The sequence below is a fragment of the Bufo bufo genome, chromosome 4, assembly GCF_905171765.1.
Source record: "Bufo bufo chromosome 4, aBufBuf1.1, whole genome shotgun sequence".
In the NCBI taxonomy this organism is placed as follows: Eukaryota; Metazoa; Chordata; class Amphibia; order Anura; family Bufonidae; genus Bufo; species Bufo bufo.
This window is the reverse complement of record NC_053392.1, coordinates 504,726,289-504,984,051: the sequence shown is the minus strand read 5'-3', so window position 1 is coordinate 504,984,051 and position 257,763 is coordinate 504,726,289. Positions and strand designations below refer to the sequence as shown.

Below are 257,763 nucleotides of genomic sequence, written 5' to 3'. Positions count from 1 at the left end.
CTGTCTACCCTACCGTAGAGTTCTTCCACAGACTCGATGTGCCCGATATGGAAACTGATAGCAGACTGATGTAGGCGGCGTGTCTAGTTAATTTAGTACAGATTTTTAGTGTGGTTTCAATAAGTAAAAATAATGTAAATTTTTTTTTTACAATGTTAAATAGTGCTTTTTTTGGGCATGTTAACGCATTCCTGCTGCACACTTACAACATGCTGCTGTCAAAGGTGTTTTAGTTTATTTATGGTTTTGCCCTGGTCTGATGGGGGCCCATTCCTGGGAACACATTCCTGCTGCACAGTGTACACTTAGAACCTGCTGCTGCTTGCCTGTCCTGCTGAGTTATGCCAAGCTATGTGTAGGCCTTATACTCGACCGTTACCATCTAGCTGCTGCTGCTATCTGTCCTGACCCTGATGAATTATGTGTGGGCTTTATACTTCACCATTACAAATACCTGTGGCTGTATGTCATGACACTTCTGAGTTATGTGTGGGCCTTATACGACAGTGTTACCATGTACCTACTGCTGTCTGTCCTGATCCAGATGAGTTTGGACTAAAGGAGCGTTACAACTAAGTAAAATTGCACCAAAACATAACATTATAAAAAAACGAAAGTACTCGTTATAACACTTCAAAAACTATTTATTAACATAATTTAAAAAAAGGCCTCTACGGCAACTTTTTAAGTTTTTCAAGTAGCTCCCCCATTTCCTTCATCCCTTGAAGGTGCATTTTATTCAGGTGGTTAACCTTCCTGTTGACCCTCATTAGCAACTTGTCAAATTCCTTCATGTTTTTAAGGTGGTCACGCTGCATCTGGGCCGTGCGTTTGATGCATTTCTTTATTACTGTTTGTAAAAAAAAATAATAATATTGCGATTCATGTTACAAGACAATTAGTGCATTGTGTGGAGTATGTGTTTAAAAACTGCAGATTTACATCTAAATTCAGTAGTTATGGATCTTTATGTTAATTATAGTATTGTTTGCTTAGTGATAGGTCAGATAGAGTATAATGTTATTTCTTTGGTTAATTAATATTTTTTAGGTAGTTTACAGAGTTTTTAGGGTGCAGTTTTCTAGTACTGTAGTTTCTGTTGACCCCTCATTGTTGGCACTTTTAAACAATTCACAACTGCCCGATAATAGTACGCTGCAGCGGGACGTGACTTGACGCACAGGGACGTACTATTACGGACTAACAAACATCCGGCCCCCAGGCATAAATCGCTTGGGAACTGGGGTGCAAAGGCTGCTCAGCTAAACAGGCAGACATGTTAACTAAAGGCTGCTATTGTTAGGACTCCTACACATGTGCATTGCAGCTCCGGAGATGCAGGGTGGTGGGGGATCGTGGGATGTTTGTGAATATGTTATGTATACCAAATTATAGTGATGTGTGCACATATTTACCCTCCTGGTGAGGGGTGTAGACATCCTCCTCCTCTTGTGGAGGTGGGGGAAGGGAATTCCGTGGCTGGGAGGGTCTGGGCTGCTCTGCCTCTACCTCCGACATTTCGCCCACATAAGGTGGGGGAGGGGCCGCTACAATATTGGAGGGTCCGGGCTGCCCTCCCTCCACCTGCTCCTTCGACTCCTCCTCATCCGTTGAGACCTCCACCACGTTAAGATCCGTTCGGGGTCGGACCGATGTAACGGGAACCCCTGTAATCACAGAATGTTAAGAATTTAGACAAACAACTCATAAATCATAACAAAGGTAAAGATCAAGAAATTCCTATATGGAGGGATCTGCATGGGATTATGATTATCCACATGGTGTATTTGCCTCATTTTGGTGTTAAATAACATGCCAAAACCAGTGTTACAGATGGGTAAAACTAGCCTAAGTTATAAGGTAGGATAAGGTAACAGAGGATTTGTTAGGAAGGTGCCCTATAGGGTATTGTGGCTGGGTTATTGACGTTTAGGGAAACCAAGCAAAAGTTCGGAAATTAGATAAGGGGTTATTGGATGGTGTTATGTTGGGTATATAAGCCCTCCCTCCCTGTTGATTTAGTTGTCACGGTCACTTTTTTACTAGAAGGAGGGGGTAAAGTCGCTTGCCGATAGGTGGCGAGCTGACTAGATTTTTATATGCTGTGGCGAAACCAACCTCGCCACTGGGTTTCGGAGGGGCCTGGCTACCAGCCTCTTGCCTCAGGATTATGGCCCATACTAACTTTAAAGGAGAAGACAGACCGGCCGCACAGCTTAAATCTGTCTTTGGAATTGGATTTTATGTTATCTGAGGGTACCCAGATAGCTAATTTTATTGTGTTCGTGTAGTCTGAGTGCCATTCACCTAATAATATGCACTCAGACTTGAGCTATCTGGGGATATGTTAAATGTCTGTTTACTGTAAGGGTTGTGAAATTGCATGTTTAAATGGTGATTTCTGTCCTGTTGTCCCCACATGTGTATTGGCGATTTCCCTTTGTCTTGAGAGATAATTGAATTACTCCTCGGGTGTCTCCAGGGCAGAGAGAAGGAAACCATGATGCATTGTGGGGATGTATTGTGCCTGTTTTATCCTTCATCATGTTGAGGCTGGTGTTTGGGTAACTGATCAACACTGGGGGATTGCTATACGCTGAAGATTTGCTATACTCCCCTGGCTTTACTACTAGCTCTTGTAAGAGCTGTTCCTGCTCTCTGGTTTTAGGAGAGGTTCACCCACTGGAGCCTGGAGCCTTGTTGTAGGTCCAGGGTGAGACCTCAACCAAGCTTCGGCGGTTCGTGGGGTCTGCAGTGCGTACGGTGTCAAGTGGAGTGCTTGGAGTCCTCGGGAAGCGCTAGGAGCACCTATCGACGGAGGTACCCGGTCGGGATGCTAGGAGATTCGTTACATATGCTATTTAGGCAGATTTTATCGCTGGTCTATTCAGTGGTTAAAGGGAGTCTTTCACGTAAAATCATCATTTTACACCACTAACATCATGATCTCCCTTACCTTCCCCCTATTACAATCTTACCTTTCATATTGCATTTAATTAGTGGTTTATGTGTATATACACTCACCTAAAGAATTATTAGGAACACCTGTTCTATTTCTCATTAATGCAATTATCTAGTCAACCAATCACATGGCAGTTGCTTCAATGCATTTAGGGGTGTGGTCCTGGTCAAGACAATCTCCTGAACTCCAAACAATGTCAGAATGGGAAAGAAAGGTGATTTAAGCAATTTTGAGCGTGGCATGGTTGTTGGTGCCAGACAGGCCGGTCTGAGTATTTCACAATCTGCTCAGTTACTGGGATTTTCACGCACAACCATTTCTAGGGTTTACAAAGAATGGTGTGAAAAGGGAAAAACATCCAGTATGCGGCAGTCCTGTGGGCAAAAATGCCTTGTGGATGCTAGAGGTCAGAGGAGAATGGGCCGACTGATTCAAGCTGATAGAAGAGCAACGTTGACTAAAATAACCACTCGTTACAACCGAGGTATGCAGCAAAGCATTTGTGAAGCCACAACACGCACAACTTTGAGGCGGATGGGCTACAACGGCAGAAGACCCCACCGGGTACCACTCATCTCCACTACAAATAGGAAAAAGAGGCTACAATTTGCATGAGCTCACCAAAATTGGACTGTTGAAGACTGGAAAAATGTTGCCTGGTCTGATGAGTCTCGATTTCTGTTGAGACATTCAAATGGTAGAGTCCGAATTTGGCGTAAACAGAATGAGAACATGTATCCATCCTCTGATGGCTACTTCCAGCAGGATAATGCACCATGTCACAAAGCTCGAATCATTTCAAATTGGTTTCTTGAACAGGACAATGAGTTCACTGTACTAAAATGGCCCCCACAGTCACCAGATCTCAACCCAATAGAGCATCTTTGGGATGTGGTGGAACGGGAGCTTCGTGCCCTGGATGTGCATGCCTCAAATCTCCATCAACTGCAAGATGCTATCCTATCAATATGGGCCAACATTTCTAAAGAAGACGTAAGGCAGCTCTCACCTGCAATAGTAGAATCACCAGAGGTGCACGGATGCCGCTCCTGGATGCGGTATATGCAATAGAAAAGAGAAGAAAATCCGGCTCTCTTCGGTGAAAAAATGAAAAACTTTATTCCAGCGAATTAAAATCCATACAGGTGTACATGAAACAGTCAATGCATTTCAGACCTCAAAGAAATGTGGGTCCTTCCTCATGACAAACATGTATATAAAATGGGAGCTCCCTCTTAAGTAACACAAACTAACCCCAGGTTGATAGGTATCACCTGGGAGGTGGAGACCCAAGGGGGCGTTCCCATGCACATGACAGAATAGAAAACCTCTTTAACCAATGGCAGAAACCAGCAGAAGGAAAAACTCACATACAAGTAAATCAAGTCACTAAAACAGCAATCATTAAGCTAAATAAAAATACAGATACAAAGAGAGCAAAAGTACTGATGGCAAAGCGTATGTGTAGTAGAAAAGATGACATGGTCACACATCAATATTGTAGAATGAGATCATGACGTCTATTCAACCCACAGGGCTGGCGAGATTCTAGCTGGAAGATCCAGAAGGCTTCCCTGTTAAGGAGTTTCCTCCTGTGATCTCCCCCCCTAGGCGGTAGAAAAACTCTTTCTATGCCCTTAACCTGTAAGTGGGATACATCACCAGCATGTGCAACTGCAAAATGCAGGCTGACTGCAGAGACATTACGGTCCTTATAATGAGGCACATCGGATATGTGTCTGCGAATCCGATTTTTTAAAGGAGTGGTGGTGCAGCCCACATACAACAAGGAACAAATTGTACATGTAATAAGATGCACCACGTGTTTGGTGTTACAGTTGATATAGGATTGGATGTTATATACCCTTTTGTTGTTCTAAAGAATGCTATCAGCACCTTGTTGAATCAATGCCACGTAGAATTAAGGCAGTTCTGAAGGCAAAAGGGGGTCCAACACCGTATTAGTATGGTGTTCCTAAAAATTCTTTAGGTGAGTGATATATATATATATATATATATATATATATTTGTGTAAGGCGCTTACGGTAGTACAGTGAAGAGCCCTGGGAAAGCAGGGAATGAGTGCAGTCGGTTGTGGTGTGCCGAAACCGAGGATGAGGTAGGCCTGAGAAAGAAGAGGGCCTACCCAAGGAAAAGATATGGAAGAAATGAGTTGTGAATGAGTGGAGTGGTGGGAGGGTCAAAAGCTCAGACCTCAGACTGTGCAGGAGCCAGGTAAGGGGAGTGCCCTAAATAGGCTGGAGGCGGACCTCAGCCCCTCCCACAAATCCAGGCAAATTGCCTTAATACTTGTGTAAGGCGCTTACGGTAGTACAGTGAAGAGCCCTGGGAAAGCAGGGAATGAGTGCAGTCGGTTGTGGTGTGCCGAAACAGAGGATGAGGTAGGCCTGAGAAAGAAGAGGGCAAAAATGGAAACCAGTTTATTGTAGCCAATTAATACATGAATAGCTTAACCCGACATGTTTTGGAAAGCCACTCTTGACTCTTGTGTTGGATTGGGAATGTATCGTGAGTAAGCGGATGACTTCCAGCACCCCAAATTCCTTGATGACATGAGTAGGGATGTTGGCACTGGAGGCCGTGGACGCGGCTCCAATGCGAAAGGAGTGCCCCGAGTAGTTGGCAGCGTTGAGGCCCAGTTGTGTGAGGGATGACCTGACATGGGTCATGAAGGTGGTGAGTACCGAACCATGAAGCGAAAGTAGCGGTTGAGAGGGTAGAAACTTGTGACGCTGATTGTAAGCATCCAGAACCCTGACTGGACACCATCTGTTGTGTGTGGGGTAATATGAAATGTTGACGGGTAAGTGCTGACTATTCTTGGAGTGAGGTAAGGACAGGATGTAATGATCCATGTGTTTCGTCAAGTGGGAGACAAGAAGACAAGGTGAGGTTTGGGTCGTGGAGGTTGTAGTGAATTCCCCGGGCCTCAGGAATCCGTAAAAAGGCCAAGTAAATTGCTGTTTTGATAATGGAGTTGATATCTGCTTCAAAAGGCGTGGCGTCCAGCAAGTCGGATAATGCTTTGAAGATATGATCGTTTATGGGCAGCCTCTGGGCTGGACGTGCGGGTTCCGACTTCTGAATACCTCTGAGTATGGTTTTGATCTGGTGCGAGGCCATGAAGCTGATGTTATTGGGGTGTATGATTAGTATATGATGTTGAATGCCAGTGAGATATAGTTTGATGGTGTTGTATGACATTTTGAGTTTAAGGTGGCAGAAAGAAGCAAACCCCAGAAGAGACGTCATGACAAAAAGGGGTGCGTGATGTTGTGTTCCATCAGGAACCTGTTGAATAGTGTGAACGCTCTGTTGTATGTTCTATGTGTTTTGTCTGACAGTGCTAAGCGGGACAAAGTCGGGCTATGCCACATGATGACTTCTAATCCAGAATGAGCTGTTGAAATGATGGAGTGATGGAGGCCGTGGGTGTAGCTGATGGGAGAGCCTGATGAAATGCCTGAAATTTGAAGCGAGACAGATTGTCAGCTGCCGTATTGCACACCCCCGGGACATGGGAACAATGTAAGAAGAAATTATTGCAAGCGGCCAACCAAGTAAGTCTCCGCAGAAACCTCATGATTGTGAGGGATTTGGACCGATCTTTGTTGATGATCTGGCAGGTCGCCTGGTTGTCTGAATAGCACCGGACCGACATGTTTGCCCAAGAATGACCCCACGCCACGGCAGCCGCCACGATGGGGTAGATCTCGAAAAGCGCTGAGGCAGTGGAGAATCCTTCCAAATCCCGGACAGCAGGAGGCCAGCTGCCCCACAGCCAATCGTTCCCAAAATGGCCGCGAAGCCTGTGGTAGATGCCGCATCTGACCAGATAGAGGGGGAAGAGTCCGACAGCTGAGGGAGAAACAAGCTCCCGCCATTCCAGGTGGACAGAAATCTCCTCCACATGCCCAGATCTGCCGCAGCGTGGGCATCCACGGACAACCTGTGCGAGTCGTGTAGGAAAAAGGGGAGAGGTGCAGGAGCCGTGATATAAATGAGCGACCCTGAGGTATGATGCGCATGGCAAAGTTCAGGGAGCCCAGCAGGGACTGTAGTTCTTTGCGGTTGCAGGTGCCGAGTTGAAGGTAGTTGTCTATGTGGGCGAGAATGTCCTGGATCTTCCCGGATGGCAAACTGGCTTGCCTTGAGGCTGAATCCAACTGGATACCCAGGAAGGTGATGACCGTGTCTGGCCCTTCTGTCTTCTTGGTGGCGATGGGTACCCCAGGTTCCTCCTCCGGTATGTGCGCCGGGCTGACTTCTTGGTCCTCCAGGCTAACGGTCGGCGTGATCACTGGCAATCCGGCCGGCGCCGGTGACGCTGCCGGTGGTGGCCTTGCCAAGGAGAGGGTCGTGGTGACCGATTCCAGCCTCTCCAACCTGGCGTTGACTTTAGACATGGATGTCATTAGAGAGGACAGCATGGCATGTATATCCCCTGTGCTGGACTGGCTAGGTCCTTCCCCTGCCTCCCCGTTATCGGTTGACGTGCGCAGCAGCCGGAAAAGCTCTGCTTTCCTCGTCGTGGCGGGGAAGGGAACATGCCGTCTCCTTAACTCCGTCGTTATGCGCGGGATTGTCCAGGATCTGATGGATGCTGGACTGGCTAGATCGTCTCCCTGGGTAGCAGTGACGAATCTAGCAGGGGTGCCAGGTAGGGAGAAGTTCTCTATCCCTTCCAGAGACATGGTAAAACAAAACAGTTGATTAGCTTTGGGAAACACAGGATCGTGCTGGCGAGCTAGCTAGGCCGGACGGCGAAAAATTATACTTGCATGGTGATAGATGAGGCCCTGCTAATTGCCAAGCGGCTTGAGAGGCTCTATCTATGAGTTGGCGCGAGGGGTTAATGAGGCCACTTGTCGTAGTGGCAGGAGTGTTGGCCTCTCGGTGACTGTAAGACAGGACTAGGGGAAGGGAGTGACAGGTGAGGCCCTTTCTATGCAACACGCGAGGCGGCTTACTAACGAGTGGCGCAATGGGCGGCTGCCTCTGAACGTTTGAGGCGGGGTGTTGGCCTCGCGGGACCACTAACTGATGGCGAAGCCAAGAAGGGGGTAACCTAGTGGGATTATAGTGCCCCTAAAGCCAGCACGCTGACCCTAACGGGACCATCCGAAATGTAAGGAGAACCATCGTTTATGAGCAGGTGTACGTACCTGGTAGCAAGAAAATTCACTGGACTAACGTGCAGCGCAAATATGTTTAAGCTTGACCGCCTAAAAAAGGGGGGGTAGACAGAAAGTAGTATGACGAGTGTGGACTGTGGTTTGAACCTTTGGCATGACCCCCAGAGGATCATAACGTAAGCCTGTGAGAATGCCATGCCTGTGCGGATGGTGTGAGAAATGAGGCCCGTGATGTGGCCGTATGATGTTGCGGAACGTGTGAACGTGCGGACTGTATTGGGGTTTATATTTTTTTTTTTTGTTTTTTGGAGCGTGTGGCCATGTACTATATGGCGGGTTTCTGTGTCTGTAAATCTCTTATATATATTTTTTTTTTTTCTCTTTTATTTTGACCATGGTGCAATGTGGCGGGTTCCTGATTATGTTCGGGGAGCTGCTGGGGTGATTTTAACATGAGGGGTTGTTGGAGGCAACGCTGGATGCCCCCCAGGCTGCGCTGACTGTGCAGGTGGGGGCATGATGCAGAACGCCCGACCCAGAGCTCCGCCGGCCATCCAGGAGGCCGGACAGACCTGGCGGCGGCTCCCCGCACCAGCCGCACCGTCGGACGGCCGCTGGGACACTGCGCACGCGCCGACAATACCGCCGCGCATGCGCAGTACCCCGGCCGCGCGTGCGCAGATCAGACAATGAGATGCGGCTGGCCGCCATCGGCCGCGCGGCAGGAGGAGCGGCGGAACGGAGGCAGTGGGGGGGGCGCCTTGAAGCAGCGGTGCGGCCCAGCAATGCTGACCATGGAGGGCGGGTGTGCGCAGTGTGGACTGCGCTACGGAAGGTTAAGTGAGCACTTCTGGCCATGCTGTTTGGACATGAAACAAGGGGGGGGGGCATGAATGTGAGTGATTGTGGGGTGATAATGAAATGAGAACTGAAATGGGAGGTAAGCACCGGAAATGACCTGGCTGCTGTTGCAGGGTTGGTGGCTGGAGTAGGGGTACTGTGTGGTCAAATTCCTATGCATAACCCAAAGGCATGACAGACATGAAAATGCAAGTGACTTGCAAGCGAGAAACCGTGACATGAGTGCAACGTTGGTGAAATGAAATGGTACAGGGGACAAAACAGTGAGGCCCCGTGCTGAACAGAAATGCTCCAACTTTTTTTTTTTTTTTTTTTTATGTGATATGCGGTGGGGTTCCAGTTTATGTTGGGAGGCTGCTGGGGTGATTTAATATGGAGGGGTCATTTTTTGGGGAGTGCTGGATGCCCCTCTGACTGTGCTGACTGTGCAGGTGGGGGCATGCTGTGGAAAACGCCCGACCCGGAGCTCCACCGGCCAGGCTGAAACCGGACCACCCGACGGCGGCTCCCCGCATCAGACGCACCGCTGGACGGCCGTCGGGACACCGCGCATGCGCTGACGCATCGCCGCGCATGCGCAGACCGGGCATCGGGACGCGGCCGGCCGCCATCGACCACGCGGCAGGAGGAGCGGTGGAACAGGCCGGAGGCGGTGGGGAGGGGACGCCTGACGCAGCGGTGCGCCCAGCAATGTCGGTCATGGAGGGAGGGTGTGTGCCGTGCGCACCGCTACTGTGAGCTGCTGGGCAGCCGTTACAACATGAAGAAAAAGAGGAGGGGGGGGGGGCATGAATGTGAATGATTGGGGGGTGAATGGAATGAACAGAAATGGGGGATGAGCCCAGAAAACCACTGCCTGCATGCCGCAGGGGTGTTGACCGGAGTGGCGGTATGGTGTAGATAAATTTATGCATGAACAAGACATGACAGAAATGAAATGCTGGTGACTTGTGCAGCTTTTGGTGAAATGACATGAACAGAAATGGGGGATTAGCCCGGGAAACGACTGCCTGCATGCCGCAGGGGTGTTGACCGGAATAGTGGTACGGTGTAGACAAATTTGTGCATGAACAAGGCGTGACAGAAATGAAATACTGGTGAATTGTACGAGAAAACAGTGACATTGGTGCAGCGTTTGGTGAAATGAAATGAATTGAGGCCCCGGCTGTACCGTATGGATGACTCGCAGTTTAACGGGCAAACGTGACCCACAGTGAACCGAGTGAAGCCGGAAAAATAGAACCGAAAAGCTCCAAATCCAGAAACTGGTGGCAACGAAAAACTCCCAGAAATTCAGCGACTCGCAGGTAACTCTCCAGAAACTCCACAAGCGACTTCCTCTCTCCAAAAGCTCAGACCTCAGACTGTGCAGGAGCCAGGTAAGGGGAGTGCCCTAAATAGGCTGGAGGCGGACCACAGCCCCTCCCACAAATCCAGGCAAATTGCCTTAATACATATATTATATCCAAAAAATAGGCAGCACTCCAATTGTGGAAAAGGTGATGACCCGTTTATTCCCAGGCAACGTTTCAGCCAACACACTGGGGCCTATTTTTTGGATATACTATACCACAGGAAAGGTTGTCCACCTTTCCAGAGGATTCTGCACCCTAACTACTTTTTTTCACTGTGCTGCTGTTACTCTTTGGTTATATATATATACAGTACAGACCAAAAGTTTGGACACACCTTCTCATTCAAATAGTTTTCTTTATTTTCATGACTATGAAGGCATCAAAACTATGAATTAACACATGTGTAATTATATACATAACAAAAAAGTGTGAAACAACTGAAAATATGTCATTCTAGGTTCTTCAAAGTAGCCACCTTTTGCTTTGATTACTGCTTTGCACACTCTTGGCATTCTCTTGATGAGCTTCAAGAGGTAGTCCCCCGAAAGGGTCTTCCAACAGTCTTGAAGGAGTTCCCAGAGATGCTTAGCACTTATTGGCCCTTTTGCCTTCACTCTGCGGTCCAGCTCACCCCAAACCATCTCGATTGGGTTCAGGTCCGGTGACTGTGGAGGCGAGGTCATCTGGCGCAGCACCCCATCACTCTCCTTCATGGTCAAATAGCCCTTACTTTCAAAGTTTTCCCAATTTTTCGGCTGACTGACTGACCTTCATTTCTTAGTAATGTTGGCCACTCGTTTTTCTTTTACTTCTTTTTTCTTTCCATAGATACAAATTCTACAGTCTATTCAGTAGGACTATCATCTGTGTATCCACCTGACGTCATCCTCAACGCAACTGGATGGTCCCAACGCGCTATTATAAGGCAAGAAATCCCACTTATGAAACCTGACAGGGCACACCTGTGAAGTGAAAACTCATTTCAGGGGTCTACCTCTTGAAGCTCATCAAGAGAATGCAAGAGTGTGCAAAGCAGTAATCAAAGCAAAATGTGACGACTGAGAAGAACCTAGAATATGACATTATTTTAAGTTGGTTTCACACTTGTTTGTTTTGGAGTAGAATTCCATCATGGTGTTTAATTTCTATTTGATATGTCTTCATAGTCATGAAAATAAAGAAAACTCTTTGACATAGAAGGTGTTGGTCCAAACTTTTGGTCTGTACTGTATATATAAACCTATAATCCAATGCAAATTTAGTGGGGATGTAATAATGGACGGGGCCTTTCACCGGAATACTGAATTATGTTTGCAGTTTTATGTAGATAGAACCAAAAAGACCTATATATATTTATGTGTGTGTGAAACGTATAAAATCATCCGATGACATCATACATCTGTACCGCGCTGTGTGTATAACTATATATACCCTCACAGCGAGGTAGAGATGTATGATGTAACCGGATGATTTTGTTCGTGTCATACCGGGTATTAAGTAATCATTTTTAAATGGATGAAATTCGGATGTGGTAGAGTTAACACACACATGCTTTAGGAGACGTGTTTATGTAAACTAAATGCAATTAAATGCTTTAAGCTATTTTTTTTTTAATGGCTTTTGTTTCAAGGATAACGCGATGAGTTAAGGAATTTGAGTTAAGACGCTGACTGTTAACCTTACTACATCTGAACGGATTAGCAGCATAACTGAATATATACATACAGAGTGTTGATAGAGAGAGATACAAAAGTCATAAAAGCATTGTACCTGGGCATAATCTTTCACTCCTCTCTTTGATCCGATCATAGTGGAAGCTCTTCAGATCGCACCACTTTTTCTGGACGGCGTTATTTCTGTGCCAAATTCCAATTTTTTGTGACAATTCAAATCAGAGAGCCCGGATGATGGCCCGCTTCTCCTCTCTTTTCCGGGTCCTGTCATTAGGCCCCGCACCAACATTCACTGCAGGATAAAGATGCAAGCATATAATCCCCCAATTTTTTTAAGTACAAGTTTTCAAAAAAAAGTCCTCAACAAAAACAGCAAAAAGTATTTTACGTCTTTGAAGGGGGAGATATTAGATTTAATGTCACCGTTATAAAATAGGATTGTATTGGCGATTGTATGGTGTGGGGTCTGAGCAGATATTGTCCAGCTAAGAAGAGATGTACCTGTCTAGTTAAGTGACGGTACGGGTGTACTGCTGGTTCGCCTCCCCGTGGTGGTGCATCCTGGGTAACGCTAAAAGAACCAGCAAATACTTATGGTCAGACAAAGGAAGCTCATGGACATAAATTATTATCTATATACAGTCCTTTTTTTTTTATAGCACATGAAAGCTGACATTTTAACAGGGGTGTATAGACTTTTTATATCCACTGTATATTGTGTGTGTGTGTGTGTGTGGGTGTGTGGTGTGTGTGTGTGTGTGGTGTATATCGAATGGCAGGAAAATGGATGTGCTTATGTGCATGTGAGAGATATTTATCCTTTGTCCATTCATACATGCTACACACATAGTAGCTGTCAGTAATATCTACTCTTACCATATAACTGTGTGTTTGTATTATGAAAAATAAAATTTCGGATTCAATATCGCTAATATTCGTATTGTAGGGATTTGCTCTGGTAGGCAGAGTAGCGGAGCGCAATACAGAGGCAAGACCACAATTGAAAAAACAAAAGTCCCGTGTTTATTCACACAGAAAAGGCAGAAAAGAAAAAACAATGCTTTACAGGGTCCTGGTGTTAATTCACACATCAAGAGTCCCAGAACAACATAAATCACCTGGCAGTCCACAGCAGGCTTTAGGGCGCCTGACTCCCAGCAGGCGGCTCTCATGCGGCTCTCATGTGGCTCTTAGCCTTGCAGTATGGCGGATCTCCTCAGCTCCAAAACCACAGAGCTTCCACAGCTCCACTATCACTTGGAGGATCATACCACACCCAGCTGAGCTACTGGCTGTGTTTTTTAACCCAGCCCAAAACCTGGCCTTGGACATGAGGAACAGCCACCCACCCTGCTCTTTGGCTGCTCCCAATAAGAACCGGCCCGGATTAGCTTTACAGCCATACTAAGTAAAACAGTGTCAACGAGCTCTAGCTGCCACTGACACACAAAATTACCGGTTCCTATCTCACCGAGGCCTGGAACCTCGGTGACACGTACCTTCCGTCAATGACGGACCCTTGCGCCTTCCTACAGTATGTACAGATATTTTGCAAGACTCGATCTACATATAAAAATTGTTCTGCCATGCATGCAATATGTAAAAGTGCTGTAAAATAATATTACTTACAGTTATCACGATTTCTTCCTAAGCTTTCTTAAAGTAGTTGCGCACCATTTTTTCTTATTGGGCAGACTTTGTACAGTATCAAATGACGTAAAGTACGTCATGCGCTCGCGTGTGTTCAGAGAGGTGGAAGAATTTTGTAAGTCTTGCCCAACCTGCCAGATAACTAGCCCCCAGGCCACATTCTGTGATCCCCTAGGCCTCAAAAGGTAAGGAAGAGGGATGGTGACCTCCTAGTAATCCCCAAGCCTTTCCCTAACTCCAGCCAGTATGAGCAGATCCTGATGGTGGAAATACTCATACATCGAATACCTAAAGCCCTGCTAAAACTGACAAGCCCTAGGATAGGTAGCAGGGGATAGACAGCGGGGTTCCTTCCAGAATAAAGGAACCTGTGTCTCCCTGAGGCCTAGAAACAACACACACGAGATAATAAGAAACAGCAAAGGCAATAAGTACTTAGCTTAGAGATGTATGGAGAAGCAGGAGATCCACGACAAACCAGCACTAACAACTCCAAGCAGAAACTATCAACCGCACGGTCAACAGTGTGAGGCAGATTTAAATAGAGCCTCATCACTGATAACGAGCGGCACCTGGGGAGAAGTGAGATCCTGCCAAACAACATACATAGAGGACAACAGAGAGACTTGTCAGATAGCACAAGTGCAGCAAGTCTATCCGATCTTCTCACCTCTCTCACAGGAGGGACCGTGACAGCCTCAGGCCAGAGTCCGGTTGAAACCATACCGGGTACCCGAGGCTCGGCGACAAGCCATCTCGGAGAAGCGCAGCTATGCTACAACTAGACGTAATTGAGGAGTCCAAAAGTGAATGGGCCAGTCCAATAGTCCTTGACTCCCAAGCCAGACGTGACGTTTCGGTTCTGTAACGATTTTCCACAAACTAAATGAGATTTCCAAACTTGATGTGTATACCATGCCTTGGGTGATGAGCTATTGAGAGGTTAGGCCAAGCCCTGTATTTTCCTGTTTGGACCTCACCAAAGGGTACTGGCAGATACCCTTAATGGAGGCTGCCAAAGAGAAAACGGCCTTTATCACACCAGAGGGGCTGTATCAGTATAAGGTGTTACCCTTTGGTCTGCACGGCGCCCCCGCCACCTTTCAACGGCTTTTGGACATTGTGCTATGTCCACACCGTCGGTACGCTTCGGCTTAACTGGACGATATTGTTATCCACAGTACCAACTGGGAAAGTCACCTACCCAAGGTACAGGCTGTAGTGGATTCCTTTCGAAAAGGCTGGACTAACAGCTAACCCAAAAAAATGTGCGATAGGGTTAGAGGAGACGAAATTCCTGGGGTATGTCATTGGGTGCGGAGTCATCAAACCCCAAGTGAACAAAATAGAGGCGATACGGAATTGGTGCCGGACCTGTCACTACTAGGCAAGTAAAGTCGTTCCTGGGAATAGTGGAATATTACAGTGAGGAACAGAAGTATTTTAACACCCTGCGATTTTGCAAGTTCTTCCCACTTAGAAATCATGGAGGGGTCTGAAATTCACATTCTAGGTGCATTACCACTCTGAAGACAGATTTAAAAAAATAATAATCAGAAATCACATTGTATGTGCAATGAGCAGGACCGTGGTACGGTTACACGGACGCCAAATTATGCAGTGGTCAGGATATGTGTATAATAGTCAATAGTTTTGTTTGTGACGCCAATTGCAGCGTGCGCAAGGTACTGTCGCAGGGCCTGTTAAGGTGTTGTAACTCACGTACCAGGTTAGGAATGCCAGAGTGGTGTAATGTCTCTGTATGGTAGTGGTAATAGTGTCAACGGTGTCTCCTACCTTGGTATGGCTGGACTCCTGGATCCTGGCCTCATTTGCAATAAAATGAGTGCGGTGCTATTCGGCATTTTTGCACTCTTGAGAGGGTGTTCTTGAGTTTTCCCGCTTCTGAAAGGCAATCAAGAAGTGGCGCCATTATGCAAATATGGCGAATTAACCCTTGGAGTGCTAGAACTTATCCCATTCACCTAAGGGCTCTTGCACACGAACGTATTTTCTTTCCATTAATTTCAATGGAGTTCGCAAAAAAAAAATGAAGTTACTGCGTGTGCATTCCGTTTCCATAGAAATAGAACATGTCCTATTATTGTCCGCATTACAGACAAGGATAGTACTGTTCTATTAGGGGCCAGCTGATCCGTTCCGCAAAATTCGAATGCACACAGATCTCATCCGTATTTTTTGCGGATCTGTTTTTTGCGGACCACAAAATACATAAGGTTGTGTGCATGAGCCCTTCTAGGGATCTATTAGGGTGAATGGGATACTGACACGCTCCCTGCTCAGCTGTGTCCTCGTACACAGCTTAGCAGAAAACTTTTTTTCCGAGGCCGCGGAACGGAAGTGCAGATGCGGACAGCACACAATATTTTCCGGCACCATTGAGAATAAATGGGTCCCCACCGTTCTGCAAATTGCGAACGGATGCAGACCCATTTTTGCAGACGTGAGAGCGACCCTGACAAGCCTGAGAAGACCAGGCTACCATGGTAACCGATCGGAGCCCACGATTCACTGTCTTACCTCACAGATGCCGCGATCGCCGCATCTGAGGGGTTAAATGATGGGGGTTCGGAACGATGGAGCGGGCTCATTGCAGCAGCCCGCTCAATACAATCCCGCAGCCACTGTGACTTGGTTAATATTATGAAAAATGTGTTTTATTTTCTGTATATCATATAGGTAATGCACTGGTGGTAGCTATATTGTTTATAGAATAATTTTATATTGATTGAACTGTGTTTTGTCCCTATAAGTAGTAAGTTTTACTATTGCTGTTCATTCACTGGAAGAAGCTAGAAAGAGGTGAAAACCGAACATATGCGATATAATATGCGATTAAAGCTGATTTTATACAGTAACATATGTTTGTGAGTATGGATAAATGCCATTTGTTTTTAAATATCCCTGCAGTCAGGGAGGCGGACATATTTGCTAGCACTTACTCCTAAAATATCTAGGTGTGTGCGTCTACTAGAAAGCTACTATAAGATCTTGACTCGATTGGTAATATACACTAGAGAGCTTACACAAAATATTTCCCCTGCGACCAGCCATTTGTGTTGGCGATGTGGGAAACAGGTGGGCACCTTTTTCCATATCTGGTGGCTTTGCCCTGCTATTGGGCCCTTCTGGGAGAAAATAGAGGATGCCTTGACTGATATCTTAGGAGAAGATTCCAGCTGTCTCCAAAGCTAGCCTTATTGGGGTTATATGAGGGGGTGACTTTGATGGCGGATGAGGAGCGGCTGGGTCAACACATCTGTGCAGTGGCGAGGACAGTAGTAGCCTCTTATTGGAAATCAGAGTTGACTCCCCCCTGTCCTTGTGGCAAATGAAATGCGATCAGGTCTACATATTAGAACAAATAAGCCACATTGGCTTGTGGGCACACCCTCACCTATTAAGACTGAAGACGAGAGAGACACCTGGCCTTAACAGAATAGTTTAGTTAATAGGTCCGAGCCTTATAGACTGATAGTCCCTTGTGTGAGATGGGGAACCCAATAAATCTCCAATATAACCGTACCCCCCTCCCCAGTTAAAAACACCAAGTTGGAGCTCACCTCACCATACACCACCGAGGAGCACGGACACAGAACCGGAACCAAGGCTGAGAAGTAGCGAAAAAAATATAGATTTTCCAGCTTCACCTCGCAGTGCGTGTTTTATTAGGAAACGTGCTTAAAAACCAAACATCAGGCTCATTTCATCAACATGTTTCGGATCAACATATATTACAGATCCTTCCTCAACGGAAGGATCTGTAATATATGTTGATCCGAAACATGTTGATGAAATGAGCCTGATGTTTGGTTTTTAAGCACGTTTCCTAATAAAACACGCACTGCGAGGTGAAGCTGGACAATCTATATTCCCCCCCCCCTCCCCAGTTAGTGTTGTCACATAAGTATATGTTACATAAATATCTTTCTGCATAATGAACATTACTGTGAGGCTATGTACGGTTTGTAATTTTGATTATGATGTCTTAAATAAACAACTTTTAAAACTAAATATCCCTGCAGTCAAATCTATTTGTGCTTTTCTCCTCTTGAGGATACAGCACATCCAGTGGCGTAGCTATCGGGGAAGCAGCTGCTTTGGGGCCTGAGCTCAGAAGGGTCCCGGGAGCAGTACTAAATGATTGCAGGTTCCAGGCATGAGGGCAGGGCTCCTGGGAGAGGAGAGGTGTGTGTTAGTGGTGCCAGGGCACAGCTGTCTGGCAGCCATCCCAGCCTCCTATACTATAGGAGTGGGCAAAGGTTGGGATGGCTACCTGGCAGCTGCACGCTGGAGGCTTCAGTATGCAGCTGCCAGGCAGCCATCCTGACTTTTGCCCACTCCTTCCTCTGTCAGCCTTCTATACTATAGCATGCAGTACATTGCAGCCTCCACCCTCTGTCCCTACTGCTCCGCCATGTACTAGTGCTTACTTTGGCACACTTACATTTGCACATATGCGATGCCAGGATGGTCCTGGCATCAGGTGTATGCGTTTGTAAGTGTGCCAAAATAAGCACTAGTACATGGCGGAGCAGCAAGGGCAGAGGGGGGAGGCTGCCATGTACTGCATGCTATAGTACAGAAGGCTGAAAGAGGAAGGAGTGGGCAGATATAGTAAGCTATGTAATACTGTACGGTCTATTGAAGATGTCCATAAAATACAAGCTGACTTGAACACTCTGAGTGATTGTGCATCAACTTGGCAAATGAGGTTTAATGTGGATAAATGTAAAGTTATGCATCTTGGTAGTAATAATCTCTGTGCTTCATATGTGCATCGTACTCAAGTTAGGGTTAATAGTGTTCCTGGGTGTTGTAGTGCAATCGTGACCACTAACCTGGGACAGCTGACTCTCTGCAAGGGCAGGTAGTGATAGGTAGTGTTCGTGACGCCAGTGCCAATTGAACGGTGGCACGCCGTTTGCTGATAGCAGGAATAACTGAGGAACCACGTGATGATAAAACAGAACTTGAATTTTACTTGATCTTAAGTAAACATCATACATGGACATAGATGGAAGCGCAGTTCCTTTGAAGACAGTTGGTTTCGGTACAAAAATACAGGCAATATGTAGCAAGGTGATCTCAGAGGGTTAAACACAGGACTTGCAGTACAGGCGGCTTGCACTCTATTCCTGACTGATCCTGGAACATGGAAACTATTCCCCAAGGCCCAATGCCCTAGCTCTGGCATATATCCTTGGGTCTGTAATTATCAAGTACCTCCTCTGCTGTCTTTAGTACCTCTTGCTTTCCCAGACTTGCCTCTGCCTCTCTCAGTTTCCTCAGGCTGGTTAACCGTGGTGTTCCTGCTTCTGCAAATATGGACTCAGGAGGGGAACCTTCTCCTTGGATCTGGAACCCGGTTACAGGGACTGCAATACCCTCTCCTAGTCTGCAAGCTCCAGGCCTGCTCTGCTCTCACAGGCTCATGGCCTGGACTTAACTCAGACATAGTCTGATCTCTAACACAGTCTAAATCTGCTATTCCTCTCCCTGACTGGGCCTTATATAACCTAGGGCTCCCTAGCTCCCTCTAGTGACTCAGAGCTGGAATGACACCCCTAGCAGGCCTGCACACGCACATTTCACAGTAACAGGGAAGTACATAGCATTACATTACATTATATTTTATGAAGATGACTTACACCAACCTCCCCATAAATAAGGGGAAACGACAGCACACAAGTGACCCTTCTGTAGTGACGGGCATTACAGCTCCCGTACACTACATACCCCGCTGCTTTAAGCTGAGTACGACCTCGTACTCCATCAGGGCCCGCCCAACTGGAATTTTTACCTGAAACAGAAAAAGACACATGCAGGCATACATATATGTAATTCATCTGCATATACATTCATATCAGGTCCAATTGGCAAAGGTGAAGTGTGGTTACAAGGGGCGTCGTTCTCTTCTCTCAGGATAGTGAGTGGAACTGGGGCGCTGACCTGGCACAGCGGATGTTAAGGAACCAGGATAGTCCATAATAATAAATAAGTCCATAATAAAAGCAACATCTCAGAGGCTCGCACATTGGAAGTCCATCTCTGGGCACATTGACTTGAATAAAAACTGTTAATAAATAGGTCAGCAGCACACATATAAAATGACAATACAGGACTCTGACAATACCAGGGCCACGTTATCCTGGCAAGTCCTGCTTACCCTTTAAAACGGTGCTGACATAAAAAAAAAAAAGCCCTTTCAACCTGAAATGGGGGTTAAAAGGGGAAAACAGTGCAAATAAAGGCACAACTGGGATTTTCAGATGCAGGCAGGGTGTCCCGAAAACAACATGGGCAGCTGGGTGCAGTGGTTCACAGTGGCGATTTAGCCTCACAATAATGCCACCGCCGTGAGAACTGGCAGAAAACTTCACCAGCCTGGCAAACATAAGGGACAGTTCCAGCCAAAACGGTAATGTCTCTGTGGGACATACAAAAGGGCCTAGCAGCCTACTCACAGGCGTGTATCAAACTCTTCTTCAGAGAATCATCATTGGGCTCCCACAGCAATTGTTCTGGCCTCGCAGGCCATATTTGGAATCCGTCTCCTCGCACTATCTTGACCGGAGGGAGCTTTTCTAGCATCGCTTCTCCTCCGTTTGGGTTCTGGGGAACGGGACCCACTGCACGCACCCGGCGTATCCGATACTTTCCACCCGTATATGCTCTTTTGCAGTAAGTCTACAGCCGTAGGTCCGTTGCAGACGGCTCCAGTGGAAGTGCGGCGACCGCTGCCAACGTCGGGCTTCAGCACAGACCTCGGCCCTCCGGCAACTGTCCTGGATCTCTCGCTTGACCTCCCGCTTTACTGCCTCAGAAGGGGGATACTGGTCAGCAGACCTCTGCAGGACAATGGGCTCCCAGGGTCTCCGGGCTTAGGGGAGCTTGGTGGAGTCGCACCCCACCTTATCATGGGTTCTAGATCAAGGCATCTTAGCGTCCGACGTCCCCCATTTTTTTTTCAGCTTCCTTCAGCTCTCTCCCGGGCTCCTCCCTCTTACTGGGGCAGTCCCTTCCCTGATCACAGGCCCGCCCCCTAGGCATAACACATAGGGACGGCGGCCACATTATAATCCACTCCAGGTGGGTGGTGTCCCAGGGCAGCTTTCTCCTCCCTCTTGGAGGGTTTTGGCGCAAATATTCGCGCCACTGCAGACAATGATGGCGCAGGAAGAAGTCCCAACGGCGCCAGCGGCCATCTTGGGTGCCTGATGCAGCTATTCAGTGACAGCAAGCAGGATGGTAGAAAGTCCATAAAAACACACTTTGATGTGGCGATTTTCTTCCTCTTGATAGCGCAACACCGCACAGCGCTTTTTGGAAGTTTTAGGGACACTTTTTGTATGTTTTCAATCCACAAAGTCCACTTTAAATAAAACAGGCAATTTGTTACTTTGGTCAGAGGGCAAACTGGATAAGGCACAAAGTTCACGCTTCTTGCACTAGAAAGCGTGCGCATCCTGTTCGTGACGCAAAAGAGAGCTGCAGCGTACTCAAGTTAGGGTTAATAGTGGTCCTGGGTGTTGTAGTGCAATTGTGACCACTAACCTGGGACAGCTGACTCTCTGCAAGGCAGGTAGTGATAGGTAGTGTTCGTGACGCCAGTGCCAATTGAACGTGGCACGCCGTTTGCTGATAGCAGGAATAACTGGAGGAACCACGTGATGAACAGAACTTGATTTTACTTGATCTTAAGTAAACATCATACATGGACATAGATGGAAGCGCAGTTCCTTTGAAGACAGTTGGTTTCGGTACAAAAAGTGCAGGCAATATGTAGCAAGGTGATCTCAGAGGGTTAAACACAGACTTGCAGTACAGGCGGCTTGCACTCTATTCCTGACTGATCCTGAAACATGGAACTATTCCCCAAGGCCCAATGCCCTAGCTCTGGCGTATATCCTTGGGTCTGTAATTATCAAGTACCTTCCTCGCTGTCTTTAGTACCTCTTGCTTTCCCAGACTTGCCTCTGCCTCTCTCAGTTTCCTCAGGCTGGTTAACCGTGGTGTTCCTGCTTCTGCAAATATGGACTCAGGAGGGGAACCTTCTCCTTGGATCTGGAACCCGGTTACAGGGACGCAATACCCTCTCCTAGTCTGCAAGCTCCAGGCCTGCTCTGCTCTCACAGGCTCATGGCCTGGACTTAACTCAGACATAGTCTGATCTCTAACTCAGTCTAAATCTGCTATTCCTCTCCCTGACTGGGCCTTATATAACCTAGGGCTCCCTAGCTCCCTCTAGTGACTCAGAGCTGGAATGACACCCCTAGCAGGCCTGCACACGCACATTTCACAGTAACAGGGAAGTACATGGCATTACATTACATTATATTTTATGAAGATGACTTACACCCAACCTCCCCATAAATAAGGGGAAACGACAGCACACAAGTGACCCTTCTGTAGTGACGGGCAATTACAGCTCCCGTACACTACATATGTCCTAGTAACACTGGGAGAGTAACTTATAGAGAAGGATTTGGGTTGTCCTTGTAGATGGTAGATTAAATAACAGCATACAATGTCAATCAGCTGCTTCTTAGGCCACCAGGATATTGTCATGCATTAAACGAGGCATGGATCGTGGGGCAGGGATATAATACTACCACTTTACAATGTTGTTGAGGCCTCATCTGAAATATGCAGTTCAGTTCTGGGCACCAGTCCATTGAAAGGATGCCCTGGAGCTGGGAAAAGTACAAAGGAGGAGCGACTAAACTGTTAAGGGGGCATTAGTTATACGAAAGATTGAAAGGAAGAGACGTCTAAGAGGGGACATGATTAACCTATACAAGTTGGAAGGCTGAAAAGTCAGCCTGAATTTGTGGGAGGGGCATCTGACCTTCTTAAGCGCCGGCCCCCATCTGCCTCTGGGCGCTTCTGTTCATAATCTGGATAAGGATCGCCTCGCTCTTGTGCTACTCTTGCACGTCGTGAGCTCTGCTACAACCGCTACGTTCGCCACCCATACATTGCTGGTTTGCATCCCCAGGACAGTAACTAATGCACGCTGTACCGTCGATATTCGCTCCCGGTTCCGAGTGCCTCACCACTCTCATGCGGCGTCAGGAATTGGTAAGATCCGGCCTGCAGGTCACCCCCTCCACAGGGCCTCACCCGACCCATCCTCTGGGCTTTTGTGCGTCCGGTCGCGGGGGGGCGGCGTGCGTTCCAGCGCGTCGATACTCGCTCCCGGCCACTCCCACACTCCCATGCTGCTTCGGGACGGGCATGATCCGTCCTGCAGGGCACCCCCCCCCCCCCACAGGGCCCCACTGATCCGTCCTCTGGGGTTTTTCCCTGCTTGCAGTTGCAGGGGTCGCGTGCGTTCCAGCGTGGACGCATGCTGGGAAACACTGTGGTAGCTCTAGTATGGGGCAGTGTGTCCATGTAAGGTGTTTTGTTACGACTCTGTAGGTCACATGTAGCGGTGGTATAGCTCAATGAGCCAGACAGACAGCCATGAATGATGGTCTGTATACTGCTGACAGTCTGGCAAGGTAAAGGTGCTGATGGTTATGTGCTTTTTGTGCAGTGACCCACTGGTCCACTGCTAAAGGGTTAATGCTTTAGTCGCCAAAGGCTTAATGTTATGGTTCATTGCTAAAGCGGTTAAACTGTTCACTGTGCCCCATGTCATGTGCCCCATGATTTATGCGATCTGGAGGACATGGGTAGATCTAGTCTAGGGCAATTAGCACATACTATTTGAAATATTTGGGCTGGGGGACACAGGCGGACGTATTCTACGTCAGGGATTCCTGTGCGTGTTGTGAATTACAGAGGGTGTCCTGGTTTAGTACTGTGTCGTTGCTGCCCAAACTTCCTCTGTGCCTTGTTGTGTTGCTAGGAGCTGGTCATACAATGCCAAAGCCTTACGATGGAGCGCATGCTGGGCTGTGTTTTTCCACGAGTACGTCTCACCCGGGTGGGAGACACACAGCTTCAGCCTAAACTCCATGCGCAGTAACTGCACTCTGACCATTCGCCTGCCGTCATCTGTACGGATACGTAGTGGTAGCAGGATTCCTTCTGTATGTGTATGTTCATTTATTGGTATGCTATGTTTCCCTGTTTCCCGGCTGATTCGCCCAGGCTCATACCTGCCCCCGTCTCCTGGATCGCCCAGGCTCATACCTGCCCCTGTCTCCTGGATCACCCAGGCTCATACCTGCCCCCGTCTCCTGGATCGCCCAGGCTCATACTGCCACCGTCTCCTGGATCGTACAGGCTCATACCTGCCCCCGTCACTGGATCGCCCAGGCTCATACCTGCCCCCATCTCCTGGATCGCCCAGGCTCATACCTGCCCCCGTCCTCCTGGATCGTACAGGCTCATACCTGCCCACGTCTCCTGGATCGCCCAGGCTCATACCTGCCCCCGTCTCCTGGATCGCCCAGGCTCATACCTGCCCCCGTCTCTGGATCGCCCAGGCTCTTACCTGCCCCCGTCTCCTGGATCGACCAGGCTCATACCTGCCCGCGTCTCCTGGATCGCCCAGGCTCATACCTGCCTCTGTCTCCTGGATCGCCCAGGCTCATACCTGCCTCTGTCTCCTGGATAACCCAGGCTCATACCTGCCTCTGTCTCCTGGATTGTCCAGGCTCATACCTGCCTCTGTCTCCTGGATCGCCCAGGCTCATACCTGCCTCTGTCTTCTGGATCGCCCAGGCTCTAATCACCCCAGTTAGTCCTCCTTCCGACTCATCTGGATTTGTTCTCCCAGGAATGGATTCCTACTTGTCTCATCATCACAGAGGGTGTCCTGGTTTAGTACTGTGTCGTTGCTGCCCAAACTTCCTCTGTGCCTTGTTGTGTTGCTAGGAGCTGGTCATACAATGCCAAAGCCTTACGATGGAGCGCATGCTGGGCTGTGTTTTCCACGAGTACGTCTCACCCGGGTGGGAGACACACAGCTTCAGCCTAAACTCCATGCGCAGTAACTGCACTCTGACCATTCGCCTGCCGTCATCTGTACGGATACGTAGTGGTGCAGGATCCTTCTGTATGTGTATGTTCATTTATTGGTATGCTATGTTTCCCTGTTTCCCGCTGATTCGCCCGGGCTCATACCTGCCCCCGTCTCCTGGATCGCCCAGCTCATACCTGCCCCAGTCTCCTGGATCGTACAGGTTCATTACCTGCCCACGTCAACTGGATCGCCCAGGCTCATACCTGCCCCCATCTCCTGGATCGCCCAGCTCATACCTGCCCCCGTCTCCTGGATCGCCCAGGCTCATACCTGCCCCCGTCTCCTGGATCGACCAGGCTCATACCTGCCCGCGTCTCCTGGATCGCCCAGGCTCATACCTGCCTCTGTCTCCTGGATCGCCCAGGCTCATACCTGCCTCTGTCTCCTGGATAACCCAGGCTCATACCTGCCTCTGTCTCCTGGATCGCCCAGGCTCATACCTGCCTCTGTCTCCTGGATCGCCCAGGCTCATACCTGCCTCTGTCTTCTGGATCGCCCAGGCTCTAATCACCCCAGTTAGTCCTCCTTCCGACTCATCTGGATTTGTTCTCCCAGGAAGGATTCCTACTTGTCTCATCATCCGGCATTTGGAGGAGGTCAGGTGAACCAAGACATCGGCCCAGGTCTTACCCAGTAACCTTAGGTACGTCACTCAGACGGACATAAGCCAGTCCGGCACTGTATCCCTGAGAAGTTGGACGATTCCCAGGCTCATCGCAGAACTTAATAGGAGAGGCATCCCCCACCCGGCCTCTGCTCGTAAGTGGAATTATATAAACTGTTGATGACCGCCCCCGGGCCCATCAGGTGTCCAGCCAGGGACCACGTCTATCCAGCAGTCGCTGTCACATCTACAAGCCACTATTGACTCCCTGGTCTGCTCAGTGGCAGACGCTCAGTCCAGGGTGTCGGAGCTGGAATCTCGGGCCCCGGCCCCCCCCCAGGCCTCACACCCTTCTGCAGTGTCCATTGTTTCTCAGGAGTCCTCGCCAGGTATCACCATTTTCACTCCCAGGTGGCCCTTGCCCATTTCATTCCGGACGGCATCAAAAAAGATATTCTGGCAGGGAAGGATGTGAACTTGGCTTCCATTCTGATCGCCTCACAAGATCTTCCTGAGAACAAGGTCATTAACTGTGGCGACGTCTCCCTCGTTCTGAAGGCCAAGGACGCAAGGCTTAACATCCCGGAATTTGTGTTGGCGTTCAGTCTGTTTAGGGACATTGTGTGCTCAGCCCAGCCTGGAAGGAGAGAGGAATTAGACTCGTACCTTTACCTGGTCACCGATCTGGGGCACAAGTATGGTGTCTCGTCGTTTACAACTACCACCGCTCCTTCTCGGCTAAGGCTGCTGCTGCCCTGGTTCAGTTCCAGTTTGTCACCAACTGGGCCAACATTGACATGGATCTTTTTTGCCGCCACTTTGCGGGCCTTAGGGCCTCGTCATGTTCAGTGTGTCAGTCCATCCTCCACTTCCACTGGTGTCCTAACTCTGTCAACCCCATCCAAGATAGGTCCTTGCCCGGCCCCTCGGGTTCCCACGGCCCCCCCGGGGTTGACAAGCTCGGTCGCCCCATATGTGTACCTGGTAGGAGCCAGGTCTGCAACAACTTTAACGCAAATGGTTGTGTCTTCAAAGGTTGCAGGGCTCTCCACATTTGCTCATTGTGCTTCAGGGCTCACCCCCGTTCCGCCCTGTCCCAAGAGGTCTGTGAAACAGTCCTGACTAGTCGACATTGACCTTGATCTGCTTTGGCGTCCTTCTGCGGGATCATCCCGACAGGGAATTTGTACAATTCCTGCTGTCTGGCTATCGCGGAAAGGCTTCCAACCGGGCCTTATCGCCCTACCCCAGACATCTTGGGAAGGTGGCAACCTGAGGTCTGCTTCTGAGGACCCGGCGGCAGTTGAGGAGTTGCTCCAGTCCGAGGTCGACAAGGGTTTTCTCATCGGCCCGCTTGAGGTTATACGTTTTTCTTTCCTGGCGCATTAACCCATTGGCCTGGGTGTCTAAAAAATCTTTGAATAAAAAACGGTTAATCTATGACCTGTCCGCGCCTCATGCCTCTACCACACCAGCCTCACTCACTTATCCCATCAGAGGAGTTCTCCATGCAATATTCCTCGATTGACGAGGCTATTATGGCCATTGTGGACCTCCGGTAGGGGTTCCTGGTTGGCGAAGGCGGACATCGCAAATGCCTTTAAGCTCCTTCCTGTTAAACTGCACTTATGGGGTACTACGGCCTTAGATATTACTACTATTTGCGAACAGACTCACATTTGGTTCGAAGAGTAGCCCATGGTTGTTCGACCAATTTGCCAAGGCTTTGCATTGGATCCTCCTCCACCATGGCGGTTTGCCTACGGTCATCCACTACCTCGATGATTTCTTAATCACGAGGGTCCACATGGCGGGTCGGGCAATCTGGCTACTCTTCTCCAAATTTTTTCCAGCCTGCAGGTCCCGATAGCCCATGCCAAAACAGAGGGCCCTGCCAATAGGGACGTTTCTAGGCATTATTCTGGATTCCATCCAGATGGAGGCCAGCCTCCCGGAGGAGAAACTCGCTAGGTGCCGGATGGCGATTTCCCACACCATGTCCTCAGGCCATCTATCCAGGGTTGAGCTCCAATCCTTGCTGGGGCGGTTCAACCTTCCGCCTCCAGGATCATGCCACAGGGCAGGGCATTCACCTCCAGGCTGCTCCAGTTGTTGCCTTCGGCTCCTGACCAGGACAGCATCGTCCATCTGGACAGCCATGCCAGGGCGGACTTGGCCATGTGTCACTGTTCTTATCCTCATGGGAACGGTATTTCTCTTTTTGTGCCTTCATGGGCGCTGTCATACCCCACCATTTTTTCGGATGCAGCTCCATCCCGCGGGTTCGCAGCTATTTTTGGGTCCCATTGGATGGCTGGTCAGTGGCCCGTAGAAGTGCCGGTCGGAACCCCGAAAGTCTGAGCTCTTCTTCCCTCCTAGAACTTTACCCTATTGTGGCGGCAGCTCAAGTATGGGGTTATCAGTGGGCGAATGCACCTGTGATGTTTGTCACCGATAACCAGGCATTGGTTGACATTATCTTGAAAAGCCGGCAAAATCTTTCAGGATCATGTCCCTCCTGCGCAGGCTAGTTTGGCTCTCCCTTACCATAACTTTCATGTGTTTTGCAGCCACATCGCAGGGGTCGAGAATGTAGCTGAGGATGCTCTGTCCCGCTTTAATTACCCCCTTTTTTTCCAGGTGATGCTAGGAGCAGATCCCCGCGGGGTCCCCTCTCCCGGCCTTCCGTTCCCTGGTGATGGATTAGAGTCCTCCTTTCTCACGCCAGGAACCTGGTACAACATTCTCTCTCCCAACACTGCCAGGAATTACCAAGCCGGCTTTAAGGTTTATAAAGTATTCTCAGGTCTCACTCCGCAAGGTTGCTTGGACGATATCTCCTACGTTCTGGTGTTCATAGCCCACTGTCATCGCAACCTCAGGCTGTCGTACAACACCATTAAAGGGATTCTGTCACCTCCTTTTACGATTTTAAGCTGGCACCATCGCTATGTTGACTAAAGTAGCTTATTTCCAGGACTCTTCTTTTTACTTTATTTCGTTTAGTAGTTTTTTATGTAAAAGCGATTTTTATGTTTATGCTAATTAGGGTCCAAGGTGCCCAGAGGGGCGTTTTTTCTCACTCTCCGGTGCCCAGTGACGCCCCCTGCAGTGCCCAAGACAGCCTCCTGATAGTCAAAACACCTCCCACAGCCCCGGCAAACGGTTCCGCCCCCTCCCCACGTCATAGTCTACCTTATAGATATGCCCCGTCCTCCTTCCTGTCTGCGGCCAGAAACTCGCGCAGGCGCAGTACCGCCTGCGGCCTGCGCGATCATCAACCTCCTGAGGGCAACAGCCTCAAAAGTCTCACTGGGCATGCGCCGAGCCCAGTGATGTGACCTGAGCGCTGTTGCTCTCAGGACGTTGATGATTGCACAGGCCGCAGGCGGGTACTGCGCCTGCGCGAGTTTTCTGGCTGCAGACAGGAAGGAGGACGGGGCACATCTATAAGGTAGATTATGACGTGCGGAGGGGGCGGAACCGTTTGCCGGGCTGTGGGAGGTGTTTTGACTATCAGGAGGCGTTCTTGGGCACTGCAGGGGGGGGGCGTCACTGGGCACCGGAGAGTGATAAAAATGCCCCTCTGGGCACCTTGGACCCTAATTAGCATAACATAAAATCGCTTTTACATCAAAACTACTAAACGAATAAAGTAAAAAAGAAGAGTCCTGGAAATAAGCTACTTTAGTCAACATAGCGATGGTGCCAGCTTAAAATCGTAAAAGGAGGTGACAGAATCCCTTTAAGCTGTACTTAGCCGGAATCCAGCACTGCTCCATGCTTCACAGTCCAAGCGGAGGTTCCATTTTTTTGGTCCAAGCAGTCAAGGCTGCTCTTAGGGGAATCCAGAAGAGCGGGGATGCCCTCCTGCCCGAAGACAGCCTGTCTCCGGCGAGATGTTTCTAAGGTTTTCTTCCGCGCTGGATGGACATCCTTCTGGGCTCTCTCCTAGCTTGGTCATCAAGGCAGCTATGTACCTTGGTTTTATGGTTTCCCTTAAGCCAGGCGAGTTCACCAGCACCTCCTCCAAGCTTCAGGGCTTGCAGGTGCGACAATTGTCCTGGGTCCACGACCGGTTTGTCCTCCAGTTACCGTCCACCAAGTCCAGTCAGCATGAGCCTCCCATCGAGGTCGGGTTTTTCTTCCGAACTTCCAACGTTTGGTGCCCGGTCATGGTCTTCAACAATTGCTAGCACTGCTGTAAAATGCTCCCCTAGATGGCCCGCTGTTGCCTTTCCATGGGAATTTCCTGTCTTCAGTCCAGTTCATTTCGCACATCAGGACGCTGGCTTCAGGTCTCGGCTATAACCCGCTGGCCATCACTGGGCATTCGTTCCGGATTGGGGCTGCGTCCGCGGCTTCGAAAAATGGGGTCCCAGCGCACGTAATTAAAAGCATGGGTCGTTGGCGTTCGTCTTGTTTTACGAGGTACATTTCAAACCCGAATGTCGAGATCTCCCAGGCTTTCTGTAACCTTGTGCTCTGAAAGAAATTAAATGTTTTGTCACTGCTCCGCTCTCCTCGTTTATTTTTTTGCCACCTGCTAGGCTTACCCTCGCTCCTGGCTCCCGGCACAACACAGCCAGGTTTTGTATCTGCTTTTACAGCAATGATGGCGGATTAACCCCTTCTATGCCGCGGTCAGCGCTGACTGTTGCATAGAAGGTATTTGCAGGGGGTACAGGTCCCTGCGCTGCGGTGATGGTGAGCCAGTGGCCGTGAAGGCAGCCCGATGCCTTCTATAGGCACTCGGGATAGCATTCTACAGAAGTATGTGAGAACCAGCTCCTGGTACAATACACATGTATTGTAATGCATTGCAGAGAGGATCAGACCCCAAAAGTCTCAAAAATAAAAGTAAAAATAAAATTGTTTTACATAAAAAGCACCCTTTTCCCATAATTAGTCATATAAAATAAAAAAATAGGAAAAAAAGAAAAATAGACATTTTAGGTATCGCCGCGTCCGTGTCGACCAGCTCTATAAAAATATCACATGATCTACCCCCCTCAGATGAATGCTGTAAAAAATAAAAACTGTGCCAAAAGCCATTTTTGGTAACCTTGTCACACAAAAAGTGTAATACCAAGTGATCAAAAAGTCGTATGTACCCCCAAAATGGTACCAATCAAACCGTCATCTTATCCCACAAAAGGTGATCCCCTTACCTAAGACAATCACCCGAAAATAAAAAAAAATATGGCTCTCAGAAAATGACAACACAAAAACAAGATTTTTCTTTTCAAAAATGCTTTTAATGTTTAAAACTTAACAGAAAAAAAAAACATATTAGTATCACCACACGTATAACAACATGCTCTATTAAAATATCACATGATATACCCTGTCAGGTGAATACTGTAAAAAGAAATAAATAAAAACAGTGCCAAAACTGTCATTTTTGTCACCTCACCTGACAAAATGCATAGTATCAAGTGATCCAAAAGTCATATGTATCTTAAAATGGTACCAATGAAAACGTCACCTCATCCCGCAAAAAAATGAGCCCCCAAATAAGACAAATGGCCAAAAAAATCTAAAAAATTATGACGGTGGCATAAAGTGTAAAACGTAAAAAAGAAAAAGAAATTTGTGGGGTCATTTATCAAACTGGTGTAAGGTAGAACTGGCTTAGTGCCATATCAACCAATCAGATTCCACCCTTTCATTTTTGACAGCTCCTTTGGAAAGTGAAAGGAGGAATAATGTGTCATTTTTTCTGCACAGCGTATGCCACAACAACAAAACCCAAAAGGCAATGACAGAATTGCGGCATTTCTTTATCCTGCTTCCTAAAAACAAAATAAAAACTGATCCAAAAGTTGTATGTGCCCCAAAATAGTAATGAGTAGTATAGGCAATATTCGTTTTCGCTATATTTGCTAATTTTTAGGCCCTAATATTCGCAATAAATTAGCAAATTCTAGAATTCGTGATCTGCAGTCATTATTTTCTTGATTGCGAAAATCGGCAATGTAATATGTGCGTATTGCACGCGCAATACAGGTATGGCTCACTTTTGCTACATTTTTCAAGCTGCTAGAAGTTTCCTGAGACTGGAGAAAATGCACAGTACAGTAATTCCTATCACACTACCTGCACTGGAACCAGCTACACTATATCACTATCTAACCTACACTGACTATCTCCCACTAACTATCTGTATTATAGAGGGCCGTCTTAAGGTGGGGCAAAAGAGCAGCTGTCCTGGGCCCAGTTGCTCCTGGGGGACCCAAGGCAACTGCCTCTTGAGCCCCGATGGGCGCTGGAGGACCTTTCATGGGTCCATACTTTATTAACTAAGTAGCAGGACATGTAGGGCATACATGGGGGATGTCTCTGCACTTACTATAATTTCTGGGCACCGCTCCGTTCCGCCGCTTTGGCCCCCGTTACATTCTCCCGCGCTGTATGCTAAGTAACAGCATCGGAACACCAGGGAGAAGACATCAGCTTTTCTCTGTGGGCGTTCCTTCTCCATGGCTGTAACGCTGTTCAATCGCAGCGTAGAACGTCACAGCCAGGGAGAAAAAAAAACTCACCTTCTCTACAGCCAGGGAGAAGGAACGCCCAGGGAGAAAAGCTGATGTCTTCTCCCTGGTGTTCCGATGCTGTTACTTAGCAACTTTTGGTGAACCTGTCTTTTCTTGTGTGTCATGGCCTGACCGCTGGTTTAACTGACCGGAACTTATAGTTGGCACAGGTATAGGTAGGTTGTCAGAGGTAGGACACACGAGTAATACGGGCTTTTAATATGTCTGGAATACGTTCAAGTAAATAGCCCCTTACACTGACATGCATAATACACTGCAATACAGAAATATTGCAGTGTGTTTCTAAGCAATTAGAAGATCGGATATTCAAGTCACCAACTGGGACAAAAATAAAGTTTTACAAAAATAAAGAAAAACATAAAAACAAGACCTAATTTCCCATATAAAGTCCTTTATTTTGCACATCCATAATGATATACAAAAAACTGGAGAGTGGTGTAATGGGTATGCGTCCTATTAAACAATCGAATAAATATATGTAGGGAGAGGACGCTAAAACAAATAACAAAACCTTTATTATATTGTCTCAATAAAAAAAAAAATAGGGGTATCTACCCAAACTGCACGGAGCAGCTACTTGAACCGTCACTAATTTATGGGACCACCGTCCATAGTAACCGCACTGGTGAAGGTGGAACTACATGGGAAGGAGTGAACGGTGGATCCCACAAACTAAAAACCCACCAACACTGGGGGGGGCAACACACCACAGAGTCCTAGGTGTGAGACCTGGGTGAAGTACTGTATAGCTGGATATCTGGTGCCAAGTATAACACCAGATATCACTACTAACAGTGGATGTCAGCGCGCAGACATCCACTGCACTAGCACAATACAGGTGCGGGACTATGACAGGGTAAAACCCACTGACTCCAACTGGTATGTCTAGAGCACCGATTCCCCTGACACTGTCCTAAATGGTAAGTGCTCAACGCGTGCATTTCATCAGGAGCAACATGCACCATTAATGGAGCCCAAAGCCTCTAATATGTATGTTTAACTTGAGGCTATGAACAGGAGCAGAAGTAGGGTGACCTGCCTATAACCGATTTCCTCTAGTGTGAGGCACGGTATCGTCACTGGAACCTACAGTCCTGCCTAAGCCGTCCACCTCTAGGTTGAGGGGCAGCGTGCTGGTGTGCAAACACATCGGCGCTGTAATGGCCGCAAAGCGGTTTACAGAACGCCGAGATTCAAAGAATGATACCCCGCCCCGCTGTACACACCCCTTGCACGACAGCCAATCCGGCCAGGAGGCTCGGTACAGGAACAACCAATGGCTGAACAGCAGGAGGAGCTACGCGTGCATTTCATCAGGAGCAACATGCCACCATTAATGGAGCCCAAAGCCTCTAATATGGATGTTTAACTTGAGGCTATGAACAGGAGGCAGAAGTAGGGTGACCTGCCTATAACCGACTTCCTCTAGTGTGAGGCACGGTATCGTCACTGGAACCTACAGTCCTGCCTAAGCCGTCCACCTCTAGGTTGAGGGGCAGCGTGCTGGTGTGCAAACACATCGGCGCTGTAATGGCCGCAAAGCGGTTTACAGAACGCCGAGATTCAAAGAATGATACCCCGCCCCGCTGTACACACCCCTTGCACGACAGCCAATCCGGCCAGAGGCTCGGTACAGGAACAACCAATGGCTGAACAGCAGGAGGAGCTACGCGTGCATTTCATCAGGAGCAACATGCACCATTAATGGAGCCCAAAGCCTCTAATATGGATGTTTAACTTGAGGCTATGAACAGGAGGCAGAAGTAGGGTGACCTGCCTATAACCGACTTCCTCTAGTGTGAGGCACGGTATCGTCACTGGAACCTACAGTCCTGCCTAAGCCGTCCACCTCTAGATTGAGGGGCAGCATGTTGGTGTGCAAACACATCGGCGCTGTAATGGCCGCAAAGCGGCTCACAGAACGCTGAGATTCAAAGGGTGAAACCCCGCCCCGCTGGACACAACCCCGCATGACAGCCAATCCGGCCAGGAGGCCTCGGTACAGAACAACCAATGGCTGAACAGTGGTAGAACGCCATCGGTTAAGTTTCAGGCGATTGATTCTGTTAAGATGTTGTAAGGCTAAATTAGGCCCTTTGCCTAAATGTGTCCCACAAGATTTCGGTGATCAGCTTGAATTAAGCCCTATTCGGTACCGAGAGAATGAATTAGATGGAGACCAAAAACACGTGTCTTTCTCTGATCCATTCTGGTTTATTCACTGCGTGCCAACACTTAATATAGGGGAGGATTGACCTCCCATTACATCCAATCATATGTTAGCATTAGTCTTATCGTATGGCCTGAATACACATGAGCTCTGCATTTACAGAAATAGATGTTTCATAGTAGCGACAGTTAATCATTCAGGTATAAACATGAGAATGACCTTGTGAAGTAAGGCTGGTTAAACAAATGTATGGGCCTTTTCTAATCTGGTCTCAATACTACAGAGGGAGAAAGACACAAATGGAAATCTTAGAATAGTGCACTGGCCTGATGCAATCGTAATACATGTGGCTGAATAAGACAAAATGGAGTTACTTATACGCCATCAATCCTCTCTTTAGAACCTTATATTTATCTTAAACTATATGGTTCTTTCTCTGCTCTTCCTTTGTTTGCTTGTAAGCCTTTAGATATTCCATATACCCTTCAGGAGTATAATCCTCAGGCTTTGTTGGGGTTGTGTTTGCCTCTTCTACCTCTACCGGAGTATAGAGGAATGTTGAGTGTACCCCTCTTTCGGACACATTTTTACATACGGCCAGAAGGGAGGGCACACACTGTAGACAACAGCAGAGACCCACTATTGCAGCGACCACGGCGAGTGCCACTCCTACAACATATCTTATTTGACCAAAGTCAGGTATCCAGCCAAAAAGCCAGTCCCACCAACCTTGGTCAACATCCTGTTTTATATGTTTCCTCATCTCCTCTAATTGGCCTATTTTATCTTTTATACCACGGGAGTGATCTGATAAATTGAAACAACACATCCCTGCGAACGCTGAGCATCCTACACCATGTTGGAGCAATAAATAGTCAATAGTTGCCCTATTCTGCAAGATAGCCTTTTCATACGATTGTATATCCAGCAGCATATCTTGCAGAACTGCACTAGTGACATTTATCTGTTTTACCATAAAACAGGCAAGTTTTGATATTGTCCTGTGGTTATATATGGCCAACCCTGGTACTCCTATCAAAGATACCCCTAAACTCATATATTCTGATCTAGAGAGGAGATTCACATTATAATCACAATTTTCCGGTAACTGTAGGGAAGTGTCTCTCGTGTGTCGTGTCTGCATTGCTGGGAATAGTGGTATCATTGCTAACGTCAGCCTGGCTATTGTACAGGGTCCCTCTGTAATATTGGCCGGTATGTATGTGTAACTAGTATTTCCACAGGCCAATACCCATCCTGCTGGTAGAGGTACATGTTTGTCTAGGGATGGTACTGTTTTTGTAATATTACATTGCATATTCTTTCCTGATATTATCTTTTTACAACTACCTAAATCTCTATCACAAATATTTGGCTTAATCTTATTCTGCATTTTTGCTTGTATGCAGAGAGGCAATAGTGTCTCATCACAGGTGAAGTTATAACATATTTCTGCTGCTGTGACAAGACCTGTAATTATTTCTATCATATTACTCTGCAGATTCTCATATGTAGGACAGTCATAACAAGCATGATAAGGATTTACATATCCATATTTAACATCATGATCCTCCAAGTCTGTGTCGTTCCATTGGGAACGTAGGAGCTCCGTCCATACGTCTAGTGGGGTGGGGACTGCTACCAGACATGTCTCCAAAATGTTAGATGCCGATAAAGTGGTTTGGAGACAAAAGTCAGTTAAGTTCAGAGTTTTGGCCAGGTATATCTGTCTGTTCCACAGCCATGGGACAGTAAGTAGGAGACACAAAATTACAATTATTAAAGGCACTACATCTCAGCCATCTCGAGGAATTTCCCGACTGCGTCATCTCGTTGGGGGTCAAGGCTGTCTGCCTCCGTTAGTACCCCTTCTGTATCTTCTTCGAGGTCAAGGCTGTCTGCCTCCGTTAGTACCTCTCTTTTCTTCACCAACTTAATCCTTGTGGCGTGGATCCACGTGGGCGATTGTTCAGTGAGGACCGCTGTTCTGGTGATCGCGACTACCTCGGTGGGTTGTCCGTAGGTGAAACTTCCTGGTTCCTTTCCCTTCTTTAAGATCTTGATCATCACCTGGTTGCCTATCCGGAATGGACGGGTTGATTCCTGTGAAAGAGAAGGAGACTTACAAGCAACTTTTTCTTCAGTTTTACTGAGGACTTTGATCAGATTAGTACTTCTCTCTGATCAGGTCCAAGTCTCCTTCCTGCACCACGAGGGGCGTCTTGCCCATGGTGTGGGGAAAGGCCTACCCATGAGTATCTCAATGCTGTTTATGTCCTACTCTGTGGAATGTCCTACTCTGTGAAATGTGCTACTTAAGATGGAAGCACTGTGTTGGGGAATGCATAACTTCCCCTCTTCGCAGACTAATCCTATCTCAGGATTTTTCTGCAATACTGGATAACACCAGTCCTGCTGTTCCTGTTCAGTGACATACCACTGAAGATCAGTAAGTATTTGCAGCATCTCAGGGGTTGGAGATGCCAAACATGGCATCTCCCAATGGTTATACAAACCTGTGAGGTTGCTTTTGGCAACTCATTTCGCCATCTTAACTGCCAGCGCATTGCCCTGTGAGACATGATCCTTACCATCTGCTGCCGTAAATCCTCTCCTCTGCCAGATCATACCATGGTCCCACACTACCCCATGTGTGTACCTACTCTCAGTATGAATGGTGACAGGTCTATCAGCATGTAGAATACATGTCCTAGTGAGTGCAATAAGCTCAGCTGCCTGCTGTGTTGAGTGCGGATGTCCTTGAGTAGGCCTACAACATCATGAGTGGTGTGCAAAATGGTGTAATGTCACATTGTGAAAGAATTTGCCGACTCTAACCATCATAGCACAGGCTGCAAGAGAACGCAGACATGCCGGCATCCCCTGGACAGAGGTGGGCATTACCTTTGAGAAAAATACACAAGGACGCAACTTGCCTCCGTTTTCTTGTGTCAGTACACCCGCCATGGTTTTACAATTTTGGCGTGCAAACATGTGGAAGGGCATATTATAGTCAGGGAGGCCCAGCCCTGGACTCGACATGAGCGAACATTTCAGATAATCAAATGCATTGTACATTTCAGAAGACCATTTAATCAAATCTGGATTTCCATCCAGAGTGGCTTGCCTCAAAACATTGTCAATAGTGGGAGCAACCAGTAATCCATTGTCTACCGTTTATCATACCAAGGAAAGATAACATTTCTTTCTTGGTGTGCGGGGCGACCAAACCCGCAATAGACTGGACTCTTTCTGCGCTGATTCTCCGTTCACCTTTTGTGAGGGACAAAGCCCAAGTATTCAACCTGCATTTTACACCATTGCATTTGCTTAAGTGTCACTTTGTGACCACATCCTGACAACCATTATAACAGTGATAAACCATCCTGAATGCTGGCCTCCGCTGACATGCTACACAGTAATAAATCATCGACATATTGCAGCAGCACAGAACCTTGGGGGGATGTACCATGACTCTAACATCGCTCGGAGGACTATGCTGTACACTACAGGTGAATCAGCATATCCCTGGGACATCTCTGCACCAGGTCAGTTGGCGTCTGTCAAAGGAAAAAGCAAAAAGTAGTCTGGTTATCTTATCAACTGGGATAGAAAAGAAAGCATTTTTCAGATCTATCACACTGAACCAAACAGCGTCTGCTGGAATGGCAGATAATAATTAAGTGACATCAGATACAACAGGGACTTTAGGCACAATGATGTTGTTGATGGCCCTTAAATCCTGTACAAAGCGGGCAGCACCATCTGCCTTTGTCACTGGATTCACGGGCGTGCTGTAGGGTGAAATCACCTCTTCCAGGATTCCCTTTTGTAGGAATTCTTCTATCATTGGCCTAAGCCCATCAAGTTTCTCTTTAACAGCAGGTATTGTTTCTGGAACACTGAGATGACACCTGGTTTCACAGTAGCTGTGTAATGTGTGCAATCTATGAATCCTGTGTCATATTCATTTGAGGACCATAATGCAGGGTTAATGTTATTCTGGGTGGTCCTGTATGTTTGCAAGAATCAGTGGCACTGGTGTAGAGACTGGAATGAGACCTGAGTGTACTCTTATGTCCTGATTCTTTGCTGATACCTGCAAGTTAAGCCTAATGAACAAATCTCTCCCTAATAGGCTGACTGGGCAATCTAGTATAATGCTAAATACATGACATGATGTATTCCCTGTCCATGGTTTCTACTGGTAAGGAATCTGTTCTGTATGTCCTTGTCAGTACCCCATTTATTCCCATAGAGGGCTCACATTTCCTTCCTGACACTCTGAGTCACCTAAGTCCGCCCCTTTTGGTGGACGCTTTGGTCTGTCTTCTGTTCTGCCATTAGTATCTTAGCTGTCCATACGAGCAGAGCTCTGATGTTAAGCACAACACTGAACATGTAACATGTAACTGCAAACATTGAAACAAACAGATCTGACAATACAGACATGAACACACAAAGGGCCCATAAAAACTTTTCATTGAAATAAAAATGTACAGCTTGATCAATGCTGTTGGTACCAATAAAAAACCCAAAAAACTTCCAATAAAATAAAATTCTTAATGCGCATATTTAAAAACAAATACCGTATTCCATACGCATTCATATACATTTTCATGTACTCATCTTCACAAACCAGCTCATACCACGCCCTTATACATAAAATATGAATTACACACACAGCTCTGCTACGTACATATAACTCAGAGCCACACCCATTCACATTCCACTGAATCATGTATCTTTCACCCAATCACACAATCTCTTTGTTACATCCCAAAACTTGCAGCACAGACAAACACAGCAATTGCTGATGGTCTGTCGCTGTAAAACAATATACATGTTAATCATACAGTCATTTTGTTAAAATTAACAAATCATCTTATATGCCATGTCGTTTTTTTTTTTTTTTTTTTTTTTTTTTTTTTTTTAGTGTTACACACATCGCCACTTATTGTATATAACTAACACTTCCCCCATTTCCTCTGTCTTGCGTCTCCTATTTCAGGAGTGTTGAAACAGGGGAAGTAAAGCAATACATCAAGGACATTCAGCTGTACCACATGTTCCTCAAACTTTTACTCACATCTGAATAAGAACTTATTGGGTGCAACCTTAGATTGATACGAGTGGACACTTCCAATTAGCATCATCACTGCAGGCACATTTTAAACCATCGGAACATACAATTTGGAAAGATACAATCAATACTGGAGCCCTGTCTGGAATATCTTATAGATAACACAGGTTAGTATCTTCACATTGCTGCTTATGCAATACCAATTAGCAGCCCCCCTCCCCCCTCAACCCCCATATGAAATTCCTGAGCAGAGGAGAGGGGTGAGATGGGAGGGGGCTCTCTCTGAAAACACATCTCAAACAGGACAGGAAGAAGTTTTTTTTTTTTTTTTTTTTTGTAGTACTACAAGTGACATTTTGGAATGTGGTGGGGGGGAGGGATGCCTCATGGCAACCTTTGTTCTCTATAGGATTCAAAATCCTCCATCTTGAAATAAGAAATGCTGCTCATTTCATTTCTCTAACTTCAAGTTCTCTCAGTCACTTCCCTATACACTTTTTCACCATAACTCAGCTTGCACCAGGCTATTATTATCCTTTAACAACTTCTCTCTTCAACTATCAATACACTTATGCATTAACTGTCTATCTTTTAGTGCTGTAATCTCTAATTCCAGGAACTATAAATCGTCACTATTTAAACACACACAGATCATTAGGGCAACAAAACTTAACCAGTTCATTTCTGAACGTTTAACACAAGCCCTTTCTAATTGCAAACACTGAGACACTTTTTCCCTTGCCATGAATTAACTTCCTGACTCTGCTGTGTCTTGTCACTCACTATAGCCCCCCTTCACAATCACAGGAGCTCTGATGTACACTGTCTGTAAGCTTCTAACAGATTTTTGCAGCTTTTCAATCCTGCCAGCCTAGCATAACATTCTGTTCTCATGTGTTAACTAGGAAATAATTTGTGGGACTAGACCGTGCAACAAAGTTTACATGTTGGCAGTGATAGAAACAGAATGATTTCACAGTGGGATGTGACCGTACACTTACCACCCGGTCAGTATCTCACACAAACAGATAATCTTATTACTTCTAAAATACTTATACTATATATATATATAGGAGTTAATCCAAGCTTGTACCTTCTGTTCCCGGAACAGATTATTCATATTCATAGTGCACTTTTTATATCTCACGATATGGACTCCCGGAGCCTCTTACAATCAACTTTTGCGTGTGCCCCAGACACCCCAGACACCGCAATTCACCGAAATCATAAATAGATGGTTCAACTTACTTTAAGTCGAGATTTTGGTCAGTGCCTCCAGGTCCGAAGAAGACAATTGATGTCTCTTGTACCTAAAGATGGCCCTCTCGATCACGGACGAGCCGCCAAAAGCTGTAAGGCTAAATTAGGCCCTTTGCCTAAATGTGTCCCACAAGATTTCGGTGATCAGCTTGAATTAAGCCCTATTCGGTACCGAGAGAATGAATTAGATGGAGACCAAAAACACGTGTCTTTCTCTGATCCATTCTGGTTTATTCACTGCGTGCCAACACTTAATATAGGGGAGGATTGGCCTCCCATTACATCCAATCATATGTTAGCATTAGTCTTATCGTATGGCCTGAATACACATGAGCTCTGCACTTACAGAAATAGATGTTTCATAGTAGCGACAGTTAATCATTCAGGTATAAACATGAGAATGACCTTGTGAAGTAAGGCTGGTTAAACAAATGTATGGGCCTTTTCTAATCTGGTCTCAATACTACAGAGGGAGAAAGACACAAATGGAAATCTTAGAATAGTGCACTGGCCTGATGCAATCGTAATACATGTGGCTGAATAAGACAAAATGGAGTTACTTATACGCCATCAGATGTCATCAAGGGGCGGTGACTGTGACCGCATCATTTTGCAGAAAGAGGCGAGATGGATTTTTTCTCTAAATACTATCAAACTGTCTGGCCTCAATGATGCCATCTCGTTTGTGCCTAACATATATTGGCTATACATAGGCCTATGTGATTCATGTTTAACTCATTAGGGGCATTTCCGGACGTACCTGGGCTCCCTATAGCGCTGTGTCAACACTCTTTCTTTGTTTCCTCAATTATGATCTTATTCCACTGTCTATAGATAAAAATGTTTAGGTATTGATGCTGCGATGGCATGTTCATACAGAGCCGCCGTGAAGTTCTCTGCTTTGAATGCGGCGCATTGCGCTTTCCCCAGGACCGATGTAGCTCCTCCTGCTGTTCAGCCATTGGTTGTTCCTGTACCGAGCCTCCTGGCCGGATTGGCTGTCATGCAAGGGGTGTGTACAGCGGGGCGGGGTATCATTCTTTGAATCTCGGCGTTCTGTAAACCGCTTTGCGGCCATTACAGCGCTGATGTGTTTGCACACCAGCACGCTGCCCCTCAACCTAGAGGTGGACGGCTTAGGCAGGACTGTAGGTTCCAGTGACGATACCGTGCCTCACATTAGAGGAAGTCGGTTATAGGCAGGTCACCCTACTTCTGCCTCCTGTTCATAGCCTCAAGTTAAACATCCATATTAGAGGCTTTGGGCTCCATTTATGGTGCATGTTGCTCCTGATGAAATGCACGTCTAGTGCATGGAAACGCGTTGAGCACTTACCATTTAGGACAGTGTCAGGGGAATCGGTGCTCTAGACATACCAGTTGGAGTCAGTGGGTTTTACCCTGTCATAGTCCTGCACCTGTATTGTGCTAGTGCAGTGGATGTCTGCGCGCTGACATCCACTGTTAGGAGTGATACCTGGTGTTATACTTGGCACCAGATATCCAGCTATACAGTACTTCACCCAGGTCTCACACCTAGGACTCTGTGGTGTGTTGCCCCCCCCCCCAGTGTTGGTGGGTTTTAGTTTGTGGGATCCACCGTTCACTCCTTCCCATGTAGTTCCACCTTCACCAGTGCGGTTACTATGACGGTGATCCCATAAATTAGTGACGGTTCAAGTAGCTGCTCCGTGCAGTTTGGGTAGATACCCCTATATTTTATTGAGACAATATAATAAAGGTTTTATTATTTTGTTTTAGCGTCCTCTCCCTACATATATTTACATCCATAATGATCCCTATGATAAAATAAATTGGTCATCCTTTTGCGTAAAAAAATAAAAAATAAAAATGAACAAAAAGACACGCCTAAATGGAACAAATGAAAACTGCAAATCGTTCCACTGAAAACTGTCATACAGCTCCATGGACACAAAGGTAGAAATGTTGTGGTTCTTTCAATTCAGAATGCAGAATATAGATGTATTATTTACTCTGTATGGAGAATGATGTAATAACTCCAAAAACAATGGTGAAGTTGCTGTTGTTTTCCCCAAAAAGACCTCAACACTACATTATAGGTACATTACAGCTCGTCCTGCAAAAAAACTTGGCTTTGATGTTGAAAAATTTAATAAGTTAGGACTTTTGAAATACAGAGATGAAAAAAAGATTTGTTGGTCACTAAAGGAGCGGTCTCACTTCAGCAAATTACATTTATCATGTAGATTAATACAAGCCACTTACTAATGTATTGTGATTGTCCATATTGCCTCCTTTGCTGGCTGGATTCATTTTTCACCACATTATACCCTGCTCGCATAGGCCGTGTTGTTGAAGAGTATTCCAATCAAAGCCATTCATGAGATTGGAATGCCTCTTGTATTCCCCCCTTTAAAGGGGTTCTCCCACTATAACAACTTGTTACCTATCCACAGGATAAGTCTTTAATTGCATCTTTAATTGATCATTAAAATGGGGTCCTGTGTCCCCGTTTGAATGTAGCAATGGTCACACATGCGCACATTCATTCTCTATGGGATTGGCTGGGGTAGTCAAGCTGTTGTTACCCACTGTGAAATAAAAGGTATGGCTATATGGCTGAAAACGGTTTACATACTATAAAAGTATAAATATTTCATGCAGAAATTGCATCTGAAACTAAACACAAGGATAGTATAAAACAAATCAGACTACTTCTACTACTGGTTACTATAAAGTGGAGACACTTTTAAGATTGAACAGTAGGTGGCGAACATGTACGACTTATAATAAATGAGCCACAAGCTGCAATTCAAGCACACGTGTGCAAATCTCACAGCTGTAGGGTGAGACCGGTGTAGGGCTCATATTTTATTTACCCGTCGTGGTCATGTCACGGTTTTGTGATGTATGATTAAACCCTTAGGGGATGTTCAGGCATAGGATTCTGAAAATGCGCTGACAAAATCAGTGCGGAATGCACTCGTGTTTTTTGTTTTTTTTGTTAGTTTTTTCGTGTGCGGTTTTAATAGTTTTTTTTTTACACATCTTTTTTTAACCATCCTGTAATAGGATGCCACAGTTGTAACAAGTCATTTTGTGAAATTTCCCTCGGAGATACTCCACCATCAACTGCGAGGTATATTATTGCAAAGTCAAAAGATTTAGCAACCACATAACTTAGTTGCAAAGTGGCAAAAGAGGGGTCGCGGAGTCCTGAGGTGGTGCATAGTGCATAAAAGTCGCCACCGCTCTGCTGACTCGATAACTGCTTCAAACCTCCTCTGGCATTATGGAAACACAAAATAGTAGGAAAGCTCTCCGAAATGTATATTGATGGAACAAAACACGTGAGTGCTGTGAGCTCTATATCCACATGAGCTACAATAATAATAATAATAGCACTATGAATAGACCGTCTCTCAAGTAGTTAGGTTTAAAATTTAATACAGATTCAATTTGCACCTATGAAACTGGCTGACCTGTTACATGTGCGCTTGGAAGCTGAAGACATCTGTGTTGGTCCCATGTTCATATGTGTCCGCATTGCTAAGAAATATGACGTTTTAATATATGCAAATTAGCCTCTTGGAGCAACGGGGGCGTTACCCTTACTCCTAGAGGCTCAAATATCTCTACAACTAGTGCACCCTCTGCACTTTGATTGACAGAGCCAGGCAGGCACGATGACATTTTCACTGCCTGGTCCTGTGGAGAGGGTGTGGCAGGTGCAGAGAGAGATGAGTGTTTAGGTGTAATGGCAACACCCCCGTTGCTCCTAGAAACTCATTTGCATATATTAAAACTTGTCAGAAATGCGAACACATATGAAGATGGGACCAAAACAGATGCCTTCAGCTGCCAAGTGCACATGTAACAGGTTCAGCCAGTTTCATGGGTACAAATCTGCTGACTGATGCCCCATGTATAGGACGATGAGGCCTCATGGGGATAGGACTCAGATGAGTATTAGATATTTGTTGTTGTGGACCATACTATAGGGGAATTACTGAGGGCACTATGAAGACTTACTAAGGTCATTTACTGGGGGTACTATGGGGCATTACTGGGGCACTGTTTAGGAGCATTACTTTGTCCACTTATTGAAGATACTACCGGGGGCATTTTTTATAATGTTAGCACTATGGTGGTATTAGTGAAGGCACTTACTGTGGACACTACAGGAGCATTTTTAATACTAGAGCACTATGGAGATATTACTGGGAGCACTATAGGGGAATTATTATTATTAGTGGGGGTATGATAGAGAAAATAATTACTTAGGGCACTATACTATAGCATTAATACTACTAGAGTACTATAAGGGGCATTATTACTATAGGGGGCACTATAGAGAGCCTTGTTACTCCTAGGGATAGGTTTTGGGGCTTTATTTCTACTGGAATGACTCCAGGGGAAGATATTTAGGGGCCATTATTGCTACTGTCTATAAGGAAGCACTGTTGATGATCTGATTGGCACAATTATGTTTGTATGGCACTAGTATTTTCAGGGGGACTATCTGTATGGCACTAGTATCTTCAGGGAGACTATCCATATGGCACTAGTATTTTCAGGGGGACTATCTGTATGGCACTAGTATCTTCAGGGAGACTATCCATATGGCACTAGTATTTTCAGGGGTGCTAGCTATATGGCATAGTATTTTCAGGGGGACTATCTATTTGACACTATTTTTCTGCAGCAGAGTATGTGCAGTATGGTGAGGAGCACGTTGGGCACAGTATTTGGCGTGGCAGCAGGATGATACAGTTGGGGCACCAGGATGGAGAGATATGGTTGAGAAGGTGGGGGGCATGACGGAAAAGTAAGGAATCTAAGATATTTTTGAAGAAACTCTGAAGAGATGAGACATGGCTTAAAGAAGTCTTCATAGCAGTTTGGGCCAAATAGATTAGTAGAGTAAATGAAGAATGCAAACGTCTACATCATAAAAGACATCACTGTAAGGCTACTTTCACACTGGCTTTTTGGGAATGGAAAAGGATCCGCTCAGAATGCCTCAGTTTGCCTCCGTTCCGTCTCCATTCCGCTTTGGAGGCGGACACCAAAACACTGCTTGCAGCATTTTGGTGTCCATTTGACGAAACTGAGCCAAACGGATCCGTCCTGAAGCACAATGTAAGTCAATGGGGACGGATCCGTTTTTATTGACACAATCTGGCACAATAGAAAACAGATCCGTCCCCCATTGACTTTCAATGGTGTTCAAGATGGATCTGTTTTGGCTATGTTAAAGATAACACCATAGGATAGCTAGTAGTACCCTTATGGCCCTGAAATCTCAAGGGGGGTTGGCAGTTCCGGACATTACCAAATATTATTTGGCCACGCATCTTAGACGGATACCAGCATGGTCTAAACTCTATGCCTATTCTAGGTGGATGGAAATTGAAAAACTGTGGATTGCTCCGTTACATCCTAACTCTTTGTTATGGTCTCCAATTCCACACACTCAATTACCAGAGTTATTAGGAGCAATGTTACATACATACAAAATATGGCAGCATTGTAAACGCCGTTTCTCCCTGGTTTCTGAGAAATCCTCCATGACATCTTTTCTGTTTACACCGCTTTTCGATGCTGGATTGCAGGTCTCCTTTTTTAAACCTTGGTTTTCCAAGAAGATATTTAGGTTTGCGGATATGATCGACTATAGAACGCTACAATTACGTTCACTAGATGAGCTTAGAAGTTCTAGGTCACTTACGGAAGTCACTGAGTATCAATACTTGCAGATCCAACATTTGTTCACTACATTGTTTCACTCAAAACAGATATCTGTCTCCACGTCTTTTGAAAAGACATGTAAACTTTCGGAGTCTACTAAAGGTCTTATATCTGAAATATATGTGCTCCTCTCCTCCCCGGCCTCTCCAGCGTCTATGCGTCACTCATATACAGGGAGTGCAGAATTATTAGGCAAGTTGTATTTTTGAGGATTAATTTTATTATTGAACAACAACCATGTTCTCAATGAACCCAAAAAACTCATTAATATCAAAGCTGAATATTTTTGGAAGTAGTTTTTAGTTTGTTTTTAGTTTTAGCTATTTTAGGGGGATATCTGTGTGTGCAGGTGACTATTACTGTGCATAATTATTAGGCAACTTAACAAAAAACAAATATATACCCATTTCAATTATTTATTTTTACCAGTGAAACCAATATAACATCTCAACATTCACAAATATACATTTCTGACATTCAAAAACAAAACAAAACAAATCAGTGACCAATATAGCCACCTTTCTTTGCAAGGACACTCAAAAGCCTGCCATCCATGGATTCTGTCAGTGTTTTGATCTGTTCACCATCAACATTGCGTGCAGCAGCAACCACAGCCTCCCAGACACTGTTCAGAGAGGTGTACTGTTTTCCCTCCTTGTAAATCTCACATTTGATGATGGACCACAGGTTCTCAATGGGGTTCAGATCAGGTGAACAAGGAGGCCATGTCATTAGATTTTCTTCTTTTATACCCTTTCTTGCCAGCCACGCTGTGGAGTACTTGGACGCGTGTGATGGAGCATTGTCCTGCATGAAAATCATGTTTTTCTTGAAGGATGCAGACTTCTTCCTGTACCACTGCTTGAAGAAGGTGTCTTCCAGAAACTGGCAGTAGGACTGGGAGTTGAGCTTGACTCCATCCTCAACCCGAAAAGGCCCCACAAGCTCATCTTTGATGATACCAGCCCAAACCAGTACTCCACCTCCACCTTGCTGGCGTCTGAAACGGACTGGAGCTGTCTGCCCTTTACCAATCCAGCCACGGGCCCATCCATCTGGCCCATCAAGACTCACTCTCATTTCATCAGTCCATAAAACCTTAGAAAAATCAGTCTTGAGATATTTCTTGGCCCAGTCTTGACGTTTCAGCTTGTGTGTCTTGTTCAGTGGTGGTCGTCTTTCAGCCTTTCTTACCTTGGTCATGTCTCTGAGTATTGCACACCTTGTGCTTTTGGGCACTCCAGTGATGTTGCAGCTCTGAAATATGGCCAAACTGGTGGCAAGTGGCATCTTGGCAGCTGCACGCTTGACTTTTCTCAGTTCATGGGCAGTTATTTTGCGCCTTGCTTTTTCCACACGCTTCTTGCGACCCTGTTGACTATTTTGAATGAAACGCTTGATTGTTCGATGATCACGCTTCAGAAGCTTTGCAATTTTAAGAGTGCTGCATCCCTCTGCAAGATATCTCACTATTTTTGACTTTTCTGAGCCTGTCAAGTCCTTCTTTTGACCCATTTTGCCAAAGGAAAGGAAGTTGCCTAATAATTATGCACACCTGATATAGGGTGTTGATGTCCTTAGACCACACCCCTTCTCATTACAGAGATGCACATCACCTAATATGCTTAATTGGTAGTAGGCTTTCGAGCCTATACAGCTTGGAGTAAGACAACATGCATAAAGAGGATGATGTGGTCAAAATACTCATTTGCCTAATAATTCTGCACGCAGTGTATGTCTAAGTGGGAATCGCTTTTGCACCGTTCTATTTCAGCAGATGAATGGAGGATAATTTGGCAAAGAGCTGCGATGACATCAACGTGTGCTATTCATAGGGAAAATACTTACAAAATAATGATGTTTTGGTACCACACCCCCCAGTTATTACATAAGTTTAACCCTGATGTTTCGGATCGTTGCTGGAGATGTAGCGCGGAGGTGGGGTCACATATCCATATTTTTTGGGAATGCCAGATTTTAAATCCATTCTGGAGTATGGTACAGGAAATTCTATACAGCTTGTTTGAAATAAGATTTCCCTTGGACCCTTACATATACTTATTAAATGTTCCACACATACCTTTGAAGAAACATTTATTAAAGCTAATGTTATACGTCCTGACTGCGGCAAGATTCTGGAAAAGAATAGATTGCCCATCACGGGTTGAACTCATAAATAGAGTATTAGAAGTTAGACGCCTCGAACATATGTCGGCTACATTGCTTGCCTCGGTTGACAAGTTTGACCGGGTTTGGAGGCAGTGGGACATGGTGTTTGATGTCTCAAATTGAATAAATCTATACCTTACCTTACCCATCCTAACCCTAATGTGTCAAGTCTTGTCATTCCCCTTTGTATGTCTGAATCCTTCTTATAGTAAATTTTATATAGCTCTACATAGTTAAAGCGAAAAATAGAAACTTTGTTACTTTAGTAGCCTATAGGCTTTTAGTATATCTATGATCATCGTGTGTGTACTTTTTCAAACCTACTCAATATAGAGATATACATACACAAAAATATGATGTATGCTAATTTTTTCTTTGCTGTTCAAATGATTTCAGTTATATCTTTATATCAGGAATAATGTACACCAAAGTCATGTTTTCTTTTATGTATGTACATGTTTATTCTTGTAAAAATCGTCAATAAAAAGACAATTGATAAAAAATAAATAAAAAGATAACACAAACGGATCCGTTCTGAACGGATGCATGAGGTTGTATTATCTGAACGGATGAGTGTGAAAGTAGCCTAATAGGTATGTAGCGCTGTATTCTCCTGTATGTTTGGTAGTGCTGAAAGACCAGGCATTATACTAAAAGTAGTGCTGTGGCCAGCATCTCAGCCCCCCCTCCATATTTTAATTAGACAACTGGAGGAGAAAGACAGAATGTGGCAGCTGGTGCTAGCCACCATAGAGCAGCAGCTTCTGTGGATTTATTTGGTGCAGCTTGGGCAGTGTTTTGTGCTGCAGTGTGGTATTTAGTTCTGCTGGGGTGTTTATTTGTGCTGTACTATGGTATTGCTGTCCCCGACTACTTCTTTTGACCATGCCTGCTTCGGTTGGTCGCACCTTCTTTCACTTTGGCAGTGCTTGCAGTATGGGGCCATTTTTAGTTTTTTTAGAGGCCACTATAAGCTCCTAGTCCTGCCCTTTGTACTACCAATGAAATAATTAAAAATTGCTCATGCATCTGATGTTTCTATGGTATTTTTAGTGGTTAAAAAAAAATGCAAGAGGAAATTTATGTTTGCAGGTCCTGGAGGTTGATTACTTTGTGGGGTTTTCAGCACTTTTGCCCTTTTTTGGTGCACTGTTTGTTGCAAAAACGGCAGCTTCAGAAGTTAGATGAATGTCTATGGGAAATATGAAATGCAGTATATACAAATGTTTTTTTGCCTAGTGGCTTTTTTTTATTTGGTGGTGGTGTTTATTTGAAAAAAGAAATGCAGCATGAAGGTATGGCGTTTTATCATGTATTTTTTAATCTCTATTTCTATAGGGAAAAAATGCCATGTTTTGAAAAAAAAAACACGTCACGATCACAGTGCCCAGGCAGCCTGGTGAGTTACAATGGGGACCTTTCCTTTCTCTCATTCGAACCCTGGGGGGTGGAGGGGTTGGGTGCCCTTCTAGGGACTTGGGTAGGGGACTTAATAATGTATTGGGGGTTTTGGCTAGTTTAGCGGCTGGGTGAGGGCCTCTTGGGGGGTCTCCTCTTCCTGCATGGGGAATAACGGGGGCCGGGGCCATCGCTGCGTCTAGCGTTGGGACAGGTGCAATACCAGTCCAAGCACAGGCTGGGGGCATTATGGAGGGGAACGCCACATCTTCGGCGGGGTTGAGTTCTGTATCAGTCCAGATGCAGGCTGGGGGTTCATTGGAGGACAAGCTAGTTAGGATGGATGATGCAGAGTAGGGGGAGGTGTATGTGTGTTTTGAGGGCCCATTGGGAGCGCACTTAAAACAGGACGTCAAGGATCGTATTTGAAAGGGGGAGTATTTAGAAATTTTGTTGTTGCAACAAATGGTACTGGAGTGTTTGTCACTAAATGCTTGGGTGGTAGGAGTTCATGTGCACAGCTGACGTGCTTTCTCGTTTCCAGTGGGAGGGATTTTGGCCGCCGGATGCGGAAAAGGTCGTCCTGTCCTGTCCGACTTTCCTTTGGGATCTGCTGGAGGAACAGTAGCAGGGCTGATCCGGTCGTCAATGGCCCCAGGTACGTGGGAAGCTTATGCTAGGTCTTGGCTCTGTTGGGAGAACTGGTGAACAACGCTAGGTTTAGGTGATGGCAACCCGGAGGGTGATATGCTGTTGTTTTAGGCCATGCAAAGGATGGGGGACTGGTTGGTTGCTAAGATGAACAGAGTTGTGGCAGGCGTGGCTTTTGGTTTTCGTTTGCATAGTTTGCCAGACATCACTAAATCATTTTTGGTGGCCCAGGCGTTGAAGGGTTGGAGACGTCTAAAAGAGGTTGAGGATAGCGGGTAACCTGTATCGTTCGCCCTGCTATTTGGGAATGCAGTTAGAGACTGTTTCCAGACAGCATTTGAGTTTCTTCTGACATTTTTTGGGGCTCTTCGTTTGGGGGAATAAGTTAGCGGCAGTGTTCGGCGATCGAGAGCTTTTCTGTAAGAGGATGTGGATCTTTATCAGGATAGGTTGGAATTTAGAATTTGACGGTTCAAGACGGACATGAATAGGAGGGGTTATAGAGTGGTCCTCTATGCGATTCCAGGGTGTGCAATGTGCACGGTGCAGTGTTTGGGGGATTATTGGGCGGTTAGAAAGGGGACGTTAGCCCCTCTATTGGTTCATGAGGGCGGTTCATTTTTGTCTCATTTTCAGTTTCTTATGGTTTTCCTCCAGTGCTTAGCTTGCCTGGGTCTGAGTTAATCGGGTTATATGTGCCATTCCTTCCGCATTGGGGCAGTCATGGTTGTCAAGCGAATCGGGCGCTGGAAGTCCCTCCGTTTCAGGTCTTATGTGCGTCCGGCTCGCCTGTAAGGGGGAAAAGGGTATGTTGTGTCTTTGTGTGGAGGGACGCACAGGCTTAAGGAGTCAAGCCAATGCGTTCATGGCGGCAGGAGGTCCTGGGAGTTGGTGGAATAACAGGTTCTGGAGGATGGGAGGGCTCCATGGTTGGGCTGGACTCCCATGGTTGGTATTATCGTGGCAGGTTTTAGGTCAATCAGTGGTGCCTCCGAGCTGGCGCTCATCGGCTGGGGGCAAGATGGAGTACGCCGTGGAGTATGGGTTAACAGAAACATTTGGGGCTCTAAGGACCTCCCTCGTCGTTAATATATGTTATACATATTGTTTTGGTGGGTGTGTTTTCATATGCCGTTGCATATGGGTTGGTTGAATATATGTTTTAGAAACATTTGGGAAATTAAATATTTAATAATAAAAGGGCTGCTGGGGCCGATTCAATCCAACCTGGTTTCCGAGTCTTTATTTCAGGGAGGGGGGGCGGGGGGCAAGGGATGTTGTGTGGAAGTCAAGCGGGATAGCCAATTGGAGGGTGATTACTTTGTTGGGTTTTCAGCACTTTTGCTCTTTTTTGCTGCACTGTTTGTTGCAAAAACGGCAGCTTCAGAAGTTAGATAAATGTCCATGGGAAATATGAAATGCAGTACATACAAACAATTTTGATGCTCAGAAACAGCAAGTATTATAGCCCTTGTCCCAATTAAATATGGATGAATATACCTAATACCCAGAATGATGCTTCCTCCATTGCATGCTCATTGGTTGATTGTATAGTATTGTTTTTATGATGCAGAGGGAAAGTCGCATGGCTGGACCCTCATATTTAGACATTTGTCACATGCAACCCATGAGGCTAGGTTTGCTACTCAGTTAGGTAAATCACGTATTCTGTTCCGGCAGAGGAACAGACTACTGGAGTTATTTTATCCAGCATAGCTAGGCACTGTCAGATCCCCATTCACTATAATGGGATCTGACAGCGATCCAGCGGCGTTCCGGCATAAATAAGGGCTTTCTGCCAGAGAAATACCACTGAAGGCAGGATTTAATTTTTTCCAGAAAGCCTACATTTATGCTAGAAAGGAGCCAGACACCCAGTGGATTCCATTGAAATTCTATGAGGATCCGGCAATGTGCGGCACTCTGGTAGTCTGTTCCTCTGTTTTAAATGTAGCCTAAGACGGATCAGCTAGTTTTCATGTTTCTGTTCTTCTGAGGGATCTGAAAAATGCTCAACGCAGATGTGAATGAGCCCTTATTCAGAAATATCTTACTCTTCCTGCTCACATCTACGCATCAAATAGGCGTCATATACTGTAGAACTATTCATTGTTAGAAGGAAACGAACAACACAAGGCCTACTTGATTGTATTATGATAAAACCCTGATTAAATATCTTCCAATGTTAGAATTTGTATGCTGTTATGTATGTTATTTTTTTGCTTCGTGTCGTAGTTACCAGCAAGGACTGGATGGCAAAAGGTTGGCAAGCAACAGGACCAACCACCCTGTTCCTCCCATCTTGGTAGGAGTGGGCTGGACCTGCTCCCTCCCAGGAGGGGGAGTTCCTGTCCAGAAACATAGAGGAGAGGAAGCAGCCTGCAGTGCTTCTGCTCCTGTTAGGGCTCTTTCACACTTGCGTTATTGTCTTCCGGCATAGAGTTCCGTCGTCGGGGCTCTATGCCGGAAGAATACTGATCAGGATTATCCTAATGCATTCTGAATGGAGAGTAATCCGTTCAGGATGCATCAGGATGTCTTCAGTTCCGGTACGGAACGTTTTTTGGCCGGAGAAAATACCGCAGCATGCTGCGCTTTTTGCTCCGGCCAAAAATCCTGAAGACTTGCCGCAAGGCCGGATCCGGGATCAATGCCCATTGAAAGGCATTGATCCGGATCCGGCCTTAAGCTAAACGTCGTTTCGACGCATTGCCGGACCCGACGTTTAGCTTTTTCTGAATAGTTACCATGGCTGCCGGGACGCTAAAGTCCTGACAGCCATGGTAAGTGTAGCGGGGAGCAGGGGAGCAGCATACTTACCGTCCGTGCGGCTCCCCGGGCGCTCCAGAGTGACGTCAGGGCGCCCCAAGCGCATGGTTCACGTGATCACATGGATCACGTCATCCATGCGCATGGGGCGCTCTGACGTCATTCTGGAGCGCCCGGGGAGCCGCACGGACTGTAAGTATACTGCTCCCCCGCTCCCCGCTCCTACTATGGCAGCCAGGACTTTAATAGCGTCCTGGGTGCCATAGTAACACTGAAAGCATTTGGAAGACGGTTCCGTCTTCAAATGCTTTCAGTACACTTGCGTTGTTACGGATCCGGCAGGCACCTCCGGCAACGGAAGTGCATGCCGGATCCCAACAACGCAAGTGTGAAAGAGGCCTTACAAATTCTCAAGAAAGAACTACTCCAATAGTCCTCAAGTAAAGCCTTGAGATTCCAGACAGCAGCGAGAACTGCTACCATCAGCATTGATGACACCACTGCTAGGTGTGGGATCAAGGCCAAGCCACCGATCATCAAATGGCCACTAGGTCACTATCACCTAAGTGCTGAATTGCCACTAACCTATCCTATACTGGTGCCAGAGAAGAATTGCACTTAAAGCCTGCTACTGTATGTAAGTTCTACATTGCACTTAGCAAAAAGGACTTTGTTAGATTTAACTGGCCCCAATCTTCGGTACTATATTTGGACTGCACTGATCCCCAGGGAGCAACAGCCTGAGAGAGTACACTGTGACACAACACTTCATCAGGGTCACTACCACTCCTGTCCTCTATACCGGTTCCTCAGGGGATCTCTGTATATGTACATCATATGTAATATATATATATATATATATATCTACAATATATACACTTGCATTCCATACATTGTAAAGCGGCATGGCTATTCTGTGAAACAATCCCTGGATGACAGTATCTCTATTCCTTCTCTGCTGATTCAATCTTTCCATGTGACGTCCGTCTGGCTCCCATTCCATGTTATAGTCTATTAATAGGGACGCAGAGCTTTCTAGATAATCACTTCATAAACTCGGTGGGAGAGTGAAAACAATTGCAAGTCTTGCTTCGCTAAAAGTTGAAGTCACCTGAGTTGCAGTCAAAACGTGTGACTCTCATAGCAGAATAAAATGCATTACATAATTAAGGTATATAAAAAAAAGTTATGAAACCTTTTATACTTGCTCCAATTTCTTGAAACGTTTTAGGATCATAATTTACTGTCAATGAATGGAAAGATCCAGAAGCAGAGGCTCAAAACCTAAATAGTTTTTACAGCTCGTAGGGCTGCCATCTTTAGTAAGGTAGAATCACCCGTCCGGCGATGCACAGGTAAGCCTTTACCTGTGCCTGTGCCGGGAGCCGGTCTGAAATCAAATGCAGTCACCGGGAGCAGGCAGTTCCGAGAACAGCCGCCGGGGGCCTTCATCAGGCTAATTTTGGAACTACCTGCTCCCGATGACTGCATTTGATTTCAGATCGGTTCCCGGCACAGGCACAGGTAAGGGCTTACCTGTGCATCGCCGGACAGGTGAGTCTACCTTACTAAAGATGGCAGCCCGCATGTGTTCGCTGGGGAACACTGCGAACTGACCATCACTGCTCAGGATCCTCTGATACACCCCCACCAATCAGTTGTTTTGGCCAGCCACCAGCACTGTGTCCCAGGTGTCGCACCCCCACCAATCAGGTATTGATGACCTATCCAGAGGATAGTTCATCAATTAAAGTGTCGAAAAACCCCTTTAATGGCTAATGGCTTCTTTTTCAGAAGAACTGGGATCGGATTGATAGCTATGAGTAACGCCTCCATTTTTCTCTTAGTTATGATAAATCTCCCCCAATATGTTATTATCTCATTTCATCATTTCAAAAAAAAGTACAAAGGTAGCTACAGATATCACATGAGAACAGTTACATGTAGTTTTTTGAAACCTTTATTTTAGCTGGACTTTTTGACCTGTTCAACAAATATAAACCCACAAGTGTTGTGCTAAAACAGCTAAATAAACACCTCTTTTGTCATATTATACAGAAGAAAGAGAAAATAAAGTTATCATTACATGTTTTAAACTTAAAGGGAGTCTTTCACCTATACTGACCGTTATAGAACACTAACACCATTATCAGCATTATAGTCCCCATATGTGAATGCTACTTACTGTTTGGCTGTCCATCGCTTATTTTCTTAAAAAAACACTTTTATTCAATATGCAAATTAGGTTCTGAAGGTGCCCAGTGGCGGCGTGCAAGCGGCCGGTGCCCGGGCCCCTCGTCGCTTTTCATATGAAACCCCTCCCCTTTCACTACTCTGGCCTGCCCTAGGTTTTTCTGATTACCTTCTCCCTTCAGTGTGAAATCCCGTGCCTGCGTCATGCATCCGAATCACCGGATTCCGCCGGCTAGATCGGGTTGTTGGGGCGGGCGCTTGCACACTAAACGCTCGGATGCCAATGCCCATAATGGGTAAAGCTGTGCGCAGGCACAGGTGATTCGGATGCACGGCGCAGGCACGGGATTTCACTGAAGGGAGAAGGTAATCAGAAGAACCTAGGGCGGGCCAGAGTGGTGAAAGGGGAGGGGTTTCAGATGAATAGTGATGAGGGGCCTGGGCATCGGCCGCTTGAACGCCCGCCCCTGGGCACCTTCAGACCTAATTTGCATATTGAATAAAAGTGTTCTTTGAAGAAAATAAGCGACGGACAGCTAAACAGTAAGTAGCATTCACATATGGGGACTATAATGCTGATAATGGTGTTAGTGTTCTATAAAGGTCAGTATAGGTGAAAGACTCCCTTTAAAGGGAATGTGTCATCAGAAAATGACCTGTTGTTCAAATCACATTGTTTTTGTTTAACATATGTTTAAATAATTTTATTTGTTATTTTTAATTTTCCAATATCTATATATTTAATCAAAAAACATGAAATCCTGCAGTTTTTACTCTGACCACTAAGCCTAATAATTGGCACCACTTAGTCTATACAGATCACTTTACTGCAGTTACCTGCCTATCTGTCATTCTAATCCTGCCTGTAATGATATCACCTCTGTGTATAGATAAGACAGGATCCACCATTCACAATAGGTGATTGTCAAAACTTATGTATACTTTGCTTGTACAATGACCTCTGCACAAGTCACAGAGCATGCCTACAATACTCTCCCATAAAAGTCAATGAGGTCTCCTCCTGACCATCCTTTCCTATAAGGGTACATCCACACTTACCTGGAAAATACCTGCTGCAGATTCCTGGGGAAAATCTGCATGTATTACATGTGGACTTTACTGTAGATTCACCATGGATTTTGCAATGCTACATTAAAAGAGGTGATATCCACAGAAAGAATTGGTGTGCTAAATACCGTGTTTTTCTCCCCATAAGATGCATTTTTTCCCCCTGCGTCTTATGGGGCAAATATAATTGAGCGCTTCCATTATGGAAGCTCTGTACTCAGCGCTTCCTGGTCCTCGGCTGTTGGCTGTGCAGTGCGCCGTGCGTGCCAGTTCACAGCACAGCCCGCGGCAGGATGGTGGAAGAGGGTGGTGCTGGAGGAGAGGAGTGGCGGCGTCCGGAGCAGGAAAGGCAAGTGTTTTTATTTTAATTTATTCCATATGAGGCTTCTGGTGGCTGATATAACTTGGCTGGGGGCTGGTGAGAGGCAATGGGGGCTGATATAATGCTGCTGGGGGCTGGTGAGAGGCAATGGGGGCTGATATAATGCTGCTGGAGGCTGGTGAGAGGCAATGGGGGCTGATAGAACTCTGCTGGAGGCTGGTGAGAGGCAATGGGGGCTGATATAACGCTGCTGGGGGCTGATAGGAGGCTGCTGGGGGCTGATTAGAGGCAATGGGGGCTGGTCAGAGACATATGGGGGGGCGGATGAGAGGCATGGGGGCTGATGAGAGGCATGGGGCTGATTGGGGGTCATTCACATTTGGGTCTGAACTGAGATCTAATTGGGGGTCTGATCTGAGGTCTTATTGGGGTCTGATTAACATTGGGGGTCTGATTGGTGGTCTGAGCAGAGGTCTAATGAAAAATATATATTTTTCTTATTGTGTTCCTATAAAACCTAGGGGAGTCTTATGGGCCGGTGTGTCTTTTAGGGTGAAAAATACGGTATGTGAAATCTACACCGCATGTCAATTTCCGCAATGTGTTAAAATCTCATTCAAATTGCTTATTTCCCACTTGCAAATCCAAATAAAAAATTTTTAAAAAACACAAGGCGTTTTATACGTGTGCACATGTCCTAAAAGTGGAATCTATTTGCAATTCTGAGAGGTCAACCTCTAGGTAGTCACTCCACGAGAGGTAATTTTGAAATTCTTGTAGTGTGTGCCTCTTTGCTCATAACACATACTGTTGCTGTTATGAATTGGTTAAAAGGGTTATCCGACACTAACAAATGCTCCCCCATACGCCGGGCCCCTCACACTGATTCTACTTACCTGGTTTCCTGCTCCCTGCGCCGCTCCTGGTCCCCGCACCCCTGCTGCTGTTTCTTACCGTACGCAGATGAAAACATCCGATGTCGGGGGGGAGCAGCCAATGGCAGGCGGTGACGGGGACGAGCCTCCCTAGCGTCACTCGCGATGCTAGGGAGGCTCATCCCCGTCACCGCCTGCCATTGGCTTCCCCCCGACACTGGATGTTTTCATCCGCGCACGGGGAGAAGCAGCAGCGGCGGTGCGGGGACCAGGAGCAGCGCAGGGACCCAGGTAAGTATATTCAGTGTTAGGGGCCCGGCGTATGGGGGAACATTTGCTAGTGTCGGATAACCCCTTTAAAAAAGGAATTACACCCAAAATGTGGCCATATATTCATAAATCAGAAGTTACAGCAGTAGGCCCTGTTTGGCAACTATTAAATATTGGCATTTTTCGTTTGAGGCAGAGATTTCTTGACAGGAAGTGCAGACATATACTGGTTATCACTGAATTAAAGGGGTTTTCCGAGACTTAAATACTGATGACCTATCCTCTGCATAGGTCATCAGTATCTGATCAGTGGGGGTCCGACACCCGGGACCCCCGCTGATCAGCTGTTTTAGAAGGCACCGGCGCTCGCAGTAGTAGGTTTCCCTAGGCCAAGTGACGACATGTTCATCGGTCACATGGTCTAGGCTTAAAGGGGTTGTCTCATCATGGACAATGGGGGCATATCGCTGGGACCCTCACCTACAGTATATCAAGAATGGAGCCCCGCAAGTGAAGGAGGGCACACTGCGCATGCGCAGCCGCCCTCTATTCAATTTCTATGGGGCCGGTGAAAATAGCGGATTGCTGGCTCGGCTATTTCCGTTGGAAGTGAATGGGAGTGGGGACCGCGCATGCGCTGTACGCTCCCATTCACTTCTATGGGAAGCCGGCTTGGTGGTGGCCGGACCGGAGTCCTCAAGCTACCACCTTGCGGGGCTCTGTTCTCGATATAGGTGCGGGTCCCAACTTTAAGACAATGTGGGCATATTTTAGTGATATGCCCCCATTGTCTATGATGAGACAACCCCTTTAACTCAGCCCCATAGAAGTGAATGGGGTTGAGTGTGATACCAAGCACAACCGCTATACAATGTACGGCACTGTGCTTAGTGAGGGTTGAGAAGGCCGTGGCGCTCAAAGGAGCATCAGTGCTTTCTCAAACAGCTCATCAGTGAGGGTCCTAGGTGTCGGACCCCACCGATAAGATGCTGATGACCTGTCCAAAGGATAGGTCATCAGTATTTAAGTCTCAAAAAACTGTATGACAACATGGCAACTAATATAGTTGAACTGGCTGTTCTCACTTGACTGCTGCAACAAGCTCTGTAAGTAACAAGACTTTACCAATGACTGCTCCAGTGGTCCATATCAGTCTTTGTTCACTGTACTGCAGCAGTGACATGCCTGTATACCCATGTGACCACTGCAGCCTATCAATGGCCTCAGGAGTGTACGGTACAAAACTGCTGAGGCCATTGATTGGCTGTAGAGGTCAGACAGGCATATCAGCACACCATGTTTTATGCAGTGCGTGGGTGAGATTTGGTAAAATCTCATCCACTTTGTTGGTACTGTACTATAATATGCTGCATATTCCCATGTGAACATATTCAAAGAGTAAAAAGCTTTCATAAGACATTTCATCCATTCTCACATTTTAAGAATGAGTGACATTCTTAAAACATTGTACAAAACATCTATATATCTTTTTTCCCCCCAAATTCAGTGAAAAGGAAAGTAACATGCCCATTTAGGGCCAGGTCTTTTATTACATGCAAGTGCCTAAAGGCCCCTTTACACTGCCCGATGCTCAGGCAGATTATCGCCGACGAGGGTTTGTATGAATGCTCGTTTAGCAATGATCTGCCGTTGTAAATGTGCCACCGATTACCTGATGAATGAGCGAAACGCTCGTTCATCGGGTAATAGAATAATTTGTGTGGACACCTAAATCATTGTTTTCCGGCAGCAGATTGTGCCGTCTAAAGGGCCTCTGCTGCCGGCAAACAATGATTATGCATGGGAACAAGCGATGGCGTTAGTGATCACTCCTCTCCATACTGTGGAGGACATCGCTGCATATAAATCCTAAAAGATGTCGTATTCTCAGTGTCAGGGGCTGATAACAGTGCATGTGTCAGTTGGTGGTGCATGGTTTCGACTTACATGTGTTGTACCGTAGCTTTATGACATAGAGGAAAAGGGGCTCATAACAAGAGTATAAAGAGGCCCCCTCCTGGTTCTGGCTCATGTCACCATGTCCTACTTGTAACAGGGCAGTTTGGTGCTTGTTGACCCTCCTAGCCATCTCTTGTAGAACAAAAAGGACTTGTGGCCCTTGAGCTGCTTTCCCTTTTTCTCTAATGAGGGTTCCCTGTAGAGTAAGTCTGTGCGGATTCATATTCCATGGAGAAGTGTAGGGCAACATGATACAGCCCTCTAACTTCATGACCTCTATAGCCAGCGCTTTGTCTGCTGTACAGTATTGTATGTAGACCTTTATCACCAACCTGTCTCTGCCTGATCTTACCTGAAGAACATTTGAGGTCTTGAAATCCTTGACTGCACCAATAAATAAGGTTCAAGTGTAGCTGGTAATAACAGTATATTAGAATAAATGATGCACTTGTTATCAGTGACAACATAACCATACCAACCGAAAATTGACTGGGCAGAGATAAATGAATAGAGATATGCATTTGGCACTTCACATTTTTCTTAATGAATAAGAACCTCGTAACTGGTCCTTTAGGTTTTCGATTATGTACTTTACAGAATGTCTGCACAATGACAGAAGGAGATTTTATCAATTTGTTGCCTGGAAGGAGATTTCATCTATAGCCCTATAGTTTACATCCAGTGTTCACAGTTATCAGGTCATTATTTGGCAGCCTCATCTGTCTTGTACATCTGATATGCCTCCAGGATTTCTGTTATGATACTTGGATCCTCCAGTGTGGTTATGTCTCCAAGATCTTCTGTGTAGCCGGTGGCAATTTTCCTCAGCACACGCCTCATTATTTTTCCCGAACGTGTTTTTGGAAGTCGTTTCACCATCTGAAGGACAGAAAAAGAGTGCATGTTATATATCAAATAATTGGGTGATTCTTTTTTGGACTGACCGTCACCCCTTACGGACTTCGGCACTTGAACTGTAAAGATGCCAGTAAATCTAACTGGATACTTATGCTATACTGCAAAATTATGTTGTGTGTTAACATGGATTTATTTTATAAGTACTGTGCCATTAAAATGTTAGTACTATCTCTTGTGCGGTACATGGTGGCCACAGTGGGTTGGCAATAGTCATGTGCAAGGAGCAGGAGCATTGCGCCACAGGATTCCGTGACTAGGTGGAGGCACAGTATATACTGTAGTGTGGTGTTTTGGCTTGTGATGAGCAACTAGTATGTATAGAATGTTGTACAGAAGGCCTCTCAGATCCAGAGCATTGTGCATGGGGCTAACAGTGCAGCAGAGAACTTAATCAGATCTATAGAGAGGAGTTCAGCCATGAATCCTGCTGAGCAGGTGCAGAGAGAACTTCCAGTGCCTTGACCCTACTGGATGGCTGAAGTTGCTTGGTTCTATCGGGGACAGCCTTCCGTGACTGGCGTACAGAAGACCCTGTGCATTCTGCAAGCGGTTGTGGACCTCTTCCAGCATGATCCTGTACAGAGGCAGGTAGTAGCTGTGGTGCCCTAACCTGAAAGTGTAACATTCACACCTGTGACCAGGTGACTGAGGTGATGTCACGTAGGAAGACATTATTCTAAATAGCACCTCTTTAGAGGTGCACCCTGTTACAGATTTTGTATTAGGGCCGAGGAGCTTCAAGTTATACCTGTGAAAGGTTGAGATCTTCTTAGATGAGAAATTGTAAAATCAGACCAGAAAGAAAAGAGTAGTTTGTGATTTACAGGGGGAGGAGAAAAAGTTATACAAGACATCAGAGACTAAAGTATGGAAATTTTGTATAGTATGTATTTTTTGCAGTTGGTTAAAAAGGGTTAAATGAGAAATTCACAGCCTGATGAACGTTAAAAGAAAAAAACAAAAACTTTATTAAAGTCTGTTTAAAAAGAGGGCAAAAAGCCTATATGTCACGATCTGTGACCACCAGGCAACCAGACCTAAAAACGTGCAGAGACGTATTATGTAATAACCCTCTGCACAGTTGTAGGTCTGGACTAAACACCTGATTTGCTGCTAATCAAATGAAAACCATGGGTTAAATGAGGTTAAATAAGTATGGCTGCTGTTTTCTCCCCAAAACAGTGGCACACCTATCCAGGAGATGTTCAATTGATTGTGGCTGAGCTACAATTCCACACATGATCACACAATTCATAAAGATCACATTAGAACTTCCTTTGTAAAATGTAACTTACCAGGATATGATCGGGGACAGCATACTTTGCTATCTTTGTGGCTACTATAGTTTTTAGATCTTCTTTTATAGTTTTTTCAGTGTCTGTTATGCCTTCTTTTAACACAACAAAAGCAAATGCGGCTGAAAGAGGAAGACACAATAAATTAATTAAAGGTTGATTGTAACAAAAATGTACACAATTTGGCAGATCTAGTATTATCTATAATTATTTTATAGCACCTCTGCAGTATGCAGTATAATCTGCATACATGCCTTTCTTATTTTAGTCAGCTAAGGCTACTTTCACACTAGCGTTCGGGTGTCCGCTCGTGAGCTCCGTTTGAAGGGGCTCACAAGAGGCCCCGAACGTATCCGTCCAGCCCTAATGCATTCTCAGTGGAGGCGGATCTGCTGAGAATGCATCAGTCTGCCAGCGTTCAGCCTCCGCTCCACTCAGCAGGCGGACACCTGAAAGCTGCTTGCAGCGTTCGGGTGTCCGCCTGGCCGTGCGGAGGCAAGCGGATCCGTCCAGACTTACAATGTAAGTCAATGGGGACGGATCAGTTTGAAGATGACACAGTATGGCTCAATCTTCAAACAAATCCGCCCCCATTGACTTTCAATGTAAAGTCTGGACGGATCCGCTCAGGCTACTTTCACACTTAGAAATTTTCTAAGTTATAATGCAGACGGATCCGTTCTGAACGGATGCAAACGTCTGCATTATAGGAGCGGATCCGTCTGTGCAGACACCAGACGGATCCGCTCTGAACGCTAGTGTGAAAGTAGCCTAACCTTTATTTTTAGTAGAATGGTATAGCCCATGTATCAGTCCTATGTAATGTATCCATGGCCCAACTGAAACATGCCGAGTCATATGACACTCTTTACGTCATATAATTCCTGACATTAAGTAAGCAACAGTGTTACATGACATATATGTGTTGGGTCAACACACAGGACACATCCATGTGATAACTAAACTAATGATTTTATTATGGGTATTACAGTAACTACATCTCTGTGTATTCATATGGCTGCCGGTCTCTACGTGATTTGTAAAAATGGCCACCTGTCTCTAGGTGATGTTGTCATGTTGTTAATAAAGTATAGTGTAAGATAAAACAAACACAACTCAGACACATATCTGCTTCTACACAGACACTGAAAGACACGATGAAGAGATGCTGCTGCAGATAGTAATACTGTATATACTATATATGTTCTGCTTCTCAATACACTACCATTCACCTATTAGATCCCTGGGCAGTTAAGTGAAAGCCAGAGGTCACATTGATACATGTGAGGGTCACTTGACTGATGTCATGTTACAGTATATGTTAATATTGAGTGGATATAATAAAGGTATGAGAGCAAAAGTTTAAATAGATGTATATTAGAAAATTGTTTAACATCCTATGCTATTGTAAGCTCTTGTGGACAGGGCCTTCTCCCCCTCTGTACCAGTCTGTTAAAAGTTTCTTGTTTATTGTATTTTTATATTATGTATGTGTAACCCCCTCTTGATGTACAGCGCCATGAAATTAATGGCCCTTTCAAATTAATTATAATAAATAAATGTAATAACTAAATCCAGAATACCCCTTTAAGCGCCCTGTGTGATCAGCATTTCATTGTTATGACCACTACTGGTAGACTTTTTAATCGCACAATAAAAAGGTGATTGTGAGGCACTGACTGCCAAGTTGGGTTGAGGCTCTACAGTTCTCATTACTATGTGGCTAGCCTCCAAGGGAAGGATAAGATAGGCTGAAAGAACGTAATCCAACTGAAACTGGAAGATGATCAAACTGATATCCATTTTATTGATAATGTGCTGTCATTCTTTATGAAATGAATAACCTGTAAAAGACTTTAGTCAGAGATGACACATAATTTCTGCTTTAACTACATGATCTAATTTATTTACTTAGGAAATTCAAAATGTCACTATTCAATAGAACTGAACACATTAATTTGCTTTTATAGGTCAACAGGGCATGCAGCCAGTCATCCACACCTTGGATTTTTTTTTATAGGACTCTTTAAAAGTTTATAAAAGTTTCCATTTGTAAAAATGGAATTACAGTATAAACCTTATCAGTGGCAAACTTTACCACCACAGATCCAAGCCAAAGCTTTGGACCTCAAAGATCAGCGGCCCCCTGCTGGCCACAAGCAATTATTTGGGGGGAAAAAAGACTAAAAGGGCAGACACACCTCCAGTGCAGCTGCTCAAGGGCCCAGGGGAGCCCTTACTACCTGTAGAGCGGTAGCAGAAGTGCCCAAGTAGCACTGCTAAGCTGAGAGCGGGGCTTAGTGGGCTAATGGGGCAGAGCTTAACAATGCAAAGGCGGCCCCAGATCTGCCCCTTCTTATTATTGATATCCATAAAGTCGATCTCCAGATGTATCTAGAAAGCATTATTGTAAAATGATATTGTGGTAGAAAAAAAATCCCATTCTTCCACTTCTCAGATGACAGATTGGGTTTTCCGAGACTTAAATACTAATGACCTATCCTCAGGATAGGTCATCGGTATCTGATCGGTGGGGGTTTAACACCCAGGACCCCCATCAATCAGCTGTTTGAGAAGGCATCGGTACTCCTGTGAGTGTCACAGCCTTCTCTCTGCCTTTCCTAGACCAGTGACATCATGTTCATCGATCGTGTGGCCTAGCAGCAGCTCAGCCGCATTCACTTCTATGGGAATAAGCTGCACCTAGGCCATATGATCGATGAATGTGTTATCACATGGCCTAGGAAAAGTTGCGAGAAGGCTGCGGCACTACTGTTAGTGCCGCTGCCTTGTCAAACAACTGATCGGTGGGGGTCCCGGGTATCAGACCCCCACCGATCAGATACTGATGACCTATCCAGAGGATACTGTAGGTCATCAGTATTTAAGTCTCGGAAAACCCCTTTAAGTGTAAAAAGAGGGCCTAGTGAGGAACAAAAAGCTTAGCGCACCGCACAATGTGTCCCTCTTTGTTCGTTTACAAAGTTGGGAGGTATGTATACAGTAAGTGAATACAATAAATAATAAACTTGCAATACTGGGCAGCCATTCATAATCTATTAGAAAACCACACTCATCTGCAGTAAGACCGCATGTAACAAAAGTTTGCTGGTTATCTTGCTTCCACAGCCAGCACCTCCTACGTTATCTTATTCTAAACATGACAAACAGAAGGATGTGGTCAGCTCACCAGACAAGGTATCCACTTCGGGTCAAATCCAGGGTGCAGAGAGGAAAGTTCTGAGTTGGCAACTAGCAACATAGTGATTAAAGATGAGCGAATCGAAGTTGACAAAGTGGAATTCGATCCGAATTTCAGAAAAAATTTGATTCGCACTGAATCAGAATTTCCTAACTAATTGCATTTTTCCTAAAATGGCTGCTGCACGTGTTAGGACATGGAGCAAGGAACTCTGGGAACGAGGGATCACCCACAATGCCATGCATGCAGCCAATCAGCAGCCAGCCAGCCCTAGGCCTCAGCCATCTTGGATTCAGCCATTTTCCAGTATACTTAGTGCAGAGAGACATCAGCAGGCACTAGGGACAGTGGTAGAAAAGACTTTTATTTTGCTGTATAGAAGTTCAGGGAAAGGATAGGGAGGAATCATTCCACAGTATTGAAGCAGAACAGGGTTCAGTAGGGGAGGTTACAGCCTTGGTAATAGGAACAATCATATTACACCTTGCTGCACTGACTGGGGATACAAATTGCCATTACACAGCTCTGTAATTCCAGCAAACCGTTCTTGTTATTGGGGTGCAAGTGCTGTTTGATACAGCCATTAACAAGGTTTATTACAAGGAAATATTTCTGCGTCTTATTTGCCCTTGTGCGGTGCAGTTATATGTTCTAAAGCATTTTTTGGCTTGTATTACTGGAGGAAAAAAGGGTTTATTTGCCGATGTGTGGTGAAGTGAGAAAATTACAGCCCTTTTTGGCGTGTATTAGTGGCACAAAAATATATATTATTTGCCATTCAGTGATGCAGTTATATTTTCCAATGCCCTTTTTGGTGTGTATTAGTGGCAGAAAAATATATATATATTATTTGCCGTTCAGCGGTGCAGTTATAAGTTCTAAAGCCTTTTGTGGAGTGTATAAGTGGAAAAAAATAAGGGCCTATTTGCTGTTCAGCGGTGCAGTTATATGTTCTAAAGCCCTTTTTGGCATGTATTAGTGGAAAAAAAAATTATATTATTTGCCGTTCATCGGTGCTGTTATATGTTCTCAAGCCTTTTGTGGTGTGTATACGTGGAAAGAAATAAGGGCCTATTTGCTGTTCAGCGGTGCAGTTATATGTTCTGAAGCCATGTTTGGTATGTATTAGTGGCAAAAAAATATATATTATTTGCCGTTCAGCGGTGTAGTTATATGTTCTAAAGCCTTTTGTGGCTTGTATAAGTGGAAGAAAATAAGGGCCTATTTGCCATTAAGTGGTGCAGTTATATGTTCTAAAGCCCTTTTTGGCGTGTATTAGTGGCAAAGAGATATATATTATTTGCTGTTCAGCGGTGCAGTTATATGTCCTGAAGCCTTTTGTGGCGTGTATAAGTGGAAAAAAGTAAGGGCCTATTTGCCATTCAGCTGTGCAGTTATATGTTCTAAAGCCTTTTATGGCGTGTATTAGTGGCAAAAAAATATATATATTTGTCGTTCAGCGGTGCAGTTATAAAGCCCTTTTTGGCGTTTGTTAGTGGGGAAAAAAAGAGCTTATTAGCCGACTTTTTTGGGGTGTTTTAATTTCCTTTTTATTTCTTTAATTGATCTAACAGTATGTCAGACAGAGAAGTGCCAGGCCATGCACAGGGGAGTGGCAGAGACCTAAATGTCTCTGGCGCAGGCACAGGTCGTGGCAGCAGGAGTCGCAGCGAGAGGCCTGAGCTCCCGGTGTCATCTAGTGGTCGTGTCTTGACCAGCAACCCAGTGATTCTTCAATAGTTGACTCGGTCATCCACTTCGTCCCAAGTGACGACAGACACCCCCAAGAGTCGATGGGTTCGGCAGACACAACCCTTAGTTGGCAAGGCCCAGGAGCAGGCCCTGTGCCCTCACCTGTCCTCAACCTGCCTCTGTCCTCCAGAGAAGTAGTATATGCTGTGGGCTCAGCTCCACTATACAGCGAGGACGAGCTACTAAAGGACAATCAGCAGCTACTGGCCAGCCAAGATGTGAAGGAGACATCCGCCGCTTCCTTCAGTATGCGGGCTAGTAGTAATGAGGAGAGTGGCATGGGAGCTGGTGTTGCGAGCTACGAAACCATTGAGGAGGACATCAGTGACGTACAGACAGTACTCAATGATGATGATGTAGCTGATCGCACTTGGGACCCAGGTGAATTAGGGTGTGGCAGTTTTTTGTTAAGCCGCTGGAGTAGGTGAACATGGCCATTTGTAGAATCTGTGGGCAGAAGGCAGAATCACCATAAAGTTACCTGGGAGAACCGTGGCTCGGATGTGGTGGTCCAGCCTGCCGCAGCAACCTCTGCATCACACAGTGGCACGCACCCGATTTCAGGCAGTCAAGGCTCCACCACCTCAGCCAAAGGGAGCTGTCTGTCCTTCCCATAATCTGCTGGTCCTGTTGCTCCTGCTCCTCGTCAGTCATTCCGCCAGCAATCGATCACTGAAGCGATTGCCAAGAGACAACAGTATGAGTGCACTCATCCAACGATACAGAAGCTGAATGTGCTCCTGGCCAAGTTGCTGGTGCTGCAGTCCCTCCCTTTCCAAGTGGTGGACACTGCACCTTTCAGAAAACTGATGGCTTGTGTCGAGCCGAGGTGGAGAGTCCCAAGCTGTCATTTCTTTGCCAAAAAGGCAGTACCACCCCTGCACACGTATGTAGAACAGAAGGTGGGCCAGTCCTTGAGGCTGTCGGTGTCTGCCAAAGTGCACGGCAGCGCCGACGCGTGGAGCTGTAACTACTGTCAGAGACAATACATGTCCTTTACGGCCTACTGAGTGAATGTGGTTCCTGCACAGCCACACCAGCAACTTGGCCAGGTGACGCTGCTTCCGCCTCCACGTTCTCACGCCGCGGCAATGTCCGCGGCACAGGGGAGGGACTGCTCCGTGTCCTTCATCAAGAAATCGAATCCTGGCTTTCTCCGCGACAACTCAAAATCGGAACCATAGATTACTGACAATAAAGAGAACATGGTGTCGGCGCTGCATCAAGGAGGGCTAAGCCATGCGCCCTGCATGGTGCACGTGTTCAATCTGGTTGTCAAGCGGTTCCGGAAGTTTTCCACCCATCTGCATGGCATCCTAAAAATGGCCAGGAAACTTTGCATGCACTTCAGCCACTCGTACACCGCAAAGAACACCCTCCTTGAGCTGCAGCGGCAGAACGGCATCACCCAACATAGGCTGATATGCGACGTTTTGTCACGGATGAGAGTGGGGGAAACCCTCATCCGTGCGATGTTAAGGATAAGGAAGCTTAAGGGGAGGAGGGGGAGACAAGGGGAAGGGGGGAAGGAAAAGAGGGTCGAAAGGGGAAAAAAAATTAAATAAATGGCCCCCAAACTACCTAACAGAAAGTCCATTGGAACATCCTCACCCAAAGGGGGCATTGCAAGGACACAGTTAGATAAATATCTCAAATCCCCACCCCCATCAGCTAAAACAAGGAGCAATCAGAAACAAACATCACAAACGGAGGATTGTGAAGAGAACGAAAATCTTGTAAATAGGGCAAGAGAGAATCGGGTATCAGAAGCAGATAACCAGATGAGCAATATTGATCGCAAATTAGCGGGTATACTGGAGGCAGTCAAAACAACTAATCAATCATTAAGCACCCTGACAACCACGGTGGCAGCAGTGCAGACTGATATCTCATTAATCCGAGACGACCTAAATAAAATGAGGCAACGTGTTAAAGAGTATGCAACTCTAACTACAGAATTGCAAAAAGAATCTAGGCAGATTAAAAAAAGGTTAGAAACAGCAGAAAGTGATAATAAAGCACTGAAGGAAAAAATGGCGGACCTGGAAGACAGATCCCGGACAGACAATCTGAAATTAGTGGGTTTCCCGGAAGGAGCAGAAAAAGATGACTCCACAGGCTTTATCCAAAAATGGTTGTCAAACAATGTAACAACCGCAGAGGCAGCTACAACACTCATAGTGGAGAGAGCACATCGCATCCCAACAAGAAAACCCCCACCAGGGTCAGCACCAAGGCCATTGTTAATTAAAATGACCTCTTCAAGAGATCGGGACTATATCCTTAGGTGGAAAAGAGAGACACAAACGGTGAAATACAACGACGTCAATATAGAGATATATCCGGACTCTTCTAAAGTTACGCCAGATAAAAGAAGAGAATATAAGGACGTAAAAAAGAGATTGATACAAGCACAACTAAAATACTCCATGATGTACCCTGCGAAACTACGGGTCATCTACAAAGAAACTGTCCAATTCTTCTCTAACCCAAATGAGGCAGCTGACTGGATGGACTCTAAGGGCATTAAATAGTCTGCCCGTGTTGCTGCGAGGGGGAGCTGGGGGGGTCGACGGCGGGGGGGGGGGGGGAAGGGGGGGATAGTCTATAGTTAGAGACCTAAGAGTCACAGTCTGCGACTCGCAGGTCATGATGGGAGTGGGGGATCGGGGGGGGAAGGGGAGTAGGGAGGGGGGGATGTTTTTTCCGCGGGGTACTGTCGAGGTATCGAGGGTGCTCGATCGGGGTGCCCCTGTCCTTCCGCCCAGTGCTGCTTTAATGTTAGGGGGGACCAATTAAAATGTCAAGAATATTGACATGGAATATCCGCGGTTTTGCGGACAAAATTAAGAGGTGCGTAGTGTTCGATTTGGTCTCTAGACATTTACCAGCAATAGTGGCCCTGTTAGAAACACACCTTACAGGTGAAAAAGTGGCGGCGCTCAGCGGAGGGAGATGGGCCTCCCACGAGTACCACTCTTGCCATTCCACATATTCAAGGGGAATTAGTGTTTATGTTCATAGACAGGTAGATTATGAACCAATAGAACAGCTAATTGACCAAGCGGGTCGGTAAATTTTTATTCACTGTTATTGGCAGGGGCAAAGGAGAATCATCGCTTTTATATATATTCCACCCCCTTTCACGACAACGGTACTAGGTAGATTGATGGATTATATTTCAGCGCGAGAGGAGTGCCCGGTGCTGGTGATGGGCGACTTCAACTCGGTCATGGATATTAAAAAAGATAGGATCTCTACTATAACCAATTATGATTTTATTCCTGGTTCAAGTACCCTACTATCCAGAATGTGTAAAGAAATGGCTTTGGTTGATATATGGCGATCGCTTTATGGAAATAAGCAAGTATACTCATGCTTTAGTAAGACATATAGATCCATGTCGCGAGTTGACCTGGCCCTCGCCAGCCCCGGGCTTATGAATAGGGTTAACAAAATGAATTATGAACGTCATGGTGTTTCCAATCACAGCCCGGTTATGGTAATATTGGATAGCTACACTAAACCAAACCAAAATAGGATTTTTAAACTTAACCCCCTTGGATGACATTAATAAGGGATGTGGATAAGATTAATGATGAAATAAAGCTCTTTTGGAGCGATAACGTCAACTCAACACACATCCATATGGTCTGGGACTCGCTTAAGGCATACCTTCGGGGTATATATTCACAACGAATCAGGAAACAGAAAAACGCTTTTGCTCAAACCCAAAAAGAAATAGAAGGTTTGCTCGGCCAGATAATGAACGAGATCATCTATGCAAATACCCCAGAAAAACAACTTCAACTTAAAAAAAGTGCAAGATGAATATAAACAATATCTATATAAAAAAGCTCAGAATAAAATGTTCTTTTCAGGGTTGAGAACCTTCAGCGAGTCCGGTAAACCAAGCAGATTGTTATCCATGATAGTAAAAAATCAAAGGGGGAGCAATAACATTGCCGGAATTAGGACAGAGGCAGGAAACATTCTACGGGACCCTGATGATATCCTAAGGGAATTTACCCGATATTTTTCGACGCTATACCAAGCTGGGACTAAAAATCAGGGAGGAAAAATAGATCAATATCTAGATAATATTAAGATCCCTGAATTTGACCAACAAGATATTGACTGGTTGAATAGACCTATCCAACTGACCGAGCTACAAAACACGTTGCAATCTATTAAGGGTAACACATCCCCAGGGGTGGATGGGTTTCTATTCGAACTATACCGAAAACATGGGGGAATTATTCTCCCCCTAATGTTGGAGGTACTAAACCAATCATGGATAAAAGGTTCCCTACCCCCCTCATGGATGGAAGCAACCATCACACTAATCCCCAAAAAAGGGCAAGACCCGCTGTCGGTTACATCTTATCGCCCCGTCTCCCTGTTGAACACAGATTACAAAATTCTCGCTAAATTGTTAGCCAACAGATTAAAAACAGTTATTCATAAAGTCGTTCATGCAGACCAAACCGGGTTCATTCCCAAAAGGAATATACAGGATAACATAAGGAGAGCTTTCTTGAACATCCAGATGGGGGATGGGGAGGACTGCTCCATTTTGTCCTTGGACGCCGCTAAGGCCTTCGACAGGGTGGAGTGGCCCTTCCTCTGGACAGTAATGTCTCAGGTTAAAATAGGTGAATATTTTTCCAGATGGGTTCGTATTCTGTATCAAAGCCCGGTATCCAGGGTCCGAATTAATGGTGAACATTCAGTTCCCTTCCCTCTGACCCGAGGAACACGCCAGGGATGTCCCCTCTCCCCCTTTCTCTTCTCGTTGTTCCTGGAGCCAATGGCATGTAAAATCAGAGCAGATAGGGAGATACCGGGTTTTGGGTGCGAGGGAGAGGCAGACAAAATAAGTCTCTATGCGGACGACACGCTATTGTTCCTGGGGAGAGGATATATGAATTTGCCTAGGGTTATGGATAGTCTGGACGAATTTGGATCCCTATCGGGATATGAGATAAACTGGGAAAAATCTAAATTTCTCCCATTAAGACGTCCGGTCCCACCCGAGCATAAATTTCAGGTTAGCCTATTGACCCCAGTAGACTCCTTATCATATTTAGGTATCCAGATAGGGACCAAACTGGAACATTATATGAAACTAAATATACTCCCAATAATAGATAGAGTTAAGGAAAAGATTAGAACATGGCTAAAACTCCCCTTATCACAAATCAACCGTATAGCACTTATAAAAATGTCGCTATTACCAATGTTATTATACATACTTAATGCCAGTCCAATAACGATAGAAGATAAATTCTTCAATAAGTTAGAGAACCTCTTTAATGAACTAATATGAGGGCGCAAACGAGTTAGAATTAAGATACAATATTTGTATAAAGAAGAGGGTGGAATCTCTATCCCTTTTCTTAAAGGATATTATATAGCTGCCCAATTGAGATGGTGTGTGAGGAATCGAAAGAATAAATGCATTCGGCCTATTTTTGGGAAGTACTGTAGACCCTGGGAGGATCTTTTTCATATTCTTGAAGCTGGCATCATGGAGAAGAGAATAATAATGAACCCGTTCGGTAGAATGCTTGGGTACATTTGGCAACAAGTTAGATCTATGGTTGGAGTATCCCAAGCAGTCCAGTATACCCCATTATGGGGGAATGTACACCTTCCACAAGTTATGCAATTGGGTGACGTGGAATATTGGGAAAAATATGGGATATATTTAATTGCACATGTTTTTCACAAAGGACAGATCAAACCCCTTAATGAAATCCTACCAGATAATACATTAGGGTTTATTGATAAATTTCGATATGAACAATTACGACATGCTATACATTACACGGAGAATAAGAGTTATTTAAATATTGTACGCAACACTTTTTTAGATTCTTGTCAAGATATGACTTTCAACACTTCTACATCACACATATATGCAAAGTTAAAAGATGAATATACTAAAACAATCACATTTAGAGGTGAGGTTAAATGGGAAAGGGACCTGCAAAAGGGGGAACCCATTCCATGGAACATCGTTTACAGAAATATTAAAAGATCGACGGTCTCCCCTGCCCATGCATGGATTCTTTTGAAAATCATACACCGTCTCTACTATACTCCGGCATTATTGCATACCATTTACAACGACAGGAAACAGAATTGTTATAAATGTGGTAAAAACAGAGGAGACTATAAACACTTGTTGTGTGAATGCCTAGGGATAAAGGATTACTGGATTAAAATATTCCGGAAACTACAGGATAGTTCCCCTATGGAATATGAAGCATGTATTGAATATGTTATCCTGGGCACTCTCCCAGAGACAGATAAAAATAAAACTGAGCAGACACTTAGGTTCCGGGGCATCGCCCTGGCCAAAATAATAATTGTTAAATACTGGGGCACCACGGAATATCCCAGTTATCATGAGTGGAGGGAGCGGATGAACAGGGTTAAGCAATATGGACATATCCTTGCCCAAACAGCGGGGAAAAAGGCAGCCTGGTTACGGATATGGGGCAATTGGAAATGATAACACTAGGTGTAACAACAATGTAATGACAGTAGCTCCGCGGAAAAAAAGAGGGTTGGAGGGAGGGACGGGGGGGCAAAAAATAAGAGGGAAACTTAACACTAGATGAGATGATGTATCATTGTTTTGCAACATTGAAATGGAAGATTGTACTTTTTTACACTTTTGAAAATAAAAAGATTATAAAAAAAAAAAAGGATAAGGAAGCTGCTAGGCCTGGACAACAGAATTAGGGAGCAGGTCACCTCCTACAGTGTCCCTAACTCTGACCCTGACTACTAACTGTATGAGCCAACCCAGATAATAGGAGGGCTCATACTCAGGAACCTCGAGTCCCTAACTAGCCCTCAAGAGATCCCTGGACTAGGAGCAGGGTAAGACGACCTGTTCCTCCTAGACACGGACAAACAGGAGTCTCACTGGCCAAGCTGCAAGGAAAGGGGAACATCAACAGCATATGGATATGGCAGGCGAGTGAAAGCACTTCCACACCTACCTGCCACAGACACACTGACTGGAACCCGTGCTCAATAGCTGTTATCCACACCAAACACAAAAGGACACAGCACACAAACTAAACTCACACAGGAAACCAGATCCATAACTGCAATAAGGTGAGACTCCACACAAACATAAGCGTAACATCAATACATTAGTTTTATGACCACAAGGTTGCCCCTCACTGGATAGATGGCATCAGGATACCAGGAGGATGACTCCAGCATAACATGCCTGGAGTACCCCTCAGCTACAGGCTTCCAGCAGAGGCTAAATAGCCCAAGTAGCCACACCCACACAGACATACTAGGAAAGGAATTAACCCTTCCAACACCAAAGAAGGTAAGTGTCACTTAAAGGGGAAATGCACCCACAACTAAAATCCCGTGCACACCAAATATACACTGCTCAAAAAAATAAAGGGAACACTTAAACAACACAATGTAACTCCAAGTCAATCACACTTCTGTGAAATCAAACTGTCCACTTAGGAAGCAACACTGAGTGACAATCAATTTCACATGCTGTTGTGCAAATGGGATAGACAACAGGTGGAAATTATAGGCAATTAGCAAGACACCCCCAATAAAGGAGTGGTTCTGCAGGTGGTTACCACAGACCACTTCTCATTTCCTATGCTTCCTGGTTGATGTTTTGGTCACTTTTGAATGCTGGCGGTGCTTTCACTCTAGTGGTAGCATGAGACGGAGTCTACAACCCACACAAGTGGCTCAGGTAGTGCAGCTTATCCAGGATGGCACATCAATGCGAGCTGTGGCAAGAAGGTTTGCTGTGTCTGTCAGCGTAGTGTCCAGAGCATGGAGGCTCTACCAGGAGACAGGCCAGTACATCAGGAGACGTGGAGGAGGCCGTAGGAGGGCAACAACCCAGCAGCAGGACCGCTACCTCCGCCTTTGTGCAAGGAGGAACAGGAGGAACACTGCCAGAGCCCTGCAAAATGACCTCCAGCAGGCCACAAATGTGCATGTGTCTGCTCAAACGGTCAGAAACAGACTCCATGGGGGTGATATGAGGGCCCGACGTCCACAGGTGGGGGTTGTGCTTACAGCCCAACACCGTGCAGGACGTTTGGCATTTGCCAGAGAACACCAAGATTGGCAAATTCGTCACTGGCGCCCTGTGCTCTTCACAGATGAAAGCAGGTTCACACTGAGCACATGTGACAGACGTGACAGAGTCTGGAGACGCCGTGGAGAACGTTCTGCTGCCTGCAACATCCTCCAGCATGACCAGTTTGGCATTGGGTCAGTAATGGTGTGGGGTGGCATTTCTTTGGAGGGCCGCACAGCCCTCCATGTGCTCGCCAGAGGTAGCCTGACTGCCATTAGGTACCGAGATGAGATCCTCAGACCCCTTGTGAGACCATATGCTGGTGCGGTTGGCCCTGGGCTCCTCCTAATGCAAGACAATGCTAGACCTCATGTGGCTGGAGTGTGTCAGCAGTTCCTGCAATACGAAGGCATTGATGCTATGGACTGGCCCGCCCGTTCCCCAGACCTGAATCCAATTGAGCACATCTGGGACATCATGTCTCGCTCTATCCACCAACGTCACGTTGCACCACAGACTGTCCAGGAGTTGGCAGATGCTTTAGTCCAGGTCTGGGAGGAGATCCCTCAGGAGACCGTCCGCCACCTCATCAGGAGCATGCACAGGCTTTGTAGGGAGGTCATACAGGCACGTGGAGGCCACACACACTACTGAGCCTCATTTTGACTTGTTTTAAGGACATTACAATAAAGTTGGATCAGCCTGTAGTGTGTTTTTCCACTTTAATTTTGAGTGTGACTCCAAATCCAGACCTCCATGGGTTGAAAAATTTGATTTCCATTTTTAATTTTTGTGTGATTTTGTTGTCAGCACATTCAACTATGTAAAGAACAAAGTATTTCAGAAGAATATTTAATTAACTCAGATCTAGGATGTGTTATTTTTGTGTTCCCTTTATTTTTTTGAGCAGTGTACAAAGTGCACACCTACAAAGAGAGGTCGCCAGGTGCAACCGCATGCACTTGACAGCAAGCTGCCTAGCAACCAGCTCAGGCTGCTATACTGCCAAATAACATCATGTTGCCAGCGGCAACCACACGTGAAGCATAATACTAACAGGCCTCACCTGTGATTGACAACAAGAGCAGACCGCGGGCCACTGCATGCGGCTCAAGGAGTCACGACCATGACCATGGTCGTGACACGTTTTCACCCATTGAAATTCCACCCTCTATATGTTGGACCGACTATAAGAACAGTGAAAGGCCATAAGCAATTTCTTGATGATCCAAGCGGACAGGAGTACTCCCCCTGTGTAACTTCGATGTCAGCCAGTGGCAGGTCATGCGTGACACCTGCCGTTTGCTCAGGCCCTTTGAGGAGGCCATGTTATTTGTTAGTCGCCAGGACTACGGGATTAACAACGTCATTCCACTGCTTCATGTCCTGGAACAGATGTTGGTAAATCTGGCTGGTCAGGAGACTGGAGACGTGGCGCCTAGATCTCACGGCCACATGAGCACTGTGGGGAATGAACTGGAGGAGGAGGAGGACATTGGAGCACAAGCAATGTGTAGTGAAATGGGTGGTTTTTCTACACAGGTGACAGGAGAGGAGAAGCAGGAGCAGCCAGAGGAGCTAAATGGCAATGAGGAAGACGAGGCAGAGGACCCAGACACACCGTGCAGTGGAGATGGAAGCAGGGAGTCCCTCCAAGTCACTTGCACAAATGGCTCGATGCATGCTCACTTGCTTACGTAGTGTGGGGATTTGCTCTGGTAGACAGGCTTGTGGACGCAGTATAGAAGCAACGACAACGTCTTTAACTTAAACAGTTCAGTGTTTATTCAAACATAAGAATAAGCAAAACAAAAAGTCAGTTTCAAGGAAAACAGTCACCTGGAGTCTGGTGTTTGTTTACACCATGCAGCAATGCAGAAGTCCTTGGACATATCAGAAACCACCTGCTCTCACGCCAACAAGGTAGCAGGCCTTTACCCAGGCCCAAACTCCCAGGTCCCAACACAGAGACTGACAGAGCTTCACTGTCAGAGAGGAGTAAATTTCTACCACCTGACAGTGCTGCCTGTGTTTTATAGCCCAAACCAAGACCCGGCCTGGAAAGTGGGGAGCAGCCACCCACCCTGCACTTTGGCTGCTCCCAGTAAGAGCTGGCCCGGATCTTCTTTACAGCCATACTAAATAGCAAAACCATGTCAGCCAGCACTAGCTGCCGCTGACACATGAAATTACCGGCTGTTACCTCACTGAGGCCAGGAATCTCGGTGACACATGCCTTCTGTCAACGACGGACCCTTGCGCCTTCCTACAGTAGTGACAGCCGAATTATCACCATTCGGCAGAGGGATGACTTCTGGCTCTCCACCTTGTTGGACCCTCGCTACCTATCCAAAATGGGGGCCTTTTTTACACCCGCTGAGAGGGAGGAGACATCCTATCTAGTCAGTTGGCCGCTGCTTATCTGCGCCATCATCCATCCTCTCGCAGGTCTGGCCTAGGGGGGCCCTCTGCGCCAACGTTCGGGCCCTCTGCGCTCACGTTCCTCTGCCATGGCTGCTGTGGCAGGTTGGGGGGGTGGTAGGAGCAGTTCCAGCTCCATCAGCAGCAACTTGAGTCTAGAGTCACTGATGAGCAGTTTTCTTCACCCACCTAGTGAAGAAACTACTCACCAGCAGCCGCTAGACCTTAAGCAGGACCTGAACCAGCAAGTGGTGGCATACTTGGACAGCACCCTGCCGCCCCGCATTGAAGATCAGCTGGACTACTGGGCAGCCAAACTGGATTTGTGGCCGCAACTGGCAGAGTTTGCCCTGGAAAAGCTGTCCTGCCAGGCCAGTAGTGTGGCATCAGAGGGGGTGTTTAGTGCGGCGGGGCCATAGTTACCCGAAGAAGAACTCGCCTGTTCACCCAAAATGTGGAGAGACTGACCTTTGTCAAGATGAATCAGGCGTGGATCAGCCAGGATTTCCAACCACCAATGCCTGATGCATCAGACTAGATCATCCATGGTGCCACACCAACACTTTGACAAAAGAGACCAGTTTCTTCTGGTTACCTGCCTCAACTACTATTCTGATGCTGCCATCTGCCTGATGCCACACATATGATGCCAACTGCTCCTTCTTTCACCCACCATCTTCAGCTGCTACTGGTATTTCCACCTATCTCCCCACTCTGTCACCAGGTAACTCTGTGGTCTCCTGATGCTGCTGCCACCTCCACACTATGTCATTTTGCCACTCTGTGGTCTCCTGATGCTGCTGCCACCTCCACACTATGTCACCTTGCCACTCTGTGATCTCCTGATGCTGCTGCCACCTCCACACTATGTCACCTTGCCACTCTGTGGTCTCCTGTTGCTGCTGCTGCCACCTCCACACTCTGTCATTGTGCCACTCTGCGATCTCCTCATGCTGCTGCTGCCACCTCCACACTGTCATTGTGCCACCCTGTGGTCTCCTCCTGATGCTGCTGCCACCTCCACACTGTCATTGTGCCACTCTGTGGCCTCCTCCTGATGCTACTGCCACCTCCAGACTCTGTCGTTGTGCCACTCTGTGGTCTCCTCAAGCTGCTTCCACCTCACCACTATGTCATAGGGCCACTCTGTGGACTTCTCATTCTGTTCCCACCCTCCCCACTTCATGAATGGGCCACTATTTTGCCTTTCGGCCTGGCTGACATCATAATTTATTTGACCCTTCTGATTGGTCAGAAGTAAGGAAAAATGAGATGCACAACGGATCCTGTCTATGTAACAGCTGTAAGGCTGATTTATAATGAATAAAATGAGATTTTTTTACCTTGTTAAATCCTTGCTCTTTTTTTGTACAGCTGTAAGGCCTACATGAAATGGTCCCTATTTTGCATCAGAATTGGCTTATGATTTGGTAGCCAAAAGCAGGAGTGGGTACAAAATGCAGAAGACATGCAAATGTTCTATTCACATGTCATCTCTCTTTTGGATCCACTCCTGTTTTTTTTTTGGCAGTAGCAATACTGAATGATTACTGACCAAATACTGACCGAGTGAAGGCGGATGCTCCACAGACAGGAAACGTTTTTTGTGGGTTATTGTTCTGACGGATCAGAGGAAGGGCAAAATAATCAGTGACGTCAACACAAACTTACTGCTGACACCCTCTCCACTCTGTTGGGGGGGGGGGGGGCTTTACTTGTATAAGCGTTTAATAGAACAGGTTCTATAGACATCTATGTGGAATCAGCCACCGACTGTGTAAAAGGTGCTTTGCGCTTACATTGACCTGTAAGGCTGAGTTCACAATTTACAAACCGGATTCCAAAAAAGTTGGGACACTAAACAAATTGTGAATAAAAACTGAATGCAATGATGTGGAGATGGCAAATGTCAATATTTTATTTGTAATAGAACGTAGGTGACAGATCAAACGTTTAATCCGAGTAAATGTATCATTTTAAAGGAAAAATACGTTGATTCCTATTTTCACGGTGTCAACAAATCCCCAAAAAGTTGGGACAAGTAGCAATAAGAGGCTGGAAAAAGTAAATTTGAGCATAACGAAGAGCTGGAAGACCAATTAACACTAATTAGGTCAATTGGCAACATGATTGGGTATAAAAAGAGCTTCTCAGAGTGGCAGTGTCTCTCAGAGGCCAAGATGGGTAGAGGATCACCAATTCCCACAATGTTGCGCAGAAAGGTAGTGGAGCAATATCAGAAAGGTGTTACCCAGCGAAAAATTGCAAAGACTTTGCATCTATCATCATCAACTGTGCATAACATCATCCGAAGATTCAGAGAATCTGGAACAATCTCTGTGCGTAAGGGTCAAGGCCGTAAAACCATACTGGATGCCCGTGATCTCCGGGCCCTTAAACGACACTGCACCACAAACAGGAATGCTACTGTAAAGGAAATCACAGAATGGGCTCAGGAATACTTCCAGAAACCATTGTCAGTGAACACAATCCACCGTGCCATCCGCCGTTGCCAGCTGAAACTCTACAGTGCAAAGAAGAACCCAGAGTTTTCACTGGGCCAGGGATCATTTAAAATGGAGTGTGGCAAAATGGAAGACTGTTCTGTGGTCAGACGAGTCACGATTCGAAGTTCTTTTTGGAAATCTGGGACGCCATGTCATCCGGACCAAAGAGGACAAAGACAACCCAAGTTATTATCAACGCTCAGTTCAGAAGCCTGCATCTCTGATGGTATGGGGTTGCATGAGTGCGTGTGGCATGGGCAGTTTGCATGTCTGGAAAGGCACCATCAATGCAGAAAAATATATTCAGGTTCTAGAACAACATATGCTCCCATCCAGACGTCATCTCTTTCAGGGAAGACCCTGCATTTTTCAACAAGATAATGCCAGACCACATTCTGCATCAATCACAACATCATGGCTGCGTAGGAGAAGGATCCGGGTACTGAAATGGCCAGTCTGCATTCCAGATCTTTCACCTATAGAGAACATTTGGCGCATCATAAAGAGGAAGGTGCAACAAAGAAGGCCCAAGACGATTGAACAGTTAGAGGCCTGTATTAGACAAGAATGGGAGAGCATTCCTATTTCTAAACTTGAGAAACTGGTCTCCTCGGTCCCCAGACGTCTGTTGAGTGTTGTAAGAAGAAGGGGAGATGCCACACAGTGGTGAAAATGGCCTTGTCCCAACTTTTGGGGGATTTGTTGACACCATGAAATTCTGATTCAACATATTTTTCCCTTAAAATGGTACATTTTCTCAGTTTAAACTTTTGTTCCGTGAGTTATGTTCTATTCTGAATAAAATATTAGAAGTTGGCACCTCCACATCATTGCATTCAGTTTTTATTCACGATTTGTATAGTGTCCCAACTTTTTTGGAATCTGGTTTGTACATGAATCATTTTTCCATGATTTTGTAGTTTTATTGCTTTGATTTACATAACTGCAGTAAAGTCGTACCATTTGTGCCCCAATTATAGACATTGTGGCAAAAATTGCAAGGTTTTCTGCTAGTATTTTAATTGTGAAAAAAGTGCACCATTTATGCCACAATTTTGAACATAGCAAAAGTTAGATTTTGCCATGATCAAAAAAATCTGCAAAAAAAACCTACTACTAAATCATGGAAAAAACAATAGATCCAAGTATAGACTTAAAGGGAACCTGTCATCAACTTTATGCTGCCCATACTAATGGCAGCATGAAGTACAGACAAGTGAGTTGATTTCAGCGGTCTGTCATTTAAAAGTTAAAAGTAAGTGGTTTCCGAGAACCAACATCACAAAAATTGCAGACTAGGCCTGGAAAAGAGTCACGGCCACCTGAGAAGAGTCATGGTTAGGGCTCATTCAGACGGCCGTATGCTGTCCGCAAAAATACTGAATGCTATCCGTTTTTTTGCGGATCCGCAAAAAAAATGAAACATGTCCTATACTTGTCCGTGAAAATCAGGACATGGCCCCATTGAAGTCTATGGGTCCGCAAAAATACTGAATGCTATCCGTTTTTTTGCAGATCCGTTTTTTTGCGGATCCGCAAAAAAACGGATAGCATTCAGTATTTTTGCGGACAGCATACGGCCGTCTGAATGAGCCCTTATTCATATATTCCTGCTCTCCCTGCCCACCTGCTGATGATTGAGTCTTCTACCTAGTTTTCTCCCTTTCTGTCTAGGAGAGAACTGCCAATCATCAGCAAATGGGCGGGAGAGCAGGAGATTATGAATAACCAGGACTCTTCAAGGCCTGGGCTGCAATGATTATGATGCTGGTTCTCAGCAACCACTGACTTTTAGCTCATGAGTGACACACCGCTGAAATCATCATTTCTGTCACCATTTTATGCTGTTCTCATTGAGGTCAGCATAAAGTTCATGACAGGTTCCCTTTAAGGTACATTTACATGGTGTGGTCAAACTGCATCATGACTGCACAGTACGAAGGTGTCTAAGGACCTGTTCCCACTTTGAGGGTTCTTTACTGGATTTAGGTGTGAATTTTGCATGCTAATTCCTATTTGAATATTCATATGTAGTTGCAGTTTGTTGCCACGATTACTGCAAAATTATAGCAAGTGGCTTTTTAGAAATCATGGTAAAACCTAACCAGCAGTAAACCACTATGTGTTGGTATACATTCGCAGAGTTTGCCAGCATTCCACTGGTAATGCACATGAATGGGGTTTTACTGTATATACCCCATTCACAGACTCAGGACAGAAGCTGGAAAGCCACAGTTTAGCTCCACTGAATTACAGTGGGGCTAATCAGCATGTGGATACGGAGGTCAATCTGCATCAATGATCCTAGTTTCAGCTGCAGATTTCTATTTAAAAAAATGCCTATCAATTTCACCCTTTGAATTGCATTACAGGTATTGGAGTTACGTGGGACCCCCAAGCCAAATTGTTGCCCCAGTGCCCACAAACCTTTAGTCTCTTGATTATAAGACCATAAACTGCACAGGCCTTTCTCTGGCTTAGCAACGTAATTGACACCTTTTGTGCTAATTTTTATATTATGCTAGGTTCAGGAGAAAATTATAGTTTTTTATTTTTTATTTTAGGCAGGGACTCGAACCACAGGTAGTGAGGCTTGAGTATCATCATTGTTCTGTATAGTTTCTCTCTCCAGGAAAAGCAATCAGATTAAATATATTCTGTGACATTCCAGTACCAGATCCAGTCTGTGTTTCATCAGTGACACTACTGTACCAATTCCTGCCTGCTTGACCCAAGCAATAGTTGAGTGGATGGCTACTTGACTTTTCTGCTTCTCTTTGACTCCTGGTCCAACTCTAAGGCTTCTTTCAGACATCAGTGGATCATGGATCCATTGATTTTGGAGTGTTTATCCACACATTCTTTTTTTTTTTCCGGAGACATGCACTACTTTGGTCTGTGATGCCCATTAAGAACACGGGTGGCATCTGTGTTCTGTCAGTGGCTTTTACTGTTCAGATGGTTTGTAAATAAATTTTTGGCCTAGCAGTGCACCTGGGAAAAGGAGAACACACAGAGGGCAAAAAATGGACTGTGGCAATGTTAACATTTAGGTGTGCAGTAATGTCACGGGGAAGCAGGATAAAAGGGGTGTTGTGTGCACCGGGAGCGTGTCACCAAGGGGCCCAGGCTTGGTAGAGTAAAAGCCCTAGTTCAGGTGTCCACTAAAATAGTTGGGGGACACCATGTAGATAGTGTAGCTGGTTCAGCTAGTTTAGGGCGGGCTTTTACTGGGAACAGGCAATGTGTTGGGTGGGTGCCTGTTCCCCAGGTTCCAGTCCGGAACTTGAGGCATGCTCATGTCCAGGGATCCTATTTAATCCTGCTACTGAATCTTGGGTGTGTCTCACTCTGGGGAGTGTGTTATCCAGAAACAGAGGCCTGTTAAGTATCTGCGTGTGTGGTCTCAGCCGGGCTAGGCTGAGGGACCACAAGGCTAAGTGACAGCCTGTAATTTGGGGGACGCAGAGACGCCTGCGGCACAAGGGACACAAGGCCAGAGTCGGGAGGACTGCTGGATCACCATCCCCCAAAGGGACTTGTATTTGCTACAGCCTGGAGGCTGCTGGACTATTGGGCTGAGAAACCCGCACCTGAGACAGTGTGTGAACTGTGATGTATAGGTGAGTCAGAAAGACACATCATATGTTTAGTTAGAGCCTAGACAGGCAAGTGTTTATTATTTTGTGTGGCTGTCACATGCGATGAGTTGAAGCTGCGACTTCATTACCTGTTTTGCTGAAACGTCCGGTATAAAACACGAGTTTGGACATTCTACCTTTGTCTGGTGAAGTAATCTGTGATGGCGACCCCCTAAAAGTAAACGATCCCTTACAGGACATACAGACCAACAACGAACCCTTCACAGACATCTTCACAGATGAAACACAGACATCATCAGGGACACAGACGTGTGAATAAGGTCTAACTGTAGTTCTCTTACACTGTTCTCTCATTGTTCTGTCATGTAGTCTTCTCATACACTGATGCTTGTTATAATTCCTACCAGGATCCCAAGTCCTTGCCTGTTGTGCTACCTCAGGTCAGATACCGCTTCAAGGGCAAACTACAAAAAAGTCCTCCAGAGGCAGGATACATTCCAGGCTTGTAAAGGTACCTATTCTCAAATACAGCTTGGTACTATTCTTAGCTGAGTAAATGATCCTATATATGTCCTTAGTGCAATACACTCTGGGTTAATGACAAAAAACTATGAGCGGTGTAAAGTAAACGGACTGCACAATAAATGTGAGATGAATTCTCAAACACTTGCATGATTTAGTTGAAACATTAACTTTTCACCTCAACCGAAGTTGTTTTTTGACACATACTCAGTTCCTATACTTAGGATTAACCATTGTTGGGCCAAAAGCTATCCCGACTCCCTCCCGGCTTCCCCATATACGTTCAGCTATCTATTGTATAGCGGCCGTGCTTGCTATTGCAGCTCAGCCCCATTAACTTGAATGGGACAAGGCTGCACCTAGCCCATGGGATTGATGAACGTCACGTGTCAGTGGCCTAGGAAGAGGCCTTGGTGCTCCCCGGAGAGCCATGGCCTCTTCAAACAGCTGATCAGTGGGGGTGCCGGGAGTCAGATCACCACCAATCAGATAATGATGATCTATCCTGAGGATAAGTCATCAATATATCAAACACCTGAAAAATCCCTTTAAACATTGAAATTTGATGCATTTTATATTTGAAGAGTTTGTCCAAGGTTGTAAAGAAGGGTTTTCTTCAAGCTCCATTCATGTCAATGGACTGTCTGGTATTACAGCTCATCTCCATTGAGGTACATGGGCTGAATTGTAATACAAGACAGTGGTGCAAACCATTTTCTAATCCTGGGCAACCCTTAATCCTGTGACATCTTAAGTAACAGAGTCATTGGTGAGGTTGTTATGTAAGCACTATTATATTCCACACCATTACTGTCAGTGCTGCAACATTCCTTGTGCCAGATAGAAAGATGTGAAGAAAAGTTTCCAATCAAGTGGATGTGATAATTATTTATGACAGTCATTCTGCACAAGAGCCTTGGATTATACAATATAACATAGGTACTTACATGAAGGTTACTCATTACCTTAGATAGTCTTCAAAGAGGAGTTTCCATGTATTAGTACCCTAATGACTCAATATTTAAAACTTACTGAACTGTCCTTGAGGTGATTTCAGAGGGCAGCCTCTTACATATCTGCCATGTTTTGACTGCAATGTTGATAAGTGGAGTGTTAAACTAACTAGAACACGGCACACTGATGAGTACTTGTTCGTCATCACCTTTTTTATGTCTAGCATACCACTTTGTAACAAAGGATAATATAATATTGGTGCCAAAGGTTTTGTCTTATATTCCATTTACTTACTGCTTTCATCTGCAAAACTGCATGCCAGTAAATAAGTAAAGTAAATACTTTATACTAATTGTCCTGTTTCATGATATTGATGACTTTATCAAATTGGTGGGGGTCCAACTCCCAGCATCCCTGTCAATCAGCTGTCTAAAGAGGCCTTGGCGTTAGTGTGAGCGTCCTCTGCATGCCATCTAGATTGTAGTGGAGCGGCAGGGTAATTACAGCTGTTCATCCCATTCACTTGAATGGAAGAGATTTCATTATAAAAGAGCTGTTTTCTCTTATCCCCCATGCTTGAATACTACTTCCTGCTGCCCCATCATGTCTTAGGGCAGTAGGATGTGTCCTGACATCAGCAGATCATGTGACACTAACTACGACCCTTGTTCTTACCAATGACATTTGTGCGTCCTAAATTACAAGGCTTCAATGCAGGACAAAACCTACAGCAACTAAATTTTAAAACAGACTTGCCACAGGGTGCAATGGTATGCCAATGACTTTAGAATAAGAGTGTTTTGACAACTGGTGGTATTTGGGGAAATTTAATGTATCCATGTATCCTTCCCTGCCAATACAGTGGTGCTGTGTGTGTAGTGCAGTAGTGTTGTGCATGTGTCTAATATGTCATTTGCAAGAAAAGAGTTGTGATACAGAAAGACTATGTATGCACAGGGAAACACCGATCTGTTTTTGTGGTCTATTTCAGGACTTCCATTCCAGCAAAAAGCAGTATACATGGTTTGGTGTGGATGTGGCATAACACAGGATCCATGGCTGATGCAAAAAAATAAAAATAAATTGACAAACCCGTGTTCGGACATGCATCATTGTTGCATAAATACAGGAGATGATTATGACAAGCACAAGGAAATTGACAATGTTGATGTATACCGAAATTTCTTAATCTAAAGCCATACTGAGTGTCAGGTATGCAAAAGTTAAAGAAGGGGAATAATGGGTACTGGATACGATCGTAGATGGGCATTTGGACATGCAATGTACTGCTCATCTCTGCAATTACAGATGAGCAAACTAATTCGGATGACTCCATTTCATTTGTCTCATCAGCAGGGCTTCTATACCCGTGGGGCACAGGCCCACACAAGTGAAGAAGCTTTGCTGATAAGGCAAATCTATTTGTTAGAACTCATTCGCTCATCTCTACTTTCAATATATCATGGCCCAGATTTACTAATGTGTGTGCACCTAGAATGTCTCTAAAAAGTGGGACAATTTGGAGCAACTATGCTTTCTCCAAGTTTTTCGAACTCATCCAAAAAGGGGGTGATGCTTTGTGGGAAGTCAATGAGCCTAAGAATCACCATTTTGTGCCAAAATTCTGCCACAATTCTGGAGTAAAAATCTGTCTCAGGGTAAGCCATCCAATAGTTGGTATAGAGTCAAAGAAAAGTGTCTATCCCTGCACCAGATTTATAATCCAGCCTGAGCCCCTGTGATAAATCTGGTGCAGGTCTACACAGTCTAACTTTATGCCATCTATGGGTTTAGTACATCTGCCTCTAAGTCCGATGAAACGTAGTTCCATCTAACCGGGTGTGTTAATTTGCAGAATAATAAGTACTGGCCCACAGAAAATTTCTCTTCATCAAGAGACATTTCATGGTCCAAAAATCAGCATTTGGTGCATGGCTATCGGTACACAGATTGGGGCCCAAATATTCTTGGTGAAAAGTTAACACAGCTGTGTACACAGACTTCTTCCAGCAATTGTATTCAAGTTAACTGATGATGAAAGTATTGTTCCAGTAGGACTGAGCAACTTGCCTTACATCCAAGTTCAAGTGCCAAGTTCAAGTGCCAAGTTCAAGTTCCAAGTGCCAAGTTCAATCAGCATTCACAGAAGAAAGTGTGATGAGCAAAGGGTTGTGGTCACCAGACCTCACAGTGTGTGGCTTATCTGTGGGGTTACCTGAAGGGTCGCCTTTATGAATCTAATACTCAGACAGTGCCCAAGCTGAAACAGCAAACTGAAATTCATGTCCAGATGATGGAAAGTGTGGTGTTACAGAAGTTGTTCCTGAACATGATAAGATGGGCACAACTTTTACATAGCCATTGGCAGAAACCACTTCCCGCGTCTCCAGTAAGGAATAAGTACTTAATTCCTCCAGTATCCATTATCCTATAAAACCACTCAAGGGAGACAGCTCTGTTTTTCGTGGCCCACCCTGTATATCCAACAAGGTCAGTTGGTAGGAGGCCATTCTACTCCTTGTGTTTGGCAGATCTGTGCATGTGCACTATTCATCTATCCAGCGTAAACAGAGGAAAACCACCCATCAGAATTAAATACATCATTTAGTGTATAAAATTACATTTCTCTTAACTATGGGCACATTGATGTAAAAACTTCACTGTCTGTTCTGAGGATGGCGGAGCAGGAACTTAAGGCTCTTTTAGAGAGCATGATTTTCGGGCCAATTATCAGGAACAAGTGATAATTGGCCCATATAATCAAGCAGCCGATGAACGAGTAAACACTTACTTGTTGGCTGAACAGCCATCAGGATGATCGCCCATTATCGGCAGCACATCTTCCTGTGTTATCAGGGATGTGTCGCTGATAATGTATAGAAGAGAATAAGGGAGGAATGACTGCGGTAGCAATGGTTCCTCCAACATTCAAAGTTTGCATCTGTCTGTGTATTCCATCGGCCCTTGCACTGCCCAAATATCATGCAGTGTAATAGGACCTTTACTTTCCCTTCAGGCGTGGCTGGAGCACCTATGATGATCATCTGTGGATAAGGCACTTATGCAAGCACCTAGTTATTAATGTATTCATACATTTCCGTGAGAAATAATGGAGGAATGGTACAATCTAGAGCTCCACAAAATGATGATCCAGAATAGTTGCTTTATTGGAAATAAGAACATTTACTAAAATAGACATGTCAGGAGAGGTGACTACTCTTTAATATTCAACCCATGATGACATGACTATTAAAAAGTGATTTAGCTCTTAACCTAATTCTTGGTCTCATGCTCCTACTGCTCTCATGGTTCTTTTGTATAAATCCTTCTTAGTCACCTATTAAAGGGAACCTGTCATCAACTTTATGCTGCCCATAACTAACGGAAGCATAAAGTAGAGACAGGTGAGTTGATTTCAGGGGTCTGTCATTTATAAGTTAAAAGTAAGTGGTTGCCGAGAACCAACATCACAATCATTGCAGACTGGGCCTGGAAAAGAGTCCCGGCCACCTGAGAAGAGTCCTGGTTATTCATGAATTCCTGTTCTCCCCTCCCACCTGCTGATGATTGACAGTCTTCTACCTAGTTTTCTCCCTTTCTCTCTAGGAGAGAACTGCCAATCAGCAGATGGATGAGAGAGCAGGAGATTATGAATAACCAGGACTCTTCTCAGGTAGATTTGACTCTTTTCCAGGCCTGTGCTGCAATGATTAGGATGCTGGTTCTCGGGAACCACTTACTTTTAGCTCATGAGTGACACACCGCTGAAATCTGCATTTCTGTCACTATTTTATGCTGTCCTCAGTGAGGTCAGCATAAAGTTGATGACAGGTTCCCAACATCTAACATTTATAATTAACCAAGTATGGACTTTCCAAAAACTAAATTGAGTCTGCTAACTGCATTTAAAGAGCACCAGAAATTCCACTTCTACTACATGTCCTCTAGTGAGTTACTTACCCACTAAATCAGTCTGTGTTTAATAAAGGCAATCTGATTAATGCATTGGTACTGGAACTGCAAAATAGTCACAATATGAGTTTGAAAATTTTACCTTCTCCTTTGATGTCATGAGGAAAACCAATTACAGCGGTTTCTGGAACATCTGGATGTTCATCCTACAAAGTTGAACAGATATTTAGTACTGAGATTCTACTGATAAGTTGTTAGCAGACTATGCGCTCTTAGTCAAAAGCCTCACATGCTTGCTGATGACGATGATTCTGGTTGAGTAGGGCCTCATTACAAGTTTTAAAATAGCGCTTCATACTGCAGAAGGCAAAAATAACTGCCCTTTATCTACTAGTTTCTGAATATGGGCAAAATTTAAGTTTGTTCTTTAGGCTATGTTCACATCTATGTTCACATTTTGGAGCAGAGACAAAAGTCCTGCATGCAGGACTTTTGTCTCCGCTCCAAAATCATCTTCTGAGCGGAAACCTAAAGGACCCCATTATAGTCTATGGGGGTCTATGAGGTCCGTAAGCTCCGCTCGGCTCAGTTATGTGCCGAATCCGTCCTTTCCGTTCTCCTGCTCCTATAACAGAGCAGGAGAACGGAAAGGCTGAACGCTGATGTGAACAAGGCCTTAGCTATAAAATGTCCTATGCAGGAAGGTGTCTATAGGCACCAACAACCTACAGCTGTCTTCACCTATACTGTATAGCAAAGAGCAATATTGCATATTATCCTGGGGTAGCATTCCATTGTTCATAATGTAAGGTATTCATAGTTATACAGGTCAGGAAACAGGTGTCTTTTCCCATGGAGTATTTGGAAAATAGGTTTATGGTAAGGCATTGAGGCTACTCCAGACATATTACAGTATCTATATCTTCCTCTCACAAACATTTGGTGATAATAATGTCTTGAACAATGTGCACATTAGTGTTATTTTTTGTTGCGATATCTTGGATATGTCTTAGGTTGGATTATTGTATTACTGTAATGCTCACCGAACTCCAGCTACCAAAAGCTTTCCCTGATATTTTTTGTGTTTTCTAAGTAACACAGCCACTTTCCATATGCTTTATGCTTTTCCATATTGATGTTGTAGAGGTGACACCACACTTACGCCCACACCGTATGAGCCAGAGCAGCTGCTTTGTATGAATGTTTGGCCAGTCACACTACAGGTGAAACTCAAAATATTTGAATATCGTGCAAAAGTCCATTTATTTCAGTAATGCAAATTAAAAGGAATCACATTAATGCAGCTTAAAATTAGAATTTTGTGAAAAGGTTCAATATTCTAGGCTCAAAGTGTCACACTCTAGTCAGCAAATTAATCCATACCCCCTGAGCAAAGGGGACCTCAAAATTGTGACTTTGGGGTTTCATAAGCTGTAAGCCGTAATGATCCAAATTATAACAAATAAAGGCTTGGAATATCTTGCTTTGCATGTAATGAGTCTATCTCATATGTTAGTTTCACCTTTTCAGTTGCATTACTAAAATAAAGGAACTTTGCACAATATTCTAATTATTCGAGTTTCACTTGTATTACACCATGGCTGCCATGTTATACTACTCTTGTATGGTTGCAATTTTGTTGCCATGTCCTCTCAGCTCTAAATTACACATATTGGAAAAAACAGACAGTACGTAGCAGCAATGATGCAGAATACAGATAAAAGAGGTTTGGTGGAAGCTTATTCACCTGTGGCGTCCATGTTCACTATTATCCAAGTGGCCTTCAAATATGAAAACAATTCAGAGAAAACAGGACACACAGAGAAACTCTTCACAAGCTATCCTAATGGACAAGATCAGGGATGTCAAGAAATAGTAGACTTTATTAAGACATGCCTGATTACACCTAATAAAGGGGTTATATGCCCCAAAACGCTTTGGTATTGGAGTCTAATAATGTTTACTATTTCTTGAAATTCTGGATCTTGCCCATTATAATTGTGCGTCAAGTGTTGATCCTGTGCTATTTTATCTGAATTGTATGCCAAGGCTAGGTTGGCATCTGCAGCAAAATTCTGGTTTTCTGTTTTGGCACAGGAACAGAAAACTGGAATTGCCAGATCCAGGATATGCCAGACACCTGAATCCTATTGAATATAATGGGGTTTGTTGGGTTTCCAGCATCAATTCTAGCATTTTGCCAGACAAAATACTGCTGATGCAGCCTCTTTTTCCTGCCGAAACCTCCCCTGCAGATGTTAACTTAGGCCTAAGGCCTCATGCACATGCCCGTATCCTTTGCGGTGCGAAAAGCTCGGATACCAGCCGCGTGCATCCCACACTTTCCGGGGCCCAGATTGTAGAACTGGCTATTGTTGTCCACAAAACGAACAAAAATAGGACATTTTCTATCTTTTTTGTAGAACGGCAGCACAGCCCTATGGATGCAGCCAGCACATGGCGTGCAATCTGTAATTTTTGCCACACCATTAAAATTAATGGGTCCACATTCGATCCACAAAAAATGAGGATCGGAAAAAACCATGGTCGTGTGCATGTGGCCTAAGTCACACAAAAGGTGGGAATCAGCTAATAGTACTAGACAACTTTTATTTCCAAGCAGCTTCTCCCTCTTATGCAGTATTGATGGTAGTATGTGCTATATGCAAATTATTCTAAAAAATATACCTCATTCAGGAGCCTGCCTTGTCGAAATCTAGAGAATCTAGAGCAGGGGTCAGCAACCTCCAGCACTCCAGGTGTGAAACTACAACTCCTAGCATGCTTTATTCACTTCTATGGGAGTCCTAAGAAGAACTGAGCAAATATGCATGCTGGGAGTTATAGTTTCACAACAGCTGGAGTGCTCGAGATTGCTGACCCCTGACCTAGAACATGCTCAGTATGTTCAGGGGAAAGCCGCTAAATACACTGAACTTGGTAGATGTTGCATTGAAGATGACACATAAAACTCTAAGGCTGGGTTCAGACCTGAGCGTATTCAAAATGCGCTTTTTACAGGCGTTTTTATCGGGCGTTTGTATCGGGTGTTTTTAATGGGCGGAAACAAGCAAACGCCCATTTTGGGGCGTTCCCGCTGAAGTATATCGGTGGGAACGCGTGACAATACGCCCCAAAGAAGCTCCTGTACTTCTTGAGGCGTAGGGCGATTTACAGCGCGTTCGTACGCGCTGTAAAACGCTCAGGTGAGAACCATGCCCATAGGGAAACATTGGTTTTTGCCTGTAGAGCGTTTTACAGCGCGTAGGAACGCGCTGTAAAACGCTCAGGTCTGAACCCAGCCTAAGCCTGTGATGGCTAACCTCCGACACTCCAGCTGTGGTGAAACTACAACTCCCAAGATGCTCACTTGTTTGGCTGTTCTCAGAACGCCATAGAAATGAATTGAGCATGCTAGGAGTTGTAGTTCTACATTAAGTGTGCAGATAGCGGCGTCCTAGCGTGATAAGCCAGCCCTGGCGTGATATACTGATAGTTTATACTATCTTCAGTGCAGTATAATGAAGTTATGCTAGCAATAAAAGTATCATTCATCTTGTAACACCAAACACTAAGCACTATTAGCTACAGTAATTATCATGTGACAAAAGCCTCTTATAACATAGGATACACCCAGAAGTCATCCAAGGGTCCCCTCCATGAATCTTCTAGGCAGTCACCATGAAAAAACCCTGATACCCCTCACTGTACTTGACTGAGTCTACGCCAGAAGAGTGTATAATCACTGAGCATGGACAGGTCCGACACATCAGAACCATCACCCTGGGTCACGGTTATCTCTAGTAATCCTGATCTTCAGTTTTACACTATAGTTTTCTATTGTAAATACAATAAGTATTTATAAAAAAAATTAAAAAAAACTCTTTGCAGTAAGAAAATCATACCTACCAATGCATCTTCAATCTCTGCAGTGCCAAGTCTGTGCCCACTGATGTTTATGACATCATCCATTCGGCCTGTTATCTGGTAGTGCCCTTCATTCGACCTATGAGCTCCATCACCAGTAAAATAATAGCCTGGAACAGGTAGGTTAAATGTCATGTAAAATGTACAGTATGAAGATCATGAATTATTCAAGTTAAATATTAAAGAGGATTCCTTGTATTGGCTCACAATCACTGATGGAAATCACTGACCAAATACTGACTGTATTAGGGTCCATTCGCACGTCCGCAACTTTAGGTTCGGATCCGTTCCGCAATTTTGCGGAACAGGTGCGGAGACATTCCTTTTCAATGGGGCCGGAAACGGATGCTGACAGCATATTATGTGCTGTCCGCATCCGCATTTCCGGATCCGCAATTCCGTTCCCGAAAAAAAATAGAACATGTCCTATTCTTGTCCGCAACTGTGGGCAAGAAAAGGCATTTTCTATTATAGTGCCGGCAATGTGCGGTCCGCGAAATGCGGAACGCACATTGCCGGTGTCCGTGTTTTGCGGATCCGCAAAACACTTACGGACGTGTGAATGGACCCTAAATGCGGCCTTGCTGTGGGAAACACTCTCTATTTACAGAAAATGATGAATGAGACGGGCCTGCCGGACTGTCCCCTTCCCTGCCCATTTCACGCCCACTTTTTTAGACCTGGCGTGAGCGGGGAAAAGTCTCAGATCACGGCGCAATTAACCTTTGGCTGCAATCTGTGGCAGAAATACGCCTAATTTAGGCGTATTTCTCATAGTAAATGACCCCCTTATTTTTTTTTTGCACACTGCTATTGTCACGGCCACGGCTATGGCCGTGACTCCTTGGGAGCCGCATACAGTTGCCCGCGGTTTTGGGTTGTAGTGTCAACCGCAGCTTGCGGCATAAGGTTGTTAGCCTCAGGTGCGGTTGCCGCGGACAACAGCTATGTGTGCGGTTCCCTCTGAGTTGTGTGCGCGTTTGTAAGCACTTTTGTATGTCTGTGTGCACTTTGTTTATGTTTGGTGTGCACTGACATTTTCCCTGCACTGTGGCTGTCCGTGGCAACGTTTGGTGGTATGATGTACATGTGGTGGCAGTGTCCCGGCCTTTGGGCTGACTCCCAGGACACGCTTGCCACCCATGTCATTGCCTGCGGCAACAGCCACAGTGTGTTTGTTGTTTGGACACTTCCCTTTTAGTTATGTTTTCCCTTCTGTGGTTTTGGAAGGGTTAACTCCCTTTCAGTGTGTGTGAGTGACGGGGTGTGTCTGATTGTTGGGTGTGGCCTCTTGGCCCTATATAGCCTCAGTTGTAGGCAGTAGCCAGAGAGGGTGTTTCAGCCATGCTGGCTGTAGACATCCTCCTGGTTACTTTCCAACTGCCAGTGGGGGCCAACCTTCTAGTCATAAGCTAAATATATGTCCTTGGTGTCTGGAAGATGTGTTTGGTTTTATGTTTCTTTATTGCACCTGTGGTCCTGGGTTCCCGTGTGTTGTGTGTTTGTGTGCTGAGTCCTGCTGTCTGTGGGCAGTACACCCACATGGGTTCCAGGCTTGGTTGTCTGTGGTAGGTCTCTGCAATGTTTTTGACAAGTACCTGCCATTGCCATAGGTTGCATTTGTTTCCCCTTGCTTGCAGCTTGGCCAGTGAGACTCCTGTTCCTCCGGATTCAGAAGGAACAGGATGTCTTACTCTGACTCCTAGCCTAGGGCCCTGCGGAGGGCGAATAGGGATCCGAGGTTCCGGCGCATGGGTCCTCCTACCTTCAAGGTCGGCCCATGCAGGTAGGAGTTAGGGTCAGGTTAGGGACGCTGTAGGAGGTGACCTGCTCCCTAATCCTGTTTGTCCTGGTCAAGCAGCGACCATCATCCTTCGGCACACGGCTGAGGGTTTCCCCCATCCTCAGCCGTGACAGCGATGTTGCAGTGACAAGAGAATAGAATATGCTACTCATCATTTCACAAACGAAAATAATGGTTCAGGTGGTTGGGTCGCAGTTACTGAACCTGTGGCTGACTGCCAGATTGTACACTGACAGAATCCGTGCTGGTAAATGATCCCCATTATATCTGAATGTGCTATATACTGAAATGCTGCAACACTTGTGTATGCATAGAACTGACAACTTCATATCCACAAATATTATGGGCAAAAGAAATTCAGATAGTGATGTTTGATAAATGCAGACATTTTCTTCCAGGGTGGAGGCCTTATTTTATGAATGGCTGTCTCTTGCTTTATCAGCGATTTCTGACACACGCTCTTATCAATGCACTGATGACTGTGCAATTCTCATAACTTAAAGAGCAGCTAAATCTAAAGTACAGTACGATATAAACTCAGCTGATTGATCGTTAACCAGTACAGTGATATAATGTTCATGCTTTGAATGAACAATTTAAAGGGATTGTCCAGTTTCATTATATTAATGACCTATCCTCAGGATAGATCATCATTATAAGACCGGTGAGGGTCCAACTGTTTGAAGGAGGTGCAGCACTTGTGCGAATGATTAATCCTCTAAGTGTTTACTTGCCCGCCGTCTACATTGCAGTGGCTGTGCAGGGTAATTATAGCTTTTTGTCCCATTCACTTGACTAGGACGAGCAATTCCCAGGTACCAGGAGTTGGACTCCCAGTAAGGTCATATTGATGACCTATCCTGAGAATAGGTCATTAATATCATGAAACCGGTCAACCTCTTGACAGGGGTTGTCCAATATTTACTCATGGCTTATACTCAGGCTAGGCTATCACTAACTGGTGCTGTGACACCCCTCTCCCCTGCCGATCTGCAGTTCAGGTGTAACTCCACCGTCAGAGGTTGGCGCTGCAACTCCACAGCACCGTCAACTGTGTAATGGAGGGAGCTTGTGTCTGCAGAGTTGTTCCTACTCACTTCAATGAAAGCAGTGCTGTAGTAAACGCCCCGCTTGAAGTCACTGAGAGCAGCGCTATATTAGTGATTTTTCTCCAATACACAATTGTGCGGTGCTGTGTAGTTCCAATAGTTCCAATGCCAACTTCAGTAGATGGAACTACACACTGATCACTGGGGGTGTAGGGTGCATAACCCCCGCCCATCAGCAAGTGATGACCTATCCTGAGGATAGACTTTAAGATGTTGTTGCAGTAAATGAAACACCTGTCTAATTATGAGATATATATATATATATATATATACAGTGGATATAAAAAGTCTACACACCCCTGTTAAAATGTCAGATTTCTTTGCTGTTGTGCTGTAAAAAAAAAAAAAATTAGACAAAGATAAATCATTTCAGAACTTTTTCTACCTTTAATGTGACCTATAAATTGTACCACTCAATTGAAAAACAAGCTGAAATCTTTTAGGTGGAGGAAAGAAAAAAAAAATATAATAATAATAATGTGGTTGCAAAGGGGGGAAAACCCTCTTATAACTGGGTATGTAGCCGTGTTCAGAATTAAGCAATAACATTCAAAATCATGTTAAATAGGAGTCAGCATACACCTGCCATCATTTAAAGTGCCTCTGATTAACCCCAAATAAAGTTCAGCTGCTCTAGTTGGTCTTTCCTGAAATTTTCTTAGTCGCATCCCACAGCAAAAGCCATGGTCCACAGAGAGCTTCCAAAGCATCAGAGGGATCTCATTGTTAAAAGGTATCATTCAGGAGAAGGGTACAAAAGAATTTCCAAGGCGTTAGATATACCATGGAACACAGTGAAGACAGTCATCATCAAGTGGAGAAAATATGGCACAACAGTGACGTCCCTCAAAAATTGATGAAAAGACGAGAAGAAAACTGGTCTGGGAGGCTAAGAAGAGGCCTACAGCAACATTAAAGGAGCTGCAGGAATATCTGGCAAATACTGGCTGTGTGGTACATGTGACAACAATCTCCCATATTCTTCATATGTCTGGGCTATGGGGTAGAGTGGCAAGACGAAAGCCTTTTCTTACAAAGAAAAACATCCAAGCCAGGCTACATTTTGCAAAAACACATCTGAAGTATCCCAAAAGCATGTGGGAAAAGGTGTTATGGTCTGATGAAACCAAGGTTGAACTTTTTGGCCATAATTCCAAAAGATATGTATGGCGCAAAAACAACACTTCACGTCACCAAAAGAACACCATACCCACAGTGAAGCATGGTGGTGGCAGCATCATGCTTTGGGGCTGTTTTTCTTTAGCTGGAACTGGGGCCTTAGTTAAGCTAGAGGGAATTATGTACAGTTCCAAATACCAGTCAATATTGGCACAAAACCTTCAGGCTTCTGCTAGAAAGCTGAACATGAAGAGGAACTTCATCTTTCAGCATGACAACGACCCAAAGCATACATCCAAATCAACAAAGGAATGGCGTCACCAGAAGAAGATTAAAGTTTTGGAATGGCCCAGCCAGAGCCCAGACCTGAATCTGATTGAAAATCTGTGGGGTGATCTGAAGAGGGCTGTGCACAGGAGATGCAAATCTGACAGATTTGGAGTGTTTTTGCAAAGAAGAGTGGGCAAATCTTGCCAAGTCAAAATGTGCCATGCTGATAGACTCATACCCAAAAAGACTGAGTGCTGTAATAAAATCAAAAGGTGCTTCAACAAAGTATTAGTTTAAGGGTGTGCACACTTATGCAACCATATCATTTTATTTTTATATTTTTTATTACCTCTACCTAAAAGATTTCAGTTTGTTTTTCAATTGAGGTTTCAACGATTTCAGTTTGTTTTTCAATTCAAAGTTTTGTGCCAATATTGACTGGTATTTGGAACTGTACATAATTCCTTCTAGTTTAACTAAGGCCCCAGTTTCAGCTAAAGAAAATCAGCCCCTTGGCATGATGCTGCCACCACCATGCTTCACTGTGGGTATGGTCTTCTTTTGGTGATGTGCAGTGTTGTTTTTGCGCCATACATATCTTTTGGAATTATGGCCAAAAAGTTCAACCTTGGTTTCATCAGACCATAACACCTTTTCCCACATGCTTTTGGGAGACTTCAGATGTGTTTTTGCAAAATGTAGCCTGGCTTGGATGTTTTTCTTTGCAAGAAAAGGCTTTCGTCTTGCCACTCTACCCCATAGCCCAGACGTATGAAGAATACGGGAGATTGTTGTCACATGTACCACACAGCCAGTACTTGCCAGATATTCCTGCAGCTCCTTAAATGTTGCTGTAGGCCTCTTGGTAGCCTCCCAGACCAGTTTTCTTCTCGTCTTTTCATCAATTTTGGAGGGACGTCACTGTTGTGCCATATTTTCTCCACTTGATGAAGACTGTCTTCACTGTGTTCCATGGTATATCTAACGCCTTGGAAATTCTTTTGTACCCTTCTCCTGACTGATACATTTTAACAATGAGATCCCTCTGATGCTTTGGAAGCTCTCTGTGGACCATGGCTTTTGCTGTGGGATGCGACTAAGAATATTTCAGGAAAGACCAACTAGAGCAGCAGAACTTTGTTTGGGGTTAATCAGAGGCACTTTAAATTATGGCAGGTGTATTCTGACTCCTATTTAACATGATTTTGAATGTGATTGCTTAAAGGGAACCTGTCACCAGTTTTATGGTGTCCTAACTAAGGGCAACATAAATAAGTGACTGATTCTCTTAGCAAAATGCTGGGTCACTTTCTTGAATTGACCCAGTCAATCTGCCAACATCTTGTATTGAAAAGCTCCAGCTGATAATGCTGAGTCCTGAATATTCATGAGCTCCTGACTCTCCCCGCCTACATGCTGCTGATTGACAGTTATTTCCCATATGAATCAGCAGCAGGTGGGCAGGGGAGTGTTAATTAAATAAACGCTGGACTCAATGACATCACGCTGGACTCAAATCAGCTCATTAGCATGTGGCATCTTTGTGTGTATATTATGAGGTAACCATCTGTCACACCAGTAAGTGAATACATCTAAGGCACTTTTTAGTAGTTAATGATTGTATATAATTAGTTAGATTATAATCAAATATCAACATGACAGGTTCCCTTTAATTCTGAACATAGCTACATCCCAGTTATAAGAGGGTTTTCCCCCCTTTGCAACCACATTATTATTATTATTTTTTTTTTTTTCTTCCCTCCACCTAAAAGATTTCAGTTTGTTTTTCAATTGAGTGGTACAGTTTATAGGTCACATTAAAGGTGGAAAAAGTTCTGAAATGATTTATCTTTCTTACATCACAGGGGGGTGTAGACTTTTTATATCCACTGTGTGTATCATACTGCCTCCATTGGCTTACCTTCTTTCTATAATTCCCATAGTGCATCCCAATATAATCAATGTACATGCACCTAGCTGTCCACGTGATGTAAAGGAAAATGTGCTTCATTAGACCAGGGCACATCCTTCCATTGCTCCACGGTCCAGCAGTTTTGATGCTTATATGCATATTATAGCACTTAACAGGGGTCAGCATGGGCTTTCTGACTCTGACTGGCCTGTGGCTACCAAAATACAAACTACAAATTGGCGTGGTATTAAAAAGCAGGAAGTGCTCAACCCCATATGCAGTGGTGCATCTATACCGGGGGGGCAGATCCTGCACTTGACTGGCCTGTGGCTACCAACCCCATTGCGGGAGCAATTGACTGGTTGTTCTGACATTTTTTTTATCATTTTCAGTCATTTGTGCCACATTAGTTCTTGGGGATTGGACCAGACCGGCTAACCTTTGCCGCTCATGTGCATCAATGAGCTATGGGAACTCATGACCCTGTGGCCAATTCACTGATTGCTCTTCTTTGGACTACTTTTGGTAGGTACTAACCAAACCATACTGAGAACAACCCACAAGACCTGCCATTTGTGAGATCCTCTGACCCAGTCATCTAGCCATCAGATTTTGGCCTTTAGCAAAGTTGCTCAGATCTGTCTATGTTTTCACACCAGAAAACCTGTCAGGAATTAAAAAACAATAATGGACACTAAAATATATATGACATACAACAGCTATTACCTGGATATGTCTTGAAATAAGCATCAATAAACCTCTGATGATCTCCGTATATGGTTCTGGCCATACCAGGCCAGGGCTGGGCAATACAGAGTGCACCAGAAACATCACCTCCTTCAATAACTTTGCCCTGGTAACAGAAATACATTGTTAAATCAGGAGACCATCCTCAATGGTTGCATCTCCTCTATCTAAAAATGTTCAGTTATGACCACAATCTATGTAAGTTTTGGAAGCCAAAACCAGGAGTGGATCATAAAAAGAGACAAAGTCTTGTCTTTTTTGAGTTAACTCCTGGTTTTGGCTTCTAAAACCGCATCAAGAAACCTGACCGCGTGGCCGTATCCTAAATATGGACTCCAAATTAACAATAAAGATGTGGCCTAGTCCACACTCCAATATACCATGCACTTATGCTCTGGATGGGGATGGCTGAGAATGGCAGCCCATAGCCATCTTTGTGAAGGCCATTCTGCAGTATTAGGGAATAGGAACATGGCTGTAATAAATAGATAGAAACATAATAGAACAACTTAAAGATGTACTGGTCAATGTGCTATCTTAAAGCCAATGACTTACATTCTCATTTAGGAGTGTAGGTCTTATCCCAAAGAAAGGTCTCATAGCCATTGCTGGAACTATCTCGGCATCTTGCTCTGAAGGACGAGGTGAAATGCAGATTCCTCCAGTTTCTGTAGAACATGATAAACCCATTAATATAATAATCTGGAGATATGATACGGTACATGAAATCTATTCTAACCAAGGACAGCAGAGATCCAAAGAGCAATAGAGTAGCTCAGTACACCAACTCTGAAGTTGATAATTCTTATTTACCCTTTATTTTTGAGATAGGCTCAGAATTAGCAACATGACTGGTTGCTTCTGTTTCTTTTCTACTTGTATATATTCTAACATGTTCCTAACCTGACATACCAGTCTATGGTGAACTACTCCAGAATATATGTGCTGAAATTCTTTATGCATTTAGATTACTATACCCTTGCCACAGTGTATATCTATGCCACAAGTAAATGACATATCGGCTGTATAACCAGGGTATTTAAATTTCATAGCTTGCTGATCTCTGTCATCCTTCCTGATATGTAGAACACAGATTTTAAGAGCTTTTCCAGTTTTATGTGAAAAAAGCTTATATTATGGTATAATGACATTTTTTATGGTTCAATAAGATTTTATTATTATTATTATCAAATACAATCATAAGAGAACATCCCAAATTGCAGTATACATACCGCATACAAAGATACATTGCTAATTACATTTTTTACACAATTTTGCAAAGTACTGCTTTGTAAAGTGTCTCCCCTTGTCTTCATTATGATTTCCTATGGCCACTGGGGTAAGAGAGGAATATCACTAGTCATTAGATCCAGAATCAGACTGGCCAAACAGAGTACCAGAGGATCCTCCAGTAGGCCCAAGCTATGATACCATAGTAGACCCCAAAAGTCCAGAGAAAAAAAACCATTTGGAGCTGCTTTTGGAGACAACAAACTGCCACGAGGATCTATTTCTTTGAATTAAAAACAATTAGACATTATTGATGATATAGAGGTTGAGCCCTGAAAAGAATTTTTCTGGTTGGCCCAAGGAACCCAAGTCCATCTGAGGGGTTAAATGGCGAGGGGCGGCGCGATCACTGTTCCTCATCATTCCGCCTTCTCCATACAATGGAAAGCGATTTGTGACAAAGTATCTCATAAGAAATCAAATTTCTTGTCAAAATCTTGCCAAATTGAATTTTTCTAAACTTTGGTCATCTCTACCGACCGTGATTAGATAACTGTTACCAGTGATCTGTTTTTAGAAAATAATAATATTTATTTATATAGCGCCACCATATTTAGCAGCACTTTATAATTCAGAGGGTTCATGTACAAAACAAAAGACATCACAACATAACTGGCTAATATACAACTAAAACACTAAGGCCTCATGCACATGACCGTTGTTTGGGTCCGCATCGGCTCGGATGCGGACCCATTCACTTCAATGGCTCCGTTCCGCGGCCCTGCTAAAAAAATATAACATGTCCTATTCTTGTCCGCGCTTTGCGGACAAGAATAGGCATTTATATTGTCGGCGCCCGTTCCGGCGGCTTCCGTTTTTTGTGGATCCGTGGTTTGCGGACCGCAAAAAACGGCACGGTCGTGTGCATGAGGCCTAACAGTGAGGTCCCTGCTCGCAAGAGCTTACAATCTATGAGGAAATGAGGGTGACACAAAAGGTAGTTGATTGAGGTTCATTTTTGTACTGAAAGCAGTGGTGTAGGCCGATCTGCTTTGAGTGTGTGGACTGTTAGAAGATCGAGTTCAGGTCTGAGGAGTTGGGGGGTGAGCATGGGGGTGGGGGAGAGGTTACTGGGGGAAGAGTTAGTTTAGGAAGCATCATAAGCGTGCCTGAAAAGGTGTTTTTTTAAGGCAAATTTGAAAGTAGGGAAGGTGGGAATTAACCTGATATTTCGGGGCAGAGCATTCCAGAGAGTAGGTGCAGCTCGATTAAAGTCTTGAAGGCAGGAGTGAGAGGTACGAATTATGGAGGATTTTAATCTTAGATCTCTAACAGAACGGAGAGCATGAGTAGGGTGGTAGACAGAAATGAGGGAGGAGATGTATGGAGGTGCAGCACTGTGGAGAGCTTTGTGGGTGAGAAGTTTGTACTGTATTCTGTGGTGGATGGGCAACCAGTGAAGTGACTGGCACAGGCTAGAAGCATCAGTATAGCGGTGGATAGATAGATGTGCCTGGGGGAGAGTTTAGTGAGGGGGAGACCAATTAGTAATGAATTACAGTAGTCAAGACGAGAAAGAATCAAGATCAACAAAAAGAGTTTTGGCCATTTCCAAACTAAGAAAAGGGTGGATTATGGAGATATTCTTTAGTTGCAGATGACAAGAGCGAGCAACTGATTGGATATGGGGTACAAAGGAAAGATCTGAGTCAAACATGACCCCAAGACAGTGGGTGTGTTGCCCAGGAGTTAGTGCGGCAGAACTAAATTGAAATATCAAGTTTAGGTGGGTTAGTAGATGGGGGGAAATGCATAGAATATAGATTATGTATTCAATGTTACCCCTGACCACAGAGTCTCTTTACCTGACTAGCTCCGCATATTCTGTGGGTGTTTTTTTCTAACCGAAAAATAGTAGACAACGTAAAAATGTTTATAGTGGTTCAATATACCCAACATACCCAAATATATTTAGGCACATGGAGCTCCTTGCAGCTCTGTACTACAGAGCCACGTGCATTCCTTGTGACGCCCTGTGGTGGGTGGAGGGATGTCGGATGTCGGAGAGATTCTCCCCTGGGGAGAATATGTACAAAATATGGCATCAGATGGAGCATGTCAAAAAAATTTTATGCCTCAGTATAAAGTCTTAGGCACATGAAAGTAATGCTGAACCCCATAAAAGTTTATGCGTTCCATGCACATTAAAGGCTGTAAAGGCCCGATACGCATTGGTGGACATCTGTCGGGGGAAGGTCAGGAGCAGAAGATAAGCCACCACCAGAAATGTCTGGCAGAAGCTTTCTCCTCTCTCCCCATAACTGTACATACACATTAGGCCAAACTGAACATGTATGCGTATGGGAAAGAGAGCTAATGATCATTTGGCAGACAGCTATTGAATGTGTATGGCTGCCTTAAAGGGGCTGTGCAAGAATGTTTTTTTGCAACATCCCCCCCCCCATTCTGTGGGATCTGCAAAGGGAAAATAACTTACCTGCTTCCTGGCACCACCTCCTCGCTCCTTCTCCCGACCTGCGATGCTCCGCTGGCCTCCAGTAATATCAATGTCAACCCTTGCGACCATGTGACCATTTGTCATGATGCAAGGGGAGCCTGACACCGCTTCATCCTGTGATTGGCTGTGGCGCTGTGAAACCGGATGTTGACATTGCTGGAGCCCAGTGGAACATCACAAGGGGCAAATTGGCCATTACAGGCAAATTTCCCAGTGGGCCGATGCCCAGGGGGCCAGCCAGTGGAAGTTTTTGTTGATGCATTTTGTGCTGCTGGCAGTATTTTGTGATGGACTGTGGTATTTGGCTCTGTTGGGGTGGTATAATATGCCAAAATATAGTATTGCTGCCCTCCATCAATTTGGACTCAACTACAAAATGGGGCCACTTTTCGTATTTGCCAGGGCCACTTTAAGTTCCCAGTCCGCCCCTGCTCCCCACCCCCATCATTCTTGCACAACCCCTTTAAGGAACCTTAAAACAGCCATGTACCATGGAAATAAAGTTGTTTCTCTGGATGGTGTAACTTTGCTCTGGACATAGAGGCATCAATGGTGTTAAATATAAAAAATAACAAAATACTACTATTATACTAATTATTATATATATGGTATGTAATGTAACTATATAAAATAATTAGACAATAGATAGAATAAGATAGATAGATATATTACTAAATAGTTTATTCTCTTTTCTCGTATATATTCAATGATTTGAGGCTTTAAGTGATAAATTCAGGGCTTTGTCTTAGTAACAAATTAAACCACAAATCTCTGATCCCTTTCATTAAGACAAAAGTAAAAAAAAAAAAAAAAGAAAAAAAAAAAGCACTGTTACATTGTAAGCAGCCATTTTTTACAATTAACTAAGCCTCGGCAAAGTGAACTCATTTATCCAGAGAACGAATTATCCTCTGCCTTATCAGTAAAGAAGTAAAGTGAATATATAAAGAGCTTTAGGTCACCAAATTACTTTTATTACTCAGTATTAGGCTATGCTGCCTATTATCTGCGTCCGGAGATTACTCTTCTGCGCCACCACAAATCTTAATCATTCTCATTCTGGATAGATCCGAATAAGATAAATTCAGAGATTTCTGTCTGCAGGATCTCACTTAATTGGACCCTTAAAAACTTACACTTGGCCAACTAGCCAATATGATTATCAAAAATATAAAATAACAAAAAAGTTACCGGGAGGAATGTTATGTTCACAATTAAATTTCCTCTGGGATCCACGAAAACCACTTAACAAATTAAAAAGATATTACACAAATCTCTGCAAATTAATTTGACTAAGTACATGCAAATGAGACCCCACTAATTACCGTAACTTAATCGCTTCAAATCTCCTTAAATGAAGCTCAACTGTAATTGGTACAGTAGGTCCCTTGGAAGGCAGCGATGCTTAATACGGATGATGCTTATCCCTCCGCAATGACAATTAACCCCTTCTGGACAAATGAGGGTGACATTGCATTATGGTAGCTAAAAGATAATAACATTCACAATGTACACATCTTATTGTACTGTCACTAGTAGCATAATACTGGTGAAATAATGGTCACTTTATTGCTATTGTTTGTTATATAGTCAGTGTTTGATCAGTGATTTTCATCAGTTCTTGAGAGCCAAAACCAGGTTTGCTTCCAAAGCACAGAACAGGTGCTGATCTGTCCATTAGGCACCATTCAAACAACCATATGACCACTGTGGTCATGTTGTCTGAATGGGGCCCTATACCTTATCTCTGTAGGCCTCAGCCCTGGTTTTGGTTCGCAATCACTGATGGGAATCACTGATCAGATCTTGACCAAACACTAAGGGCTCATTCACATGAACGTATTTTCTTTCTGTGTCTGTTCCATTCTTTTTTGCGGATCGTTTGCGGAACCATTTCTTTATGTCCGTATATCCGTTCTGCCAAAAAATAGAACATGTCTTATTATTGTCCGCATTACGGACAAGGATAGGACTGCTCTATTTAAGGGCCAGCTGTTCTGCAAAATACGGAATGCACACGGACGTCATCCATATTTTTTGCGGATCCGTGTTTTGCTTGAGCCCTAACTGTGTGAAAGCGGCCGTATAGAAACTGTTGCTGGAAATGACAATCACTTGTAGAAAGAAGGGCACGTGTTGGAGGTATTGGTATAGCTCCAGGGCCGGTTTGACCCCCAACTGTCACTTGCCGTTTTTAATACACTGGCCTCCTTTTAGTACCAGGGTCTAGGTGAAACCACACACTTCCTTTTTCTACATTACTCTTAAGGCACATGGGGCAGATTTGTTTTAGAAATTTTTGCAACTGAAAAACCATACAATTGAATGAGATTGTTTCTGCAGCATGTGCATACATTTCTTGGAAGCCAAAATTAGAAGTGGATCATAAAATGAAATAAAGTATAAAAGAAAGATACGACTTCTCTTCTTTTTTTATTCACTCCAGATATTGTCTTCCAAAACTACATGCAGAAACCTGAATGTGTGGCCGTACCCTAAAAGTAGTTTCGGCAAATACAGTTTATTCCTTGTATGATGCACAGGTGGGCAATATTGTAATTTTTTGTGCATTAGCTTTAATGATCTGCTTGCTGCTACTGAATGAAAGCCTTCCTTGAAATTCTATACTTGTTATATACCAATCACATAGATGTAGAGCTCTGGAACTGTCACGAGGGTGTCAAGAGCCACGCCTGACTCCGTTGTACCCGGGGTCAGGAGGTCGCAGCGGTTGGCTGCGCGCTCTATTTAAGATAGGGCTGTTTTCCTTATGGTAGCTTTCTGGGTTTGCTTTGCAAACCCTTTTGGCTCACTCAGGGATCCGTATGCTCCTTCTCCTCAGCTGTTCCTTGTCCAGCACTCCCAAACCTCCTTATATTCCCCTCTCACACTTCTCTGGTTGCCAGATATAGAGCTTCCTGCCTGGACATCTATTCTGACCCTCTGGAGTTGTGTTGCTGCGTTCTCTGGTTGTTGATCCAGAACGCTACCCTCCGGATCCCTGTTGGACCTTTGTGGACTGCTGTGGTCGCCCACCTGGGTGTATGTGTTTGTCTGTGTTGTCTGTCCTCTCCCTGGTGTTTCCCTCTTAGCTCAGTGGTGCGGACTAGCGATCCCACCGGCCCGTTCACTATCTAGGGCTCATTTCAGGGAAAGACAGGGTTTAGGCACGTGATCGCCGCACGGGTGAGGAACCCGTCTAGGGACGTCAGGGCAGTCAGGTGCCAGCTGCAAGGTGAGTCAGGGGTCACCACCTTACCCTCTCCCTTGGGCAGGGCTTTCCCTTTTCCCTCCCTGTGCGTGACGCCGGTCATTACAGGAACATTGTCCTGTAACAAGCCATGTACCTGTGTAAACATGACGGGACAGTTTTTCCCGTTTTAGAGATCTTGAAATGTGATAGAAACTGTAACTTCTCTTTATATGAAGATGTAATAGCTGAAACTTGAAAATCCCTTTAAAGAGGTTGTGTGCTAATTTCCAGACCTCGCCTCATTCACTCCCTAGTCTCCGCTACTTGTCTTGGGTCCTTCCATGTAAATTTCCAGTTTAACGCCACTTCAGCCATTCACTGGCCACAGCAATGTTCTGCTGTCCTTGCGTCTTGTGACCTTTTGACATGGCACAAGGGCAGCAGCACCCATTGATTGGCAGCAGCAGGGTAATTTACATAGTGGGACGCGAGACAAGCACCAGAGGCCGGAGAGTGGACAAGCCGGGGCCCAGTGCTGGGGATCTGGTAGGTATGAACACTAACGCAGGTCCCAAGAGTCTGAGAGGTCTGTAATCTGTAATCTGTAAGATACAAAGAAAAATGGTATTAAAGAGGTTATTCTACAATAGACATTTATCAGCTATGAGAGCCTCACCACTGGGACCCCATGATCCCCCCGGCCATTTCTATTCAATGCACAACCACACTGAGGAGGGCTTTGGAGCATCAGCTGGTGGCTAGGTGATAAGTGTTAACTGAAGGACAAACCCTTGAAGAGCATTAGGAGATTATAAGGAAGTTATAATCCTGCTCAATGGAGATCCTTACATCCTGAGGAAGTTGGCGCATGTGAGTGGTCCACATGGACCTTGCTATACTGTATTGCCTTGTTATTAATTCTACACGGCGCTGACTATAAATAGCCTACATTGGTAATTTTTGGAGCCTACATGTATCTTTTTGCATCAGGTCATTGCTCCATATTTTTTATGCTCAGGTATTGCTCTGTAAGGTCTCCAATAACAGATGATTACCTTATCTATTGTTTTTGTTGTATTGCCCTCTTTGTCCCCTGATGAACCTTTATTAATCTACTTGGGGAAACGCGTCGGGATTTAGGGTATTATTTCTTTCACAATTTTGGTAGGGCCTCTAGGGGCATATAAGGCTTAGGTATGAGGACAGAGGGCATCCGCCATCAGGGTGTGCCTCTGGGCTGAGCCATTATCTAGGGTTCCGACAGGGTCAGATTTCCCGGTATGTAGCCCTTATTTTCCCCTGATGCCAAGTTGATCACTGATTATCGGTATAGCAGTGCTACGTTGGGATATATATTAATAGCCCTAATTGGGCTCTTTTTATATAATATGCAGGTGAAGCTTGAAAAATTTGAATATCATGCAAAGTTCATTTATTTCAGTAATGCAACTTAAAAGGTGAAAGTAACATATGAGATAGACTCATTACATGCAAAGCGAGATATTTCAAGCCTTTATTTGTTATAATTTGGATGATTGTAGCTTACAGTTTATGAAACCCCAAAGTCACAATCTCAGGTCCCCTTTGCTCAGGGGTTATGGATTAATTAGCTGACTAGAGTGTGACACTTTGAGCCTAGAATATTGAACCTTTTCACAAAATTCTAATTTTTAGCTGCATTAATGCAATTCTATTTTAATTTGTATTACTGAAATAAATAGACTTTTGCACGATATTCTAATTTTTCGAGTTTCACCTGTATATTAAAAGTTATGTCTTAATTGTTTTTTGCTTACTATGACAATACTTAGATTTTTGCATGACTGACATATGTGATATGTGATTATCTACACTTAAGTTCTTTGTATCTTCATACTTAGTTGCATTTTGACAAGGTGCTCCAACAAACCAGCAGTTAAATGCATTGAGAGGACTCCTGAGCTCATACACATAATGGAGAGGACTCAAAGAGGAGTCCTCCCAGTGCATATTACTGTTGGTTTGTGGGAGCACAGCGTCAGAACGCATGTTCTGCAAAGATACAAAGACAAATGGTATTAAAGAGGTTATTCTGGAGATCACGAGTGGAACATCCGTACAAGAGCCTTTGGCCCAACAATTGGGTTCTCTATCAATGTCTGGCCTATACCAGCCTTGTACATGAGATGCTCGGGTGGCAATCATTTATAAATGTCATGTACTATAGCTACACAGGGTAAGCAATATGCCCTGTATGTAAAATCGTAATGGAGGTTTAGGTCTGCCTAATATTATATAAGATTTGTTACATTACAATTAGCAGCTACAGTCATATGGACTGAATACTCTGTAGTGGAAATTTCCAGTACTGGAAGAGGTATTTGAATAGGCTTGTGAACTTTACAGACTGGTGATAAAGTAACAAGATTATTCTACAAAGGGCTTGTCCATATGTTAAATATTATCTACATTGTGGTGCTATAGCACTAGACCAAGGACAGACCTCGGGGCCCCTGTGCAACAAAAGTATAAGGGCCACTTGTTTTTCGAGAGGGTAAATGATCGCCACGGAGCTCTTCTCTAGCCAACTTTTCACCAGGGTTACACTTTTTTTGTAAATTGTAAAACCAAATAATTCTGAATGTAATCTATTAGACAGTAGGAGGCACAGTTTATGTACTTTTCAAGATGGTAATGGGTCCATTTGTTTAGGGTGCCCATATCCCTGTATTTACATGTAACCCCTGCAGAGAAAGTGGTGGATGTGGTGGATGCTGCTGCCAGCTACAGGCAGGGACTCACAGCAGCAAGCATTAGTGCTGATTCTTCTGAGGTGAGGTGGACTACAAATCCCATGAGGGGGAAAGGCATAGGAAGGAAGAGCAGCCATCTTCGAGACAGCAGCATGGGCAGGAGTTGGAGAAACTGAGAGATCTCCACAGAGAAAGTATGCCCTGCTTCTGTGCAGACATTAAAGCACAGTCCTGACAGCTATTGTATGACAAGAGAAAGCTCAGCTGCTGCATTAACCCTACAGCACAGCACAGACAGCTCCTGTGTTTCCAGTGCAAGAAGGGAAAGCTCAGCTGCTGCATTAACCCTACAGCACAGCACAGACAGCTCCTGTGTTTCCAGTGTAAGAAGGGAAAGCTCAGCTGCTGCATTAACCCTACAGCACAGCCCTGACAGCGCCTGTGTTTCCAGTGTAAGAAGGGAAAGCTCAGCTGCTGCATTAACCCTACAGCACAGCACAGACAGCTCCTGTGTTTCCAGTGTAAGAAGGGAACGTTCAGCTGCTGCATTAACCCTACAGCACAGCACAGACAGCTCCTGTGTTTCCAGTGTAAGAAGGGAACGTTCAGCTGCTGCATTAACCCTACAGCACAGCACAGACAGCTCCTGTGTTTCCAGTGTAAGAAGGGAATGCTCAGCTGCTGCATTAACCCTACAGCACAGCACAGACAGCTCCTGTGTTTCCAGTGTAAGAAGGGAAAACTCAGCTGCTGCATTAACCCTACAGCACAGCACAGACAGCTCCTGTGTTTCCAGTGTAAGAAGGGAAAGCTCAGCTGCTGCATTACCACTACAGCCAAGCCTGCATCCTAGGAGGATCTTGCCCCTGACTCCACTGCCATCCAAGTTTCTGAATGCTGCAGCATCCAGCTGGTTCCCGGGCAGGACAATCGTAAGTGCACCAACATTAGCGTGCCAACATTTTCTGCAACCAGGCTCCAAAGTTCGGACTGGGTTTATTTCTAGACAGTAGGGTATAGCAAGTTGAGTGCTAGGAGTAGATCACTTTGAAGTGTATACTGTCTTTATCTTCCAAAGGAGAGTGTGTGTGACCACCATCACTGTTTACTGTTCCAGATAGCTGCCCCCTTCACCAGGTGTTTTCCATAGACAGAATTGCAATCTGTGCTTTGTTCCTTTTATTGCATTATCTTTATGTTCTTTACCTTTGTCAACCCTTTCCCAAATAAATCTGCTGATCAGTTAACTCCTTCCTGGGGTGAGTGTGTACTGAGCTGGGCAGGGGTTTGCCAAGTCAGCCCCTGGCAGAGGAGGAAGACCCTCCTGCTATCCTATAGAGCCCCAAGCAAGATTTGGGTGGAGGCACTGTGTCATAGTGAGGTGAGAACCACCGTACACCCTGGCTACCGAGGACTGCCCAAAGGGGTGTTATTTACATGGTGAGGCTCACTGAAATTTTGCACAATTTTATTTTGTAATTACACTTTTACATTTTTGTGGGTGTTTATTGTAATTGCTGTAGGAATGTATTTATTGAGATACAGTACAGGTATTACATATGGAGCTTTAAAAGGGTTGACCAATTTATATTACTAGCTGCACATGTGCTGGGGGCAGAACATACATGCAGCTAGTAATACGTATTATTGAACTATCGGCACTGATTTCCAATTGTTTAATTCATTTTAACAGACAGGTCTCCTCACCTTCAAGCCGCCACTGCGCTGTGAACATGGCTGCTGATGGAGGATCCTGTCCATCAGCTGCCTCCATTCATTTACACTGCGGACTGACAGGGACACTAGCGCATGCTAGGCGGGCCTTCATCGGGCTGTTCTCGGAACTGCCTGCTCGCGGTGACCGCATTTGATTTCAGACCGGCTCGCGGCACAGCCACAGGTAAGGGCTTACCTGTGCATCGCCGGATGGGTGAGTCAAGATGGCAGCCCGCATGTGTTCGCTGGCGAACACTGCGAACTGGCCATCACTGGTGGCTTGTAAGCAAGTTATACATGAATTCTGCTTTCTACAGACTGTAAATGTACTATGTATATCTAAACTAGTGTCTATATATTAGAGAACTATGAGCTATATACGACATTATTCGGTATGCTGGAGAAATAGCTGTTTTTTACATGTCCAAGTTCATGGTGACATCTGTGTCAAGATGGTCAGTGGTTAATCCATGGAGATGAAGAATCTGTGTTTGGTCCATGTGTCTGTTTTTTACCTTCCATGTGTCATCCGCATTCCACGCACACTACTAGGCTGAAAAGTTCCAGAGCATCTCCTAGCAAAGATCTGTGAAAATCATGGACCAAACACAGGTGGCGTCTGTGTTGTGTCCATGGCTTTCATGGACCTATAGACTATAATGTGTGTGAGGGATTCATAATCACGAACAAAAATAGAGCATGCTTCCATGGTGTCACCATGGATCCTTGGTTAATGGACAACCTCTAATGTGTGACTATGAATATATATACGGAGACCATAGAGACCACGGACAGCACACGTCCATGATTGACTGACCTGTGAAAGAGGACTTAGGCCCCTTTCAGATGAACGCATTGCGCCCGCACTGAATCTGAACCCATTTATTTCAATAGGTCTATGTACATGAGCGCTGTTTTTCACTCATCACTTATGCGTTGCATGAAAATCGCAGCATGTTCTATATTCTGCATTTTTCATGCAACGCTGGCTCCATAGAAGTGAATGCGGCTGCGTGAAAATCGCATTGCATCTGCAAGCAAGTGAGGATGCGATGTGTTTTTCACGGATGGTTGCTAAGAGATGTTGTTTGTAAACCTTCAGTTTTTTATCACGCGCGTGAAAAACGCATGAATGCACATTTCACCAGCAAGATAAAAACGAAACAACTGAACACAATCGCAGGCAAAACAGAATTAACTTGCTTGCGAAATCGCACATTTTTAACTGAACGCATCCGGACCTAATCCGTATCGCTCGTTTGCAAGGGACCTTAGAGTTGTATGCAGCAGAAGACTGAACACTCAATACTATGTAAAGGAATATATGGATTGACAACCAGAAAGTATATGGGCCAAAGAGCAAACATGTCACTGAAGAAGTCAAGTGCAAGCGCAACTGCAATTAGGAATAAGGGAACCAGTAATAGGACCAGCATTACAGAGGTGTTCGATATGTGTTTTCACAGTCTTTGTGTATGTGCTGTAGATAAATAATGACTACTTATAAGAATGACTTACCTGTTTGCCACCACGTGTCCACAAGATCGCACCTTCCTTCACCGACCACGTTGTAAAACCATTCCCAAGCTTCATGGTTTATCGGTTCACCCACTAAAATGATCGAAAAAGATTGATGAAGCCGCAGCTATTGTTTGGTTAATGGCAACGACCTAGCAGAGCAGGACAAGGAGAAGCAAGTTCAGAGAGGGCAAATTTTTCCAAAGCATGTGACAAAATCACACGTCTGAACTAGGGCCTCAGTAATGTGTTTGTTTCTCTTGTGCTCGGATGACAACAGGAATTTCTGTTCCTTGTTAAGTGTGATATACTGTATAATGCTAAAGACTTCTAGACTCGGTTAACAGCACATGAGTGAATTCCTGATATAATGTCTTGTGAATAAGGTAATATTTAACCAATGGCTTGAAACATTTTCTTTTTCGCTCAATAAAAATTCATTTCTCTGTACAACCTACAGAATTTAAAATACAATGTATATATATATATCACACATTACTGTGACCCGTAAAGTAATACTTTTAACTTTTTATTTACCCATGTGCTATGTTGCTCCATGAAGATTTAATAATGAAGATGTGCCACAATTGTGGAGCACATGCCTTGCATCACATTTATTACAGGGGTTGTCCAATTACATCTTATCCCCTATCCACAGAAATAAAAGCCTGATTGACGGGGGTCTGACTGCCGGGGCCTCTGCCAATCACTGGAACATGGTCTGTGTTCCCGTGTTTGAATGGAGTGTTGGCGATACATGCTTGCTGCCACTCCATTCAACAATAAGAGACTGTCAGAGATAGTTGAGTGCTGTGATAAACTTGGCACATAATGTGGGACAGATTTTAAGCCTTAAACCATTAAAAGAAATGACTATTCTCATCCACAGTGCAGACCAGAATAGGACATGTTCTATAATTTGCCACAAGGATCCGCAAAATATACACATGTGCATGGCACCATAGAAGTAAAAATGGATCATTGTGATATATCTGTGATATCAAAAATGCAGATAGCACACGGATGAAAAATATGGTTGTGTCCATGAAGCTTTAGTCATTAGTCTGTCCTTACATCTCATGGGGTCATAAGTGTTCATCAACAGATAAAAATATGCAAAAATAAAACATCTGTTCATCTAGTTTTAGCAGCACACAGATACAAAGACAAACTAATACACAAACAAAAGGACCAGACACATTGAGGGAGGTTTATTAAGACTGGCGTGAAGTTTCATATTTCAAGCCTTAAACCATGCTCCCACCTCTTAATTTAATGTGGTGCTTCTGGGTTGTCCTAAGGAAGAAAATGAAATCTATATGTAGAGTTGCAGCAGAAAATGCACCATTATCTGTCGTTCCAGTTAATACGTTTGTTAGAAACATGCAGATAACACCCATTTTTCTACTTTTGGTGAATATAGTGCAAAAAATTTTGAGCAATTCTGGAGCACACAATTATTTGCAGAAATTTTTGCCACACTGTATGCCCAAATTAGGTGCAAATACATTGAGATATGTGGGTCATTTCTGTGTCATGGGAGATCAGAAGCTGAAACTGTGGACCAGGACTTTGTTGATTAGGAAGACGCAAAGTAGATGACACTATGGCACTATCAACATAAACCGAATAGTCACCTGAATGAGAAGAAAATCAGACATTCAATTTATTGTAGCAGATCACATGGGATGTGGAACAGAGTAGGCGATGGCCGTTTTGTGCAGACACGTACTTCGTCTGGCTTCTACAAGACAGACGTCGCCTACTCTGTTCCATATCCCATCTGACCTGCTACAATCAATCAAATATTTGCTTTTGAGGGTGAGTGCCATGATTTTCTTCTCATTCAGCGGTGGATTTATTACTGAATATATTTTCACTGAGCACAACCTGAAGACAGGGCGATATATCACCATAGTCTCCAGCTTTCCTGATAACACATGGACGTGTTTCCTCTTCAAGTCAGAGCAGTACCAGATCTATTTCTGTTTCATTTGAAAATTAAATCAAATAGTCTTTAATAATCAACTTAGACTTATTCCATCTTAATAGTAGAAGGCAGTTCTACAGTCAGGTCCATAAATATTGGGACATCGACACGATTCTAATATTTTTGGCTCTATACACCACCACAATGGATTTGAAATTAAACGAACAAGATGTGCTTTAACTGCAGACTGTCAGCTTTAATTTGAGGGTATTTACATCCAAATCAGGTGAACGGTGTAAGAATTACAACAGTTTGCATATGTGCCTCCCACTTGTTAAGGGACCAAAAGGAATGGGACATAATAATAATCATAAATCAAACTTTCACTTTTTAATACTTGGTTGCAAATCCTTTGCAGTCAATTACAGCCTGAAGTCTGGAACACATAGACATCACCAGACGGGTTTCATCCCTGGTGATGCTCTGCCAGGCCTCTACTGCAACTGTCTTCAGTTCCTGCTTGTTGTTGGGGCATTTTCCCTTCAGTTTTGTCTTCAGCAAGTGAAATGCATGCTCAATCGGATTCAGGTAAGGTGATTGACTTGGCCATTGCATAACATTCCACTTCTTTCCCTTAAAAAACTCGTTGGTTGCTTTTGCAGTATGCTTTGGGTCATTGTCCATCTGCACTGTGAAGCGCCGTCCAAAGAGTTCTGAAGCATTTGGGTGAATATGAGCAGATAATATTGCCCAAAACACTTCAGAATTCATCCTGCTGCTTTTGTCAGCAGTCACATCATCAATAAATACAAGAGAACCAGTTCCATTGGCAGCCATATATGCCCACGCCATGACACTACCACCACCATGCTTCACTGATGAGGTGGTATGCTTAGGATCATGAGCAGTTCCTTTCCTTCTCCATATTCTTCTCTTCCCATCACTTTGGTACAAGTTGATCTTGGTCTCATCTGTCTATAGGATGTTGTTCCAGAACTGTGAAGGCTTTTTTAGATGTCGTTTGGCAAACTCTAATCTGGCCTTCTTGTTTTTGAGGCTCACCAATGGTTTACATCTTGTGGTGAACCCTCTGTATTCACTCTGGTGAAGTCTTCTCTTGATTGTTGACATTGACAGACATACACCAACCTCCTGGAGAGTGTTCTTGATCTGGCCAACTGTTGTGAAGGGTGTTTTCTTCACCAGGGAAAGAATTCTTTGGTCCACAGTTGTTTTCTGTGTTCTTCCGCGTCTTTTGGTGTTGCGGAGCTCACCGGTGTGTTCCTTCTTTTTAAGAATGTTCCAAACAGTTGTTTTGGCCACACCTAATGTTTTTGCTATCTCTCTGATGGGTTTGTTTTGTTTTTTCAGCCTAATGATGGCTTGCTTCACTGATAGTGACAGCTCTTTGGATCTCATCTTGAGACTTGACAGCAACAGATTCCAAATGCAAATAGCACACTTGAAATTAACTCTGGACCTTTTATCTGCTCATTGTAATTGGGATAATGAGGGAATAACATACACCTGGCCATGGAACAGCTGAGAAGCCAATTGTCCCATTACTTTTGGGACCTTAACAAGTGGGAGGCACATATGCAAACTGTTGTAATTCCTACACCGTTCACCTGATTTGGATGTAAATACCCTCAAATTAAAGCTGACAGTCTGCAGTTAAAGCACATCTTGTTCGTTTAATTTCAAATCCATTGTGGTGGTGTATAGAGCCAAAAATGTTAGAATTGTGTCGACGTCCCAATATTTATGGACCTGACTGTATATTCCCAGGGCTGGATTACAAATGGTAGAATCACATAGGCAAACACTTTTAAGGATCCCGCCTTATGAGTAAGGGCTGTATTAGACGTGCAGAGGGTCGGCCAGATCATTGCTGACACGCATTTGAAGCAACACTTAGTAGTGATGATGATGCCGGTGTAAAAGTGCCGTCAATTACCTGATGAACAACTTGTTCATCGGGCAATGACATTTTTTACGCACACTAAAAAAATAATGATTTTGTATGGGGACGAACAATTGCATTAGCGATGGCTCCTCCCCATACTGTGGTGGAGATCGCAGCATGTAAATGCAGCAGTCTCCTCCACTGACGAGCAGGCGATTGTCGGGAAGTAATGCTTCCTGCCCGACAATCGTCAGCCTCATCTGCTGGTGTAATACCAGCCTAAGGGTGTTATATCATGCATCGCCATCTAAGGGCTGTATTAGACCTGCAGATCAGCATTTCGATTGTCGGGAAGGAAGCGTAATGCCATTGTTCTTCCCCATGGAGAATCATTGTTTGATGGCAGCAGACCATTATTAGATGGCAGTGCCGCTGACAATGATATTTTAGAATGCATAAAAATGCGATTGCCCGATAAATGAGCTCATTCATTGGGTGATCGGCGGCACTTTTACATAGGCAGATCATCGCTAAAGAGCATTCCTACGAACGAACGAGCATTCCTATTTGCAAGTCGAAGGAAAAGTTCACATCTCTGTTTCATTTTCCGTACTTCTGAGCAGTCAGAAGAACAGAAAGAAGAAGAAAACAGGATCCTGTAAACAAAAAAAAAAAAAAAAACAGATCCTGTTGCACATTTGGCCTCCATTTGAGCGGTTTTTAGACGGGAAAAAAGTACTACATGCACAGGATCTGTTTTATTTTTACAGGACCCCTTTCCTTGGAATAAGCGTCACCAGAGGTTTCTCCATATGGCAGTGAAAAACCACTGGATTACTTCTGGTTAGCAGTGCAGGCAGATGGGGCATCAGAGCTCAAAGAGAATGAAGCTCCAACCCTAATTCACATACACAGTATAATTTTATTAAAATACACTAAAATATATAACAAACATATCAAAGGTCCATGTCTTTCTGTTAGGCTCCATTCACATGTCCGCAATTTCGTTACGCATTTTGCGGACCCATTCATTCCTATGGGGCAGCACATTGTGCTGCCCGGATATGGAATTGCGGACCCGCACTTCCGGGTCTGCAATTCCGTTCCCGAAAAAAATAGAACATGTCTCACTCTTGTCCGCAATTGCGGACAAAAATAGGCTTATTCTATTAGTGATGGCGATGTGTGGTCCGCAAAATGCAGAACGCACATTGCCGGTGTCCGCGTTTTGCAGATCTGTGGATCCGCAAAACACGTTATGGACGTGTGAATGGAGCCTTTAGAATGGCTAAGAAATGCTGAAGGGTAAGGCTGGTGGAGGTGAAGATCCCAGGTGATGGAGACCTTTGAACAATTGCCCCATTTGCCCTTCTGATAGTCTAGACCAGGTGTCGGCAACCCGCAGCTCCGGAGCCGCATGCGGCTCTTTTGAACCTTTGCCGCGGCTCCAGCATGAGCATGAGCAGTGTGTATGCGGCATGAGCAGTGTGTGTGCGGCGGCGGCGGGGCAGGCACTGTGCGGCGGCGGCTGGGCAGGCACTGAGATGAGCGCTTCCATTGTGGAAGCGAAGCGCTCATCTCCATAGTGATCTGTTTGTATCGCCGTCCTCAGGACAGCGATACAAACAGAAGGCTGTGCGGAGGAGCAGGGCAGGGAGGTGTGTTTCCTTTCCTGTTCCTCTGATAGGCTGTCGGCCTAGTAGTGCCGGCAGCCTATCAGAGGCCGGCGTAGGCGGCGCGATGACGTCATCGCGCCGCCTGAGCCATACATCGCTGGAGTCGGGACACAGGCCGGAAGAGGCCTGCATCCCATCGCTCCAAAGAGGTAAGTATAAGTGTTAATTTTTTTTTTTTTTAACTGGCAGTCTGCCACATAATGGGGGGGCCCTGGTATTATACTGGCACATGATTGGGGAATTTGGGGGGCCCTGGAATTACTGGCACATGATTGGGGGGGGTCTGGTATTACTACTGGCACATGATTGGGGGGGATCTGGTATTACTACTGGCACATGATTGGGGGGGTCTGGTATTACTACTGGCACATGATTGGAGGGGGGTCTGGTATTACTGGCACATGATTGGGGGGGGTCTGGTATTACTACTGGCACATGATTGGAGGGGGGTCTGGTATTACTGGCACATGATTGGAGGGGGGTCTGGTATTACTGGCACATGATTGGAGGGGGGTCTGTTATTACTGGCGCATGATTGGAGGGGTCTGGTATTACTGGCACATGATTGGGGGGTCTCGTATTACTGGCACGTGATTGGGGGTCTGGTAAAGGTAAATTTAATATTTTAATTCGCAATTAATTTGCAAAAATATATTTTACATTGTTAAGTGAAAAAGTCATTTTTTTCTTCAGATTGACAGCTGACTGCACGATCCTGTATATAGCATTAAGGTAAGAAACAATATATGCAGTGTTATATTTGTTTTAAATGTCGCAATGGTTTTGTGGCTCCCAGTTTTTTTTTTCCCTTCGGAAACGGGTCCAAGTGGCTCTTTATGTCTTAAAGGTTGCAGACCCCTGGTCTAGACTTTTTTTCTATTGCTTTAAAACGGTTTGATATTTCTGAGCTAATGTTCATTGAAGGTATTCAAAAATTAGGTTATATCATATGAAGGTAAAATTTGGTTGTACATGCATTTCAATCCTTTTGTATTATTTTTACTCTACAAGAAGACATCAAGTCAAAATCTTATGGAAAATCTAGAGAAGAAGAACAGACATGCATTTCAACATTGTTCTCGCAGGAGATAAACTGTTGCCAGAGGTGTCTGGCAGCTGCTTATTCCCCTCGTCGCATTAAAAACACATGGGCAATTGGCCAATGGAGCTGGTAGGAATAACCATCAGACAAATGAGTGGGAAGCTTTAAGCTTTATTCCCATTGCATCCTTATGGATCCATGATGGATTTGTTTTGTAATTGTTCTTCCCAGATCCCATTAACTTATAATGGGTCCATCAGATTTCTGTTTTCTTACACTATTGGAAATCTTTATATGAAAAAAATGTCAGTATGAAAAGTCTTACACAGTTTTAGTTTTCTACACTTTGTGAGTTAATTTATTAAAATGATGAAATATTATTAACTGGTTACAATAAGGAAGCTAAAAATGAAAGAGCAATGTTGTTGTTTTGGTCAGTGATTTCCATCAGTGATTGTGAGCCAAAAACAGGATTGGTATAAGGTATAAGGGGAAGATCTGCACCTGTTCTGTGTTTAGAGCCGCACCTGGTTTTTGCTCACAGTCACTGATGGAAATCACTGACGAAAACACTGATGTGTGAATGAGGCATAAGGGCTCATGCACATGGCCGTATGCCCTCCGAGACATACGGTCCATGAGCGGGCCATATGTCCCAGAGCAGCATACATCGTGCGCACGGGAGCGCACAGCATCATAGGTTACTATAATGCTGTGCGCATCGGCTATTGTCCCGTACTCATAATATCATATGAGTGCGGGACAATAGTCCCGCGGGCAGCCCGATGCGCACAGTATCATAGCAACCTATAATGCTGTGCGGCTCCCGTGCGCACGATGTATGCCGCTCCGGGACATATGGCCCGCTCATGGACCGTATGTCTGGGAGGGCATACAGCCATGTGCATGAGCCCTAAGTCTGAGACAAATACAGGGAGAGCAGAATTATTAGGCAAGTTGTATTTTTGAGGATTAATTTTATTATTGAGCAACAACCATGTTCTCAATGAACCCAAAAAACTCATTAATATCAAAGCTGAATATTTTTGGAAGTAGTTTTTAGTTTGTTTTTAGTTTTAGCTATTTTAGGGGGATATCTGTGTGTGCAGTTGACTATTACTGTGCATAATTATTAGGCAACTTAACAAAAAACAAATATATACCCATTTCAATTATTTATTTTTACCAGTGAAACCAATATAACATCTCAACATTCACAAATATACATTTCTGACATTCAAAAACAAAACAAAAACCAATATACCAATATAGCCACCTTTCTTTGCAAGGACACTCAAAAGCCTGCCATCCATGGATTCTGTCAGTGTTTTGATCAGAGAGGTGTACTGTTTTCCCTCCTTGTAAATCTCACACTTGATGATGGACCACAGGTTCTCAATGGGGTTCAGATCAGGTGAACAAGGAGGCCATGTCATTAGATTTTCTTCTTTTATACCCTTTCTTGCCAGCCACGCTGTGGAGTACTTGGACGCGTGTGATGGAGCATTGTCCTGCATGAAAATCATGTTTTTCTTGAAGGATGCAGACTTCTTCCTGTACCACTGCTTGAAGAAGGTGTCTTCCAGAAACTGGCAGTAGGACTGGGAGTTGAGCTTGACTCCATCCTCAACCCGAAAAGGCCCCACAAGCTCATCTTTGATGATACCAGCCCAAACCAGTACTCCACCTCCACCTTGCTGGCGTCTGAGTCGGACTGGAGCTCTCTGCCCTTTACCAATCCAGCCACGGGCCCATCCATCTGGCCCATCAAGACTCACTCTCATTTCATCAGTCCATAAAACCTTAGAAAAATCAGTCTTGAGATATTTCTTGGCCCAGTCTTGACGTTTCAGCTTGTGTGTCTTGTTCAGTGGTGGTCGTCTTTCAGCCTTTCTTACCTTGGCCATGTCTCTGAGTATTGCACACCTTGTGCTTTTGGGCACTCCAGTGATGTTGCAGCTCTGAAATATGGCCAAACTGGTGGCAAGTGGCATCTTGGCAGCTGCACGCTTGACTTTTCTCAGTTCATGGGCAGTTATTTTGCGCCTTGGTTTTTCCACACGCTTCTTGCGACCCTGTTGACTATTTTGAATGAAACGCTTGATTGTTCGATGATCACGCTTCAGAAGCTTTGCAATTTTAAGAGTGCTGCATCCCTCTGCAAGATATCTCACTATTTTTGACTTTTCTGAGCCTGTCAAGTCCTTCTTTTGACCCATTTTGCCAAAGGAAAGGAAGTTGCCTAATAATTCTGCACACCTAATATAGGGTGTTGATGTCATTAGACCACACCCCTTCTCATTACAGAGATGCACATCACCTAATATGCTTAATTGGTAGTAGGCTTTCGAGCCTATACAGCTTGGAGTAAGACAACATGCATAAAGAGGATGATGTGGTCAAAATACTCATTTGCCTAATAATTCTGCACGCAGTGTATACTAGCTCTCTTATTAGGATATCTTACATTTGTTTCTTAAAGCAAGTGCTAGCAAGTCCTAGCCAGACACAGTGAGGAGAAGAGGCATGGCTGAGATTCTGGGACATGGAGAGATTTTTCATATAGTTGTTAGTTTTAAGTGTAATATGAGACCACATAGGACCGAGGTAAATGAGGGGATTAAAGGAGCAGGTGCTAGAATATATATAGTTTGTGAATTTACTGTGTTTCCTGTGCTTTAAACGCTGGAGTTAAAATAATCTTACAACATACAAATGTAGGTATTAGACAAGTCCTCTTTACCCACCTGAGCCCAACATTTTTAAAGATGACCTATCGTATTTCTTTACCCAGTCGTCTCCATACTTGAGTAGCAGGCGTATTGCAGTTGGCGCACCATAAAACTGATTAATCCTCAACCGTTCCACCATCTCCCAATAGCGACCTAAGCAACATCAACAATATTCTTTGTAGAAAATGTTGTTAAAATCATCCACATGCTACAATTCATGCCAAATAATTTCAAGTCCCTTGTAAATGTGATTCTTTTATGTAAAAGCACAATAAAGTAATAAAAGTCAGGTGCTTTTGTCAGAATGTCGCCTACGTAATTATAAAACATACAGTAAATTCTGTAACGAATAACTCATTGGAATCCCAAAAATTTTCTCTTAAAATGTAGTCTCTGAACTACACTGCTAAAATGGCAACTATCCAATCTCATGAATTTTGCTAAGTAAATATGTTTAGAAAAAATGGTTTACTGAGTTCTGTGTTGGCAAAGGTCTAACCTCCACCCTGGGAATGAACTGGAATACTAAGTGAAAGACCAGACCTTATCCCTCAACATCAGTGCCTGATGAATGGACACTAATGATGTGACCACAGGTGACTTTACATAGGCTTTATTCAAGTGCTTTACAAATTCTAAAACTGACTATACACATTAGATAAATGTAAGCCGAACCCTCCATTTTAAGTGGGACTTCACAACTATCTAACGTGTCATCCGACTCTCACCTAACGTCATATTAGGGGAGATAAGGATCGAGTAGTTGGATTTCAACTGCCCTTTCTTTTTGTCTTTGGAGAGATAAGCCGCTGTCAGGGGAGTCTGGAAGTAGCTTTCTTCCGTCTCCTCCTAATGTGTACGGCCAACGTTTCATTTGTGGTCAGGCTCTATGTCACCTCAACCTCAATTTCCTGTTACATGCAAGTATGGCCAGGTGACATGAAAACTTTTAATACAATAGCAGTATAGCAATATGTACAGTATCTATGACAACCTCTTTCCATATGCCCTACTATATGCCCACTCAGGAACCTCCTCTATTAGCCAGAGCAAAGAGCTACTATAAAGAGCTACCATAGTCACTCTAGAACCAACTCAAGCTTCCACTCTAAAGGACTCTACCTGGTCTTGTACTACATGGCTGCTTATTCATTTCAATGGATGCATAAAAGGATCAGACATGCCCAATCATACTGTCCGATCCTTCTGTCCCCCAACATCTGCTTTTGGGGAAGAGTCAGGGAGACCCCAAACATATTAGATGGTTGACTAGTCCACCTGAAATCAACAGATTTGCCCAATATTAACCCAAGGCCAGCTTTTTTGTGATTTATTACTCTAAAAGGATAACATGATGGATGTAGGGTTCAGCATGAACTAACTTTACACCTTTTTTTCCACTTATCTTAAGTAATGCAAAGACTTTGGAATAACAGAAGGAAATATTTTCCATAAATCTGGTCTCTTCACCTGGATCTGGATATGTTGGAGTACTCTCAAACAGGACAGTGGTGGCTCCATTGCACAGAGGTCCATAGACAACATAGCTATGCCCAGTAATCCAGCCAATGTCGGCAACACATCCAAACACATCTCCTTGTTTGTAGTCAAATACGTACTGACAGAAAAAATAGACATTATGATATTAATCATAGGTTGTATGCCAGCATAGCAGAAGAGGATATCATCATTGGGGCACAACCACAAAATACACTTACCTTATGCGTGAGGGAAGCATACAGCAAATACCCAGCCTGTGTGTGCACGATTCCCTTAGGCTGTCCAGTGCTGCCAGATGTATACAGCATAAATAACATGTCCTCACTGTCCATAGTTTCTGGAGGGCACACTGGTTCTGCTCTGGCCATTTCCTGCCAAAACATGTACAAACTGAGATATGTGATCCCAGGAGAAGCTGCAAACTTGGTGCTATAGTATAGTAGCGTAACTGTGAATGGGTTCATGCGTAAATCTCTTATGTTTTATATAAGGCCTCGTCAATATAGGGATTTTTATGTGCATTTTTGGTGCGGATTCGACAGCACTAAACGTGTGGCCGTCACAAGGAAATTGTCTCCTATTGTTTTCAAAGGAAATCTGCACTGCCATTTATGCGGCTGTGGTTTAATTTGGTGCCATTTTCCAGACTGTGTCAAGAAAGGAACCATTGGAAACCATAGTGGGTGTCTGCTCACAGATTAGCCCCCTTGGCTGGGTCTAAAGCTGCGGGTGGAGCGCTCCCATTCAAAATGCAAAACACGGAAAATGGGCTGTGGATTCTACGACAGATCTTTTCAAAGGATGTAGCATAATCATGTTTGCTTTGAACTCTCCATTGTACCATTCCTCCATTACTTCTCCTGGAAGTTTATGGATAAACTGACAACTGGTTGTTATTATTCCTCTTGTTAACAGGGTGTGTCCCTACATAGTGTCCAAACACTGTTGACAGTGCCAGAATGTGTAGAGACATACTCCATTGTCAAGTGTAATGGTAACAATCAGTTGTCATTTTATCATAGATTTCAAACTGGTGGCAAGTGGCATCTTGGCAGCTGCACGCTTGACTTTTCTCAGTTCATGGGCAGTTATTTTGCGCCTTGGTTTTTCCACATGCTTCTTGCGACCCTGTTGACTATTTTGAATGAAACGCTTGATTGTTCGATGATAACGCTTCAGAAGCTTTGCAATTTTAAGAGTGCTGCATCCCTCTGCAAGATATCTCACTATTTTTGACTTTTCTGAGCCTGTCAAGTCCTTCTTTTGACCCATTTTGCCAAAGGAAAGGAAGTTGCCTAATAATTATGCACACCTAATATAGGGTGTTGATGTCATTAGACCACACCCCTTCTCATTACAGAGATGCACATCACCTAATATGCTTAATTGGTAGTAGGCTTTCGAGCCTATACAGCTTGGAGTAAGACAACATGCATAAAGAGGATGATGTGGTCAAAATACTCATTTGCCTAATAATTCTGCACTCCCTGTACTTTGACATCATAATGTGGTGTTTAAAGAATTACTAATTACTACAGACATATCAAAATAAAATTTCCATTCACATATACTGTACTGCAAGCCATTAATTGCTACTGACTGAATCAGAGGTCTCAGTTAAATATTTATTATTATTTTTCAGGGTGGATTTGATTTAAATCAAACTAAATTAAATCAGAATTTAAATCACGATTTAAATCACTAGTCAGTATGATTTAAATCATAGTTTTCTACATAAAGACTAATTATTGCTGGTATAACTTATAATATGCAAGTAGATGAAGATTTTTAGAATAACAACTTTTCATATTAGTTTGATTAGGTTGATTCTGTATTCATAGGTTTGTATTGTAAAAGTTAGAATTAAAGGGATTCTGTCATCAGAAATGAGCCCTATAACCTAAACATATTGCGATGTCCCTAGTAATACACTGAATCCTAAAGTGACTTTATCAAATGCGCCTGTGGCTCTATAATCATAAAAAACAGGTTTATATCACCTGTCACTCACGTCAAAATGTGTCCAAGGGGACGTCTCATGGTGCAGGGTGCCCGGCTGCAGCCATCTCGTTTAGGTGCCCAGCGCCGCCTTCTGAAGTGAAATCGCCGCCCTCCCTTTCATTAGATCCGCCTACCTCAGTTCATCGCCGCCTCTCTAACGTCGGCTCGCTTCAGCCAGATCCCGCGCATGCGCACTAGGTATAACCAAATGCGCCCGTGCGGACTACTGGTAGCGGCCTTGTTTAGTGAAGTGCGCCGGCCGGCGCATGCGCACTTCGCTAAACGAGGCCGCTGCCAGTAGTCCGCACGGGCGCATCAGGTTATATGCACGCGCGGGATCTGGCTGAAGCGAGCGGACGTTAGAGAGGCGGCGATGAACTGAGGTAGGCGGATCTAATGAAAGGGAGGGCGGCGATTTCACTTCAGAAGGCGGCGCTGGGCACCTAAACGAGATGGCTGCAGCCGGGCACCCTGCACCATGAGACGTCCCCTTGGACACATTTTGACGTGAGTGACAGGTGATATAAACCTGTTTTTTTATGATTATAGAGCCACAGGTAGTGATAAAGTCACTTTAGGATTCAGTGTTTTACAAGGGACATCGCCATATGTTTAGGTTATAGGCCTAAATTCTGATGACAGAATCCCTTTAAGGTCTTTTTCTCAACTCTGTTCATGTTATAACATTTTTGCTGTGAAGAAGAGGCATGTAATCTCTGCTGAGTCATATTCAGTTTTGAGAACTGCAAAAGTAAACCAAGCATCTGTGATAATATCTTGTAGGCAGAGAAACTGCCCAATAATCTTACAAAAACCTCTGGAGGAGCATGACATTGTGAATGGATTAATGGAATTTATTTACCAAAAAAATTAACATATACATGATTAAAAAACGAATCTATATTTCATGATGGAATAACCTTTGGATGGTAATATATTTTCCTCAAAAAGCATTTTATATAAAAAAAAAATCAGATTTAAATAAAAAAATCAGATTTAAAATAAAAAAAATCTGATTTTTTTTAATTTTTTTTTTAAAATCATAGATTTTTATCCACCCTGTTATTTTTGTATTTCACAAAAACAAAGTATATATTTATAAGAAAAAACATAGGACATAATACATCAAATAACTAATAGAAATGTGTTACTTTTGGTCAGATATGTCTTATATTTGTTGTAAGCTTTGTTTAATATATTATTTTATTTACATAAAACTATATTGGTCCACATCACTTTTCTTTGTTTGCTTTACTTCAAAGATAGGAGTTTTGTCATTATATTGCAGTGACCCAGTGGTTTATTGTTAAAGAGGGTTACTGTGTCTCTTCTATGCAGTTTGTTTCCCAAAGGCTGTGCATGGGGAGAAGGACTTAATTTTCTTGCCCCCATAGAGACAGTTGCTGGGTGTGAGCTGGTCCAACCACTCTAGTTAGGAGCTGCTAGGGAGTGTATAGGCAGACATCTTTGTCAGGAGACAGTGTTAGAAGCTAGAGTGAATGTTGCAAGGAGAAACAGCAGACTGGGATATACCAGCCCTGTGAGCCAAGAGTGGCCAGAACAGTGACTGTAACAAGTGCCAGCCTCTGAAGTAGAGAAGTGAGCCAAACAGAAGATTTCATGCATTTATATTGAGGAAAGTGTGTGTATTGGCTGTAGACTTCAGTGCATTTTGGTTGGGGATAGAAGTTTCAGACACCCTCCCTACAAAAGAGAGAGAGTGGCCATATGTTAAAGGACTACACCCCACAGCTGGGTATTGTAGAAATACAGACTGAACAAGGGAATATATAGAGAGAGAGGAAAGAGAGAATTTGCACCCCTTGGTTGAATTGGGAAGGTTGCTCAGATTAACTGGAAAGTCATTCAGAAAGAACCACCTTATTCCCCATTGCTCCCTATATGTAGACTTGGGAAAACTGCCTTTGCAACCTGTAAAGATTGTGCCTGCTTTTGCAAGTGTCTGTGAGTACCATCTCCCGACTTGCCTCAGTAAAGTACTGTAGACTTGTTTTACCAAAAGAGTCCTTTTCTTTTCATGGCATCATCACCTACACTGACACTGTATTGTGCCACCTCCAGGGGACCCTGCCTTGAATCTGCAAAACCCTCCGACACCAAGGGCACCCCACATACCAGTAGCATGTGCCCAAGGGGAAGAAAAGGTGCAGCTCTCCCTTCACTGCATGTGCCAGAGTGAGGACTGCCTTTGTGAGTACTACTACCACCATTGTTGCCTCTACCATCACTCCTGTCCTCTCCCGGGATTTATGCAATACTATATGTTGAATTTTGTAAACCCATTTTGAGACTAATATCTCTTAAGAGTCTGTTCAGTGTTATGTATAATTCTCGCTTTGTATTGTCAGCAGTATCCGTACAATACATATCATAAAATATGGATTCTTCTATTCAGAATATTTCTTATGTGCACCATGTTACATAGTACAGGTACACATGTATAAGACGTACTTCTTCCAGAGAAATGTCAAGATTACCCATGTGGACTTTGTTGTCTGTCCTCTGAGCAACAAAGACATGTTTAATCGATGGACAGCTCTTGACAGCTTCATCCACAGTCTTCTTGAGCTCTGTCACTCGTCCGCCCCTCAGTCCTTGGTTGACAGTGATGACAGCTTTGCATTTAGCTATTGAAATAATATGAAGATAATTAATGATTTCATTTAATTCTTGAAAAGCATTTGCTCAGTCTCGTAGACACAAGTGTACCAAAGTATTATGAGACTAAGATCATCTCACTTAGAACCTTCCAGACTTGACTGTACATGCAAATGTAAGAAACTTTGTAATCTATCTTAGCAAAGAAAGTTGCTTCCTTTTCCTCTTATCAGGCTCCACTCCTGCTCTCCCCTCCTTTTTAACTCTCAATTCACTGTTCATATCTGAGGGTATGCTACAGAGAGGTAGGGAGCAGATTCCCCTGTTTCTCCATGTGTAGTCTTTGGGCAGACATGAAACCAGCTAGTCTCCACCTACCCGCAAAAAAAACAGAGAATTACAGACAGATTAAAGAAGGAAAAACTGCTAAAATGGCAAAAACAGGTCATATAATGACCAAATATAATGTTATTCCTCATGTACACCCACATGGCAGCTAATTCTGAAAAACGTATTCTAAATTTACAGTTTAAAGCTGTGTTCATATACAGTACAGACCAAAAGTTTGGACACACCTTCTTATTCAAAGAGTTTTCTTTATTTTCATGACTATGAAAATTGTAGATTCACACTGAAGGCATCAAAACTATGAATTAACACAAGTGGAATTATATACATAACAAACAAGTGTGAAACAACTGAAAATATGTCATATTCTAGGTTCTTCAAAGTAGCCACCTTTTGCTTTGATTACTGCTTTGCACACTCTTGGCATTCTCTTGATGAGCTTCAAGAGGTAGTCCCCTGAAATGGTTTTCACGTCACAGGTGTGTCCTGTCAGGTTTAATAAGTGGGATTTCTTGCCTTATAAATGGGGTTGGGACCATCAGTTGCGTTGAGGAGAAGTCAGATGGATACACAGCTGATAGTCCTACTGAATAGACTGTTAGAATTTGTATTATGGCAAGAAAAAAGCAGCTAAATAAAGAAAAACGAGTGGCCATCATTACTTTAAGAAATGAAGGTCAGTCAGTCAGCCGAAAAATTGGGAAAACTTTGAAAGTAAGGGCTATTTGACCATGAAGGAGAGTGATGGGGTGCTGCGCCAGATGACCTGGCCTCCACAGTCACCGGACCTGAACCCAATCGAGATGGTTTGGGGTAAGATGGACCGCAGAGTGAAGGCAAAAGGGCCAACAAGTGCTAAGCATCTCTGGGAACTCCTTCAAGACTGTTGGAGGACCATTTCAGGGGACTACCTCTTGAAGCGCATCAAGAGAATGCCAAGAGTGTGCAAAGCAGTAATCAAAGCAAAAGGTGGCTACTTTGAAGAACCTAGAATATGACATATTTTCAGTTGTTTCACACTTGTTTGTTATGTATATAATTCCACATGTGTTAATTCATAGTTTTGATGCCTTCAGTGTGAATCTACAATTTTCATAGTCATGAAAATAAAGAAAACTCTTTGAATGAGAAGGTGTGTCCAAACTTTTGGTCTGTACTGTATGCCTTAATGGTTTCTGTTTATAGTGGAAACCCCAATGCATAGCCAGATCTGTCATACAGTACCACTAAGACTCCTCTCCATTCAATGCTATGGGACTTCCAAAAATAGGCGGCGCTTGGCTATTTTCAGAAGTCCCGTAACAGCAAAGGGAAAACACAGCGCATGCACAGCATCCTTTCCATTCACAGTTGGGTCCTGCTCTCGATATAGGAGTGGGTCCTACATCTATCAGACATGTCCAGGGGCATAGCTAGAAGTGACTGGGCCCCACAGCCAATTTTTGGACGCCCCCCCCACTTCATGGACACATGGACTCACCACATACATGGACACACTCATGCATGCACTCACCACATACAAGGATGTACTCATGCACGCACTTCCCACATATATGGACACACTCACCACATACATGGACGCACTCATTCACTGTGTAAATGGACACACCCACCACATACATGGACGCACACTTATTCACGCACTCAACATATACATGGACACACTCATACACACACCATATATATATATATATATATATATATATATATATATATACACACACACTCACCTAAAGAATTATTAGGAACACCATACTAATACGGTGTTGGGCCCCCTTTTGCCTTCAGAACTGCCTTAATTCTACGTGGCATTGATTCAACAAGGTGCTGATAGCATTCTTTAGAAATGTTGGCTCATATTGATAGGATAGCATCTTGCAGTTGATGGAGATTTGAGGGATGCACATCCAGGGCACGAAGCTCCCGTTCCACCACATCCCAAAGATGCTCTATTGGGTTGAGAACTGGTGACTGTGGGGGCCATTTTAGTACAGTGAACTCATTGTCATGTTCAAGAAACCAATTTGAAATGATTCAAGCTTTGTGACATGGTGCATTATCCTGCTGGAAGTAGCCATCAGAGGATGGATACATGTTCTCATTCTGTTTACGCCAAATTCGGACTCTACCATTTGAATGTCTCAATAGAAATCAAGACTCATTTGACCAGGCAACATTTTTCCAGTCTTCAACAGTCCAATTTTGGTGAGCTCGTGCAAATTGTAGCCTCTTTTTCCTATTTGTAGTGGAGATGAGTGGTACCCGGTGGGGTCTTCTGCTGTTGTAGCCCATCCACCTCAAGGTTGTGCGTGTTGTGGCTTCACAAATGCTTTGCTGCATACCTCGGTTGTAATGAGTGGTTATTTCAGTCAACGTTGCTCTTCTATCAGCTTGAATCAGTCGGCCCATTCTCCTCTGACCTCTAGCATCCACAAGGCATTTTTGCCCACAGGACTGCCGCATACTGGATGTTTTTCCCTTTTCACACCATTCTTTGTAAACCCTAGAAATGATTGTGCGTGAAAATCCCAGTAACTGAGCAGATTGTGAAATACTCAGACCGGCCCGTCTGGCACCAACAACCATGCCACGCTCAAAATTGCTTAAATCACCTTTCTTTCCTATTCTGACATTCAGTTTGGAGTTCAGGAGATTGTCTTGACCAGGACCACACCCCTAAATGCATTGAAGCAACTGCCATGTGATTGGTTGACTAGATAATTGCATTAATGAGAAATAGAACAGGTGTTCCTAATAATTCTTTAGGTGAGTGTATATATATATATATATATATATGCATACACATTCCACACACATGGATCTTCGTGTGAAAACGGCCATAGGAGTAGAAGGAGACAGCATGGAGGAATTGTACTCCGCTCCCCACTTAGCAAGGACCTTCAGTGGGAGAAGCTCCAGCGCTGCTCCTCTAGTGTCTGCTCCTATAAAGTACAACATAGCTGTAACTAGCAGCAGAGTGTACATGTAATAAAAACTACAGGACTTGGTCAGGAGCCCAGTTCATCTGTTGACAATGAAATCATAAGTACTGCTTCAGTGCCCCTTCTGAGCTTGGGCTCCGTAGCAGCTGCTTCCCCTTCTTCCCTGATAGCTGCACCACTGAGCCATACACAACCAGACTTGGGTCACATATATCGCCACTCCATCCTGTCTTCACCTAGCTACCTTTGTTGCTTTACTCTGCATTTTATATTCATGTTAACTGAGATACCGGCTGGGTGACTGGTATTTGCAACTTTTTTTTATTCTCACTATGCCAGCACAAGGGGCCGTTCAAATGACAAAATTTGTACAATGACCTAAATTTATTAATGTAATTGCCCGGCTTGGCATCAACTAAAAATGTGTGGCACATTTTTAGTGCAGATTTAGATTTCATTTTTTGGGCTTTTAGGCACTTCAAAATACACCACATTTATTAAGAGTAGGGGCGAGCGAACTTGATGTTTTCAAGTTCAGGTTCAGCGTTCGGGTTCTGGGGCAATTCCATGATGGAATCCGTCAGCACGGAATATAACGGAATTCTATGACGGCATGCACCACAGAAGCTTTTAGGAGGCATTTCCTGTTGCATTCTGTCTTAATAGAAGTCTATGGGCAGCATAACGGATCCGGGATGGTTTCCGTTAAGTCCTGTCCTGTATACCGGAAACCGTCCAGATCCGTTATGCTGCCCATAGGCTTCTATTATGACGGAATGCCTCTTAAAGGCTTCTGTGGTGCATTCCATGATAGAATTCCTCTAAGTTCCTTGAAAACAGAATCCATAACGGAATTGCCCTAGAACCCGAACTTGAAAACATCAAGTTCGCTCATCCCTAATTAAGAGGCAACTTTTAATACATTTGGTGCAAACCACTCCAAAATAGGTTTTAAAACTTTGGCATTTGAAATGGTAGTCTTAAAGGGGGTTTCCGGGACTTTGGATAGGTGATTCAATATTTGCTAAATGCACAGTACAGCGTTACATATGGATGTAGCAGGGTTAACACAAATGCTTTTTGAGACATGTTATCTAAACCAAATGCATTAAGCAATTGCTTTTCAATGGCTTTTGTTTCAAGATAACGCAATGAGTTAAGAAATTTCAGTTAGGAGTGTGTGTGTTACCCCTGCTACATCTGTATGTTGGTGCTATAGTGCTATATAGTGCTATAACGATTTTTCTATTATGTATAGACATTACGGTGAGGTATCTAGGAAATGGTAAAAAAACATCCTGCAAAAATGAAAGATAGATAGATAGATAGATAGATAGATAGATAGATAGATAGATAGATAGATAGATAGATAGACAGTATACAGTAGCTGGCACTGTCTCATTGACTTGAATTACTGCTTTGGCTGATATGATGACAGAACAAATTCATGAACCTAAATAGAACCATGACTAATGGGGTATGAACTTGAGAAATCAAAGCATAGCATGGGCCCCTCACACTGATATTCACAGGGTAGAATCTACTAATCATATTCATTCACATTTCTCTCAGACACAGAGCAACATAAAGCACTTGTCTCATCAACAACCTACCTGTGTCCTACTACAACCTACCTCAAAAGTAACCTTCATGTTATCTTGAACTCGACTTGTATGCCCTACCACAAGCATAATCATCAGCAGTCACTAAGTATTAAGCTGGCCATGAACATAAAATAATTGTCAGCCAAATGGTGATTTAGGAAAACAATTACATATTCCTCATTAACAAGCACGTTAATTCTGTGGAGCAGGGGGGAGAGCAGATGCTAGACACATCTGGCGTTTGTGATCAGAAAGACAATAGAACTGGAGAGTAAACATCTAATTTGTGTGATCTAACCACAAGCCCACTTCCATCAATCTAGCTGTTATTCCTATCAGCTCAGTATAGAACTACCGTATTTCTTGGGGCACTGTTTGGTGATGTTTATCTGGGCTGTGCAAAGTGCTTTTCAACAGGTCTAGTTTTGGAGATGTGACCAGGGCCAAATATACTAGCATCTGTGCAACTTGTGCAACTGCACAAGAGCCCGGTAGATAAATGGCTCTCTGTCACCTAATAAACACCTTGCCACTGTCCATTACATTGCATTTGGGGGACTAACAAGGGTGAAATGGCCATATACCCTACCGTGAAATTTCCCAATGGGCTGATGCTAACAGGGGCCATCCGAACCCTCCTCACATCCACCAGGTATATAACGACCTGATGATCTCAGCATAAATGAATGCTAGGAGCATCAAGTATTTATGCACCTGACCAGCAGCCACCGGTTGCTCTCCCGACTTGAACTGTATCACCATCCTCAGTATGGTCATAGGGCAGTATTTTATGCTGCACTGTGGTATTTGGATTTTAAGTTTTTGATGTTTTGTGTTGCACAACGGTATTACTGGCCCCACCATTTCTGTTGTCCCTGCCTACTTGTTTCTGGTGTTGTCCATGCCTACTTCTGTTGTCCCTGCCTACAAAACATGCCCTGTATTCTGTCAATTAAAGGGGTTGTCCAAGTTATATTTATTGATGACCTATCCTCAGGATAGGTCATCAATATCAGATCGGCTGGGGTCCGACACCCGGCCCCCCGCCGATCAGCTGTTTGAAGAGAAGGCGCGCGCCGTGCCAGCGCCGCCTCCTCTTCACTGTTTACCTTCTCCCTGTTGCATCTGCAGAGGTGAGCAGGTGTAATTACACCTAACTGTTTTATTTCAATGGGACGGATCGTTCCCATACACTTGTATAGGAGCGATCCGTACCATTGAAATGAATAGGACGGCTTGGGTGTAATTACACCTGCTCACCGCTGCAGATGCAACAGCGAGAAGGTAAACAGTGAAGAGGAGGTGGCGTTGGCATGGCGCGCGCCTTCTCTTCAAACAGCTGATCGGCGGGGGTGCCAGGTGTCAGACCCCAGCCGATCCGATATTGATGACCTATCCTGAGGATAGGTCATGAATAAATATAACTTCCCAGTCCACATTTGGGGACTAAACTAATAAATTTCATGGCTCACCATTACCAGCTGATCGTTATAGAGACATAAGGGGGTGCAGGCATAGGGGTTGTAGTGGCACACATACCTGCTTCTGCCTGTACCTTTAGCTGACGTCTGGCATAGGGTCTCCTGCACTGATGTGCTATGCAGAGCTTTCAGTGGAGGGGGCACAGGCAGAATAAGTGGAGTGTGCTCCTGCCAGAACAGTGCTCACTACAACTCCTATGCCTGCAGTACAGTGGAATCCAAACATCTGCACAACGCATATATGTCAGCAGTGTACTGGTATACAGATTCAAAAGCACTTTAGACACTCTGAACTTTGGCTTGCTTATTTTGTCAGTAAAAATGTTTTTTTTTTTTAAAAATGCATATTTCAAAAAAGTCATAAGGCATTTAGAACAGTATTAATAAAGTTTAGTTACACTTTGAAGGTTTGGATGTTGGGGGAGAGTCTGGTGTGTTGGGGTAGAGAGTTCCGGGGTAGGGGAGAGGCACGTGAGAAATCTTGTAGTCGATTGTGTGAAGAACAGATGAGAAAAGAATGGACCCTCAGGCAGGATTTAGTGGATTTCCCCAACAAAGTCGGAGTATCTACGGGTAACCTTGTATTTCTGTAAAATATTGTAGGATAATGTGGTACAACTTGAAAGTAAACTACTACTTACCATCATTAATTCGTCCAGCCAAGGATTCCGCACTGAAACCAGCAAAGACAACGGTGTGAACAGCTCCAATCCTTGCACAAGCCAACATGGATGACACAGCCAACGGTGAAACAGGCATGTAGATGGCCACTCTGTCACCTTTTTTTACTCCATACTTTTTCAGTGTGTTGGCAATACGGCATGTGGTGTCAAGAAGCTCCCTGTTGAGGAAAAAAGACAGGTTATAGTAACCCTAAATATCGCTGTTATTGAAAATCCTATATGAAAATTAGACAGCTATGACTAAAGGTGGCCATATGCATTAGTCTAAAGTTGATCAGATGGATGATTTTAACCAAAATGAATGTTCGTCAGATGAAATTTAACAAGGAACAGTCTTTTTGGCCTACCAATGATAGTTCATTATTGTCTGAAAAAACGTCGGCTGTGTTTGTCCTCCTATAGTTGGATGAAAGTTCTTTCATTTAAAGGAGAAAAGATCTTTCTTTGAAAGAACATTCCCAGAAAGATCTTTCACTCATCGCCCAGTTTCATTGAACATGTACGTCTAATTTGAACAAAATGGCAGTACAACATTTCACATACAAACAATAGAGTTGAGAAATGGGGATCATTCTAAATTAAAGTGGTATTATACCTACTATAAATGGAAAAATAGAAGCTCTTTGCGCACATTTTTGCTCAAACGGGTGTTGGGCCCATCTACCAGGCGTCAAGGTGGCTTCCGCAGATGGGTACCTAACACTAGTATACCACTTCTCTTGGACTTTCCTAAGCCTACAATTTTCAGGGCAGTGTAGGAACCAGCTACATACATACTCTGCTCAGAAGCACCAGGCAGATGGGCATTGCTCAGGCTAAAAGAGGCGCTATCCTCAATACCGTGTTTCTCCAAAAATAAGACAGGGTCTTATATTATTTTTTTCTCAGAAAAAAGGGTTAGGGCTTATTATCGGGGCAGGGCTTATTTTGGCTCTATGAACAACAATCACACATTTATGCTTGAACAAAAAAACAGGGAGATCCGGCGCTAGAGATGACAGGGTGCTGATTGATGGAGGCGGGGGAGGGAGCAGGACGCGCTCATAACGAATCAGCACCTCCAGCTCCAGGCAGCAGAGAGGAGAAGGACATCCTCCCGTTGGCTCATTGTTAGAACGTGCGGGCTGGCGGCAGTCTTTGTCACAATTGCTGTTTTTGCATACAAATTCTGCTCCTTTTTGCTGACCTTTGATAAACAGGACCTCAAGTTAAAGGGGTTTTTCCATCTCAGACATTGATGGCATATCACTAGGATATACTATTCATGGCCGATAGGTCAGGTCCCACATCTGGGACCCACTCGTATCTCCATGATGGGACCCTGAAAGGGAACATAATGCATAGTGCATCCAAGTCCACCCTCCGTTCACCACTTTGGGTGGGTCATCCTCAGGATAGGTCATCAATATCAGATCAGCGGTGGTCCACTTCCCAGGAATCCTGGTGTTCTCATCAATGTTGACCTGCACGCCAGAGTAATTACAGCTATCTGTTCTGTCCCATTCAAGTGAGCGAGAGAGGAAGCTGTAATTACACTGCACTGCCGCTAGAAGGAATTCAGCGTGCGGGTGAGCATTGATGAGGACACAGCACTCGCACAAGTGTAGTGGCCCCTTTGCATAACTAGTCAGCGGGGGAACTGGGAGTTAGACCCTGCCAATCTTAGGATGAGTCACCAATCATGAAATTGGACAACCCCTCTAACCAATCATTCTTGAAGTCATTTGTTTAAATCCCTTCTCTCACAGAGTTAGGGAGGAGTTCACATCATCGTTTCATTTTCCATTCTTCTGCTCCTTCAGAAGAACAGAAATAAAAAAAATTATAAATCCTGTAAAAAAAAACGGATCCTGCGCATCTGAGCCATTTGCATTTGAGATCAGTTTTTTAGAAGGAAAAAAGTTCTGCATGCAGTACCTTTTTCCGTAAAAAAGGCATCTTAGACGGAAAGCCAAATGTGCATAACTGATGCGCAGGATCGGTTTTTTATTTATTTATTTTTACAGGATCCTGATTTTTTTCTGTTCTTCTAACGGATCAGAAGAATGGAAAATGAAACGGTGATGTGAACTGTCCCCATTCTTTGTCAGCAGCACATCACCTCCTGTTTGCACAGCAAGCAATTTTCTACCTGTATAAAGGATGTGATTTACAACAGACAAATGTTTGCTGATCGCTGAGCAAGTTCACATGGGGAAATCATCAGAAATAAACATTTGTTCAACCGATCATCAGTCCATGAAAAAGGGCCTTTAAACATATCAGTTTGGTACTGCATTTGAGTGCACTGACGTTTCACAAATACAATACTATGGGTAAGTGTGTATAGAGCAACCTGTAACCAAGAGCAGGCTTCTCATTATGTAACATTTGATTGCTATGGGAAAGTCTGTTATGTTCAACTCTATGGCTGCAAACATCTACATAGTCCAAACATTACAGCTACAAGCCAGATGAATAATAAGAAGGCTCCGTATAAAGGGCTCACGCACACAAACGTATTTTCTTTCCGCGTTTGTTCAGTTTTTTTTGCAGACCGTATGCGGAACCATTCATTTCAATGGGTCCGCAAAAAAAACTGAAGTTACTCCGTATGCATTCCATTTCTGTATGTCCGTATTTCCGTTCCGCAACAAATAAAGCATGTCCTATTATTGTCCGCATTACGTTAGGGGCCAACTGTTCCGTTCTACAAAATACGGAATGCAAGCGGACGGCATCCGTATTTTTTGTGGATCCGTTTTTTGCGAACCGCAAAATACATACGGTCGTGTGCATGAGCCCTAATATGACCAGTAATATTGTGCCGACAGGGTGCACACAAATCTCATAGGGCTCCCATCGGAAAATTTGCCAGCACGCAAAGCGCAATGCCCCAGATTTCGGATGAATTTACGCTTTGTTTTTGGTTTTTATTGAGCAGAAGAAATGTTAAAAGATGTGTCTCATCCTCACCCACTGTATCCAAGTTCTGAATTAGAAAAAAGTGGAACAAGTGCTGCAAATTGTTGGCACTCTTTCTGAACAGCATATTTCTCAAGGTATTTACACCAAGGACCTGGCATGAATAAATCTCCTCCCAGCCTTTAAAGTTCTAAATCACTGTTTCTCTTCACATAATAGACAGATGTAGCAGAGTTAGCACTCAAACTCTTAACTCAAATCTCTTAACTTAATAGTGATATCCTGTAACAAAAGCCATTTAAAAGCAATAGGAGATGTCGGCTTAACACAACTAGTATCTAGTACAGGGATCAGCAACCTCCAGCACTCTAGCTGTTCTGAAACTACAACTCCCAGAATCCTCCTTTCACTTCTCTGGGAGTTACAAGAACAGCCAAGAAAGTGTGCATGCTGGGAGTTGTAGTTTCACATTAACTGGAGTGCCGAAGGTTGCCGATCCCTGATCTAGTATCTAGTTTATTTGGTATCTAGTTAAGTATGTGTGTTAACGCTACTACATCTGTATTTGCAAAACTTTCTACCTGCAGCCACCACTAGGGGGAGCTCACTGCTTAGGAATTTATACAATTATACAATTACAGTAATAATCTCCCCCCACCCCCAACGGCAGCTGCATAAGGATGTCCAGAGCCAGGCCCCTCCTGGTCTTCCACCATTGAATGTAATCCACTGTGTGCAATTAAAAGGAAAATCATTATATGTCAGTACTGAATAATGCGATAAAATATCAAATCTTAGAATATCCGATTCCAGACCTTATCAAGTAAAGCCAAGCACAATGGCAACGCCTCTGCCTCCTAATGCCATCATAGCTGGAAGAAATGTACTGTTGCCAGAAGGAGATACTGTAGATCATCTTATATGAACATGGTTCCTTTTGAGATCCCCCCATATGTCTGAAAGTGTACTTCAGAATTCCCAACGAAAAGTGTAAATGGGAGCGGACCATATGGAAAACAAGATGATGCTAAGCACCAACTGAAACGTCACGTGTCTGACCTATAGGAATGCTAAATGAACTGTGTCTTACTGTCTGCCCCAATTTGTTATTTTTAACACATACTCAAAGTATTGGCATGATTTTTAAGAGATTTTCAAGGGATTCTAACCTACTTACTGCTACTGTCAACTTCCTCCATTTGTCAACATCATGGTAGCCCCAATGGAGCCACCGCCTAATATGTGCCATTTTGACCTCATGCACACGGCCGTGCCGTAATTTGCGGAACGGAACGGGCGCCGGCAATATAAATGCCTATTCTTGTCCGCAAAGCGGAACGGAGCCACGGAGTGCTGTCCGCATCTTTTGCAACCCCATTGAAGTGAATGGGTCCGCATCCGAGCCGCCAAAATGGCGGCTCGGATGCGGACCCAAACAACGGTCGTGTGCATGAAGCCTTATGCTGATGTTTTCTTACGCGGCAGATGAGCCTTTGACCCTCCTCAGGCACCAGGGCCTGGGTGTGACTGGTACCTCTGCACCCTTAATAGCTACACCCCTGGTAAGTAACCGTTCCATACACAGTAGGTTGATCTTATTAAAACAGGGCGAAGAGTTAATAACCAAAATAAAGCCTCATTCACACGTCAGTGTTCCACGGACGTGTGCTGTACGTGTTCTCCACGGACAGCACACGTCCCCATCCATTTTAATGTGTGTATTCAGACATCAGTGTTTTTACCACAGTCCGTGGGTCAGTGTTTTTAACACAGATGCATGATCTATATTGTCCGTCTTCACGGATCCATCATGTCCATTATAGTCTATGGGTCCGTGAAAACTACAGATGCATGTTCTATTTGTCCGTGTTTCACGGATCATTAAGAAGAGATGCTTTGAAAATTACTTTTCAGCTGTTCAGTGTCAGTGAAACACGGATGCAACGCGGACAGCAAAAAACGGATACACGGACCCAACACGGATCATTCACGGACATCTTCACGGATGCATCACTGATCTCCTGCTCACGGATTGGAGAACGGACACGAACGTGTGAATGAGGCTTAATGCATACCAGTACCAACCACATCACAGCTGCCATTTTATCAAGGCAGGTTGTAAAATAAAATCAGCCACCTGACTAACATGGTCAGTGCCAAAAATTTGACTTGGTGTTGATTTATAAAACCTTCTTTGTTCTTACTCATGGACACCATCATTAGAGGGCACAAGGACCAATTCTCTTCCAAGGAATATAACTATAGTAGACACATGCCCTGTCATCTGACGAAGACTGTAGTTATGAGCTTCTTCTCCTGAGGCTCCTTCCGACAGTTTCTAGGAACAGACGTTCTATTCTTGGCCTAAAGACTACTTGCATATAGAAGTTTGCTAGAGCGCTGTACAGTACAGCAGTGCCTTGTCTACATGGTACTGTACTGATTCCAGTATTGGGGAAACCACTTGATACTACATAATGATGCTTAAAGTGAATGTGTCATCAGAAAATGAACTGTTGTTTAAATCACATTTTTATTTTTAATATATTTTTAAAGAATTTTTGATATTATTTTTTATTTTCCTTGTTAATATCTATATTTAGACAAAAACCATAAAATCCTACATTTTTCACATTGGCCACTAAGCCTAATAATAGCCTCCACTTCATGGTCTGTACAGATCACTTTACCGCAGTTACCTGCCTATCTGCCATTATAATCCTGCCTGTAACAATATCACCTCTGTGTGTAGATATGACAGGATCCACCGATCACAATAGGTGATTGTGAATGCTTATCTATTGTTTCCTCGTACAATGATCTCCTCACACGTTATAGAACATGCCGAGAAAACTCTCCCATAGAAGAAGTCACTGAGGTCCCCTCCTGGACATTGTGTCTATGGACCATGTGGCTGCCGTAAAGCAATATTCCTAATGCTTTCTAAACGCTGTTAAGAACAGCTCAGGCAAGATGGCTGCCCCCATAATCATGTTCAGGAAATAGAATAAAGAAATCCGCAATCAGAAAACAAAAGAGATTAGAAAAAAGTATGTGTTGTGATCTGATTTTTGGTGACACATTTCCTTTAACATTATTTAAAATAATGTTGAAAAAAAAAATAAAAGAAATGAATCCCAAAATGTAACAATTTATATGCAGAATTTGGCAGACTGATAGTAATGACCCAAGCTCAGCTTTCCAGAACCATGGATAATTGTCCATTGATTTCAATGTTATGGCTACTTTTACACTCGCGTTTGGTGCGGATCCGTCATGGACGGATCTGTTCAGATAATACGCCCGTCTGCATCCGTTCAGAACGGATCCATTTGTATTATCTTTAACATAGCCAAGATGGATCCGTCTTGAACACCATTAAAAGTAAATGGAGAATGGATTTGTTTTCCATTGTGTTATAGAAAACGGATCCGTCCCCATTGACTTACATTGTAAGTCAGGACGGATCCGTTTGGCTCAGTTTCGTCAGGCGGTCAACCAAAACGCTGCAAGCAGCGTTTTGGTGTCCGCTTCCAGAGCGGAGTGGAGACTGATCAGAGGTAAACTGATGCACCCTGAGCGGATCCTTTTCCATTCAGAATGCATTAGGGCAAAACGGATCCATTTTGGACCGCTTCTGAGAGCCCTGAACGGACCTCACAAACGGAAAGCCAAAACGCCAGTGTGAAAGTAGCCTATCAGGTAATATTTGACTATAATTCAATATGCAAACATAAGCTTTGTTACCCCTCCATATGGTCCAGAATCATCACAAAGCATTTAGCTTCATGTTATCAGTGCCATGATAATTCCTCATTCTTCTCTGTGTTGTATCTTAAAGGGGTTTCTCGGGCGTATAAAACTGATAGCGGGCAGCGTAAAATTCTGATAACAGTTGCTATAGAAGCTCCTTCCTTCTCCACGCTTCTTATCTCTTCCATGGCTACAGCTCGCTGCAGTATTATGGGTCTATCTTGTATGGATAGCCACATTGACTGCAAAGGACCCATAATTTATGTCTACGTTCCCCTAATTTAATATTAAGGCACAAGGAGCCTTTTCTCACTGATTCTTATAAACTCCATGAGAACAGAAATTGTGGCATGTTCCATTATGCGTACATGCTACTCTTCATGCATTATGTATTCTATAGAAGAATATGAGAAGTCACTGAGATTCCATACGCATGACTCAAAGTGCCTATGGCTTGATAATATGAAACCACATGGACTCCATGTACATACCAGGGAGAGAACCAAATCCCTTGCCAAGAGGTGTACCAAACGTTTGTCAAGTATAGGCTAAATATTTTTAAATCATCAACCCCCATAATTCAAAACAGCCTTCACTCCTAAACATTGAAAATGTAACACCAAGAAGGAAAAGTTGTGCAATTATGTTATTATGCAAATGATAAAAAATAGAAACAAAATATTCAAAACATCTTGATTTATTCAGGTATCGATTATGAGCGCCATACACAGAAATACACACACTTGGCATGTTATCAATGAGGTTGTTAATGGTTGTCTTGAATGTACTTGGGCACGCAAATCATCAAGATCCGCTGTTGGCAGATCCATTTGCAATTGCTGACCAATGACGTCCCAGCACATGGTCATCATCACGCTGGGAGCGCAGGTCCTTCTGTATTAAGTGAGGAACGACTGTCCATGTGTGTGCAAGTGGATGAGGTGAGTAATTTATTGATCGGAGCATTATAAGTCCTAGGGCGGACTAACAAGGGGCATTCTTTATATTGGGGGGAACTATGGGGGCCATTATTCATATTGGGGGCCATGTGATGGCCACGGGGCACTATGGGGGGGCATCATGTGTACTCTGAGGGCACTGCAGGGGTTGGGATGTTAAAAAAAAAGTTAATGAAATGCAAAATGGATGCAAAACGGCCATGAAAAACTGACAGTGCTTGCTTTTTTTTTTACTGTCGCATGATTGTAGCCCAACATGCGGAAAGCACACGGCCGGCATCCATGTTTTGCGGACCACAAAACACATACGGTCGTGTGAATGTACCCTTAGATGGTGCTTGGCAGACAAACCATGAATGAGCCGCATTGCACTTGCTGCACTTCTTGTGACCGGTACGGTTGTTTACACAGCACATACATGTGACACATACTGTAAAAATATGACCTTGCTACATTTACACACACTGTAATATTTTTCCTACTAGATAAGTATGCAAGATTAGAAGGATGGGCCCAAGTGAGGTATAATAATGCAGAATGTCAAAATGTCATATACCAGCTGAGCTTCTTTATGTTCTCGCTGAGTAAAACTAAATTAACATTTAAAGAAAATCTATTATTCTATAAACTTTGGGTTCGGTGTCATTTGGCACAAGTCAGGGGCGTAGCTATAGGGGGTGCAGAGGTAGCAGTCGCTACCGGGCCCAGGAGCCTGAGGGGGCCCAAAGACCCTTGTGCCACATAAGACACTGGCATTATAGAAAGTGCATACTGGTCAATTTACACCTCTGGCTGGAGGGAAGGGGTTAGGTTACGAATTTGGCATGAGCGGGTGCCCTTTCAATGTTTGCCTCAGGCAGCAGGAAGGCTATGTGCTCCCCTGCCCCTTGCCAACAAGCACTGAGGGACGGGGGCCCAAGCTGAACTCTTGCACCAGGGCCCATGAGCTTTTAGCTACGCCCCTGGCACAAGTCTTTATCCCATTACGATGTGTTATATTTTTTCCAGTTACTGTATCTTAGTTATCAACTACTTTTCAATTAAGCCACATTGAAAAAATGATGCCTAGGGCAGTTGGGATTATCACATGGCCCTATTTGAAAGTGGTTGTAAAGAGGTTGTATGAGATTAGAAAAATGTTGCCTCTTTCTTCCAGAAAAAAACGCCCCTTTGTCCACAGGTTCTGTTTGGTATAGCAGCTCAGCTTTAGGCTACATTCACAAAGTTAAGCCTGTGAGAATATCTCTGTACATATGGCATCTGATGGACCACGTCACAATACATTTCTTTTTCTATGGGATTAGTATGGAATCTGTAAAAAAAAACAAAAAAAAAACACTATATGCCTCCAGATTAACTGATAAGAGTCAGATGGAGGTACAGTAAGACCCTATGCACTATGGGTGCCCTGTTATGGCTCCAGACAAAACAGAACCATTATACTATATGCATGATGCCTAATTCACTTAAAAAGTGGTTGTGCTTCAACACCAGATACAGCACATACAAGGCAGGGCCTAGACATACCCTATACACTGAGGATTGGGTATCCTTGGCAAATTAGCTTATACAACAAAACCTTTCCAAAAGGCCACCTCTTTTTAAAAAAAAAAAAGTTGATATTGTATATAAAGACAATATATCATCCAGGTACATAATCAGATACACAGCTAAGTTGCTGTGTGTCGTACTACTCGACATCTATTTGAAGCCTCCTGTGCACCTTGTACTGACATTAAATAAGAACCGTGCAAAGCCGCCTCTGTTTAGAGATTTTCTAGAGGGAAATGGAAGATAAAGTTGGCAGGACTAGTCTGATCCAGCCTTGAGCTGTACGGAGACGGATTCCATTGGTTTCAGCCTCCGGCATGCAATAGAGCGTGTGTACTCTCAACAGTCAAAAGAGACAGATAGGTAGATACTAACCATTTCCTGGCTTTCATGGAAGAAGCCCATTTAGTATAATGGGGCATTTGGAAGAGGTCTGACGCCGTTCACTTTACTATATAGTACTAAGTAGGAAAGATGGACAGGGTCAGACAGAGTGGTAGCTAGTGGGGGGTGCTGGGAGGAGCAGTCCTTAGCACACTGAGATGGTGGGACCCACCAGGGGAGGATTGGTGATCTACTCTAAACTATATCGACGTCTACAGGACATCAATATGGTTGAGAGCCATGAACTCATTGCCCTACCACTGGTTGTCTTGTAGGTCACAGGCTGCTTTAGGCCTGCGGTGTACAGTATGGTGGGACCAAGCAGAGAATAGTAGCAAGCAGCGCTCATTGTGGGTTCATGAGCAGGTGAGTACAACTTGTATTGTTTTAAGGCATCTGTGGCAACATTTTAGAGATATTTGTGGCTGGCATATAATTTCAGTGACCTCTATGGCTGGTGGTATATTATTTTGGGGGCTATGAGGCTGGCATATTACTTTTGGGAGCGATTGTGGCTGGCAGATGGAGTAATTACATTTATGGTGCTGTTTATGAAGTACAGTATTTGGGGACTTTTTGCTGCACAGTAGGTTCAGTATTAAGGACAGATGGGACAGCAAAGGGTACAGAAGTGTGGTTATCAGCAGTTGGAAATGTAGGGCAGATGCAAAATAAGCCAAAGATGGTCAGTAAACTCAGCATAAGAAGTACTCATGGGGGGTCCAGGCCAGATGGGAAAAATGAGCAAAGTTAACAACTCTAGTCGGAGAACACGTGTATCAACTGTAAGCCAGTTATTTTACTGCACTATAATCACTTCCTGAATATGTTCGTCAGAGCACCTGTGTAACACTGATATCTACATATGGTGACTGTATGGTGGTCTTGGTAATGTTCATGGTGTGGCGTTTCCTGGGTTGGGGGCCCAGTCAGACCTCAGATGTGTTTTTTCCCATCTTTCCCCCTTGCTGAACCTGTAGGTACACCTCTGGGGTCAACATAGGCCTCTCACTCACCTTACTGACATCGATATTAGCAAACAAGTGGAGGGAAAAAATCCAGAGGTTTAAAGGAAAGATGTCAAAGATTTTTCTGCCAGTTAAAACTAGACAGCGGCACATTTTTTTCCTCCTTGACTTCTATGGAGAGTTTTGTAGGCATGCCCTGTCACCTGTGCAGAGATCATTGTACAAGGAAAGACTAGATAAGCCCTGACAATCATCTATTGTGAATGGAGGATCCTGTCTTATCTGTCATTGTAATCATGCCTGTAATGATATCACCTCTGTGTATAAATAATCAGTAACTGTATGTCATTTTCTGATGACACATTCCTTTTAAGTGATAGTAATATCTAACAAGGAATAGGGGTGAGCAAGGCCTGTTTCCTATTCTAAGATAAGGAAATGTGGCATAAATCAGAGGCAGCAAAAAGGGGCCTCATTTGGTGCATGTATCTACTGTATAAAATAGGAGCCATGGACATCTGAATGAAATAAACACACTATAAAATATATAAAACTACATAAGTGCCACCTTCTTTAGTCCTACAGACTTTCTAAACACACTTGTGTCTTAAACTCTGTGTTCATTTGCATTCGAGCGGCAGACATTCTTTCCTACTCAACCTGTTGTTGCTTAGAGGGACACATACCCCTCTGACACTGGAAACTTGGCACCAAGTTCTGCTTTTTAAAATAGCTTCACATCTTTGTTCTCCTTCTCAGCAGGCAAAATCCGAATCAGTCATTAAACACAAGCCGAGCAATTTACCAGAGTTTATGAACTTTCATTGCTTAGTCCTCTACATAACCCCGTGTGAAAGTTTCAAAGGATTACCAATGCCCAAGTTATGGCTTCTAGGCTAGAAATTAAATTTAAGAGAGAAAGGTGGACATCATTGTCAAGTCAGATGCCATCCAGACAGATCCAGAGTCAAGCAGGATCATTACTGGAGTCATAGAAGAAAAAGACATTGATAGACTCTTATAGATTACTTTCAAAGTAAAATAAGTGGTCACATTGGCCACCCACCTACTGAAATTAACTTAACAGATTTTCGAGCATGTACAAATGCTTCTAATAGCACATATTCCCTTGTAAATACATTGGAAGATTTTTAGACAGAGGAATTAAACCAGACACTCCAACCAGGGTTATAGATTATATGGAGAGCAAATTGAGCACATGCCCTGTGGCTTTCACCAATTTGGAGACCTAGAGGTTTCCAACCTTTACCATTACTGATAGTATTTCATTGATCCTGTGACTGTCCAGGCAAAAAGAGGTTTCCACACTTGCACATACGTTTCTCTGTTTTGGTCTAAGAAAGTCACTGACTCAACTGTCTCTATAATACCTATACATTTCAGTGAGGAGCCGATGCACATGCACACTTTGCATAGCCATCTTTCCTATTTGTGGTTGCAATAGGGAATCTGGTGGGTCTTCAGAAACCTTATTCTAGCCCTGACTCCAAAACTAAAGGTGGCCATACCCTTAGATAGAATTTGGTTGATGGTTGAACAGCGGTTCAACAAACATTTGGTGAACGTTTCTTACACAGACAATGCCATACACATTTTAGTCCATTTTGGCCGTTACAGTAGTTCAAACTGTCCACACTGTTCAATGAAACCAGGTGAGGGATGAAAGATCTTTCTGGGAACGTTCTTTCAAAGAAAAATCTATCTCACTTTGAACAAAAGATCTTTTGTCTAACTATTGGACAAAAATATTAAACACAGCCAACTTCTTTTCAAGTGATAATGAGCATTTATATTGAAGGCTGTCCATGCCGTTCCGCAAATTGCGGAACGCGCACGGACGCCATCCGTGTTTTGCGGACCGCAAAACACACCACGGTCGTGTGCATGCGGCCTCACATTTTAAATTTCAACTGACAAACGTTTGTTTTTGGTTGAAAACATACGTTCTAATCGGTTGAGGCTAAAGGTGCATTTACAGTACAGACCAAAAGTTTGGACACACCTTCTCATTCAAAGAGTTTTCTTTATTTTCATGACTATGAAAATTGTAGATTCACACTGAAGGCATCAAAACTATGAATTAACACATGTGGAATTATATACATAACAAACAAGTGTGAAACAACTGAAAATATGTCATATTCTAGGTTCTTCAAAGTAGCCACCTTTTGCTTTGATTACTGCTTTGCACAATCTTGACATTCTCTTGATGAGCTTCAAGAGGTAGTCCCCTGAAATGGTTTTCACTTCACAGGTGTGCCCTGTCAGGTTTAATAAGTGGGATTTCTTGCCTTATAAATGGGGTTGGAACCATCAGTTGCGTTGAGGAGAAGTCAGGTGGATACACAGCTGATAGTCCTACTGAATAGACTGTTAGAATTTGTATTATGGCAAGAAAAAAGCAGCTAAGTAAAGAAAAACGAGTGGCCATCATTACTTTAAGAAATGAAGGTCAGTCAGTCAGCCGAAAAATTGGGAAAACTTTGAAAGTAAGGGCTATTTGACCATGAAGGCGAGTGATGGGGTGCTGCGCCAGATGACCTGGCCTCCACAGTCACCGGACACCTGAACCCAATCGAGATGGTTTGGGGTGAGCTGGACCGCAGAGTGAAGGCAAAAGGGCCAACAAGTGCTAAGCATCTCTGGGAACTCCTTCAAGACTATTGGAAGACCATTTCAGGAGACTACCTCTTGAAGGTCATCAAGAGAATGCCAAGAGTGTGCAAAGCAGTAATCCAAGCAAAAGGTGGCTACTTTGAAGAACCTAGAATATGACATATTTTCAGTTGTTTCACACTTGTTTGTTATGTATATCATTCCACATGTGTTAATTCATAGTTTTGATGCCTTCATAGTCATGAAAATAAAGAAAACTCTTTGAATGAGAAGGTGTGTCCAAACTTTTGGTCTGTACTGTACATGTGCTGATGGAGCAGGTAAATATTGGAAAGAAACCATTTACTGGCAAGTATTGGAAAGGAATCAGTGGAGGAAAGAGCTGCATTTAAATGCAGCAATCTCCGACACAGTATGGGGACAAGTGATGGCTACTGCCACGCTCATCCTCATACAGGTTCATTGTTTCTAGAAAACAGAGTATTGTTTACAATGCTAAACATGTTACCCAGAAACAATGATTTTTGTAAATCTGCATAAAAGATCATTTCACCTGATTCATCTGGTGATCGGCAGCACATTTATACGGGCATATTATCAGGAACGAGTGTTTGTAGTAACGTTCGTTCCCAGTAATCTGCCTGACGATTCTGCTGTGTCAATCTGCCTAAAGGCTGTATTAGATTAAACTATACAGAAAATGATTGTCCAGAGGGAAACATTCCTTCCCGGCAATTACCTGCTCACTAGTGGAGGAGAATGCTGCTATTACACACAGCGATCTCCTCCTCAGTATGGGGATGAGCGATAGCTAATGCCATCGCTCCTCCCTATACTCAATCATTGTTTTCCGGCAGCAGATCACGATTAGATAGCATGATCTGCTGCCAGAAAACAATGATTTTTTTCTGTTGAAAGATTCCAATTGCCTGATGAACTAGCGTTTGCTCGTTCATCGGGTAATCAACTGCAGTATTGTACTTCCAGATCATCACTAACAAGTGTCCTGCGAACAGTGAACTGGCCCACCATTGGCCAGTGTAATACAGCCTTTAGTGTGTATGGCCACCATTATCCTCCAGGGCTATTAACATTGCTAAGTGTTTGATCACTGGAGGCTCTGTCACTGGTATCCCACAATCTAGTGTGGAGATCCTCAGTTTCTCATTCCACCTTAGCTCAAAATCTGCTCTGAAAAGTTGTATAGATTGATAGCAGACCTTGCTCTCCATACAGCGGCAGACTGAAAAAAAAGATTACAGAACTGGTTTTCACCATTTACAGTAAATAAACTGGTCTCAGAATAGTCAGGATTTCCTTTGAAATCTGAATCAGGTTTTGTGTCAAGTCAACTGTAAAGCAAACATCCCAGTGTGTGATCCCAGTAAGTCTGTTCATGCCAAACTCTTCGAGCTTGTCCCTATTTTTGATGTATGATGATTAGCTAGAATAACACAACCATTATTTATTTTACGCAAAGCGTCAGCATTCAAAAAAATTAACTTGACAGTCTCAGTTTACGTGTTATCTATCAATTCTAAACAATTAGCAATCTACAAATCTCACAAGCCCCCACATGGTTTTATACAAATAGTTAGGTCCCTCTGGATCACTTCCCTAATCTCAGGATCTCTATTGTATTCCATATTTTCTTTTGTTTATTTCCGTCTAGTGTATAAAGGCCACCTTACATGGGACAATCATCAGGAATGAACATTCATCAGGTGAAAGCATCATTGATGAGGACACCAAAATCATAATTTCTGGGCAAAAGATCATCCTGTGTGAACAAGGATCTGCTGCCCAGAAACAATGACTCTGTATGGGGACAGAGGAGATGATTGCCTCAGGTAAATGCAGCTTTCACCTCCTGTGATGAGTAAGTAGTTATTGGGAACAAGCGGTTTTCCAAAGTCAACCCATGTATTCTATATTGTGATGGTGGTATCTAACCCTCCCTATAGGGGTCACTCAGGAGAACAGGAGGTGAAGTACATTTATATGTACAATTTTTTATATAAATCAATAAGAATAGGCTCCAGACGGCCCAGACAGACCACCAGTAGAGAGGATTGTTTGATCCCCGCAGGAGCAGCTCCCACAGTTTCATTGTCCACCGTCCAGACACACAGGTGACACCTTCATCACACACCCCTGTCTCTGCCTGGACTATTTCCAGGCACTTAGTAAAAGGAAACTTGGTATCAAGGCTCCGATGGTGTGTCCTGCCATTGACAGCCAGCCACTGTCACCTTTGTTTGCAGTGGTGTTGAGAATGTATAACCTGGACTACTATGGACTGGAACCATAACTTCTTTACCCACAAATCCAAGTTCTGTTTGGGATCCGACAACCGTCAAGTTTGAGTATGGAGGCCTTGTGGTAAGCGCTTCAATCTTGTCTTTGATGTGGAAAGACACACTGCCCCAACTGCTGGTGTGATGATCTGGAAGCCATTGTATATGACTGTCTGTGACCCCTAGTAGTGATACCAGGGACACTAACAGCTCAGCGATATGTGCAGGACATTCTACGGGCACATGTGTTGTCTGTAATGGCAGGGCTACCAACTGGCATTTTCCAACAGGATAATGGTCACCTACTCACAGCAAGGGTTTACAGTCATGTTTCACAGTCATGTCCACACTAACTGGAGTCACTACTGTTTGTGAAACAATAGGCAACACAGTTTATTGGACATTCGAACATCAGAGCAGTGTTGATATACTGTACAACTATGCAAAAGTTAAAGAAAAAATACTCCTTAAGTGCAGTTTTTTTTTTTTACTGAAAACTATTGCCAATTGTCCATCATGGACAGCAAGGAGTGGACCTGCTGACTATTCCTCTCTGTGTCTAATCATAGATGGCTGTAGACCATCGATGAGGGAGGTCTGCAGCTTCCATTTACTATATATATATATATATATATATATATATATATTGACAAAGAGACATGACTGTCTCTTTGTCAATATATATATATATATATATATATATATATATATAGTAAATGGAAGCTGCAGACCTCCCTCATCGATGGTCTACAGCCATCTATGATTAGAAACAGAGGAATAGTCAGCAGGTCCACTCCTTGCTGTCCATGATGGACAATTGGCAATAGTTTTTAGTAAAAAAAAAAACTGCACTTAAGGAGTATTTTTTCTTTAACTTTTGCATAGTTGTACAGTATATCAACACTGCTCTGATGTTCGAATGTCCAAAAAACTGTGCTGCCTATTGTTTCACAAACAGGAGTGACTCCAGTTTGTGTAAAAGCAAAGGAGGCACCCTTATACTGTACTTTCCAATCATAGCCCTCAAAGGAATTTTTTCAGTATTTTTACATTGATGGCCAAAGATCCTGCAGAACAACTGGTTAGCAGGGGTGTGCTGTGTTGGATCCCCGACAATCAGATATTGATAGCCTATAAGCTAGAATGGGTTATTGCCCACTCTGACAGTAATGCCACAGGAATAAAGAGAAAAAGTTCTACTTAATGTTAAAATTGTTTTATGAATAATTATGACTAGCATTTCAAACTGCTAGTAACATGATCACTGTGATCACTATGGGAATGGTTTGGCTTTAAAACCCATAGAGCCAAATTTGTGCAAACAGCACTATCTGGGCCACAGTAAGGTACTTCAGTGATTTTAGTGGGAGATCAGGCATGGCACTATGACTGTCAGAAAACGATGGACCGTTTCCGACCTGAATTTTAGGTCATACCAGGTCAAAACCATAACACTTATCTGTAAAGAAAGTAAAGACATTTGGCTGTAGGCAACAGGTCAGATGGACACTGATAGTTTTGCCCTGAGAAGGTGAAATGTGTACTTTAGCCCTTAAGGATTCCACTATGCAAGAGTGATGTGACCTATGTAAGTGGAGGTCTTCATTAAGTGCATGCAAAGTCACAAAAGTTCAAAAGACTATTCTCTAAAGACATCGGGAACATCACGTAGTCTAACAAAGAGAACACAACTATCTATGGAATTCACTTCCATTAAAGGAGCTATCCTACAGCAGGTATTCTACAATATTGAAATCAGCACCTGGGTCTGAATATTTTTGTATTTATCAGTAATGTTTGCACATGCTCAGTGCCATCCTTCAACTGCTACCAGCCACATCTACTGTTAGAAGATGGACAGTTATAGGGAGAGAGCTGCAGCAGAAAGGACACTCTCCCTGAGAAAGAACACACACACTGACCCTCCAGTTCTAAATATATCAAGCAGAGCAATTGGAGCAATGAATGTGGAGATCTCTGGATCCATGTGAGGTACAGGGCTGGTTCTATTTTTGTTACAAAGAGACTGTCATGTACTATAGGATGTCTGATTTTAAATTTTTACATGAGACATGGGATAACCCCTTTAATTGCCTTATTCGTTTGCTGACATTTCTAACAGTTGGTTATTGCCAAACCAGATTATGAAAAGGAGGAGGTTATGTCCAGAAAATTGTGGTACAACATGACCTGTACTAGATGACAAAGGTGTCTCGCTTACAAATAACAACTGTTTCTGTCTCAAACTCTGCTGTGGGTTTGGAAATCACTTTTTTAAATTGAGCTCAAGAGTTCTTCCTGCTCAAAGTTACCAGAAGCTTAACCACTTCCCATCTGGGCCCTTTGCCCCCTTCCTGACCAGGCCAAATTTTGCAAAACTGACATATCTCACTTTATGTGGTAATAACTTTGGAACACCTTTATTTATCCAAGTCATTCAGAGATTGTTTTCTCGTGACACATTGTACTTCATGATAGTCATAAATGATAGTCATATGTCTACTTTATGTTGGCATCATTTTGGAAATGTCATTTTATTTTTTTAGGACGTTAGAAGGCTTAGAAGTTTAGAAGCAATTCTTCAAATTTTTAAGAAAATTGCCAAAACCCACTTTATAAGGACCAGTTCAGGTCTGAAGTCACTTTGTGGGGCCTACATAGTGGATACCCCCATAAATGACCCCATTGTAGAAACTACACCCCTCAAGGTATTCAAAACCGATTTTACAAACTTTGTTAACCCTTTAGGCGTTCCACAAGAATTAAAGGAAAATGGAGATCAAATTTTCAAATTTCACTTTTTTGGCAGATTTTCCATTTTAATCAATTTTTTTCTTTAACACATCGATGGTTAACAGCCAAACAAAACTCAATATTTATTACCCAGATTCTGCGGTTTACATAAACACCCCACATGTGGTCGTAAACTGCTGTATGGGCACACGGCAGGGCACAGAAGAAAAGGAACTCCACATGGTTTTTAGATGCCATGTCCCATTTGAAGCCCCCTGATGCACCCTTACAGTAGAAACTCCCAAGAAGTGACCCCATTTTGGAAACTAGGGGATAAGGTGCCAGTTTTATTAGTACTATTTTTGGGTACATATGATTTTTTGATCATTCATTATAACACTTTATGGGGCAAGGTGACCAAAAAATTGGTTGTTTTAGCACAGTTTCTATTTATTTATTTTTACAGCGTTCACCTGAGGGGTTCAGTCAAGTGACATTTTTATAGAGCAGATTGTTACGGACGTGGCGATACCTAATATGTATACTTTTTCTCATTTATTAAAGTTTTACACAATAATAGCATTTTTGAAACCAAAAAATTATGTTTTAATGTGTCCATGTTCTGAGAGCTATAGTTTTTTTATTTTTTGAGAGATTTTCTTATGTAGGGGCTCATTTTTTGCGGGATGAGGTGACGGTTTTATTGGTACTATTTTGTGGGACATACGCGTTTTTGATCACTTGGTGTTGCACCTTTTATGATGCAAGGTGACAAAAATTGCTTGTTTTGACACAGTTTTTTTTGTTTTTTTTTTACGGTGTTCACCCGAGGGGTTAGGTCATGTGATATTTTTATAGAGCTGGTTTTTACGGACACGGCAATACCTAATATGTATACTTTTTTTTATTTGTTTCACTTTAACACAATAATAGCATTTTTGAAACCAAAAAAATGATGTTTTAGTGTCTCCATGTTCTAAGAGCTATAGTTTTTTTATTTTTTGAGAGATTTTCTTATGTAGGGGCTCATTTTTTGCGGGATGAGGTGACGGTTTTATTGGTACCATTTTGTGGGACATACGCGTTTTTGATCACTTGGTGTTGCACCTTTTGTGATGCAAGGTGACAAAAATTGCTTGTTTTGACACAGTTTTTTTTTTTTTTTTTTACGGTGTTCACCCGAGGGGTTAGGTCATGTGATATTTTTATAGAGCTGGTTTTTACGGACGCGGAAATACTAAATATGTCTATTTTATTTAATTTTTTCTATTTTTAAATTATTTTTTTATTCCTTACTTGGGATTTTTTTTTTTTTTACATGTGAAACTTTTTTTTATTTTATTTTTTCAACCCTTTATTTTATTTTTATTTTATTTTACACTTTTCGTCCCCCATAAGGTCATACAAGACCTCTGGGGGACATTTACTTCACTTTTTTTTTTTTTTTACACTGTTTATTTCTCCTGTAACTGGGGCTGACATAGTAGCCCCAGTTACAGGACAAATGCACCCCTATAGAGGCTGTACAGCAGCAATCCTGCGCTGTACAGCCTCACAGCAGGGCTGATCGAGGTCTCTGAGAGACCTCACACAGCCCCTGCACTCTCCGGTCACGGCGGTCACATGACCGCCGGGCCGGAACAGGAAGCGGAACAGGAAGCGCACAGCGGTGAGCGCTGTGTCTGCAGCGATCGTGAAGGCAGGGACACCTGGGCACTGTCCCTGCCTTGTCTTAGGGTTGCCCTGCTGTCACTGACAGCGGGCAACCCGATCAGCAGCTGCACGATTAGCGTGCAGCTGCTATTTCTGACAGGACGTTTTAAAACGTGCTGTCAGAAATAGACGTCCACCCATAGGACGTTTATATCCTATGGGCGGACGTGAGGCGGTTAAAGTGATTGATTAGGAGGATATGCAGCATCCCACTGCAGAGCTGCAGTACACTGCAAAGTGCAAAAATGTATTTTCCTGTATCACTGTACTTAGTATTCACATAGTATTAATAGGTGATATTCACTGCCACCACTTGATGGGGCTGGTGTCACCCTCTCTATATAGACAGGAGGGGTGAGAACATTCTAGCCAGTCTAGTCTTAAACATTTAAGGAAGCACATGTACAATGTGAGTGCTGACAGTTTAGCCTGTTCAAGGGCAGTTACCAGCCAGGGCAAGGCCAAAAAGACCTTTATCTACTGGAGAAGCAGGCGGGATGAAAAGAGGGAGTGTAGAGTCAAAGTAATTGAGAATTGCTCTCATAAGAGAACCACTAAGTCTCCATTTCTCTTTTCAGGAGTGTTCCTGAACAAACACCGCAGATTGGCCATCTGTGTGAGTACATTAAATAGTGGTAGGTTGTGGTGGCTCACTAGCAAGTAGTTAAGGTATGGTGCTGCAAGCTCATATAGAGGGAATCACCCCACCCTCTCTTAAAAGGCAAATGTAGTAATAGGAAAATGAGCGAGCACTCATACACTTGGCAACCAAATTGACATGTGCAGAAAATATTTATTAAATCCCCATAAAATACAAGTAATAAAATTTATAAGAACAATGTAGCAATAATATACAACATTACAGTCACATATATTGTGGTAGATATGATCGACACTATAATCAATAAAAATATATTCAATAGAAATATTCGATAAATTGAATAGTAGAAAATTCAATGTTGAAATATTCGATAGAATATTCGATACCACTCAATAGTGTCGATAAATTCAATAATATATATCACACCAAAAAACTTCAAGTATATGCTGTTATTTGGGAAAGAGGGGGTATTATCTTCTAGCGCTCTATCCCAATTTGGGAAACTGAATGTCACTGAAAATGTTGTAGGTGTATTCACTGGGAGCGCAATATGTTCTTAAAGTGTACACAGGAATCCTGAGAATGTGAAAAGTCTCTTATAGCATATCCTTTTAAGGTCGATATGAGCTTTGAATCAAAGAAAACTTTAAATCGATATTTGGCTTACCGTCTAGCGTCTGTTGTCTCCCTATTGCTTCAATGGAGCTTTAAATATTTGCTGGCTTATTCAGTCGCTCCATACAGCAAGCTGGTTTAAATTTCGCGGGAGTTCCAAAGATCACGGGAGTTGCCACTCTGTTCCGCAATTTCCTTTGGTGCAGCTTTCGACGATAAGAATAGTTAATCCTTTACTGTAGAAATTTTCTTCTGTATGGCCATACAATATTATCGGAGGCTTTTCAATGCAGGTACATAACTTGTTTCACCATACGCGTTACGGGTAGATTCACTCTCCCTTCCTCAGTGGACCACAGAGGACCACTGAGGAAGGGAGAGTGAATCTTCCCGTAACGCGTATGGAGACACAAGTGATGTACCTGCATTGAAAAGCCTCCGATAATATTTTATGGCCATACAGAAGAAAATTTCTACAGTAAAGGATTAACTATTCTTATCGACGAAAGCTGCACCAAAGGAAATTGCGGAACAGAGTGGCAACTCCCGCGATCTTTGGAACTTCCGCGAAATTTAAACCAGCTTGCTGTACGGAGCGACTGAATAAGCCGGCAAATATTTAAAGCTCCATTGAAGCAATAGGGAGACAACAGACGCTAGACGGTAAGCCAAATATCGATTTAAAGTTTTCTTCGATTCAAAGCTCATATTGACCTTAAAAGGATATGCTATAAGAGACTTTTCACATTATCAGGATTCCTGTGGACACTTTATGAACATATTGCGCTCCCAGTGAATACACCTACAACATTTTCAGTGACATTCAGTTTCCCAAATTGGGATAGAGCGCTAAAAGATAATACTCCCTCTTTCCCAAATAACAACATATACTTGAAGTTTTTTGGTGTGATATATATTATTGAATTTATCGACACTATTGAGTGGTATCGAATATTCTAACGAATATTTCAACATTGAATTTTCTACCATTCAATTTATCGAATATTTCTATCGAATATATTTTTATCGAATATAGTATCGATCATATCTACCACAATATACACTCACCTAAAGAATTATTAGGAACACCTGTTCTATTTCTCATTAATGCAATTATCTAGTCAACCAATCACATGGCAGTTGCTTCAATGCATTTAGGGGGGTGGTCCTGGTCAAGACAATCTCCTGAACTCCAAACTGAATGTCAGAATGGGAAAGAAAGGTGATTTAAGCAATTTTGAGCGTGGCATGGTTGTTGGTGCCAGATGGGCCGGTCTGAGTATTTCACAATCTGCTCAGTTACTGGGATTTTCACGCACAACCATTTCTAGGGTTTACAAAGAATGGTGTGAAAAGGGAAAAACATCCAGTATGCGGCAGTCCTGTGGGCGAAAATGCCTTGTGGATGCTAGAGGTCAGAGGAGAATGGGCCGACTGATTCAAGCTGATAGAAGAGCAACGTTGACTGAAATATCCACTCGTTACAACCGAGGTATGCAGCAAAGCATTTGTGAAGCCACAACACGCACAACCTTGAGGCGGATGGGCTACAACAGCAGAAGATCCCACCGGGTACCACTCATCTCCACTACAAATAGAAAAAAGAGGCTACAATTTGCACGAGCTCACCAAAATTGGACTGTTGAAGACTGGAAAACTGTTGCCTGGTCTGATGAGTCTCGATTTCTGTTGAGACATTCAAATGGTAGAGTCCGAATTTGGCGTAAACAGAATGAGAACATGTATCCATCCTCTGATTGCTACTTCCAGCAGGATAATGCACCATGTCACAAAGCTCGAATCATTTCAAATTGGTTTCTTGAACATGACAATGAGTTCACTGTACTAAAATGGCCCCCACAGTCACCAGATCTCAACCCAATAGAGCATCTTTGGGATGTGGTGGAACGGGAGCTTCGTGCCCTAGATGTGCATCCCTGAAATCTCCATCAACTGCAAGATGCTATCCTATCAATATGGGCCAAGATTTCTAAAGAATGCTATCAGCACCTTGTTGAATCAATGCCACGTAGAATTAAGGCAGTTCTGAAGGCAAAAGGGGGTCCAACACCGTATTAGTATGGTGTTCCTAATAATTCTTTAGGTGAGTGTATGTGACTGTAATGTTGTATATTATTGCTACATTGTTCTTATAATTTTATTACTTGTATTTTATGAGGATTTAATAAATATTTTCTGCACATGTCAATTTGGTTGCCAAGTGTATTGTCCTTACCAGTAGGAGGAGCTCCCGCACAGACCTGTCACTTACCAGTAGGAGGAGCTCCCGGCCGGACGCAGAGATCGCAGCTCGCAGGTAAGTATCATGGTTCTACAAATTGCTAAGTAACCATGGCAACCGGGACTGCAGTAGCGTCCTGGTTGCCATGGTTACCGATCGGAGCCCCAGCGATTAAACTGGGACTCTGATCGGTACACTCCGCTGCCACCAATGATAGGGGGGAGATTTTAATTAGGAGGGGGAGGGAGGGGAGAAGGCCCACTGGCCACCAACGAGTTAACTACATGGGAAGGGAGGGGGGGGGCCCACTGCCCACCAACGAGTTAACTACATGGGAAGGGAGGGGGGACCCACTGCCCACCAACGAGTTAACTACAGGGGAGGGAGGGGGGCCGGCCGCACTGGCCACCAATGAGTTAACTACAGGGGGGGGCCCACTGGCCACCAATGAGTTAACTACGGGGGGGGGCCCACTGGCCACCAATGAGTTAACTACAGGGGAGGGCAGGGGCCGCACTGGCCACTAATGAGTTAACTACAGGGGAGGGGGGGGCGGCCGCACTGGCCACCAATGTGTTAACTACAGGGGGGGGGCTGCCCCCTGCTGCCTGGCAGCACCTGCCAGGCAGCAGGGGCAGTCATTTACACAGTTCTGTTAGTATATTCTAACCTGAAGCGTCCCCATCACCATGGGAACGCCTCTGTGTTAGAATATACTGTCGGATTTGAGTTTTCACGAAGTGAAAACTCATCTCTGAAAAAGCTTTTATGCAGACGGATCTTCGGATCCGTCTGTATAAAAACTAACCTACGGCCACGGATCACGGACACGGATGCCAATCTTGTGTGCATCCGTGTTCTTTCACGGACCTATTGACTTGAACGGGTCCGTGAACCGTTGGCCGTGAAAAAAATAGGACAGGTCATATTTTTTTCACGGCCAGGAAACACGGCTCACGGATGCGGCTGCCAAACGGTGCATTTTCCGATTTTTCCACGGACCCTTTGAAAGTCAATGGGTCCGCGAAAAAAAAACGGAAAACGGCACAACGGCCACGGATGCACACAACGGTCGTGTGCATGAGGCCTTAGGGTCCACCCTCCTGGTTGCATTGCCTTACAAGAAGTATTACATCCCATGCCTGGATACCTAAATACAAGTCAGCTATAGAAGTGCTGTCAGATTGCGCTAAACAGACACTTTGGCTTATTAACTACCCGTGCAGCCATGAAACATGTAACATCTGTGAAAAGTGCGTTTGTGTAGCATCTGCCAGTCCACTGCATGCTGAACTGTAACCAATGTTCTTCAGCTTTATTTCTTCAGTAAGGAACTGATTGCGTTTAACCTGGTGTCATCTTTGTCTTTACCGCTACACTACAAAATGTTGGTGTCGCAAACCGGGTCCCTGCCTTGCATCTCAAAACCACCAGCACCAAAGGCACCTCAACTGTCATCAGGCAGGAGAACCCCAAACAGAGATGTTCCGAAGGGAAAAACATTGCACCTTTTCCATCACTGCATGGCCTAGGGGAGCGACAGAGTTTGTACTACTGCCACGGTTTTTGCTACTATCACTCCTATCTTCTCCTTTGTACTTCTCCAGTGCATCCCACTGCAAATACATTTTTGTTAAATGGGTCTCGATGGATTAAAGATAAAAATTAAACATTACTCGTCTCACTGATCCCCTGCTGCTGTCCTGGTTAGAAAATCCTGCTTCGATAGTCCGAGGCTGAGGCCGATCACCGCTGCGACCAGTGATTGGCTAAGTGGGCATTTTCAGCCATTTCATGTGTGTCAAGCGGGGACCAGGAACTGGATAGCAACAGGGACTTGAGTAGTGCTAAAATAGGAGTTTCAGGGAATCAGTGTGTTGGCTTCAATGTCTCTTGTGGACACATCACTGCAGAAGCAAGTGGTTGGCTGCATTAGAGCAGGTGACCATGCCCATGCTGGAGAGGAAATAAACAAGCCACGGACCAGAAGATAGACATGTAGGAGCAAGCGTGCAGGACTGTATTGGTGGGGAGAAGGTAAGTATGATTGTTTCCCTAGCGGAGGCAGGCTGCGGGCATCTGATAAAAATGATTTAGTCCCAGACAACTCCTTTAAAGTATGTGGGCCAGGGGCATACCTACCATAGCGGTAGACCAGGCAACTGCTATGGGGCCCAGGGCAAGAGGGGGCCCAGTCTTAGTTAGGATTATCCCCTCTTCTACTGGAGGTGAAAACTTGGTCAGGACTCTACCCTCTAAAGCAGGGGTGGGCAACCTGTGACACTTCAGTTGTTGTGAAACTACAATTCCCAGCATGCTCCATTTATTTCTATGAGAGTTCTGAGAAGAGCAGAGCAAGTATGCATACTGGGAGTTGTAGTTTCACAACAACTGGAGTGCTGCAGGTTGCCCACCCCTGCTCTAAAGGAACAACTTTTAGCAAATGAAGTAGTGGAACAATAGCCCAAGGGTCATTGAAAAGGGTTTAGGCAGAAACCAGTCTGTCCTGTGTGGGGGGCCTGGTTTGATCCTTGCTATGGGGCCCTTACTTCTCTATGTACGCCACTGATGTGGGCTGCTGTGTTTGGACAATGAGTAAGAATAGAGAACTTTTCACAAAATGGAGATCATTTAACCCCTTCAGGACCCTGCCATTTTTCACCTTAAGGACCAGGCCATTTTTAGCAAATATGACGTGTCACTTTATGTGGTGATAATTTTAAAACGCTTTTACTTATCCAGGTCATTCTGAGACTGTTTTATCATCACATATTGTACATCATGACAGTGGTAAATTTGAGTCAAAATATTTCATTTTTATTTATAAAAAAATACCAAATTTACTAAACATTTGGAAAAATTTGCAAATTTGCAAATTTCAATTTATCTACCTTTATAATAGATAGTAATACCTCAAAAAATTGTTATTATTTTACATTCCCCATATGTTTACTTCATGTTTGGATCATTTTGAAAATTACATTTTATTTTTTGGGGACGTTAGAAGGCTTAGAAATTTAGAAGCAAATCTTAAAATGTTTAAGAAAATTTCCAAAACCCAATTTTTTAAGGACCAGTTCAGTTATGAAGTCACTTTGTTGGGCTTACATATTAGAAACCACCCATAAATCACACCATTTTATAAACTACACCACTCAAGCTATTCAAAACTGATTTTACAAACTTTGTTAACCCTTTAGGTCCCCCACGAGAATTAAAGGAAAATTGGAATGAAATTTCAAAATGTCACTTTTTTTAGCAGATTTAAAATTTTTATATTTTTTTTCTGCAACACATCAAGAGTTAACAGCCAAACAAAACTCAAAATCTATTACCCTGAATCTGGAGTTTACAGAAACACCCCATATGTGCTCAAAAACTGATGTATGGGCGCACAGCAGGCTTCAGAGTGGAAGGAGCACCATATGGCTTTTGGAGAGCGGATTTAGCTGGAATGGTAATTGGGAGCTATGTCGCATATGAAGACACCCTGAGGTGGCCCTACTGTGGAAACCCCCAAAAAGTGACCCCATTTTGGAAACTACACCCCTCAAGAAATCTTTCAAGGTGTGTAGTGAGCACTGACTTCAAAGGTGTTTCCTAGAATTAGCAAAAGGAAAACTGGTAAAAAACGTATTTTGACCGCTTTTTACGGTGCTTGCCTGGAAGGATTCAGACCCAAGTCATCGGACAGATAAGGGGTTAACTTTTATTTGCAGGGTAGTCAATGCGTTTCGAGGGCTGGATTGCCCTCTTCCTCAGGACTGTATACACTTATGATACCTTGATGTCTCCTGTCCTTTTTCACTGCTCCTTTACAGACAGTCGCATTGACTACCCTGCAAATAAAAGTTAACCCCTTCTCTGTCCGATGACATGGGTCAGAATCCTTCAAAGCAAGCGCCGGAAAAAGCGGTCAAAATACGTTTTTTACCAGTTTTCCTTTTGATACTTCCACTGTGTACACCTCATCTACTGGGGCACTACAGAGTGACCGCGGCTGCATTCAGGAACAAGCCGTGTGCTGGTCGGCGAACTATAATTACCAGCAAGGCTCTCTACAGTGGTTGTGACTCCTCACAACCACAGATGGTAAGCACACTCTAACCTTTATCAAACCACTCTCTACAAAGTGACACCGCACATGTGGTGCTGCCTCCCTCTTTTCTTGTTTTACACTTTCACAGAATTAGGAAACACTTGGAAGTGAAAATTAAAAATTAAATCTTTTTCACAAAAAAGTTGCTTTACACCCACATTTTTCACTTTCCCAAAGGGTAACAGGACAAAATGCACCATACATTTTGTTCCCCATTTTCCCCTAAATACGGCAACACCCCATATGTGCTCAAAAACTGATGTATGGGCGCATAGCAAGCTTCAGAGTGGAAGGAGCACCATGTGGCTTTAGGAGAGCGGATTTAGCTGGAATGGTAATTGGGAGCTATGTCGCATATGAAGACACCCTGAGGTTGCCCTACTGTGGAAACCCCCAAAAAGTGACCCCATTTTGGAAACTACACCCCTCAAGGAATCTTTCAAGGTGTGTAGTGAGTACTTTGACCCCAAAGGTGTTTCCTAGAATTAGGAAAAACTTGGCAGAGAAAATGAAAGGTTGAACCCCACATTTTGTTCCCCATTTCCTCCCAAATATGGCAACACCACATATGTGCTCAAAAAATGATGTATGGGCACACAGCAGGGCTCTAGAGGCAAAGTGCAAAATATGTTTTTTGTAGGTTTGAATAAACAGACATGGATTTTAGGTGCCATGTCGCATGTTAAAAAATTCCTGAGGTCCCCAGAAATTAAAAACCCCAAGAAGTGAACCCATTTTGGAAAGAGCACCCCCCGTACGAACATTTTAAGGGGTGGATCTGCACTTTTGACCTAACAGGTGTTTCACTGAAATGAATATGTAGTGGTTGGTGAAAAGTGGATCTGTAAGCTTGTCACGATACTAGTGGAATACTGCTGGAATCCAAAGGCAGGGACAAGGCCTAAACACAGGAGGCACCGGAGTCTTGAACAGGAGGTAGCAGGAATGCAGATGAAGGCAGGGATCCAGACGAGAGGTCAGGGGGAAATCCAGCGAGCGGTCGGCAGGTGTCGAGGAGTAGCAGGGTAAACCGCAAGGAGAAGGAACAAACCAGAGAGCAAGTTCCAGGCGAGAGGACTGCACTAGCAGGAGCTAAAACACAATACTTAAGCAATGAGTAACAGGCTTGAGAGGTTTACATATGAAACAGGAAGATGGCACCCGGCTGAGACACAATCCACCATCTTAACTGAGGGAAAACTTAAGGGCAAAACAGACATAACAGGATGATTCCTGACTAAATCAGAGATATAAGGTGGTAAAACTACAGGGTACATCATGGATGAAATTAAATTAATACTCCATGGATGAGTGGTAGATTTTAAAACACTCCTGCATGCACAGGTCAGGTTTTTCAGGGCAGGTTTTGCAGTGGTAAATGGTGTTTTTCCTTATCCCCCTTTTGGAACACACCCTGCATCTTTTTGGGTTCTTCCCTTCCTTACTGTCTGGGGGACTTGACCTTTAAAATATTGCCCTGGTACAACACGGGCACCACGACTTCCTGAAGTACTGGGACCCTTCCCGGCTGGCTTTGAAAAATTAGGGCCTTGATAACCACCTCTTGGAACTGAAGGAAAGTTCCTGTGTGGCCTGCAGATTTAAATAGCCAGTACGCATTGCACATTGCCATCTGTACAATTTGTACGGCCCGCTTTTTGTATTACACTTTCCTTTTTCGTGTGGCACTGTAGGGCTTCAGAAGTTGATCTGAAAGATCCACCCCTCCCATGTGCCTGTTGTAGTCTATGATACAAACTGGTTTGGGGGTAGTGGTTGTGGTACCTCGTACAGGAGCAGGGTGGCTGGTGTTAGTGTGAATGGTGGTGAGTACAAGGACGTCCCTCTTATTATTGTACTTAACCACCAGCATGTTCTCATGGAGGAGAGCCCTACTTTCGGCCATTCTTAGTGGTTGCCCTACCAGGGATCTAGGGAGGCCTTTTTTTGCTCACTGTGCTGCAAGCCACAGTACCTCTGGCAGTTAGGAACATGAATAGGGGTATGCTGGTATAATAGTTATCCACATAGAGATGTTAACATTTATCCAGCAGTGGGTACAGTAGGTCCCACACGATCTTCCCACTAACTCCTAGGATGGGGGGGCATTCTGGGGGTTCTATCCAGGAATCTTTCCCTTCGTAAATGCGGAACTTGTGGGTGTACCTGGAGCTACTCTCACAAAGTTTGTATATCTTTATGCCATACCTTGCCCGTTTGCTAGGCAGGTACTGGCGGAATCTAATACTCCCTTTGAAAAGTAATAGGGACTCATCTACACAGACATTTTTATCTGGATTGTACATGTCAGCAAACCTGCTGTTAAAGTGGTCAATGACAGGCCTAACCTTGAACAGACGGTCAAATGTCAGGTCGCTTTGGGGTGGGCAGTGTGCATTGTCATTGTAGTGTAGGAATTTCCTAATTGACTCAAATCTTTTCCGGGTCATGGTCTGACTGTAAATTGGCGTCTGGTAGAAAATGTCCAAACTTCAATATTGTCTAACATTTGGCTTCTTTACAACGCCCATATGCAGCACGAGTCCCCAAAACTTCATCATCTCTGCTGCACTTACTAGGGTCAAACCTAGGGGTCTAGCATATGCCGATGTAGGGTTCTGATCAATGACTTGTTGGGCGTATAAATTGGTTTGGGCCACCATTAAATATACAAAATCTTCAGAGAAGAAGATTTTGAAAAAAATCTAGTTCAGTGAAGCCCGCACATTCTATCTGTATTCCGGAGCTTCCCTCAAAATCCAGAATTTGGGGCTGAAAATCATCAGGGGGTGGGTTCCATATGGGCTCACTCTGGGGGGCTGCCTCAGCTGTTGTTCTGGGGCGCCTTCTAGAGGGTCCCTCATCAGCGGATGATGATGATGATGATGAGGGGGCAGAGGAGTAGAGGAAAGTGGCATCCCCCAGACTTTATTGGGGTGTGACTAGTTGAGCGGACACCTGGATGTTCAGGTTCGGACCCAAACTTTTGGCCACTAAAATGGCTCTAAAATAGCCCTGGAAAGAGCTGGAGGGCTGCAAAAGGCAGCAAAATTAGGAATGATGTAGGAGGAAGAGGTTGAGGAGGCGGTGAATGGGTGGATGTGGCCGTGTAGGCTCATGTGGCGGTCTAGGTGGAAGCGGCAGCGAAGGAGGAATAGGTAGCCAACACAGATGTGTGTTATTTTGCATTTTTACATAGGGGTATCCCCCAAAATATTGGGACATATAAAAAAATGAAAAAAAGGAATAAGTGCACTTGAGTACAAGGATGGATGGTTGAGGCTGTTAGAACTGTCTATTCTGCACAAGGTACAGACAAGTCTTGTGGGATCCAGGCCTGGTTCATTTTAATGAACGTGAGCTTGTCCACGTTGGCTGTGGACAGGCGGCTGCGTCTGTCTGTAATGACGCCTCCTGCCGTGCTAAATACACGTTCAGAGAGTACACTGGCTGCAGGGCAGGCCAGCACCTCCAAGGCATACAGAGCAAGCTCTGGCCATGTGGACAATTTGGAGACCCAGAAGTTGAGTGGGGCAGAACCATCAGTCAGTACGTGTAGGCGTGTGCCCAGGTACTGTTCCACCATGTTGTTCAAATGCTGCCTCCTGCTAACACGCTCCATATCAGCAGTTGGGGCCGGTTGTTGCGGCGAGGTGACAAAGCTTTTCCACATGTCGGCCATGCTAACCCTGCCTTCTGAGGTGCTGGCGCTGACACAGCTGCATTGGCGACCTCTTCCTCCTCCCCTGCCTTCACCTTGTGCTTCCACTTGTCCCCCGGCGTCAGTCGGGAATGCTCTCAGGAGCGCATCTACCAGCGTGCGCCTGTAGTCGCGCATCTTCCGATCACGCTCCAGTGAGGGAATTAAGGACGGCACATTGTCTTTGTAACGGGGATCCAGCAGAGTGGCCACCCAGTAGTCAGCACACGTTAAAATGTGGGCAACTCTGCAGTCGTTGCGCAGGCACTGCAGCATGTAGTCGCTCATGTGTGCCAGGCTGCCCAGAGGTGCGTCCTCCGTATCCCCCCAGCCACGCACCAGTGATGGGCCGGAGCTGCGTTGGATACCACCCCGCTGTGAACATGCTTCACCCCCATCCTCCTCCTCATCCTCCTCCTCATCCTCCTCCTCCTCGTCCTCCAGTAGTGGGCCCTGGCTGGCCAAATTTGTACCTGGCCTCTGGTGTAGCAAAAATCCTCTTCCTCCTCTGTTAGAGATGACCCCTCTTCCTCCTCCTCGTCCTGGGCCACATCCTCTTCCATCATCGCCCTAAGTGTTTTCTCAATGAGACATAGAAGTGGTATTGTAACGCTGATAACGGCGTCATCGCCACTGGCCATGTTGGTGGAGTACTCGAAACAGCGCAACAGGGCACACAGGTCTCGCATGGAGGCCCAGTCATTGGTGGTGAAGTGGTGCTGTTCTGCAGTGCGACTCACCCGTGCGTGCTGCAGCTGAAACTCCACTATGGCCTGCTGCTGCTTGCACAGTCTCTCCAGCATGTGCAAGGTGGAGTTCCACCTGGTGGGCACGTCGCATATGAGGCGGTGAGCGGGAAGGCCGAAGTTACGCTGTAGAGCAGACAGCCGAGCAGCGGCAGGATGAGAACGCCGGAAGCGCGCACAGACGGGCCGCACTTTATGCAGCAGCTCTGACATGTCGGGGTAGTTGTGAATGAATTTCTGCACCACCAAATTCAACACATGCGCCAGGCAAGGGATCTGCGTCAAACCGGCTAGTCCCAGAGCTGCAACAAGATTTCGCCCATTATCGCACACCACCAGGCCGGGCTTGAGGCTCACTGGCAGCAACCACTCGTCGGTCTGTTGTTCTATACCCCGCCACAACTCCTGTGCGGTGTGGGGCCTGTCCCCCAAACACATCAGTTTCAGAACGACATTTACCCCTGGCTGAAGTTGGTGGTGAAGGTCTGTCGCTGATCGGATGAGGAGGTGGTAGAAGAGGAGGAGGAAGCCGAGTAGGAAGAGGAGGCAACAGGAGACAAAGAATGATGCCCTGCGATCCTTTGCGCCAAACAGCTCTCTGCCTGGGGCCCAGTGCTGTGCACACTTGATTTTATCCGATACTTGGTTGTGCAGGGAGGGCACGGCTCTCCTGGAGAAGTAGTGGCGGCTGGGAACGACGTACTGTGGGACAGCAAGCGACATGAGCTGTTTGAAGCTGTCCGTCTCCACCAGCCTGAATGACAGCATTTCAAAGGCCAGTAGTTTAGAAATGCCGGCATTCAGGGCCAGGGATCGAGTGTGGCTAGGTGGGAATTTACGCTTTCTCTCAAAGGTTTGTGAGATGGAGAGCTGAACGCTTCCGTGTGACGTGGTGGAGATGCTTGGTGACGGAGGTGGTGTTGTTGGTGGCACATCCTCTGTTTGCTGGGCGGCAGGTGCCAACGTTCCTCCAGAGGCGGAGGAAGAGGCCGAGGCAGCAGCAGAAGAGGGAGCAGGAGGGGCCCTTTCTTGGTTTTGAAGGTGCTTACTCCACTGCATCCCGTGTATCGCATGTAGATGCCTGGTCATGCAGTTTGTGCTAAGGTTCAGAACGTTAATGCCTCGCTTCAGGCTCTGATGGCACAGCGTGCAAACCACTCGGGTCTTGTCGTCAGCACATTGTGTGAAGAAGTACCATGCCAGGGAACTCCTTGAAGCTGCCTTTGGTGTGCTTGGTCCCTGGTGACGGTGGCCAGTAGCAGGCGAACTGTTTTGGCGACGGCTGCTCTGCTTTTGCACCCTGCTCCCTCTTTTGCTACACTGTTGGCTCAGTCTCACCACTGCCTCTTCCTCCGAACTCTGAAAGTCAGTGGCACGACCTTCATTCCATGTGGGGTCTAGGACCTCATCGTCCCCTGCATCGTCTTCCACCCAGTCTTCCTCTCTGACCTCCTTTTTGGTCTGCACACTGCAGAAAAACGCAGCAGTTGGCACCTGTGTTTCGTCATCATCAGAGACGTGCTGAGGTGGTATTCCCATGTCCTCATCAGGACACATAAGTGGTTGTGCGTCAGTGCATTCTATGTCTTCCACCCCTGGGGAAGGGCTAGGTGGATGCCCTTGGGAAACCCTGCCAGCAAAGTCTTCAAATAGCATAAGAGACTGCTGCATGACTTGAGGCTCAGACAGGTTCCCCGATATGCACGGGGGTGATGTGACAGACTGATGGCCTTGGGTTTCAGGCGCCACCTGTGCGCTTTCTGCAGAAGACTGGGTGGGAGATAATGTGAACGTGCTGAATCCACTGTCGGACACCCAATTGACTAGTGCCTGTACTTGCTCAGGCCTTACCATCCTTAGAACGGCATTAGGCCCGACCAAATATCGCTGTAGATTCCGGCGGCTACTGGGACCTGAGGTAGTAGGTTCAGTAGGACGTGTAGCTGTGGCAGAACGGCCACGTCCTCTCCCTGCACCAGAGGCTCCACCACCACCACGACCATGACCGCGTCCCTTATTAGATGTTTGCCTCATAGTTAACGTTCACCAAGCAAAGTAAAAAGTGGTTAAGTCTGTTAAAAATAATTAACCGCCAATAAAAACCCTGATGTAGGGTATTGCACTCAATTTTTTTTTTTAACTCTATATGACAGCGGTATTTGTGGCCTAAATTTCACAGTAACTTATACACGTCTAATCCCAGATGTGCAGTATATCAGAGGTTTTTTTAACCCCAGTAAGAAAAAAGCCATATTTGTGGCCTAAATGTGACACTCACTTATGCACGTCTAATCCCAGATGTGCAGTATATCAGAGGTTTTTTAACCCCAGTAAGCAAAAAGCCGTATTTGTGGCCTAAATGTGACATTCACTTATGCACGTCTAATCCCAGATTTGCGGTATATCAGAGGTTTTTTTTAACCCCAGTAAACAAAAAGCCATAATTGTGGCCTAAATGTGACACTCACTTATGCACCTATAATCCTAGATGTGCACTATATGAAACAGATGGGTTTTTTTCACCCCAGTATGCCCCAGTAAGCAAAAAGCCATATTTGTGGCCTAAATTTCACAGTCACTTATGCACGTCTAATCCCAGATGTGCAGTATAGCAGAGGGTTTTTTAACCCCAGTAAGCACAAAGCCGTATTTGTGGCCTAAATTTCACAGTAACTTATGCACGTCTAATCCCAGATGTGCAGTATATCAGAGTTTTTTTTAACCCCAGTAAGCAAAAAGCCGTATTTGTGGCCTAAATTTCACAGTCACTTATGTACGTCCAATCCCAGATGTGCAGTATATCAGAGGGTTTTTTAACCCCAGTAAGCAAAAATCTGTATTTCTGGCCTAAATGTGACACTCACTTATGCACCTATAATCCTAGATGTGCACTATATGAAACAGATGTTTTTTTTTCGCCCCAGTATGCCCCAGTATGAGAGAGACATATTTCTGGCCTAAATTTCACAGTCACTTATGCAGTGATAATCCTAGATGTGCACTATATGAAAAAAAGTTTTTTTTTTAACCCCAGTGTCTCAAAGCAATATTTCTGGACTTGCAGACATGCAGCTATCCTGTGCTGGTGCACTATCGTTGGATAAAATGGCTGCCGATTATGTATTGATATTGACTAACTGAAGGAAAAAAAGTTCGTTTTCAGTAGTAGTTGGCTCAGGGCAGGCTTAAAACAATTGTGCACTGCATCCACAAAACACATTTGCTGTAGATCGCTGAGTAACGAAGCAGTCCTTCATAAGATTTCTCCCTGATCTCTCCCTCACAGCAGGTGCAGCCTATCCCTACACTAATCCGAGCATAGTGACGGGCGGCGCTACGTGACTCCAGCTTAAATAGAGGCTGGGTCACATGATGCATTTGGCCAATCACAGCCATGCCAATAGTAGGCATGGCTCTGATGGCCTTTTGGGGCAAGTAGTATGATGCTTGTTGATTGGCTGCTTTGCAGCCTTTCAAAAAGCGCCATAAAAATCGCCGAACACCGAACCTGAACCCGAACTTTTACGTAAATGTTCGGGTTCGGGTCCGGGTGCCGAAAAACCTAAAGTTTGGTACAAACTTCGCTCAACTCTAGGTGTTACGTGTGAAATGTGTAAACCTTTATTTATTGTGAAGGGTGTGTATGTTGTGTTTTCACACGTGAAGGGGCTTGTAATAAATTTGAAATATACAAAAGGAGTCGAGAAAAAAAGTTTGAAAAAAATTGCACGATGAACGCACGCACAAAGATTCTGCGAGCGTGCAAAAATCTACACTAACACTACCTAACTAAAATTGAATTCTATATATATGTATATGGATATTTATACATATAGATAGTGTAGGAAGGCGCAGGTTCCTGGCCTCGGTGAGATAAGAACTTGTAATTTTGTGTGTCAGCAGCAGCTAGTGCTCGCTGACACTGTTGTACTTAGTATGGCTGTAAAGCCAATCCGGGTCGGTTCTTATTGGGAGCAGCCAAAGAGCAGGGTGGGTGGCTGTTCCCCACATCCAGGCCAGGTTTTGGGCTGGGATTTAAAAACCCAGCCAGCAACTCAGCTGGGGGTGGTGTGATTCTCCAAGTGATAGTGGAGCTGTGGAATCTCTGTGTTTTGGGAGCTGAGGGGACCCGCCACACTGCCAGGCTGAGAGCCGCCTGCTGTGGACTGCCAGGTGATTTGTGGAATCTTGCTGTGTGAATTAACACCAAGACCCTGTAAAGTGTTGTTTTTCCTTTTCTGCTTGTTTTGGTGTAAATAAACACTGAACTTTAGTTTTTCAACTGTGGTCTTGCCTCTGTTGCGTCTGCTTACCCTGCCTACCAGAGAAAATCCCTACAATAGATATAACCAACTACACGGAAAAAAAAAATATCTGAACAGGGACAGGGATGGAGGGCGGTTTAGGGATCTGAAACAGCAGCAAATGAAAAAAAAATCAATGCAGCAATTCCAGATGTTCTTCTTCTTTTCTTCTTTCAGCAGGAAAAGCTCAAATCTCAGTGGTGATGAACCACAAGTCCCAGCAAGCCAACAAGCAGCAAAGAGAAGCACAGAACCTCTCTGCATGAAGTCACCAGCTAGAATGGCTGCCTGCAGAGAGGTTCAACCCTTTCCTGTGCTGCTATAGCGCTGCCATTGGCTGGAGCGTTGTTCCAGCCAATCGAAGCGCTGGCAAGGGACGCCCCTGCCTGACCTCGGAGGAGACCGGTGATGACTAGTTCAGCACTGGTCACCTCCCCATGACCCCCCCCCCCAACCCGCCCTGCAGCTTCCTTCTGCTAACGGTGCTGCAATGTGCCGGTATTCATTGACCGGCCAATCGCAGCGCTTGGAGCTGCAGGGGGGCGGAAAGACACCATGCTGCCCTTACCCGGCAAGGATGCCTGCCGGTAAGAGCAGCCATGGTGCCCCGATTCCCCCGCGATCCTGCCCCAGCATCTGGTCTTTAAGTCACGTCCAGCTGCGCCGTACATGTACTGCACGGATCCTTAAGGGGTTAATGAAAGGGATTTCTGCTCTTTTACGCTACTCTTGTCTGTGAAACATATTTGCGATCTGTGTAGATTTATGCTGGTTTCAAGTCCTCCACTGAGCTCTATTACCTCTCTTTGCTGACCAGGCTTTATGCAGTGTGAACCTCCACCCAGTGCCACGTCTGCTCAATTCACACTAATATGGATCTGCTTTCTATTGATAACAGTCATGCTGGTTATTTCATTACAATTAAACTGCATTTTCAATTGAATTCTATTATACTAGTTTTATGGGCATTCTTGTTGAATAAGCAGTAGTCTAGGCAAATCCCCACATCTACTGTAGACCAATTTCTATACTAAAGTCTGAAGTTATAGAGAGGAAAGAAAAACACTTTCTTGACACATACTGAATAAAATGTTAATATTAGATATCATATCATACCATTGATAAGAGCAATAGCATAATGTTCTGTTTAACCCTTTGCCTCCACAGACAGTTTTGGCCTTAATGACCAAGCCCTATTTTTCAAATTTGACATGTATCACTTTATGTGGTAATAATTTTGGAATGCTTTTACTTATCCAAGCCATTCTGAGATTGTTTTCTCATGACACATCGTACTTCATGATAGTGGTAAATTTGAGTCTGTATGTTTTATCTTTATTTATAAACAAACAATAATAAGGAAAGTGATACTAGTAGTTATTAACATTCCCCATATGTCTACTTTATGTCGGCATCATTTTGTAAATGGCATTTTATTTTTTTAGGATATTAGAAAGCTTAGAATTTCAGAAGCAATTTTTTAAATTTTCAAGAAAACTTTCAAAACCAACTTTTATAAGGACCACTTTAGTTTTAAAGTCACTTTGAGGGGCTTACTTAATAGACACCACCCATAAATGACCCAGTTTTAGAAACTGCATCCATCAAATTATTTAAAACTGATTTTTGAAACTTTTTTAACCCTTTAGGCGTTTCACAGGAATTAAAGCAAAATGGAGGGAAATTTAAAAATATAATTGTTTTTGTGCAGGTTTTCCATTTTAATCCATTTTACCTGTAGCACAACAAGGGTTAAAATCAAAACAAACTTTACCCTAATTCTGGAGTTTACAGAAACACCCTAGAAAACTGCCGTGTGGGCACACGGCGGGGCTCGCAAGGCGCGCCATATGGTTTTTGGAGGACAGATTTTGCTGGGATGATTTTCAGGCACCATATTGCATTTGAAGAGACCCTGAATTAACCCTATAATGGAAACTCCCCCAAAAAATGACCCCATTTTGGAAACTACACCTCTCAAGGAATTTATTGAGGTCTGCAGTGACTGCTGTGACTAACCAAGCGTTTCAAGGAATTTAAAAAACACTTTGCTTGCTTTAGCCCAAACTTTTTCATTTTCACAAGGGGTAACAGGAGAAATGCACCCCAAAATTTCTTATGCATTTTTTCCTGAATACGGCAACACCCAATAAGTGGTCGTAAACTGCTGCTTGGGGACACAGCAGCGTTCAGAAAGGAAGGAACAGCATCTGAATTTTCTAACATGAAATTTGCTGTAATTTTTTTTTAAGGGCCATAACTTTTTTCTTTTTTGTTAACTGAGCTGTGTGAGGGCTCATTTTTTGCTGAGACAAGATTTCGTTTTTATTGGTACCATTTTGGGATACATATGACTTTTTAAACATTTTTTATTTAATTTTGTGGGAGGTGAGGTGTACAAAAATTGCAATTCTGTCATTTTTTTTATTTTTTTTATGGGGTTCTCCATGCGGGATATATGATATAATAACTTTATTTTGTGGGTTGATACGATTATAACAATGCCAAACTTTTTTTTGTTTTACTACTTCTGCATCATAAAATTATTTTTTTATTAAAAATAAATTGTATTTTGCATTGGCATATACTAACATCCGTAACATTTTTATTTTTCCCCCAATGTACTTGTCTGATGGATTGTTTTTTTGTGGGACAGACTGTCGTTTTTATTAGTACCATTTTGGGGTACGTATGACTCCACAAAGTATTGACTTTAAGGGTGTGAATATTTATGCAAATACCATTTCTCCTGAGAATAGGTCATCAATAGTAAAAGCCCAGAGAACCTCTTTAATTCTTTTGAAAGAGAGTAGGAAGACCGAGAGAGCGCTATAGAATGATCTAAAATATAGAGTATGAGTAGCTTTAATGCTAGGGTTAATTTTTTTTTTTTTACTTGATTCACAAAAAAATAAATCATATTTTTTAATCAACATGTAAAATTATAATAAGTTTATAATATGACATATTTACAATAATGTTATAATTTAGAACATAAGTAAAAGTAAACACGCACATGTTTTGTATACATATCAAGCTATGGAGATCCAAGTGACAGATCATATGCAGAGGAGAACACGAATGGAACCAGGTGGCAATGTAAGGTCAATGAGAAAAAAATGAAACACAAGATATGTAAAAATGTGTCCTACCTGTACGTGATCTTGACATGAGTCCCCGGCTCATCCTTTTCCCAGATTAATGCAACTCTTTCTGGGCACTGGTGTACATGCTTGTCCAGACAGTTCACTACACAGGGAGAAAGGGTTTAACATTAGAAATGTACAAATCATGCAAAAATAAAAGTTCACTTGTTTGCATCAAAAATCCAAACTTGTAATATATTCAAGGATTTTCATAATGCATCAGCCTCTTGCACATATATTTTCAGTCCGCATCCAATCCGACTTTTTTGCAGATCGAATGCAGAACCATTCATTTCTATGGGGTCACAAAAAATACAGACAGCAGACGGGTGTCTTCTGTGTGCTATCTGCATCCATGCAGCCAAGAACATGTCCGATTTTTGTCTGTTTTGCAGACAAGAATAGGCATTTCTACAATGGGGGCCGAGTATAGTGCGGGATGCACTATCCATATTTTGCGGATCTGCGGTTTGCAGACTGTAAAATGGATATGGTCGCGTGCAGTGGTGCACCTAGCCTTTCTGCTGCGAAAACTGAAACAACGCCCCCCCAATGCTAATTTCTTAACCTTCTTTGCCACAATGAAAGAGCTCATTGCCCATGGCCCTTCCGCTGCCCCCCTCTTGTCCCTACCTGGTGCTGCCTGAGGAGATCGCCTCACCTGGCCTCATTGGTGGTGCACCCCTTGCAGGAGGCCTAACTCAAATGTTTGCTATACAAGTGAGCATAGTTTTTTTTCTGTCCTTTATCTCGACTTGATATGAATTTTCCAATGTATAATATCATGATCATCATATGAATGGCACTGTGATTAGTAGTCACTAGCAGGTTAATATGATACTGTCTAGTTGAGCATGGAGCATGAATCACTCACAGACACACACAAGTGAATGGGTCTGCATCCGTGATGCAGAGTGCACATGGGCTGGTGCCCATCTATTGCAGACCCGCCGTATGCGAGCCGCAATACGGCCATGGAACCACAACGGCCGTGTGAACAAGCCCTTAAAGAGATTTTCCTGATCACATTAAGGGCTCATGCACACAAACGTGTGTGCCCTGTGTCTGTGCTGTGGACCGCATATTGCAGTCCGCAATGCACGGGCACTGTCTGTGTGCACACCACTTGTGCATGCGGACCCACTTGAATGGGTCTGTCATCCGCAAGAGACGGTGGATATATTTTTTGCGGTGCCAGGGCACGGACCAAAATCCCGCAATGGACTTCCAATCCATGACTGCGCTCCACACTGCTCCGTATCTTGCAGATTGCAGACCCAATCAAGTCAATGAGTCCGCATCCGTGATACGGAGTGCACAGGGCCAGCGCCCATATATTGCGGGACCGCTCATTTGCATGAGCCCTAACTAGGGAGCAAACCGAACACTTCGGATCTACCAGTTCTAGGGCTTCCCTTCTGGCTGCATTACTTCTCAGACTACCTAATGCATACTGTACATCGGTAGTCTAAGACACTTTCTGCTTCTCCAGCCCTGCTCATGGATTGGCCTGCTCTGTTCATGTGAGCAATGCTGGCCAATCTGAGGGCAACAGGAAGTGCCTTGGGCTACCTTATGCACAGGAAGTCTGAGAAGCAGTGTGGCCATCTTAGATGGCAGAAGAGGAATTGGGAATTGATGGATCTGCAGCTGACAATGATGAATAGGAGGTCATCATGTATGTTTTTTCGTATTTTGTTACATTACAGCCTTAAAGGGTTTCTACCACCAGATTTTCACCAATTTAGCTGTCTGACACTAGCGATCTGCTAGTGTCTGCTGTACCTAACCATGTTCATGTATTACCTTTGTCTGGAGCGGTTAAGCTTAAAAACATAGTTTTATTGATATGCAAATGAGCCTTTAGGTGCTATGGGGGCGTCTTTTCAGCACTTAGAGGCGCCGTCTACTCACTATTTCTGCCGCCCAGCGCGCTCCAGCCCGCCCCACTCCTCTAGATTGACGGCCTACTTCTCTCCATCTTGGCCGAATTCTCGTGCCTGCGCCGTGTGCTTCTGTATTCGGCGCAGGTGCAGTGACTGTCGGTCCGCTCCCGTGCCGTAATCGGTGCAGGCGCAGTGAAGATTCCGGTGCAGGGAGTGGTCCGACAGTCACTGCGCCTGCGCCGAATACAGAAGCACACAGCACAGGCGCGAGAATTCGGCCGAGATGGAGAGAAGTAGGCCGTCAATCTAGAGGAGAGGGGCGGGCTGGAGCACGCTGTGCGGCAGAAATAGTGAGTAGACGGAGCCTCTAGGTGCTGAAAAGACGCCCCCATAGCACCTAGAGGCTCATTTGCATATCAATAAAACTATGTTTTTAAGTTTAACCGCTCCAGACAAAGGTAATACATGAACATGGTTAGGTACAGCAGACACTAGCAGATCGCTAGTGTCAGACAGCTAAATAGGTGAAAATCTGGTGGTAGAAACCCTTTAACAATGTATTGCTAATCTGAATTTTATGTGATGGATCAGAACACAAGTGAAGTGAAATGAGAAAAATATATAAATAAAACTATTGTTTAGAAATAGAAAACAGAAAATTGGTATGTGCGTATTGTGGGGATTCGCTCTGGTAGACAGGGTGTGCGGACGCAGTACAGAGACAAATTACCAGTTCTTAAATCAAACTTCCGTGTTTATTCACACATAAGGCAAAAAACAAAACGTCACTTTGCAGTCTTGGTGTTAATTCACACACAATAGAAAGTTCACATAGTAGAAATCACCTTATTGGCAGTTCTGCCTCCAGCAGTTCATAGCAGGCTTTTAGGGGGCCTGTTTCCCCGAAACACGGGTCTCAGCCCCCAGCACGGCAAAAGCTTCAGATCCCAGCACACACACCAGCTGTCTTTTAAGGACAGCCAGGTGCTGCCAAAACCTGGACCAGCACTTATAATTTAGTCCGGTGTTTGACCTCACTTGGCTGCAAACCAGCCCAGCAGCACACGCTGGGAGGAAAATACCTGTTTTCCCAGACCATACCCTTCACTGTCGCACAGTATGCATTCACCCCTTTTGTTAGGAAGCCCATAAAAAGCTCTGGTGCAACCAATTACCTTCAGAAGTCACATAATTAGTGAAATGATGTCCACCTGTGTGCAATCTAAATGTCACATGATCTGTCATTACATATGCACACCTTTTTTGAAAGGCCCCAGAGGCTGAAACACCTAAGCAAGAGGCATCACTAACCAAACACTGCCATTAAGACCAAGGAACTCTCCAAACAAGTAAGGGACAATGTTGTTGAGAAGTACAAGTCAGGGTTAGGTTATAAAAAAAATATCCAAATCTTTGATGATCCCCAGGAGCACCATCAAATTTATCATAACCAAATGGAAAGAACATGGCACAACAGCAAACCTACCAAGAGACGGCCGCCCACAAAAACTCACGGACCGGGCAAAGAGGGTATTAATCAGAGAGGCAGAACAGAGACCTAAGGTAACCTTGGAGGAGCTGCAAAGTTCCACAGCAAAGACTGGAGTATCCGTACATAGGACGACAATAAGCCGTACGCTCCATAGAGTTGGGCTTTATGGCAGAGTGGCCAGAAGAAAGCCATTACTTTCAGCAAAAAACAAAAAGGTACGTTGTGAGTTTGCAAAAAGGCATGTGGGAGACTCCCAAAATGTATGGAGGAAGGTGCTCTGGTCTGATGAGACTAAAATTTAACTTTTCGGCCATCAAAGAAAACGCTTTGTCTGGCGCAAACCCAACACATCACATCACCCAAAGAACACTATCCCCACAGTGAAACATGGTGGTGGCAGCATCATGCTGGGGGGACGTTTTTCAGCAGCCGGGACTGGGAAACTAGTCAGAGTTGAGGGAAAAATGGATGGTGCTAAATACAGGGATATTCTTGAGCAAAACCTGCACCACTCTGTTCATGATCTGAGGCTAGGACGGAGGTTCACCTTCCAGCAGGACAATGACCCCAAACACACTGCTAAAGCTACACTTGAGTGGTTTAAGGGGAAAGATGTAAATGTGTTGGAATGACCTAGTCAAAGCCCAGATCTCAATCCAATAGAAAATCTGTGGTCAGACTTAAAGATTGTTGTTCACAATTGCAAACCATCCAACTCGAAGGAGCTGGAGCAGTTTTTCAAGGAGGAATGGGCAAAAATCCCAGTGGTAAGATGTGGCAAGCTCATAGAGACTTATCCACAGCGACTTGGAGCTGTGATTGTCGCAAAAGGTGGTTCTACAAAGTATTGACTTTAGGGGGGGTGAATAGTTATGCACATTGACTTTTTCTATTATTTTGTTGTTTGCTTCACAATAAAAAAATTTAAAAAATCTTCAAAGTTGTGGGCATGTTCTGTAAATTAAATTATGCAAATCCTCAAACAATCCATGTTAATTCCAGGTTGTGAGGCACCAATATACAAAAAAAGTCAAGGGGGGTGAATACTTTTGCAAGGCACTGTATATTAAAACTTCATTTTTCTCAGCAATGTGGGCACATATGAACATGGGACCAACACAGATGCCTTTAGCTGTCAAGTGCAGACGTAACAGGTCAGCCAGTTAATAGGTACAAATCTGCTGACAGATGCCCTTTAAAACTATCAAGTTGCAGAAATGAATATAAGTTATGCTTAAAGGTGACCTTTACTGGTTTTGACTTTTCAAAATTAGTACCTGGCACTGTAGGGAATGTTGACTAGATGTAATATGGCAAATTATTTTTTTCAGATACGCTCCTCTGTTGAGTCGCTGTGCCCCCTGTTCTGTTTCGGCGCCCTGTATGCTAATCAATAACATTGGTACAGGGAGGAGGAGACGACCGTGTTTCTCAGTGGGTGTCTCCTTCTCCCTGGCTGTGAGCTGCCCAATCACAGTAGACCACGTCACAGCCATTGAGAAAACACAGCTCACCTTCTCCCTAGCTGTGACACGGTCCACTGTGATTGGACGGTATGTTGACTATGAACCTGATTTTGGAGGTGATAAACTCACTTTAAGGCCCTTATCGACATAAGAGTAAAGTTGGCCAAACACACCGATTTCAGTTGGACCAGCTGGGTATCTTATGTCTATGTGGTCTTCCCAACTCTCCCACAGTAGATGATGTTGTGGTCAAGAAGGATCACACATGCTGAATGTCACCACCTTGTTTTGTTCACAGGGGAGATAAGCAAATTTTAGAGTTGTCTGGAAACAGCTTATTCCCTCTTCCCATCCTGAGGACATACATTCTTGAATGAGCTGAGCATGCATGTGTATGGTGTCAGGAAGAATAACTGTCTGCCGAACAGATATTGAAGGAGTGTGGTCACCTTTATACTGGTGGATCTAGACAGAATCCACGCATTTGAATGGCCAGCATATAATTCTACAGCAACTTCTCCAAGCGATTGTACCTATGTACTGTAGTGATTTCTCATGTGGCTTTTACTAATGTAATGCAGCAAACCTTTACCTAGAGGAGAATACCATGTGGACGGTGATGCTATTTGTTACAAAGCAGTGACTTAGCAACACCATGTACCATACCTATAGAGACATCACAATAACTGAGAGCAAGTAGACAAAAATAATCCTCAGCTTACCAATATACAAAACATGACTGCAAATATTCCTTCCTGGAAAATAATTAGAACCACATGCAAGACACGTAATGAAAGAATTCACATAATAGGAAACATATTCCGCTCTCTAAAGGGAATCTGTCACAACAATCTTGGACTATTATCGGCTGTAACACGAGTAGCCCTACAGATATGAAGTCCACGTGGCAATTCTTTTTTTTCTACTGCCCCTCGTACCCCCGCCGTCAGGATTTAAAGCTGAGCTTTAACACATTGTCAGGACAGCTGTGCATGCGCAAGGGAGTCCTCTCCATTATGTTGGCACAGCGCAGCAGTCCAGACTGTGTTTTTCAGTGTAACTTTAAAGACTGACAGAAAGGAATGCGAGGCAGTAGGAAAAAAAAAAAAAAGGCAATCTAGACTCCTTATGTGCAGTACTACTTTTGTATTACTGCGGATAATAGTCCAGAATTGTGGTGGCAGAGTTGCTTTAACTCTCCACTGTACAGTGGCGCCATTGCCATAACCATTATTATGCTGCTTCACTTTCCATTTCTTCTGATATTAGTATACCACAGGCCGCCAACTCTGGTTTTATATCTTATAGGTTATCATGCCTTCCAAATGTCCCTCTTTTGGAGGCACTGTCCCATTTTTTGACCCAAGTCCCTCTGTCTCTCTTTGCTCCTTAAGGGTTGGCAACATGGCGATTTTGGGCGTGGCACATATCACGCGTCCAAGTATCACAGTGTAGCAGAGCGGCCATAGAAATGAATTTGGTCACTGCACAATTCCCACATTTTCTACAACTTCTACTCCAGGATCGCAAAAATCCAGGATTCATTTCTATGGCTCCTCGGCTACATTGCAATACTTGGGCATGCAATATGTTTTGCGCCCAAAATTGCCACATAGCTGAACCCTAAATGTCCCTCTTTCTGACCTTGGAAATAAATGTGCATTAATAAACTTGCCATAAGCAGCTACAAAAACTGTCTGGTTCCTGAACTCATTCTCCCCTCAAAGATCTCTTGTTGCTCCATTCCAACTGTGCAAGGGTCCCTGCGCCTCTCCACTTCCTGTTACTTTCTCGACATGGCAGGAAACGGCTGTGAATGTTGCTCAGCCAATCACTGACTGCAGCCATGAGCCGCCTCAGCCAGTGTCTGAAGCTCACACAATCAGGTGTAAGGGTCTCTTTGACCATTGAAAAAGTTGGATGGTATCTGGTATGGGTTCATAGTCTCCATTCTCCAACTGTGCTGAATTTTCTATAACTGTGCATCATTTTCAGAGACTGTTCTGACAAATTTGGGCTGCCCCAGGCTGAAAATGGGTTGGACTAACCTCACTTATTGGGAATACTAACCAGCGTGCCAAATATGTTATAAATAAGCATATAACATACTGTTTATCGGTGATCTCTCCTCAGTGAACTATGGCCAGTGAAATCATGGAAAGCATAGTGGCGTGGAGTATAGATAGCCAAGCATGGAATGTCCATAGGAATAAGGGTGCATTCACGCTGGACTATAGGATTCCATGTTAGAAAACATATATGGGTTTTGGTGTGAGATGCTTCGCTACGGTATACCACAGCAGACTGCGCTATTCCATACAGCATAAAAAAAAGGTACACATGCATACCACCCTGACAGGTGCCAAAAGGACACTCTTTTGACCTTTATTGAGTAAATGAGGGCCTATGGATATGTAAAAAGGGTTTTCCAGGTATTTAATAATCGGTCAGCACCATGGCCTCTTCAAACAGCTGATCAACATCTTGCTGCCCCATAGAAATGAATGGGTCCGCAATTCCGTTCCGCAAAATGCAGAACGAAATTGCAAACGTGTGAATGGACCCTTACACCTTCCCTCCCGACAATCGCCTGCTCGCTAGCGGAGGAGGCCGCTGCTATTACATGCAGCGATCCCCTACTCAATATAGGGTCAAGTGAACGTTATTGCCATCGCTGTTCCCTATACATATCATTGTTTGCCTGCAGCAGAACGCCTATTACATGGCGTGATCTGCCACCAGCAAACCAGGACTTTTAAACATGTTAAAAGATCCCGATTACCATCAGGTTATCGGCATGAGTATTACACTGCCAGATGATCGGTAACAAGCGTTACGACGAACGCTCGTTAGTGATCATCTTAGCGATTATCTATTGGTGTAATAGGGCCTTTATGCACAGAAGCTTATCTGGTACATACAGCAGACCATGTACATGCAGTATGATCATAAGATTAGGGCCACAAGGTGACACTTGTCTGTAACTTGCTGTTGCACAACTACTTTAGGGCTGTGATTTGTCTGTAAAAACACAACCAAATCTCAGAAAAGTCGCAGGTGAGTTGCAGTCACATGCACCTCGCATTGCTGTCTATGATCCAGCAGAGTAGAATTTTTCTGCCATTGTCGCACTGCAGTCGAGGCACGTTGTATGTCGTCCCGTGACACAATTGCCAATCAGTAGATGCAACACTGTGCTAGTTTCATGTTGTGCGGCACATGTTGCTGTGTAGCCCTGGGTACAGCCGCACCCAATTTGTGTACAGCACATTGGCAAAGGCTGTTCTCAGGCTTCAAAAAAAAAAAGCTGCAGATGCCCAGTTTACAAGGGCACAGCAGGCAAAGCAGCGTGTTCACCGCGCCTTGCAGAGCAAAAAAAAGTGCAAAACAGAGAGAGGGAACTACCCACACACCATGCCAGCAGCCGTAACCTGGCACACTGCCCATGCCACTGTCACTTTGATTTATGTGCACCAATCAGCACCACACACATAAGTTTATGTTCATAAAAGGAAATGATGCAAATGCAGTTATTATTTTGTCCCTGGCACCAGTGCCCAGAAATACCAGTTTCTAGCTGCCCGTCATTCATATAACTTTGTTTTGGGCGTGACTTGTGACCCAGGAGAAGTTTCTCAGCAATGAGTTTTTTTTTTTTCTTGAAGCGGACACGCCCACTCTTTTATAGTCTTAACCAATCAGCTGCCTGATCTGAGCCCATCCCTCTCTTCTGAGGACAGTACAAGCACTGTCACGCCAAGGCATACACAAGGCACTATTAACCCTTCAGCTGCTGCACGCACAGTGAATGCAAGAAAACGACCCTCCTAGTGCTATTTAGCAAAATATAAAAGTGAGATAATGGAGCTGCTCCTCTTATTATGCTGCCACCTCTACTAATAAATGAGATACCGGGATGCATATCTGTCCCATATGGTTAATGCATTGCCATGCGGAATATGGAACAGAGATGCAGAGAACTGTTAGCAAATACGTTGTGGTTTGAAGCAGCTGCAGGCACAAAGCAGGAACCGAACTGAGCTGAACTATTACTGTTTCACGCGGTAACATTGTTAATACAGGTTTTAACACTTGAAAAATTACAATATTGTGCAAAGTTCATTTATTTCAGTAATGCAACTTAAAAGGTGAAGCTAATATATGAGATAGACTCATTACATGCAAAGCGAGATATTTTAAGCCTTTATTTGTTATAATTTGGACCATTATGGCTTACAGTTTATGAAACCCCAAAGTCACAATCTCAGGTCCCCTTTGCTAAGGGGTATGGATTAATTAGTTGACTACAGTGTGACACTTTGAGCCTAGAATATTGAACTTTTTCACAATATTCTAATTTTAAGCTGCATTAATGCAATTCCTTTTAAGTTGCATTACTGAAATAAATGAACTTTTGCACGATATTCTAATTTTTCGAGTTTCACCTGTATGTTCCATATGGTTGCAGCTCGGGCATGAAATCTCTAGGTTTAAAGAGATTGCAAATATCATATTCTAACTGTATAGGTTCTAATATGACCATTAGAGTTCTGAAAGTAACAAAAGTTATATAATATGCCCCAAACACTCCATAACCATGTTATTATAAGAAAAAAATAGTCCGTTAAAAATGGCAAAACTGTCCATTTTTCACAATTGTTCTGAAAAACGTCCTTTAAAACGGCCCCTTTAAATTTTACAGGATAATAGACAAAATAGGACATGTCCTTTTTTTTAACGGACGGTATTCATGGTCCGTTAAAAAAATAGCGAGTGAATAGACCCTGAGACTGTCACCGTTCTGAAAACGGCTGTTAAAAAAATGGCCGTAACAGTAATTTTTCATTCCTATCCAACACTGCTACATTACAAAACATCATGCCTCCTGATTAGTGTTGAGCGAACTTCTGTTTTAAGTTCGGCGTCTAAAGTTCGGCTTCCGGTTAGCGGAGAATCCCGATATGGATTCCGAATTCCGTTGTGGTCCGTGGTAGTGGAATCAATAATCGGCCATTATTGATTCCGCTACCACGGACCCCAACGGAATTCGGAAGCCATATCGGGATTCTTCGCTAACCGGAAGCCGAACTTTAGACGCCGAACTTAAAACAGAAGTTTGCTCAACACTACTCCTGATGCTTCTCCAACACTGTATGGCCCAGGCTTGATCTTATATGGTATACCAATTATTACCCCCAGTCATAACACTCACCAGATACATTCAGTTGTCCACCAAGAAACCATTTTACCCGGCCTTGAGTGAAATCGCAGTCTTTAACTTTCTGGTATGGCTTTATCCAAGTCAGCCTCTCCCTGGCAAGAACACCCCAAAATGTCTCAGGGTCTTCATGTGAGACTTGTAGGAGATCCTGAAAGGTCTGTACACTGGGTAGGGCAGTTGATTCTGGCATATATGAATGGACATCCCATTGAGGTCCTGGATTGTGATAAGATGGTTGTATCTTCTGTTTCTGGTATGAAGCACAGTATCGTACTCCAAGGCTTCTCCAGGGGCAGATTCTAGCAGGTCCCTGTTGCTTGGTGAGCAGATGGTGCAAAAGTAGTCTGCTTGTTAGATTGGCTGCCATGGTGATTTCATACGAGTTATAAAGATGTATTACAAGAGGAGCATAGCTTTAGAAGAAAGATTAAAAAGTTGCAACGGGTTCCCAGATGGAAAAGTTCCTGTGCTGATGAGAAGTACAACTGCAAAACCATCTGCTGGAGCTGTGCTGATAGAATTACACTAGTCCACAGCTCCTCCTCATTTCATATCCAGGAAATGTAAATGAAACTTCTTCTGCACCTCTACTGCAGTTCATTGCCCCTTGTCTAATCCATGTGCAAATGACACATGTTCCGTGTTTTTATGGCAGGCTCGTCTCCAGATTCCCGCCCTTGTAGTGGGTTTTTCTTATCTCTTGACAGATGCCTCAATAGTAGTAACAAATTCTTGCTTCGGGGTAAAGATCTACATAGTCTCAGAACTGTGCCAAAATGTAGCTCTGTGAAAAAACTATTTATGATCAACTGATTTAAGTGCCTTTGAAGGAAACCCGTCACATTAAATATGGTATCTGATCTGCAGGCGGCATGGTATAGAGCGGGAGGAGGTGAGCAGATTGATATATAATTTTGGAGGAAAAGATTCACTATAACTTGCATTTTATTCATTAAATCCCTGATCTTTCTATGCTTAGGAGTCCAGTATGTGGCTCTACACAGTGACTTGAGTAGACCTCCTACTGGACTACTAAGCAAAGAAAGAACAGGGATTTAACCACCTCAGCCCCCAGTGCTTAAACACCCTGAAAGACCAGGCCACTTTTTACACTTCTGACCTACACTACTTTCACCGTTTATTGCTCGGTCATGCAACTTACCACCCAAATGAATTTTACCTCCTTTTCTTCTCACTAATAGAGCTTTCATTTGGTGGTATTTCATTGCTGCTGACATTTTTACTTTTTTTGTTATTAATCGAAATTTAACGATTTTTTTGCAAAAAAATGACATTTTTCACTTTCAGTTGTAAAATTTTGCAAAAAAAAACGACATCCATATAGAAATTTTGCTCTAAATTTATAGTTCTACATGTCTTTGATAAAAAAAAAATGTTTGGGTAAAAAAAAAATGGTTTGGGTAAAAGTTATAGCGTTTACAAACTATGGTACAAAAATGTGAATTTCCGCTTTTTGAAGCAGCTCTGACTTTCTGAGCACCTGTCATGTTTCCTGAGGTTCTACAATGCCCAGACAGTACAAACACCCCACAAATGACCCCATTTCTGAAAGTACACACCCTAAGGTATTCGCTGATGGGCATAGTGAGTTCATAGAACTTTTTATTTTTTGTCACAAGTTAGCGGAAAATGATGATTTTTTTTTTTTTTTTTTTTTCCTTACAAAGTCTCATATTCCACTAACTTGTGACAAAAAATAAAAACTTCTATGAACTCACTATGCCCATCAGCGAATACCTTGGGGTCTCTTCTTTCCAAAATGGGGTCACTTGTGGGGTAGTTATACTGCCCTGGCATTCTAGGGGCCCAAATGTGTGGTAAGGAGTTTGAAATCAAATTCTGTAAAAAATGACCTGTGAAATCCGAAAGGTGCTCTTTGGAATATGGGCCCCTTTGCCCACCTAGGCTGCAAAAAAGTGTCACACATCTGGTATCTCCGTACTCAGGAGAAGGTGGGGAATGTGTTTTGGGGTGTCATTTTATATATACCCATGCTGGGTGAGAGAAATATCTTGGCAAAAGACAACTTTTCCCATTTTTTTATACAAAGTTGGCATTTGACCAAGATATTTATCTCACCCAGCATGGGTATATGTAAAAAGACACCCCAAAACACATTCCTCAACTTCTCCTGAGTACGGGGATACCAGATGTGTGACACTTTTTTGCAGCCTAGGTGGGCAAAGGGGCCCATATTCCAAAGAGCACCTTTCGGATTTCACTCCTCATTTTTTCCTGAATTTGATTTCAAACTCCTTACCACACATTTGGGCCCCTAGAATACCAGGGCAGTATAACTACCCCACAAGTGACCCCATTTTGGAAAGAAGACACCCCAAGGTATTCCGTGAGGGGCATGGCGAGTTCCTAGAATTTTTTATTTTTTGTCACAAGTTAGTGGAAAATGATGATTTTTTTTTTTTTTTTTTTTTTTCATACAAAGTCTCATATTCCACAAACTTGTGACAAAAAATAAAAACTTCCATGAACTCACTATGCCCATCAGCGAATACCTTGGGGTCTCTTCTTTCCAAAATGGGGTCACTTGTGTGGTAGTTATACTGCCCTGGCATTCTAGGGGCCCAAATGTGTGGTAAGTAGGTAAATGACCTGTGAAATCCGAAAGGTGCTCTTTGGAATGTGGGCCCCTTTGCCCACCTAGGCTGCAAAAAAGTGTCACACATCTGGTATCCCCGTATTCAGGAGAAGTTGAGGAATGTGTTTTGGGGTGTCTTTTTACATATACCCATGCTGGGTGAGATAAATATCTTGGTCAAATGACAACTTTGTATAAAAAAAATGGGAAAAGTTGTCTTTTGCCAAGATATTTCTCTCACCCAGCATGGGTATATGTAAAATGACACCCCAAAACACATTCCCCAACTTCTCCCGATTACGGAGATACCAGATGTGTGACACTTTTTTGCAGCCGAGGTGGGCAAAGGGGCCCATATTCAAAAGAGCACCTTTCGGATTTCACAGGTCATTTTTTACAGAATTTGATTTCAAACTCCTTACCACACATTTGGGCCCCTAGAATGCCAGGGCAGTATAACTACCCCACAAGTGACCCCATTTTGGAAAGAAGAGACCCCAAGGTATTCGCTGATGGGCAAAGTGAGTTCATGGAAGTTTTTATTTTTTGTCACAAGTTAGTGGAATATGAGACTTTGTATGAAAAAAAAAATAAAAAAAAAAATAAGCATTTTCCACTAACTTGTGACAAAAAATAAAAAATTCTAGGAACTCGCCATGCCCCTCACAGAATACCTTGGGGTGTCTTCTTTCCAAAATGGGGTCACTTGTGGGGTAGTTATACTGCCCTGGCATTTTCCAGGGGCCCTAATGTGTGGTAAGTAGGTAAATGACCTGTGAAATCCTAAAGGTGCTCTTTGGAATATGGGCCCCTTTGCCCACCTAGGCTGCAAAAAAGTGTCACACATGTGGTATCGCCGTATTCAGGAGAAGTTGGGGAATGTGTTTTGGGGTGTCATTTTACATATACCCATGCTGGGTGAGAGAAATATCTTGGCAAAAGACAACTTTTCCCATTTTTTTATACAAAGTTGGCATTTGACCAAGATATTTCTCTCACCCAGCATGGGTATATGTAAAATGACACCCCAAAACACATTCCCCAACTTCTCCTGAGTACGGCGATACCAGATGTGTGACACTTTTTTGCAGCCTAGATGCGCAAAGGTGCCCAAATTCCTTTTAGGAGGGCATTTTTAGACATTTGGATACCAGACTTCTTCTCACGCTTTGGGGCCCCTAGAATGCCAGGGCAGTATAAATACCCCACATGTGACCCCATTTTGGAAAGAAGACACCCCAAGGTATTCAATGAGGGGCATGGCGAGTTCATAGAAATTTTTTTTTTTTGGCACAAGTTAGCGGAAATTGATATTTTTAATTTTTTTCTCACAAAGTCTCCCGTTCCGCTAACTTGGGACAAAAATTTCAATCTTTCATGGACTCAATATGCCCCTCACGGAATACCTGGGGGTGTCTTCTTTCCGAAATGGGGTCACATGTGGGGTATTTATACTGCCCTGGCATTCTAGGGGCCCTAAAGCGTGAGAAGAAGTCTGGAATATAAATGTCTAAAAAATTTTACGCATTTGGATTCCGTGAGGGGTATGGTGAGTTCATGTGAGATTTTATTTTTTGACACAAGTTAGTGGAATATGAGACTTTGTAAGAAAAAAAAAAAAAAATTCTGCTAACTTGGGCCAAAAAAATATCTGAATGGAGCCTTACAGAGGGGTGCTAAATGACAGGGGGGTGATAAATGACAGGGGGGTGATCAATGACAGGGGGGTGATCAATGACAGGGGGGTGATCAATGACAGGGGGGTGATCAATGACAGGGGGGTGATCAATGACAGGGGGGTGATCAGGGAGTCTATATGGGGTGATAACCACAGTCATTGATCACGCCCGTGTAAGGCTTCATTCAGACGTCCGGATGCGTTTTGCGGATCCGATCCATCTATCAGTGCATCCGTAAAAATCATGCGGACATCTGAATGGAGCTTTACAGGGGGGTAATCAATGACAGGGGGGTGATCAGGGAGTCTATATGGGGTGATCACCACAGTCATTGATCATGCCCCTGTAAGGCTTCATTCAGACGTCCGGATGCGTTTTGCGGATCGGATCCATCTATCAGTGCATCCGTAAAAATCATGCGGACATCTGAATGGAGCTTTACAGGGGGGTAATCAATGACAGGGGGGTGATCAATGACAGGGGGGTGATCAGGGAGTCTATATGGGGTGATCACCACAGTCATTGATCATGCCCCTGTAAGGCTTCATTCAGACGTCCGGATGCGTTTTGCGGATCGGATCCATCTATCAGTGCATCCGTAAAAATCATGCGGACATCTGAATGGAGCTTTACAGGGGGGTAATCAATGACAGGTGGGTGATCACCACAGTCATTGATCATGCCCCTGTAAGGCTTCATTCAGACGACCGGATGCGTTTTGCGGATCCGATCCATGTATCAGTGCATCCGTAAAAATCATGCGGACATCTGAATGGAGCTTTACAGGGGGGTAATCAATGACAGGGGGGTAATCAATGACAGGGGGGTGATCAGGGAGTCTATATGGGGTGATCACCACAGTCATTGATCATGCCCCTGTAAGGCTTCATTCAGACGTCCGGATGCGTTTTGCGGATCCGATCCATCTATCAGTGGATCCGTAAAAATCATGCGGACGTCTGAATGGAGCTTTACAGGGGGTTGATCAATGACAGGGGGGTAATCAATGACAGGGGGGTGATCAGGGAGTCTATATGGGGTGATCAGGGGTGATTAGGGGTGATCAGGGGCTAATAAGGGGTTAATAAGTGATGGGGGGGGGGTGTAGTGTAGTGTAGTGGTGCTTGGTGCTACTTTACTGAGCTACCTGTGTCCTCTGGTGGTCGATCCAAACAAAGGGGACCACCAGAGGACCAGGTAGCAGGTATATTAGACGCTGTTATCAAAACAGCGTCTAATATACCTGTTAGGGGTTAAAAAAAACACATCTCCAGCCTGCCAGCGAACGATCGCCGCTGGCAGGCTGGAGATCAACTCTCTTACCTTCCGTTCCTGTGAGCGCGCGCGCCTGTGTGCGCGCGTTCACAGGAAATCTCGCGTCTCGCGAGATGACGCGTATATGCGTGACTGTGCGCAGCGCTGCCACCTCCGGAACGCGATCCTGCGTTAGGCGGTCCGGAGGTGGTTAAAGGGGTTGTCTGGGTTCAGAGCTGAACCCGGACATGCCCTCATAATCACCCAGGCAGGGCTTCTGATATGAGCATCGGAGCATTTCATGCTCCGATGTCCTCTCTTGCCCTGCACTGTATCGCTCAGGGCAAGGGCTGTTTGTTTATATTTTTTACACTGCTAGGCGGAGGCTTCCACCTAGCAGTGTTCCCGGTGATGTCACTAGCACTGATGGGTGGGCTTTAGCGCTTCCCTAGCCATATTACATTCGGGGACAGCACTAAAGGCCACCTTTTAGTGCCGGTGATGTCACCAGGATCACTGCTGGACTGAAGCCTCCACCTAGCTTTACCCATGAAGAGCCCAGTACGCAACTGAATCTCCAGAAAAAGCCTTTGCTCAGCGTGCTTCAGAGCAGGGCAAAGGAGAGCATCGGAGCATGAAATGCCTGGGTGAAAACGGGGATATGTCCGGGTTCAGTTCTGAACCCAGACAACCCCTTTAATGAATAAAATGCAAATACTGAATCTTTTCCCACAAAACCATATACTAATCTGTTCTTTCTGCTGTATACAATGCTGCCCAAAGGTAGGACAAGCATGTACAATGTGACAGGTTTCCTTTAAAGGGGTTGTATGAGATTTTGATATTAGTAACATAGTAATATAGTTTATAAGGCTGAAAAAAGACACCTGTCCATCCAGTTCAGCCTGTTATCTTGCAAGTTGATCCAGAGGAACGCAAAAAAAACTGTGAGGTAGAAGCCAATTTTCCCCACTTTAGGGGAAAAAAATTCCTCCCCGACTCCAATCAGACAATCAGAATAACTCCCTGGATCAACAACCCCTCTCTAGTAACTATAACCTGTAATATTATTACGCTCCAGAAATACATCCAGGCCCCTCTTGAACTCTATTTGTGAACTCACCACCTCCTCAGGCAGAGAGTTCCATTGTCTCACTGCTCTTACCGTAAAGAATCCTCTTCTATGTTTGTGCACAAACCTTCTTTCCTCCAGACGCAGAGGATGTCCCCTCGTCATGGTCACAGTCCTGGGGATAAATAGATTATGGGATAGATCTCTGTAATGACTTCTGATATATTTATACATAGTTATTAGATCTCCCCTGAGGCATCTTTTTTCTAAAGTGAATAACCCTAATTTTGATCATCTTTCTGGGTACTGTAGTCCACCCATTCCAGTTATTACTTTAGTTGGCCTCCTCTGAACCCTCTCCAGCTCTGCTATGTCTGCCTTGTTCACAGGAGCCCAGAACTGTACACAGTACTCCATGTGTGATCTGACTAGTGATTCGTAAAGTAGCAGGACTATGTTCTCATCACGAGCATCTATGCCCCTTTTGATGCAACCCATTATCTTATTGGCCTGGGCAGCAGCTGCCTGACACTGGTTTCTACAGCTTAATTTGCTGTTCACTAAAATTCCTAAGTCCTTTTCCATGTCAGTGTTACCCAGTGTTTTACTACACTGCGTGCAGAATTATTAGGCAAATGAGTATTTTGACCACATCATCCTCTTTATGCATGTTGTCTTACTCCAAGCTGTATAGGCTCGAAAGCCTACTATCAATTAAGCATATTAGGTGATGTGCATCTCTGTAATGAGAAGGGGTGTCGTCTAATGACATCAACACCCTATATTAGGTGTGCATAATTATTAGGCAACTTTCTTTACTTTGGCAAAATGGGTTAAAAGAAGGACTTGACAGGCTCAGAAAAGTCAAAAATAGTGAGATATCTTGCAGAGGGATGCAGCACTCTTAAAATTGCAAAGCTTCTGAAGCGTGATCATCGAACAATCAAGCGTTTCATTCAAAATAGTCAACAGGGTCGCAAGAAGCGTGTGGAAAAACCAAGGCGCAAAATAACTGCCCATGAACTGAGAAAAGTCAAGCGTGCAGCTGCCAAGATGCCACTTGCCACCAGTTTGGCCATATTTCAGAGCTGCAACATCACTGGAGTGCCCAAAAGCACAAGGTGTGCAATACTCAGAGACATGGCCAAGGTAAGAAAGGCTGAAAGACGACCACCACTGAACAAGACACACAAGCTGAAACGTCAAGACTGGGCCAAGAAATATCTCAAGACTGATTTTTCTAAGGTTTCATGGACTGATGAAATGAGAGTGAGTCTTGATGGGCCAGATGGATGGGCCCGTGGCTGGATTGGTAAAGGGCAGAGAGCTCCAGTCCGACTCAGACGCCAGCAAGGTGGAGGTGGAGTACTGGTTTGGGCTGGTATCATCAAAGATGAGCTTGTGGGGCCTTTTCGGGTTGAGGATTGAGTCAAGCTCAACTCCCAGTCCTACTGCAAGTTTCTGGAAGACACCTTCTTCAAGCAGTGGTACAGGAAGAAGTCTGCATCCTTCAAGAAAAACATGATTTTCATGCAGGACAATGCTCCATCACACGCGTCCAAGTACTCCACAGCGTGGCTGGCAAGAAAGGGTATAAAAGAAGAAAATCTAATGACATGGCCTCCTTGTTCACCTGATCTGATCCCCATTGAGAACCTGTGGTCCATCATCAAATGTGAGATTTACAAGGAGGGAAAACAGTACACCTCTTTGAACAGTGTCTGGGAGGCTGTGGTTGCTGCTGCACGCAATGTTGATGGTGAACAGATCAAAACACTGACAGAATCCATGGATGGCAGGCTTTTGAGTGTCCTTGCAAAGAAAGGTGGCTATATTGGTCACTGATTTGTTTTTGTTTTGTTTTTGAATGTCAGAAATGTATATTTGTGAATGTTGAGATGTTATATTGGTTTCACTGGTAAAAATAAATAATTGAAATGGGTATATATTTGTTTTTTGTTAAGTTGCCTAATAATTATGCACAGTAATAGTCACCTGCACACACAGATATCCCCCTAAAATAGCTAAAACTAAAAACAAACTAAAAACTACTTCCAAAAATATTCAGCTTTGATATTAATGAGTTTTTTGGGTTCATTGAGAACATGGTTGTTGTTCAATAATAAAATTAATCCTCAAAAATACAACTTGCCTAATAATTCTGCACTTCCTGTATTTAGTATGTACGGGTGACTTGCATTATTCTTTCCCATGTGCATAAAGTTACATTTGTCAGTGTTAAACCTCATCTGCCACTTATCTGCCCAAGCCTCCAATCTATCCAGATCCCTCTGTAGTAGTATACTGTCCTCTTCTGTGTTAATTACTTTACACAGTTTAGTGTCATCTGCAAACATTGATATTTTATTGTGCAAGCCTTCTACAAGATCATTAATAAATATATTGAAGAGAATAGGGCCCAATACTGACCCCTGAGGTACCCCACTAGTGACACTGACCCAATCTGAGTGTGTACCGTTAATAACCACCCTCTGTTTTCTATCACTGAGCCAGTTACTTACCTACATACAGTACAGACCAAAAGTTTGGACACACCTTCTCATTCAAAGAGTTTTCTTTATTTTCACGACTATGAAAATTGTAGATTCACACTGAAGGCATCAAAACAATGAATTAACACATGTGGAATTATATATATAACAAACAAGTGTGAAACAACTGAAAATATGTAAAATTCTAGGTGCTTCAAAGTAGCCACCTTTTGCTTTGATTACTGCTTTGCACACTCTTGGCGGTCTCTTGATGAGCTTCAAGAGGTAGTCCCCTGAAATGGTCTTCCAACAGTCTTGAAGGAGTTCTCAGAGATGCTTAGCACTTGTTGGCCCTTTTGTAAAGGAGAGAGAAGAGTCCAGCTCGATTAAAATGTTACCTTTATTTATTTTTTGTTCATGGTAATGCAAACGGATCCGTTCTGAACGGATCTAAGCGTTTGCATTATAGGTGCGGATCCGTCTGGGCACATACCAGACGGATCCGACCTAAACGCAGGTGTGAAAGTAGCCTTAGTTGATTTTAATATATATTTTTTATATTTTTAAAAAGCTTTCACCGAAAATCAAATAAATGGGTACACACTGCCCGAGGAGCTAAAAACAAAATAATAAACTTTATTTAGAAATAGCTTCCTAAAAGTAGAGCAACACCCAATTCAGGCATATACTCCTGACTCATGCCGTCTGGGTGCCGCTGGAGAAACCAATCGCAGACAAACTTAATGCCCAGAAGCAGGTTTGGATAAGCCTACATTATGCTCCTAGAGGTATTGGAGTTGTTGCCAGGACCCCACTGTATGTGTCCTTAGATAACACCCTGGTATTAGGAGTGGACAGTTAAGAAGGTACACTGTAGACAAGAGAAGGAGGACCTGGGCGCTCACAGAGTGGTATTCAGTGTGCACTGTGTGTATACATTTGTTACGATACAGAGGGATAAGTGATTGCCCACTCGCTCTGGTCCCCCTCCATAGACGCACCACTCATTCACCCACACCTGCATAACCCTATTGCTGGTCCCTGCCTGACAGATGAATGACCACTAGTTGCATAACCATGCATGCTCTCTACATGTTTCAACTCATCAGGACCTTATGCAGTATGATATTTTCAAAGAGCACTAGCAGCCATAACTTGTGGTGTGTGGCGCGGTGTCCAGTGCTAGTATGGCCGTGATGCGTGCACTTCCAGCTGGCCTACATATGAGAGGAGAGTCCACATGTGGGCGGGAGGCTCGGTGGTTGCCAATGGTGAGGAGGATCAGGACAAGCAGCTCCTCCTCCGTCACTTGGTAGCTTGCAACCTGTGGGAGATCCCTGCCCTGATGCCATGCATCATACTGGTATACATGGGAAGCCCAAGTGGCTTAAGTGCAAGACTCAAATGAGGATATAGACTGAACATAGGTTAGGACAGTGATAGGATCAGAAGTATAGAAATGAGCAGGGTTAAGCTGGTTGCAATCATGACATGATAGTGATGACACCGTTACCCCTATATTGGTGAAAACAGTGGCTAGATGACATCATGATCCACAAGTAACAGTTCCTATGTGAGAATAAGTCACTTATGTGGGGGTTGTAAATGGGCAGGGGAACTGCTGCTAGACAATATCCCTATTCTTCTGTATATAGGTGGAGAGCTTGGATGGGGGTATTGCCTCTTAGTCCCTAAGTGCAGCTCCTGTATACAGATGAACCACTGTGTGGGTTGGTGTAAAAGGGAATATGAATCATTAATCCTTTGGGTTAATATTAATACGGTAATTAATATTAATAAATAGGTGTAAATAATCTATTATTGACTCCACCTATTTATTCTTTATTCTACATTTTGCTACCTTTATCTGAACTACGTGCGTTGAATTACGGCGGCGACAAAAGACTATAAACTGCGTTTGAAAATAAAGTATTTATTAAACAATCACAAGTCTACAGTCAATTATTTCTGAAATATCTGTATATATTTATATCAATGGTTTTATATATATATATATATATATATATATATAAAACACTAAACAAAAATATAAACGATACACTTTTGGTTTTGCTGCCATTTTGCATGCGCTGAACTCAAAGATCTGAAACATTTTCTACATACACAAAAGACCCATTACTCTCAAATATTGTTCACAAATCTGTCTAAATCTGTGTTAGTGAGCACTTCTCCTTTGCCGAGATAATCCATCCCACCTCACAGGTGTGGCATATCAAGGTCCTGATTAGATAGCATTAATATTGCACAGGTGTGCCTTAGACTGCCCACAATAAAATCCCACTCTGAAATGTGCACAGTTTTACCTTTCGGAGGAAAGGGGAGGGGGGGGGGGGGCAGAAAACCAGTCAGTATCTGGTGTGGCCACCATTTGCCTCACGCAGTGCAGCACATCTCCGTCGCATAGAGTTGATCAGGTTGTTGATTGTGGCCTGTGGAATGTTGGGCCACTCCTCTTCAATAGCTGTGCGAAGTTGCAGAATATTGGCAGGAACTGGAACACGCTGTCGTATACGCTGTCGTATACGCAAACATGCTCAATGGTTGACATGTCCGGGATGTTTTCAGCTTTCAGGAATTGTGTACAGATCCTTGCAATATGGGGCCATGCATTATCATGCTGCAACATGAGGGGATGGTCGTGGATGAATGGCACAACAATGGGCCTCAGGATCTCGTCACGGTATCTCTGTGCATTCAAAATCCCATCAATAAAATGCACATGTGTTCGTTGTCCATAAAATACGCCTGCCCGTACCATAACCCCACCGCCATCATGGGACACTCGATCCACAACTTTGACATCAGCAAACTGCTCACCCACACAACGCCAACCGGGACTCATCTGTGAACAGAACGCCTCTACAACGTGCCAGACGCCATTGAATGTCAGCATTTGCCCAGTTAAGTCGGTTACGACAACGGGCTGCAGTCAGGTCCAGACCCCGATGAGGACAACGAGCATGCAGATGAGCTTTTCTGAGACGGTTTCTGACAGTTTGTGCAGAAATTCTTTGGTTATGCAAACCGAATGTTGCTGCAGCTGTCCGGATGGCTGGTCTCAGACGATCATGGAGGTGAACATGCTGGATGTAGAGATCCTGGGCTGGTGTGGTTACACGTGGTCTGCGGTTGTGAGGCCGGTTGGATGCAATGCCAAATTCTCTGAAACGCCTTTGCAGACGGCTTATTGTAGAGAAATGCACATTTATTGCACGGGCAACAGCTCTGGTAGACATTCCTGCAGTCAGCATGCCAATTGCACACTCCCTCAAACATTGTGACATCTGTGGCATTGTGCTGTGTGATCAAACTGCACATTTTAGAGTGGCTTTTTATTGTGGGCAGTCTAAGTCACACCAGTGCAATATTCATGCTGTCTAATCAGCACCTTGATATGCCACACCTATGAGGTGGGATGGATTATCTCGGCAAAGGAGAAGAGATTTGTGAACAATATTTGAGAGTAATGGGTCTTTTGTGTATGTAGAAAATGTTTTAGATCTTTGAGTTCAGCTCATGAAAAATGGGAGCAAAACCGAAAGTGTAGCATTTATATTTTTGTTCAGTGTATATATATACAGTCGTGGCCAAAAGTTTTGAGAATGACACAAATATTAGTTTTGACTAAGTTTGCTGCTAAACTGCTTTTAGATCTTTGTTTCAGTTGTTTCTGTGATGTAGTGAAATATAATTACACGCACTTCATAAGTTTTAAAGGATTTTATCGACAATTACATGACATTTATGCAAAGAGTCAGTATTTGCAGTGTTGGCCCTTCTTTTTCAGGACCTCTGCAATTCGACTGGGCATGCTCTCAATCAACTTCTGGGCCAATTCCTGACTGATAGCAACCCATTCTTTCATAATCACTTCTTGGAGTTTGTCAGAATTGGTGGGTTTTTGTTTGTCCACCCGCCTCTTGAGGATTGACCACAAGTTCTCAATGGGATTATGATCTGGGGAGTTTCCAGGCCATGGACCCAAAATGTCAACGTTTTGGTCCCCGAGCCACTTAGTTATCACTTTTGCCTTATGGCACGGTGCTCCATCGTGCTGGAAAATGCATTGTTCTTCACCAAACTGTTGTTGGATTGTTGGAAGAAGTTGCTGTTGGAGGGTGTTTTCGTACCATTCTTTATTCATGGCTGTGTTTTTGGGCAAAATTGTGAGTGGGCCCACTCCCTTGAATGAGAAGCAACCCCACATATGAATGGTCTCAGGATACTTTACTGTTGGCATGACACAGGACTGATGGTAGCGCTCACCTTTTCTTCTCCGGACAAGCCTTTTTCCAGATGCCCCAAACAATCGGAAAGAGGCTTCATCGGAGAATATGACTTTGCCCCAGTCCTCAGCAGTCCATTCACCATACTTTCTGCAGAAGATCAATCTGTCCCTGATGTTTTTTTTGGAGAGAAGTGGCTTCTTTGCTGCCCTTCTTGACACCAGGCCATCTTCCAAAAGTCTTCGCCTCACTGTGCGTGCAGATGCGCTCACACCTGCCTGCTGCCATTCCTGAGCAAGCTCTTCACTGGTGGCACTCAGATCCCGCAGCTGAATCCTCTTTAGGAGACGATCCCTGCGCTTGCTAGACTTTCTTGGACGCCCTGAAGCCTTCTTAACAAGAATTGAACCTCTTTCCTTGAAGTTCTTGATGATCCTATAAATTGTTGATTGAGGTGCAATCTTAGTAGCCACAATATCCTTGCCTGTGAAGCCATTTTTATGCAACACAATGATGGCTGCACGCATTTCTTTGCAGGTCACCATGGTTAACAATGGAAGAACAATGATTTCAAGCATCACCCTCCTTTTAACATGTCAAGTCTGCCATTTTAACCCAATCAGCCTGACATAATGATCTCCAGCCTTGTGCTCGTCAACATTCTCACCTGAGTTAACAAGACGATTACTGAAATGATCTCAGCAGGTCCTTTAATGACAGCAATGAAATGCAGTGGAAAGTTTTTTTGGGGATTAAGTTAATTTTCCTGGCAAAGAATGACTATGCAATTCATCTGATCACTCGTCATAACATTCTGGAGTATATGCAAATTGCTATTATAAAAACTTAAGCAGCAACTTTTCCAATTTCCAATATTTATCTAATTCTCAAAACTTTTGGCCACGACTGTATACGCGCACAGCAATATACTAACAGCACTATAACACAGCTAACTACACTAACACAACACAATCTACAATATTCCACCCCAAAATCTATCTAAATACCTGTATACACACACACACACATTATAGCAGCACCCTCTCAAATGTAACTACACACTGTCCCTACAGGGTAGAAAGGGTTAAATAACGGGGTGTGTGGTAGTGGCACTGCAAGGGTTAATACCAATTCAGGGGTACAGGACAATGCAGGCCAGGGGTATAGGCAGGGTGGATTGGATACAGAGGTACAGGGCAATGCAGGGCAGAGGTTTCAATGCAAGGCAGGGGTTTTGCAGGGGTTAATCAGTGATTAGGGATAGGTAATGTAGGGGTTCAGCAATGCAGGGCAGGGTTAATGCTCGTTCCTAGGGTCCTTGCTTGAGCTCATTCTCCAGGGGTTAATTATTGCTTGCTCGTTGTCCTGGGGTAGATTCTGGCTTTAGTGGAGCTGCTGGGCTCAACTGATGAGCGCTCTGCCACCGGACTATTTAAATCCGGCAGCGCTCGCTCCCGAACAGCCCACGGTGCAGGCGTGCGTGCACGCCTGCAGGCAAGTACATGTGGGCTAGCGCGGCGATATGATGTCACCACACCAGCCCGTGCATAACGGTGCTTCAAGGCGGAGGATCACTTTGATTCTCCTGCCTTTGAAGTGACCGTGTACCTCTGGCGCTGTAATTACAGCACCGAAGGTACGCGTCATACAGGAGTAGGGGAGTTCTTTGTTCCCCTGTCTATGTTATGCATAACATCTCCGGCCCTTCCGGAGGTGTTTAGCAAAAGGCAGAGTATCTCTTTGATCCTCTGTCTTTTGATATGCCCGCAACTGAACACTTGTCCAGTTATCCAGGCGGCATCTCCCCCCGCAGGCATACTGGCATGCGCCTGTAGGAGGATTAAGTAGCTGGGGGGGGGCACCCGCGATTGGGGGTCATTGTTGGTGGCATATAGGAAAATATAAGTATATATATATATATATATATATATATATATATATACACACTCACCTAAAGAATTATTAGGAACACCTGTTCTATTTCTCATTAATGCAATTATCTAGTCAACCAATCACATGGCAGTTGCTTCAATGCATTTAGGGGTGTGGTCCTGGTCAAGACAATCTCCTGAACTCCAAACTGAATGTCAGAATGGGAAAGAAAGGTGATTTAAGCAATTTTGAGCGTGGCATGGCTGTTGGTGCCAGACGGGCCGGTCTGAGTATTTCACAATCTGCTCAGTTACTGGGATTTTCACGCACAACCATTTCTAGGGTTTACAAAGAATGGTGTGAAAAGGGAAAAACATCCAGTATGCGGCAGTCCTGTGGGCAAAAATGCCTTGTGGATGCTAGAGGTCAGAGGAGAATGGGCCGACTGATTCAAGCTGATAGAAGAGCAACGTTGAATGAAATAACCACTCGTTACAACCGAGGTATGCAGCAAAGCATTTGTGAAGCCACAACACGCACAACCTTGAGGTGGATGGGCTACAACAGCAGAAGACCCCACCGGGTACCACTCATCTCCACTACAAATAGGAAAAAGAGGCTACAATTTGCACAAGCTCACCAAAATTGGACTGTTGAAGACTGGAAAAATGTTGCCTGGTCTGATGAGTCTCGATTTCTGTTGAGACATTCAAATGGTAGAGTCCGAATTTGGCGTAAACAGAATGAGAACATGTATCCATCCTCTGATGGTTACTTCCAGCAGGATAATGCACAATGTCACAAAGCTCGAATCATTTCAAATTGGTTTCTTGAACATGACAATGAGTTCACTGTACTAAAATGGCCCCCACAGTCACCAGATCTCAACCCAATAGAGCATCTTTGGGATGTGGTGGAACGGGAGCTTCGTGCCCTGGATGTGCATCCCTCAAATCTCCATCAACTGCAAGATACTATCCTATCAATATGGGCCAACATTTTTAAAGAATGCTATCAGCACCTTGTTGAATCAATGCCACGTAGAATTAAGGCAGTTCTGAAGGCAAAAGGGGGTCCAACACCACATTAGTATGGTGTTCCTAATAATTCTTTTGGTGAGTGCATGTACATAGATGCAACATCCACACACACACACACACACAAGACCTGGGGCATCACTAATATATATATATAGCCATGCATATAAATTACAGGGGCATATATGCATGTATATATACTGTATATACACACATATATATTGGGCCCATATACAGGGGACATATACCTATATATATATATATATATTTATGGTCAGGGCTAGAGATAGTGAGATGCGGGGGAGAGGGAACCCTAACCCTGGACCTAGTGGCTGGGGTGTGTCGGGAGCCACGACCGCGGGTACGCCAAGAAAAGGGGGCATACCCAAAAGGTGAGAGTGAAAGAAAGGGGAGGGAGGGAGGGGCACGCCGCAGGAACGCCAGGCTGTAGTGAGGTAAGCACGGGGCTAAATACTGCATGCCACTCCCACAACTACAGGCTGAGGCTTCAGCCTTAACTATTTATGGTCAGGGCTAGAGATAGTGAGAAGCGGGGGAGGGGGAACCCTAACCCTGGACCTAGTGGCTGGGGTGTGCCGGGAGCCACGACTGCGGGTACTCCAAGAAAAGGTGCCAAAGACTCCGAGTAGGTAAACATGGATTTATTTGAAACATTACAAAGCCAGTGTACAGAAAGCCTGAGAAATTTCTGCCTGGGGATCTGGTATATAACGGGCGAAACAAGACGAACGCCAACGCCCCATGCAGCGAATAACATGTGCGGGGACCTGATGCTTAGGAGCCGCCGACGCTCCCCCAATGCGGAAAAAGAAGACCTGAAATAGTACTGGGGTCGTGACCCAACCCCTGCATCAGAGACCGGACGAGGGACATGAATTTTGATGTGGTAAGTGGCTTACCTTCACAAGGCAGAAGAGGGGAGTCTGAGGGAGAGTCCATGAAGCAGGAAGACATCTGACACAGAACCTTGACCGGGAACCATTGATTATTTGAAGGGAAAAACCTAATCTCCGTAGGTGGACCAGACTGGTTGGTTTTGGAGGACGGGAGATAGAGGACAAAATGGTCATTGTTCCGGACTAGGTGGCGTTTCTGGAGGAAGCTATGACGCCCGGGGCCAGACGTGAATTCGCCAGGCCTGAGAAAGCCGTAGAACCCGAGGTAAATAGCAGCCTTCAGAACCGTGCTAAGAGAGGGCCCAAAAGGACTGCCGTCTAAGGCCGAGGATAGGGCTCTGAACAATTCCCCTGACACTGGCTGTCTACGGGTGCGCAGACCCTTCCCCTCTTTCTGCAGACCCCTGAGCGTTGCCTTGATGGCTTGGTTGGTAAGGATGGAACCCCCATCTTGCTTGGCGATCATGCGGTGATGCTGGAGCCCCGCTAAATATAGTTTGATGGTATTGTATGCTAAAGACAGACGGGTGTGGCAAAATGCAATGAACGCCATGACATATGAGGTTTCCTCCAGCTGACCCCTTGGAAACTCTTGAGAAAACTTGCTGAATGCTGTGAACCCAGCCCAATAATTCCTGACTGTGTTGCGAGATAATGAACCCTCGACCAGTCTCTCTGCCTGGACCCCCAAGGATGCTAATCCAGGATGAATGAGCTGAGCAGTGGGACCTGAGCACCAGCACGATCCGCTTTGGGCATTTCCTGGAAAAAAAGCGGAAAAACAGAAATAGGACAGTGCATCAGCGGCAGTGTTGGATTCCCCTGGAATGTGACCCGGATTTCCGGAGGCCACCTGGTCGCCAGCCAGTGGGACATAAAGATTGCAGCAAAACCGAGGGAACCGGCGGCGTCCGAGAAGATAATCGGGGAAGCCGAGTCCCAGCGGGGAACGAAGAGGGAAATGCCGTTCCAATCTGAAAGGAAAGTGTTCCACATGGCAAGGTCCGAGATGGCGTGGCAGTCCAGGTGGACCCCAGAATCCTGGTCTTGAACTGTGGAGAGAAGATGCAACAGGCTGGCCAGAAAAGACCGGCCCTGGGGCATGATCTTCGTGGCATGATTCAGCAGACCCAGCAAGGACTGAAGCTCCGCCTTGGTCAGGGACAGAGTGCTGACCGCCCTAGAGATGGCAGAGCGGATCTTGGCCAACTTCTCTGGTGGCAGACTAGCCTCCATCTTAACGGAGTCTAACGTGATGCCCAGGAAGGTCACCCTGGTGGCTGGGCCCTCGGTCTTGGCGGTGGCCACAGGTACCTGGAGGAGGGAGAAGATATCCTGAAGAGTGGCGGGAATTGAGGGGACCGGATGAGGGTGTTCAATGAGCGAAAAGTCGTCCAGGTAATGAATTACCATGGGAAGACCGCCGTGGTGCACCAGGATCCAATGGAGAGCCCTGGCAAATTGGTCGAACAGCCAGGGGCTGCTCTTGGACCCGAAGGTTAGGCGATTAGCAAAATAAAACCTGTTCGACCAATTGATACCATAGTACCTCCAAAGATGCGGGTGGACTGGGAGAAGCTTAAAGGCGTCAGCTATATCTACTTTGGCAAGCCAAGACCCAACCCCTGACTGGAGGATGAGCTAAATTGCCTCCTCTACTGACGAGTATTGCATAGAATACTCCTCAGACGGAATGAGAGAATTCAGGCTTGGGGTGGATGACATATGAGGCGCTGACAGGTCGTAGATGAGGCGTTTTTTATTGGAAGATTGTTTTACAACCAGCCCAATAGGGTTGATCCGCCAGGACTGAAACGGGATGTGGAGGAAAGGACCAATAATGAAACCCTTTTTGACTTCGGATCGAAGGAGGGCATCCACGGCCTCTGGGTCACTGAAGGCCGAACGCAAATTGGGACCTTCCCATGACCCGTGAGGCAGGGAGATGAGCCCTGTGTGGAAGCCCTCCCAGAACCCGGCCAAGAGGAAAGCCACAAAATGACGGTCTGGGTGATCCTGCAGCAGAACAGCCAGAAGGTCTACAGAAAAAAAAAAAAACACAGCCCTCAGAGGGACTGAGCATGACCTGAACTTACCTTAGAGAGGATTTATTTCTGGAGTGTAATAATATTACAGGATATAGCTACTAGAGAGGGATCGTTGATCCAGGGAGTTATTCTGATTGCCTGATTGGAGTCGGGAAGGAATTTTTTATTCCCCTAAAGTGAGGAAAATTGGCTTCTACCTCACAAATGTCTTTTTTCGGCCTTATGTACTATGTTACTATGATTTAAAGCTTGACCGAACGCGAGATGAAAAACGGACCGAACCTACAATCTGAAGATAACGCATATGAGGACCGGTTAACCGACAGCTGGGAAGAGAAACGGGAGGCGATCTCCCAAAGGAAGCAGCGACAGGTAAAGACACCGAAAAAGGACCATGTTGACCCTACTGGCCCAGGGCGCAAATGAGCCTGGAACGCGACCTAGGGGCACAAGGGACATGCCGACTGGAACCAAGAAGCATAGACAACCCGCACCCATGATTTACAGAGAGACCAGGCGGCCGAGGAAGCTGAAGACTGACCTGGGCGATCCAGGAGGAAGGAAGAACTCTAGGCGAACTAGGGAAAAGGACCTGGGTGATCCAGGAGAAGAGAAGAACCCCAGGCGAACTAGGGAAAAGGACCTGGGCGATCCAGGGGGAAAGAAGAACCCTAGGCGAACTAGGGAAAAAGAACTGGGCGATCCAGGAGATAAATACATGAACCGGAGAGAGACGGCCCTGGGTGATCCAAGACCTGAGACAGGATGAACCCCGTGAAGGAGAGAGAGCCCGGGCGATCCGGGAAAAGACCAAGCAAATGACAGGTAATGTAGCGAGGATGCTGTGAGCCGGGAGAACTCGGGGGATCCGAGAACCGCGGTGTAGGAGAGCACAGACGACCTAAAGTGAGCTGAAACATGGAAGGAAACTGGAACGGAGGCCGTGGCGATCTCGATAATACAGGTTTGGGGAAACCAGGAACCTGGAGGCCGAACCACCCAAAGCAACGTGAGGTGACAAGCAGAACCTGAGCCTGAACGTACCGTGGTATCCTGAGAGATGCCGGGAGCGGAGGAGAGCCGAACGCTGGACTCGCCACAGGAGGAAGCAGAAGGGGCGGACCCGGAAGTGAGGTGGCTGCTGCTGATGACCGGACACGACTGCACGCCGCAGGAACGCCAGGCTGTAGTGAGGTAAGCGCGGGGCTAAATACTGCATGCCCCTCCCACAACTACAGGCTGAGGCTTCAGCCTTAACTATATATATATATATACTGTGGGGACTCGCTCTGGTAGACAGGATTAGCAGAAGCAGTATAGAGACAACAAGTTCTTTGGATCAAACAGTTAAGTGTTAGGCAAGTGACAAAACAAGCAGTCATAATCAAACAAAAAGTCACCTTGCGGTGTTGGTGGTAATTCACACCATGCGGCAATTCTGCCTCAAAGAGTCCTTGCTGATAACAGCACCAACCTGTTTTCACGGCAAACAGGTAGCAAGCCTTCATCCAGACACAAGGCTCCCAGATCCCAACACAGAGACATGGCTTCTGAGCCCAGCTGCCTATTTAAGAACAGCCAGGTGCTGCCAAAACCCGGACCGGCATTTAAAATAATAGTAACATAGTACATAAGGCCGAAAAAAGACATTTGTCCATCTAGTTCGGCCTGTCATCCTGCAAGTTGATCCAGAGGAAGGCAAAAAAAAAAAACTGTGAGGTAGAAGCCAATTTTTCCCACTTTAGGGGAATAAAAAATTCCTTCCCGACTCCAATCAGGCAATCAGAATAACTCCCTGGATCAACGACCCCTCTCTAGTAGCTATAGCCTGTAATATTATTACACTCCAGAAATACATCCAGGCCCCTCTTGAATTCCTTTATTGTACTCACCATCACCACCTCCTCAGGCAGAGAGTTCCATAGTCTTACTGCGCTTACCGTAAAGAATCCTCTTCTATGTTTGTGTACAAACCTTCTTTCCTCCAGACGCAGAGGATGTCCCCTCGTCACAGTTACAGTCCTGGGGATAGATCTCTGTACTGACCCCTGATTTATACATAGTAATTAGATCTCCCCTCAGTCGTCTTTTTTCTAAAGTGAATAACCCTAATTTTGATAATCTTTCAGGGTACTGTAGTTGCCCCATTCCAGTTATTACTTTAGTTGCCCTCTTCTGGACCCTCTACAGCTCTGCTATGTCTGCCTTGTTCACAGGATCCCAGAACTGTACACATGTGTGGTCTGACTAATGATTTGTAAAGTGGTAGGACTATGTTCTCATCACGGGCATCCAGTGGCGTACCACCAATATAGGCAGACCACGCCATTGCTATGGGGCCCGCAGCGCAGGGGGGCCCGGAGAGCACGGAAGGCCCCGCCCCCTCCATTTATTTTAGCCAGGCAGTACTAGTACAAACACACACTGTGGGTGGCGCAGGCACAGCGCGGGCCCGCGGCACTTGCCTTTGATCGGCGCCCTCCCCCCTCCCCTTGTATTAACCTGCTCATGCTGCCTCACTGCTTGAACTTGATTCTCCCGCCCAGCCAGCCTGCAGGTGTGTTCTAGTTTTCACAGACACTGGCCAATCAGCGCAAGTCAGCAGCACAAAGAGGCAGCTGCTGATTGGCCAGTGTCATTACACATTCATTCTCTGAGTCTGTCTGACCTGAGCTGAGCCAACGACTCGAGTGAAGTAGGCAGCCTGCACCCTGCATCGATCTCTTCCCAGCCCCAGACTGAAGGACTGCTTGCCCGCTCCTGACCGGACACGGTTGGTGCCGGTGGTTTGTTATATTGGGAAGGGTCCCCAGGGATAGATAGATAGGTTAATGCAGGCTGCAGCATTGCCGGCCCAGGCAGCAAGAGAACTCATAGGGAGGGGGGTCCCATAGAGGACAGTCTGCTTTCCTCCTACTCTGTTCTGTATGAGCCCCCCCCTTCCGAGTCCTCATGAGCCCCCCTAATGCCCCCATTACCCCAAAATGTCCAGGGGGGAGGAGTAGTAGGAAAGCACACTGTCCTCTATGAGCCTCCCCCGTTCCCGAGTGCTCTATGAGCCCCTCAACCCCTAATGCCCCCCAAAATGCCAGGGGGGAAAGGAGTAGAAGGAAAGCACACTGTCCTGAGCATTTTGGGGGCATTAAGGGTTTGGGGGGGCTCATAGCGGACAGTCTGCTTTCCTCCTACTCTGTCCTGTATGATCCTCCCCCCCCCCCCCCAATGCTCTATGAGCCCCCCTTATGCCCCCATTACCCCAAAATGCCCAGGGGGGAGAGGAGTAGAAGGAAAGCACACTGTCCTGAGCATTTTGGGGGGCATTAAGGGTTTGGGGGGCTCATAGTGGACCGTGTGCTCTCCTACTCCTTCCCCCCCGGGCATTTTGGGGGGCATTAGGGATTCTTTAATGGGGGTGTGGCATGGGAGGAGCCAGGACAGGAGGTGGGACGGGCCAGGGGTGGGTAATGGGCGGGGTTAGGGGGCCCAATTCAGATGCTTGCTATGGGGCCCAGTGATTTCAATGTATGCCCCTGCGGGCATCTATGCCCCTTTTGATGCAACCCATTATCTTATTGGCCTTTGCAGCAGCTGCCTGACACTGGTTTTTGCAGCTTAGTTTGCTGTAAAATTCCTAGATCCTTTTCCATGTCAGTGTTACCGAGTGTTTTACCATTTAGTATGTACGGGTGACTTGCATTATTCCTTCCCATGTGCATAACTTTACATTTGTCAGTGTTAAACCTCATCTGCCACTTATCTGCCCAAGCCTCCAGTCTATCCAGTAGAGTATACTGTCCTCTTCTGTGATAATTACTTTACACAGTTTAGTGTCATCTGCGAAAAATTTATATTTTACTATGCAAGCCTTCTACAAGATCATTAATAAATATATGTGGTACAGTGTCAAATGCTTTGGAGAAGTCCAGATATACGACATCCATTGATTCGCCGCTGTCAAGTCTAGAACTTACCTCCTCATAGAAACTGATTAAATTAGTTTGGCATGACCGATCCTTCATGAAGCCATGCTGATATGGCGTTATTTGCTTATTTCCGTTGAGATGCTCCAGCCTGGTATTTGACCTCACCTGGCTGTAAATCAGCCCAGCAGCACATGCTGGGAGGAAAATACCTGTTTTCCCAGACCAAACCTCTCACTGTGTCACATACCCCCCCCCCCCCCTTTGTTCAACCCTGAGGGGGTGAACACACGCCAGACAGTGTACCTGGGACAGGGCATCCGCGTTTCGCTGTAACCGGCCTGCCCTGTGTTCCACCGAAAACTTTAAGTTTTGTAGGGAGAGAAACCATCGTGTGACCCGGGCATTTCTGTCCTTGGCCTGGCACATCCACTTGAGAGGGGAGTGGTCAGTCACCATGCAGAATTTTCTCCCCAATAAATACTTCGGAGGCAACGGTCTGTACTATAAACTCCCTTTTGGACTATAAACTCCCTTTTGGACTTCAAAGCAGAGAAAGCCTCTTCCGCCCGATCATCCCAGCGAACCATCATTGACTTGTGTCCCTTCAAGAGTCCTGTCAAGGGCGCGGCTAGAGTAGCAAAGTGGGTAACAAATCTCATGTAATAGCCCACCATTCCCAGGAATTACTTTATTTGCCTAGTGGTGACAGGTCGGGGCCAATTCCGTATTGCCTCTATTTTGTTCACTTAAGGTTTGATGACTCCGCGCCCAATGACATACCCCAGGTACTTAGTATCTTCTAACTCTACCGCACACTTTTTTGGGTTAGCGGTTAGGCCAGCTTTCCGAAGGGAGTCCACTACAGCCTGCACTTTGGGTAGGTGACTTTCCCAGTCGGTACTGTGGATGACAATATCGTCCAGGTAAGTCGAAGCGTACCGACGATAGTGATGAAGCACAATGTCCATTAGTCTCTGAAAAGTGGCGGGGGCGCCATGCAGAACAAAATGGTAAGACCTTATATTGATACAGACCCTCAGTCATGATGAAGACAGTTCTCTCTTTGGCAGCCTCCGTTAAGGGCACCTGCCAGTACCCTTTCGTGAGGTCCAAAACAGACAAATACCGGGCTTGTCCTAACTTCTCAATGAGCTCATCCACCCAGGGCATGGAATACGCATCGAATTTGGAAACCTCATTAAGTTTTCGAAAGTCGTTACAAAACTGCAACGTCCCGTCCGGCTTGGGTATCAATACTATAGGACTGGCCCACTCACTTTTTGACCCCTCAATGACGTCTAGCTGCAACATTAGCTGCACCTCCTCTGATATGGCTTGTCGCTGAGCCTCAGGCACCCGGTATGGTTTTAATCGAACTTTTGCCTGAGGCTCAGTGACAATGTCATGCTGGATTATGGAAATGCATCCAGCGAGGTCCGAGAACACATCCGTGTTCTGACTAACGAACTCCCTGGCCTCCTGAGTCTGTTTAGAGGAGAGGCTGTCAGCAATTTTTACTGTGGCAGCCGCCTCTCTTGCCTCAGACATAGGGGCTGGTACCTTTTCTCCTAGAAAACCCGGCCGCGGGCTGTCTTCTGTACAGGTTTCCCTATCTTTCCATTGTTTGAGTAAATTCACATGGTAAACTTTCGCCGCCCTGGCTGGTGTACCTTGTAGTTTACATCTCCAATTTTCTCGGGCACCTCGTAGGGGCCCTGCCACTTAGCCAGGAACTTACTGTCCACGGTCGGCACCAGAGCCAAAACCCGATCACCCTGGTTAGAGATCCGGACCCGAACCTGCAGATTATAGACCCGACTCTGGGCTCGCTGAGCTGCCTCTATATGCTCCCTAACAAGAGGCAACACTGTCTCTATATGATCTTGCATCTGGGTAACGTACTCAATGACACTTATGTGGAGTGGGGTGTTGTTCCCATGCCTCTTTGGCCACGTCCAAGAGACCGCGAGGGTGTCTGCCATATAGCAGTTTGAAGGACGAGAACCCAGTAGAGGCCTGGGGTACCTATCGCACTGCAAACATGAGATAGGGCAGAAGGAGGTTACAGTCCTTCCCATCTTTAGACACTACCTTTTTCAACACATTTTGTAATGTTTGGTTAAACCATTCTACTAGACCGTCCGTTTGCGTATGTTAAACGGACGTCCATAGTTATTTTATGTGCAGCAACTTACAGAGTTCCCTCATCACCTTGGAGATAAAAGGGGTCCCTTGGTTGGTCAGAACCTCTTTAGGTAGTCCTACTCGGGAAAAAAAATCCTTAGCTATGAGTTTGGCTGAGGTATGTCGCAGTGGCACCGCCTCCGGGTACAGAGTGGTGTAGTCTAGAATGACTAAGATGTGTTGATGCCCTCAACATCAGTACTGGGCCTATGAGGTCAAGAGCTATTCGGTCAAAAGGTACTTCGATAATCGGGAGAGGTACTAGGGGACTATGGAAATGTGGCTGGGGGCTAGTTATCTGGCAGGTCGCGCAAGACTTACAAAACTCTTCCACTTCTTTGAATATGCTGGGCCAGTAAAACCGCTGTAGAATACGATCCGGAGTCTTCTGCAGCCCCAGGTGACCCCCGAGAACGTGTTGGTGGGCTAGATCTAACACAAGCTTGCGATAAGCCTTGGGGACCACTGTTCAATAGGCTCACCACGTAGTTGGTTTACCCAATACAACATATCTTGATGAACCACAAAACGGGAAAACACTGACTCTGCCCCAGGTTGTTGTGGTTCACCATCTACTATTAACACATTTTCCAAGGCGCGGGATAGGGTTGGATCCCGACATTGGGCGGTATCAAAATTAGCCCCGGAGACATTAAGGTCTGCCAACTCAGGACCCGTGGCAAGTCCTACACGTCTCCCACCATCACACTTAGCGGGGTTGTCTCCCCCTCTTCCACCGAAGTGGCGGTAATCCCTACCGCTGGCCCTTTGGTCTCAGGTTCCCAAGGTCCTGGTCTCCCCCCTGAGCCGGGCCACTCTGCTAGAGTTACCCCTGTCTGATGGGTATAAGTCACTCTCATAGCAGGTCACAGTGCCAGGAAGCCCGGGAAGTCTTTCCCTATTATGAGTTTATAATGTAGATTTGTGGCGACAGCCACCTCGTGGGTCCATCTACCAGCCACCGTGGTTAGAGACACCAGCGTTGTGGGGTAGTCTTTAAAGTCTTCGTGGATGCACATCCCCCCAACTTTCCGGCCAGCATACTCAGTGGACCGCACCAGGGTAGCCCTTACTAGGGTTACCAAACTCCCTGAGTCCAGCAGAGCCTCCGCCGGAGTGTCTCCCACTTCCACCTGGCACAAGTGATCTAGAGACTCTGGGGTACCTGTTGCACACAGCCTCCTGGCATATAGCGACTGACGGTAGCCATAGTTAGTGTCCATGGGCTGACACCGCCAGCAGACTATCGGAGCCAGATCCGCCGTGGGTACATCCCGGGCGGGTGTTATCGTCTCAAATTTCCGGGCCTGGGGTGGAGATTTCCGTGGTTTGCCGACCCACCTCCAGACAGAACCCTCCTTTAGATTCCTGGTAGCTTCATAGTGTTCCACCAGGTCCACCATCTCAAGAGCATTGCCAGGAGACACCTGACCGATCCAGTGCTGGAGAGGGTATTGGCTAATAGTCTATCCAGCATAGCCGGGGGACTCAGCACATCAGGCTGTAGCCACTTTTGCAAGAGGTCGAGTAAGTCATAATACTGGGTCCTCGCAGGCTCAGCCGGCTTACACCCCCACTGATGTACCCGCTGGGCCCGGACCAATACATTCACCCCCAGTCTTGCCAAAATCTCACCCTTTACTTTTTGGTAGTCGGCCGCTTGATCGTCCGGCAAGTCGAAATACACCCGCTGGGAATCGGATGCCAGGAATGGAGTGACGACCTCAGCCCACTGGTCACAGGGTAGCTTTTCCCTGATGGCCACTTTCTCGTACATCCCCAGGTAGGTTTCTATGTCGTCTGCAGGGGTCATCTTAGGAATCGCGGCACAGACTGCTTTCCGGGCATCGTGGACGCTCGGGGTTGCTCCTGCAGTCTGCAAAGCCATCACGTGTTGTAGCAGCAACTGGTTAGTCTCCTGCTGCTGCTTATTAGCCTCGCGTTGGTGCAGGTTTGTCTCTCGCTGCTACAGATTAGCATCCATGAGGGCCTTCACAACAGCCTCCATTTTGTCGTGGGTTGTAATACAGCTGGCTTAATATACGACATACAACCGTGCCTGAAAAATGCAGAAACCAAAAATATCGGCGTTCATGCCAGCCTCACTGCTCTTGCCCGCATTCTCCACTAATTGTGGGGACTCGCTCTGGTAGACAGGATTAGCGGACGCAGTATAGAGGCAACAACAAGTTCTTTGGATCTAACAATTTTATTCACACGCAAGTGACAAAACAAGCAGTCATATTCAAGCAAAAAGTCACCTTGCGGTTATGGTGGTAATTCACACCATGCGGCAATTCTGCCTTAAAGAGTCCTTGCTGATAGCAGCACCAACCTGTTTTCAGATCCCAACACAGAGACTTGGCTTCTGAGCCCAGCTGCCTATTTAAGGACAGCCAAGTGCTGCCAAAACCCGGATCGGCATTTAAAATCTGGTCCGGTATTTGACCTCACCTGGCTGTAAATCAGCCCAGCAGCACATGCTGGGAGGAAAATACAATTATATATACAGGGAGTGCAGAATTATTAGGCAAGTTGTATTTTTGAGGATTAATTTTATTATTGAACAACAACCATGTTCTCAATGAACCAAAAAAACTCATTAATATCAAAGCTGAATATTTTTGGAAGTAGTTTTTAGTTTGTTTTTAGTTTTAGCTATTTTAGGGGGATATCTGTGTGTGCAGGTGACTATTACTGTGCATAATTATTAGGCAACTTAACAAAAAACAAATATATACCCATTTCAATTATTTATTTTTACCAGTGAAACCAATATAACATCTCAACATTCACAAATATACATTTCTGACATTCAAAAACAAAACAAAAACAAATCAGTGACCAATATAGCCACCTTTCTTTGCAAGGACACTCAAAAGCCTGCCATCCATGGATTCTGTCAGTGTTTTGATCTGTTCACCATCAACATTGCGTGCAGCAGCAACCACAGCCTCCCAGACACTGTTCAGAGAGGTGTACTGATTTCCCTCCTTGTAAATCTCACATTTGATGATGGACCACAGGTTCTCAATGGGGTTCAGATCAGGTGAACAAGGAGGCCATGTCATTAGATTTTCTTCTTTTATACCCTTTCTTGCCAGCCACGCTGTGGAGTACTTGGACGCGTGTGATGGAGCATTGTCCTGCATGAAAATCATGTTTTTCTTGAAGGATACAGACTTCTTCCTGTACCACTGCTTGAAGAAGGTGTCTTCCAGAAACTGGCAGTAGGACTGGGAGTTGAGCTTGACTCCATCCTCAACCCGAAAAGGCCCCACAAGCTCATCTTTGATGATACCAGCCCAAACCAGTACTCCACCTCCACCTTGCTGGCGTCTGAGTCGGACTGGAGCTCTCTGCCCTTTACCAATCCAGCCACGGGCCCATCCATCTGGCCCATCAAGACTCACTCTCATTTCATCAGTCCATAAAACCTTAGAAAAATCAGTCTTGAGATATTTCTTGGCCCAGTCTTGACGTTTCAGCTTGTGTGTCTTGTTCAGTGGTGGTCGTCTTTCAGCCTTTCTTACCTTGGCCATGTCTCTGAGTAATGCACACCTTGTGCTTTTGGGCACTCCAGTGATGTTGCAGCTCTGAAATATGGCCAACCTGGTGGCAAGTGGCATCTTGGCAGCTGCACGCTTGACTTTTCTCAGTTCATGGGCAGTTATTTTGCGCCTTGGTTTTTCCACACGCTTCTTGCGACCCTGTTGACTATTTTGAATGAAACGCTTGATTGTTCGATGATCACGCTTCAGAAGCTTTGCAATTTTAAGAGTGCTGCATCCCTCTGCAAGATATCTCACTATTTTTGACTTTTCTGAGCCTGTCAAGTCCTTCTTTTGACCCATTTTGCCAAAGGAAAGGAATTTGCCTAATAATTATGCACACCTAATATAGGGTGTTGATGTCATTAGACCACACCCCTTCTCATTACAGAGATGCACATCACCTAATATGCTTAATTGGTAGTAGGCTTTCGAGCCTATACAGCTTGGAGTAAGACAACATGCATAAAGAGGATGATGTGGTCAAAATACTACTTTGCCTAATAATTCTGCACTCCCTGTATATATATATATATATATATATATATATACAGTACAGACCAAAAGTTTGGACACACCTTCTCATTCAAAGAGTTTTCTTTATTTCCATGACTATGAAGGCATCAAAATTATGAATTAACACATGCGGAATTATATACATAACAAACAAGTGTGAAACAACTGAAAATATGTCATATTCTAGGTTCTTCAAAGTAGACTACCTCTTGAAGTTCATCAAGAGAATGCCAAGAGTGTGCAAAGCAGTAATCAAAGCAAAAGGTGGCTACTTTGAAGAACCTAGAATATGACATATTTTCAGTTGTTTCACACTTGTTTGTTATGTATATAATTCCACATGTTTTAATTCATAGTTTTGATGCCTTCAGTGTGAATCTACAATTTTCATAGTCATGAAAATAAAGAAAACTCTTTGAATGAGAAGGTGTGTCCAAACTTTTGGTCTGTACTGTATATATATACACATACAGGGGACATACATCAAACATATATCTCCACTGGCCATTCAGGGCAAATATATATATGTATATATTGTGGGGATTCGTTCTGGTAGACAGGATAAGTGGACGCAGCATAGAGGCAACAAGTTCTTAAATCAAACAGTTCACTCTTGGCAAGTTCATAAACAAAAAGCCACATTCAACACAAAAAGTCACCTTGTGGTTTTGGTGTTAGTTCACACTCTGCTGGCAGTTCTCCCTCAAAAAGTCCATGAAAAGGCATTAGGCGGCCTGTTTCCTCTCACACTGGTCTCATCCCTCCAAGCCCGGCACAAGCCTCAGATCCCAATACAGAGATCTTTTCTGCTGAACCCAGCTGTCTGTTAAAAGCAGATAGGTGTTGCCAAAGCCCTGACCGTCACATGAGATCCAGTCCGGTGTTTGACCCCACCTAATCAGTCCATCAGCACACTGGGAGGGAAATACCTGCCTCCCCATGCAACTCCCTTTAGACCCCTTTCACACGGGCGAGATTTGAGGTGAACGCATTGCACCCGCACTGAATCCGGACCCATTCATTTCTATGGGGCTGTGCACATGAGCGGTGATTTTCACGCATCACTTGTGCGTTGCGTGAAAATCGCAGCATGCTCCTCTTTGTGCGTTTTTGACGTAACGCAGGCCCCATAGAAATGAATGGGGTTGCGTGAAAATCGCAAGCATCCGCAAACAAGTGCGGATGCGGTGCGATTTTCACGCATGGTTGCTAGGTGACGATCGGGATGGGGACCCGATCATAATTATTTTCCCTTATAACATTTTTATAAGGGAAAATAATAGCATTCTGAATACAGAATGCATAGTAAAATAGGGCTGGAGGGTTTAAAAAATATATATATATATATTTTAACTCACCTTAATCCACTTGTTCGCGCAGCCGGCATCTCTTCTGTCTTCTTTCTTCAGGACCTGGGTAAAGGACCTGTGGTGACGTCACTACGCTCATCACATGATCCATCACCATGGTGATGGATCATGTGAATGACCATGTGATGAGCGTAGTGACGTCATCAAAGGCCCTTTTCCTCACAGATGAAGACAGAAGAGATGCCGGCTGCGCGAACAAGTGTATTAAGGTGAGTTAAAATATTTATTTTATTTTTTTAACCGCTCCAGCCCTATTTTCCTAAGCATTCTGTATTCAGAATGCTATTATTTTCCCTTATAACCATGTTATAAGGGAAAATAATACAATCTACACAACCTTGAACCCAAACCTGAACTTCTGTGAAGAAGTTCGGGTCTGGGTACTACATTCAGTTTTTTATCACGCACGTGCAAAACGCATTGCACCCGCGCGATAAAAACTGAACAACGGAACGCAATCGCAGTCAAAACTGACTGCAATTGCGTACCTGCTCGTGCGGGTTTGCCGCAATGCACCGGGACGCATCCGGACCTAATCTGGACACGCCCGTGTGAAAGAGGCCTTACTGTGTCACAATATGCAAATCTTAGACATATATGCAGCGTACTCAAGTTGTGTGTAATAGGTGTTTCTGGGTGATGTAGTGCAATATACACTAACCTGGTACAGCTGACTCTCTGCAAGGGCAGGTATAGGTAGCAATAGATAGTTCGTGACGCCAGTGCCAAGTAAACGGTGGCACGCCGTTTGCGGATGCAGGAATAATTTGAGGAAACGTGGTGTTAAAACAGAACTTCAACTTTAGTAGTTTGCAGGCAGAGACAATATGGGAAACGCAGTTCCTCAGCATACAGTCGATTTTGCAATTCGGTCGATGCAGGCAATTCAGTACAGCAGGGTAATTACAGAGTGTTAAACACAGGATTTGCAGCAAAGGAGATTGCACTCTAACTCTGTCTGATCCTGGAATGTAGCAATTCTTCACCAAGGCCCATTAACCCAAGTCTGGCTTTATATCCTTGATTATGGCTTAAATAAGTACCTCCTCTGTTTCTCTCAGTACCTCTGGCTTCTCTGATCTTTGCCTCTGTCTCTCTCAGCTTCCTCAGGCTCTAGAAACTTCTGAGCTCTGGTCTAGACTGACTTCTGCACTCCACACTAGATCAGGTTACACTGACTTTCCCTTCCTTGTCTGGCCCTTATATAAACTAGGGCTCCCTAGCTCCCTCTAATGCCTGGAAGCCGGAATGACACCCCTAGCAGGCCTCTGCATGCAAGTTTCAGTGACAGGGAAATACACACATTACATTACATGACATTTTATAAAACTGACATATACCAACTTCCCCATAATTAAGGAGGGACGACAGCACACCAAGTGACCTTTGGTAGTGACGGGTATTACAGTTCCCGTACACTACATACCCCACTGCTTTAAGCTGAGTACGACCTCGTACTCCATCATGGGTCGCCCAACTGGAATCTCTACCTGAAATAGAAAAAGAGACATGCAGGCATACATATATGCAATTCATCTGCATTTACATTTACATCAGGTCCAATTGGCAAAGGTGCAGGGCAGTGACAAGGGGCGTCGTTCTCTTCTCTCAGGATAGTGAATGGAACGGGGGCGCTGACCTGGCACAGCGTAACATTATAACCAGGATAGTCCATGACAATGAATAAGTCCATAATAAAACAGTAGAAAACGGTATAAAAGTTCTTGGAGGCTCAAATAACAAACATGAGTCCGTACCCAGGTTATTTCTTATTAAATCACAGAGGCTCTCATGCGGTGGAGTCCATCTCTGGGCACATTTCCTTAGTATGAAGTTGCACAATAAAATGACAGCATAATAACGGAACTACCCAGGGGTTTCCTGTGGGTGTAGCACAGGCAAGGGCTCACGTGGGGGAGTCCATTCTTGCGCACAAATGTCCAACAAGGTATTCCCAGTAACAACGGTTTGGGAGGAGACGCCACCAGAATAGTCAAAGTCTCCTAAACGGACTGGCGGGCGTCCCCTGGTCATCCGGGTAGACCTTCTCAGTACAGGGGTCTCCTCTTCCCTTAGCAACGAAGTAGAAGGGACAGGAGCAACAGGAGGGTCTCCATCAGCGAGACCCTGGTCAGGAACAACTGGAACAACAATATCCACAAGAGGGGAAACTGGATCCGGGGCATCTTGAACCGGCTCTGCTGGAGGTGAAGCTACAGTAGGTGCCGGAGCAGGCACCAGCAAGTTCAACCAAGGTGTCAGAAGCCAATGCATGGGATCAGCGTCATACCTCAGATTACTAACAGCCTGCATAGGATCCTCGGGCTGTATGGCTGACTCTGACACAGGATATTCTGATCCAGAACTCTCGGCACTAGGTTCTGGTGTCAGGCAGAGTTTCAACCGGTTTCGGTGTACAATTTGGGATCCCTTGTCTTCCCGGGTGATCTCATAAGTGTGAGTTCCAACATTTGGGATTGCAGTGACAACATAAGGACTTCGCTCCCACTTACTGTCCAATTTGCTGGTACGACGGTTATTCTTTAACCATACCACGGCCCCTATGGTCAAGGGTTCTGCCTGGGCTGCCTGATCATAGTCTTTCTGCTGCCGGTCTCTAGCAAAGTCCATACGTTCCTGAACAATGGCCTTGGCTGCATCCAATCGCCTTTGATGTTCAGCAACCCAGTCAGTATTAGGTAATGGGTTAATGCAGTCAGGCACATGTACATCCAATGAATGATCAGCAGGCAATGTCCCTTGGCGCCCAAACATCAAGTAAAAAGGGGTATACCCGGTGGAACAATGTATGGTATGATTGTATGTGAACATGAGCTGTGGCAACAGACTGGGCCAATCTCCTCTGTTTTCAGGAGGCACGGCCCTCAGCATCTCTATCAAGGTCTGATTCATTTTTTCACATAATCCGTTACCTTGAGGATGGTAGGCCGTCGTCCGGATCTTCTTACAGTTGTGTAAGCGGCACAGTTCATGGAACAGATGGGACTCAAAAGCAGGTCCTTGATCGGTGAGGATCTTTTCTGGACATCCATAGGGCAGGAGGAAGTGCTTCCAGAACATTTCGGCTGTAGTCTTGGCTGTCTGGTCTCTCACAGGCACTGCTACAACAAACTTTGTGAAATGGTCAATAATAGTCATGGCATAAGCATACCCTGAGCGACTAGGCTCCAGTTTTACATGGTCGATGGCGACAAGTTCAAGAGGACGAGTACTTACAATGGGTCTCAGTGGTGCCCTCTGATCATGGTGCTCACTTCGTTTCAAGGCACAGGCTACACACTCTCGACACCACTTCTCCATGTCTTCTCTCATGCCTACCCAGTAAAACCGCTGGCGGATAGTAGCCTCAGTCTTTTGGATCCCAAAGTGACCGGATTGATTGTGGTACATCTCCAACACCATACCTGCATCTCGTCGGGGTATGAGAATCTGGTGTACTCTTTCGTTGGACACTGGGTCTAGGCTCCTCCGTAGCAACAGGCCCTTTTGTATGAAGAGTTGGTGGCGCTGTCTCCATAGTTTGATGAGCTCAGGATCTGCACTCTTACGCCGAATCCTCTCAGGGGCTCTGCCACTAGTAATGAAGTCCAACAGCTCACCCAGCACTCTACTTTCAGACTGCAGTCTCACCCACCTTTCTTCTTTAGGTTCAGGCCTATTGGAGGATGAAGGAACTGCAGCTCTGTTATTGGTAGCTCGAGCCTGATCCTGTTGAGCAAATTTGTTATAGAAAGCCGGCATCTCTACATCTTCCCAAGCATCTCGCACATCATCAGGAGCTGTCTCTGTGGGAAGCCTGGATAAAGCATCAGCGTTATCATTAGTACGTCCAGCACGATACTTTACAGAGAAATTATAGTTGGCAAGGCGAGAGGCCCATCTCTGCTCCAAGGCCCCCAATTTAGCTGTATTTAGATGCGCCAGAGGGTTATTGTCAGTGAATGCAATGAACGGGGTGGCGGCTAGATAATCCTTGAATTTTTCTGTCACCGCCCACACTAATGCCAGGAACTCTAGTTTAAAGGAACTATAATTCTGGTCATTTTTCTCAGCTCCTTTCAGGGAGCGGCTTGCATATGCTATCACTCTCTCTTTTCCCTCTTGGATTTGGGCTAACACAGCTCCCAGGCCTTGCTTGCTAGCATCGGTATACAGATGGAAAGGCTTGCTATAATCTGGATAACCTAACACAGGAGGCTCGGTCAGTTTCTTTTTTAGCAATTGGAATGCTATCTCTCTTTCCTCATTCCACTCAATGGGCACAGGAGTTCTAGGACTCTTTTTGGGTTGCCCCCTCAAGAGTTCCTGGATAGGATCAGCTATTTGAGCAAAATGGGGGATAAAACGTCTATAGTAGCCGGCAAAACCAAGAAAACTCCTCACCTCTTTGACGGTAGTAGGAACCGGCCAATTACGGACAGCTGCTAACTTATCAGGGTCAGGTTGCACTCCCTCTCCGCTTACTATATGCCCCAGGTATCTTACTGCAGGTTTGAGCAGGTGGCACTTGGATGGCTTTACCTTCAAGCCATATTTGATAAGGATTTCAAATACTTCTGCCAAATGTTTCAGATGGTCCTCATATGTTTTTGAGTACACAATGACGTCATCAAGATACAGCAGCACTGTTTCGAAGTTTTTGTGACCCAAACACCTCTCCATTAGTCTCTGGAAAGTCCCTGGGGCATTACATAGCCCGAACGGCATACAATTGAACTCAAACAGGCCCATGGGAGTAGTGAAAGCAGTCTTTTCCCTATCTGCAGGGGCCATGGGTACCTGCCAGTAGCCACTAGTCAAGTCCAACGTGGAGAAATAGGCAGAGGAGCCCAGAGCAGTTAGTGACTCCTCAATGCGGGGCAATGGGTATGCATCTTTGTGGGTTATTTGATTGATTTTCCTATAATCCACACAGAAACGGATACCACCGTCCTTCTTCTTTACAAGGACTAGGGGTGCCGCCCACGGACTACGGCTGTCCCGGATTACATTAGAGTCTTTCATCTCCTGGATCATTTCCTTTACAGTCTGATATGAAGTAGGTGGTAAGGGTCTGTATCTCTCCTTGATAGGAGGATGAGAGCCAGTAGGTATAGTGTGTTGTATGGCACTCACCTCTCCATAATCAGTGGCATGCTTACTGAAGGCCTGGTGGTGCTCTTTGACCAGCTGTATAATCCCTTCTTGTTGCCGTTGGGGGGTATTCTCGTCCCCGACATGGAGCTCTTCCCACCAGGGCACTTGTGGCTGGGTCACCGGCGAACATCCGCGGCCTGCAGCTGACGGCTTTTCTGTCACTGGAAGACGAATGATGTCTTGGAAGGACACCTGGGACAGCTGGGCAACAGGGCAATGCTTAGTAAGCGCAACAGGATGATTACTCAGATTAATCAGACGGACAGGTACTTTACCTTGGGAGACGTTCACCAGGCACTTGGCAGCTCTCACATAAGGATAATCCTCCATCTGGATCGGTTCCACCAGGGCTGGATAATCTCGGCCTTCGACTCCCAGGACAGCACGACACCACAAAAGAGTTTGAGAATTAGGAGGCAAAGTCACAGGCTTAATATCACGGATCCTGGCAGTACAAATTTCTCCTTTCTCATTAGCAAACCTCTGCTGGGCACTTAACACAGTAATAGTCTTTTGAATCACCCTTCTGGATGCAGAGGAAGCTGTGGGCAAAGTCTGATGTAATACAGCAAGTATTTCTGAATAACAGTTCTTGAAGACATTGGTGCCTAGAATGACAGGATGTCCTCCTCTGTCACCGGCCTGTACTACGATCACTCCCTGTTGAGGCAGGGTTACTTCTCCCACCTGCAGGGTGGGTTCCCAGTATCCATGAACCTTTACTGGTTTGCCATTGCTGGCGATAATCTCCACCCAGGATTCAGGCGGCTGGGTTAACTGGTTGGTGTCCCAGAACTTTTCAAATGCAGGCAGCTGAATAGTAGTGACTTGAGACCCAGTATCTAATAGGGCTTCAAAGGGGACCCCGTTGATCTCTATATTGATTTTAGGATGGGATCCTACATACCGCGGCATCCAATTTGGATCATCTGGACCTAGTGTTCTACCTCCCGAGGGATGGTCCTCAGCCTCAGGGGTTGCCCTGTTTAACTGCCAGCAAGTGGATTCTGTGTGTCCCAGCTTTTTGCAGTATGTACACACGGGCTTCTTGCGACCTCTATTACGCCTCCCAGGATCCCTGGGGTGAGTCTCTTGGTAAGGAGGTGGGAACGGCCTAGGAGGTGACAGGAATTCTTCTTCTAACATTATGGGTTTTTCCCATTCCTCTATTTTTCTGCACACTTTCTCTAGACTTTTAGTGAGGTGATTTACTTGCTCTGTCAGCATGGCAATAGTATCAGTAGCTGACACTTGAACAGCTTGGCCGGCCTCAGCTCGGTTAGTGACAAGCGGTTTTGGCTTGCAGGCTGATGACTCAGATAGGGCGCTCAACTCAGGAGATACTGTGGACCCCAGAATTTTTATAGCCAGTTCTTTAAAGTCCAGAAAGGCACTGTTAGGGTGCTGGGCGGACAGCATCTTTAACTGGGTCCTTATTTGTTCACTAGACACCCCGTTGATAAATTGTTCCTTCAGGGTCTGGTCCCGGTTATCAGCCTCTTTGGGATCTATCTGGATTACAGCCCCTAAAGCCTCCTGCAGTGATAGGGCATAGTCACGGAGGGACTCACCGGGCTTCTGTCTCTGGCCAAAGAAGTGCATCTTTACCTCTGAGGCAGTCCTAGTTTCAAAAGTGGCTCTGAGGCGGGTGAATATCTGTTCTAGAGTACTCCGCTCAGTAGCAGGCCAGGATAACACTTCCCTGCGGGCAGCTCCCTCCAGCTGCGCCAGCAGGATTTCCATTTGCTGGTCGGCATTTATAGGGTACAATCGGAATAGTGCCAGCAACTTTTCTTCAAAGTCCCTTAGGGTATGGGTCTCCCCCCTGTAGCGAGGGAACCATGGGGCCCCTAAATAGTAAGGCATGGTAAAGGGCATCATGCTGGGGGCTGTAGGATGATTAGGAGCCGCAAGCTCTCCTGGGGCCGGCTGCTCAGGCACTCCTGGCTCTGACATGGTAGTCTATTGAGAGGTGGCCGCTGGAGACTAAAGGGGCCGGTACACTCCCCTTCCCTCCGGTTACAAGTGCTTACCGGTATCGCTGGTCTTGCGCAGGCCAAGTCTCGCGAGATTCCGGACGTCCTGAGACCGCGGTGACGCAGGAGAAGCAGGGCCGCGGCGGTGCGATGATGAAGAGGGGCGGGACTCTCTGTGTCTTTGCAGGGATCCGCCCACGAAAGTCCTCAGCGGCGCGGGAAACTTTACTCCAGGCAGCCGGTGGCCATCTTTAGCAAAACGCTGTCCATTCACTGACAGCAAGCAGGATTGCAAAAAGTCCACAAAACCACATTCCAATGCGGTGGTTTTCTTCCTCTGTGCAGCGCAATACTGCACAGCGCTTTTTAGAGTTTTTTGGTACACTTTGGGTACGATTTTCAGTCCACAAAGTCCACTTGAATAAAACAGGAAAATTGTCACTTTGGTCACAGGGCAACTGTATAAGGCACAAAGTTCACGCTTCTTGCACTAGAAAGCGTGCGTATCCTGTTCGTGGAACGCCAAAAGAGAAGTGCAGCGTACTCAAGTTGTGTGTAATAGGTGTTTCTGGGTGATGTAGTGCAATATACACTAACCTGGTACAGCTGACTCTCTGCAAGGGCAGGTATAGGTAGCAATAGATAGTTCGTGACGCCAGTGCCAAGTAAACGGTGGCACGCCGTTTGCGGATGCAGGAATAATTTGAGGAAACGTGGTGTTAAAACAGAACTTCAACTTTAGTAGTTTGCAGGCAGAGACAATATGGGAAACGCAGTTCCTCAGCATACAGTCGATTTTGCAATTCGGTCGATGCAGGCAATTCAGTACAGCAGGGTAATTACAGAGTGTTAAACACAGGATTTGCAGCAAAGGAGATTGCACTCTAACTCTGTCTGATCCTGGAATGTAGCAATTCTTCACCAAGGCCCATTAACCCAAGTCTGGCTTTATATCCTTGATTATGGCTTAAATAAGTACCTCCTCTGTTTCTCTCAGTACCTCTGGCTTCTCTGATCTTTGCCTCTGTCTCTCTCAGCTTCCTCAGGCTCTAGAAACTTCTGAGCTCTGGTCTAGACTGACTTCTGCACTCCACACTAGATCAGGTTACACTGACTTTCCCTTCCTTGTCTGGCCCTTATATAAACTAGGGCTCCCTAGCTCCCTCTAATGCCTGGAAGCCGGAATGACACCCCTAGCAGGCCTCTGCATGCAAGTTTCAGTGACAGGGAAATACACACATTACATTACATGACATTTTATAAAACTGACATATACCAACTTCCCCATAATTAAGGAGGGACGACAGCACACCAAGTGACCTTTGGTAGTGACGGGTATTACAGTTCCCGTACACTACATATATACATATATATATATATGCATAAATATACCACTTCCCTCTACAGTTGGCAAGGAAAATCTATTAGGAGATGCCCCCTTAGCTCTATGTATAGAAGGAACACATAGGTAGGAGATAGAGAACAGCAAAAGGGAATTAAATGAGAACTTAGAGGCTGCATGCAAATTCATTGGCAATCCAGTTTTCACACAAAAGGAATCCACCTTTAGTGATGGACGAACATCGGCCGGGACGGTTCGCGAACGCGATCAAATGTTCGCGAACTGCAAGTTCGCGGCGGGCCCCATTCACTTTAATGGCAGGCGAACCTGAAAAACCTTCAGCTCATGTTTGCAGCCATCAAATACTTAGTAGATGTACACAAATAGCCCCACAACATGGACAGTGACATACTAGAGGGGAATCAATGACAAAAATTCAAACAAAAAATATGTGTCTTAATCTGGGGACATTTTTATGCGTCTTAAAGGGAAATTCTCTGAAATGTGTCCTGTCGGAGCCTAGAAAATTTTAATTTTAGGCCACGGGAGTACGGGCCTTAAAATATATGCATTTACCTGACATAAAAGAAATTCTGATTATGTGGATCGAGGTACATTGGATAAAAATTTTACTGTAGGCCACTGGACTACAGGCACCAAACATTAGGCATTCACCACCAGACAGAAAAGATCAAGTGATTATGTGGCCGGAGGTATATTACACCGTCAATGGATATCAATTTTACTGCAGGCCAGTACAAATACAGGTCAAATACATATGTTTAAAAGAACTAAAAATATAAAATTGGATTAAAAACATGGCTAACGAAATCCCCCCTCTTGAAAAAAACCCTAATGATAATAGTTGAAATTCAATAACACGTGGTCGTCACTGGTGTTGAATTCATCTGAGGCCGCAACAATTATTCATTTACCGTACAGAAAAGAACAAGTAAGTATGTGGCTGGAGGTAGATTACACGGTCATTGGATATCAATTTTACAGCAGGCCAGTGTACTACAGGCCCCACAAATTATGCATTCAGCGTAAAGAAAAGAACAAGTATGTGGCTGGAGGTAGATTACATGGTCATTGGATATCAATTTTACAGCAGGCCAGTGGACTACAGGCCCCAAAAGTTATGTAGTCAGCGTGCAGAAAAGAACAAGTAAGTATGTGGATAGAGTTGAGCGAACACCTGGATGTTCGGATTCGAGAAGTTCGGCCGAACTTCCCGGAAATGTTCGGGTTCGGGATCCGAACCCGACCCGAACTTCGTCCCGAACCCGAATCCCATTGAAGTCAATGGGGACCCGAACTTTTCGGCACTAAAAAGGCTGTAAAACAGCCCAGGAAAGAGCAAGAGGGCTGCAAAAGGCAGCAACATGTAGGTAAATCCCCTGCAAACAAATGTGGATAGGGAAATGAATAAAAAAAAAAAAATTAACCAATATCAATTGGACAGAGGTCCCATAGCAGAGAATCTGGCTTCACATCAGCAGAGAATCAGTCTCTTCATGCCATAGCAGAGAATCTGGCTTCATGTCAGCAGAGAATCAGTCTTCATATCATAGCAGAGAATCAGGCTTCACGTCACCCACCACTGGAACAGGCCACTGTCACATATTTAGGCCCAAGCACCCAGGCAGAGGAGAGAGGTCCCGTAACAGAGAATCTGGCTTCATATCAGCAGAGAATCAGTCTTCATGTCATAGCAGAGAATCAGGCTTCACGTCACCCACCACTGGAACAGGCCACTGTCACATATTTAGGCCCAGGCACCCAGGCAGAGGAGAGAGGTCCCATAACAGAGAATCTGGCTTCATGTCAGCAGAGAATCAGTCTTCATGTCATAGCAGAGAATCAGGCTTCACGTCACCCACCACTGGAACAGGCCACTGTCACATATTTAGGCCCAGGCACCCAGGCAGAGGAGAGAGGTCCCGTAACAGAGAATCTGGCTTCATGTCAGCAGAGAATCAGTCTTCATGTCATAGCAGAGAATCAGGCTTCACGTCACCCACCACTGGAACAGGCCACTGTCACATATTTAGGCCCAGGCACCCAGGCAGAGGAGAGAGGTCCCGTAACAGAGAATCTGGCTTCATGTCAGCAGAGAATCAGTCTTCATGTCATAGCAGAGAATCAGGCTTCACGTCACCCACCACTGGAACAGGCCACTGTCACATATTTAGGCCCAGGCACCCAGACAGAGGAGAGAGGTCCCGTAACAGAGAATCTGGCTTCATGTCAGCAGAGAATCAGTCTTCATGTCATAGCAGAGAATCAGGCTTCACGTCACCCACCACTGGAACAGGCCACTGTCACATATTTAGGCCCAGGCACCCAGGCAGAGAAGAGAGGTCCCGTAACAGAGAATCTGGCTTCATGTCAGCAGAGAATCAGTCTTCATGTCATAGCAGAGAATCAGGCTTCACATCACCCACCACTGGAACAGGCCACTGTCACATATTTAGGCCCAGGCACCCAGGCAGAGGAGAGAGGTCCCGTAACAGAGAATCTGGCTTCATGTCAGCAGAGAATCAGTCTTCATGTCATAGCAGAGAATCAGGCTTCACGTCACCCACCACTGGAACAGGCCACTGTCACATATTTAGGCCCCGGCACCCAGACAGAGGAGAGAGGTCCCGTAACAGAGAATCTGGCTTCATGTCAGCAGAGAATCAGTCTTCATGTCATAGCAGAGAATCAGGCTTCACGTCACCCACCACTGGAACAGGCCACTGTCACATATTTAGGCCCAGGCACCCAGGCAGAGGAGAGAGGTCCCGTAACAGAGAATCTGGCTTCATGTCAGCAGAGAATCAGTCTTCATGTCATAGCAGAGAATCAGGCTTCACGTCACCCACCACTGGAACAGGCCACTGTCACATATTTAGGCCCAGGCACCCAGGCAGAGGAGAGAGGTCCCGTAACAGAGAATCTGGCTTCATGTCAGCAGAGAATCAGTCTTCATGTCATAGCAGAGAATCAGGCTTCACGTCACCCACCACTGGAACAGGCCACTGTCACATATTTAGGCCCCGGCACCCAGACAGAGGAGAGAGGTCCCGTAACAGAGAATCTGGCTTCATGTCAGCACAGAATCAGTCTTCATGTCATAGCAGAGAATCAGGCTTCACGTCACCCACCACTGGAACAGGCCACTGTCACATATTTAGGCCCAGGCACCCAGGCAGAGGAGAGAGGTCCCGTAATAGAGAATCTGGCTTCATGTCAGCACAGAATCAGTCTTTATGTCATAGCAGAGAATCAGGCTTCACGTCACCCACCACTGGAACAGGCCACTGTCACATATTTAGGCCCAGGCACCCAGGCAGAGGAGAGAGGTCCCGTAACAGAGAATCTGGCTTCATGTCAGCAGAGAATCAGTCTTCATGTCATAGCAGAGAATCAGGCTTCACGTCACCCACCACTGGAACAGGCCACTGTCACATATTTAGGCCCAGGCACCCAGGCAGAGGAGAGAGGTCCCGTAACAGAGAATCTGGCTTCATGTCAGCAGAGAATCAGTCTTCATGTCATAGCAGAGAATCAGGCTTCACGTCACCCACCACTGGAACAGGCCACTGTCACATATTTAGGCCCAGGCACCCAGACAGAGGACAGAGGTCCCGTAACAGAGAATCTGGCTTCATGTCAGCAGAGAATCAGTCTTCATGTCATAGCAGAGAATCAGGCTTCACGTCACCCACCACTGGAACAGGCCACTGTCACATATTTAGGCCCAGGCACCCAGGCAGAGAAGAGAGGTCCCGTAACAGAGAATCTGGCTTCATGTCAGCAGAGAATCAGTCTTCATGTCATAGCAGAGAATCAGGCTTCACATCACCCACCACTGGAACAGGCCACTGTCACATATTTAGGCCCAGGCACCCAGGCAGAGGAGAGAGGTCCCGTAACAGAGAATCTGGCTTCATGTCAGCAGAGAATCAGTCTTCATGTCATAGCAGAGAATCAGGCTTCACGTCACCCACCACTGGAACAGGCCACTGTCACATATTTAGGCCCCGGCACCCAGACAGAGGAGAGAGGTCCCGTAACAGAGAATCTGGCTTCATGTCAGCAGAGAATCAGTCTTCATGTCATAGCAGAGAATCAGGCTTCACGTCACCCACCACTGGAACAGGCCACTGTCACATATTTAGGCCCAGGCACCCAGGCAGAGGAGAGAGGTCCCGTAACAGAGAATCTGGCTTCATGTCAGCAGAGAATCAGTCTTCATGTCATAGCAGAGAATCAGGCTTCACGTCACCCACCACTGGAACAGGCCACTGTCACATATTTAGGCCCAGGCACCCAGGCAGAGGAGAGAGGTCCCGTAACAGAGAATCTGGCTTCATGTCAGCAGAGAATCAGTCTTCATGTCATAGCAGAGAATCAGGCTTCACGTCACCCACCACTGGAACAGGCCACTGTCACATATTTAGGCCCCGGCACCCAGACAGAGGAGAGAGGTCCCGTAACAGAGAATCTGGCTTCATGTCAGCACAGAATCAGTCTTCATGTCATAGCAGAGAATCAGGCTTCACGTCACCCACCACTGGAACAGGCCACTGTCACATATTTAGGCCCAGGCACCCAGGCAGAGGAGAGAGGTCCCGTAATAGAGAATCTGGCTTCATGTCAGCACAGAATCAGTCTTTATGTTATAGCAGAGAATCAGGCTTCACGTCACCCACCACTGGAACAGGCCACTGTCACATATTTAGGCCCCGGCACCCAGACAGAGGAGAGGTTCATTCAACTTTGGGTTGCCCCGCAATATAATGGTAAAATGAAAATAAAAATAGGATTGAATGAGGAAGTGCCCTGGAGTACAATAATATATTGTTAATGGGAGGTAGTTAATGTCTAATCTGCACAAGGGATGGACAGGTCCTGTGGGATCCATGCCTGGTTCATTTTTATGAACGTCAGCTTGTCCACATTGGCTGTAGACAGGCGGCTGCGTTTGTCTGTAATGACGCCCCCTGCCGTGCTAAATACACGTTCAGACAAAACGCTGGCCGCCGGGCAGGCCAGCACCTCCAAGGCATAAAAGGCTAGCTCTGGCCACGTGGACAATTTGGAGACCCAGAAGTTGAATGGGGCCGAACCATCAGTCAGTACGTGGAGGGGTGTGCACAGGTACTGTTCCACCATGTTATTGAAATGTTGCCTCCTGCTAACACGTTCCGTATCAGGTGGTGGTGCAGTTAGCTGTGGCGTGGTGACAAAACTTTTCCACATCTCTGCCATGCTAACCCTGCCCTCAGAGGAGCTGGCCGTGACACAGCTGCGTTGGCGACCTCTTGCTCCTCCTCTGCCTTCGCCTTGGGCTTCCACTGGTTCCCCTATGACATTTGGGAATGCTCTCAGTAGCGCGTCTACCAATGTGCGCTTGTACTCGCGCATCTTCCTATCACGCTCCAGTGTAGGAAGTAAGGTGGGCACATTGTCTTTGTACCGGGGATCCAGCAGGGTGGCAACCCAGTCGTCCGCACACGTTAAAATGTGGGCAACTCTGCTGTCGTTGCGCAGGCACTGCAGCATGTAGTCGCTCATGTGTGCCAGGCTGCCCAGAGGTAAGGACAAGCTGTCCTCTGTGGGAGGCGTATCGTCATCGTCCTGTGTTTCCCCCCAGCCACGCACCAGTGATGGGCCCGAGCTGCGTTGGGTGCCAGCCCGCTGTGAACCTGCTTCATCCTCATCCTCCTCCACCTCCACCTCCTCCTCATCCTCGTCCTCCTCGTCCTCCAGTAGTGGGCCCTGTCTGGCCACATTTGTACCTGGCCTCTGCTGTTGCAAAAAACCTCCCTCTGAGTCACTTCGAAAAGACTGGCCTGAAAGTGCTAAAAATGACCCCTCTTCCTCCTGGGCCACCTCCTCTTCCATCATCACCCTAAGTGTTTTCTCAAGGAGACATAGAAGTGGTATTGTAACGCTAATAACGGCGTCATCGCCACTGGCCATGTTGGTGGAGTACTCGAAACAGGGCACACAGGTCTCGCATGGAGGCCCAGTCATTGGTGGTGAAGTGGGGCTGATCCGCAGTGCGACTGACCCGTGCGTGCTGCAGCTGAAACTCCACTATGGCCTGCTGCTGCTCGCACAGTCTGTCCAGCATGTGCAAGGTGGAGTTCCACCTGGTGGGCACGTCGCATATGAGGCGGTGAGCGGGAGCGCAGACAGGCGAGCAGCAGCAGGGTGTGAACGCCGGAAGCGCGAACAGACGGCCCGCACTTTATGCAGCAGCTCTGACACGTCGGGGTAGTTGTGAATGAACTTCTGCACCACCAAATTCAGCACATGCGCCAGGCAAGGGATGTGCGTCAAACCGACTAGTCCCAGAGCTGCAACGAGATTTCACCCATTATCGCACACCACCAGGCCAGGCTTGAGGCTCACCGGCAGCAACCACTCGTCGGTCTGTTGTTCTATACCCCGCCACAACTCCTGTGCGGTGTGGGGCCTGTCCCCCAAACATATGAGTTTCAGAACGGCCTGCTGACGTTTACCCCGGGCTGTGCTGAAGTTGGTGGTGAAGGTGTGTGGCTGACTGGATGAGCAGGTGGAAGAAGAGGAGGAGGAAGCTGAGTAGGAGGAGGAGGAGACAGGAGGCAAAGAATGTTGCCCTGCGATCCTTGGCGGCGGAAGGACGTGCGCCAAACAGCTCTCCGCCTGGGGCCCAGCCGCCACTACATTTACCCAGTGTGCAGTTAGGGAGATATAGCGTCCCTGGCCGTGCTTACTGGTCCACGTATCTGTGGTTAGGTGGACCTTGCCACAGATGGCGTTACGCAGTGCACACTTGATTTTATCGGATACTTGGTTGTGCAGGGAAGGCACGGCTCTCTTGGAGAAGTAGTGCCGGCTGGGAACAACATACTGTGGGACAGCAAGCGACATGAGCTGTTTGAAGCTGTCTGTGTCCACCAGCCTAAATGACAGCATTTCATAGGCCAGTAGTTTAGAAATGCTGGCATTCAGGGCCAGGGATCGAGGGTGGCTAGGTGGGAATTTACGCTTTCTCTCAAATGTTTGTGAGATGGAGAGCTGAACGCTGCCGTGTGACATGGTTGAGATGCTTGGTGACGCAGGTGGTGGTGTTGGTGGTACATCCCATGTTTGCTGGGCGGCAAGTGCCAACGTCCCTCCAGAGGCGGAGGAAGAGGCCGAGGCGGCGGCAGCAGCAGAAGAGGCCGAGGCGGCAGCAGCAGAAGAGGTAGCAGGGGGAGCCTGAGTGACTTCCTTGTTTTTAAGGTGTTTACTCCACTGCAGTTCATGCTTTGCATGCAGGTGCCTGGTCATGCAGGTTGTGCTAAGGTTCAGAACGTTAATGCCTCGCTTCAGGCTCTGATGGCACAGCGTGCAAACCACTCGGGTCTTGTCGTCAGCACATTGTTTAAAGAAGTGCCATGCCAGGGAACTCCTTGAAGCTGCCTTTGGGGTGCTCGGTCCCAGATGGCGGCGGTCAGTAGCAGGCGGAGTCTCTTGGCGGCGGGTGTTCTGATTTTGCCCACTGCTCCCTCTTTTGCTACGCTGTTGGCTCGGTCTCACCACTGCCTCTTCCTCCGAACTGTGAAAGTCAGTGGCACGACCTTCATTCCATGTGGGGTCTAGGACCTCATCGTCCCCTGCATCGTCTTCCACCCAGTCTTGATCCCTGACCTCCTGTTCAGTCTGCCAACTGCAGAAAGACGCAGCAGTTGGCACCTGTGTTTCGTCATCATCAGAGACGTGCTGAGGTGGTATTCCCATGTCCTCATCATCAGGAAACATAAGTGGTTGTGCGTTAGTGCATTCTATCTCTTCCACCCCTGGGGAAGGGCTAGGTGGATGCCCTTGGGAAACCCTGCCAGCAGAGTCTTCAAACAGCATAAGAGACTGCTGCATAACTTGAGGCTCAGACAGTTTCCCTGATATGCATGGGGGTGATGTGACAGACTGATGGGCTTGGTTTTCATGCGCTATCTGTGCGCTTTCTGCAGAAGACTGGGTGGGAGATAATGTGAACGTGCTGGATGCACTGTCGGCCACCCAATTGACTAATGCCTGTACCTGCTCAGGCCTTACCATCCTTAGAACGGCATTGGGCCCCACCAAATATGGCTGTAAATTCTGGCGGCTACTGGGACCTGAGGTAGTTGGTACACTAGGACGTGTGGCTGTGGCAGAACGGCCACGTCCTCTCCCAGCACCAGAGGGTCCACTAACACCACCACGACCATGTCCACGTCCGCGTCCGCGTCCCTTACTAGATGTTTTCCTCATTGTTACCGTTCACCACAATAAGAAAAATATTATTCGGGCCAATGTATTGAATTAAAATACAGGCCTTTTTTTACAGACACCTAACACTATCTGGCTATCTATTTAGGTACCGTATTACACTAATACAGGCACACCAGTAATGACAGATTTAGCTGAATATAAATGTGAGGCCTATTTTTTAGGCGCTGGGTGACAGGTATACGTTTAATCACAGAATTAGACTTGGATCTGCACTGTAGCGTGTGTGTTAAGTTTTTGAGAATGACCCTATCAGCACCTTGAATCTAATATACCCTTTTAGGGATAGATTTAAAGTAGGCCTGATACAGCAGAAACCACTAATTTTGAGAATTGCAAATTTGGGAATTGTTTTTCAACCCAGAACAAAAACTGTGCTTTGACGGTCACAAAAAATAACTTGACCAGCTAAAACAGTACAGATTTGGATGAATATAAATGTGAGGCCTATTTTTTTAGGCGCTGGGTGACAGGCTCAACTTGCCCCTGATGTAGTATATGTCCAAAAAATAACCACACTATTGATGGTTAAATGCACTTGATGAAAGCTTGACCCTGATGTAGGATATAGCAAAAAATAACCACACTATTGATGGTTAAATGCACTTGGGTGACACAAGCTCAGCTTGCCCCTGATGTAGTATATGGCCAAAAAATAACCACACTATTGATGGTTAAATGCACTTGATGAAAGCTTGACCCTGATGTAGGATATAGCAAAAAATAACCACACTATTGATGGTTAAATGTACTTGTTGGTAGCTTGTTCTGGCGCACCACAAGCCACAAAATGGCCACCGATCACCCCAGAAAAAAGTGATATAAAAACGCTCTGGGCAGCCTAAAAACAGTGAGCAATTGAATATCAGCACTCCAATGATCCACAGCTGTAGATCGATCACTGAATGAAGTCTTTTGGAGGAGTTAATCTTCCTAATCTCGCCCTAACGTCGCAGCTGCAACCTCTCCCTATGCTTGTATCAGCAGAGTGACGTGCAGCGCTACGTGACCCAAGCTTATATAGAGGCTGGGTCACATGCTGCACTGGCCAATCACAGCCATGCCAATAGTAGGCATGGCTGTGATGGCCTCTTGGGGCAAGTAGTATGATGCTTGTTGATTGGCTGCTTTGTTGGACTACAGGCCCCAAAATTATGCATTCAGCGTATAGAAAAGAACAAGTAAGTATGTGGCTGGAGGTCTATTAGACGGTCAATGGATATCAATTTTACTGAAGGCCAGTACAAATACAGGTCAAATACATATGTTTAAAATAACTAAAAATATAAAATTGGATTAAAAACATGACTAACGATCCATGCCTCATTCATTTTTAGAAATGTGATGTAGTCCACACTGTCGTAAGCTAGGCGAGTGCGCTTATCGGTCACAATCCCCCCTGCGGCGCAGAACGTCCTTTCGGACAGGATACTGGGCTAGGGGCAAGCCAAGAGTTCCATGGCAAATTGTGCCAGCTCTGGCCACAGGTCAAGCCTGCACACCCAGTAGTCCAGGGGTTCCTCGCTTCTCAGAACGTCCACATCGGCCAGACATCTGTCGGTCTAAGCGTTCCCTGAGGCTGGATCCGGAGGGCGGCTGTCGATGGGTTGGCTGCAAGAATGATCTCATATCCGAAGTGACCTAGACATCTTCAAACTGCCCTTTTCTTGCATGCGCTGTTGGATTTGTACCCGCAACTCTTTCTCTGTGAGTGGAAATTCCTCTGCCAGCACCTGCAAAAGCAGAATGCAGCATTTCTCGAAGCAAGGCCTGGAAGTGCTGCAGTCTGACAGCCGTCTGTGATGCTGGTAACATGTCCGCCATTTTGTTTTTATACCGGGGGTCTAAGTATGTTGCCACCCAGTACTGCTCCTTGTGTAACATCCCAGAGTTATGTTACTAAACTCTTTTTCCCTGCTACTATTTGTTGGTAACATCTGCATTGTCATTCTGTGTAATTTAATATCACATTCTCACAAATGTGCATATTCTAAGCCTGTTACATGTAATTTGCTGTAATTTCCATGTACACCAGCAGGTGGCAGCAATGTGTTACCAGGGCCTTAGTTCAGTTTAGCATATCTAGACTGGAATAGTACATTCCAGTTTAGCTCCCCCTCTATGAGCAGAAGTGGGCTGGTCCATGTCCTGCCTCATGGGGAGGATAGGAAGTTAGAGTTAGTGTGCCAGCCACCCCGGCTAGGGGAAGGCTGTGCAAGTAGGAGCTCCCAGAAATAGGGATCCCAAACCAGGATCTCGTCTCGGTTGAGACCAAAGATCACCCTTCCCAGTCTGAGCCCTTCAACCTCAACTGGTGACCAGCAAGCAGCCATCTCCAGAACTCCAGGACGAACCATTCCCTGTGAGCATAACTGTGAGTACTATCCAGAGACCAGGAGAAGCCAAATTCCTCCTCAGCTAGTCAGTCCCATACACAGCAGAAGATAGACAGAGCAGAAGATACAGATTCCTGCCATATTCTCCAGGCACATGATAGGAGCAGAAGAGATATTGATCCCTGCCATACATTGCCAATACCTGCTGGGACCCAAGACTATTGCTGTATCTCATATGTATTAATGCTGCCTCCAGTAAAGACAAGTTGAGTTATATTACAAGTCTTGATCTCATTTACTGCTACCAAAACCCTCAATTACTCCTACTAGCAACAAACTCATTTATTGCAAGTGAGCCAGGATCCAGGAGTCCAGCCGTACCAAGGTAGGAGACACCGTTGACACTATACCTACTACTACACAGAGACATTATACCACTCTGGCATTCCTCACCTGGTACGTGAGTTGCAACACCTTAAAGGGCCCTGAGACTGTACCCTGTGCACGCTGCAATTGGCGTCACGAACAAAAACAATAGACTTCTATATCAATATCCGGACCCACTGCATAATTTTGGCTTCCGCCTAACCGTACCACGGTCCGGCTCATTGCACTTGCCCTTTATGCTTTTTATACGGTGGTCCCTCTTCAAACACTGAAGCATGAAGGCCCCCATTTGCACAAAACTGGAAGCAGTGGAGTGGCCTGGCTCCTGCTCATCGTCCAGGATAATGTTGTCCTCGGTCTCCTCCCCCCAGCCACGGACAACACCAGGGATCCCAGAAAAGTTTAAAGCATGCTTTCTTGTTCCTCCTCCTCCTCCGCCCCGGCACCATCTTCCTCTGACTTCTCTTCAGACTCCTGTTGACTTGTCTCAGATGGAGTAGCCCCCCCTGGGAATTCATCCAGCATTGCGACTTCCTAATCTTCCTGCTCCTGCTCCTCGGTGGTTTGATCAATGACACGACGCAATGCACACTCCAGAAAGAAGGCGTAAGGTATGCTGTCACTGATGGTGCCCTGGCTGTGACTGACCAGTTTGGTGATCTCATCAAATGGCCGCAGAAGTCTGCATGCATCACGCATGAGCAGCCACTGGCGTGGTAAAAAAAACCAAGCTCCCCAGAACCTGTCCTGCAGCAGAGTTCATACAGGTAGTTGTTAACTGCACGTTTCTGCTGGAACAGCCTATCAAGCATATACAAGGTGGAGTTCCAGCCCGTCAGGCAGTCACAAATCAGATGTCGGATGGGCAGGTGTTGTCACCGATGAACGTCAGCAAGGCGAGCCATTGCCGTGTAAGATCTTCTAAAATAGCCAGAGATTTTACTGGCCTGCCGCAAGACGTCCTGGACAACAGTTCGCTACACGACTAAGTTCAGGACGTGTGCCATGCACGGCACGTGTGTCATTTTGCCCTGTTTCAGCGCTTTCAGCAGATTGGCACCGTTGTCGCACACCACTTTACCAATTGTCAAATTGAGTGGGGTTAGCCACTGATAGGCTTGTGACCGCAAAGCTGAAAGGAGTGCAGGTCCGTTGTGGCTCTTGGCTTCCAGGCACAACAGCCGCAGCACAGCATGGCAACGTCTTACCTGGCATGTCAAATTGGTTCTGGGGAGCTTGGGGGGCGCAGCGAACAGGCGGTAGAAGTGGAAAAGGAGGAGTCAGCCGAGGAGGATGGAGTAGGAGGAGGAGAAGAAGAGGCAAGCCTGCATGCAATCCGTGGTGGTAACACCAAATCCACATGGGGGCCACGGGTTGCATGCTTGACAGCTGTCAGAAGGTTCACCCAGTGGGCAGTAAAAGTTATGTAGCTTTCCTGCCCGTGTTTGCTAGACCACGTGTCTGTGGTCAGATGTATCTTGGCACCGAAACTGTGTGCCAGAAATACATTCACTTGCCGCTGAATGTGGCACTATAGCTCCGGGAGGCCCTTCTGGAAGAAATATTTCCTACCGGGGACCTTCCATTGCAGTGTGCCAATGGCCACACATTTTCTAAAGGCCTCTGAGTCCAACAGTTTATATGGCAGTGGTTGGCGGGCTAGCAGTTCCGACAAGCGAGCGGTCAGCCGTTGGGCAAGAGGGTTATCCGGCGTCATCATCTTTTTACACTCGAACATTTGGGCCACAGAAGCCTGCCTTTTGCCAGATGAACGCAACAACAGCACGGTGAAAGGTGGAGTGGAGGACAAATGGGAGGAGAGAAGGGAAGGAGAAGAGGCAGGACGTGGAGCGCTGGGAGTGTGGCTTTGTGGGTTCTGACGGTGTTGCTTCCACTGGGCTCGGTGATGGGAGGCCAGGTGCCTTCTTAAGGCGGTCATCCCTAGGTGAATGTTGGGCTTACCGCGACTTATGCGTTGACAGCACAGGCTGCAGATGGCAACACTATTGTCAGCAGCGGACATGTAAAAAAAAGCCCACACTGCGGAGCGCCAGATGTGACCGTGCATGGTGGATGGCTCGTTCCAGATACATTAGCAGTCTGCTTTTTGCCTCCTGTGCACTGTAAGTTCTGCCTGCTTCTCCTCCTCCTCCTCCTCCCTATCTGCTGCTCCGTCTCTCCCTCTGAACTCCCCTCCTCTTCCTCTCTTGTGGGCACTCACGTGAAGTCCATCGACACGTCATCATCGTCATCATTGTCACCTTCACCACCACTGACATTAGAGATTAGAGATCCCGTAGTAGGCAGCAACAGCGGGAACCACCCTTCCTGGGCTGATCTGGGTACTGTCATTAGACTGCTGGGTGGCGACCGTTTATACCTCCTCTTCCTGATCCGATGCCAAGAATGTCTGCGCATCGGTAAGGTCTTCGAATAGATGGAAAAATAATTCCTCTGACTCGAGCGAAGGGGATATGGTGGTGGTGGTGGTGTCTTTGGGAGTGCACACAGCAGAGAGTGAAGCGGGCGCAGATAGAGAGGAAGAGGAGGGTGCAGAAGCGAAAAGCTGAGTGAGCCACTCAACTAAGTCTGGTGCGTCCTTTGACGTAATCGCACGCACCTTCTGCAACTTCTCACTTAGGCTCCGGCCTGGTGCACCTGCCCGACCCCTACCACCCCTGCGGAATGGCCTGCCTCTTCCTCTGCCTGTCATTTTCAAAATTACCCTGTGAAAAAAGTCCCTATAGAAGAGCAGTATTTGTGTAGCTGCGGTAACGCAGCAAAACCGCAAACAAATGCTGCACTACCTAAATGCACTATATAGAAAGTATATTATTGGTATATAACACCCCTGCTTCAATCCCTTTTTTTGGGGGGCAACTGATATATCGCACGAGTAGAAATTATTTGTTCCAATAGCGTTTGTCACTCTGTTTAGCTGCAGTATAGCAGCAGAACCACACACAACTGCTGCACAATGTTAGAAAGTATATTATAAGTATATTACACCCCTCAGAAAGTCACACCTATCGATAGCACGCCTATACCCGTCCTTAAAATGACTTTTGTGGCACTATTAGCTAGCGTTTGGTGTCCCTAACAGTCTGTCCCTGCTCCACACAGCAACCTCTCCCTACACTGGCAAAAGACTTAATATAAAATGGCGGCCAGATCAGGGGTGTGCTGTCCTGTTCCACCTGATTGATGTGTCATGGGTCAAAGTTCTTCACAATGTAAAAGAATATGGTGCCGGCGGACATCGCCATATGTTCGCCCATTCAGCGAACCACGAACGAGCAAAGTTCGCCTCTAAACAACCGCCGGGCGAACCGCAAGGCCATCTCTATCCACCTTACAGCAAGTCACTGAAAAATTTACGGCCCAATTAACCACTTTTGCCCCATTCCTGACCAGGCCTAATTTTGCAAATCTGACATCTCAATTTAAGTGGTAATAGCTTTGGAACAGTTTTACTTATCCAAGTCATTCAGAGAGTTTTTTCTCGTGACACATTGTACTTCAAAAATTTGAGTCAATATATTTCACCTTTATTTATGAAAAAATCCCAAATTTACCAAAAAATTTTAAAAAATTGCAATTTTCTAAATTTCCATTTCTCTGCTTTTAAAACAGAAAGTGATACCTCATAAAATATTTATTACTTAACATTCCCCATATGTCTACTTTATGTTGGCATCATTTTGTAAATGTTATTTTATTTTTTTAGGACGCTAGAAGGCTTACAATTTTAGAAGCAATTCTTAACATTTTTAAGAAAATTGCCAAAACCTACTTTTTAAGGACCAGTTCTGGTCTGAAGTCACTTTGTGGGGCTTACATAGTGGATACCCCCCAAAAAGGACCCCATTGTAGAAACTACACCCATAAAGTTACTTAAGACTGATTTTACAAACTTTGCTAACCCTTTAGGTGTTCCACAAGAATTAAAGGAAAATGGAGATCAAATTTTAAAATTTCACTCTTTTGGCAGATTTTCCATTTTAATCAATTTTTTTCTTTAACACATCGAGGGTTAACAGCCAAACAAAACTCAATATTTATAACACTGATTCTGCGGTTTACAGAAACACCCCACATGTGGTCATATACTGATGTAATGGCACACGGCAGGGCGCATAAGAAAAGGAGCGCCATATGGTTTTTGGAAGGTGGATTTTGCTGAACTGGTTTTTAGATGCCATGTCCCATTTGAAGCCCCCCTGATGCACCCTTATAGTAGAAACTCCCAAAAAGCGACCACATTTTGGAAACTAAGGGATAAGGTGCCAGTTTTATTGGTACTATTTTGGGGTACATATGATTTTTAATTGCTCTATATTAGTTTTTTTTGTGAGGAAAGGTAACCAAAAAATGGTTTTGGCACCGTTTTTATTTTTTACAACATTCATCTGGCAGGGTAGATCATGTGCTATTTTTATAGAGCAGGTTGTTACAGACGCAATGATATCAAATATGTCTACTTTCTTTGTTTCAGTTTTACATAATAAAGCATTTTTGAAAAAAATTAGTTTTTGTGTGTACATTTTCTGAACGCCATATTTTTTTTATTTTTTTTGCCGATCGTCTTGTGCAGGGGCTTGTTTTTTGCAGGAAGAGTTGACATTTTTATTGGTATTTTTAGGTACATATGATTTTTTGATCATTCTTTATAATGCTTTATGGGGCAAGGTGACCAAAAAATTGGTTGTTTTAGCACAGTTTTTATTTATATATTTTTACAGCGTTCACCTGGGATTAGTTTATGTGACATTTTTTTAAAGCAGATCGTTCCGGACGTGTCGATACCTAATATGTATACTTTTTCCTATTTATTTAAGTTTTACACAAAAAAAGCATTTTTGAATCCAAAAAAATTATGTTTTAGTGTCTCCATAGTCTGAGACCCATAGCTTTTTTATTTTTTGACCGATTGTCTTAGTTAGGATCTCATTTTTTGCGGGATGAGGTGAAAGTTTGATTGGTACTATTTTGGGGGGCATACGCCTTTTTGATCACTTGGTGTTGCACTTTATGTGATGTTAGGTGACAAAAAATTGCTTTTTTGGCACAGTTTTTTCATTTTTTTTACGGTGTTCATCCGAGGGGTTAGGTCAAGTGATATTTTTATAGAGCTGGATGTTACGGACGCGGTGATACTTAATATGTATACTTTTTTTTTTTCACTTTAACACAATAATAGCCTTTTTGAAACAAAAAAAATGATGTTTTAATGTGTCCATGTTCTGAGAGCTATAGTTTTTTTTATTTTTTGAGCGATTTTCTTATGTAGGGGCACATTTTTTGTGGGATGAGGTGACAGTATTATTGGTACCATTTTGTGGGACATACGCCTTTTTGATCACTTGGTGTTGCATTTTTTGTGATGTAAGGTGACAAAAATGGCTTTTTTTAAACAAAAAAAATGTCTATTTTATATTACACTTTGCATCCCCCATAAGGTCATACAAGACCTCTGGGGGACATTTAACTTCACTTTTTGTTTCCACTATTGATTTCTCCTGTAACTTGGGGCTGACATAGTAGCCCCAGTTACAGGGAAAATACACCTCCCAGAGAGGCTGTACAGCACTATACAATGCTGTACAGCCTCGGAGCAGGGCTGATCAAGGTCTGTAGAAGACCGGACAGCTCCTGCACTCTCCCGGCCCCGGCGGTCACATGACCACCAGGCCAGAACAGGAAGTGCATAGCGCTTCCTGATCTGTACACACAGCACTCGTTGAGAACTGTCCCTGCCTTTTCTCTGGGTTGCCCTGCTGTCACTGACAGCGGGCAACCCGCTCTGCAGCTGCACGATTAGCGTGCAGCTGCCATCTCTGAATGGACATTCAGAAACGTCCATTCAGAGATAGAAATCCACCTCCCGGACGTTTATAGTCAACGGGCAGACGGGAGGTGGTTAAAGGAGCGAAAACACACACAATTTGTCAGGGACACCACTGTTTTTAGAGAGGTATGTATCCTTGACTTCAGGGGTAGGAACACCAATGCCCTTGAAGTGGAATCCAAACAACCATCCTCGTGTGAGCTCAAACAGGAATCTAATCAGGGGTCGGGACCCTCTAGAGCAGCATATAGGGGCCAAAGAGGAAGATCCTAGGGGCAATTTTTTAGGTCCCCCAGTTTCAGAATACCTCCTGTGGAACAAATGGGACCAATAACAACAATGGCCCCTAATAGCGGCAGCAGTAGTGAGTTACAGATCATCAATCTGTCTCATAGCTCACGGCTACAGAAGCTAGCTTGCTCAGTAAAGGACTTTCATTTGTACCTATTCATGGGTTCAATTTATTTGAATAGGTCAAAAACCTACAGTTATTCAGGAGGAAATTAAAATGGAAGAAGTACTCCTCACAATATCTATGTCAATGTGGGGAGCTGGGGATTGAGATGGGAGAACTACAGGATGTAAGATCCTTGGTTGAACTTCTTGACGAACAGAAAAGAGATAGAGGAGTTGGTCCATTCACCACTCTTAGAGCAGCCTCCACCAAGCTTGCCCCCATAGGTGATAATACACCTGTGGATTCCTTCCTTAAGGTGGTCACTGACCATATCAGCCTTTTGATGGGAATCAGAGGGGGACAGAGCAATTTAACGGTGGTTGAAAGGGAGGGTTTGATAGAGAATGATTCCGGGGACAACATGGGCACGGTGGCAGCACCCACTGACCTCTGGCTTCATTACATTGACGATATTCTGATTTTATGGAGGGGAGATCAGAGGCAATGCTCCGACTTTGTTAATGCTTTCAATATTAATAACTTGGAGCTGTTCTTCACCAAAGAATTCCATGACAAAGGCATCACTTTCTTTGACTTACGGATCATCAATTAGGGGGATAGGAGAATTATGAAGGATCTGTTTTGCAAATTGTCTTCAACCAACAGTCTACTTCGGTAGGATAGCTGGCTCGCACAACCTCTTAAGAGGGGTATCCCAAAAAAACAGTTTTTGCAGATCCAGCATAATTACTCCATGTTGCCCAACTTCCAGAGAGCAGCAGGGGATCTAAGAAACAGATTTGAAAAATGGGGCTATCCTAGACAGATCCTGAAAACCAGATATGAACACTTGCTATCTTGCAATAGGAAACAGCTCCTAAACCGAAGCCCAGACTTGAAGTCTCAGGCCCTGTCTGCATCATTGCGACCTTTGATGTGGCTCACAAAGAGGTGAGGGATATCCTCAACAGATATTGAGGCATTTTATAAGCGGACCCAGACATTGGTCATTTGGTTGGGCATGCTCCAGCCATCACGTTCAGACGAGGACTCAATCTTCAGTTTTTTCCAGTCCCCCATTCCACATACATGGTTGTCCAACAATCTTGTGGGCACAGTACGATATGGAGATTGCATAGCATGGGATTTCATTGGGATGTGTAAAACATTCACCGGGACAGTGATAGGTAAAACCTATCACATTTGCTCATAATTAACTGCAATAGCACCCATCTAGTTTACCTCATCATGTGTGCATGCAGCACCAATGTCGGAAAGACCATTGTGAACACCTAGGGGATATCCATAATAATACGGATGCCCCCGTTGCACATCACGTCAAAACTTGTCACAATGGGGACCCATATGTCCTAAGGTTTTAGGGCGTTGAACAGATAAGATGCTGTCACAAAGAGCGGCCAGCACTGATACACGTGCTGCCCCTGCTATCACACGCCCCCTAGTGGCCTGAACGCTCAATGCCTTCCAATACATTTCAGACCGCAGATCGTCCACTGTAGGGATGCGATCGGTGAACTGAAACCGCCGGAATTTGGGCAGCAGACAGGCTAGGAGGGAGCGGGCGGACTACAGAAAACACACACTACGGAATATGTAGGTAGACTGCCACCATCCCTTGTAACAGGGCAAGGGAAACCCTTAACTAAACACGACAACTATCTGGGTGGCGACTCTTCAGAAACGGCTAGGATTCATTCTGCGGTGCTCAGAGCAGGTATAAGGCTGAAGAAAATGACTTTAACGTCATTTATTATACATACAATACAAATGATTAACATATACAGAAATTATTAAAAATAACAATTATAGGGAAGTATAGTCCAGTGAAAAATAAAAAGGGAAAAACAGATGGAAGGGAATACTTAGTTTCAGAAGAAGAATGTCCTTTGTGGAAAGTCCAAGAAAGTCTGTTTGTTCCGGAATAAAAAGTCCGGTAAATATGGCTGCCAGCCCACCTTAGTCCTCGTGGCTGGCTTCTTCAGGTGATATTACACAAGGGAGGACTCCCATTAGATTTCACTCATGGCCTTATGAAGGGTCCAGCTGTTAGGGCGGGATCTCAGGCTCAGCCCCTGGGCTGGGTGCTGTTATTCGGAGGGAAGTTCAAGTCCCAAAAATATGACATTTTCATATCTCAGCACACGTCCGTTGCACACAACTAATAATGACAAATTTATGATCCTCCGAAAATATCGATCTCATTGACACTGTACATGAGAACTATATCATATTCGGTTACTGAGATGTTTAATAACCTGGATGTGGCTTATCCCAGCGGCATATGTTTTATATCAGAATACTCAGCGGATCCTGACCAACAAAAGGATATAATTTACATATCTATCCTACATATGATATTCGTACAAAGGGGTAAAAATCATATGACCTATTCATTTTCCATTGGTGCCAGAAAGTCTGACTCAGGCTGGCTTGCAGGCCCTCTATCAGTGACAGACCAAATGTTCTTGTCAGGTGTCGGTTCGCACCTAGCTATGAGATTTCTGCAGCAAGGAAGTTCTTTGTGTAGGGTTAATTACGTTAAGAGAACGTTGGCCTCCTAGGACAACCGCTTGTAATTACAGGAATTGAATTTATTTTTATTGCGTTATCTCCTGGGCATCAGGAATTGAATCTGTAATTCCTGGATGCGACAATCAAAAAATCGATTGACTGCGTTTTATTTCCGGATATCTTGCGGTTTCTCGCGGTTCATCCGTGACACCTCCCCCTGGGACTGCGGCTAGACATCCGTCACCAAGACGTGTGGCGTTGCCGATAACCTGTGCTGACCGGTCTGGCTCCCCATCGCAACGGGATAGCCCGTCTGCATTTTGGTGTCGGCTACCTGCCTTGTGTTGGATAGTAAAGTCGTACTGTTCCAAAGATAGGCTCCATCGTAAGAGCTTGCCATTGGTCCCTGCGGTGCGGTTAAGCCAACTGAGGGGGTTATGGTCAGTAACGATCGTGAAGGAGCGGCCGTACAGATATGACTGTAGCTTCTGTAGAGCCCACACAATCGCTAGACACTCCTTTTCAGTGGTGGAATAGGCGACCTCTCGGGGCAGGAGCTTTCAGCTCAGGTACAGAATAGGGTGTTCGTCCCCCTTTTCATCCACCTGGCTGAGGACTGCGCCGAGACCGTAGTCTGAGGCATCGGTTTGTACAATAAACCGTCGACTGAAGTCTGGGGCTTGGAGCACAGGGGCACTAGCTAGCGCCTGCTTCAAGGCCCGGAAGGCGTTCTCGCACTCAAGTGTCCAACTAACGGTTTTTGGTTCCTTCTTCCTAGTGGCATCTGTCAGGGGCTTCGCGAGGGTACTATAGGCTGGAAAAAACTTCCTATAGTAGCCAGCGGTCCCCAGAAATGCCTGGACCTGTTTCTTCGTGATAGGCCGAGGCCATGCCAGGATGGCGTCCACCTTTCCCGTGTCAGGTTTCAGGGTGTGACCTCCCACTCGGTGACCTAGGTACTGAACCTCCGTCATGCCGATTTGACACTTACTTGGCTTAACTGTCAAATTGGCCACGGACAGCCTCTCTAGTACCTGGGACAGGTGTTTGAGATGTTCTTCCCAGGTGGGGCTGAACACCGCAATGTCATCCAGGTACGCTGCAGCAAACTCTTGCATTCCCTCCAGCAGATCGTTTACAGTCCGCTGGAACGTGGCAGGTGCATTTTTCATCCCAAACGGCATCATCGTGAACTCAAAGAGGCCGAATGGGGTGATGAAGGCTGACTTTTGCCTCGCGTCAGGTGAAAGAGGGATCGGCCAGTACCCCCAGCTCAGATCCATGATTGATAGATAGCTGGCGGTCGCCAGCTTGTCTAGCAACTCTTCGATGCGAAGCATGGGGTAGGCATCTGTAGTGGTGATGGCGTTCAACTTCCTGTAGTCCACGCAGAACCGAGTCGTCTTGTCCTTTTTGGGGACCAGGACAACCGGCGCTGCCCATGCGCTACAGGACTTTTGAACAACCCCTAGCTCTAACATCTCCCTCACCTCTCTCTGCATGTCGGCTTGCACCTCTGGAGGGACCCGATAAGCAGATTGCTTGATGGGGGGATGGGTTCCGGTATCTACCTGGTGAACTGTCAGACTGGTCCGCCCTGGGATACTTGAGAAAGTGTGGCGGTACGGGCCCAACACCTCCTGTAACTGCTCGTTCTGTCACGGAGAGAGTTGCGGGTTGACATTTATGTCGCAGTCCGACTCTTGAATGTCAGCCAGCAAATCTAGAAGAGGGTCTGCCTCTTCCTGCTCTAACCGGCTGCACACTGGCAGCACATACTGGGTCCGGTCATGGTGGGCCTTCAGCATGTTGACATGGAAGCTCTTCTGTTTCCTACCTCCCATGTTCACTAAGTACGTCAGGGGGTTTAGCCGCTGCACTATGGTGTATGGTCCCTCCCAAGCGGCCTGTAACTTGTTCTGCCTTACGGGAAGTAGGGCATACACCTTGTCTCCTATCTCGAATGACCGCTCTCCAGCAGTGCGGTCGTACCACCTCTTTTGCTTGGCCTGAGCCTGGGCCATGTTTTCTGTCACCATCGCAGTGAGGGACTCCATTTTGTCCCTGAACTTGAGGACATAATCGACCACGGAGACATCTGTGGGGTCACCCTTGCCTTCCCACGTCTCCCGCATCAATTGTATGGGTCCCCGGACGTTCCTACCATACAGGAGTTCAAACGGGGAGAACCCGGTGGACTCCTGCGGCACCTCTCGGTAGGCAAACAACAGATGAGGCAGGTATCGCTCCCAGTCCCCACCCTGCGATTCAGCGAACGTTGACAGCATTTGCTTCAACGCCCCATTAAATCGCTCACAGAGGCCATTGGTCTGCGGGTGGTATGGGCTGGAGGCAATGTGCGTCATCCGTATCTTTGCACACAGAGCCTCCATGAGGTCAGACATAAATTGGGGTCCCTGATCCGAGAGCATCTCCGCCGGGAACCCTACTCGGGAGAAAATGGTAAGTAGTGCATCCGCTACCTTGTCTGCTCTCAGGGAGGAGAGTGCCACGGCATCTGGGTAGCGTGTGGCGAAATCCACTACCGTCAGGATGTACCTTTTGCCACTGCTGCTAGGAGTTGGCAGCGGTCCAATTATGTCAACCGCCACTCGGTGAAATGGCTCACTTATGATTGGCAGTGGACATAACGGGGCCCTGCAGGGATTCCCAGCCCTTTTTACCTTTTGGCAAACAGTACATGAGCGGCAGTAGTTCGTCACATCTATCCGCATCCGAGGCCAGTAGAACTGTCCCCGAATACGATCAAGTGTCCTGCGAATCCCTAAGTGCCCTGCCAGGGGGATGTCATGTGCAGACTTCAGTACATGCCCCCGGAATGCACTAGGTACCACAAGCAACCTGGTATTCATACTCGATTCACCTTCGGTGGGTTGTACTGGCTCACTGTACAACTTCCCACCATCCCAATACACCTTGAAGGCCGCCCCGTCTGCGAGAGGCTCAGAAGCCTGTCTTCTGAGTGTCTCGAGGCTAGGGTCGGTCTGTAGCGCTTGCACGAAGGCAGCACTATCTGTTTCAGCCAGCTGCCCTGTGGCATATGAGGTCTGCAGCTGAGAGTTACAATCCCGGTGGTCAGAGGAGGGGGAGAAGGCCGGAACCTCCTCCACCTGTTCTGAGCTCAAGTTCTGAGCAGCGCGGCTGCGAGTCACTGCTAAAACAGGTACAATTTCAGAATGGCACATTTTAGCAGTTTCATCATCTTCCCCTGCAGGGGTGACATTAACAGGTACATCATGCATTAACAGGTTAACAGGTTGTACATTAACCTCGGGTACCCCTGGACTGGGCACCTTTAATCCCCCTCCCCCTTGCTCTTGGCCCCGTGGGCAAAGTACCTGGGTGTAGGCAGGGTGTCCGACTCCTTCCTGGGATTCCGAGGGGTTTGTGGCAGGTTCATAATAGGACACGAGCTTGCCCAAGTCAGTCCCCAACAAAACAGGGACCGGTAGCTGGTTCAGGATCCCAACCACCTTCTCTTGAAACCCCACCACCCAGTCGAGGGACACCCGGGCCTGGGGAATGTGAGAAAGAGTGCCCCCCACTCCAGTGAGGTTAAGATATTTATCCGGAATGATGTCCGCTGGTGAGACAAGGTGCACTTGCACCAGAGTGACATCCGCTCCGGTGTCTCGGAAACCGGTGACAAGCTGGTCATTCACCGTAACAAGCTGGTGATTGCTAGTGATGGGGTGGATCTCTTCCCCACCGGTGAAAAAGGCATTTGAGGTAGTTCCTGGCTGTGGTGCGCTGGCTGGCTGTGTCTGACGTGGGCGAGGTACAGGTGGTCCAGGTGCTGGTGCTGATGACGTCTGCCTCCGCTCAGGACAGTTAAACTTCATGTGTCCGGTTCTGTGGCAGTAGTGACAGGTGACCCCTTCCGGCGGCCCAGGTCTGGAAGCAGCAGCTGCACTTGGTGGTCTCTGTGGTGGACGGCTCACAGGCGCAGGAGGGTCTGCCCGTGCATTCGGCTGACCTCCTCTCCAGCTAGATGGTGCAGATCTGCGTGTATCGGGCACACGGGTTCTTGCAAAGGTCTCGGCAAGCTCGGCTGCAGCGGTTGCTGAGGCAGGCTTCCTTTCCAGCACAAATTGTCTTACATCAGCAGGGCAAATACACAGAAACTGGTCTAGTACCATTAAGTCCTCTAAGATGTCATAAGACCCGTTTGTGAGGCCTAGAGTCCACTGGCGGAATGTGGTGAGTAAACTGCTGACCACATCCGGATAAGAGTCCGTATGCTTCTTCTGCAAGGACCTAAACTTTTTACGATAGACCTCAGGGGTCATCTGATACTTGGCAATGATGGCATTTTTGATTGCAGTATAATCATTATCCTGTTCCATAGGTAAGTCCGCAAAAGCATCAAGCGCTTTGTAGCGCAGCAAGGGTGTCAGGTGTCTGGCCCACTGGTCTTGGGACAGACGGTACTGACGGCAGGCTTTCTCAAAGGATCTCAAAAACAAGTCTATGTCAGTGTCCTTTTCAATGGGAGCAAATTTAAATTTTGCACTCACGTGTGATGCTGCTCCTTCCGCAGGAAAGTTGGGTGATGAGCTTCGGCTGGGTTGGTGTACTCTGGCCATGTCCAGTTCATGCCGACGTTGGCTTTCTGCAGCAGCGGCTTGGCGCGTCTCTCGCTCCGCCATGTACTGCAAACACTCTATTGGGTTAGTGTCCATTAGCTTTTGTAAGGCTTGCTGCATTATAGGATCCGTACAAGTGGACAGTCCCGTACTGGCTGGATCCAGGCGAGTACTTGGATAAACTCTGACACCAGGGTCCGTACTGACGTCCTCCCACGCAGAGGGTGTAACAGGGCCCGCAGGATGTTCCCTCTCACTGTCGTCAGGAGTTGCAGTCTCCGGTTCCCCTGGACTTAAGACAGATGGGTTTGCGCCCTCCGCAGTGGACACGTCCAGCCCCCGCAGTTGCTGGGTATCCCATCTGAACAAGTCTTTTATCAGGTCGGCCCTTGTCTTGCGGCCGATTTCAATTCGTCGAATTTGACACAGATTTTCCAGATCTGATACATTCATTTTCTTGTAATCCACGGACATTTTCACGCCAAATAAAGATAGATAAAGAAAACAAGGTTTTGGGAAGGGGTACTGGGCTACACCGTCCCTCTGTATATGTAAATAAAAATATTGCACTTAGCCACAACACCACCAAATTTGTTCGGTTCTGACAGGGTTAAATTAGTTCAACACTGTCTAGATGCTTTGAGCACAACACAGATCCCAAACACTGCCAAACACTGTCACAAAGAGCGGCCAGCACTGATACACGTGCTGCCCCTGCTATCACACGCCCCCTAGTGGCCTGAACGCTCAATGCCCTCCAATACGTTTCAGACCGCAGATCGTCCACTGTGGGGATGCGATCGGTGAACTGAAACCGCCGGAATTTGGGCAGCAGACAGGCTAGGAGGGAGCGGGCGGACTACAGAAAACACACACTACGCAATATGTAGGTAGACTGCCACCATCCCTTGTAACAGGGCAAGGGAAACCCTTAACTAAACACGACAAAATGTTCTTGTCAGGTGTCGGTTCGCACCTAGCTGTGAGATTTCTGCAGCAAGGAAGTTCTTTGTGTAGGGTTAATTACGTTAAGAGAACGTTGGCCTCCTAGGACAACACCTTGTAATTACAGGAATTGAATTTATCTTTATTGCGTTATCTGCTGGGCATCAGGAATTGAATCTGTAATTCCTGGATGCGACAATCAAAAAATCGATTGACTGCGTTTTATTTCCGGATATTTTGCGGTTTCTCGCGGTTCATCCATGACAGATGCACTCAAAAATGATTCCAGAGGTAAAAAAATAGTAAAATATCCCAGGGCGCAAGAAAGCCAACCAGAATCCAGTCCAGATGGTAATAGTAAAGATGATGCTTTATTGCAGAAGTACAACGCGTTTTGGGGAGTGGCTCCCCTTCATCAGGTACAAAACACTGCATACAAACTCCCACAGGACGTTCCAGGTTCTGTCTCTGGTTCCGGGTTCTGTCTCTGAACCCGTAACCAGATACAGAACCCGGAACCAGAGACAGAACCCGGAACATCCTGTGGGAGTTTGTATGCAGTGTTTTGTACCTGATTAAGGGAGCCACTCCCCGAAACGCATTGTACTTTGTCGGGGTATAATAATTCAATTAAGAATTATTAATTATGGTCATAAAAATAATTAACCATAAAAAAATAAAATTTGTCAGAAATTCTTAAAATCATGACCTGGTGAATTGTAGACAACCTAATTGATACAATTCACATCTGAGTCCGACTATTTCCTCAGATAAATAAGTTCTTTTTGACGTGAGATGACGTTAATGATAAAATGTAGTTCTGCATTATACAATAATACACAGATATTATAAAAATATGCAGATTTATTGGTTACAAGGTTATAAACATATATAAGTAAATAAACACAATGATACATGCAAATGAATATATATAGCGTTAATATAAAGCATTACAAGCTTAACAATACATGTGAGTGGCAATAACTTGTCACATTATAACCAAGCTATTATTAGGTTAGGATATCAAAATATGAACATAAGTTATATACATTACTTCTGTTCAGAGAAAACCTCATGATATCAAGATGGGCATGTCTAATCCTAGACATCATTATAGAATGCTAAATACATTCTGCCCCCCCCTAAACAACTACACATCACAAGACTTCAAGATGGGCAAATCCATTCAAGGATATAACTTAGAAGAGATAACTGTATCCTTCTGCCCCATCCTGGACTATTTTCACACTTTTAATTACCTATATCCTGGACTTGTTGGAGTTGACTGTCTTCTCCTATCTTTTTGAAATATCGGTTGACTTGATGAAAATTTTATATATCGGCTTTGATGCTTGGCATCGGAACTTGTACATTTCACTTATCTACATGCATGAATAACTATTGTTTTGAAATAGCATTTTTATATCCCAGAAATCCAATTAACATAAACTCGCTTGTTTCTGTACCTTCTACAATACCTTCTAAATGGTAAATACATGGTATGACATATATATAAATCGATACATTGTTACACATAGATAACACATTATATAAATTATTGATTAACATACAGTACAGACCAAAAGTTTGGACACACCTTCTCATTGAAAGAGTTTTCTTTATTTTCATGACTATGAAGGTATCAAAACTATGAATTAACACATGTGGAATTATATACATAACAAACAAGTGTGAAACAACTGAAAATATGTCATATTCCAGGTTCTTCAAAGTAGCCACCTTTTGCTTTGATTACTGCTTTGCACACTCTTGGCATTCTCTTGATGAGCTTCAAGAGGTAGTCCCCTGAAATGGTCTTCCAACAGTCTTGAAGGAGTTCCCAGAGATGCTTAGCACTTGTTGGCCCTTTTGCCTTCACTCTGCGGTCCAGCTCACCCTAAACCATCTCAATTGGGTTCAGGTCCGGTGACTGTGGAGGCCAGGTCATCTGGCGCAGCACCCCATCACTCTCCTTCATGGTCAAATAGCCCTTACTTTCAAAGTTTTCCCAATTTTTCGGCTGACTGACTGACCTTCATTTCTTAAAGTAATGATGGCCACTCGTTTTTCTTTACTTAGCTGCTTTTTTCTTGCCATAATACCAATTCTAACAGTCTATTCAGTAGGACTATCAGCTGTGTATCCACCTGACTTCTCCTCAACGCAACTGATGGTCCCAACCCCATTTATAAGGCAAGAAATCCCACTTATTAAACCTGACAGGGCACACCTGTGAAGTGAAAACCATTTCAGGGGGCTACCTCTTGGATCTCATCAAGAGAATGCCAAGAGTGTGCAAAGCAGTAATCAAAGCAAAAGGTGGCTACTTTGAAGAACCTAGAATATGACATATTTTCAGTTGTTTCACACTTGTTTGTTGTGTATATAATTCCACATGTGTTAATTCATAGTTTTGATGCATTCAGTGTGAATCTACAATTTTCATAGTCATGAAAATAAAGAAAACTCTTTGAATGAGAAGGTGTGTCCAAACTTTTGGTCTGTACTGTATGTTGTAAACTAAATATACCATGCAAAGATATATATATAATATAATTATGAATATATAAATTGAACCTCATACAGCAGGTGTGCCTCAAGGATATGAGTCCTTATCAAGTAACCTTGTTCCCTCCAGACAGACATGTCTTAGGGAGTTGACTTACTCCTTACAGATGGTCCCATATCTTTAGCAATAACTTTTAAATACAATGTCCATTTATGTTCACAATTATTTTTTTATATAAACTGAACTTGCCATGAACTCATCTTGGCTTTTTCCGCCACATAATAGAACTTTGGTTCAGGCAGATCTTATTCTTAAAGGCAATGAGATGAGCATTCATTTTGATTATAATGTCATTAGATAATATTGTATACTATGAAAATGCACAACAACCTCTGCAATAATGCATCATCTTTACTATTACCATCTGGACTGGATTGTGGTTGGCTTTCTTGCGCCCTGGGATATTTTATAATTTTTTTACCTCTGGAACCTTGTCACTTCTTGGAGACCCCAGGTATCTCCAATAAGAAGACCTCCCTCCACGGCTGCAGATCCACCATCAAACCGTGACTCCAGTACACGTCCTGACAAGCTTATACTAGAGTTGTGCCTACAGGTAGCACAACCGCTAAAGGTGAGCCTTACACTGGAACCATCTGTTTCGCCTGTTTACAAACAGTATTACCCTATGGTGCGCCCTGTTTTGTTTTTAACAGCATAAAGTAAATCCTGTGGATTTGGCCCTCAAAAATGAGGGGACTTTGACAGATTTGTGCTCCAAAAAGAAGCCCAGTGAATCTTCCTGCTATGCAACACACAATGACCTAATTTACTACACATGTTTTATATAGGATTTGACATGGCAATCCATGCAGCTCCCATTCTAACCTTTGGATAATAACACAAGGTGCAATGCTATGACATAGACATTCCAGGATGTGGTAGTATTTTTGGTTCAGGGGATGGGCTTATCAGCCGTACCTTCCTCTGACCTTGAGTCAGGGGCCATATATGTAGATACCACCTTTGGCTGCAGTACACCCCCTTGGGTGTTTGGGTGGCATGCCCCCTATCCAACATTCTGTCTATACATAGGAGCTGAGGGGGCACCTCCTAGCCCCTGGAATGCTCTGTATCATAAAACATGTATACATACAGTGCACACTGAATACCACTCTGTGAGTGCCCCTTCTTGACTGTCCAACCCTTATACCAGGGTGTTTGCTAAGGACACATACAGTCAGGGCCGGCGCTTCCATAGAGGCAAGGGGGGCAATTGCCCCGGGGCCCCTGAGTCCTTAGGGGCCCCCAGCGCCGGCCCGCAATACTATTCTATAATTCTTTCTGACCTGGCCGCGCTGCTAAGTTTGCCAGCTGCGCATGGAGCCCCGGGCGTCGCGTGGTCCGGACTAATGGAGAGGAGGGGGCCCCCTGCCGGCAGCCGCTCTGAGCCCCGCTCTGCCTGCCTCTTTAAGAGACTTGACAAGCAGTGGCTGTAAGTGAGCGTGCCGTCGCTGCCGCACAGGCAGGCACGTCTTCGATTCTGTCTGCCGTTGCGTTGCCACTGCTCCGCCCCCAGAGCAGAGAAGAAGGAGTGAACAGCGCCAGCGTCAGCCAGCCACAGCCCGCCATACGGACTCTGCCAGGGAAGGCCCGCCGCCCACACACAGAGAAGACTCTTCTGATTCTGAGACTGTGACAGGAGGCAGCGAAGTTGAAGCTCCTAAGTACAACAGTTACTGGTAGGTAGGTTGGTTAATTAATTATAACAACTTAGTTACTGGATTCCATTCCCACCATCTGACCCGTCCCAGTAGTGCCAGGCCCAGCCAGTGTACTAGCCCGTCCTGGTTCTGTTTTTTGGACTGGAGAAATGTGCATTGGATTGGGGGAGGGGGAGTCATGAGAGAGATGTCTGTGCATGTGCTGGCACTGCTGAAGAAATGTGCCATAGGGCCGCCCTGGTTCTGTTTGGACTGGATAAATGTGTATGGGGGGGGGAGCGAATGACTCAGAGTCATTCGCTCCTTCCCCCTATGCACATTTCTCCAGTCCAAACAGAACCAGGGCGGCCCCATGGCACATTTCTCCAGCAGTGCCAGCACATGCACAGACATTTCAGACGAGAGATGTCTGTGCATGTGCTGGCACTGGCACTGCTGGAGAAATGTGCCATGGGGCCGCGGCCGCCCTGGTTCTGTTTGGACTGGAGAAATGTGCATGGGGGGGGGAGTCATGAGAGAGATGTCTGTGCATGTGCTGGCATGCTGGAGAAATGTGCCAGGGGGCCGCCCTGGTTCTGGTTGTTGTTTACAATATGGGACGTTAAAGTCAGCACGTGTCATGTGGGGGGGGGGTCCCCTTCTTGTTTTTCGCCCCAGTGCCCCATTTCACCTAGAACCGGCCCTGCATACAGTGGGGTACTGGCAACAACTCTAGGACCTCTAAAAGCATATTGTAGGCTTATCCAAACCTCCTTCTGGGCATTGAGATTGTCTGTGATTGGTTTCTCCAGCGGCACCCAGACAGCATTACAGCTCCAGGGGCATGTAGCTGGCCTATTCTAGGTTGCTAATATAGCTTATATGTTTATACAGCTAGACCTGCCAATAACCTTAATACAGTTCCTATGTTTGTGTGTTAAAGACAAAAGCAGAGTTATTTACAGTGACTTCATGTTTGGATGTCATATAACTGTTATATATATTGTGTTCACAGAAGCAGAAAAGATAATATGCCTTTAAGATTCATTATATGGATGTGAGGTAAGCTCAATGACACAGCAGAAACAACAGGAAACATAGAGTTAGACTGTTGTTGCTGGGCAGGAGTCTGGACCAATCACAGCCAGCTTAACACACAACAGGAGTCTTGGTCAATAACAGCCAGGCTCACACACAGCCTGTGTGGGAAATTCCCCAGCAGGAGCTGCTAGAAATTACTATTCACCAGAGAGAGAAGCTGAACAGACATTATTTCAATCATATTATTTCAAGCATTTGGTGTGCTCTTTAAACCCAGTGGCGTAGCGTGGGTTGCCAGCACCCGGGGCAAGCAATGTATTGCGCCCCCCCCAACTTGTGGACACTCCCCTTTTTACAGATAATGTAGCAGTCCTATGTAACATCACAGATAATACAGTGATAATTCTCTGAGTACAGATAATGTAGTAGATGGGTGTGAGGCCCCAGAATTCAGAACACACACAGTGTGACCTGAAGTCTGGGGCCAGGATGCAGCAGGGTTGGCCATATTCTCAATCCACCTCCCAACCCTACTGTGAAACAAATATGTGTTTGGACATTACATACATCACTACAAAATATATGGTATAATACAGCACCACATACCTCATCCATCCAGTGACATCTCCTGTGATGTAGACTTTAGTCAACGTCTTCATTTGGAGATAAGACCGCCATGACACCTTCTTTCAGCTGCGTCTCATCTCTGCAGAGTTTTATTATTATTAGTTGTTATTATTATCTATAATGGCCCCCTCTATATAATATATAATGGCCCCCTCTGTATAATATATAGTGGCCCCTCTGTAATATTAGGATATAAAATGGACCATTATACAGTACAGACTAGGGATGAGCGAACCCGAACTGTATAGTTCGGGTTCGTACCGAATTTTTGGGTGTCCGTGACACGGACCCGAACCCGAACATTTTCGTAAAAGTCCGGGTTCGGATTCGGTGTTCGGCGCTTTCTTGGCGCTTTTTGAAAGGCTGCAAAGCAGCCAATCAACAAGCGTCATACTACTTGCCCCAAGAGGCCATCACAGCCTTGCCTACTATTGGCATGGCTGTGATTGGCCAGTGCAGCATGTGACCCAGCCTCTATATAAGCTTGGGTCACGTTGCGCTGCACGTCACTCTCCTGATTCAAGCATAGGGAGAGGTTGCAGCTGCGACGTTAGGGCGAGATTAGGCAGATTAACTCCTCCAAAAGACTTCATTCTGTGATCGATCTGCAGCTGTGGATCATTGAAGTGCTAATATTGACTTGCTCACTTTTTTGAGGCTGCCCAGAGCGTTTTTAGATCACTTTTTTTCTGGGGTGATCGGCGGCCATTTTGTGACTTGTGGTGCGCCAGCACAAGCTATCACCAAGTGTATTTAACCATCAATAGTGTGGTTATTTTGTGCTATATCCTACATCAGCTGCAGGCTGAGCCTGTGTCACCGAAGTGCATTTAACCATCAACAGTCTGGTTATTTTTTGGCCATATACTACATCAGCTGCAGGCTGAGCCTGTGTCACCGAAGTGCATTTAACCATCAACAGTCTGGTTATTTTTTGGCCATATACAACATATGGTGCAGGCTGAGCCTGTGTCACCCAAGTGCATTTAACCATCAACAGTGTGGTTGTTTTTTGGCCATATACTACATCAGGGGCAAGTTGAGCCTGTCACCCAGTGCCTAAAAAATAGACCTGACATTTCTATTCAACCAAATCTGTAGTGTTTTAGCTGGTCAGGTTATTTGTAGTGACCGTAAAAGCAGACTTTTTGTTCTGGGTTGAAAAACTATTCCCAAATTTGCCATTCTCAAAATAACTAGTTTCTGGTATATGAGGCCTACTTGAAATCTATCCCAAAAAGGATATCTAACATTGAAGGTGCTGATAGTGTCATTCAGAAAAACCTAAGACACACGCTACCGTGCAGATAGAAGTCTAATTCTGTGATTAAACCTATACCTGTCACATAGCGCAAAAAAAAACAGGCCTGACATTTCTATTCAACCAAATCTGTAGTGTTTTAGCTGGTCAAGTTATTTGTAGTGACCGTAAAAGCAGACTTTTTGTTCTGGGTTGAAAAACTATTCCCAAATTTGCCATTCTCAAAATAACTAGTTTCTGGTATATGAGGCCTACTTGAAATCTATCCCAAAAAGGATATCTTACATTGAAGGTGCTGATAGTGTCATTCAGAAAAACCTAAGACACACGCTACCGTGCAGATAGAAGTCTGATTCTGTGATTAAACCTATACCTGTCACATAGCGCAAAAAAAAAACAGGCCTGACATTTCTATTCAACCAAATCTGTACTGTTTTAGCTGGTCAAGTTATTTGTAGTGACCGTAAAAGCACACTTTTTGTTCTGGGTTGAAAAACTATTCCCAAATTTGCCATTCTCAAAATAACTAGTTTCTAGTATATGAGGCCTACTTGAAATCTATCCCAAAAAGGATATCTTACATTGAAGGTGCTGATAGTGTCATTCAGAAAAACCTAAGACACACGCTACCGTGCAGATAGAAGTCTGATTCTATGATTAAACCTATACCTGTCACATAGCGCAAAAAAAAAAGAGGCCTGACATTTCTATTCAACCAAATCTGTACTGTTTTAGCTGGTCAAGTTATTTGTAGTGACCGTAAAAGCACACTTTTTGTTCTGGGTTGAAAAACTATTCCCAAATTTGCCATTCTCAAAATAACTAGTTTCTAGTATATGAGGCCTACTTGAAATCTATCCCAAAAAGGATATCTTACATTGAAGGTGCTGATAGTGTCATTCAGAAAAACCTAAGACACACGCTACCGTGCAGATAGAAGTCTGATTCGGTGATTAAACCTATATCTGTCACATAGCGCAAAAAAAAAACAGGCCTGACATTTCTATTCAACCAAATCTGTACTGTTTTAGCTGGTCAAGTTATTTGTAGTGACCGTAAAAGCAGACTTTTTGTTCTGGGTTGAAAAACTATTCCCAAATTTGCCATTCTCAAAATAACTAGTTTCTGGTATATGAGGCCTACTTGAAATCTATCCCAAAAAGGATATCTTACATTGAAGGTGCTGATAGTGTCATTCAGAAAAACCTAAGACACACGCTACCGTGCAGATAGAAGTCTGATTCTGTGATTAAACCTATACCTGTCACATAGCGCAAAAAAAAAACAGGCCTGACATTTCTATTCAACCAAATCTGTACTGTTTTAGCTGGTCAAGTTATTTGTAGTGACCGTAAAAGCACACTTTTTGTTCTGGGTTGAAAAACTATTCCCAAATTTGCCATTCTCAAAATAACTAGTTTCTAGTATATG

General features: G+C 44.9%; 1 protein-coding gene across 1 annotated transcript; it reads right to left on the bottom strand.

Moving 5' to 3' along the window:
* Positions 1-59,955: 59,955 nt before the first annotated feature.
* Positions 59,956-185,203, bottom strand: ACSS1 (acyl-CoA synthetase short chain family member 1). Its single transcript, XM_040429654.1, has 14 exons — positions 184,582-185,203; positions 174,532-174,628; positions 135,132-135,331; positions 127,969-128,144; positions 123,714-123,866; positions 123,466-123,613; positions 122,011-122,148; positions 112,710-112,802; positions 100,358-100,470; positions 99,782-99,908; positions 92,824-92,951; positions 89,057-89,120; positions 61,954-62,075; positions 59,956-60,619 (listed from the first exon to the last, which is right to left on the bottom strand). Exons 1-14 carry the CDS (start codon positions 184,955-184,957, stop codon positions 60,443-60,445), a joined length of 2,112 nt encoding a protein of 703 aa, XP_040285588.1. The 5' UTR covers positions 184,958-185,203; the 3' UTR covers positions 59,956-60,442.
* Between the last annotated feature and the right edge of the window lie 72,560 nt (positions 185,204-257,763).

What these genes read in the sequence shown, in the direction of transcription:
- ACSS1 (XM_040429654.1), bottom strand. Translation starts at nt 184,957, where the DNA reads ATGGCAGCCAATCTAACAAGCAGACTACTTTTGCACCATCTGCTCACC. An exon ending in ATGCTTCCCTCACGCATAAG is followed by an intron (nt 123,614 to 123,713) that starts GTAAGTGTATTT and finishes TTTTTCTGTCAG; the next exon opens with TACGTATTTGACTACAAACA. An exon ending in GGACACGTGGTGGCAAACAG is followed by an intron (nt 100,471 to 112,709) that starts GTAAGTCATTCT and finishes CATGTTCTACAG; the next exon opens with AAACTGGAGGAATCTGCATT.